At 35.8% G+C, this 288,358-nt stretch overlaps 7 protein-coding genes and 1 long non-coding RNA gene across 17 annotated transcripts; 5 read left to right on the top strand and 3 right to left on the bottom strand.

Annotated features, from left to right (window-relative positions):
- The first annotated feature begins 14,670 nt into the window (after positions 1-14,670).
- LOC140162416 (GLIPR1-like protein 1) lies at positions 14,671-43,561 on the top strand. Its single transcript, XM_072185643.1, has 11 exons — positions 14,671-14,876; positions 17,775-17,822; positions 18,939-19,075; positions 24,976-25,206; positions 30,693-30,817; positions 33,260-33,348; positions 35,326-35,355; positions 37,490-37,582; positions 38,028-38,138; positions 40,307-40,343; positions 40,846-43,561. Coding segments are annotated over exons 2-11 (888 nt in total). The 5' UTR covers positions 14,671-14,876; positions 17,775-17,788; the 3' UTR covers positions 40,847-43,561.
- Positions 43,562-46,331: 2,770 nt separating this feature from the next.
- On the top strand, positions 46,332-47,570 carry LOC140163322 (uncharacterized). Its single transcript, XM_072186721.1, has one exon. The coding sequence runs from the start codon at positions 46,332-46,334 to the stop codon at positions 47,568-47,570; it is 1,239 nt and encodes a 412-aa protein (XP_072042822.1).
- A 10,940-nt stretch (positions 47,571-58,510) lies between these two features.
- Positions 58,511-80,720, top strand: LOC140163321 (homologous recombination OB-fold protein-like). Its single transcript, XM_072186719.1, has 8 exons — positions 58,511-58,621; positions 62,615-62,674; positions 63,970-65,449; positions 66,724-66,810; positions 72,776-72,903; positions 75,310-75,504; positions 79,409-79,551; positions 80,492-80,720. Exons 5-8 carry the CDS (start codon positions 72,832-72,834, stop codon positions 80,718-80,720), a joined length of 639 nt encoding a protein of 212 aa, XP_072042820.1. The 5' UTR covers positions 58,511-58,621; positions 62,615-62,674; positions 63,970-65,449; positions 66,724-66,810; positions 72,776-72,831.
- Positions 80,721-94,096: 13,376 nt separating this feature from the next.
- LOC140162414 (short transient receptor potential channel 1-like) lies at positions 94,097-225,350 on the bottom strand. Of its 7 annotated transcripts, none has more exons than XM_072185637.1 (17): positions 225,040-225,350; positions 157,281-157,507; positions 124,981-125,156; positions 112,865-112,983; positions 111,809-111,916; positions 110,849-111,283; positions 109,830-110,017; positions 107,905-108,001; positions 103,358-103,493; positions 102,268-102,407; positions 101,866-101,945; positions 100,344-100,721; positions 98,942-99,143; positions 98,015-98,191; positions 97,239-97,283; positions 96,138-96,259; positions 94,097-95,388 (listed from the first exon to the last, which is right to left on the bottom strand). In XM_072185637.1, exons 1-17 carry the CDS (start codon positions 225,136-225,138, stop codon positions 95,142-95,144), a joined length of 2,976 nt encoding a protein of 991 aa, XP_072041738.1. In that variant the 5' UTR covers positions 225,139-225,350; the 3' UTR covers positions 94,097-95,141. The 7 variants fall into 7 exon arrangements, with proteins under 7 accessions (XP_072041738.1, XP_072041739.1, XP_072041737.1 ...); XM_072185638.1 differs by lacking the exon at positions 107,905-108,001 and adding an exon at positions 107,021-107,111; XM_072185636.1 differs by lacking the exon at positions 107,905-108,001 and adding an exon at positions 106,505-106,601.
- LOC140162086 (uncharacterized) lies at positions 139,850-148,171 on the bottom strand. The gene is made up of 3 exons (XR_011860184.1): positions 147,677-148,171; positions 142,044-142,178; positions 139,850-140,423 (listed from the first exon to the last, which is right to left on the bottom strand). It is a non-coding gene; the product is annotated as an uncharacterized lncRNA (long non-coding RNA).
- A 7,442-nt stretch (positions 225,351-232,792) lies between the features above and the next one.
- On the bottom strand, positions 232,793-248,056 carry LOC140162413 (uncharacterized). 2 transcript variants are annotated; one of them, XM_072185634.1, is made up of 8 exons: positions 247,892-248,056; positions 244,722-244,904; positions 242,717-242,812; positions 236,331-236,387; positions 235,862-236,008; positions 234,990-235,118; positions 233,872-234,121; positions 232,793-233,219 (listed from the first exon to the last, which is right to left on the bottom strand). In XM_072185634.1, exons 2-8 carry the CDS (start codon positions 244,893-244,895, stop codon positions 233,140-233,142), a joined length of 933 nt encoding a protein of 310 aa, XP_072041735.1. In that variant the 5' UTR covers positions 244,896-244,904; positions 247,892-248,056; the 3' UTR covers positions 232,793-233,139. The 2 variants fall into 2 exon arrangements, with proteins under 2 accessions (XP_072041735.1, XP_072041736.1); XM_072185635.1 differs by having other exon boundaries at positions 247,964-248,044.
- Positions 248,057-249,966: 1,910 nt separating this feature from the next.
- On the top strand, positions 249,967-266,863 carry LOC140162412 (uncharacterized). 3 transcript variants are annotated; one of them, XM_072185630.1, is made up of 6 exons: positions 251,217-251,273; positions 257,196-257,423; positions 260,404-260,585; positions 261,425-261,588; positions 262,774-263,029; positions 266,388-266,863. In XM_072185630.1, the coding sequence occupies exons 3-6, from the start codon at positions 260,433-260,435 to the stop codon at positions 266,577-266,579; spliced, it is 765 nt and encodes a 254-aa protein (XP_072041731.1). In that variant the 5' UTR covers positions 251,217-251,273; positions 257,196-257,423; positions 260,404-260,432; the 3' UTR covers positions 266,580-266,863. The 3 variants fall into 3 exon arrangements, with proteins under 3 accessions (XP_072041733.1, XP_072041732.1, XP_072041731.1); XM_072185632.1 differs by lacking the exons at positions 251,217-251,273; positions 257,196-257,423 and adding an exon at positions 249,967-250,079; XM_072185631.1 differs by lacking the exon at positions 257,196-257,423 and having other exon boundaries at positions 251,127-251,273.
- Positions 266,864-271,348: 4,485 nt separating this feature from the next.
- On the top strand, positions 271,349-279,785 carry LOC140162085 (uncharacterized). Its single transcript, XM_072185373.1, has 5 exons — positions 271,349-271,473; positions 275,695-275,866; positions 276,701-276,864; positions 278,393-278,645; positions 279,584-279,785. Exons 2-5 carry the CDS (start codon positions 275,705-275,707, stop codon positions 279,773-279,775), a joined length of 771 nt encoding a protein of 256 aa, XP_072041474.1. The 5' UTR covers positions 271,349-271,473; positions 275,695-275,704; the 3' UTR covers positions 279,776-279,785.
- The last annotated feature ends 8,573 nt before the right edge of the window (positions 279,786-288,358 follow it).

Here is a 288,358-nt window from a genome sequence, read left to right as displayed (position 1 = left end):
ATATTCAGTCCATCTATTGATGATCTGGTCCTTCTCCACAATGATATCTCCATCCTTCGACTTGATACATCCAGCTGAGGTACACCTTCTTTCCACAAACCTCTTTAATAATCCTGTGCATTTCTTTTGGGGCTTGTATGCCTCTGCTTCTCAAGCTCATCGCATCTGCTGTTGAACCATGAGTTCTTTGCATCAAGACACTTCTTCTTGACCATATCATCAAGTTCCTTGTACTTGTTTCATTTTTGACCTTTTGTTGTCTTCTCTTCCATCAAATCTAGAATGTCTTTTGTCATCCAGCTATGTTTATTTTGCTTTTTCCTTGGTGGAATCACTTCTTTTGCAGTTTCCATGATCGACTCTGGAAAATCTGCCATTTAGTATTGTCTTTGTCCCCTTCATCTTCCAGCACCTCAAATCTGTTGCTCACTTTGAGTTTGTACATATCTCTGATGTTGCTGTCTTCTTTTAATGCTGCGGAAGTCAAGTTTTTAGCACCTGTTTGCTTCCGTATCTTCTTGAGCTGCAAATAGAATTTGACTGATAACTGGCACATGGTCACTGCTGATATCTGCACCCAGGTAGGTATTTGCTTCCTTCACTGCATTTCTAAACCTCTTTTTAATGGTGATAAAGTCAATTTGATTTCTCACCCTGTCCCCTGGACGTACCCAGGTATACTTCCGTCTGGGTGGTTGCATAAACCACGTGTTTGCAATCATGAGGTCTTGTTCGTTGCACCATTCGATCCACCGATCTCCTCTTTCATTTCTTGCACCCAAACCATGAGGCCCTAATATCTCAACTCTTTATTCTCTCCGACCTTTGCATTCAAATCTCCCACTACCATGGTGATTTCATCTGACTTACCCTGTTTCATTACCTTCTCAAGATCCTCATAAAAAGCAGCAATGTGTTCTCATCACTGTCTGCGGTGCATAGACTTGGATGATTGCAAGATTGAAGATTTTGCAGCTGATTTAACAAGCACTACTCTGTCTGACACACCCCAATGACCTATCAGACTCCTCCAAGTAACTTTATCCCTTAAACTTTCTCCTTTCTTGAGTTATTGCCCCCCAGAAAATCACTGTATATTCTCCAGATGTAAACGTTCCAGCATCCATCTGTAAGAGCCCAATACGTAACAAAATCCCAGTACGTATCAATTTGATACGTATTGGGCTCAACCTCTTCTACCTAGAACAAAAATGCCAAAAAATAATTCATCCGCCCAATACATTAACAATAAAAGTTGATTCTGAGTACTTTATTCATCTCCCCTCCTCTGCCAGTGGTTTTTATTTACGTATTGGGCTCTACTCAATATTTTGTTTACGTATTAGGCTCACATCATCCACCTTATCTCATATTCCAAGGATGTTAACTTTGAGTCTTTTCCATTTCTTTCACTAAGTTGCCAGTTTTTCAGCCTGAATTGTGTTCTTACATTCCAAAGTTCCTAGTGAAGTTCATATTTCCCTTTGCGTGGTATCTTGATGACGATCGGGTCCCACCCACTGCAATTGGGGGTCCCTACCGAGCGAGAGAGATTGCTTTTTTGATACAAGCATTCTCCTTAACGCTGTTAGTCTTAACATTTTCTTGACATTCTCATGGTATGACTAGGCTAATACTGTAGTGGTTCGCCATTGCCTTCTACAGGGTGGACTAAGGATGACCACCATTTCCTTCTCCTCTGTTCATCCGCCAGTGAACTGCCGTTGACTTTGGAGGTCGTGACTCATTCGCCTTCACTACCGATGCTAACTAATGATGTTGGCTCGCTAGATCCGCCGTTGGTCTTCGCCGTAACCCTGGCCAGGGAGGCTAAAGAGGGTACCAACAGTGCTTTGCCCAGGGCAGTATAGGTTTATATTACTTGTTGGTAGAGAAATTAGACAAAATAATGCATGCGCACTGATGTTGATGCAATGATGCGTCCAATGCACGAGCCCCGAAGAGGGAGTCACAGTGCATTAGACGCATCAACTTCAACTATCATTGATGTAAAGCTCTCTTCTTGAGTTAAAGTGGCACAATTGTGATTTTGCTCTTTCGTTGTTAAATACACATATCTCGAGATTGAAACAAGCAAATTGAACAGAACAAACGGCATTTGAGAGCTAAGTCTACGTCCTTGACGTTGATGTAAGCATCATGTCACAATGGTATTTTCTAACTGCCTGAGAGGGCGCTTTTACTTGCACAATTTTTTTTTTGAGACAGGCTGTATACACTGATATTTTGATATTATTTTGATGTTGATTGAAACAATAATGAGAATATTCATAATTTTAATTAATTAGTTGATTAACAAATTTATTAATATTTATTTATTTATTTCTGAAACAACAAAGTGTTTTATTTTATTCGTTTTTCTTTCTTTCTTTCTTTCTTTCTTTCTTTCTTTCTTTCTTTCTTTTCTTTCTTTCTTTCTTTCTTTCTTTCTTTCTTTCTTTCTTTCATATACCACCTTTACGTATATAATAAACAGCCTAAATTCTATATACCACACCTTTCTGAATTATACTACTTTATGCAGCCTAACAATATAATTGCGTAGGCTCTGCTAGATTATTAATATATGTTACGACAATACAGTTTGAAGTAAACACCGCTGAAACTCGGGAAACGAGTCTGAGATTTTTTCTTAAAGCAATCATTAAAGATGCTTCGATTGAAATTAAAGCAAATTGCAAGATTAGTTCAGGTAATATTAGAATATTATGTAATGAGTGGTTTCACATGTAATGTACTTCTACGATTTGCGGCGAAAATGTGGGGAAATAAAATGTAAATAAATTGATGTACCGGTACACACAATTTGAACAATCGGCTACAGGCCGACAGCATTGCAATTGACAGGTAACTTCGGTATTTTCTTGTCAACCTAACCCTAACATGATGCAGTCATGTCTACAGTAGACTTCATCTCGACCTTTGCAGGACTTAACCCCATTAAAAGCTATTAAACCAAGATAACACTCATTGAAACAGCTCAACTGATTAAATCGGATCTTCTCTGGTTGTGCACAAGTGTCTGTTTTTCATGTGCGATATCATAATAAAGCTGGTATTCATAGCTTCAGTTGGGTAACCGATTATAAAGGAAAGGAAACAATGTTATGTGTGGCTTTGTTCACGAAATCAGACAATGGCGTGCTTTTGTAAACCAGCATTCTTGAAAATGAGCAACATAATGATTGTTGACTTAACACGGTTTGGAAATAATTTCTTCATATTTTTGGTGTTATCTGTCGTTTACATGTCCTTCCTAAAACACAAAAGTACGACCCTCTCCAAACACCTAAATTAGCTAAAAATTGGACATGTTACAAAACTATATTGTCTAGAATTTTGAAGAGTACTTTTAATATTGGCCGGTTATTTTTCACACAGCGACGTTAACTAGGCAATGTACTATTACCTATAACATTAACTAAAACACCAAAGTACGAATATTTCCAAACATCTAAATTAGCTAAAATTTAGGACATGTTAAAAACTATATTTTCTAAAACATTAGAAGAGTACTTTTAATATTGGCCGGTTATTTTTTCACACAGCGACGTTAACTAGTCATATCCCCCATACTTTTAACGTAGGGCTATTTGTAGAGGTCACGCGTCAATGGGAAAGAGCACTGTGTATTGTGTATAGGAAAACGGACAGTAACTGCAGTATGACCCTATAACCCCTCAATTAGATTTAGATTGACAGTATGCGGTCTACTGCGTACTGCTGTGTAAATTCATATTAAAGCCCATTGGGTATACATTGTAAGTAAGGCCAGTTGTAGTAACTACAAATTTTGAGGACTTGTTCTCAAGTTGTAGAAGGTGCCATAGGGTGTCTACAGTGTTAATTATTTTCATTATAAATGTCGCCAACTATTAATATTGACAATAATTAACAACCTGTTTCACCTCTCCATATATTCATACATTGCTCACCTGTGTTTTCACATCATATTTTTGTGGTGAAAATGATTACAAATGTGTAATTTGCAATCATTTGTGAACAAAGATTTCTTCGTAACGACGGCTAAGTGTGTATGTGAATGCAGCACCTGTTGGAACTCCCCGTCGGAGCGGGGAGTTTCAATTATTGGAACTGAGTAAGGCCAAACACTTGTGCTGAAAGCCAAATTGGTCACTGTTCAAAATGTGACATCTACACCAATTACAGTCCCCGAAATGGTCTACTTTTTAGCCGACCTCAATCCGAAACATTTAGTGATAGTTAAAAATGCGATCCCCAACCCTTTGGTTACCTTTGGACGAATTTGTAGAAGTCTGCATGTCTAAAATTCCCCCGGTACAAACATCGAAAATGTCGCCTTCATCAGTCCCGGTGATGAATATATTAATATTATCCGGCGAAAATCCGCATCGCTGTTTAGCCAGCAGCCATTCATACATGAATATATGCATATCTCTGACTCCTGTAAGGTCAAGCACATGGCATTAATTCCAACCAATCAGATCCACTGATTGTGACCACGTGGTCGGATTCATGAATATTTAATAAGCAGCTTGAATGATGCTGACGTCATATCTGAGGTGACCAGGAGGCTACATGGATCGAATCCATGGGTTCCTACTACAGTCACCCATGGAAAACAGGGTACTGAAAAGTAGTACACCAATTAATTCTATTTGCTCAATGTCATACCAAAATCAAGGAAAACATGGTTTTGTCATTGCAAAATAACAAGAAAATCAGAAAGGTATATCTGGTCATTTGCAGTAGGCCACTTCAGGTAATCAATATTGGTACTTGAATTGCATGACTCATTGATTTTCTGCTCATTGTAAGAGTGATAGTGTTGTAAACTTGATTGCATAACATTAAGATTGCCAACTGACATCCTTTGTATTTGAGTTGTCTGTTGATGGTATTAGAACTGTCATGGATGTAAACATTACACAAAACGTTCAACAAAACATGCTACTGCAGAACTCTATGCCTGTATGTGTGTGTCTGAGGGCCGATCTGAGGGCTGATGACATACATTCGATGGGTGTACCAGTAGGCAGGAGCTACCATTTTGGTCAACTGAACTCGACTTGTGCGTTCTTTTGGTTGACATTTAAATCGAACAAAATTTTCAATAACGGGTAATAGTGGGATTTCAATTTTACTTGTAGTTTTGAGGAATGACAAAGTTGTTTTTGGAAACTTGAGATGTTTGTTTCAACTGATGATGTAGGATCGCAAGGTGAGTGAATTCGTAAAGAGATTTCCTTGTTTGAGTGATAGTAGGACACGGGACGTAGTACTTTGACCTGCTCTGACGTCTCAATTCACGCGGAATTATTCGTACCTGCTTACCAGACTGCTGTATGGAACCAGACATAATTAAAGCCTTTAATAAAGGAATTCTAAAAGTAACGCAAAGCTCCGGTTAAAATTTATTAATAATTCTAAAACACTTGAGAATGTTCCTGCAATCTATTGGTTCTTACCCATGTGATATGACAAGTGTGCATCAACGGCTTTTCGACGCGATATCATATGCGTACTCGCTATTTATTTGAACCAATCGTAGGCGCACATCGGGACTGATCCGGAGTGATCGATTTTATGCCCTGCTACATGTAGGTACCGGTACTATAATTCCTTGCAAAATGTAGGATTTAATTTGATTAAAATTTGTAAAGTTTATGATATTTTTATTTGAATTGAAGTGTTTAAGAATGAGAATAAAGGTATTGTGTTTAGTCGCTGTCGTGCACGGTGCATCTATCGTCTCATATAACACGGGCGAGTGGGGACATCATTATTTTTTGGCATAAAACAACTCGGCTTCGCCTCGTTGTTTTACTTTTAAAATAATAATGTCGCCCGTGTTATATGAGACGATAGATGCACTCCAGCGGCTAAAAACAATATCTTTATTCTCTTGTAACGCCTAAAAAAACAATTGTTGTGTTGCCCTCAACCGCCCGGTCCTAAATCCTGAAAAATCAGGGTCGGCATTTTTTTTTTTTTTTTGAATGATGATTTTTACAGATTTGTTCAAAAATCTATGTTTTTCACTTAAAATTAATATTTTATTGAAAGACTAGTCTTTAATTGATGTCTAACAGGTATCCAGAAGTCAGAATTGACAAATATCCCCGAGTTGAAGAAGCATTATTTAATATTTGAGGAGATTTTTAAGAACTGAAGGTTTGAAAAAAAAAAAAAAAAAAAAAAAAAAAGAAATCCGACCGTCCGCCCCAACTTTCCCATTTTCTCACTTGAGGGCAACACAACATTTTTTTTTTTTTTAATAATAAACGGCGCTTACTCTAGCGCAATATTACCAACTATGTTCAATGCGCTTTACAAAATAAGAACTTACACTGCATGGTATTATGCTACAAGCTACACACAAAAACCCACAAAAACAAACGACACTGACTCCACCTCAAAGCGTTGAAGCCTGGTGTTACACATGTATCCTCTCCTCTACTTAGAAGCGCATTTGGCCAATTCCACCGTTACGGACGTTACAGATGCATGCAACTTGCAAGTTTTAAGTGACTAGCACACATGTTTGCTGTTAGGATAACACGTTATTTCTTAGTATGCTACTAGTACACACTCTAATGTTCATTATAATGAAGCAATTTTGATTTGGCTTTCTTAGTTAATTAGCTACAGAAATTAGAAACGAGCGTTATGGACGTTACGCAAAAGTGCCTGACTTTTTGACAGATGGTACATATCCTTAAATCTCCATTCAGTTCTGTGTTTTATTTTCTTCTGTTAAGGGGGTACAACACCCCTGCTCAATTTTGTGCCTATTTTTGAAAAAAAAAAAAAAATTATAGCGCATTGGTGACAAGTAAGATATGTTTATTATAGGGGCAAGGACTACAACTACTGTACTGGAAATTTTATTTCAGCACAGACAACAGTTGTGGAGTTACAGTCAAAAATGAGGGGAAACCAATATTTGATCAATAAAACAATAACTACTTGCCTTGAGTTGCTGAATTTTCAGTGCAATAGTTGTAGTCTTTGCCCCTATGATATACATGTCTTACCTGTCACCAATGTGCTATAATTTTTGAGAAAAATGCAAAAATAGGCACAAAATTTGCTAGGGGTGTAGTACCCCCTTAACTATATTGAGCAAGCCCTGACTCCATTCTATGTAAACATGAAAAGCAAGTTTGAAATTGATACTCCTGTATCGTCCTACACTGTTGATTTAGTGTTACGGACGTTACATTTTATCGCAAAGTCAAGTCCGAGTCCAACAAAAATTGGACTCGAGTCCGACTCCGGACTCGAACGATACATCACTGCCTGCTACCTTACAACGGTGTGGCACTTGCTAGTGTAACAAGCTGATTTTGTTCGTTTGTTAGTTAAACTGCGACAAGGTGATTTTTCCAATTCTGTCATCTTCCAAGAGAAAACTACACCAGGAGTGCTCATCTTAAGGGTGAAATTAGACTCCGAAGATGACCATACTGCAGTTACTGTCCGTTTTCCTATACACAATACGCAGTGCTCTCACCATTGACGCGTGATCTCTACAAATGATGTATGTTGGAAGAATGGGCACTTGACTAGTTAACATCACTGTGTGAAAAATAACCAGCCAATATTTTAACTATTCTCCAAACTTCTAGCAAATATATTTCTCTAACATGACCTAAACTTACAGCTAGGTTAGATGTTCAGAAGGGGTCGCACTTTCGTAGAATATGAGTGAGGGCAAAGCATAGCTAGCTCATAGCTAGCCAACTCCCCGTGTTAATTGAATGGAGATTTGACCGAAAATATTGAGCTATATTGGTAACGGACCGCTCCGTTCTGAAGGATGCCACAAAAAAAAAAAAGTACAAGCTACATTTAAACTATTCTATGAAATTCTAGAAAATATAGTTTTGTAACATGTCCTAAATTTTAGTTAATTTAGGTGTTTGGAGAGGTCGCACTTTTGTGTTTTAGGAAGGATATGTAAACGACAGATAACACCAAAAATATGAAGAAATTATTTCCAAACCGTGTTAAGTCAACAATCATTATGTTGCTAATTTTCAAGAATGCTGGTTAACAAAAAGCAGGTCATTGTCTCATTTCGTAAACAAAGCTCCACATACCATTGTTTTCTTCCGTTTCCTTTATAATCGGTTACCCAACTGAAGCTATAATACCAGCTTTATTGCGATGTCGCACATGTAAAACAGACACTTGTGTACAACCAGAGAAGATCCGATTTAATCAGTTGAGCTGTTTCAATGAGTGTTATCTTGGTTTAATAGCTTTCAATGGGGTTTAAGTCCTGCAAAGGTCGAGATGAATTCTACTGTAGACATGACTGCATCATGCCGCACTGGTAATCTACCAATGAACTACCCCTCCAACTGATAGTAAGACTAGGTTCCTGTGACCATTTATTGTCCGTAATGACATTGTACATCCCAGTTCCAGCAGTGTAAGCTCTGCTCAGCTTACTCTAGCTCAAGGGTCTGCTGGGTAATATAGGCGCATTGACTTAGCACGTTGGTTTACGCCACTCATACCAGCTGTTGCTAGCCTGAAAGTAGGATGGTGTGCCCAATCTCTGACGATGATTTAATTAAATCTATCTCTGAGGGAAGCGGGACGGTTGGGGCCCCCTAAACCTAGTTTATCCCAACAGAGTCTGATCCTAAGTCCAGAGACACCTGAGAATTGATTGATGCCTACCCAAGACAAGGAGTTCAAGAAATACTTCCCAGGACACCTTCAACTTGGCATTATAATGGAGTGCTCATCTGTATAAGGGTGAAATAAGGCTCCGAAGGTGACTGCGCTGATGCTCTAACAATGAATTACTTCTCAACAGGGTACTATTTATATGATAATGGGGTTTGTTTCTTGACTTCGAATAATATACACTATGGTGACTTTCAAGGCATCTAACACCAAACTCTGTTTAGGTTATTTAGACAAATAGCATACAATAAGCCCGCAAAACTCAAATATCGCTAATCTGGATCGAATGCTTAGAGCAATAGATACAGCCAGGCGTATGCATATCAATACCGAGGAAAGTGCGTTCGATGAGAATCTATCCTCATCTTCTCTGGTTCGATGCACCCAAGGTGAATCAATGGGCGCTTCCTGTATCTTTAGATATATTTTTCTCAGCATAGCGCCACCATGAGCTTATTGATATTGCGTTTAGATGTAGTCTCCGGTCAGACTGTATGAGGCTATCACGAACATACTAGGAAAGATGAGCATTAGGACCGACACGAACTGGTTGTTTAGGAGACTAGTTTGGATGTGAACGACACTATGTCATAATAATACGTAACCCGTATGGCGTTCGCAGTGAATGCCTGTTCTCAATCTCTCCAATATTTAGCCCGTGCGGTTTATGCAGACCCCTCCAGACCAGTCTTGGAATTTTGCGAAAAAGTATTCCATACTAAAAGTCTGTCAGTGAAAAACATCCTAAAGTAAAAAACAATGACTTTGGTAGAAAGACACATTAGAATCCATTAAAATTGTAATGCCTCAAGCTACCCCATTTAGCCATACGGAACATGTTTAATTACCTATTTTGCTGTAAAACACCATGATTGTGTGACATAATAGGCCTATTCTACCTTATATCACAGGTAAATTATGGAACATGTTTAATTACCTATTTTTGCTGTAAAACACCATGATTGTGTACATAATAGGCCTATTCTACCTTATATCAGTGCAGTGTGGGGATAGGGGGACAAAAGTTCCACAAGGTTTTCAATAAAAACTTTAAATTACTGTAACCCATCATAAGTTTCAATGTCATTTGCATATTGATGAATGTCATTTTGTTCTGGTATGTTTTACCAGGGACCATAATTGGTCCCAGGGACTATACACGGTCCCTTGTTTTACCAGAAAGTTCTTTGTTTTATATTTGACTAAATCAGTTAGTGTGGCATTTACATATAGATGACTATAACTTTTACTGGTATTACCAGAAACTTGTTGTTTTGTTTCTATAGTTGCAGTTATAATTTCATCTGTCAAAAACGTTACAAACCGCATATGGCACCGCATTCGAACATTCATAAAACTATAAGTGTCTTATCAAAACTGTATGTAAAAAACAAAGCTTTTGAAATACCATAATATTTGGGATTCGTTCTTGCAAAACCCAGAACATGTCAAGGAAGGTGCTACTGTGTTCTAGATGTGTTCCAAATCCGAGTTATTGTCAGGACACTAGAACACATCCAGAACACGGTGACTTATGAGGGCTATTTTGGAAACACTTTCTGAACATATCCAGAACGCGCGAACACGGATGAGTTGTAGAACACTTTTTTGAACATTATGCAGAACATATCAATATATAATATATATTACAACTTTAACTTAAACAAACTTTAATAATATATTTATTATCAATATCAATTTTTCCAAATGTTGGTGTAATATAATCACAAGGACAACTTGTTGCTATTTTAAACGATTTGCGACACGAAATTAAACGGCTCGCTAGACATTACATTACATTAACCAACACATATAAAGCGCCTTTACCGCTGGATTCAAAGCGCAATACAAATAAAAACAAAGAAGCAAAAACAAGAAAAACTAAACATAGGAAATCTGAAACAGATGAGTTTTTAGAGATGATTTGAAAATTTCAACTGTTAGAGAATTAGGATATGTGATTTGGGAGATTATTCCAAGCTCTGGGGCCAGCCACTGAGAAGACCCTGTCTCTAGCACATTATGTGTCTTAGGGGCCTCAAGGTGCAACTTGTGACAAGAACGAGTGGTAGACCACTATTCTCATTGCTTTGTAATGTGACTTTTTTCTGCAATAACTAAGTAGCTACATAAAATATATATATAAACTTTGAAAGTGCACAATAACTCGATATTTGTTGCTATCTGTAACCTAGTTTTTAACCCCATGAGAACTACCTGACGATTGGCCAAAAAGAAGTTTTCATAATCAATTGGCCCAATCAGCAACATTGTTAGAATGATTTCAACACGCAAAAAAATTGGGGAGAATTATTTGCAATGTTAGATCGGCAGGTAGTGCTCAATGGGTTAACCTAGTTACAGCTCGATGATGTCAAGTTAAATGGAATGATTATGTTAATCAGAATGCAAAAATGCATTAAAAATGGTGCAACGTTGCATAGAATGCACGCACGTGAATATAAATTCATCACATTATAATCTCTGTAAAATATTAAATAGAAAAGAAAATGTTGATTGGATTTATTTCAAAGGGTATGTTTTCCTTGAAAATGTTAATCCATTTAATTGAAATTTAAAGGTTAAATTGTAACCCAGTTCAATTTTAACCCAGCTGCAGCTCAATGAAAGTAGGTCTATACTACGCTTACAAACTCTGCCAAGTTGCAAAAAATACACACAATTGCCTACAATTTCATAAAATTCGTGCCGTATAATGTAAAAGCCTCAAAATGGAATAAGGTGTATGCAAATACCGCTACTTTAGTGAGCAAAGGTGCATATACGATATCGGCAAATTGTATCACATTCGCCAACATTGCAAACAAAATTTATAACAAAAGATTTGTATATGAGGCCATGTGTCCTGAACTCGCCATCCTCAGTTTTAACACCAATCACAAATATTATGAATTTTAACACCAGTCGAGTTTCATCTCTTTATACAGGGTGACCTTCATGTTATACAGGGTGGATTAAAAAAGATTTGGATAAAAATAGGATACTTAATGCATTGCTTATTACCAACTTGCAGTAATAAACTGGAAGTAAACAACACTTATTTGGTTAGAGGATAGGGGGAGCCTGACTTTGAAAGAATTGATTTCATTAATATCAGTTCTAAAAGACCCATTAAACTGCTCATTACTCACCAGTGGCGTAGCCGGGATTTCGGAACCGGGGGGTGGGGGGGGTGGGGTCAAAACTTGTAAATGGGCCGACGGATATATTTTGCCGACGGAAGCTGATAATTGTTGACTCAATTTTTTCGATGGTTTGAAAAAGTGAAGAGCAAAAAACCCAAAACAAACAAAAAACAAAACAAAAACAACAAAAAAAAAAAAAACAAAAACAACAAAAACAAAAAAAAAAAAAAAAATGTGCTAGCAATCTAAAAAACAATTATGTTCTCTCTTTTTTTTCTTAAGCAAGATAACAAAATAATCTATTGTTCATTCAATTTTTTTCACCAATTCCTTCCTTCTACCAAGGGCCTTACTTGGACCGACGGCCACGATGAGAGCACCCCCCCCCCCCCCAGCTCCGAATTACCCAATCTTCCCCTTACGCTGTCGGTTCCCAAATGTCTCACATGATCGCACACGCAGGAGGTTCAACTTCCTGGGAGCAATTCTAATACAACATGACATGACTTTGAAGCTGCTGAGCCCCATAACTACAAGTCATACGCCTACAAAAGTATTATTTTTATGGTATTTTTAATTTAACCCCCTGTGCGATCGATGTTATAGGTTCACTTTGAAGTCATTTTTGATAGTAAGGGTTTTTTAAACCCGCATTAAAAATGTCAGACATCGATTTCAGCGTACCCGATTTATCAAACATGGGGCACATTTTGATGTGATCATTTATTATTTTTTTAACAAAACATTATAATATTCAATTCTAGACCTGAATAATAATAGCAACAGCTATCACTCTAACAAACTGTATATACACATATATTTTGTAGCAATTTTTAACATCTAGATTTTCATTTTTAGTTTCTACATCAAATTATTCATCTTTTTACGTCTTTTCAATTTTAAAAAAAATCTGTAAACTGAACATTTGTGTGAAAATTGAGGGCGCTATTTAAAGATTTCAAATTTAAATTAGCCAAATAATATGAGTTATACCTTACATTTCACGATGAAAAGTTTTTTTTTTTAAATTCACTTGTCATTTGTTAGTCTTTTTGCCTATGTTCTAATACAATTTTACAAGTGTCTAGCCCTTGTAAATATGCAAACAATATCACAAGATTATAGATAAATAGCGCCATCATTCTTCACCTTTTCTTAAAAATGACTCAGTTTTAAATGCCATCAAACAACCGCATAAGTTGCTTGCCAGATTTTACGCAAACTAAAATAAGCGTTACATTTCTCAAATAGACCAAGTCTATGATATCCATTTCATGTGCGCAACTAGATCAAATAACAATTCCTTTAAAAGGAATGGGGCGCCAAATGTGAACTTATTCATGATGTGGTGAATTCAATGGTGTTTATAGATTAAGGATTAGAATAATTTTTTCCCAGGGAAGAGGGAAGATGATTAAATGCAAAATATATATGTTTGAGTGGGGGAGGTGTATGACAGGACCGTTTTGGATTGAATTAAATTGTATTGAAATGAATGGTATGAAGCTTCCGCGATCCGTGTCAATTTGTGATCATATGGGGTGGGGGAGTTGTGTATTTATTGTAGTGAGAATATTGCATTGGATATTGAATATTGTTGAATATCGTTAAGCAGGGGTAAGACTGTTATGATTGATAGTATAGAAGACAAAAATAATTATTTTGCTTTTACAAAGTATCTTTCATTTCATTCATTTAAACAGATGTATTATTGCACTGCACAGTGTTAAAACCCTGTATTATACTTTTTTCCGCATACAGCTCAATACTACGTTGAAATCAATATTCTATTATTGACACAGATAAAGAAAGTTTACATACGCATTGTGTTTTAGGACGTGCACCTGGAACTTAACTAAATGGGCTAAACGCGTTCCTTTATTCCTATAAAGTATAATTGCATTCTCAAAATTAAATATATCTCAATTTTTACATTGGATTTCAAATTTTTATATTAAAAATGCAGTAAAGATATCCGCAGCAAGCTGCAAGGCCCCGCTAATTAGTGTACTGCTTTTCGAGTGAGTGTACTGGAAACAAAACCCTGGTTTTACCTGAAAACAATTTTTTTCTTGTAATAGAAACATCATATGGGGTACTAGAGCATGCACAAATCGTAATAATGTGTAGAATATAGAAACGCTGTGGTATCTCATATGATAGTCATGGTATGCTTAGCCTGAGTCGCTCGGCCTATCTCGAACAAAATCGCGATGCGTAGCTCTTAAAAAACTAGAGGATTCGCTGTACTATCACGGCAATTTTAACACGAAGATATAGGGATGATGACGATGTGCACTGACAATGTTTATAAAAAATACATTTATACTAAACAACCCAAAGTTATTCACATCTCCTAATCCGCAAAACGAAACCATGAAAATAAACCAAGCGCCTACCCCCCCCCTCACTTGCACCAACAGCCAAAGCTGCACAGCGCCATCGGTTTATTTGGTGTTTTTTATGAGTCCATTTGTTTTGTATTTGAAAGAAACGATAACTGTCCTATACGCACAAGATTTCATCCCGTGCATATTAGTAAACAATAATAAAATCAAAACCAAGCAACTTGTGTTTTTATTTCTAAGCTGGGCGTACTTTTAAGCAAAACAGTTGCGAATTAAATCTAGCAAGACCGAAATTAGAGGCATTTTGCAAAGTCAAGCCAAATAAGGGGCCCCGCCGTAGCGGGCGCTCCAAAAAAGCAACATTTGTAGGCCTATTAAAAAAGTCTGGGGCGGATTATAATTCCATTAACTTTCTGAATTAAAGTTACCACCTGCACAATAATTACAACGGAGAAAAGAGAGATATACGCTACATGTTGTCTATATAAACCCACTCCACCGTGTATAACTTCAAAGCTTCATCACTTTCTAAAGGAACCACTTTGACATCGCCCGTGACATCGTTACATCGCGCCTTGCACCAAGGACCCAAATCATGGCAGCAATCGGTCTCTTTCTCTTGGCTTTGACGTCCGCAGCAGTTCTGTTCTCACAGTCTAACTCCATAGAAAATGAGGTAATTATTTTGTTCTTGCTTTGCTTGTTTGTATTCTGTTGTTAGTTCAAATCTGAATTCAAATTGGGACAAGTTTGTCATCCGGGCCGTCAACCATATCAATTTGTAAGCGCTCTTTGTTATAACTTAAGTCATAGTACATTGAGTTTACAACCGTGTGACGAAATAGGCGAAAATAGTAACTTTTGCACAAGATTTGCAATTTAAAGAGAATTTACCATAGCTCATTCTAGCGAATCTAGTATATGGACAATATAAGTGTGCTTTTTCATTTAATGACATCAAATTTGAAAAATAAGGTAAGGAACACTTAAGGTTTTGACTTTTAAAACCTACATTTTGGTCAAAAATGTGCTTGGATAGGTAGTTTTCAACAGATGTACCACATTCGCCTTGCTATAACATTGAATTGCGTTATCTGTTAATCTAGTGACTAAAAGTGTTTTTAGGGGGAAGTGTTAGCTTTCGTTTGATATAAAACAAAAATTCTGATTGCATGAAGGGAACACTTGAGGTTTCGACAACAACCAATTAAAGAGGCCCATTTTTAGCTAGAAGCTTCACATCTCCTATATTGCTATGCACTCAACCGTGTAGTGTAATCAAAGACTGGTGGAGACATTGGCTGCTTGTTGTTCTCTACTTGGAAGCTCTTGGGGTCTCTTTGAAGCTCTCAGGTGTATCGAGGTGGAAACTGTGTGCATGATGGTTTTATAAGAGAATCGTTTTTGTATAGAAACCTTTGTTATGTCAAGTTACTATCATCGTAGACATAAAGTCGTCGTTGTTTTGGCATACTGTCGTATGACTATTTTTGGGGAAAATGAGTTATATAAACTTTCAAAATCTATGAATGAAACTCTATATATTCACAAAGTTTTGAGACCTAAATGAAACTAGTTAATGAGATATGGCACTAATTAGTATGATACGACCTGGTTTTTATGTAACACCCCCCAAATCTTCGTTCTGTGTTTTGGCATACCGGTACGTCGCCACAGGCCACCGTGTAAAGTGTTTAACTGCAGTTGCCTATTGTTTTGACATACTGTCGTATCACATGGCGTATCATTTTATTAATACATAGGTTGTCAAATTGCGTATTATTTTGGCATACTGTCGAATGAGTTTGCAGATTAATTACTGCTAATTAGTGAATGAATAAAAGTTTGTATTATGTTGAGAACAAAGAAAGATATATTATTGATTATATTCTTTGATAATGATAAACATATTTTACTTTGGTGCTCTCAGTGGGTATTCAAAATTACCAAAACGTGAAATGCGATTTTCTCAAAACTGCATTTTTCGTCATACGACAATTGCCAAAACAGCAGCAGAAGTAAGCCAGTAACATGCCAGAGATTTTACCCATAATTTTGGTTATAGCTCCAGTAAATATATTTGGATTTCTTGCAGCTATGGGAAATAAATTTTGTTACGTGGTACAATAATAATTATTGGACACAAAACTTGACAGACTGGGTGTTCCAGTAAAACGTAATCCAACGTTGACTCACAATTTGTACAATTTCTTCAACTGCATGTTCTTTGAATATGTTAGACGCCGCAAAAAATGGTGTAGTTAGTGGCAAGCTGCTTGCGTGGAGCCTTTCCTCCAGTAGATTTACGTGCGGTTTGCTTTTACACGGGGTAAAATGCTATGCTCAATCAACTAAATCGTCCAGAAAACGAGTTGGGCCACTTTTGACATTTTTGCGTATATCAAGCTTGCATCGCGTAAAAGTGACTTTCATGATTAGCATTTGTGCTTTTCGAAAGACAAAAATGATTCATGGCGTAAATATGATATGCAGTAGAAATAGTAATATCGTGGCTAACCGAGCACCGAACAGATCATCGGCCGCATCAGATACTGACGTATTCGACATTTTTTAAAATTTGTGAGAAAATTGGTATATTAGTTTGTTATGTTATACTCTATATATTCACCAAAAACCATGCCTCAAAGTAGCTTAATTAGTAAGATGTTAATTAATTTAATTATGTCGTATTTGTATAACCTTGAAATATGTGCATCACCTAACGACGTATTTACGGATCACCTATACTTCGCAAGCCCAGTATGTCGTATCTGTAATTTGAAGAATTTGCCGTTTCAAAAAGTGACGTATTTGCGCAACTGTTTCACATAGTGACGTATTTGCACGACGTATTTGTCATTTGAGCGGCGAAATAGTCATTTTAACTTATTTCATTTAATATTGATTTTTTGGAGAGTAAGTTATGCTCTGAAAGAAAAAAATGATAGTGAAAGGGTTTGACGTCCAATATGTACAAATTTGCTACAACACAGTGACATTAGAGAGACTACTATAGTTTGATCAGCTCGTAATAGGCGGGAAATGTTAGGCTTTTACCACTACGCTGAAAAGTAGACCCACGTTGCTATTAGTTGCTATATCTGTCTTTATTTTGTGTGTTAAAGAAAGATAGGATTTGAATTAATAATTCGTGAAGCTTCTAGCGATATGTCCCAAGACAAAAATATTTTGATATTAATCCACGATGTTATAAGGCCCGCCTATTACGAGCTGATCAAAGTATAATCTGATACAACACGGTAAAGAGTACATTTGGGATATTGTGTGAAAACAGGAACATTTTGTGAAACATGCCAAACATGAGATTTACCAGATTTTCATTACATTTAGCATGTTTTGTATTAAATATATTAAATATAATTCAACATTACAACGACAAACGGAATGTCTGGGGTTCAAGTCCCCGTAGAGGCAAGTATGACCGGAGTTTTTTTCTCTGGTTTTCTGCTAATGCATGTTGTGGTTCCATTGTAATTTCATGTTGAATTGCGACTTGAAAATGACTTCTGAGACACATTCTATCTTTTTTTTTTCTTTCTTTTTTCATTTTCAGGAGTTTGCACAGAAATGGGGCGTCAAAATGAAGTACCTGATGCATTAGGTATGTTAAAGTACGGAACAACTCTCTCCCTCGTTCTAGCTTTGCTTTCCTTCTCATATCACTCCCACTCCATCCCCCCTCTTTCCTTCTCCCCTCTCTCTCCCTGTCTCCTCTCTCAATTTAATAATTGTGCAGCCAAATTCGCCGTAGCCTTAAATTCAGAACCTATTTGAAAATTCAAATTCGTATGCGGAAACAATATCGAAATATGTTCAATCAAATTACATGAGTGCAGAATCAAACTCTAGAAAAATACTTTTAAAGATGACATATAATGCTTATGCTTACGAACATTTAAATGGTCTAAATATACGCTTGTATGAAAAGTATTTTGTTGTCATCTTATACACTGTAAAAAATATTTTACTCAACACTGAGTAAAAAGGTCACAGCTCAACAGTTGAGTAAAAAATTACCCAACATTGAACTCATTATAGGTCACTACTCAAATGTTTAGTAAAACAATACTCAACATTGAGTAATTTTTTACTCATTTGTTGAGTTGTGACCTATAGTATATGAGCTGAATGTTGAGTAATTTTTACTCAACTGTTGAGCTGTGACCTTTTACTCAGTGTTGAGTAAAATATTTTTTACAGTGTAGGGCCTACTCAAAATGCACCAAATTTCATATACTGGTATCAATCTTTGTCAATTAAGATCTTTTGATAGCTTACAGGTTGCTGCACACACCCGGGGGGTCACTCCCATTGTGGCCTGTATACCATCCGCGATAATCAACTTTTGAAAAGCACCCTAAACAAGGATTTAACCCTTGCCTAAAACGATACCCTAAACAGGTAACACGCGCATGTTTTCACACCCTAAACAGGGATTTTATTCCTTGCATCAAATTTCATACCCTAAATTTCATTTTCGCGCATTAGCAATTGCAATTTTGCTACCCTTTTTTTTTTTTTTTTTTGTTTTTGACACCCTAAACACGATACTCGCGTATCGTGCCTACCCACGAAAAACTACCCTTTTTACGCGTTTTTATTATCGCGGATGGTGTACAGGCCACAATGGGAGTGAACCCCGGGTAACATGCGCATGTTAAGACTTATGATGAGTTACATAGGTGAGGACTTTCGTAATGTGTTGTGTTTATGATAGGTGACGGCAAAGACGTGAAAAGACAGACAGCTGGTACGGTGGTGCCTTTAACCCAGGCTTTGAAGGATGCTATTTTAGACAGACATAATGAGCTAAGGGGCCAAGTTTCACCACCAGCAATGGATATGCAGTACATGGTAAATCTTACGGTGCAACTTGTTTGTTTATTCACTTGTTTGCCTCGAAACAATAGGATACAAAGAAAATATAAATTGATGTATTATGGAAACCGTATGTCCGATTTGCTCCAAACAAAAGGCATATTGATCAGTGTACTTTACCCTACTCAATTGTTTTAAAGCTTTAAAAAACGGGAAATAAAGCCACTAGTATGATTTGGCGTGATCACAATGAAATATTATATAGCTTTGCTCCAAAGCCAACCTATTTCCATACAAAAAAAAAAAAAAATGAAAAACCATGCCATATGCCCTCTGACACTATAGTAAAGACCAGCGTCGGTGAGTGGACTTTCGCGGTTGGTGTGTGGGGTAGACCAATATCTTAGGTAGACAGTGATCTACTGCATAGTGGTCCTACTTTACTTGTTGGTGACTTGCCTATAGACGAATCCAAATACGCGCATTCCTACACCTGACTAGCAGCCTTTAGTTGGGTCCCCGTCGGCTACAAGGCATCCAAAATGTGAAATGATTCGGCCTTGGCGGAAATTTTAAACTGCATTCCATCACCCGTTTTACACCTTCCGCGAAAACACAGGTAGACAAAAGAAGTTTACAACACAATACAGTTCCAACAGTTGTGCAAATAAAAGCCGCTTTACACCTAGAGAAGATTGAAGAAGGTTACTAGAATAATACAATAGAGATAATTCCGCAGGTAATCCCGTCGCATCTATTCATAGATGTACAAATGGATGAACAAAAGGACTATGCATGAATAGATGCGACAGGATTACCTCTATTGTATATATTATTCTATTAACCCTCCTCGTCTTTGCATCTTCTCTAGGTGTTAGGCGGCATTTATTTGCACAATCGGGCGCTCAAAACCCCAGGTTGGTGCTATCGGGAAACCAAAGATGGCCGACCAAATCCTGACCATGACTTGGCTCGTTGGATTCGTCTATAGACGAATCCAAATACACGCATTCCTACACCTGACTAGCAGCCTTTAGTTGGGTAGCCGTCGGCAACAATGCACTCAAAATGTGAAATGATTCGGCCTTGGCGGCAGTTTTAAACTGCATTCCATCACCCGTTTTACACCTTCCGCGAAAACACAGGCAGACAAAAGAATAACACAATACAGTTCCCTTCGACAAAACACACAGCATGATCTATTCGCTGTTGAAGTGACATAATAATCGGATTAACTACACGCGGTATCTATGCATTGATGTACTTGCGAACAAAAGGACTATGTATGAATAGATGCGACGGGATTACCTGCGGATTTATCTCCATTATATATATTATTAGCTATTATTCTATTAACCCTCCTCGTCCTTGCATCTTCTCTAGGTGTTAGGCGGCTTTTATTTGCACAATTGGGCGCTCAAAACACCAGGTTGGTGCTAGCGGCTACCCAAAGATGTCCGACCAAATCCTGACCATGACTTGGCTACTTGGATTCGTCTATAGTGAAGCTTGTACATTACATCATAGGCCTAAGGCCTATTACATGTACGTACTGCTGGGTGCTGGGAAAGGTATTAATTTTTTACAGAATGGTCTAACCCCGGGGGTCTAACCAGGGAGGGATTGGCCTATGTACATTTTCTTTACTAATACTATAGTCACTTGCTTGGCTTTATTTTACTTGGGGATCTCTGGATCTTCTAAGGTACTGCGAGGGCTCTGATCAAGAGCTAATATTATACTGCAAGACTGACTGCATTTTATTTTGTACAGCGTAATCGCAAAAGAGTTCATATCGTGACTGGACCGGGGACTGGACTTACCTTATCTACTTTTCTACCTGTGAATCCTTTGGAGAACCATTAAATTGACCAAAGCATGTTGAAAACGGGTGTCTCGTTACCACATATCAAGTATAAAATGTTGGTATTAAATATAATGCACAGAATAGAACTTTGAACCGTTAAAATGTTTCGTGCAAGATCTGGATTTTTTTTCGGATCGAAACTTATGCTATACCACGCGTGCCTTGTAACTAATTAAAAAATAATGCCAGATTGACGATGCATTCAGGAATTTTTTTTAAAGCACGCTGGGTGTACACATGATTCCCTTATCTCAAGTTATCTGCCTCAATCAGCGTGTTTTATAGTGGGAGCAGATGTGCGCGGTGCATTGCGGTAATTTCTATCCGGTTAGAAATTATCCGGATACGTGCCCACTATAAACACTAGCCTATATGTATGGACGGTACATTGATATCCGTTACCCGAAGGATATTGCCGCGAGATATTTGCACTATAAACACACCCCAGGGGGACACTCCCATGGTGGTTTGATGTACACCATCCGCGATAATAAAAACGCGTAACCAGGGGAGTTTTTCGTGGGTAGGCACGATACGCGAGTATCGTGTTTAGGGTGTCAAAAACATGAAAAATCCCGGGGGAAAATCGGAAAAAAGGGTAGCAAAATTGCAATGGCTAATACCAGAGGATGATTTAAGGAAGCCCCGTCATGCACTGCGAAAGTGTTATCACTAGAGTTTTAACTGCCACATTTAACAAATGTGAAATAGACCACCATCTTCATCGCGTTTTTTATATAAATATGGTATAACTGTACAAATTCGAATTTAACCATGCACTTCCATGCAGCATAGCAAAGCAGTGGTATGATGTTACTCACACTGCTCGCCTGCTGCACAGTAAATCCAGTGGGGTGGTGGGTAGTACTTAAATCATCCTCTGGGCTAATACGCGGAAAGGAAATTTAGGTACGAAATTTGACGCAAGGAATAAAATCCCTGTTTAGGGTGTGAAAACAGGCGCGTGTTACCTGTTTAGGGTATCGTTTTAGCCAAGGGTTAAATCCTTGTTTAGGGTGCTTTTCAAAAGTTGATTATCGCGGATGGTGTACAGGCCACAATGGGAGTGACCCCCCTGGAAACACACCAGTATTGATCTTTTTCACTCTCTCCCACAAGGGCACTATCCCAAGGGGGTATGACGTATAGTCAATTAACCTCATAGATCGTGTGCATCTGATGGTCTTTGCAATTATTTTGTCAATTTGGCATACTGATTCCATTATGCGGATTATCGTAAAGGCCATCGATGTTACTAATAATGTAATTATTAAATACACGAGTGATGAAGTTACGGAGCGATGCAGAACATCTGTTTAAGAGATTATTGTTTACGTTGTTTTTTCATCTCTGAAAAAAGTGAAACGGACACCGGCCGTATATCACTGCGTGTCCCGTCATTAGTTTTTCACCTCTATAGGTCTAGTATAAAATGTATACAAAGTTAGGTTTCAATAACAGGAAACCTTTTTTTTTGCGACGACACCATGTCAATAAGGCACATAAATGTTGCTTTTTGCCCCCGAAAGGTATTAGTGATATTATCCACTATTCCTTTTTTGTGATGACGGCACCAGGCGAAATGTCCGTATTCCCGAATGTAATGAACATAACTCTGTACTCCCCCGGGGAGATGATGTGTTTTGCTATACTCATACCCCCTGGAATAGTGCATGATGGGAAGAAGGGAAAAAGGTCTATAAATTGTGTGCGGTATTACCGGAAGTAGGAGCTTCTTCATGATGCGTAGGATGCGGGCAGACATTCGGAACGATGCTCACCCCAAGAGTTATCAAAACAGAAGCATGACAGAAGCTACATGTTTGCCGCCATGTACGGTAATGTTAGTTGGAATTAAAAACTTCGGTCGAAGTTTTGCCACAAGTTTAAAAAATAACGGTTAGTTCATGAAAAGAAGAAGTGAAATTTAGCAAAACGCGACGAGGTTTATTTGCCCGTAAGAGAGCTCTATTGTTCCGCTATTGTATCCGCTATTGTATCCACTATTGTATTCTATTCATAAAAGCTACTGCAAGAATCGCGGCAATCCCTGATATTGCTGATGTCTACCGCCGGCGTTTCGCATTATTAACAATCAAAATTATCCCATACTCTTACATTTATAGTCTTATTCTCACCTTTTATATAATATTAAGAAATTGCAATTATGAAAACTACAAACTTTGAAAGTGAAAATATATTTACCATTGAAAATATATCATACTTAAATTCTATAGAGTCTATAATATATCCAACCCAGAAGTGCCCATTTATTTAAATTGTTGTAATAGCGCCCAAATATCCCCACAAATATCTTATACACGATTTTATTGATTCATTTTGGGCTAAATCAAAAGTCAGAAGTAGTTAAAAGGGCAACATCCTCACCATTACTTGCTGCTTTACAAATTATCCTCGCTTGACCAAACACGCATAGTACGTTGATCGAAAAACCTAGCGTGGTTGTCTTAACAATGCAAAAGAGATGTACAGCTTACCCACTAATACTAGCTCATTTACAAAAACCTATTGAACAGTTACGTAGTCCATCGATAGTGCGGACACTCTTCACTCGCAAACCACCAAAATTCGTGCTATTTTGGCGTTGGAAAAGAAATCTCGTGAATAGAGTGCCCTCTCTACTATCTGCCTACATGTTTACGTTCTAGAAATGCCAACTAAAATCATCCAACAACTTCATTTTAAGAATTATTTCAGTATAGAAATCAATAGGAACAGAAAGAGTATGGTCTACACATTCCAGGAAAATGTTTTATTTGTTTCTTCCGCCATTCTATATTTCCCTAAAATTTTCACATTTTTTCTCCAAAATCCTATGTAAATGATTCTCCACGCTACGCAGAAATTATGTGCGATAAATCATACAAATATGGATATCCAACTAGTTTGCCCTCGGAGCTTCAAAAACCACTCACCCCGAAATATGGATATCCAACTAGTTTGCCCCGCAGTGCTAAAAAACACCATTAACCGCGAAATATGGATATCCAACTAGTTCACCTCGCATGGCTAGAAAGAACCACTTAGCGCGCAATATTTTTTACCTCAAAAAAGAATTAATATCTACCAAAAACGTTTCAAAACGTAAAAAGCGGACAAAGTTTAAAAATCTTTCCTGTGTGGCTTTTCACCCTTTTTTAAACTTGGTCCCATTTAGTAAAGTAGTATTAACATGAAGAATGAGTCCTAATTTTTACATGCAACAATGTACTCTTATAGGTTTAAGACTGTTCGAAAGCGGTGCAATATGACGTAGGCTACCGTATGTATTATCAAAAACATTTCAAGGTTTATGTTTTATTATATTGCGTGATCATAAAGAGTAGTAGAGTATTATATATACTTAGCAAATTGACTGTGTGTCAACCTGCTACATATAGGCCCTACATCTGTACATAAGGCGCAGAATCGCACATGACGATGAAGAATTTAACAAAGTGAGTATTTGCTACAAAATACATTATAACGTCTATACGGAAAAAACTTCAATTACGCACGAACATTAATTCATTTGCTCTACAAAATAAACATTGACAACTAAGAAAACCAACAAGTAGCCTATAGATGACTTCGTATGGGTCTTTAAAACTTTCATAAATGGGACCAAGTTTAAAAAAGGGTGAAAAGCCACACAGGAAAGATTTTTTAAACTTTGGCCGCTTTTTACGTTTTGAAACGTTTTTTGGTAGATATAATTTGTGCGGTAACTGTGTCTCACTATATAACAGCAAGAGTATCGGTACATATGCAATCACCAGACACGCTGAATGATTAGGGAACAAACCAAAAGATCGATGACGTCCTATAAACGTAACTAGTTTCGTTTTCAGCTGAGCCTCCCTCCCTGCCAGAAACGTAATAAAGAAATGTTGAAAATGTTGACATAATAATAATAATGACACATTCTTTAGACGAACGTAATCGAGTATTTTACCCCCTCCCCCCTAAACGAAACTAGTTTCGTTTATAGACGTCATCGATCTTTTGGTTTATTCCCTTACACCATGTATAAATCTATTTTCCTTTGTCTTCGTTTCAAATCATGTAGTATTGGGATGACTACGCGACTACTCAAGCTGAACAATGGGTCGCTAGATGTGTATTTCAACACGGTGGAAAAGATTCTTATTACGGCCAAAATCTAGGGTATACTACGTTACGGTTCTCGGGCCCAGCTGATGCTGGCCTTTATTTAATCAATTCCTGGTACGATGAACACAATTACTTTGATTTTGACGCAAACAGGTGCCTATTTCGCCCATGTGGTCACTACACTCAGGTAAGTCAATAATACTATATAGTTCTTATCCCGGTTCTTATACCTTTAAATGGTATTTCAGTTACCCCTCCTCCCACTCCTGGGCACTCCCATTTCCCTATATTGTAGGAATATAAAATCCCAAACCTAGCGCCACGTACTAGATTCAGATAGTAAACAAAGAATGAAATATTGGGAAAATGAAAAGCATTGTACGGCATACTAGCGTACCACCTTCGCTTCATTCCATAGTGACATAAAGTCAGCTTACGGCGTCATTAAAAGCCGACGTAGAGTAACGCCACAGGGATTACACGGCAGTCAGCTTCGTGAGAAGTTAGAAGTACCAATCAGCTTATTTCAATAGAGGCTGGATAAGACAAGATTATGGAACACCGGTATTTTTTGTGGTCTAGCGCTCCTCTCGCCGGTTCATAGGCTTTTGATGTTGTTAAATTGGTTCACATTAATGTGACAAAATGCCAATCCTTTACTTTTTTTTTTCTGTAAAAACGTTGAAAATTAGCTTTTAGATTACACAAGGTTCCCGGGCACGGGTCCTGAGCGCGCTTGTCGCATCCCAATAGATCCTGGCTACGAGCCTGTGCAGGGTCGCAGTGTCGCCCTTCCCTCGTATCAATGTACATCTCCCTATTTCGCTTCTTCCTCCTCCCCATTCCAAATCAGTCCCCCTCTCCCTCCCCGGTCCCTTCTCTCTTTTCTCGTGTTCTTCTCTTTTCGTCTCAACCTCTCCTCTCTTTCTCCCTTATTCCCTCTCACTCTCACTTGTTCTGTTGGTCAGTCTCATGTATCTCCCCTCTCCCATTTTGCGAAATTTATCAGTATGTCAATGACTGACAAAAATCAGCTCCGCACAAATAAACATTTACTCGGGCCTCGCATATAGACGAATCCAATTTTACGCATTCCTACACCTCAATGGCAGCCATAACTGGGTCCCCATGACTATATCTCACCAGAAATGTGAAATGATGCGTCCTTGGCGGAAATTTTAAACTGCATTCCATCACCCGTGTTACACGTAGACAAAAGAATGATGAAAGTTTACAACACAGTACAAAATAACATTAAAATTAATCCACCCAATTGGGCAGTCACAACACCAGTTTAGTTTCGCCGGGGACCCAGTAATGGCCGAATGAATTATGACCACCACTTGGCTCGTTGGATTCGTCTATAGGGCCAACCTATTATCAGACTAGCAATTGCTATTGTGAAGAATGAACGTAATAAATTACCTTCGCTCGAAGGCTTTTTGTATTGCATATCAATATAACATGATAACTAAATCACTATTGGACGATATTTGGCCATTTCAGTATCTCGTTTAATCGCCAATAGGACCGACTTTTGCTTATTAACTGGCAACATGGTTAGTATATATTTCGATGCTAGACTATTTTTACGAGCCAATCACGCATAGGCGTCTATGCACCCAGCATACTTTCGCAGCGGCAAGCGGCAGGGCATTTCAACCAATGACAAGCCTTGATTGTGTCCGTTTGTCTGCAATACGCGTGCGCCACGCCGCTCAGCGGCAAGCGGCAGGGTAGTATGAAACCAGCTTAAGTGTCTATGCACCCAACACAAGTCAATTGAAGCCGTACAACTTATCGGAATTTCTCTCTTCTACAAGTTTTCGTGTCAAAATTAAGATAACTCATCAAACCGAAAACAAAAAATTACCTCCGTTCAACTTTTTTAGTGAGCAACAAAAGGCTAGAATATAAGGATTGTTCATTTGAAAACTTAAGTCGTGTTCACACGGTCGGACATAAGTCACTTATTACCGGTAACAAGTGACTTATGTCCGACCGTGTGAACACGACTTATCACAGAAACTAAAACTGACAAGATAAAAAGATATACATTTACTTGCAGGGATCACAAATAGTGCCTATCAGATTTGACATGTTTGAAATGTTTAAAGAAAACGTAATTATGATGAATAAAATGTAACTATTACTCAAAGCAGAAAAAAGCTCAATTATTTTGCCACTCTCTTATTTGCACCTGTCTTGGCAACCATGTGAGTAAGTTAGGGAACAGTATTTAAGTGAATGATGCGATGGGAATACTATTGAATGTTGATGAGTTCAGTGGTAAGAATATTTTCATGAGGTGAAATATGGACTGTTCGAGGCTTTGCCGAATAGAGGTTATCCGTGTTCTATAAGCTGCATATCCTATCAACGACTGCTATATCTTGTTTAGGACTTTCAAAAGAAGTACCTGCATGTGCAACCATCACTGTTTCAAAATAGCCCGCCACCGTCATGCAGGTAACTCCGAGGCAAGGGGGTGACACTAACTTCACGGTTGTTCTATTATCAACGCAAACCTATGACAAATCCCGCTGGTTTGCTAGTTAGAAAATGAGGCCAGTTATCGATCGGTTATGAATAATTAATTTCGATCCCTTTTAGGGTTGGCAAATAACGACGCCGTTAGTTTTGCGAACTCTGCCTGTTCAATGCGAGTAGCAAGCTTGAAAGTGCGCCAGCTAGCAGAGCAGGGAGCAATCCGGTGATGGCGCACTAGTATTTCCCATCAGGCACCAGTGATTTGTTTTTTACAGAAAGTCTACTAATTTGATAATGGAATAACCTTTCGCAATAGTAATGTCGAAATTAGGAATTGGTGTCAATAATACGACGGTAGTGTATCACTTGAATTTGATACGATATTCAGCCAGCGATTTAGCGATAAAAACCTTTGACCACTGACCTGACCTGAAGCACGTGAGGCGCCATATTCGTTTGTTTTATTTCCTCGTGTGATAATAAATATCATTCAAACTATAGTTGTCGGCCGTGAACGTAGTTTATTACTGGCCTAAGAAGTTTGTTTTTAAAAACAAGTAAATAATCATCACTCACCGTTCTATTTGATCTTGTGGATTTCCCAACACGTAATAAATTGAAACGCCACTACCGGATTGCTCTCAGGTAGTAAAGCGGGCGCACTTTCAACCTTCGAAGCTTGCTATTCACTACCGGTAGTAATATTAATTAAGTGATGTCACTGATGTGCAGCGTTTCTGGAATAGCACTTGCATCGTGCATGTATAATTTGAATGTAGCTTGCTGTATTCAACATGTGCATGCATATTACAGGAGTTTAGGCCCATCGAAAAAAAACAATTGAATAATTTAGGAGATTATCAGGGCTGTGAATAGTTATGAGCCCTGGGGAGGGTAAAATTGGGGTGAGAGGGTGCGATTTTGGCTTTAAAACGATTTAAAAGGCTTAGGATAACCAGGGGGCGGGTACTTGGATTATTTTTCGACGATGTGCGGCCCGAGCTTCCGAACCCATAACCATTTCTAAGGGTCACGATTTTACCGAAAATAAGTAGGCCCCCTACCCATATCTAAGGATTGTCAGGAAAGTAAGGACCCATATCTAAGGATTTGAGCTTGAAAATAGTAAAAGCAACATGTTTTCCGGCATGTTTTTCACACATAGCACGGACAATCTAAAAGGGAGACCCATGTCTAAGGATTTTCGTGGAAAACCTTATGTATACGTGAGTGGAGGGGAGGATAATAGTAAAGGTCCGGAAACGCTTATGATATGGAAATTTTATTTTGAACAAAATTCTTTAATCACTATTGACGGTTTCGCCTACCATGGTCAATAATGAGTAAAATATCGGTTTAGTTTAAAAAAAACACCTTTTTTTACTGTAGGCCTACATCTACAAATCTGATGTATTTAATCATTATTTGGGATCCCAATAATTTGAATGTCCAACAGGGGTTGGTCACAATATTTTTGGCAGGCTGAGAGGGGAAAGCGATTTCTTTCTTTCTTTCTTTCTTTCTTTCTTTCTTTCTTTCTTTCTTTCTTTCTTTCTTTCTTTCTTTCTTTCTTTCTTTCTTTCTTTCTTTCTTTCTTTCTTTCTTTTCTTTATTTATTTATTTATTTATTTATTTATTTATTTATTTATTTATTTATTTATTTATTTATTTATTTATTTATTTATTTATTTATTTATTTATTTATTTATTTTTTTTTATTTTTTTTTTTTTTTAAATTATAATTATTAAGGCTTGTTCAAGTAACTCACCTCTAACATTTCACGCACTGACTTGCACCGGCTCAACAAATCAATCAATCAGTTAATTAATCAATCAATTCACAAACAATGAATATGAATAAATTATATGATATTCAATTTCGATCAATAGACATATCATATCAAACCATCAAACAATGAATAAATGAACTGATCGATCAAGAGCCCTTTTTTCTAAAGAGTGTGAGTGAGTGATTAAACAAAATAAATACATGCATAATTATTTACATAAATAAACAAATAAATAAAGAAAGAAAGAAATAAATAAATAAGAAAAATTTGAGCAAATGGTATCGTAGCATTGCATTCACAAAAACAAACATTGCTGACAGGAGGACTCGAACCAACCATCTTTGCATCACCAGTCTGATGCTCTACCACTGTGCTACGACGTCGTCTAGTGGTAAAGATCTAGTTTTAGCGTATACAGTGTTCGTCTGTGACAATGCCGCCTCGTGAAATGATTTTAAAGTTATTTTGATATCAATCTTTTTTTTTTTAATAGAGCCGTAACATTTTGTTTAAAGATCTCACTTTTATTTTCTTTAGAGCAGAGACAAATATTTCCCCTATTCTACAATTTGAGCCCAAAATAAGAATCTACTTCTTTTATTACTGATTTAATGTTAGACGTCTCACAACAGATATTTAGCTGGCTTAGTTGTCTTGCACTGTGCTTTTTAACCGGGAGGTACCGAGATCGATTCCCACCTCTACCTGTAATTTTTTTTCAAGCCTGGGAAATAATAAGTTTATTTGGCTTCACAACGCTAAATTATTCATGACTTGCCCAACCTGGTGGTGTAAAGTGCTCCCCATAACATATGAATATTAAGCAATAACACAATGGCTAATTTAAATAAGAAAGCGTCACATGCAAATGAGGGATTGCCCTCTCCAGGAATTGCTTCATGTCCGAGGTCGTGCATTATATTGGTTTGAATGAGGAATACTACGGGAACCAGCGCCTTTTGTTAGAAGTCACACATTGAATGGAACAGTTCATATTTCACCGAATGGAAATATTCTTTCCATTGAACGAATAAAAACATTCAATATTTGTTTCATATAACTCATAAGCAACTTTGAAATTTGACCACTGTGTTGACCTTTAACCTTGCATATGGCCGGAGTGCCGGAAATATTTTTTGTTAACATCTTGAATGTGTTATAGGACCATAAAAGGAAACTTAAAAAGTTGGTTTGGTAGAGTCCTGGGGGGGATGCACATTAAAACCTTGTAGATACCGGACTATTTGTCATTTTCAATTAAAAAAACAAACCATTTGTTTTTACTTTATACGGGTAGTTTTATAATTAAAAAAAAAAAAAAAAAGAAAGAAATATATTGAGCATGTTGAGCAATTACAATCTGAATAAAAAGTAATCCGATTCCTTTATAAAGATGGTGTGGTCGCCGACAACCCATGTTGGATGTGGTATAGCGTTTTGCCCTGAAATTTATGAACGAAGCAACGGTGCAACTCTAGATCGCAATGCATGGTACACGGCTTGTAATTATACACCACCGTAAGTATATATATACGTACAGTGCGTACAATAATTAAGGTACCAGTTATGCTACCCCCTGTATATCTTAAACAAAGACAAATATGGTATTCATAATTAGAACATAAAAATTGTAAGGATTGGACACATGCAAATGAGCAATCACATCCGGATTTCTGTTATCCTTGGTAAAAGTATACCTCCAGATTATTTCGCCATACGCCATGCACACCTCTATAGTGTGTGATTATCTGCGTTGTGCGAATAATGCGCTATACTGACAATTCCTGAAAAAAAGCTGTTCAAGTAGGGTGGGTCGGTCGGCATTTCTGGTCGGGTGGCGCTACCCTTGTCACCCCGGTGTCGCCACGAACCAGGGGCTACTTTAGGCCGAAAATGTCACTGCACGTTGGCAATTAGTGTAGTTTTTTTGGAAATTTTGGTATTTGATGGGGTGCGCAAAGCACGGCCTCAAAACAAGTGTTTTTCGAGCGGAATAGGAAGGTGCACAGGGCAATTCTTGAATTTTTCTACTTTTAGAATTTTTATGGCGACGTCTCCCCATGCAAACATTTACGTGTCTTCAACATCCCCCATTTTGTCTCGGTATTTCGATTCAGGGGGTAATTTGCACCCCTACGTCCGCGGGCGGCGCATCTGCTCTCGTCCCAAGGCATTCCCTGCCGAAAAGTGCAGGGAGAAACGGAACAACTGCAATTTTTTGACTATACCAGAAGCGTTGTAAGGCATGTTTGGGTTGAATAAAAAAGTATTGTTTACTGAGAGAAAAATTACTATCATTTTACATGGGATTTGCGACTTGATCTTACTTCACGGAAATATTATAAGCACGGATTTTCATTTCTCACTGCACGGATGTTTAATCTCACTGCACGAACGTGCCAGGAGGCACGTTAAAATAGCCCTGTCGCCATCCCTGACATGTGGGGAAGACATGAAACTTGAAGGATTGACCCGTTTAGAAGAAGACCGATATCGACCACAGGGCGCGGTTCATGTGGCGCAAAACCCACATTCCCCCACAATGAAGAAAGTATGTATAAGTGTGACATGTGGAATTCCCGCAAGGAGATAACCTGTAATGTGACAATGTGCGCGCATTTTACATTATTTTGGTCCATGATCGGGGTGAATTTCGATGGCAAGGGGCTCCTTGCCCTTTTTTTTTCCTTTGCCCTCCAGATTTTCTCTTCCTTTTTTCAGAGGGGCACTTTTTTCTTTCATTTTTGATCAGGGGGCAGTCTGGCCGCCCTGCCCCCATGCCACCCGCTGACTACGCTACTGGTCCAGCCTCAACCAGCAACTTCTGCAAGAACCAGTTTTGCCCGGTTTTGCCGAAAAGAGAAAAGTCCATGGCCTTTGTATTGTATGAGGGTGATTGAAAATAATTTCCAGATCACCGGTATCCTACACGATTTCAAAGTTTTTACCGGGTTTGGGTAGTAACGTGTAGCTATCCACGATATTGACTTGTTTAGGTTAAGCGTTGATCCTATTATTCATTCAATTTTTTTTTAATTTCGACCAACTTGTTCTGAGTCAAATCACTGTTCTTTCTTTTTTACTCTGACGGAAATATAAGTCTTTGAGGCCGGTCGATCGAGTGCAGATCCGTCGGAACACGCTTTTCAATACGGAATAAATGCTAACCTCATCGTGACATCATCCAAGCAGCAAAGTTCATTTCCCATTGAAAAAGCGTTATCCGACGGATCTGCAGTTAACCATTCTGGTTTCTAGTACCATCCTCATCCGGTACGACGATGTATCTTCTCAAGGAGTGCCACGGTACTGTAACGTCGTGCTCGTGCTTTACACTTTGGTCAACGTAATCCTTTGTCGCGGCGTCTCCGTTATCCGTATGTGCACACACGTTCTGTTTTCACTCATGAAGATATTTCCAATCATCGTATCCAAGGCGTTATTACCTTTAATGTTATTACAAGTAGTTTGACACGGCGGATGCAGTCTCCGTTGGATCGGTAGGCTTCGCAATCTTCTTCCCGATCTTCTTATCTCCCATATTGATTCGACCCGTTTTAGCGTACGAAGAAAGGACTACATCTCCTCCAACTGGTGTTACTTCTACCTTTTGGGCGTCTAGTGCCATAGATGCTCATACACTTTATTTTATTAGGAGAACTACATTGTGAGTGATTGTCCAATTTGTCCGATCTGTTTTTTCCACTCGATCTTGAAGTCAAAGTTCGTTAAGAGGACCTACTTTTAAAGACTTAAAATGAGGTGTCTCATAATTGGTTCCACAAGGCATACTCAATGGGACCACGCACCTTAAAAGGACCAAAAATGCACAGGGTAAACCCCTGGAGGCCCTAATATATTGATCAGTGCAATCAATTAACAGCAATTGCTGATGCCCTGTGTTAAATGTTTAGAGAATAAAGGTTTATTATGTGATTTAATTTTCATTGAACAACATAGGGGCAATACCGGGGGAAGACCATACTATAAGGGAGAAACCTGTTCATGGTGTGAGCCTGAAACGAGTTGGTGCTTTGAAAACAAATGCAGTAAGTATATTTCAATAAAACCAGCTGTCAATCGGCCATTGTCGATATCATCTGGTTAATCATGCTAATCGGGCTAATTCCAGAACTTATAAGCTCGCTGGCTACCCTGAGATTGAGGAATTTGGTAAACAGAAGAAAATAATCCGTTTTTATAAGCAATCAAATTATTTATTAAGGCTGTACGAGGTATTGTTGGTCGAAGCAGCCAAAAAAAATCGATTTTCATTATCTGAATCAATATATTATTGAAAAATAACACTTTGGTGTTTTGCAAAAGTTCATTCTACAAATCATATACTTTGAAAACCTGCTTAATTTATTGTTGTTAATGAGTTATGTACGTTTTACAAAAGTGTTGTTGTTTCAGCCCTCTTTACAACATAACTCAAGAACCACAGGACCTACAAAAATATATCTGTGATATTTGAATTCTTCTACACGCTCGCTATGAATTGAGCAATGGAATTTTTGCTAAAGCTCACTACCATTCGCAAGATGCTGTGACCTACATTTTTTGTTGCTGCTTCGACCAACAATACCTCGTATTACCTTAATATTATAAATGATGATTTCAAGTGAAGTGATTTCGATCGTTAATGAGTTCGATCGGCTCAATGTTTTATGAACACCCTGTAGATTCTTGCGCGCTACTAGGCATTTCAGCCATACATAAGTTCGACTAATATTTCAATTGTATGAATTAAATATCTTTAAAGAGATTTTATTAAAAATCATAAATTTTGTCACAAATACAGTACCTAAACTTCCTAAAGTGCACAGTTATTGCAAGTTATTAGTTCATTACAGCACATTGCATCGGTGTAAAAAGATGAATTTTAAAATAAAATTGAGGGCTTCCTTCTCAGAAAATGCTATAATATTGTTTGAATCATTATTAAAAAAAACCCGATATTTATTTTTTGTCACAACCAATGGTCACAAAGTATTACTTATCACTAGATATTGTACCCTATCGTTAAAGTACACTATAAATACAATCGTGTAAATATTATAATTTTGAAAAATATTCAATGACGTTAAAGGTGGGTGACCTGATTGACAGCCTCATCCCCAACTTTACCCTATCAAAATGCAGATTTTGGTACCAGGTGAAAGCTCATATTTTTCTCATTATCATATTGAAATTAGGCGTTCCAAATCGGTATATTTCCTAAGAAATCTTCAAAAAACTGCCGAATTAGTCTCAAATGTGGTATACCACATTTTTGACTAATTCAGCAGTTTTTTGATATCTTCGGAAATACACCGATTTGGAACTCCTAATTTCCGTATGTTAATGAGAAAAATGCGATCTTTCATTTGATATCAATTTATTACATGATCATGATGATTATCATTAATAAAAACACTGCCTACCAGTTTTTCGCTGTATTAAATGTCAGTAATTCCATGAAGAATTAGTCGCATTTACAATGAACATTTACATGATCTTTTTGCATGAATGCTTGAAAGGGACAACAGTTTGTGTTATAAATAAGTTTAAAGCGCTCCACAGACTCCGAGTATTGTACGTACAATATTGTATGCAACATATCTACGTTATTTAATCTATTGCCATTCTATTTCCAGTAATGTTCTAACGAATGTTTGATGATGAAAAATCGATAATATGTTACATGTAATATCTAGTAGAAATATATTATCGATTTTACGTCATCAAACATTCGTTAGAACTTAAACATTACTGGAAATAGAATGGCAATAGATTAAACAACGTAGATATGTTGCATACAATATTGTACGTACAATAAAAAGTCTGAATACTGCTTTAAAGAATTTGATTTTCCAAATATATCAGGTCACGTTCCATTAAACATTGAACCATTCAATTATTGTCATCCTAAGTCTTCAATGGAGCAAACTGAGGAAAACTTTATTCATAATATTGGTAGCATTGTAATATTGAACGTGTTCCAGCAAATAACGACATTTTATTTTACTTCGTGAACATTTCAGGAGATTGTAAGAAAGACGGCGTCACATGCGGTAAGAATATACTTAATTTTTATTTTAAATAAATTACCTCCTTTTATGTTTCGAAAAAACTGTTTTGAAATGTAAACGCTTAGGTTTGGTAATCTAGATGATTTTGGATATTATATAGTCCCGATGTTTTCCCGCTGCGTTTTTGGTCGCCTGTTTTGCTCCGATTTTCTGTTCAAATGATAAGCTTTATTCGAGGATGTAATTGGTTTTTTTATACGATCAAGGATTTCAACTAGTCCGCCAGGAATGACCACGCCTAGTAGCACGATAATCCATCTACCCCTTCCCCCAGCATCGCACTCGGATGATCATAATCAGTGACCTGAACCAGGGCCGGATTTACCGTTTTGGGGGCCCTGGGCCAAGCCAAAACTTCCGTGAGGAAGGCGTGTGCTCTCAAGTGGCCAAGTGTTTTGATTTTACAAGTACGTTTGCGCGCCAAAGCGCTCGAAAAAAATTTAAATTTTACTTTTACTTAATTTTACTATTAATTTTACTATTTTACCCCAAACTGAAGCTGAATTTTGCTATATAACAGGTCATTGGGCGCGAAGCGCGAAAAAATTTGCAATTTTTGTACCCAAAACATAGTATTTTCGGCGAAAATGGAAGATGCACTCTACACAGGGCAATTTTGGGGGCCCGGGCCCATCTGACCCTATGGTAAATCCAGCCCTGACCTGAACCAACCCAGTTGATGACAATGTAATGATTTCAAATATTTCAAATTTCAATCAATCAAAAAAAAAAAAAAGGTTTGGTAATGGGTGTCTGTAAAAGATGTAATGCATCGAAACGGGTCGAAATGGGTGAAAGAAAAACAGGAATGGGTCGAAATGGAAATGGGTCTAAGTTATTCAACAAACAACAATTATATTACCAAATGCAGTAAAATATAGAGGATTACGCACATAATTAATTGGGTAATTAAAAGCCCGTAACCTTTAGTACTGGGCAATAACCGAAATATTCGTATGACATGCTAACATTGTGGAAACTTATACCGTGAAAATAGATATGGTACGCAAATAAATAAATAAATAAAGGTAAATATGGTAAGATTAGATAAATATGGTAAGATTAGGCCTACAACTGATACAGGCTTGTATTAGGTAAAAATAGTTCTAGTTTGTTCAAGACACCGATATTCATAGAAAAAGTCATACACATATCACATGTTGTTAATATGTGACTAAGTAGGATGTCATCAAGTGTAATTCCCAGTTTGCATCCATCGAGAAATACATTGTGAAGATGAATAAATAAATAAATAAATAATAAATAAATAAGATACATAAATAAACAAATAAATAAATAAACAGAAAACTAACTAACTAACAAACAAACAAACAAACAAACAAACAAATAAATAAATAAATAAATAAATAAATAAATAAATAAATAAATAAATAAATAAATAAATATAACAAGTTTACTTTACAAGTGACTAACTTTGGAATTTAGAGTGTTCAAACCCATTACAGGTGAGCTATAGAAACAAATTCAAATAAATAAATAAATATTTATTTCCCAACTTTGTGTCGTTTAAATAACTTACTTCAATGCATGCATGGACTAAATAGCGCCATCTATAGTTTGCATTTAGTTAATAATGAAGCCAATTCTATATACATCAAACAACCGTGTTAAATAACTTACTTCAATGCATGCATGGACTAAATTTGATATTATATATCTGATCCGGACCCATTCCTGTTTTTCTTTCACCCATTTCGACCAGTTTCGATATTGTTTCGACCCGTTTCGATGCATTTCGATGCATCTTTTACATCAGACACCCGCTTGGTAATCCCGCCAATCATTTAATCGCATCTGTTATGTAAATTAATCATTCATTCATTCATTCATTCATTCATTCATTCATTCATTCATTCATTCATTCATTCATCATCATTCATTCATTCATTCATTCATTCATTCATTCATTCATTCATAATGTAATGTGTCAAATTGGTACGGATTTTAAACTTTTTAGTGAGTTAAACAGTCCTAAACTTAATTTGATGTATTCAAATACTTTGGGTTAAAAGAGCTTCATACAACCCGTCAAACGCACGTTTTCTTCTACAGTTTACCTATATAAATCAATGCTGTTCTTACTGATTCTTCTCAGATTGTCCAATTAAGTGTAAGAATTGTGGCACTAAGAATGACAAGGACTGTACCTGTTCTTGTGCGAAAGGATGGATTGGGATATTTTGTGATGGTAAGTAGGATTATCCAGGGGCGTAGCAAGCGGGGGGGGCAGGGTGGACGAAGTCCATGACCATCGGCCCGAGGGTTCAGGGGTCCCAAACAAAAGAGAAAATGCAATAACGCTGATTAAGGAGATACTATAAAAGACAAGGCCCAAACTCACCGTGAGGAAGGCATATGCACTCAAGAGACCAAGTATGGTTGGGGCCTACTATAATAGGATTAACAGTGTTGGTGGTGCAGCATTGGAGATAAGCATATTTTCTTCCGATCTTAATAGGACCGTTATGTCCGGTGCAATAATTCTTGCAATACACGTAACGGGGTAGGCTTACTAGTAAACTTGAACTGAGAGCATTACATAAAAAAATGTCACCACGATCAGAATTTCTATAATTAAATAACTTTAGAATGTTTGTCAATATTATTAATAAGAATCACTTTTTTTTTTGCAGAGGAATGCAAAGATGAAGAAGGCTATCAGTATTGTTACCCCGCTTATGCTTGGAACTGTCCGGATCATGCATTTCTTCGTGGACATTGTCCAGTTTTGTGTGATGTTTGCGGTAAGAAAATATATTATTTTGGTCATGAGGTTTGTTGTCACAAAGTTCGAGTCCTTTACTCCTTATGCCCCCAGCATACTTTCCTGCCGCTTGCCGCTGCGGCAAGAGGGCGTTTCAACCAATGACAAGCCTTGATTGTGTCCGTTTGTCTGCAATGCGCGTGCGCCACGCCGCTCAGCGGCAAGCGGCAGGGTAGTATGAAACCAGCTTTACAGATGTCCAGAAAATGCAATTTTAATATTTGACCCCAGATGACCTTAGACCTGACCCCTGCAAAATGTTCCAAAAATATTCCCCTAATTATTTATAAATGGATTGAAATGCAGGTTTAGAATGCTTGGCAAGCCTGTCATATCAGTACTAATACACTGTGAATCCCTAGCTTTTTTTTGAACACATTAGGCGTTTAACCAAATTGTTATTATTATCTACAACATCTTTTCAGAATAAGGTCTGATAAGGTTTCATATTTGGAAACCTATTTCCTTTTGCAAAAAAAAAGTCTAGGTGGGGCCTAATTTTAGTGTAGGTCGGGTTACGCCAATATATTTTAGGCCATGTGTTTACGCAGCGATCAGAATCTTGGTTAAAAATCAAGTTACCTCCAACACAGAATAAAGCAATTCCTATCGTGGTAACTTCCGGGGTAACTTGATCGCTGACCAAGATTCAGCTTTCTGCTGTGTTTACATTAAATATGTTTACTCCCTATTCCCGAAAAATAAAGCATTAATTTTTTGGAATTAAAAAAATATTATCTTGTTTTGCCAAAAGAAACATAGTTAGGCCCCCTAAATCCTAATCCTTTAGTTCTAATTGACAATAAATAAGTTTTAATACTTGGATAATTTGAGGGGAAATGGGCCAAAAACATGCAAAATAATTGCATGTTTTCTTACAATTAGAGTCACAAAATGCTCAGACTTACAAGTCTGAGCATTCAACATCTTGATTAAAGACCAAGAGTAGGCCTAAACTCAAAATTTAATATTTTATGTTATAATTATTTGATAATTTGTTATGGAAAATATTAGAAAATGTGCTTTCCCAAAGTTAGAATGCATAATTTAAAATTAGTCTTTGTACATTTGTACAAGTCTTTGGGCTTGATTGTCACAGCATACGAAAAATGCACTAAAAATGAATGTTTTTGGCCTTTATATATAAAAAATTGACCAAATATTAAAATTGTACTTTCATTGCCAGTTAGAACTAAGTAAAGGATTGGGATTTAGCTGTGTTTCATTTGGCAAAACATGATAATATCTTTTTAATTCAAAAATATTAGTGCTGTATTTTTCTGGAATAGGGATATAGGCCCGTATTAACCCGTATATAATCTAAACACAACCGAAACAGTGGTGTTTCGCTTGTGTTTAGATTATATACAAGTTGATGTTTTATATATCTAAACGTGTCGCTTAGCTAAACGGTAGCATTTAGAGTATTTAGGACGGATATAAGTGTTTAAAAAGATATAAAACAATGAGAACATAAAATAATTGTCGTTTAAACTTGTAAAGATGAGAGTCTTGACACCAATGAAGATTGTTAACTGTGTTTACGCAAGGACAAACATGCTTATGGTGTGGAAACTGATGCATGTCGCTAGATATCGATCGAAGTAAACATCTCAAAAAAAGTAACTAACCCCCCTTAATCAATGGACATTATTCAAAAGGGGGCTATTGTATTGCAAATCTGAAAAATGCGTTGAAAGCAGAATTTATTTCTGCGCATTTTGACACTTCATTTGACACGATAGCCCAGAAAACAATAAAACACCGGTCAATTTAATGTAGTGAGGTCCAGATTTGAAAGTTGCACTTACATACACATTTTACAATACAAAACACTCAGATATCATTACGCAGATTTCCTTCCATTACACTGAATACAAAATCAATACAATTTACTGCAACTTTCAGATCGTGGGCTACGTTGATTTAAATGTACGCTGTGACGTCAATATTTAGTCAATTGCTACAAATGAGGTGTCAAAATGTGCAGAAATAAATTCTGCTTCCAACGCATTTTACAGATTTGTAATACAACCACCCGTTTTTAAATAATGGTCATTATTTAAGGGAGGTCAGTTACTTTTTTGAGATGTTTAGGTATAGCCATGTTTGTACCTGATATTGTGCCACCATTTCATTTTGTTGCAGAACCCAGAACTGAAAGCGACCCGCCGTGCGTTGAATGGTAAGTTTACGTGATATCAATCACAACAAATGTGGACATGGATCAAAAATACGTTTAGGGCAGAACTTATGGCAATTTTTTTGGAAAAGAGGCCAAAGCCTGTAATTGTGCATGCTTTCATACAATCGCAGTCACAAAGATAAATCTAAGTATTCATAATATTGAGCAAAAGCTTGACTACTCAGCCTAACATCCCGCCTAACATAGCAATGACTTACGAAAACGAATACGGATACGGAAACAGAAACTGAAAAGATAAAAGGACCCTTCGTGTAACAGCATAAATATGAAATCGATAGCTGTCAACTATTTAGTAAAAGTAAGAGCAGGAAAAAACAAATGTTTTATATTCTCCATCTTAGGAATGGAGGAGAAAAGGCAACATATTTTGGGTTTTAGGAAAAAGGGGAAAGGAAAGGGGGAGATATGTTTCTAAACTACACGAATCACGTGAATGTTGTTCATTTATAATAGCATGTCGTATGTTTGCCTTTTTATACAGATTAGATCTGACCCGTCTATGATCTACCAAGACGAAGACGACTTCCAGATACCACGCTTAAAGTTTTTAAAATATTATATACAATAGAATTATAGTAAATGCCCTTGCGTTACAAGTCCCTTATCACTCATTATAATTCATTCTTTTTTGACATCTTTAGTTCCCAATCTTTATTAGTCCCTGGGATAATCAGTTTACTATAATCCGAGTTAAATACAGGTTTTTTGTGTTAAGCCTAAACCTCTCCTAACCTCCTTGCACAGGAGCAGCATTACATGATTCAACATTGCTCGGAGGAAAGGGGAGCTGCTCCTTTACATTACCCTATTGCAATGTGAATTAAAGTTTTAACTTCAACACTACACTATTTTTCGCTCACCTGGAACGTTTTCACTAGTCCGACTAGCGTCTTCAGCAGATGGTGATGCTGTGTTGATATCTTGTCTACAATCGGGATATCTCTCACTGATGACGTCATATGATTGACAGAATGACGTCATAGGATGTTACGATGTAGCGCCGCCCCCCTGGGATTCAGCAGGTTATCCCAAATAGGATCTATTTCTAGTCCTTGGTCACGGTTTAGTCTCGGTTTTTGAGTCCTTATCTGTATGGCTTCTAGAACTCTCCGGGAAAATTCTTTTTGCTCCCGTTCGTGCACCTTGACGTTTTCCCAAAAAATCTGGTGACCTTTAGATATCACTACATGTTCTCTGACCACTGATTTAGAGCTGCCAGCAGTTGACTTGTGTTCACTAAGCCTTTTCTCAAGCTTCCTGGCAGACTTGCCGATATAACTCGCGTCACAATCAGCACAGTCGATTTGATACACACTCCCAGATTGTTTAATGGGTTCTGTCTTGTGAGGGGCTACAAGCGCACTCCTTAGTGTATTTTGAGGTTTGAAGGTGGTTGAAACTCCCGCAGCGCGCAGTCCTGAACGCTCTGCGTAGCTTCTCAGAAAGACCTTCTATGTCGTCATTCTGTCAATCATATGACGTCATCAGTGAGAGATATCCCGATTGTAGACAAGATATCAACACAGCATCACCATCTGCTGAAGACGCTAGTCGGACTAGTGAAAACGTTCCAGGTGAGCGAAAAATAGTGTTGTGTTGAAGTTAAAACTTTAATTCATTTTATCTACCACTACGTATGAATATCCACTCGTATACCTATTGAAAGGGTTTCAAAATGAGTACTTTACTACAATAGTCCAAGTAAAGAAAGATTTCACTTGGTATCTAATTGTAACATTTACCACAATGCATTTCTATGAGATCCCCATAACACCATATACCTTGGACAGCGTCGTTTGCACAGTATTTGTGTGGAACATGCGACATGAGAGCACATCAGAGACACCAAGTTGCCTTCTAAATACGAGGAATGTCCTTATGATATCAAATAATTTAGATTAAAAAAAAATTGCGATATAACACCAATTTTATGTTACATGTATTAAAAATGATATTTTTGAAACTTAACAGTTCCCGAAGTAAATTTTATAAATCTAACGATATGCACTGAAAGTGTATGAAGCTGAGAGGAAAAGCCGTCCATCATATGAAAATTTTGACCTTTTGTATTGAAGATATACATATATTTTCTTAAAAGACTTAATTTCTTTTGGGTCTTTTAGAAAATAACCCCCCATGTCACAAGAGAAAACGCGGTAAAATAAGCAAAATCGCTCAAAAAAAGCTAAAATCGCCAAAAATCACCACAAAATCTGCTAAGTAAGCTTAAAATCTACAAAGTGGCGGTAAGGTAAACGATTCTGCAAATATTCTGCAAATAATGTGTGATTTACCGCGTTTTCCCATTTGACACGGGGTCTAAAATACGAAAGGCTTTTCCGAATTCCACCCAGCTGCATACACTTTATGTACATATAATTGGATATGTATAAAAAAATAATTAAATAATTAAAAATAAAAAAGTTAAATATAAAAAATATGAAAAAATAAATTTTGTCATAAAGTTTGCATGTGTTATATCGCAAATTAGACAAAAAAATCTTTGATATCAGAAGGACATTCCTCGTATTCAGAATGCAATTTGGCGTGTTTGCTAGTGCTCTCAGGTCCCATAAAAATACAGGTAGGTGATCGACTCCTTAAAGTCCCAAGAAAATCTTGAAGGTGCATATGCCTAATTTAGATGAACAAAAAATGGAGGATTTGGAAGGAGTTAGATTTATTTACAACATTAGTTAAAAAATATATTCCAAATAAGTATAGTTTGACCTATCCGTCTCCGAAGTCCAGTTCTCGAGTTATTTATTTTGGCTCCACAGAGTTAAACATGGAACAATGCTCCGATTTTGATTAAATTTAGACTAAAACTATTCCGCTTGCAAAACATTATGTTGCAATAAGTTGAGTGATAAATATGACTAGATTGCCTGGATTACACAGCCACGAGTAGTATAATGACCAAGTTGGGAATTAGTTACATTTATGACTTCGTTCAGTTGAAATGGGCCTTCGCTTGATGCAATATATATTGCTTTATGTTAACATTTAGCAAGAGGCGTTATGCTCAGTGTATGATGATTGAATGAATTCCCCCGGGAATGAATTATTATCTCTCTTTCAGCTAAAAACGTTGGTAAAATAAGACAAATTGTGTGAGGGATTTGTAACGTAATGCTTTGTTTTATTTTGATGATCGCGATCTTCAAAGGTGATGGTACATATTAATAAAATCAGCAAGATAAAACCTAGTATATATTGTTATTCTTAATGGTTTTGTGTGTGATTTTAATATTATGATATCGACATGAATCTCTTGTCGTTGACATGGATTCAGAGATATGATGGGTAATCATCAGTGTATTGCGTAACTAGTGATGAGTGACTGATACTCACTGCCCCTCCTGTTTCCCTTCCAACGGGATACAATAGAGAATAAACTACACAATCATGACAATGGTTAGGACACTCTTGATAGAGTAAATAAAAATTCCTTTAAAAGGAATAGGGTGGGCAAAAAAAATTGTCAAGAGAAATGAAAGAATGAGTAACTCTTCACAATTAAAAACAGGAAAAATATGACACAACATCGATTTCCAATGGGGGAATAACACAAAACGTATAAACAAAGTTAAAAGAGTTTTTGGAGCAGCGCCCCCCCAGGCGCGCTCCCTATTTAATTTCACCAAAACAACCTACATACGAATGGGGGTTCTCCGTGACTTTATCTGATTCACCATTGAACAAATACGCGATAAATGAGCTTAAAATGAACCCAAAAATACAGGTTAGTCTCATCCCCGCTCTGTATTTGCCACTATTAGAAACAACACGACATAAACCGAATGATAAGGAGACTGATAATCTCTGTGACAACATTTTGTGACCCTTTAGTGAATGTTATTAATAACTTAAGGGTGTTGTCGAGTTGTCTGTATCATGATGTGATTGTTTCCGCAGGGTCATGTTGTTTAGTATAATTGGGTCAATTAAGATAAAATTCGTTAGAAGATAAGATGTGTTTCATGCAATATGATTCATCTGTCTTAACTAGTACATAATTATGGCCAGGGTACGTGTTAAAGGCCTATATGTTGAATTGCACCACAACTAATTGCATGATATTATTTGTGTTATTTCCTTGGGCTTGAGAAAGGGGTTTATAAGGGATTTATAACCACTTTAAATAACCGAACCAAAACTATCGGTGTTGACTCTCGTCACGTATATTATCACAGCAATGTAAACACGGTGTTGCCAGCCTATGATACAATATGACGCTAGCGCTAACATAGCTGAAATCGCATATCAACACATCTTCCCCCTTTTGACGGAAAAGATAAAGTTCAGCAAAACTTGATACTTTTGAAAGTTCACAATGCTTTTGAAAGTTCTCAAATGTTCAGAGTTATTTCAGTTCTGCTGTATCCTTGCATTTTAGCTGTTTCCATAAAAACGCTTTACAAATATGCATTTCAAATCCTGTGCAGTGTAAAATATTATAGTGATGAATAAAGCTTCACTGCAGTGTTTACATCTATATTTTGAGTCATTTTGAGTCTTTGATTGTCCTTAACATGTGTGATGTTTAAACACTTTTAACATTTCAGAATTACAATACATTCTGCTTTAACAAATTAAGATGTTCAAAGTTCCAACAAACATAACTACATGTATGATGCAGTGAGATCTTAACTATGCAGATTAACAAATTAGTATAAAATCTTTTGACAAACAATGAAATTTGCTAGCATGAATTTGGACATGCTGATTTCCAAACATGTTCTAAGAAAAGAAATCCAAACATATCTGCTTAGTTACCAATCACTGTTTCATTTAACTATTCTAGAGTAACTTTTAAACTCAAACTTTTATGGTATGTAAAGTTGCATAATCATAATATACCATACAAAACTGCTCAGACTTTTCATACATTCAAACTTCTTGTGATGCATGTACAATTGTCCACATTTTGTTTTACAACTTCTTTAACAAACTTATTATTTATGCAATAGTTATCTTGCTACCACACAATAATGAATGTAACTTTAACAAATGTCTAAGCGGTATACTCCTCGCTGTAGTATTTTGGGTTTAACTTGACTTCGCGACTACTTCTACGAACTGGTGCTGTTGCTGTTGACTTGCTTGCAGCAGGCGACGACTCGGAAGCTTGTCTTGGCTGTTGGTTTGTAGCTTGACTTGGCTGCTGGTTTGTAGCTGGTTCCTCATCTGACTCTTCAGGAAGTGTAGACTCTGTTTCCTTGAACAAGTCCATTTGGAATGTTGTATTGAACTGTAAACATGGTTCGTTTTGAACAATTCCAGTGCAAAATGATGTTGATCTACTCACATTTTCAGTGACGTTTCACCACTACACTAGTGGTTTCTTCAGACTGCAACTCATCACATCTTGACTGCTTCCTTTTATAGTCAACAGTAGCCGTTGAGGGCGTGATGAGTTGGTCAAAGATGTTGTACGTTTGATAAACGAGAGAATTCGCGTTGTTTCTAACAAAATCAGGAATTTAGAGGAAGATACAATCCGATTGAACGCTGATTTAAAGTCCCGCGAAGTAAACAAAGAGCTGTCAATTCAAATCTCGCGCCATGTAGAGAACTCTCGCGAGAATGAATTCCAACATGTCAGCGCCCGTCACAAGCGGAAGTTGAAAGATCTTGCGAAGAAACAGGGGAATTCGGCAACCAAAAATGTAAATAAGAGCAATTCTCATGCGGATCTGGACTTGAGTGGCACTCAGCTAAAGCGATGGGTCAAAAACCTGTCAAAATATAAACTGTCAGAAGCTCAAAATAGAGTGTTAGCACGCGGTCTTGGATATGCGGTAAGTCCCGATAATTTAAACCACTCGTCCATTGTTGATGAGCATATCGTTGCGTGTGAGAAAGCATGCTGGAAGCTTCCCAAACCTGAAGCAGCACAATTACGTGCGGAGATTGTAGGAACATTAAAATCCGCGAAAATACCTCCCTCAAATATCAGTAAAGATGAGCGAGTCGCGATTAACCAGCTTCAAAAAGAGGATTCTATCATGGTCCTGGGTGCTGATAAAGGACGGGCAACAGTTGTCATGGACAAAACAGAGTACCAAGAAAAAAATGTGCACCCTCCTCAGCGACTCAAAGACTTATGAAAAATTAGATCGTGATCCCACGCCAAAACACAAAAGAGAACTGGTTTCAATTTTACATAGGCTAGAAAAAGAAGATAAGATCAAGAAAGCGGACAAGCAGTTTCTGTACCCCACCTCGGAAAATGTGCCTCGAATTTATGGTAGCCCCAAAATTCATAAAGACGGTACTCCGCTTCGACCTATAGTAGATTTTACAGGTTCTATCGGTTACGATGTGGCCAAATCTCTTGCTGATATTTTGAGTCCTATTGTTGGCCAATCTGAGCACCATGTTCTGAACTCAAAAAGTCTAGCTGAAGATCTAAAAGATGTAATCCTTGAGGAAGATGAGATCCTTAACTCGCACGATGTGGTGGCGCTTTTCACGAGTACGCCTATTGATCTCACTCTTCATGTACTCAGAGAAAGACTAAATGAGGACAAAGATCTGAAAAACAGAACTCTCCTCTCCATCGACGACATAATAGAACTTACCAAATTTTGCCTTGCTACTGTTGCATATTTCAGTTACTCTGGTCAAATCTATCGCCAACGTTTCGGCATGGCCATGGGTAGTCCCCTCAGCCCCCTCGCTTGCAACATCTTTATGGAGTGGCTTGAGCAGAAAGCTATTTCCACAGCTCCGGAAAGCTGTCGCCCCCGTCTCTGGAAGAGATATGTTGACGATGTTTTGGAAATAGTACGCAAAGGACAAGTAGACAATCTTACAGATCATTTGAACCCCATTGATCCCACCAACAGTGTCAAATTCACCTACGAGCAAGAGCAAGAGGGCTCTATTCCCTTCCTTGATACTCTCATCACCAGAAAACCTGACGGTTCAGTGAAACTTAGCATTTATAGAAAGAAAACGCACACTGATCAATACTTGCAGTTCTCCTCCCACCATCCACTACATCAAAAATTAGGAGTGGTCAGAACACTGTTAGATCGGAGCGATGCTTTAGTCACTGAGGAAGCGGACAAGCAAAAAGAGGAGAAAAATATCCGCGAAGCCTTGTCATGCTGCGGATACCCCGATTGGTCAATAAAGAAAGTAAAACAAGACAGAGCTACTCCTAAAACAAAGCCTACCTCTAAGCAAAAAAGATGACGGTGAAAAGTCAAAAGGCATGGTTGTTGTTCCTTATATAGAGGGCCTCACTGAACGAGTCTCGCGAGTTTTTAAAAAACATGGATTCGCAACTGCTATGAAACCACACCGTACAATACGTAGCATGCTTGTTCATCCCAAGGACAAACTCCTCCCTCAACAAAAAGCGGAGGCGATTTACGAAATCCCTGCGGAGACTGTGCTAGTTCATATATTGGAGAAACCGGCCGTCCTTCGGAGTCCGCTTGAAAGAACACCAAAAAGAGGTAGACAAACTTGAAAGCAAACCATATACTCGAGCAAGCCGAAAATCATCTATCACAGACATTCACAAGTCAGCTATCACCGACCACGTAGCTTCTTCTAATCATTCCATCAATTGGGAGGATGCAAAAGTTATCGACAGGGAAGCTGACAAGACCACCAGATGGCTAAAAGAAGCTATTTGGATACGCCGAAAAGGAAAAGACACTCTAAACAAGGACGAGGGGGCCTATTCACTCAACAACATCTTTGACCAACTCATCACGCCCTCAACGGCTACTGTTGACTATAAAAGGAAGCAGTCAAGATGTGATGAGTTGCAGTCTGAAGAAACCACTAGTGTAGTGGTGAAACGTCACTGAAAATGTGAGTAGATCAACATCATTTTGCACTGGAATTGTTCAAAACGAACCATGTTTACAGTGTAGACTCTGTTGTTTTCATCAGATGACGCCGATTTCTTCTGTAAACTTCACCAGTTGTAGTCTTCACTTTGTAGGATCTATTTGGAAGGACTTCCAAGATTACACCTTTCTGTGACCAAAGTGGATTGTTAGTAGTAGGCTTGTCCATATTCTGTACTCTAACAGTATCTCCCACTTTCAGTGGAGCTAAGAAAGCAGTTTTCTTATCATAGTTTGCTTTCTGTCTTCGTTTCAACTCATTTTTCATCTTCTTCGTTGAATTTGAAGACTTTGTTAGTATGCCTATTAGGACTTTGGCTATTGGCAGGTTAGATCTAATGCGCCTATTGAACAAAAGTTCTGCCGGTGACTTTCCATGCTCTAGTGGTGTGCTTCTATAGATCTGTAATGCAAGGTAAATGTCTTCTTTACTTGCAGTCACCTTTCTGATCATGGATTTCATTTGTTTTACTGCATTCTATGCCTGCCCATTTGACACTGGAGGGCTCACTGGGTAGTGTGGACTTGACGTTGTGTGCTTAAAGTCCCACACTTTCTTGAAATCTACAAATTCTTGGCTTGTAAATTGTGGTCCGTTGTCGCTAATCACTTCCATAGATGTCCCATGTCTTGCGAAATTTGACTTCATGGCATTGATTACAGATTTGCTGGTGGTGTTGCTTGTCAAGGTGCTGATTTCTATGTACTGAGAATAGTAGTCTACCATAGCAACATAATCTCTTCCATCTATTGTGAAAAGGTCCACCCCAACTTTCTCCCACGGTCGATCTGGTACCTTGTGTGGTTTCATTGGTTCAGCTTGCTGTTTTCTTTGGTTTCCAATGCATGCTGGGCAACTTTGTACCATAGCTTCAATGTCCGAGTTGATTATGGGCCAATAAAGTACATCCCTTGCACGACGCTTGCACTTTTCAATTCCCAAGTGCCCTTTGTGGATCTGTTCCAACATGGCGTTGTGCATACTTGAGGGTACTACTGTCCTGTCACCCTTGAAGATGATGCCTGATAACTGATAACTCTTCTCTGTAGTTCCAGTACTCTCTGCATTCTGGTGGACATTGTCTTCTTTCATCTGGCCAACCAGTCAGGATTACATTGGTTAGCTTTGTAAGATTAGGATCTTTCAGGGTTTCTTCCTTAATCTCCTCCATTCTTGTAGTAGCTACTGGCAATGTTGTCATGATAGCATTTACGTATGCTTCTACCTCTTCTTCCAGCGATGGATCTTTCTTTGCGGACTCTGACTGATCAAATGCTCTTGATAAAGCATCCGCTGTGAACAGTTCCTTTCCTGGTGTGTATATCAGGTTGAAGTCATACTTCTGGAGTCTTATGCGCATTCTCTGTTGGCGTAGCGGACTATCTGCTAGCGGCTTCTTAAAGATTGAGACTAGCGGTTTGTGATCAGTTTCTGCCACAAATGTCATACCATGTACAAACTGGTGAAATCTTTCACATGCGTTTGTCAGCGCAAGACACTCTTTTTCTATTTGAGCGTAGCGAGTCTCGGCATCTGTCATCGCTTTCGATGCGTAGGCTACAGGACTCCAACCATCTGAATCTTGCTGAAGTAAGACTGCGCCTAAGCCGTTCTGTGAAGCATCAGCGGAGATCTTTGTTGGTTTCTTTGGATCGTAGAACTTCAAGACTGGACTTGTAGTCAGTGTTGTTCTCAGGTCGTTCCATGCCGACTCTTGCTCAGGACCCCATAACCACTCATTCTGATTCTCTTGCAGTGCTCTAAGTGGAGCTGCCTTGGCTGATACATCTGGTATGAATTTGGCTTGATAATTAACCATACCCAAAAATCTCTGAATATCGCCTTTGCACTCTGGGCGTGGCATATCGTGGATTGCTTGAGTCTTCTTAGGATCAGGTTTAATTCCTTTGTCGCTAAGGACGTCTCCTAGGTATGTCAGCTCGTTGACTCCGAACTGGCATTTGTCAAGATTCAGTTTCAGGTTTACACTTCTGCATTTCTCCAACACTTTCCTTAGACGTTCATCATGCTCCTCTCTTGTAGCACCCGATTAAATCATCCATCATGGTGTCAACGCCATCAAGGTCTTCAAACAGACAGTGGATCTTGCGATGGAATGCTTCTGGAGCCATTGAGATTCCAAATGGGAGCCTCAAAACCTATATCTGGCAAACGGTGTGATGAATGTACACAACTTAGAGCTTTCTTCGTCCAACTTGATCTGCCAGAATCCTGAGTAGGCGTCTAATTTGGAGAAATATTTGGCATCTGCAAACTGTGCCATCATCTCTTCTCTTGATGGTAACTTGAAATCTTCTCTCTTGACTGCTTTGTTCAAGTCTCTGGGGTCAAGGCATATTCTTAGGTTGCCATCTTTCTTGACCACTGTTACCATTGCATGAACCCAATCAGTTGGTTCATCTATCTTGGCAATGACTTGCATTTGTTCCATTTTGTCGAGTTGTGCTTTCAACTTAACTTCTCTCTGACCGGAAATGGAACCTTCCGACAGGTATTCTTCACGGGGATCACTTCTTTGTCTACGTTGATCTTGTGTTCACCCGGTAGACATCCGAGGCCTTCGAACACATCTCCAAACTCTTCTTGAAGGATTTTGTATCTTGTAACTGATGGACTACTTAAAGCTTCTATGTTCCAGATGGCTTTGACCAACTCTAGCTTCTTGCAGGCTTTCAATCCTAACACTGGTTGATACCTATTATTTCTTCCACCTCCTTTGAGATGTGGAATGGTAATAAATACTGTTCCTGATTTGTATGTTACTTGTGCCATGCAAACACCTATTATGGGTATTCGTGCTCCAGTAATCCCTTTAACCTTCACCTCAGTCCTCTTCATTTCTGGTCTGGGTTTTAGTCTTTTGTATTCACCTATTGGAAGAACATTGCATCCAGCCCCAGTATCCAGTTTGAACGGTACTGTGATATTGTTGATCTTCATTGGTAAAATCCACTCTTCTTCGTCGCTGTCTTCTGTGACTAGCGCATCTACGAAGAACTCTTCAGCCTCATATGTGCTTTCAGCTGTGCCGATTTGGTCGACTTTCTTCGCTGAAGGGCAATGAGACAGCCAGTGATTTTTCTGTCCACAGGATTTGCAAGTTGTTCCCCATGCAGGACATGACCTTGGTTTATGCTTTCTGCCGCACTTCTTGCACTGGAATGTCTTGTCCGACATCTGTTTCTTCTTGTATGAACCTCTGTCGGGTCCATTCTTCGGCTTTGCACCGTGGTTGTGACCTCTCTGTGTCTTCTTGATTGCGTGGAGATTTGTTTCGGCCTTTGGAGACATCGCTTTCATGCTTTCCATTAGGTCTACATATCCTTAAAAGTTTTCAATGCATGCTTTTTCCAGCTATTTTCAGCTGTGACAGCTAGTTGCCATGGCAATTGCCATGGGCATAGTGGTCCACCTGTCATCATAACCAACTGGACTTGGGTCACCATACTATATGCCCTCCGGCAATTCAGTGCTTGGGTTACTTTCAACCACTATTCCATAATGGGATTTGCACCAAGCTATGTTCACTACAAAGTTTTACTTTGTTCTAGACTCTGGTTATCATTGTTATAATGTTTCTGTTGGTATTTCAAATTGATTCTTTGCACTAAAACAGCAGCTTAAATTATTTTCATATAATCACATGAGGAAAATTTATGAAGTGAAAATAAGTAAAAATAAAATAGGATAAAATATCAGTGTCTATGGTCAGGCAGGCAAAAAATGCCCTGGGCAGTCTATTAACTCCTTGCATGCTCAAGAATTCATCAAGATTCAACATTAACCAAGGTAAAATTGTTGCTACTGCATAAAGAATAAAGGTTTAGAAAATATTATTAAGAGAAAGAACCATCTTAAAAAGAAAATATTAAAAGAAAGAATAACTATCTAAATAAGAAATTGACCTCTGCATATTGAATAACAATGTTGAACTTTACCACATAGGCCTACTGAGTGTATACCACTGAGTTGCACAGAGGTCCAGGAAGAAGGAAAGGGTTATTTCTCATGGTTTGGTTGGAGCTGGGAGCCCTCCTGCTGACAGTGGTATGTGAAAATAAGACCAGGGAAAGAAGATTTATTGCCCTCTCTTTTCTCTAATCGAGGGTAATTTTCCTCAAGTTCTTTAAGGACGCGTCCAGCTGATGCTTTGGCCGTTTCCTGGTTTTGACCAATCTGAATTGCTTTAGTTAGTGTCAGCTCATCTCCTTTGTCCAGGCATTTTTCTCTGACCACCGTTTCCCTAGCGCGTAATACTATGGCGTCCCGGATCATTCGGTCTTCTTCCTGGTACCCGCATGCTTTGACAAGAATTTTCAAGTCTGTTACGAAATTGTCAAATTTCTCTGTTGACTGTTGATATCTGTTATTGAATGCTACCGTTGCTCTGATTTCATTTTTCTTTGGTGCAACATATGCTTCAAATTTACCAAACACTCCATCAAGCGTTGCATCCTCAGCAGCTTGGGCTGCAATGTTATTTGCTTCATCTGCTGGAACTGCTGGCTTCCATTCAAATGTGCTGTAGACCTCTCTGCCTTTATCACCCATTTATGTCATCAAATAATCAACTTGACGTAGCTCTGGTTTATCTGCCAGTGGGCCTTTAAATGTGAAAAGACAGTGCTGCTTGAATCTCTTAAATTCTTTTGGGAGGTCTGGACTGTCCCAGTTCATTACTGGTGCGTGAAACGAGTTCATTTTGATTTTAGTTTTCAATCGTGTCCGGTACTAGCTGGTATATAAACAGCGCCCTCTGGATGAAATTGGAAATTTCCGCGTGGATTGGGTGCACTGTCCGAGCGGCGAAAATTGAAAGTTTTTAGTCTATTTTTAGCTACAGTGCTCACACTTTGCGTACGTTCTGTACTCTTCACCCGTCGATTTTGCAGAATTCTTCTGCATCCTTAGGTGGAGTCCACTTCTGAACATCATGTAGCTTCATGTGTTATTTCCTTGGGCTTGAGAAAGGGGTTTATAAGGGATTTATAACCACTTTAAGAGGGCGCAACACTAAATCACTCCTCATTTTATGTAACAACGAAATTCGGCTAATATAGTCCCTAGTGAATATGAGATTGTAGCGACCATATCTACCGACATGTTCACTTTAAATCACTCAATATTGGCTCATATGAATTCGACAAGTGTCTTTAATGATAACATGCAGAAAAAAATGGACAATTGATCTCAAAAGCAATTCTCTGTGTCGGGTTAAGAGAAAACCCGATTTTGAAATGTGAGTGGAGATGTTAGTATATTTTTAGCTATTTTTTTTGCACCGCAAAATAGCGAAAAAGTCAATGGTCATCGATATATGCCGACAAAAGTTTTGGAATCTAGAGAAACAGAGCTTTAATTTGATACCAAATTTATTTTGCCAAGTATTGCAGGGACGCCAGAAATGGCGCTTGAAGTAGGCCGAATTCACACGTTATCCTATGGGACGCTGAATTAGTGCTGCGCCCCCTTAAATAACCGAACCAAAACTATCGGTGTTGACTCTCGTCACGTATTCGCTACTTGCACGGTTCCGCCATTATGCACTATGTGCGGGGAGAGCCTCGAACTGGCAGCATAGGGGAGAGCGGGGAGTGTTCGCCCTATTTTTTTCTGACCAGCCTAGCGATGTCAATTTTAAGGTTAGGGATGACCTGATTAGCCCATGTGAAAGCCCTATGTCTTAGCTATATACGGCCACAATCCCAGACCTATATGCCTTACAATAGCAACAGGATAGAGCAAACAAAAAAGTTTTGCAAAGTGGCGAACTTGCCCCATATTGGGGCAGGTTCGCCCATATGGTGGGGTAAGTTCACCCTAATCACAAAAATGGTTTAAACATTGCATAACAATAACATATTCAATGCATACATTTAGCAAGAGTATACGGGGCATTCATTCTCTTCTGGGGAGTCACTAAATTTGTTGCAGGGGTCGGGTCAGGGTAAAATGTAGGGGTCCAAAGTGAGCTTAAACGTATCATGTTTACAACTTCGGGGAGAAATGGATTAGGACATAAACTGTGGTATGAGTAATACCGATATCACATTACTTAAAAAAACCATGTTTTTCAGTAGTTTTACCTTGTTTAATGGTTTAATTATCAATATTTTGCATAATACGCTGATGGGGCAGGTTCGCCCTCCAGTTTGGGGTAAGCCCGCCCGGGGAAGATATAGGGCGAACATGCCCCATCCTCAAAAGGGCGAACAAGCCCCTTGTGCACATTTTTGTATTTTCTTCAGGGTATGCAAAACACAAATCGAATAAGGAGATTATAACTGCATTAAATCTTTGACAAATCCCATATGTTCCCAATACAGATTTCCATTAAAACCATCTGTATTTATGTATCAATGATAATACAACATTATGAATGCAAGAAAAAATTACGTTTTGGTGTATTTTTTTTGTTTTGGCTGCAGTTCGATGAACACGTCCCTATATGTCGCGTAGCTAATATGAGAAGTTTATAATGACCTATGTCACCTAATTTTGCCATCACCAAATTCCCTGATAGCCGTAGTGCTGAGAAACAAGGGGTGGGCGAACCTGCCCCTAGGGCGAACACTCCCCGCTCTCCCCTACATGAAAGGAAGAATTATGTAACCTTACACAGAACGTTATGACTAGTTCAATTCCCATTCATGTATGCTGCCAGTTCGAGGCTCTCCCCGCACATAGTGCATAATGGCGGAACCGTGCAAGTAGCGAATACTTTGGTATGCCTTCGAGTGCCATATACTTTATGTGGTGATCATTTCGATCGTGGTTCATTACTCTAGCGCGTGATCCCGTTGACATAGTAACATTACGTAACTTCGATACTGAATTATCACAGCAATGTAAACACGGTGTTGCCAGCCTATGATATAATATGACGCTAGCGCTAACATAGCTGAAATCGCATATCAACCATACTGCAGTTACTGTCCGTTTTCCTATACACAATACACAGTGCTCTTTCCCATTGACGCGTGACCTTTACAAATAGCCCTACGTTAACAGTATGGGGATATGACTAGTTAACGTCGCTGTGTGAAAAATAACCGGCCAATATTAAAAGTACTCTTCTAAAGTTCTAGAAAATATAGTTTTTAACATGTCCTAAATTTTAGCTAATTTAGATGTTTGGAAATATTCGTACTTTGGTGTTTTAGTTAATGTTATAGGTAATAGTACATTGCCTAGTTAACGTCGCTGTGTGAAAAATAACCGGCCAATATTAAAAGTACTCTTCTAAAATTCTAGACAATATAGTTTTGTAACATGTCCTAAATTTTTAGCTAATTTAGCTAGGTGTTTGGAGAGGGTCGTACTTTTGTGTTTTAGGAAGGACATGTAAACGACAGATAACACCAAAAATATGAAGAAATTATTTCCAAACCGTGTTAAGTCAAAAATCATTATGTTGCTCATTTTCAAGAATGCTGGTTTACAAAAAGCAAGCCATTGTCTGATTTCGTGAACAAAGCCACACATAACATTGTTTCCTTTCGTTTCCTTTATAATCGGTTACCCAACTGAAGCTATGAATACCAGCTTTGTTGCGATATCGCACATGAAAACAGTCACTTGTGCACAACCAGAGAAGATCCGATTTAATCAGTTGAGCTGTTTCAATGAGTGTTATCTTGGTTTAATAGCTTTTAATGGGGTTAAGTCCTGCAAAGGTCGAGATGAATTCTACTGTAGACATGACTGCATCATGCACATTATTAGCCTACTATTCCTTAGCCATATTGCTAAAAGGGAACACTCCCGGGGAACACTAAATGTGTTTTGTCTATTAAACATGGTAAGAAAGTCTTGGTGAAAACTATGCGCCTTTCTGAATGGTTTCAAGTGGGTTTCAAGGATCCAAGATGTGACTACTATACGGTTTGACTACAAGAAAAAAATCATGAAATCCTTTATAGGCTATGGGTGTTGTATGAAAACACTGTTAAAGAGCGATGCATATTATACACCACTGATATTTTGATATTATTTTGATGTTGATTGAAATAATAATGAGAATATTTATAATTTTAATTAATTAATTAATTATTTATTTATTTATTTATTTATTTATTTATTTATTTATTTATTTATTTATTTATTTATTTATTTATTTATTTATTTATTTATTTATTTATTTATTTATTTAATTAATCAATTAATTAATTAATATATTTATTTATTTCTGAAACAACAAAGTGTTTTGTTTTGTTCGTTTTTCTTTCTTTCTTTCTTACTTTCTAGTTTTCTTTCTTTCTTTCTTTCTTTCTTTCTTTCTTTCTTTCTTCTTTCTTTCTTTCTTTCTTTCTTTCTTTCTTTCTTTCTTTCTTTCTTTCTTTCTTTCTTTCTTTCTTTCTTTCTCTCTTTCTTTCTTTCTTTCTTTCTTTCTTTCTTTCTTTCTTTCTTTCTTCCTTCCTTTTCTTTCTTTCTTGACTGTACCAGAACATGCGTAAAGAAACAGCCTAAGTTCTATTTACACATTTCTGAATTATACTTTAATTAATTGACTAACTAATTTATTATATTTTTTTTATTTATTTTTTTATTTATATATTTATTTATTTATTTATTTATTCTTTTAATTTTATATATATTTATTTATATATTTATTTATATATTAATTAATTAATTAATTAATTAATTAATTAATTAATTAATTAATTAATTAATTAATTAATTTATTTATATATTTATTTATATATATATTTATTTATTTATTTGTTCTTTTAATTTTATATATATTTATTTATATATTTATTTATATATTAATTAATTTCATTTCATTTCATTTCATTTTCATTCCATTTTATTTGCCAGATAAAAAACATTAAACATACAGTAAAACACATACATTGATTGCACAATATTAAAAGTATATAACATTTTCAATTGACCAGGAATTAACATGAGTTATTTTCATATAGGAGTTATTAAAAGGCAAGACTCCAGTCCATGATGAGGAATCCAAGACTCCCTCGCACAGTGTCATCGCCCCGATATCTTCATAGTAGCAATCGCCATGGTAGGTTGAATCCACAGCCCCCCCATGGCCATTTTATTCCGAGATGCATAATTAGCCAAGTGACCTGACTAAGGCTACTGACAATAGCCGGGGTAATTGATTTCTCGCTGTGTGAGTAAGCTTGTATACGACATTGCGGTCAATGGTCATACTGCCTCCACTTGAGTAGCGAGTGCAGCGCTGTAGTCCATACAGGACCAACGCAATATAAAATTAGAGTTTTGGTCAGATTTTGAGTTCAAAGCGCACGGCCAATTTTCAAAGCGCACGCCGACGACTATCATATCTGTTCAACACGTATTTTCAAGTGTATGAGACCACATCTGGTTTCTTGAGACGAAATCATTTACGGGAGATATTCATCATTTTCTAACCCGGTATCCAAAGATTTTCGTCTGATATCAAAATCGTGCATAGCAATTCACGTGTATCGATCCCGTGTATTCATTTCAGTGTCTCTGCTGCACCAAATAATTATTAGCCAGGCGATGTCGGTGTGCCTCGGTGTGCAAAAACAGGAGAACAAGACACAGAGCCTCTGGCAGGGATAGCCAAGAGTAACAAAAGTCACTTTCAAAGTGGCTAAACCTAAAAACTCTGCAAAAACAACACAGCAAAACAGAGATCACACCGAAGGAGACAGGATTTCTCCCCATGAACTAGAGTGGGGTAAATAAATAAACTAAACATATTACATAAGAAACACTCTATAAAAAATCAATTCCAGCTGAGATTTTTGAAGTGCTCTTTGGAATTTGTTAAAAACCCATTTAAACTGAAAAGAAATAATTGATTACGGAGATCTTGAGGAAGTTGATCAAAAAAAGCAGGAAATCTGTTGAAAACAGTGAATTTAAAACCATCTGTGCGAGCATAGGTGTGACTAAATTTTAAATTCTCGTTGTGGCGGGGATTCACAAACTTAAAGGGATTGATATCATTCAGCTTCATACCTCCCATACAAACAATTTGAAACAAAAGACAAAATAGAATGACTGCCCGGAATGACTGACCTTGTCAAAGGCCTTACTCCAGTCAAGAAAGATGACGTCAACATCATTCTTTCTTTCTTGACTGTACCACACCGTGTGACACCGTACGTATATAAACAGCCTAAGTTCTAATTACACCTTTCTAAGTTATACAATAATGCAACGAACAATATAATTGCGTAGGCTCTACCTAATTATTGAAATATGTTACGACTATACAGTGCGCGGCCATTTTGAAGTAAACACCGCTGAAAACTCGGGAAACGAATTAAAATTTTTTTTTTAAAGCAATCTTTAAAGATGTTATTCGATTGAAAATACACCAGAATTGCAAGGATTAGCAGGTAATATTAGGATATTATGTAATGAATGGTTTCACATGTAATATACTTCACGATTTGCGGCAAAGATGTGGGAAATAAAACGTGAAAATGTAAATAAATTCTGGGAAATCATGAAATAAATAAGCTTACCGGCGGCAGGGGTAGCATTAAGGCCCGAAAGTCGGGGGTTGTTTTCCCGTGTTCTTCACTCCCGAGCTTACAGAAAATCCAAATACATGGGGTGAAAATTAAATCTTGGGGGTGACAATATTTTGCAGAGGGGTAGGAGTACATTGGAGTACACAAGCGGTTAAAGACATTGCGTCCTATTATTATTATTGCTAGCAAAATTCCCCAAAACAGCATTACGGGGGTGTTTCTAGATCTTAGTCTCATGACGATAGCACCTTTTTTTAATGGAACTGCTATCAAAATCTCTCTGAAATTCCATGTGCGAGTCTCTCATCACCAAAAAAATCATATATTTGGGTCAAGTGAAGTATAGACAACATATTTATGAAGGTTTCCTTCTTAAAAGCTTCTTTTAATTTCAATGTAAATTTGTATTGCCGGTTTAGGCCATTTTGACTGACTAACAAATGTGTTAACTGAGGTTTCCCTGTGATACCTAATTGGATTATAGAGGATTATGCCAATACATCTAAAGTAAATTGATTGCTAAAGTTTAAGCATTCACAGTCTGCACCGTTATAACTTATAATCAATACCAGGATAATTACAACTTTACACATCTATGCGGCCAGTGACATACCTACACACACAGCTATCACTAGAATTAGATTTATTTATTTTTCAAAATTCAAGTAAAACTATTTATTTTAGGCCTATTACCTGGTACTTTGTTATATGTATGTTTATAGTACTGATTTAGGAGTGATAAGTACCGAATTGGGTGCAATTTATTTATCATTCTTATAATAATAAAAAAATAGATTGTACACCCGGTCCCCGCACTCCGTGCATCCGCGGGTATTCATGCTCGTCGAAAATTTCGCGAAGTAAGGGGTGTTTTCAGATGAAAAAAACGCGATTCGCTGAAACACACAAAAAGGGTGTTTTTTCAAACCACGTGTTCGCGAAATTAAATTTTCATCGAGCAGCCTAGACGCGTTTCTGCCAGAAAAGGGTATATTAGAAATATAGTTCGCGTTTTAGCGAAAATAGGGGTATTGTCGAAGGGTAAATAATTCGCGAAATCGCTAAAAAAAGGGGTGTTTTTCCCCTAAAAACTTCGCGAAATGAGATGTAAAAGGGGGTGTTTTTAAAGTTCACCGACAAGCATGAATACCCGCGGATGCACGGAGTGCGGGGACCGGGATTGTACAGCAGGGTCAGAAATTCGGCGAGAATCCGAGAATCCATTCTCGCAAAGATTCTCGTCAACAAAATTGCAAGAATCTAACTGGATTCTCGTAAATATTTCAATTTGTCATACAAAGTTACAGTATATGGCGAAAATCCATGGATTCTTGCTAATTTCCACTGCGAGAATAAGGATTCTCGCATCGCACTTGGTTGCGAATTTCTGACCCTGCTGTCCTGGGAGTAAGGTCCAAAAGTAGAGGGTCAGAGTTCACCCCCGAGCTTGCACATTCCCAATATATGGCGGGTGAAAAATTAATATCTTTACATTTAGGGGGTCATTCACCCTCGATTGGGGGTTAACGCTACCCCTGCTTACCGGTAAAGTACTACTAGCCTAGTCGGGATTTTACGTTGTCACTATTACATTCGCATGGACGGACATTTTTCTCGTTAGCATATCAAGCGCGGTCAAAAAAAGTTTCACCACCGATCACGCTCGTCGGATGTAGGGGGGTCGACGGCTTGGAAATTATCTTTTAAGTATCAGAAATTCCAAGTTTAAGGCCAAGTAAAATAAAAAATATGTTTCACGTCCGGATTTTTGAAAAAAAGGAGGAAGAGGGTGGCTTTTTATTTTTTTATTTTTTACCGCAAAATCAGTGTAAATACCCATAAATTCATGAAATTAGAGCTGTTTTAGCGTATACATACAATAATGCCTGGAAAAAGGAGGAGGCCTCTTTTTATTTCTTGTTCTTAGAGATAGGCCCCCTCTAAGTACTATCACAAAACCTTATAAAGTGTTTCTTGTATATTAGCAAGGCTATAGAAAGTATCTCTACTTCCTAGATATATTTTTTGGAAAGTTGTAACTGAATTTCAAAAAATAAAAATAAAATTGAAGAAACCTCAAAAAAGGAAGCGGGAGGGGATGGGAAACATGTTTATTTTTTTATTTGTCCTAATTTACTTGGATACATTGAATAAGATAACTATGATTTGGAGATCAGATATGTGAGTACAATTTCATATAAATTGACTGAAAAGAAAAAAAAAATTGTTGAAATGTTTGAGCTGCGCAAAACGTTAAGTGTGTAAATCCCATTGACACACAAAATGGCATAACTCATTAAGCCAGTCTCAGTGTACAAGCGGCGTACGAGACTGGCAAGCCAATCTATACTAGCCTAGTTCAGGTTCGTACATGTAGGAACTGGTTTTACAAGACGTCTCGTAATTACCGGTACCAGACTCCCAACTCCTGGGCCATATGACAGTCTTGTAATAGAGGCCGTCAGCGTGACGTCATATGCCGCCATCTTGTGGATACACACTGCGATGGTCGTTCGATCTACATGCGTGAACAGCAAAATCACCGCGTCGACGCGTGATAACAGCTGCGTGGTAAGCTGCGCCCTGCACGTAGTGTCCGATGCATGAACACGCAGATCATTTGTACCCACAAGATGGCGAAAGGCTGATGTCCTCTATTACCAGACGGTCTTGTAATTCACAGACTATCACCCATTCAACGGTGTACCCTCTACTCAACGTCAAATGTGAAAAACCCCGCGAAAAAAGGAACCATTTTGTGAGATTCTAAATATTAAATATTAGAATTTTCGAAAGAAAGGACGGGAATGAACAGAACCTTAACCTTTTGAAAAATTAAAAAGATCCCTGTGAAAGGGAAGGTCCCTTTCCGATTTCTCGAATTTGGGTAAAAGTAGGGGTAGGCCTATCAAATTGTCTTTTTCAATTTCTCAGAAAAAGATGGGGGTAGGTGTAATAGAGGAATTAAAGGTGAAAATAATTCAAACTAAACTTTCTTTCCATACTATGCATCTCATTGGGAATTTTTGGTCATGACATAATACCAGGCGCAAAATACAAATACAGGCGCCTGGGCAAGTAATTCTGGTTAGATCCAGGCTTTAAAACAGGGTAACCGTAGGCAGTGGTAGGGTAAAAATAGCCCGGCGCCTGCTTGTTGCCAGGCTTGGTCGACTGTTGACGACACTCGCGCAAAATTAATCCCTGGTTTGTACAGGGCCTTCAGTTTAAGTTAATTTTTTCTCTGTAATTGAAGACATGATAGAAAACATTAAACTTTTGCTTTCATATTTTCCTATGCTGGTCATGCACCTGAACACATACCCAAACATACTTTGGGTGCATGGAAAATCTGCCATCTTACTTTTACGGCGGATGGCTAGAATTCCGGCTTGTCAATTTAAGCTTCCTGAAAACACTTTTGTAAACATATGAAACCACAAATTTACAAACTTCAATATGCTACTCTCCAGTCAATTAACATGCTGTATAATATGCATATGAATAGTCACCCCCAGGGGCGTTACATTTTCCAAAAGGGGGGGCGTTCATCAGACCTGTCACGAACTATGAACTTAAGAATGACGACTTCCGATTCACTTCTGGGTTTATGATCAGACTTTCGCCAACTACCGATGCTACATGTATTAGCGATGGGAAGCTTTCTACACAATAGCATGGAAATATCAGCATTTTTGAAACATCTTGGTTGTAAAAAAATGGGGGGAGGCATTTAATAGAGGTGGGGTGGGTACGAGTTCAAGGACATGGTAACTTGTGAACTATTAGTGATGTCAGTATTATTTTTATTGTTATAATTAATATGCCTCATAGATGTTTGTTATTTGATTTCAGTTGACCATGAGCAACCCATTCCAGATAGGTGAGGATGCAGACCTTTCGTTTGGAGAAGAGGTAACACTGTAAAACCAATGGGCTATTCCAATTGAAATCCACTATGACATGAACTTAATCTCTCACACGGGAGGTGTAGATTTGAAATTGGAGTTTCTCATTTAGGTAACATCATTTGAAATTCACACTCCCTGTGTGGGATAATATCATATCTTTCATAGGGGGTGTATGGATTTCAACTGGAATAGCCTTATGTGAAAGTTATTGACCAGTAGCACATTGTGTTTGACAGAACTGGGGTTCATTTCATTAAACTTTTAACCCTTTGTAACTCATGTAACAGTTCGTAAAGTTACAAATACCCAATACTAGACGTAATTTTACGAAGGGTTTCTGTAGTAAATCTCTATTATTCTGAAGAGTACCATTTGTAAGTATATTTAGTGAAATGGAACTTACAACTCGTCGTAAGTTACGAATGATTTTGAGACTTACGAAGCTTCGTAAAGTTTAGTGAAATGGATCCCAGGTCCAATTCACACGTCTTTGGTTTCGGTCACAAATGACTCGTAAGAAAAGATGCAGTTTTGAATGTTGCACTGCGGTCCATTCAACTTGCATAAAATGCAGTTGGCCAGACCAATTCATGTTGTTTGTATCTGCTTGCTTTGAGAGAGTTGAATGGACCAACGGCCACGGGCAACTTTCAAAACTGCAATTTTCAAAACTGCATGCATCTCGTCTGAAGTAATGATTGTGACCGGATACATCAAGTAAATTGGTCCAGGTATAAAAAGTAAAAGAAAAGAGGCTACTGATACCTTTATAATTTGTTTACATTTTGTGTAAAACTTTTTATTTTAAAATGCCTTTGGGGGAATTTAGACCCGTTTACATAGAGCTTGTTAACGCTTAACTTTAGTCGACTTTGAATTTGACTTCATTTGTGTGTAAACAGGGTCGCCGCATTTTCAACTCAACTTCAGAAGTCAACTTCAAATGGCGACCCAGAGCAACATTTGTCGAATTCAAAGTTGACTTCAAACTTGATTTTTTTAGTGTAAACGAGCATGTAATAAGTTGACCTTATAACATTTTTGGTTATTTGAAGCATGATCAAGTGATGGCATAAAAGTTCAATTTACAGTTTGTTTTGAAGTCGACTACCCTGTAAACACCCCGTCAAGAAATAATTTACAAGTCCTTACTCGCAATCTGAATTAGATAGATGTCGCAATTGAACTTGATTTCTCTCTGTGTAGACAGGGTCTTAAAACTTGCTTGAACTCTTTATCTCAGTTGGCAAGTAAGAAGATTGAAGTTCTGATTTCTCAATATTTGTTTTTAATTGACAGGATTTTCTCTTGGACTCCATTGACTTGGAAGCCATTGCTGCCAAAGCGCTGCAGACTAAACCATCCACAGGTCAAAGGTCAACAGCTGGGAACTTGAATGCGCTGCAAAACACCCTTGAGACCAACCAAGTTGCTGGTGGTACTACTACTCAGAAGCAGTTTCAACCGTTTAATGGTTGTGGCTCAGCAAATGAACAAATTGCAAATGTGGTTTGTGCATCAGGAGTGTCTACTCCTCAGAGTAGAGGAAAGAAATTCAACTTCAAAAAAAAGTCTCCAGAAAATGCACATGGTGGTGTTTCATCGCCTAGACCAGTCTTGTCATCCATATCCGTCCAAAATTCTTGCAGTGGACATAGCTGGAATGTGTCCCCGTGAGTTGCAGGTGCTGCTTTAACCAATGATAAGGTCTTATTGGGAGCTAGAAATCCAGGGGGCGACACACCTAACACATCTCACAGGTTAAGATCTACACAAATACAGCCTCATCAGACTAACAAAGTTGTGCAACCTCCCATGGGAGTTACTGTGAGACGAGATGGCACTAGCATTGCAGCCAAACCTGGTGAAGCGACCTTTAACCCCCAGGTCAACAAGGGGTCATCACAGGTCAACAAGGGGTCATCATTTTCCAATTTGCGAACACCTGCTGCACAAGAAATGCCTCAAGTCAATAGAAATGTGTTGCCTTCAAATATTCAGTGTCAGCCAGGGCAGCAGCCATCACCAGCAAGAGGCAAAGTTTTCCAAAAGTTTGTTCAACCCCCTGGTGATGTCATTCCTAATTCAGGGAGCCACACCCTCAGGACTTCACAATCCATGAATCAAATGAGCAATACAGCAACACAACTCAGAAATCCATCCATGAGCTCAACTTCCATCCCACCAAAGACTTCTTTTACTGCATTGAACCATGTGACATCGTCATCACCGTCCGTCCCAAGCAGAAACCTTTACAGCATCACAGAGCTCTTTTAGAGCAAGTTCTGGTTCAAACCACTCTAATCAATCTCAGCAGTCTTTTAGGAGGTATCAGGGTGGTACAAGCAATGCACAAAACTTAACAGCCCCAGGAGCTTCACAGGCCAAAAATCAGCCTTGTGGTACCCCAGGACCAAAGTCCCAATTTCAAGGGAGAAGTGTATCCCCAATGCAAGCAAGTACCCCTGGATACCGTACTCCCACTGGGGGACCATCTCCAGGAAGTGGGCGATCTCACGGGGTCACCACCCCTATGCAACAGACGGGACAATCATCAAAATATCCAGCAACTCCAAGAACAGGTGGGTCCACTTTTAGCACTACCGGTGGAACACCAGGTATGAGAAATGTTGGGAATCGACCTAGCAACTCCCAGCAACCTTTGTTGACTCCTAGAGTGGCTCAGCTTTGTCAGACCCCCTCGGGCAATGGATCCAGGAGTACCATTAGGACCAGGGCAAGGAAGTTTCCAGGACCTGCTGGAGTCCTTCCAAAATTGGTGAGTCATTGTCCTTTGTTGCACGATATTAACAACAAAATGATCTCTGCTCAGGTCATTTTGAGAAAATTATGTTTAGAGAATTCTTGACCCATACTGTTTAGTCTATGATGTTTCACTAGTCTATGGCTGATTTGGGATTGGACATGGGCACAGGTCTCCAAATGTTGACAATGGAAAGCCAATTATTTTCTGAAAATGTTGGTACCAAAATCTTAATTTTGCGCCCAAAAAAAGATGACGCAGTATTGCACTGATCCCATTTGTAACCAGCTCCCACAAAATGAGTGTAAAGTTGCAAGTTGGTAGTTTTGAGACCCCTGGCTGCTCAGTTGATGTTCTTTGTTTGATGCACACATGTACAAACCAGCAGTCCTTTGTGAATGCCACCTTGAGCACCATTCACAAAGGATATACTTCTGGCATAAATGCCCTATTCACATAGACATACTTCTAGCATGTACAGGTGCACATCAAATGAAGAATATCAATTCAGCAACCAGGGGTCTTAAAACTACCAACTTTAAACTTAACATTCATATCGTAGTAGCATGTCACATATTTATTATCAAAAAGAAACAGGGCAGTTGTCAGAAATCCCCATCTAATTATTAAGGTAATAAAGAATTTATGTATATGCAGGCCAAAATAAAGTACCATACAGGATTTGCAGTTTGAGGTGAGCGATTGCTCTCGCTCGCCACCACTCGCCCAAACTCAATTTCTAGTGAGCGATTTTATAATATTTAATATAAATATCGCTCGCTGTGAATCACCATGATCACCCAATTTACATTCATTCAAGTTTCAGCACTTTCAATGTAGGCCGTATTCATTCGATATATTGTAATGAATTAGCCGTAATTCCTGAAAACGATAGATGATATAAGAATATATTGGTATGAATATAAGAATATATTGGTAAGAATATAAGAATATATTGGTAAGAATATCTATATAGGCCCTATTGGTTTGAATATATTTGTACTACTAGGCCTACATTCTACTAAGTAGCGAGTGCTTCAACCACTCACCTACATGGCCTAGCATCATGCTAGCTAGCGATTGACCACTCGCCTTTAAATTCTAGATGGCGAGGCCTGTCGTATATAGTTTGGGTTCCTTTCCTTGCTTACAAGGATAGCCAAATTTAATCCTAGAAGGTATGGGCAATTTATACGTACACATTTCTTGCCATATTGCATTATTATAAATGTTGAATTATTTTTGTTTGTTCTTATCAATGGATCCTTTCATTTTTGTTCACCATGCAGAAACCAGGACAGAAGCTTGATGAGGCTGTTTTTGAAGATGCACCATCAAGTGAGAAGAAACCAGAACCCTCTCTTGATGATTCTATGGTAAGCTATTTATTTATTTATTATTTATTTGGCAAAATTGACAACAATACAGAAAATAACAAATAAGCAATCAATCATCATCACAAGAAACACACAACCAAGTCAATGAGCCAGGATAACCCATAAAGTTGGCTAAATATGCAAACTTATTTCCAATGGGTCCAAAATGAAAAGGTGCCTGCAAAAGGGAGATAAAAACAGAGCCACAAAAGAGGGGAAAAAAGAGAAATAAGTTAAACATATTCAGCCATTTCCTGGTTCATTGAGGTTGAAGATAAATGGGGTTTGACATGGGATTTGAAGGAATTCTTGTTGGTGATAGACCTTATGTGAATAGGTAAAGAATTCCAGTCAAGGGTACCCTGATAAAAGAAGGAGTTGGAAGCAAGGCCACTGACTCTAGGGACATGGAAATTATGTGAGCTAGATCTGGTACGGTGAGTGTGGGTGACAAGTGGTTTTAGTGAAAAATTTATCAAAGTACAATGTAAGTGGGACCCATTGCATAGAAAACATTGAACATATGGCCGTGTGTTTTGAACTCTCCACCCTTAGCGTTACATCACAAATATTATAATTTTTTACACCAATCAAGTTTCAAATTAGAATATCTACACAACTATCAACCCTAAACTAGCAAAAGTATACATTTTTGAAAAGCTGAAGGCATAAGCAATTCAAATATACACATTTCAACTCATTGTACAGGGTGACCTTGAAGTTATACAGGGTGGAATAAAAAATTCCAAATAAAAAAATGGGTCACTTAATGCATTGCTTATTACTAACTTGCAGTTATAAATTGAAAGTAAACAACATTGATTTGGTTAGAGGTTAGGGGATCCCACTGACTGGGAAGAAGAAAAATCACAGCTGTTTGGTAATCTCAGAATACAGGGTGTCCCAAAATATGTTCACATTTTTTTACAATTCAACATATTTTGAACTGAAACATTTTACCCCTAACCCATACAGAAAAAGTAAGTCCATATTTAGATTCCTCATCAAATTTCCTCTCAGAAAATGTATACTTTGACTATGATAGGATAAGTTATTAAATATTTACAGCAACTTTTAGATTTTGAAGACATCCGCATTGCTTACTACAGTACAGTGTTTAATATGAAAACGGGTAGTTTTGTACGTAAAAGTTTGTATTTTATAGACTAAACCAATCATAAAGAGTTCAAAATGATTAAAAACAATTAGCATAATTGATAACCTTTCACAAGAGCTCTTAACCATGCCTGTAGCCCATATGGATGCAAAGATATGATCAGTTGATTCAACGTGCACACACAAAATCTATATTTCTCATAGACTTTGTACATACCGCCACAACCGCCACCGCCACAACAACCACCTCGGCCATTCTGAACTCAAAAAATTATAACTCCACTATCTTAGCTGATAAACAATTCTCCTTTGGAGGTCTGTTAGGTCACTCATTTAGCTACAAAATGACACCAAACACACTACAATACCTTTTGTTTAAGCAGAGATATAACAATTTGAACGAGTCTTGATTTGGAAAAGCGTAACAAAACCACCATTTTTGGGTGGCGAGTTCAAAACGCGTGGCCACATGTGATTGAGTCTGAGTTGTTTGACTCTATCATGGATTTTCAAAAGTTTAATGGAATCTAAGTGTACCTGACCAATATGCTTTCTGGGAGACAAGTTGAGAATGAGAATAAATACAAACATCTAAACAAAAGAAGATAGGCCTAAGTGACCACCTAGAGCCGTCCCAAGCGTCAGATGGGGTGGGTAGATCCTCTGGGAGAGGGGCGCTATTTGACAATTCAAGCATGATAGAATGTAGGGTGTATCTCTAAGACAATTAAAGGGCATGGTCAGATAATAATAATAAAATAATCTGATACATACCAAGTTTTGATACTTAATAAGAATGGGAACAATGCTACATGGATGTTCCAGCAATTTAGGGTTTAACACATATGGTGAAGTTATAAGAGATTTCTTTCAAACAAAACCAAAACTTTTACGCACCATTGAAGGTTGTACCTATCGTGGTCTATAGACATCAGAATGATGATTGTTGATCCTTAATTCCGGTTGGACATTATCCTGTCTATAGAGGGTGTATTATCAGCCAGGAAAGTATCATACACATGACAGAAGTTAGACGATGGGCCACTTCCTAAGTCATGTGTATGATTCTTTCCTGGCTGATAAGGCCATCTTAATTTTAATAGTTTGTCTCAAAGCCCCAGGGCGCAATAGTAAAATAGCCCGGCTTTTGCATGTTAAAGCCGCTAGATTGACTGTTTTATTTTTTTCCAAATCTGCTACACAAAAATCGCACGTCTGACATTGTATTTGTTTCCAAATCCGCGACACAAAAATCTCACGTCTGACATCGTCAGACATCAAAATAGCTTAAATATTAAATCTCAATAAAATTCTTCATCTTGACCACATTGAAACCTTGAGAGATGAAAAGATGGCCTATTCTTGCCAAAAAAACTTGTCTCACAGATAAAAAAAATTGAAGTTGAAAAAACTCTAAAAAAATGCATTCCGCATTAGGAAGGGCTTTGAGGCGAACTATCAAATGAAGATGGCCTAATATGCACTCACTTCAGTCCAAAATAGGGCTACAATGTAGGTCAAAAAATCAAAATTGCCATGACCTGTTGCAGACTCATTGTCTTGGGTGAAAGATGAAGTATAATATTTAATATTCTATGTTTGAAATTCTTTGTTAGTTTTATTAGTTTTTATATGGTTGTGTGTCTTGAGCTCGCTACCAAAAAAGGTGGCGACATTACATTTTGCCAAAGTCGACTCAAAACAAATGATAATATCTCTGTCAAGCAAGAAGTTATTGTCATACTCCTGGTCTCATTTTATTGCTAAATAAAATGCACTTTCAACCCTGTAAAAAGTAATACTTGAACTTTTTTAATACTGACACTGTGCTTCATAGAATTCAGAATGGGCAGGGTGGCGGTGGTGGGGGATGTGGTGGTGGGGGATGTGGTACACACAACCTCTATGGGATTGGTATTTTTAGTGCGTAATCTGCTTCTGTAAAGGCTGTAAATTGGATTTGGACTCTATTTAGCATCTAAAAGACTCATGGCCTTACAGCTAAACAATTCTACTAATTGTTTTTAATCATTTATGATTGGTTTAGTCTAGAAAATACAAACTTTTCCATACAAAACTATCCGTTGTCATATTAAACACTGTAGTAAGTAATGCAGATGTCTTCAAAATCTAAAAGTTACTGTAAAATTTTAATTACTTATCCTATCATAGTCAAAGTATAGATTTTGAGGGAAATTTGACGAGGAATCTAAATATGGACATATTTTTTCTGTATGGTTAGGGGGAAAATGTTTAGGTTCAAAATATGTTGAATTGTAAAAAAATCTAACATACTTTGGGACACCCTATATTTCGAGATTACCAAACAGCTGTGATTTTGGTTTCTTCCAAAGTCAGTTGGCTCTCCATATCCTCTAACCAAATGAATGTTGTTTACTTCCAGTTTATTACTGTAAGTTGGTAATAAGCAATGCATTGAGCGACCCATTTTTTATCAAAATCTTTTTTATTCCACCCTGTATAACTTGCAGGTCACCCTGTATATTGAGTTGAAATGTATATATGGTCGCATGTCATAAGTTGGGTACAATTTCCATTACATGGTCAAAAATGACAAAAAATGTATTTTTTGATATGTTGTATATATTGACAATCTCTAATAATTAACACCATTTTTAATCTTAACACCTGCTTAATTTTTGAGATAATGCTTAATTGCTAATTAATTAATACACAGGCGTCTATGTAAATCTCAATTTTCAAATGCGTTTTTCTCAAATCGGACCTCAATTACAAAAATGACTGTAAAATTTTTATTTTATGCAAGAATGTCATCAGATTTGGAGGATATGTTCTCAATACATTAATGCTTCATTTGACCTATTTAAAATAATTGTACGTATGTTAATTACATTGTGAAGGTCAATGACCTTTTACTGAGTAATTAGCGAGTTGGTTATTTTATTATTGAGGAAATGAATATCAAGAAGAGAAATGTACAAATTAGCATATTGCTAAAAATACTGAAATTCAACTAGGATTTCATTAAAAATGAAAAAAATGGAACATATAACCCTTTTAAGGTGGTACTACACACCTTAATAAATTTGACTATTTTTGCATTTTTCTCAAAAAATAATATCACACTGGTAACAAAAGTTATGTATATTATAGGGGTAAGGAATCCAGTTACTACACTGGAATTTCAGTGACTCATGACAAGCGGCAAGTTATTTATGATAAGAAAAGAGGTACCGCTAGAATGTACCTCATTTCTTTTAACATATAGTATGAACCCCTTGTCTTGAATCACTGAAATTTCAGTGCGGTAATTGGATTCCTTGCCCCTATAATATACATAACTTTTGTTACCAGTGTGTAGTTACTTTTTGAGAAAATGCAAAATTAGTCACAACATTTATCAGGGGGTGTAGTACCACCTTAAGCAGTCAGTAATTGTTTTAGTTGTACAAATTCAACATTCAAAGCTGTCAATACATCATACCCTCCCTAGATTTGAAAAAGTAACTAGTAGTTTTGACATGCTGACATGTGAATTTTCACATAGGCCCTATTGCACACTCCCGCATCCGCCTGCTCCACATCCGCCTGCTCCTCCACCCCTGGCAATTTTCATTTCAACTGATGTGATTTTTTTACTGAATAATGTATAATTATATGCTTCAGTAGACTGAAAGAGTATAATATTAGGCTTAAAATGAGGTATCAACCACTGCTGTAGGATGTGGGGTTACGGAAAGCCAATCAAATTTGTATCGCAATTTTCAGAAAAGTGTAATCCCTCCACCCTTTTAGCATACCCAACTTATGACATGCGACCATATTTGAATTGCTTATGCCTTCAGCTTTCCAAAAATGTATACTTTTGCTAGTTTAGGGTTGATGATTGTCGAGATAATCTAATTAGAAACCAGGTTGGTGTAAAAATTCATAATATTTGTCATGTAACGCTAAGGGTGGCGAGTTCAGGACACACGGCCATATGTGATGCGATCAAGCAAAATCAGTCGGAACTCGGAAATTTTGTTTGGCTATATCTCGAAATCAATATTTCCGAGTTCCAACTAGGCCTGGCATTTTCGGGTAATTTTGTACCCGGGTACCCGCCGCAATTTTCGGGGCGGGTAACCGGGTACCTGAATAAAAAAAAAAAAAAAAAAAAAAAAAATTTTTTTTTTTTTTTTTAAGTTTTATTTTTTTTCGTTTTGTAGTGTCTCTGGACCTAGACCTAATGCCAGGATCATTCATGGTTGACCTAAAAAAAAAAAAAAAAAAAAAAAAAAAAAATTCAAGATATTTTGTTATTTTTATATGAAAATTGATAATTTGTATTCATGTCATAGTCTATTAATGATTTCAAAATGTATTGAATTTGAATGCATTTTGAAATCATTAATAGACTATGACATGAATACAAATTATCAATTTTCATATTAAAAATAACAAAATATCTTGAATTTTTTTTTTTTTTTTTTTTTTTTTAGGTCAACCATGAATGATCCTAGCATTTAGGTCTAGGTCCAGGGACACTATAAAACCGAAAAATAAAACTTCAAAAAAAAAATTTTTTTTTTTTTTTTTTTTTTTTTTAATTTCGGGTACCCGGGGAGGGTATTTCCTACCCGGGTAATGTAATCTCGGGCGGGTACCCGTTTACCCGACCGAAAATGCCAGCCTTAGTTCCAACTGATTTTGCTTGATCGCATCACATATGCCTTTTTTACAGACAAGCCTGTGTTCTCAGGATAGTGTTGGACCGTTGGTGAGTTCCAGCGGGGTGCATGGCTTACAATGAAGACTCAATTAGGAGGACACATTCTATCTTGTTTTTGTATAACATTGCTATTGTTTTTATGTGTTATTTCAGACAAGCCTGTGCTCTCAGGATAGTGTTGATGAGTTCCAGCGGGTGCATGGCTTACAATGAAGACTGAATTAGGAAGTAGCGCACATTCGATTTTATCTTTGTATAACATTGCTATTGTTTTGAGAAAGGTAAGTAACGCCCACGTAAACGCGAAGGCACACAACGTGTGTCTTATATGTTAGACACAGTCAATCAAACGATCGGACCCCATGAATATGCAAGAATTGTCAGCATACAAATTACGGGGACTTTAACTGTTTGCGAATCGTCTGCATCTCTTTAGTCTATGGTGAATCCATTGTGCATTGTTGAGCTTGTCATTACCACTTCTTAAAGGTGTTGTTTTTAGCCGCTGTCGTGCATCTATCGTCTCATATAACACAGGCGACAACATTATTTTGAAGTAAAACAAGAAGGCGAATGAATTTTACGCCAAAAATATTCATGAGACAATATAGATGAACGACAGCAGCTAAAATCAATACCTTTATTATTCATAAGTATACAAAATTTTAGTGAAATTTTAAAATCCTACAGGGAATTACATACTGCTTAGTATCGATCAGTGCTGTTGTTGCTTTGCACCGATTGGTTTAAATAGCGTGTCCGAGTATCGTGGCGATGCATACACGCTGAACCCTGTTTAGACTACCCCGTTGTCCACTTGCCCATTCATTGATTGTGCATACTCTGGATATTGTATTTTTAAGCTTAAAACTCTGATTTAATTAATGTGTGCACAATTGATAGATTTTCACATCTGATCTTTTCAGTCACCCTACTCCCTCTCTTTGTTAGCTTCCCAAGTAGACTACTGACTTTGCCTTGCGGTTAAGATTTTTAACACGGGGCTCTATGGAGAGTTAGGCCAATTTCTGGCCTAACTAAAATTGGGCATGATGTAATGCATCTTTAAATGGATCTGCCTTGTGATTGGTCGCCCATATCTCGCTATGGTTTAAATCTTCTGGGCCCGCGCCATTACCATTAACTACACCGTACACAACTGTCTGTGGTATTTGCGGCGCTTTTGTGTTGACGCCGAAAGTTAATCTCTCATCAAACATCTAGCGCGTCTTGTACTATACCATGTTTAGTACTTGTGGTTAATGGACTGATAAACAAGTATGCTTGACAGTGTGTTTTTAGAGATCAAAGTCCAGGGGGTAAAGTTCTGCTTACAATTCAAAGTCCATAGTCAAATTTTCGGGGTTCGCTATCAATAAACTGGTAGATTCCAAACTCGTAATTGTTCAATAAAGTGAGCCATTATAATTATGCAAGATAATGTTGCATTCAATTACTTTTATTGTCACTAATCATCTGATATTTTTAACTCTTTATGACCATTTTACTATTGAATACTTTAATTTTAATAAACATCAGTATAATTGTGAGTTCAACGAAATGGGTTCATCATGACTAATAATAACATATTTTTAATAAAATTCGACTATGGCATAGTCTAAACCCTGTTATATTGTGTCATATAACACGGCTAAGAACCAATAAGATTGCAGGAACTTTCTCAAGTGTTTAAGAAATGTAAATATCCTCCCATGCATGTATTTCTTGTGTGTGTTATTGCACTGTGCATTGAACAAATATTCTAAATGTAAGGGGCAAATTTGATACTTAAATAATTCTACCAGTGTAATCTCTTTTATATTCAAAGATTTCAGCGATGTATCCAGTTTTCTCAATATGAGATATATGCAAATATAAGTTGTCAAATATAAAGAACATAGAAAATATGTGCTGTGTTTGATCATATATAGTTTCAAAATATACATTGGATTTCAAAAGTAGGATGTAATAAAAAGCTACAATCCTGGAAAAAATAGTTCCAAGGCACACTTGTACAATTGAAACATGTTATGCGATCAAGCAAAATCAGTTGGAACTCGGAAATATTGATTTTGAGATATAGCCAAATAAAGGCAGTATTTCCTTTTTTTTCCTGTTGTTTCGGAAATTTTTTAATTGCTCTTATCTCTGGAACTGGTTGTTTAATTTAAATGGGATTATCTGCAAAACGCAGCTTTGTAAATGCTTTCATTATCCTATAAGAAACTGAAAATTTGATATTTCTGAGTTTCGATTGATTTTGATCTCATCACATATTTGCCCTATCAAAATTGGATAGGCTTGTGAAACATTCATCATTAATTGTGAAGCACAGACTCCCTGTATTTCACCCTTCCCCACTCCCACCTTTCAATGTTGGAGGGTCTTGCATGGCTTTGTTCAACATTGACTTAGGAGAGCTGGGGCAGAGATACACCAAAAGACAGCCAAGTGTATATTTGCCAACTTTTTTTCCCAAGATTGTAGCATTAAAGGGCAGATGTTGGTTGTTAGCTTTAACACAAAAAGTTTGAAAATGGCCTATATCGCATTTGCATTTGAACTCTTAATTTGTTTTCAGCATTTCATAAAACTGAACATTTCAAAAGATTAAATCTAAAGAAAAGGTGAAGAAACTTTGGTACACTCTAATATTTATGTACTATTTACACTTTTGTTAATTTCAGGCCAGTCTTAAGCAGCTGCCCAGAAAACAGGTGCCAAACCTGTGTGTGATGATTCGTCAGATCACTCAGACTGGGTTTGATGCTTGCGTGATGCTTAAAGATCCATCCGGCGAAATGCAAGGCACTTTGCATCGCAAGATAGTTGAAGACTACCAAGCCGATCTCAAGCCAGGCAGTGTCATGGTTCTTAGAAAGGTATGTGATATCAACTAAGAATAAATATATGACTCTTTTCAGAGCCGCCAACATTTTATTCTATATCATTTTTAGCTCATTGCGTAAGCAATGAACTATAGGCATAGTCCGGATTTCTGTATGTTTTTTACTTTCTCTTGCTACATCGTTTGAGCAATGGATCTGGTAATTTGAGGGAGCGATTTTTGCATGATCGTTCATAATTGTTACCTATTTAGCAAGGAAAATTCGGACGGAAAGTGTGATTTTTGGAGCATTTTGTTACGAGAATGTTTACCAAATTTCATAGAATAGTCTCCTTTGCAGACTGTTTGTGGTGCTGATCATATTACAAACACTGTTCAAACTCCTTGATCTGGCGATTTTGTAAAAGAGATGTTGAATTTTGTTGCTTCCGTGCGGCTTCAATGTTTGCTTTTCAGTGTTGCTTGCCATACATTTTGCAAGTCCATAGATATTGCACCAAGGCTAACTAATAACTCAATGGTGCTGCTATGTGCTAATAATGTGTAATTTTTCCAATTGGGAGGTTTTTGGGGGACCAGTAAACAACTATAAAGGCTTAGCAGTCATAAAATACTGAGCAAATAAACTGAGAGCTAATTAAATACACTTAATTAGGTCAGGCAAACATGTTGTGAAAGTAATTATATCGAGAAGGTCGATCTGCAATAGCTACCCTATACATAATCTTAAAAATAAAGCACTTGACAGCTATTGCATAAACCCTACCTAGATGTGTTTTTACAATTTTGTATATAAGAGATAAAGTACACATTAGGGGTTTAGGGCAAGAAAACCCTATCTGCAATAGCTGCCAGGTGTAAAATGTGTTCAATATAGAATGCAGAAATTACCCAAATGTCTATGGAGCAGCTATCACTGCAAACCCAGAACGTCTAAATTCAGCAAAACTTCTAGTATTGGAGATTAGATATGAATAGAGTATTAGCCTTTGTTAAACTGATACTGGACAAAATTACTTATGGAAACAATTATTATAGACACATTCATGGTCTGCTAGCTCCCTCCCAATTGGTTTGTTATACACTTTTCTGAAGATCACTAACTATTATTCAATGTTGATTGTTGTACAACTATATGTAAAATTACTGCTCAAATAATACTGTATAATTAAAAATATCACCATTGAAATCCATGCTTATTGTTTGCTAGCAATTCACTGAACTGGAAATTGCTCCTTTGCAATGATTAAGAGCCCATAATGTTACCCATGTTTGCTTCTTATTCCAGAACCACCCATGTGTAAAATGCACCCTATGGTCATGTTTTTTGAGGTGGGACCCAATTGTGTCACATCTTGCAATTTGTCAAAAATCAACTCCTATTTTGTATTTCTGATTATATTTCAAAAGTTTTCACCCAAACTAGTAAAAGTATACATTTTTAGAAAGCATATATTGTCATGATTGCAAATCTGTAAAGTTTGAGTGGATATACAGGGTGTACCAAAAAATATACAGGGTGATTCCATTGAAAAATACCGAAAAAATTTACTTTCTTTTCCACTCCAATATTTCTACATAGTATATTAAATTGGAAAATGAACTTGATATTTGGAATGTACACATTTATTTCTTTCATTAAATATATAGTTTGCACTATATTTGTTAAACCCATTGTGTTATACAGGGTGTGAAAAAAGTTGTAAATTAAATGTTTTAATTTATGTAAAATTTCCCTAAGTGCCATTAAATTTGGAAAATATATTCAAAATAGTTTACAGAATTGCTATAATATCAAATTTAAATATCCAATTCCTAATAGGGTGTTCCAAAAATCAATACAGTGAATAATTAGTAACAAAGGTACATGTACATGTAGGCATATACATGTACATGCACAATACATGTATCAATAAACTATTTAACAATAAACCAGAGATCAATATATCATCAGATTAAATCCTTTGACTAATAATCTCCTGTGAGAAGATTTATTTTATATTTCAAAGATAAAACAATATTGAAATTTATTTCATATATGCATGCATGCAAAATTAAAGCCCATTGTATTGCATGACCCACATTCCACTGCATTAATTAAAAGCTTGTTAAATCCTTAATTACTAAGTTTATTAAGATTAACAAGGCAATTATTGTTATAGTTAAAAAATAAGATTAACATTATGCAAATGCATTTTAACTTCTACTAGGCAAAAAAGTGCATAAATTTTATTAATGAACATCAACTTCCCATTGGAATTACACAGAGCTCCTCCGCTTCTGGCTCCTCCACTTCCGGCACCACCCCTGACTAATTAACCTAATTAAGCTGTTGTAATTAATTAATACATTTGTTTAATTGTATTTGTTATTAATTCATTAGATTAATAATTTATCTTCAAAATAAGACCAAAACCATTTGTTCATGATGAATTTTGGCAAAAATATAGGAATAAGTAAACAAAATGATTTAGCAAAATGTGACAGCACCACCTTTTTTAGGGTCCCAGTATAAAAAACATGACCCTATGCTGTTTTGGGCTTATAGTGTCTAATTTTGAGTCTATCTATCAGACTACATTTGAGGTCTGATCTTCTGGATTGTATACTCCCCAAATAGTGGTCTAAATTTGTGCCTATATTTAGTAATTAATCCCTCATTGTTACTGCCAAACCAATTTTAGAGGATCTGCTGAAATATAGGCACTTTGGGTTTGCAGTGTATGGTCCTAAACCCTCAATATAATTGTTTCTTGTTTTCCTTCTCACCCAGTTGTTTGTCTCCAAGATAAGTACTTAGTGGTCCAATTAACATTATTGTTATCTTATTGACTATGCAGCTCGTAAAAATTTGGTCCTGCTTTATATTAAAGTGAGACAGGTGTAATCGGTTTTTGTGTGAAGATCATAGAAATTTAAAACTTGGTACAAAGTAATTGATATAAACAAAAATACTCAAATGTTTTAAGCATATTAATTAACTAATTTGCATATTTAATTAGGTAAAATGAGCTACAGCACCATTGGTGCTCTTGTTCACCCTGACGTGGCAGTGACGTGGATTCATAAGACGCAGCCTCAAATCACTATCGTTGCTCAAGCACTGGCATACACATGCACATGCGCTTAAAGATGACGCATAGATGCGTGAGCGAAACAGGTGCTAAAATGTGTTGACGTCACTGCCACATCAGGGTGAAAAATAGTATACTTGCACAGCTCTTCAGAGCAACTGCAGGTGCCAAACTTGTGTGATGATTTGTCAAATCACTCAGACTGGGTTTGATGCTTGCGTCATGCTTAAAGATCCTTCTGGCGAAATGCAAGGCACTTTGCATCGCAAGATAGTTGAAGACTACCAGGCCGATCTCAAGCCAGGCAGCATCATGTTGTGAGGTTTCATTTGAGAAGACATTGTCAAAACCACACAGTTTGCTCAGTATATAGCCATCTTAAGGCTTGTTGATACTTCACTGAATCTCCAGTGTGGTGCTGCATTGTAGATGCAAAAATTAGCACTGCATTTTGTTGCAGTATATTCAAATTAGCACACAATCCAATGCACTGGCCTCTACATTTCAGTGAATCACTGTGCTACAATGGGCCAACTTTCGACCAATCTAACCTACATGAAAGGTCTGTCCGCCTGTAGAACAGGGATTTTCTTGTGTCACCCAACAGGATAATTATAGTATTTGCTTTTAATGTATTAGTTGCAATGTTTTTTGTTTTCTTTAATTATACAATTGTAGCAATCCACTACAATGGCTGGTACATTTTTTCCCTAAATACATTTTTGTAGAGAAAGATGGCTATCTTCATGCAGAGTGCTTGATGCATTAGAGCAGAGCTAAATAATACAAGTAGAACTTGTGGAATGAAAGTTGTAACTTGTGAGTTTCACACTTATGCTGTCATTTTTTCTATATTTAAACCAGGTTGGTGTATTGAGTCCGACCATACGCAATCACTATCTCAACATAACACACAGCAACCTGGTCCAAGTTTACCCGCCTGAGTCGGCTAGCAGGTCTTGCAGTCAAACATCACCAAAATCATCAGGGACACACTCACGTATCAGGTATGGTTTTATTTGATGAGTACAAGTTCAGATGTAAAATGTTATATGTAACCAGCACAATTTTAGTACTGGCTAATTTTAGCAGCTGAGACTGTAAGGAGGGAGATTAAGAGATGAATTCATTTAATCTCCCCTCATGGACAAATTCATCTCTTACTTTTCTCTCAGGTAAAAAACGCAACATCTTGGTTGTAATTTTTTGTGCCGGTCAGTGACCAATATATTTATGCTTAGTGCCGGTTGGGAATACTCTGTGCAGGATATCCGCGACCTGCACCGTCCGGCGTGGCTAGAACACTGTATGTGACACAATATGGTCCATGGGGGCAAAATTTGAAATTGAGATAAAGGCAAAAATATGGAGGCAAAAAACAATAAAATACATAAGGAAATAGACATCACAAAACTTCATAAACTTAGAACCAAATATGCTAGACCTTTGGGGTTTTCAGTATATGATAGCCTAATGTTTATAGAAGATAATAATTATCGTAACTAAATTTTCTGTGCTGAGAAAATTTACTTGAATTGAAGGCCCTGTACCTGTACAAACCAATAGGGATTTCGTTATAACACCTACGATAGAGGACCCTACTCCATATGCAAAGTTATGCTGTATAGCACCCTTTGCCGCTGTCTTACGACCGTGGACCTCCACCGTTCGCTATGTGTGATTTTTCACTACATAAGTGTGGACTTAAAGTCCATGTTTGTAGTGAAAACAAATGCACAAAAAAAGATCGAAACAGTTATGCTTGGTTACTTGGTAAGTTGACGATGAGGATTAGAGGTATGTGGCAGAAGAACATAAGATTTAAATCTCTAGGTACATTTATTAGATTTGAAAGGTATCAGAACTGCATATTAATTATTTGAAATAAATTCACGACCTTTTGGAAAATGGAAAACTTGTTAATCTTTTCTCTGTTTCTTTTACTAGGTCTCCAGACAGCACTGACCTTGAACAAAGTGACTTTGCAATTACCAAAGGCAGTAACAGTAGTGATCTACAGCACAATTCTGATCACCGTAATAATCACAAGAGTCCACCTGTCAGTATTAATGATACGGGTAACAAACCTGGTCATCCTCATGCTAAAGTTCTCTTGATAGAGGGCGTTAACACCCCGAAAGAAGTCAGAGATCATCTGCAAACAATCGGCAAGTAAACAATGGTATAGATTGTCCTGATCTAGTTGACAAATCGCAACACAGTAAAACATTACGTATTGAAGGTATTGATTTGCAAGGACATCAAAGAAACAAGTCTCTCCCACATGCTGAAGACAGTGGTATAAGTTTAGATGCTTCTTATGGGGATGTTACGATGCGAATACAAAAGACTAAGCATGAAGAAGAATGCAGTGGTGAGGATGTGAGTAATAGTTTGAGTTGGTTGAGAAAGAGGCAACCTGATTCTGATGAAATGGAAATATCTACAGATAGAATGACCAGCGATCAATTGCCGTCAAAGAGGCGATGCTTAGAAATGACAAAGACAGATTTATCAGTCGCTCAACCAAGCCTGGCAACGTCAAACATTGCAGAAAAGGTGCAGGCTGGCTCAGTAGGCTGTGACACAAAGTCAGAACAAGTTGGAAGAGTTGCAGAAGAGAATTTTGCATCTCTCTTGGAAGGGATAGAAGATGAATTGTTTGATGATTTTTGAGATAAGTGGTTCATGTTAAGAGATTGGGTTGTTCGAGTTGAAATCCATACACTCCCTATGGAAGACATGACCTTAATCTTCTACACAGGGAGTGTGAATTTCAAATGGGTTAACCTGAATGGGTGACTCCATTTGAAATCAACACCCCATGTGTGGGAGGTTAAGGGCATGTCTTCCATAAGGGGTGTATGGATTTCAAATGGAATAGCCCATGAGACCAAAGAGATTAGACCCAGGGAGTACTGACTCAGTACCCCTTGCGTAACTATGGTAAATTTGTTATCTTGGTTTGTAACCGACATTTATCGAAATAAACCGAAACGATAATTTGCATCTTCAAACTTGAGTGTTACAAAGATTTGTGCATGTAGCACTTGTTGTGAAGATGATGATGACAACAATTGCAACCAGCTCCAACAAAACTCGGAACAAGTCGCCAGACATGTTTTTGAGTTATAGGCATTTAAAAATGACATTCCCATAAAATTAAATTTTGGAATTCATGGTATTTGACTGTGGGAATAAGTGGACTTTCAAATCCTTGAAAGTACTTATTAAAAAGAGGTTTATTTAATCAACAAATAACAGTTGAACTTTGATAATACCTATTCAATCCTATCTAAGTCAGGAAACTAATTGGCCCATTACTCAGAATAGCAATTTCGCAAAAATATCAAGGTATCATTTACAAAATTATCCATATCTTGAAAAAGTATTAATTTTGATGTCATTTTAATGCTTATTGTCCTGTGCTTACACATTTTTATTCAAATCATGAAATGTCAAAAATGTGACTTGTTCTGTCAGAGAGGGTCACAATTATGCTGCTGATGATGATGATTATGATCGTGATAATCAAAATGGCAGCATTTTGTCTGGTTGTTGCATTAGATTGTGTCATTGCATGATTGAACTTTTCAGAATTTTAATTAGGTGCTGTTACAACTGTGGAAGAATTTCAGTATTTGATGATATTGTAGGTAACTATTATTTACCCAACAAACGCAAAATATTTTTGTAACATTTGCCAAAGAAATTGTTTCAATGTTGGGTTAACATTACTTAAATGTTGATTTATTAATGATTGCAAAAATATTTTGTAAACTTTTATGAAAGGTTGTAGAACTTTTTGAATGTTTTTTTTTTTTAAAGATATTTTGTGTTTGCTAGGTAAATTGTGCCTCACCCTTGATAGAATTTTTATTTGGTAATTGGGCTATTGCAGTTGAATTCCATACACCCCTATAGAAGACATGACCTTAATCTCCTACAGCAGAGGCAGATTTCAAATGAGCTATTCCAGTTGAATTCAATACATCTCTAATAGAAAATGTGACCTTAATCTTCCACACAGGGAGTGTGAATTTAAAATGGGGTTACCTGAATGTGATTCTATCTTCACTCCATGTGAACAAGGTTGTGTCTTTCATAGCCAGTGTATGGATTTCAGCCATCATGGTCTGACTCTGATCACTACAGAATAGTACCATGGTCCATATTAATAAACTTAAACATATTCCATGTGCTTTTTCCTTGTAGACTGTTTTGGGGGAAATTAAATTTGAGATGCTGGTAGGATGTGATTTTGTAATGCAACAGCAATTTGGTTAAAATTAGATAATGAAGAAAACTGAAAAAGTCCGCCCACTTTTTAGATTCTTAAGTGCCTGCCCCTAGTGAAAACCATTTGAGTCGACAATTCGGCAAGAAATATTTTCGTCAGAAAATTTCGAGCAATCGGATGGGCGAGATCTTTGGTTCTCCCACTTTGTGTCAGTACATTCACAAATTTGGGCCAGTCCTGTTCTGAAAACCTGGCTACACCACACTGACTTACTGTATTACCCACAATGCAATAAAATTGGTCCAATAATGTTAATGTATATGTAATATTATGAATTCATAACTTGGTTTATTTGTGTTAATGGTGCAACTAATCGTGCTTCAAATTTTGTTCCTTTTATTACTCTATTTACCATGCTTGTAAATAATTATGATATTTCTTATTTTTTGTTATCAAATAACCTCATAACCTCATACTAATTACAAATGTATCTATTTGAGACCTATAATGATACTCATAAGTAGTGGTAAATGTAAATAGAAAGCAAAATTAATCTACGCTACTCAAATTTGGTATACTCACTGGAGTGGAACCAAGGGGTGCCACAACATCTTCTTGTTTAATGTCATCTACACCTGTGATGTCATTGGAGGTGTCTCAACAATATCACTAGCAACAACAAATCTTCAGAGCAATAACATCTGCTGAAAATACCGGTTGACCCAGTGAAAGCGCTCCAGTGAGTGTGCCAAATTTGAGTAGTGTTGGGGTGGTTTTGTGTGATTATTGGGAGGGGTATGTTTTTGAGTTTGAGTAACCAATCAAAATCGAGCGTTTAGATCTTTTAGCACTTTTGAAGTAAATCCAACACTATTAAGGACCAAATGAATTGCTATTGGTCCAGTTGAAGGCTTCACCAGCAGGATTCCAAGGCCTTCTTATTTTCTTTTTTCTTTTTTTTTGCCATACTCCACAAAGTATATGTGAACATCTCATTACATTAAAAGACAATAAAGCAGTTGAACACTCATTTCATTTTTGTGTACAATTTCAGTCATTTATGTGTTATCAGGCCGCAAAGAATTTGTAAAATTTACACTTGCTGTTGGGCAAATCCGCTTCTAAAATCCACATGCCCGACTTATTTGATATATTTCACTTTGCACACATTTATTCATCATAAACCTTGTCCGGCAAGTAGGACCTGTTTTGTCCTTCCTTAGTTACCAGACTATACTCGGACTCTGATCACTCAAAGATTAACTGCGTAAGTCCACCGCTCCACCCAAAAAAGTTTGTGCACACTTCGCACGAGGAACCCAATATAATGTATATCATCATTCACTTTAAATACATGTAGTATGAAACTGCAATTTTGCATGCTGTGCATGTAGATATCCGCCTGAAAATTAATGCTTATATTTTACTTGGCAATTTTGTTCAGGCCCCCACTGATTTGTTACAGTGTTTCCAATTTGATAATTACTCAATCTGATTAACCAATCAAAATAGAGCTAGTTGAGTTGAAATAGCTGTCTGCTGTTTGCATTGAAATAGCGGTCTATTAGACTACTTCCCAATTTTAAGTATTGCCTTTAATAAGAAATTGTACTTATCTATTGGTTTGACGTTGGAGTGAGCTATGTGCATAACATGTCAAGCAGATATTGGCGCTTATGTTGGCATTGCACTATTTCAGTTGAAATCCATACACACACTATGGAAGATATCATCTTAATCACACAGGGGGTGTAGATTTCAAATGGAGTCACCCATTCAGGTAATCCTATCTGAAATCCACACCCCGTATGTGGGAGATAAGGGCATGTCTTAAATAAAGGGTGTATGGATTTCAACTGGAATAGCCCATTATTTCATGGGTTGTCTGACAAACAACATAATAATGACATAGGACACAAAAGAAGTTATTTTGCACATCGGTTTAGTTTTACATAGTTTAATAAACATTGTGAACCACACTGTATATTAACAAGAGGACATTGTATGGACTGCTCAACTGGTGGCAGGAGTGGGTAAATGCAATAGCTCCCATGTGTAGCGGCCATGTGTAGATGAGTACAATATACTATGTGTAAATGCCAAATGCTCACAGAGCAGCTATTGCACTTACCCACTTCTGGCACTGAGCAGTCGTTATATTATTACAAAATTAAAGAAACCAGCAACCTGCTTTTTAATACTATTTACAATTACCAAGTATAGGTAAAACAATATTAGGCTATTCCAATTGAAATCCATACACCCCCTATGGAAGACATGGCCTTAATATTCCATGTGCAGGGAGTGTGAATTTCAAATGGGACCTGAATTGGTGGTGCCCATTTGAAATCTACTCTCCCTGTGTGAGCAATTAAGGTCATGTCTTCCATTGGGGGTGTATGGATTTCAACTGGAATGTCCCATTTAAAGCCAGCTGCATTTATAGTTCAGTACAAAAAAATCATTGCCTTAATAACCTTAAAAATTAACAATGATGTGTGTAGTTTACAAGCATTATGAAGTCAGCTGCAAGTATAGGCATAGGTTAGAAAGCTAGTTGACTCATTTTACATGTGTTTATAAATAAATAGAAAAAAGGCAGTGGTTCAGCTGCAAATTATGTTATTTTTAGGGTAATGGTAAACATCAAAAAAAGGAAAATCTTCACTACTTTGCCATAGTTTTGAGCACAATTAACTTGGAACAGTAAAATTGATACGAATGTTTGGAGAATTTTGTTCCATGCTGCAGTTTGATATCACACTTGTGCAAAACCATGACTTTCATGCCCAAATCAAATCAGAATGATCGACAAATTCACCCGGGCAAATTCACTACTGAATGAAATTTGATGCGATTTGAAAAGCTACAAATGCTAATAGATTATGTGGTAAAAAATTTGATACCAAAACATGTTTCACTCACCTGAAATGAGTGGCAGCTAGCGTGTCAGGCTTTTCAAATTACACCAAATTCCATTACATAACTGACTTCCCGATTATTCCAGTACATTGTATCTCTTTAGACTAGTTTGGTTTTTTTATTGCTCAAGTGAAGGCCACTCAAAGTAGTGAGGACTTTTTACATGTGTATATGACAGGTTTCTGAATTCCAATCTGTCTGGTGCATTTAGAATTTGAAGAGGAACAACTCATGGTAAGGGTCCAACTTGTTCAGGGACATGCACATTGAGAATGGAACCCATATCGTCAGCCTGCTACGCTAAATGCCTAAGTCATTCTTACATGTTTCTTATTTGCAATTTGGATTTTCTGAGTAATAAACCCATTATTAATCAAATTTCCAGCCGCATTCTTTCAAAAGTTGTGGCATACATCAAAAGAGATGTATGCCACAAGTTAATGAAGAATACGGCTGGAAATTTGATGAATTATGGGTTTATTACTCAGAATATCAAAATTGCAAATGAGGAACATGTAAAAATGACTTAGGCATTTAGCGTAGCAGGCTGACGATATGTGTCTGATGATTTGAGTCCTACGCTTTACTGCCATTTTACCAGAGATGCCACTTGTCATGTTTTTTGAAGTCAAAATTTCCACGCTTTTATTTATTTTCAACCAGTTTTGGGACTTTCTAATCCAAATTGTCACTGTTATTTTTATATATGGTCATTTTCACGGTAAAGGGTGTAACTTTGGATTTTTAACATTTTAATCCGTAGTGTTCTAATAAAGCCACAGAATTCCATAATTTTTGGCCACATAAGTCATCTAGTTAGCAGCTACCTTGGGTAGCATAATCAGCTTTGGGAGTTACTGCGTTCAGTTTTAGCAGGCTTAAATGTACTTAATATTGCCATTTTGAAAAACTATAAAAAACAGTAACATTTTGTAAAACCCTGTGTTTTCTTCAGTTAGTTCATGGATAATTTTTCTTATCCTGAAAGTACAGTCATATGTTCAGTAAACACTGCCACATTAGATTTAATTGTGAACGGCCCTGTATTTTTGAGAACCGGACTTCGATATTTATCGCTTCGAGGTTTCATTTTCCGTTAACAATTGTTAACAAACTTTGTGGGTGTAGCTTTGGTTCATAATTCTTGGTTATTTCTTCACTTCTTCTTGATTCATAACAGTTGTTATCTTAACTTGAAATGGGTAACAAAAATTAGCCGATTTGCAAGCTTTTAAAATTTTTATAAAATCTTGACTTCAAATAGCCGTTTTCCGTTAACTTTTTGAAGCCTCCGAAACAAACTGTTCAGCAAGCTTGTGCAAATATAAATAAAAGAGCTCATCCAATCTATTTATTAAAATGTAGCAAACTAGATCCTCAAGTCACATGTTTTTAAATCGTGGAGATATATATCACCGTTTGAAAATGGGACCCAATACAAACTTTCCGTTAACAATTGAAGCCTCCGAAACAAATGAAGCCTCCGAAACAACAGTAAACTTAATTATCATCTATGCATATCTAAATTGGTGTGTTTCATACTGATATCTGCATTGTAATTATTACTTGATATGTGCAGAATGTCATAAATTAAAAAAAAAAATGACATTATGGTTAATGTTTGAAAAATATACTGATACCTTAAAAAGCCTGTTTCGGAGGCTTCAAATGCAAAAAACACCATACTTAACAAATGGGTGAAAAAATTAATGTGTGATAAATCTACAATATCTGCCGCATAGAATCATTGATTCAATACACACAAGAAAATAACAGCTTAGATGATCCCAACACTGTTGTTTTCAAAAAAACTACTTCTGCAATGTTTAACAATTGTTAACATGAAGCCTCCGAAACAAAAAAATGACTTGCTGTGATAATTTAATTGTTGTCACAACTGAAATTCAATACTTAGAAGCAAAGCATGAAAATTGGTAATTGTGATATTTTTTACCTATTTTTTTATGTCAACTTGTAGTAGTTAGCTAAATATTTTACTTTTATGATCACCTGTGTTGTTAACTGAAGCCTCCGAAACACAAATCGCTTGAATTGCCAATTCTAAAAAATAACTCCAATTTCTGTGAAACTTGGCTGGGAGGTTCCTTTCATCAAGTAGTATTTGTACATGAAGTTAGACATTCAAATTATTTTAGGAACCCAATTAAAACTTTAAAAATATGTTTAAGGTTTGGAAATTTCCATTGTAAATGACACTTGATGTTAAAAATTTTCAAAACTGCAATTACAAACATAGCAAAACATGGTATAAAATTTAACTTATATCTGTTGACTTACTTTGGAATGGAATTTCACATGTATTCCAGCTTTCATGTCAAAATTTTCTGAGGTTATGTAAAATACATTTTTTCTTAGATTTTAACCAAAATGTTATGCAAATGTCAAATTTTTATTAGAAATCAAAAGGTTTAAGCCTTGAAACATTATTTTACTTGAAATTAAGTTGCTTCTATGCATGATTTCAGTAAACAGAAACATATTTAAGTGGTTTGAAATTTTGACCCTAAAATCAAAAGTTACACCCTTTACCGTGAAAATGACCATATTAAAAAAAAAGACTTTCACCAGTTTTGAGTGGTAGTGTTTAAGTGGTATTTCTGCTAATCAATTCACCAAAGACTTCACTGCAATTTCAGAATGGACACAAAAGGCTGCTGAGAAACATTTCAGGTAGACATTAAAGTGGCGAGGTAGAACAATAGGCGTTTCTTATATAGTTGATATATCAGATCAGTTTTGGCAGTGGATATATTATGCAGATTTTTTTTTTCTAAAATATAGGAAGCAATCTTACTGTTTCATTAGGTACATTTGTGACATGGTATATCAATAAGAGACAATTTTAGGCAGATTATCAAGTTTGAGTGTTTTGCATATCTTATATATGGAGATATTTTGCTCCACAACGCAGTTCTCCCCAATGTGATCGGACATTCATAAACGAAGATATTGAATTTGTAAGTTATGGTATTATTGGAAATTGAGATAACGGCCTTTAAAAATTTGGAAAATGTCTGAAAAATCAGATAACAAACCCAAATTGTGAAAAAATCACCCCCGGACAGATTTTTCTATTTCTGGTTTACGATCCTGCCCAAAAGTGTCTCCTTTTGATAAACCATGTCACATTTTATTTTGGGTAAAAATATTGCAAGGTATGTATGCTTAATTTTTACTTTAAAATCTGTGCAAAGTAATGTTTCTAAAGTTTCTATCAAAATTATTTTTTAACATTAATTTTCATTTTCCACCATATTATCAGGGTACTTCATTAGAAATTATCAGCTAATCCATGGGGTACGAGTTGATAGTCCAAATGATCATTAGTCCGAAAACTCAATAAAATGATGCTCCCATTACCTTGTACAGGTTCCTTTTGTTTTCATGTTGAGAATAGACTGGCTAAACATGGGTTTAGTCAAGAAATTAACATAATTTGCAATATCTGGATGTGGTCTGTTCATTAACAGTCCAAGAGAACGCCAAATATGGATCAGGAGTATTACATAATAATACCCTGCTATGACAATAGCTGCACTAGGTTAATCGTATAATCTCCTTATGTGGTTAGCATGGCTGGGCCAGGAAATCCACAAGGTCAGCCAATGTATGTACATGTATTCGGTACATGTGCCATATCTTTTACAATGGGTGATAAATTTCTGGTTTGTTTTATTTCAAAACGCAACATTCGATATTCTAAAGCTTGGTCCAAATCCAAGAGAAGAACCAACTCTAGTAATTTATGTGGTTTCAAATTATATCAGACGCTGCCTTTTTGATAGAAATGGTGTTTGTTGATGTGCACAGTTTCCCATTAGATCATAACATGCTGTTGTACATCCAAGGTCAAAGGTCTTTTAATCCATATTTGGCGTTGTTCTGGGACTGATTAAGGTACTTTTTGTCACTATCGACCCATGCTGCACTAGATATCGTTATCAGTACAGAAAAATGAAATGGAAGAAATGCATTATGGGAAGTGAAAGATATCTTCTCTGAGATTGATTATTTCTGATGAAGTCTCAAGATTAATTTGATGAATAAACCTGATGAAAAACTGATGCAAAATACATAATAAAGATACATAGCGGGCAATGTTCAAACTACTGGTGTCCAGAAAGATTCAAAATGGTTCAGTATATCTAACATAATTGAATACTCATAGATAGGTACCTGAGGTTGCTTTGGACCAGCTGTTGGACTATTCCAGTAGAAATGTATACACCCTTATGGAAGACATGACCTTAATCTCCCACACAGGGAGTGTAGATTTCAAATGGAGTAACCCATTCAGGTAGTCACATTTGAAATTCACACCCCTGAGTAGAAGATTAAGGTCATGTCTTCCACATGGGGTATATGGATTTCAATTGGAATAGTCCAATTATACCCACTATATTGCAGAATTGATTAATATGATTATAGTTGTCTTATACTCGTCAGACGGATACCTGAACTATCTAAAGGTAGATGGAATTATTACACAATAGTCGCTAGTAGTAGTAGATTATTTGCACAATATCAGTGATGCCTAGGCCTTCTTATATTAGGTTTATCAACAGCATTTTTATAGTTGAAACAACTGTAAAAGATCCGCCTTAATATAATTGTGACATCCATTTGATTTGTTTACTTGACACAAATTTCTCATATCGTTATGAGTCTGACAGATTGCCAAATATTGATTTTGTCTCTTTGTTAAATTCATATTAGTATGAATTCTCTAAATTACAAGAACAGGGATCAGCCGCACAGCTTTACATTAACTAATCCATGCCACCCTCTTGCGCTCTCTAAAGCGCTCCACAGACTCCGAGTATTGTACGTACAATATTGTATGCAACATATCTACGTTATTTTATCTATTGCCATTCTATTTCCAGTAATGTTTAAGTTCTAACGAATGTTTGATGACGAAAAATCGATAATATGTTACATGTAATATCTAGTAGAAATATATTATCGATTTTACATCATCAAACATTCGTTAGAACTTAAACATTACTGGAAATAGAATGGCAATAGATTAAACAACGTAGATATGTTGCATGCAATATTGTATGTACAATAAAAAGTCTGAATACTGCTTAACCCGCTGAATCACTGTTATATAATCAGTCTTTCAAATAAGGCGGCCCGAGGGCCCTCAGCCCATAAAAATCTGTGAGGGCCCGCTAAAAAGCATTTGTGAAGAAATTCTGGCTGCACATCGATGTACATGCATTGCCTCGTGAGCACTGGATTCATGAGTCTTCATGATCGCACTGATTACTGCAAAACTTACCTTGTTGTGAATAAATTGTTCAATAAATACTACAAAATGAAGTATGTGTGTGTTCCGTTTTATAATCAGTTGTGATTTCCTATAGATACAGCTAGAGTTGTGATTTCCTACAGATTTCGGTGAATTTATTCGGGCCAGTGAAAAAAAGTGAGGGCTATTAAAGTTTTGAGAACAAGGGCCGAAATGGCCCTGGGCTTTTTTTTGCTTATTTGAAACACTGTAATATAATTGATAACAGTTTGCCAATTAAGATCATTCTTGAATAAGATGAATTAAACAAAGATGAATCAATATTTGGCACTCTGTCAAACTCATAATGATATTGCATAATTATGTTTTAAGTTGCAGTAATACATTAGTTCCTTCGCAGATACTTGATATAATGTTAACTTTCCAATACCAGAATATTATGTGTAGTTAATTTTTATGATAATATGTATTGAAAACTGGATAATATTCTACAGAATTATGATCTTCTATTTTACATAGCTCTGCATGCATTCAATAATTATACTTAATAAATAATAATAGTCAAGATTACATCTATAGTGATATAAAATTAAATTATAAAGTGTTTATAAATTCTCAGCTAAGGAAAACGGAAGCCAGAAAAATTAAGAATTAAATTCTTACAGTATAACAAAACAATTATATATATACATCGTTTAAATTAATTGGTGGAGTTGTTTTTGAGGTATATCGTACACACATTTAACTTGTACGTGGTGTCTCACATGCACAATAAGTCAATAAATTACAATTACATACAATGTTAGCTTATAAAATTACAAATACAAAGAGGAATAACTAGTTTTCTTTCGGTAATAACAATATTCTTGTAAAAAATCCAAACTTACTGCCGTAAAGATTCACCTGATGACGCATTGGGGCTCCCTTGACATAACTTCCAGTAAAGTCGTTAATTCATTTTGTAAAGACCATCCATGCAGTGGCACAGTCATGGGAAAAGTCTTGCCCCCCCCCCCCCTCTGTGAAGGTGTCACTTTTAGTATACAGTGTGCCCTGAAATAACTGTATAATTGGAAATTTTCATTTCGGGATATTTTAGTAAGACTAAACGGTTGATGTTGTTGAAGAATACAACAGCTATCACAACTTGTTGAATTTGGACTATTGTCCGATAGGTTCCTAAAATTGAAACAGATTGAAAATGAGTTGTTTTTGTAAAATTCTTATATTTCCAGAATTAAGTGGTCAAAATTCAAGATTCGGGTATTACATAGCATTCTCTAAAATTAAAGTTTTCAACAGTGCCGTAACTCTTTCAAGAAAACGTAGTCAATTGTGTTTCCATGCATTATGTGCCATTGAATTCGTATAAAAACATTTCCAAATAAAAATCAGTATCAATTTTTATAGACCTGATGCCTAGCAAGCACAAAATTTCCTTTTTAAAGGCTATAAACTTGTTTTGGTAATTGGTTTCAGCGAAAACATTTCTCTTAAGTGTTGACAAAACATTCTAACTCTTAAGTGTTGACAAACCATTCTAACATAATGTTATTTAAAGATAATATTATATTACAATGTTCTGCAACATGTTTCAAGAAATGTTACTCTTTTTATAACCCGACATTTAAACATTTTTTCAAAACGTTTTGTGTGTGCTGAGTATCGGCCTGTCTACCTCGTCAAATGAATACAATTTTTCAAAAATATCGCATACTCAGTTCCTCGAAAACGATCACAGTTCGTACATAGACATTACAGTGGTTAACATCAAAATGAAATACTGTTTTGTCCAATTCATTTATATTATGAGTTATTTTTAAGATAATAACATTTCAAATAATTTCCTTTTACAGCACACATAATGACTATGTACATACAATGATATAGCCTAATCATTTTAATTTGCAACGGTTTATGCAAGTTTTTAACGTAGCTGGCCAACTGCTGTTCCAGGAAATTTGTTTTTGCAAATTATACGGTTTATCCCTGCATTCTGCACCAATATGGGCATGCTGTCACATTGGGCTATTCCAGATGTATTCCGCACCCCCCCCCCTATGGAAGACACGTCTGGAATTCGGGGCTAAATTGACAGTCGGAATTCACATGTCAGGAAAACCCCATGGAAGACACTGCCGGAATTGTGGTAATATGTCTAATATGGCCAGTCGAATTCACATAAATGTAAATGTCTTCCATAGGGTTCCAGCTGGAATTAGAACATTTTTGTTTCCAGCCAGAATTCAAGTAAATGTCTTTCATAGGTTAATCGAGATGGTGATCATAAGTGAAGATTCTGCTGGAATTGGAGCATTTTTGACCATTTTCCAGCCGGAATATTAAGAAATGTGAATGTCTTCCATAGGCACATCATGGCCTTTCACAATCCCCAATCTTGTTTTTTTTCGCTTATTTTAGCAGCCGGAGTTTCACCTAATCTCAATGTCTTCCATACCCTCCAGCCGGAATCTTTGCTAAAAATGACTGCTGGAATTCTAAACACATCTCAATAACAGCTGGAATTGAATTTTTTTAATGTCTTCCATAGGGGGGGGGGGTGCAGAATACATCTGGAATAGCCCATTATGGATGAGATGTTTATTACAGGGTCAACAATTTTGTACATTTCTGAGTCATCAAATACACAAATATAATTACACAATAATATTCATATTTTTAAGTTGATAACTTATAATTGAATATAGATATAGATGTGTATTTTGGGGCTAATGTTATGACCATTTTTGTATCTGACAAATAACGGGATAATAATTATGTGAACATTTGTATGCTTATATACCATTGTATACCTTTAGTTTGACCGATCCTGAATTGAGACGGTTATAGTCTATAATAAGTTATGTATATAAATGCATAATAAATAGCACAATCACATGGACTAGGGAGGTATATCATATTATTGCACTTTCATGCAATTCCACTTGAACTTGTAGATGAAGATTCTTGCAGATTGATATTTGATACTCTGGACAATGTACATTGAATCATAACAAAAACAGCATTTTAGTGCTATTCTATTTTGTACTATAGCCTACATTTATGCCTACAGAATGAATTACTCCGGGGAATTACTTTGTCAATGTAAAATGTAATATTTCAGATTCCCTAAAAAGTGCAGCTTCTTATCAGAGTTTTGTACGCAAAATGATAATAATAACTCATTCCAAAAGCAGTGCCCCTAACATACCTTATTCCAATAAACAGTACCCCTATCTCATTCCAATAAACAGTGCCCTTTTGGTAATACCTTATTCCAATCAACAATGTCTTTAACATATAGTAATTAATTCTTCATTCCAATATACATGTGCCCCTTGCATGGTAATACAGTGGAAACTCATTATAACGAAGTTGTCAGGGACAGAGAAATTTGTTCTTTATATCCAAATTTCATTATATCAGGGTTGTAAAAACAATAAATAACAAAGAATTTTGTATCTTGGTTCTGGAAAAATACTTCTTTATAACAGGGTTTTTCTTGTATCAGATTTCGTTATAATGAGGTTTTACTGTACCTCATTCCAATAAACAGTGCCCTTTTGGTAATACCTTACTCCAATCAACAATGTCTTTAACATATAGTAATTAATTCCTCATTCCAATATACATGTGCCCCTTGCATGGTATTACCTCATTTCAGTAAACAGTGCCACTAGCAAAATTTGCAATAACTCAAAGACTGTCAAAAGTGGACCACCAAAAGTTGCTCGTGTATATTGCAAACATGTACAAACCAATCCATATTAGATAGCTCATTCCCCATTTGGGTCATAGTGCCCCTGTCTATAGGATAAGATGGTCAGTTAGTGAAAATCCCAATGATGGGTCTTAATTGCAAATGAAAAATGGCAACTTTTGATTGATGTGCACAATAAATACAATGCACCAACCTCTTGAATGAAATGCTTCAAATAGTAATAATAATTTAATAGTATAATGGACAAATTTCATTCAAAAATGCAGTTTGAAATTGTAAAGAAATTCACATTCTTTAGATTAAAGTGGTCAACATTTTTTTCAAATAAATAATACTAACTAATTAACTAAAGAATTTCTTTATTATACTTCGCTGTCTATCCACGGTAATTCGCAAAGCCTGCGATAAGTTCTCCATGTCGCGCCCCTTTCCGATTCTACCTGCTGCGCTTCTTCGGGCGGATGCTCTCGCCGGGTTCGCGACGTGGAGGTTGTGGCGAAACAGGCGGTGGTGACGGCAAACCACTGGGCGGTAGTGGAGCATTCGTAAGTAGTTCCCCCTGTCTCTTCTGCTCCTCTTCTAGACGCTTTTGCCGCTCCATCATATCGCTCAGACCATGTACACAAGCTTCAACATTTTTGTGCGTTCTGGTGTTTGCGGATTGGATATCTCGCATTTGATTCCTGCATTTGCAATTAAAAGATAGGCAAAGTTAATATTACCCAGCACTACAGTATAACTTAAAGCCATAATGTATGATCTTATAAGATGAAATTGGTTAATTTTTTCAAACTTGATTTTTGGGGGTTAGGGGGCATATTTGTAATGTTTACACATGTCCCAACTTTCACCTAAATGCCAAATAGAATCAGCCACATTCGTTGTGTTTGTCAAGTTAACACAGCCATTTTGCCATAATGTCAGAATTCACACATTGACTCCCCATTAGAACTTCATGTTGAACGGTCAAAATAGCATGCGGTTATTTTTTTTTTCATATTGCCTCGCTTTTTCGGCTTAAAATGGCTAGAAACCTTTATTTCAGCATTTTCGCTGAATAACAAAATGAAAAGTGTATGTAAATCATGGCTTTAATATTTGTTATTGATTATGAATGTGAAAACAGGTGAGAAAAAATAGTATACGAACCCAGGAAACAGGTTGAAAACTACTAATGTATGCTGGATGGGGCATGAAATCAGATAAGGGACTATTTGCTTATATTAATTCTTCAAAAATGTGGTCCAATTTGACAAAATAAAAATTCGTCATTTTTACTGGCTGGCTTGTCATTAAAAAAAATCTTGTTATGTTATGGTGATTTAACGTTCTCTTCGATTGAAAACCGCATAATAGAAGTTGGTGGTATTTAACATGAAAGTCCCTGTAAAGTATATTTGTAGGTACACTTCGAAAAGTAACCAGTTTTTACCTCATCATTCTTAGTGTTTCTTTCAAAGTAGACAAATCCATATAAAGGCGTTCACTGTCGTCATCCAGCTGACGCGATTTCAAGTCATTGATGTAACGGTCAGTCAGGTTTTGAATGAAAAGCTGGAAATAATAAGATGAAAATAATGTAAAATCAAAACAATTTGCGTATTTAGCATATACTTTTAATAATTGTGAGCCAGTAAATGGAAAACCTACATTGATATCAAAGTTTCATATATTAGCATATAGTTTATTAATGGTGAGCCAGTAAACGGGAAACCTACATTGATATCAAAGTTGCATATATTAGCATATAGTTTATTAATGGTGAGCCTGTAAACGGAAAACCTACATTGATATCAGAGTTGCATATATTAGCATATAGTTTATCAATGGTGAGCCTGTAAACGGAAAACCTACATTGATATCAACGTTGCACATATTAGCATTTAGTTTATCAATGGTGAGCCAGTAAACTGAAAACCTACATTGATATCAAAGTTGCATATATTAGCATATAGTTTATTAAGGGTGAGCCAGTAAACGGAAAACCTACATTGATATCATAGTTGCATATTTTAGCATATAGTTTATTAATGGTGAGCCTGTAAACGGGAAACCTACATTGATATCAAAGTTGCATATATTAGCATATAGTTTATTAATGGTGAGCCAGTAAACGGAAAACCTACATTGATATCAAAGTTGCATATATTAGCATATAGTTTATTAATGGTGAGCCTGTATTTGTGTAAACGAAAACCTACATTGATATTACAGTTCCTTACATGGACATATAGTTTATTAATGGTGCGCCAATGAACAGAAAACCTATATTGATATCAAAGTTGCATATATTAGCATATAAAACGGCAACTCATTTAAGAGCATGATTCAAAAATAGACTTACAGTAACGGTACATTAACGGATAGAAAGGCTACTCGTGACAAGGAGATACATAAAAGAAAATTAAATATTCAAGACGAATAAGAGTAAGAAAATGTTGCTGGAGAACAACGAAGGACAATACTGGAGAAGGTGAACAGGAAATAGAAGAAGATGAACGAGAAGAAGAAATTGAAGAAAGAAAGATCTTACCTTATACTGTTTTTCTCGGACAGATCGATCTCTTTCTCTGTCCAACTGTAACAAGAAAAAAGATTGAGTATGTTTAGAACACAATAAGTAATATCATGTTTATTGAGTGTAATAACCTGGAAAGGTGACATTTTTCCACATCAGGTGGTCCTCCTATACCTCATTAATGCCTATTTAATAAATAAACATCTCAAAAAAAGTAATTACCCCCTTTAAATAATGGCTATTATTCAAAAACGGGCTATTGTATTACAAATCTGTAAAATGTGTTGAAAGCATAATTCATTTCTGCACATTTTGACACCTCATTTGTAGCAATTGACTAAATATCGATGTCACAGCGTACATAATTTGAATATATGTAACCCAAGATTTGAAAGTTGCAGTAAATTCCATTTATTTGTAGTCAGTATAATGGAAGGAAATCTGTGTAATATTATCTGAGTGTTTTTGTATTGTTGTAAGCGCAACTTTCAAATCTGGACCTCACTACATTAAAGTGACAGGTGTTTTATTTTTTTCTGAGCTATCGTATCAAATGATATGAGGTGTCAAAATGCGCAGAAATAAATTCTCCTTCCAACGCATTTTACAAATTTGTAATACAATAGCCCGTTTTTGAATTTTTTTTATTATTTTTTTTATACTTTTTTGAGATGTTTATGACGTCAATAATATAGACTTGTGTCAGTTATGAAATGCTTTTTTGTTGTTGTAATTTACAACATTATTTTAAAGAAGTAACATGATAAATATCTTTTGAGTGGTGTACGAACCTTTTTCCTCTTCGTTGACGACCTCAAAAAGCAACATTTGTAACACCGCGTGAAGAGTCTCACAAAGGACTTTGGCGTCGGAACGAGATTAAATGGCGGCGGCATTGTTGGGCAGTTGACCATGTAGTCCACCATAAGTTTGGTACGTTCAACTTTCCATTCTAATTCAGCGTTTTCCTGGAATTGAATAAAATCATTTTATCTCACCATGTTGACATACGCCTTTCGGGAATTGGACTTAGATAATTTATCTGTCTCACCATGTCGACAGGATTTCCTGGAAGTGATCTTGGGTCATAATTTATCTTAACATATCGACATACGCTTATTAATTAAGTTGGCTTGGGGTAGAATTCATCTCACCATGTTGACATCCACTTTTCAGGGTCAGGGCCAGGGTCAGGGTTTCACTCATTAAGTGCCAGACGAATATCTAAAGCATTGTCCGTTTTAAACTTTCAACTGGTATATCCTGTGCGTACAAAATACTTCCACAGATGACAGTTTCCACAACAGCGTTACTTTCATTAACCTCTCCTTTCTTCAAAAACAGTTTCAAATCTGTTCCGTTTACCACGCTTACACTCAGAAAGAAAACCCCAACTTTAAGCAGTCTGTCATCTTTTCAAAGCTTACTGACGATGTACATACAAAAGTAAAGCTACATTTTGAAGCACTCTAAGTAGTCGCAAGACAGTCACTAAGCCTTCAAACGGACTTTATTTAAGCAATCGTTAGGCGGTCGAATGTTTATTTGGAACTATAGGCAGTTGACTGCCTGTTTTGAAACGCTAGGCAGTCAACTGCCTGTCTGAAGCACTAATTTAGGCAGTAGCTTGCCTGAAAGAAGGACCAATCTAAGCAGTCATACCTTTTGGGCGTTATAGGTTGCCAAAGATTTGAATCGAACCAATCAGCGTCTCTTACCTCCACACGTGTGTACGTATTGCTCATCATAGCAATGAGAGCATTCAGCATAACAACAACAGCTATGACTAGGTACGCAGCATATAAGAACAGCCCTACGCCTTCTGTGAAAACCATTCCGGCCGATGGGTCGACTTCCAGCTCCTCTGTATCGGCCAAGTCAAAGAGTGACCAAAACAATGTACCCATTGTGCTGTAAAACCTACAGGTAGAAAGAACGAAGAATTGAGGTTAGCAACTGTTTTTCTGTTGCGATTTGGTAGTTCACAGCATCTTGTGAATAGCAGTGAGCTTTGGCAAAAAATTGCATTGATCATTTCATTGCGAGTGTGTAGAAGAATTCAAATATCACAGATATACTTTTGTAGGTCCTGTGGTTCTTGAGTTATGTTGTAAAGAGGGCGGAACAACAACACTTTTGTAAAACGTACATAACTCATTCACAATAAAATATTAAACAAGTTTTCAAAGTATATGATTTGTAGAATGAACTTTTCCAAAACATAAAACTGTTAAAAGTGTTATTTTATGAAATATTGATTTAGATAATGAAAATTGTTTTTTTTTTAGCTGCTTCGACCAACAATATCTCGTCTACCCGTAAGATTACGTATGTACGTATTGCTCATCATTGCAACCTGAGTCGGACACCGCTAACCGCTAAGTACTAAAAACTGCATGGCGGAGCCGGAGGGGTTAGAGATAAAATGGGGACGGCAACGAGTAAAGTGTCCATAAAATGACTAAAAATGGGAAAAATTGATTTAATAATCTATTTGGCCATGTTTTTAGGGTCAAAAAGTGCAATTTTGTATGTTTTCTTACAATTTCAGTTATAAAATTTAAAGACTTGACATAGATCTAAGCATTTGGAATCTTGAGTATAGGCTAAAATATCACTCTCAATCTTACTACTAATGATGGTGTTCCTAAACTCGTATACCTAGAAGGTGGTTCAGATGACCATATCAGTCATACCCGATGAAGTCCCCCGACCTTCAGGACGAAATATTAGAGTGAATAAAAAGTTCGTTTGGTTTTGTCAAACAAAAATCAAAAATACTTAGGATGACATTTTTTTTTGAAATCTCAAAATATTAATGCTGCTGGGTTTTTTTTAAATCGGGGTAGATTAGATATACACCAATCCGAGAAGCGTTTACTGTATTTGGCCCTCTATTGACGGCAACACAGATGTACCAGAGCGGGAGATTTAATTCGTAATTCAATACTCATGATTGTGTATTGAATATCACTGTTGTGTACAATTCCCGGGTACAATTCTGTATAGCACACAATAAATAATGGATGGAACCCCCGACCTCGGGACACCGCAGTTTTACATCGGGGACACCGCAGTAATGGCGAAGTCGGATAGGTGTATAGCCTATGATACACTTACGAAAGAAAAGCTGGATGGCAGTCTTCTCCTGCCTCACATTTCAAAACCTCCAGGACGCAGAATGTTTCGTACAACTGCGTCAACCCAATGCTAAATGATACCCACAGGAAAAAGAAGATCACAAAGAACCTGATGATATCAACAATCATACCACCAAGACTGATTCGAAGCGGACCCACGAAGCTCAGAATAACTGTGTCCCGTAGAGCCCCCAAGAAAGTTAACACAGTGGCGAGGGCGAAGCAGCCCTCGGCGACCAGGAGTGGATCATATGGGTTCCAATCAGTACGATCTTCACATTCAAATTTGGCATGGACGGCTCGAGGATCTTCCGGTCCTTTTTCCTCCACTACAAACAAGTGAGTTTCGCTTCCAAGCCTTAAAGATCAAGAACAAAAAAAATGCGAAAGAATTAACACTATGAAGTGTAATAACATTTTGTTTGTCTTAACACAGAGAAATATATAGTTGGAGTGAAAAGGGAAATACTTAAAACAGTTCTGTATGATATATATATTATTATGCTTTAATACTGTATATTATGCTTTAATACTGTAATAATATGCTTTAATACTGTATAATAATATACTTTAATAATCTATGCTAAATATGCCAATACTGTATGATATTAAGCCTACTTTATAATAATTATTATGCTTTAATACTTTATAATTATTACACTCTTTTTTTTTTTACGACATGGCATAACTGGGCATTAACAGCAGAGACAAAAAATCATTTAGAAGCTGCTGACGAGGCACCCAGAAAGCGATTAACCTCCTTGCTGAAGCTGACCCTCGATCTAATGGCTGGAATTTGGGCAGGTAGAGAATTCCATAATTGGGCTGTATATGGTAGAAATTATCTTTCATGGCTGACAAGGTTTGATCTTGGGACTTCCACTGCTAGGTCATGGGATCTCACAGACCGTCGCAACCTGGGGTCATGGACATGGATGTCTGGCATCAGCTGGCATAATAACTCAGGGGCCTCCTTGTAAAACATACGATGGAAGAGGGTGGCTGCTCCAACTGCCATGCGGTTGCTCAATGGCTGAATACGATGATCTTCATACTCATTTGTTGGCAGACCAATGACACGCTTAGCTCTATTTTGGATGAAGTCGAGCTGAGCTAGTGAGGTGGGAGTTGCACCAGTCCAAGCAATGCTGGCATATTCCATTTTTGATCGTATCATGGCCTTGTAAATGATTGCTATCTGTCCAGGTAGAATATAGGGCGAAGCTCTGCTGAGGAGTCCCAGTCGCTGACCGGCTGTCTTAGACATCTCTAATACTGCACTATTTCACCGAATAATTATGTTACAACCGTAACCTAAACAACCAATTGAAATAAGAAGGCCTGCCAACATTGCAGCCCATTCCGAGTAGATGATCACATAATTGCGTCGTGGTGTAGGCATGAGACATGGCTGTGTTTGAATTGTTTCTGCAAATTTGTCACGTTATACACAACAATTATAATAAAAGATATATAAATATAACGATAAAAGAAAGTCTTACTCGTCTCCATCCTCCTCATCTATATCTACGGAACAACTATCCCAAGATTCCCATCCTGGCGATCTTATTTTCTTTAATGCCTGGAAACAAACAAAATATATGGATATATTCAACATAAATCCTTTCTTTGAGAAACTGTGCACTTTGGCGTTAATCACAATCTTTCACATAATGCCCGGATTTAAGTACTTCTGTTACACATCAATCTCTGGTTTAAGAGAACGATCCTCACTTTTCAGATCGAATTAATCGATTTGAAAAGGTCTATTATTCTACAATTTAACGATCAATATCCCTAAAATATTTTTAAACAGTGTTTTGCTTTCGCGGAGATTACTGATAGTGACGTTTAATTTTTAAAACATAATGACTAGTATTAAATAAGTATATATGATTTCTTACCGCCAAGTAAGAGATAAAGTTGAGAATGAGAGATATCCAATAGAATATTAGTTGGATAATGTCCACCCAGTTGAAAGCCTCAGCTAGGTACTCCTTAAATCCCTGTCGCCAAAGCTCCTTCAATTCACGCCAAGTCATACCTGTTGTGACAAACACAAACAAACTTTACATTTTAAAAGAAATTCCTGTTTTATTTTAAAATATGTTCTACAACAGCCTAAATTCCAAATCTTATATTTACAGTCCTAATCAGGAAACGTAATCCCAAATCCTAACTCTAAAACCTATTTCAATCCTAGTCGAAAACCTAACCTTAATCCCAAATCCTAACTCTAAAACCTATTTCAATCCTACTCGAAATCGTAACCCTAATCCCAAATCCTAACCCTAATACCTATCTATTCTATATATCTATTTAGGCCTACGGAATGTGACCCTAATCCCAGGCTCTAATCCCAAATCCTATAACCTAACACTTATTTCTAACCCTAATCTAGGAGCGTAAGTGTAATCTCAAATATAACCTTAAAAGCTATCTTTAGTTATATCTGGAACCGTAACCCTAATCCCAATTCCTAACCCTAATAACTATATTGTAACCTGCATCCCACCCTACGTCAACGAAACGTGATCGCTTCAACTAGTTTTTCTTAACCTATTTTGGTGTTCATCAATAATTGGTTATTGATAATTGATTCATTGATCGATCGATACTTGAACGATTGATCAATAATTAATAACTGACTATAATAAATCAACAATCAATAACAGAATCTAAATCAAAACCCTAAACATAAGCGTTAATTCTGCCGATACGCCCTTTGAGAGGTACTGGATGACTCTGGGCAGGATCAACATTAAAACGCATCAGTATAGAGGCCACGCACCCAAAAGTGCTCTATTTAACGGTTAGGACAGACGTCTCACATGGATATATCAAATGTCCATTCATAGTGGAAAATAATGGAGCGACAAAACAACAGCGCGACGTTATAGGTGTATATTAAGTCGGATTAGAACATTCGTGGATACGAATGGCCTTGTCGCTTCGCTTCTTGGCATTATCCTATACATTATAATGATTACTTACCAACGATCCAAACATAGATGAGCCATACGCCCATGTGCGCAGGACATCCCCGGTACTCGAGATAATGTTCAATCCTCGCTTTGTTATACTCTTCCGGACTTCTAGTAGGCGCATCCTCACCTCCAGAAGCCGCAATCTTATTGGAAACAATAAATAATTCAACTTAAGTTAAAATTGGTAAAACGTTCATTTGGCTTTATTCTCAGTAAATATGAGCAGTTTTTCATCGCCTAAAAGTATTTTAGTAGGGGGCCTACCATATCCCCAGAGTAGTGGTCGGAGTTCTTTTTGTACTTTGATTATTCTGAATCTTCGACGAGCGAGGGGTAAGTGGAAGAAAACCCTATTTGCAATAGCTGCCGTGTATCACTTGCAAACAATATAGAATGCAAACATTGTCAAATGTATAAAAGGTAACTATTGCAGATAGGGGCGTCTTGTACTAAGCACCAGTATTTCACTGTAATCAGATAATCAAAGATAACAAATAAGAAGAAAAATTTCTGAACAAAGTCGGCAAACTTTTAAAAGCCACCGTACGCATAATACAACACTTGCTTAATTATTACACATATCTGTTTAGACCAAATCACTTCAAATTGCATACCTTAAAGTTAATTTCGCATAGATATAGCAGAGTGACAGAATTCATGAAGGACAAATACGATATATCAAATGTTTTCATTTAATGTGTAAGCACATGAAATATAACATGCATTTAATATTCAGGGTTCAAAATAAAGCCTGAATTCTTGTTAGGATTAAACCAGGGGCGTACCCCAGGGGCGGGCCCAGGGCCCATGTTTAAAACATACAAAATTGGGTTTGGGTTTATTCTTGGCGCTGCGCACACGAGGGTTCCGTTGCGTACCCGGGATCTATATAAAGGTTTTTGCACACACCCCTCTTTGTAAATGGTATCATTTGATAAAATATGACAGTGGCAGGGCTAGGCCTCCAAATAATACCAGTGACCCTGAAATTAAACTAATAAACGGGGATTCAGTTTCAATTATAAGAATCATGCGTGAAAATGCAACTATGGTTGACATTTACTTTGAATAAAAAAAAATGGATTATTTCCATAAAGAGAAGAAAAGCTTTAATTTGAACCCTTGTTCACATAACCTTTTAAAGGGGCATTTCGTGATCCACAGCCTCATCCCCCTACTTTACCCAAAAAAAGTTGAGATTTTTACACCACTGGATACCTCTGGCTACATAATGTTTATGTAATAAATATTTCTTGCAGATTAATTCGTTTGGCAAAAATATCGCCAAATTTTATTTTCGTTCTGGTGCACCAGAACGAAATTACAACACATTGTCTATGGAGCAGTGTAATACACATAATCATACATAACTCGCAAACGCAAAATCGGAATCAACTGAAATTTTGGAAATAAGCTTTTTTCGTGGATATATACTGAAAAATGTGATAAAAAGAGGATGCTAGGATCACGAAATACTCCTTTAAAAACAACAAACACTATCATTTCAAATAACATCTCAATAAGTCCAAAAGAAGCATGCAAGAAACCAGTAAAAAGCATTCACTTTCAAAGTTAAAGCAATATTGTAACATATACTGAGGACGATATTCTAAATTTTGTTCACACGAGGGTAAAGTAATTTAATTAACTGACATACTTGCAAAAATCAAGGCCTTAGATGTTGTATTTGTGGTAAAATCTCACACATGAATGAAATACACGAGATTTAATTCATACATACAATCGAAATCTTGGTCAAAATTGCATATAGCTGAAAAGTCTCGTTGCCCGCGTACGCCTGTTCGTAACATTGAGCCGATCGATCTAATTAACAATCGACGGACTGTCTATATTGACCCTAGCCAACAAAATGGCCGCCGATAGCCCCGAGCACGGACACCCATGATTGGCCCTCCTAACACCAAACGAGGCATCCAATTGGCTCCCCCATGAAAACATCGTGTGACCTCACGAGGGCGAACTCATTTCAGCCACAGGGATAATTTTGTGTTTCATTTGACGAGCAAATTAAACTGAATTTCTTTCCTTGGTTCTTCTTCATTTGTTCGGCTCAAAGCTAAAAAGGCACACATCTGGTAGCGAAGTATACCATTTTATGGAAAATATAACCATCTATTTTGTTTGAAATTGTTACAATATTGCTTTAATTAACAGTATTTTGCAGTCAAAATATATGTTTTGACGACCTTATTCAGTCCATTTTTTCAGGCAAAGTATAGGCATACTCAAACACATTCAAGTAGTAAAGTTAGTAGGTAATTATCAGTTACTATGAATGCCGTTTAGTGTTATCATTTATGGAATAATTTTCATTATGAAATAATTTGAAATTAAAAAAAAAATGCGAATTTAAAATGATATAATATGAAATGTTATGAGAGTTTTGATGAAGACTATGTGAGATAAAATGATTTATATTGTGATTTGAAGTTATAAAAATGCGAATTTAAAATAACATAATATGAAATGTCACGCGAATTATGATGAATACTCTGTGAGATGAAATGATTTATGGTCAAATTTAGTTATGTGCAGAACATGAAAGCGACGTACAAAATACTCATTTTAACCTTTGTTCCACATCTCTAGCATGTTCGGGTCCAAAGTTATAGCCCTCGGTAATTTTCGGAATTTTTCGTAAAAAATCCGCTCATTCTTTAATAATGGGGTGCAATTAAACGCAAAAAAAAAAAGAACAGAAAGAAAGAAAAAAAGAGAGAACGTATAGGCCTAATGAAGGGGAAAATTGAAGAAGAAGAAGAAGAAAGAAGAAGAAGAAAAAAAACCATACAAATTAAGCAATCCCACGCAATATCTTAAACATCTTCCACCACTGCACAGTAGCTATACGCAATCACTTCAGCTTAATCTGTGAACAAAGTTCCGCACGCCTTCTTGCGCGATGGATCAATCACAGAATTTTAAAAAAAATCCCCCAATCTCATGATCTACAGTTCTTCCGCGCAAATGAGTTATGTTTGATGGTTCAGTAATGTATGAATGTATATTGTTAGTCTGGTTAGCTAACGATTTAGTTTGCCATGAGCACATCACTTAAAACTATGTCACGCTGACATGAATTGTCACGCAATAATTGTCACGCAAACATTTTAAAAGGAAAAAAAATAGTCACCGGCGGGAGATCCGGCCCTGCTGAATGTATGGTATTGTACATTAGCAACGCCAAAAAAAATAAGCGAGAAGCCATTGATAAAACGAAGCGTACAAATCTGAAAGAAAATTAGGAAAGAAAAGGCAGGGATATTACACAAAGCTACAGATATACTAGTATACAGAAAGAAAGACAGTATTCACGACCCGTGTCAATAACAATAATAGGGTAAGGCTCGCAAGAAACTGCGCATGTGTGGAAAATGGAAAACGAATATTACTACACATGCGCAGATTCTTTTCAAAGCAAAACTCCTGCTTAACTGCGCATGTGCAATAATATAATAAAGATGCAGTAGACTAACTCCATTACACGTTTACACTGCACAATGTGCAGTGCACATTTTATGTTTCAGACTGAACATGGTTGACGAATGAGGGCAGCAGTCCAACTGTTTGCAGCACAGCACTTGATTGGAACCCACACATGCGCAGTGGTCGTGAAAAATGCCTATTTTGAATTTTATTTAATAATCACCTTTTTATCTGATGCTGATTGTATAGTTGAGTATAACAAGATTAACAAGAAGGCTATTCGAGAGGACATTTGTAAGACGAAGCAAACAAAACTGGAAAAAAGTTAAGAGAATCATGTAGTGCTTGTGATTGAGGAGATTGCATGGTGTGAATTGCTGTACATCTTATACACTAGGATCCACAACATGTCCATCTATCAGGGCACAGTTTTTTAACCCTAATACATGTTTGTATTCATTGAATGACCTTGGGTGCAAAAACTCATACTCTGCAACTTGAGGTCAAATTTCGCACTATGAGTGTTTAATTGAGGTTACTGAGCTATGCCATAGGGATGAGGCCATTGTGGTCCATAGTGTTACATAACATTGTGTGACGTGTGTCGTGACCTAGCATCAACAGTAAAGAGAGAGTGACAAAAGTTGATTGATTTTTGAAGAATACACTTACTTGAGAAAACAATACACAATTTGGCATTCTCTGCTATTCTATAGTTTAGAGTGATTCCGATACATAACTCACGGTTTTAAGTTTAAGTATTATTACCGTAAAGATTCGTCTAATGGCGCATGGGCTACCTTGAAATAACTAGAATTTAGGCATACACTCAAAGTGCCCACCCGTAAAAATCCCACCAGCAAATGAGGGCAGCAAATATGAGTATTTTAGGAGGGAGCTCTCTATTTATACATGAAATTTACCCTAAGGCAAAGGAGCCTATATGCGCCTTTAAGGCGAACCTGTACGGTATGTCAATATGTCAGTTCCGATTCCTTAATCTACTCAAAAAGTCTATGAAAACTAAAAATCGTGAGCATGATGAATAAGAATATTATATTTAAGAAAAGTCGATAATTTCCAAGGGATGTTTGAAATTTGTTTTACCGTCGCTGAGGTTGAGCCTAATGGTGGAAGTGTGATGTATAGAACAAACACCAAGAAAGCGAACCGAGAGGCTTCTTGCAAGACGAAACGGACAAAACTGTAAAGAAATTGAAACGTTACATTCCCTATGTACACTAATGTGATATTTAGCCCGCACGATTCTCGTGCGATAAACCCTTTTCATGTTCATACACCTGTATAGAAACGACCTTGTGCACACAAAATAGGGAAAGGTGTTTAGCATAACATAATATTGATCTACATTTTGATTAACATAGCGATGTACAACGTTTTGGGAGCCAAAGCCATTTATTGCAAGTTAGTGTTCATCTGGTTTCTCATGACGGAATATTCTGTTATATTTTGGCGCACTGATTTTGGGTGCGTCGCCCTCCAACTAACAACATAATGAGCTAGTTCGGTTCAAATCCATACTCTCCCTATGGTATACCTTAATCTGCCACACAGGGGTTGTAGAATTCAAATGGAGTCGCTCATTCAGCCTGTGTGGGAGATTACGGTTATGTCTTCCATAGGGATGCATGGATTTCAATTGGAATATCACAATAGCTCATTCTGTTCACCCTAATATTCGGAGTGTGAATTTCAAATCGGGTTACCTGGATGGGTGAAGTCTATGCATTTGAAACCTACAACCCTGTGTTTGAAAGTCACGTCGTCCGTAGGGGTGTATGGATTTCTGCACATTGGGTATGTAAACGTAATCTGTCGACCGCGGTAAAGATTATTGTCAGAAAAGTGCAAAAAGTATTTTCTTGGCACTGAACTTTAAGTTAATATTAATATACAAATAATGAATGTTAATCAGGTGAAAATTAATGTTGTTGAATGGACAGTTGAATGAGACATTTTCATCTTTCACTAGAACAGAGTTTAGTCACGGCTAAGCTTCATGGCATGTGTACAATGATTGTCCCCGTACAATAGAACGAAACTGAAGATTCACGCTGAATGGATCCAGAATACAAGATGTATATGACGCAAGCAATGGATTATTTATTGAATAACACGTGATCCTATAATCCTTCAATCAAAAACAATTCATTCAATTGTCCATTCAACCTCGCTTAGGTGTTATATAATGTTGTTATCTCATCAATATCCAAATGACACCTTGTACCGTACCATGGCAAGCATATTATCACAGCAGCTGAAGGGAGTATCCCATTATGCTTTGCGGTACCATTAATAGAAAATGTACACAAAATCCCTCACTTTCAATAGTGACTTAAATCAGGGGAGGTTAAGACTTTTGTTTGCAAAAATATGACCCCTAAGGTATTGTGAAACTATCCATAGCTCTCAATATCTAAGAGGCCTTTGTTTATATTTTGTATACATTTACTATGGAGCATGCAGTTATACTGCAATGCTTGCTGGGATACTCCTTTCAGCTGCTGTGCATATACTATTGACCTTTTCGATAATATTCCTAGAACCCTTTGCGAGTCGACTACGCACATTGAACAGTTGAACTGCTCAGTAAGTATGTGCGCATTGACGATGCCATAGTTAGGATAAAATTTGCAAAGCAAAGGCTTTTTGGAATATACTGAAATGGTCTATTGTTTTAAACAACAATGTAATGGTCTACTGTTTTAAATAACAATGCAATGATCTATTGTTTAAAATAACAATGCAATGGTCTATTGTTTTAAACAACAATGCAATGGTCTATTGTTTAAAACAACAATGTAATGGTCTATTGTTTAAAACAACAATGCAATGGTCTATTGTTTTAAACAACAATGCAATGGTCTATTGTTTTAAACAAAAATGCAATGGTCTACTGTTTAAAACAACAATGCAATGGTCTACTGTTTAAAACAACAATGTAATGGCCTATTGTTTTAAACAACAATGCAATGGTCTACTGTTTAAAATAACAATGTTAGAAAACTTACGGCATTTTCATAAAACGTTTAACCCACATAAGAGGAAAGATGATGTAAATAACACAGAGAAGCGGCATAAGTATAAATATGAGAGCTGTACGGAGGACGAAGTGTGACATCGGTAGTTCCTCCCATTCCTGATGATACAGGTACCAACGGTCTAATATGTACTGTTGGCAGTTATTGTGAGCTATAAACTGGGAAAATAAGAAGAAAAATGTTAAACGAATAATTATGTTTCGTTAATTGTTAGCATGATACTTATGTTTTATTATGGGAGCAAAAAACCTGTTTCGAAAATACATTTATTCAGGAATCTGCCTACAATAGTTACTTTGTAATTTTGAGATTTCTTACGCCTTGTTCCTTACGCCCGTCTAACATATTGTCGGTCGCAACACGTAGTGGAGTACGTGAAGGACAAAATACGCTTCCGGAAAAACGTTTTAACACTCCTCCACTGTTATCTCTCAGTTGCCCGATTCCATTTGAAATTTAAGTTTAAAGTTCAAACTATTAAACTGTATCGAATAACTATAATATGATATAGCTAGCTCCAAAACTTTACGCCAATCCCTGAAACTGAAATTATGGAAAATCACTCTACGTCTTGTTCCTTACGCCCGTCTAACATATTGTCGGTCGCAACACGTAGTGGAGTACGTGAAGGACAAAATACGCTTCCGGAAAAACGCCTTGGTTTTAAAACTAAATCTGTTCATAAAATAATGAAGCAAATGTTTGGATTACCATGATGTTTTTTCTTGATACCCTCACAGGAAATGCATGTTTTACAGCTATTTCACATTGTTTCATAGTCATACGACAACTGGAAATCTTACCGATTTAAATTTGAGATCAATAGCGTAGAGCAGTCTCACGGGAAGAGATTTTGTCTACTTACCGATTTAAATTTGAGATCAATAGCGTAGAGCAGTCTCACGGGAAGAGATTTTGTCGACTTACCGATTTAAATTTGAGATCAATAGCGTAGAGCAGTCTCACGGGAAGAGATTTTGTCGACTTACCGATTTAAATTTGAGATCAATAGCGTAGAGCAGTCTCACGGGAAGAGATTTTGTCGACTTATTGTTGTCCTTGTTGTTGTTGTTGCTGTTGTTATTGTTGCTTGCTTCTTCTCCGCTCAACATCGTAGCAATCTCTGTAGTGTTTTGAATCATTTCTAAATAATTGGTGAGAAACTTATCCAAAGTTTGTTTCAGTTCTTTATATTCTGGCTTAATGTGTGTTAGTTGGTCTTTTCTGGTTTCTTCTATTTTGAGACCGGCTTCAAATGCCGCCTGGATGGGGTCGGGCGATGAAAATAGTAGGTATGCCTCGCTAGACATGGCCTTATGCCAGTGAAGACGAGTGAGGGCGCGCTCGTAAATGTCCCGTGAGCTGCCAACTCTGGCGAGGGTGTCCTCTAACGTAGGAAGCTCGGCACCAATGCCGATGAGGAGCTGAAACAAATAACAATAAAAACAACACAATAAAAAGATTTACACCAAACCCAATCCAAATCAATTATAGAATGTTCTAAGGGAACAAACCAAACGATCGATGACGTCCTATAAACGAAACTAGTTTCGTTAGGGGGGAGGGGGTAAAATACTCGATTACACGTTTGTACAAAAACATCGGTCTGAAGAATGTGTCATTCAATTTTCAACATTTCATTATTACGTTTCTGGCAGGGAGGGAGGGGGTCGGCTGAGAAACGAAACTAGTTACGTTTATAGGACGTCGTCGATCTTTTGGTTTGTTCCCTAAGCATGGCGAGTCGAGGTAACGATCACTGCAAACCAACACGGTTTATCTGTACAATTAATGTATCCATGACTAGCCATCTACCCCAGCTTTTACCAACTATAAATTCTTATGTAGGGAATGTCTATAAGCAAGTTTCAAGAGACTTAAAATTAAAGATATGAGTAAATGCATATTTCCATTCCATTAAGGTGATATTGATATATATGATTACAAACCTCGCATATCTCGTGCTCGTTTTCACTTGCTGCCATCATCAAGGGTGTTGTGGTGGTAGGAAATTCAGGATCTTCTGAAAAGGAGTTTACTGCACTATCCACCATGGCCTGTTAATTGAAATAAAGTAATACTTTATTTAATTAAGGTCTGAAACAAGTTATCAAGGTATGTGAATGAATTGAGATACCCAGTTTTCTTTGAGCCGTATATGGCAATGTAGAATCTCATTTGGAACAATTTCATTAGAGCATACAAAAAGGCTCAGCCATGTAACCAACTCACAACAGTAAAAAAAAGTATCCTGAACAAGGGTGCGTCTGTACATTGTTTGCGAATTTTATTTGTTCATGATGCTGTATTAAACCAGAATTGTTTGTTTTGTCACTTTTGTAACAGAGCGAAAACTTTATAGAATTAACTCAGCTTTTCAAGTGAAAATGAAGGGTTTGTTTAAGGCGGGGATAACGGACTACTTAGGATTAGCAATGGGCTATTGCTTTTAAAATTCACGCTGTGGAAGATATAGACACAATCTTCCACAGAATTATGAGTTTCACATAGAATAGACAATTGGGCACCTTCCATTTGAAATACTCACTCCAGTTGGTAAAGCTATGTCCAGGGGAACTATGGGTTTCAAAATAATTACTCTAGCTAACATACTCCCTCTGTTGAAAACTTTCCTAATATCTTCCACAGGGGTATGGCAGATCAATGGAATAGCTACTGAATCATTTTAATGGTGTTACCAGGGCCCTGACACTCAGTTCAGAAGTATGTTACTGCGTGGAAGCGGCCATTGACCCTGTTATCGCGTATCCAGGAACTACCGGCCGCGTAGGCGAATTGGGTGCGCCCTATACGCGTTATTGATCGCGTTGGACATCGCGTTGGACTTGTGCTGGCGACGCGTTCATTAGCATCCCAGCACCCCATTAGCACCCCATGGCAGCGCCCATACGTGTGTCAATTTGTGGTTCGCGGGATTTTTTTTTCAGGCTATGTAGCGTGCAAATTTGGCGGGTGCGATTTTACAGTCTACCGTGTGGTGTTACCTTTTTCCCTTTTAGATGATCACATAAAACCTTGACGACTGGAGTAGATGAACCGTCCACAGCGTGGAAGAATGCATTGCCAATAGGCGCCTTGTGTTCTAACAGCATTTTGACCATTTCTGTCAGAAAAAAAAAATACATAAAAATTAAACGATTTTGTGGCATGTATAACCGTGATAACGACGTGATTACTAATTATTTTTTTCTAACAAAACATCACATAATTTGCAATTCTAGAATTGACAATACCAACAGCTTTCACACTATTTGTAACATTGATTATCCTTTCTTTATAAAAACTATTCACCTCTTTCTGCTTTTTTGTGCAAATTTGTATTCGCTAAACTGAATATTTGTGTGAAAATTGAAGGCGCTATTCATGTATAGTTTAGATTTAGTCAAATAATATGAAATATTCCTTTCTTTTCATTTTATATGATAAAACTGTTTTATAAATTTCCTTGTTTTTAATTTGTTATTTATTTTCCAGATGTTTTAATGTGTCTTAATGACATTATTCAAGTGTCTAACCCTGTCTGACCCCGTGTATAATACACGAAGACGGGGCTACATCTTGAGCCATGTGTAAACTTGTATAGAGCATTCTATAGGGCCCAGAGTGGCAAGTTTCCGTTTTCTAAAATGTAAAATTCACATGTTCACATTCACATTTCTGTTTTCTAAAACTTGAAGATTCAAGGGATATTTGACCAATATATTTCGGTTCGAAGTTCTAGAAAAATACAATGTAAGCATCCAACATGGCGACAGTCTTATACCGGGAGATCGTGGTACTGAAGATAGAAGGAGCAAAACGGGGAATATGATCACTGATTGGTCATAAAGGCAAGTAAAAGTATCATTAAAAGATAGGGGTTTGTTTGGGCCTTTTGCTGAATTACCTTTACAAAAGCCAATATTTAGGTGAAAGTAAGCTTAATTTTGCAAAATTACATTTTCGGTGTTTTCCGATACCGTGAAAACTTGCCACAGGCACTCCCGATTCACCAACAGTGATTGATAACGTCGATCGAGGAAGGGGCAATGTCTTTGTGTACGTATTCTAACTAGCAACGCGACAACAACTAGCTTAATAAGCTGCTGTTGACAAAGTAAACACAACATGCCTTCGCTGTGAAACTGTTATCTTGTCCAGGTAATCTGCGCAACTTCGCAGCCCAAAAAATGCTCAACCCTTCAATTTCAATCTATCGTACAAATTGTGTACCAAAGTTATTCAAGCCGCGCTGAAATTTATTTCTGTTTTTTTTTTCAACAGCATCTAATAAAATACTATACATGCGTGAAATACCTCTTATACCTTGAACCTTCTAACGAAAATAAACGTAGGTGTCAGCGCCTTTACCAATTATTAATAGAGAAACCTTCTCATGTTGAAGATGGTATTTATTTTTAAATTAAATGTAAGCATTGAATATTGAAATCAACCTGGATGAATCATATGATCATTTAAACCAACGTCCATGACGTGTCGTACACTATAGTGCGCAAAATAATATTAAGGTACGAGTTATGTTCACACTTGTAAATTATATAATATAATATAAGATAATATAATGTAATATAATATAATATAATATAATAAAATATAATATAATATAATATAACATAATATAATATAATATAATATAATCAGCTGTTCAGTTGAAGTCAGTAGAAGTTTTGTCTTCATGTGTTAAATAAATACGTGATGGAAGTATATGAGATAAACAGACTTGTTAAAAAATTAAAAACAGAAATGTGTAACATTGAAGAGAAACCTACGAGAAGAATCGAACAAGTGGGGGGAGAAATACACGAATTGAGTTGCATGAACACTAAATTACAAAGAGATAGTGTTCATCAACAGGATCAGCTAACTTATCTCTTTTCCAACATCGAAGAAAAAAGCAGGGAACTTGAAAGGCAAATGCAATATTCGAGGAGAAATTGCTTGTTAGTAACAGGGATACCCGAGGAAAAGAAAGAGAATACTGATGAATTGATCAAGACATTTACTGCCACCAAATTGGGGGTAAAAATCAAGGACACTGACATTGACAGGTCACATCGCCTGGGAAAACAGGGTAGGAAACCCAGGCCTATCATTGTGAAATTAAAGGCCAATATTGGAATGTCATCTTTCCCTGGGTAAGATCTGACACCAGGCCAGCCTATGGCCAGAGGGTAACATGAGTAGGTTTGTTCATAGACCCTAGAAAGGAAGGGTCTATGGTTTGTTTCACCTTGAAGGCAAGGATAGTCTTGCAAACATGGGCCAACTTTCCCTAGGCCATCTAATATGCCATGAATTAGTTGGACTACAACTGGTATCTACTGGTCAGTTTATACTCCTATTTCCACATCTGTTATTTTTATATGGGCCTTTAACAACCTACAACACGCGAAGCAACATAATGAGGGAGAGAAGAAAACTGAAAGGACAGAAGATGAGAATACAAGAGCACCTGACAGCATTCACACAGCACTTACTGGGCAAAGCAAAGGAGTTGTCCCAAAAAGCTCCTTGGATAAAGAATGTATGGACTTGGGAGGGAAACGTAACTTGTCTCATGCAAGTAGATGAGAAGTCACCGGAGAAGAAAGTGACAGTAACTAGCTATGAAGATCTAAATAAACTGTGGATAAAAGGCGCGGATCTTGTTGACACCAGCAATAGAAAGAGAAGAATAACAGATGATGATTATGACAGAATTGAGTGGGAAAAAACTGATAAACTCGAATGACTGGACAAACTCATTTAATATGAGTTCACTTATTGCACTTGTGTCATTAAAAATTATACAGTGAAGTGATATTGAACCAATTAAAATGTTTTACTATATAACATGTACAATATAATGTTGAATCTAAAATGGCGACATTTGCAGGTAGATTATTATTTTGTTTATTATAAAAAATGTCAAATCAAATTAAATGTCACAAGAATATGCAAAATAAGCACGAGATATTTTCATGTAAATATTGTAAACAGTACGTACATAAGAAATGTATGAAAATAAGTCGCAAAGCTATTTTGTCACTTTAGCCAGATGAGTATGTGTGTAAATTGTTTTAAAAGAAATGAAAATATTAGTAATAGTGAAAATTGTGATATTGAAATTAATGCTGTAACTACCTGACACCTGCAGAATTTGGTCTGAAGTACAAAGGTAATGATGAAAAGTTTTCAATATTAAATTCTAATATAAAAAGTATCAATAAAAATTGTGAAAAACTAAAACAATGTTTAAAAATATTAGAACACACATTTACAATAATCGGCCTTTCTGAAACTCACTTAAAGGAAAAGCCATCAGATTATTATAATTTAGATGATTATAATATGGAATTCACAAATACAGTGGATAGAGAGAAGGGTGGTGTTATTCTATATATTTTCAAGTCCATCAAATATGAACTTAGACCCGACTTATGCATAGCTAATGCCAAATTTGAATCTTGTTTTATACAAAATTGAAGATAAAAATGCCCGAAACAAATTAGTAGGTGTCATATACCGATCACATACAGCAATTGATCACTTTATTACAGATATTACACGTACCTATTTTGGAAAATTATATAACAAATGAAAAAAAGAAATGCTACATTATGGGCGATTTCAATATTGATTTGCTGAAGGATGATTCTCATAAACCAACTCACGAATACTTAATTAGAGTCAAGCGGTAGCATGACCAGCAAGTTTTAAAAAAAACGACTGATAAAGAAGAATAAACAGATGCACCGCGGACTATATTTACACGAAACAAAACGCTATTGTTCTGTGATATTTTTCGCTGGGTACAAAATATATCTAAAACCATGCTAAATCTTATTTACTGTCCAAAGTGTAATATTTTAATAACTCATTAATTCAAAAAGTTACACCAATCTTACAGTCAATCCGATTGTTTGATAATAAACAAACATTCTTGTATTATTTCACGCGGTATTTCATAGCCAAAATTAGTGTAAAATCATAGCTAATCATACTGATATCCAGAATCTTTCGTCACTGCTACAGCCATACATGGCTGTCACTGTCGCACTACTTTTTGAGATTCACTTTCAAAATATACCCTAGCATTTTCCTGGATACCCTACATACAAATTCTGGATCCCATTCGCCAAAAAATCAAGTTTTCACAATTCTTTTATTCTTTCCGGACCACAGCAATCATTCATATTAATAAATACTCCACTTTCACACGTCGTTATATCGGGATGTCCCCGTGGCGAAGTGGTTAAGGCCATGGACTTCTAATCCACTTCTGAAGTTTTGCCCAAGTTCGAAACTTCCCACCACCTTTTTTTTAATGTTTTATTAACCAATTTATTGTCATAAATCAAGAATAACACCATTTCGAACATCCATTGCTATTGTGATTTTTTTTTTTTTTTTTCATCAAACAAACATGTTTGATTTTTTATTCACATTTAGGCCTAGGGCCTACTTTCACCATCCAGATGCTTTCACCATGCCTGACTATCATGATATCTTCGTCATTTAAAACACATTTATCAGTGGCTCTTTTCACAGCTCAGACTGAAATTATATTTGGAATAAATATTATAAATTGTCACAAATTAAAATCACAAACAGCGGAAGATCGCCAACAACTGCCGCTGAATATTGTTATCCAACTAGATTTCCCCACAGGGCTATAAAGAACCACAAACCGCGAAATTTGGATATATACTAGATTGCCCTGCAGGGCTATAAAGAATCACACACCACGAAATATGGATAACCAACAAGCTTAAACTATAAATTAGCTCCCGATAGAGGGCAGGGCTTGATAAGGGAAATTAAAATCACAAACCGCGAAAGATCGCCGACAACCGCCGCTTAATAATAGGGATATCCAGGGCTACAAAGAACCACAAACCGCGCAATTTGGATATCCAACCAGATTTCCCACAGGCCTATCGATTATAAAGAACCACAAACCGCGAAATATGGATATCCAACAAATTAAGACCACAAACCGCTAAAGATCAACAACAACTGCAGCTCAATATTGATATCCAACTAGATTTCCCCGCAGGGCTATAAAGAACCACAAACAGCGAAATTTGGATATGCAACTAGATTGCCCCACATGGCTACAAAGAACCAGAAACCACGAAATATGGATATCCAACAAGCTTAAACTATAAATTAGCTCCCGATAGAGGGCAGGTTTGATGAAAACCACAAACCACGAAAGATCGCCGACAACCGCCGCTTAATAGGAATATCGAACTATGTTGCCCCGCAGGGCTACAAAGGACCACTAACATTAAAACACGATTATATTGCCTACTCGGGGCATTAAGACGCTTCCGTAGTAAAGGCTTAAATATAATGCGCATTTACCAGTTCCGACTTGAAGTAGGCCTAAATCGGACTTACTCTCTGTGTCTCTCTGGCATTGTCAACATTGGGTGTGTGTTGTTCATATTTACATTTTCTTTACATATTTACGTTGCCTTGGATAATTAAAATATATTAAAATGTATATTGATCATTGTGTACGTCTCTTAACATTACAGTCACGTGTGACAAGCAAGTCTGACAAATAAACGACTGATAAAGTTTTGTTTAATTATTTATTGTCATGAATTCAGAATTGCAACTTCAAACATCTATTTTTCGTTTTATTTGTTTTATGGAGCACATCCTAACCTGATGACTTTCCAAGCTTGGAGCTGCTTGGCTACATTCATAAAAAGAAAAGAAATCTACCAAAAAAACGTTGACAACGTAAAGAAATCAGCAAGTTTAAAAAACCCACCTCGGCTCACTTTTTGAAACTTGGTCCCATTTTAAACACCAACAGCAAATCAGTGTTTTATTTTATTTCAACAGAACACAGCGTTTCCAACAAGATTACAAGCCTACGTGTTATTTGTTTAATTCAATCATTAATCATGATTATTATAAAACAAAACACAATAGGATATTGGTTTACCGTGCAAGAACAAGATAATAACCTTTCAGGTCGTTCCAGAAAGCTTACAAATTAATATCGCATCTGCACATTAAAGATACATAACACTTCTGGAAATGTTTTAAATTTATATAAATATGATAAAGTTTAAATCAGTACCTTTTACAAATGGGACCAAGTTTCAAAAAGTGAGCCGAGGTGGGTTTTTTAAACTTGCTGATTTCTTTACGTTGTCAACGTTTTTTGGTAGATCTCGTTTACTCGCATTCTTTCATTCCAACTATTTATAAACCGACGAGAATAACTGAACATAGTGCTACTATCATTGATAACATTCTTGTTAATAATTATGATGCTGTAAACTCTGAAATAATTGTTACTAATATCAGTGATCACCTACCAACCATATTATACAAATATTGACTGCTATGAGGGGCATGGTTAAGATTAAAGGCCCAAGGTGATCTCAAAACCATGCTATGCGCCTCGGGTCATAGCATGGTTTTGAGATCACGATAAAGCAGTCAATATTTGTTTTATATACCGAATGGATACATGGATGTTGCGATTGCGCAGTTTGATCGGGACGCACGTGACCGGTCCATAGTTCATTTCCATGGACCGGTCCATAGTTCATTTTGAGGGCATAGTTAATTCAATGACTGCACATTCAACCAATCAGATGACAGGAATCTATATATGAGGTATATAATGATCGATAACAAACCAGTCACAAATCAGTCGACTATGAATAGTAATTATTTCTTAAAACAATTGAAACAAAAACTTTCTTCTGTAAACTGGAATGAAGAGCTAGATAATAATGATGCTAACGATTGTTACAATAAGTTTGTGAATGTTTTCACCAAAATATATGATGAATGTATATCTATGAAAAAATATAAGTGCAATAACAAAAGAGAACCAAGGCTTCCCTGGATAGGCAGATGCTTACTCAAAAGCATAAATACTAAAAATAAGTTGTAGCCTATAAGAGGTATGTACAGAAGCCATGTAATGAAAGGCTTAATACATTCAAGAAATACAGAAACAAATTAAACAGTTTTTAAATACCAAAATCTAAAAGAGAGTATTACAAAAGAAAATTTGAAACAGTAAAGCATAATTTAGGACAAACTTGGAAAACAATCAATAATATGTGACCGTACAGCACGAATGAGTTGTAAATGTCCTCAATTGTATTCTGAGTTACAGTAAATGGGCATGAAGGTCATATTCATAGGTATTTCAATTTGGTGCTACGTGTATCTCATTAAATGAGATACACGTAGCACCAAATTGAGGTACCTATGAATACGACATTCATGCCCATTTTACACTGTAACTCAGAATACAATTGAGGACATTTACGGCTCATTCGTGCTGTACGGTCACATATCATTGGCCGTAATAAGAAAAGTAACATTCAAACTCAATTCACAAGTACACAAGGTCATGTGATCTCTGATCCTCAAATGATTTCCGACGAATTCAATGACTTTTTTCACAAGCATTGGGCCAAAATTAGCATCCACAATAGTTACAGATGGGAAGAACTATTATGATTACTTGAAAACACCATCAAGTAGTAGCATGTATATGAAACCAGTTGTAAAAGATGAAATTGTAAAGATTATGCATAAGTTCAACCAAAATAAAAGTGCCGGTCATGATGATATAGGCAATTTTGTTGTCAAAAGGATAGCAAACGAAATATCCATACCTCTTACTATTTTTAATATTTCCATTACTACTGGAAAAGTCCCTGATGAATTGAAGATTTCAAACGTAATCCCTATCTATAAGGATAGTCATGACGTGTTCTCCAACTATCGACCTGTCTCTGTTCTTCCATGTTTTTCAAAAATTCTTGAAAGACTAGTGTTCAACTGATGCATGAATTACATTAATAAATACAATATTTTAAATGAAAAACAAGTTTGTTTTAGGTCTAATCATTCTACGTATAATGGCAATTTTGGAATTAGTTGATAAAATCAGTACTTCAGTTGAAAATAATGAAACTACAGCAGGAATATTTTTAGATTGATCTAAAGCCTTCGACACAATTGATGACAGCATTTTGTTATACAAGTTAGAGTATTATGGGTTCAGGGGAAATGTATTAAATTGGTTTACAGATTATTTGTACAATAGGAAACAGTATGTATATTGCAATTCATGTAAATCCAGGTATATACATGAGCATTTCATGTGGTGTACCTCAGGGGTCGATTTTAGGCCCACTACTATTCATACTGTATGTTAATGATATTATAAATACTACCTCTGTTATAGAATTTGTTTTGTTTGCAGACGACACTACTATTGCCTATTCACACCCAGATATTATATCTAAATTTGATCTCATTAACAAGGAACTCGTAGAGGCCAATAATTGGTTTAAAGCAAATAAGCTGTCTGTAAATGCAAGCAAGACAAATTACATGCTACTCGATACAAGTCGTAAAACATTTATTTACAATGATATTGTTAACATTGTATTGGATAACACGAATTTGGAAAGAGTTAAAAATACAAAATTTCTTGGAGTAACAATTGACGAGAACCTGACATGGAAAAATCATATCGATAACATTGCAAAAAACATGTCTAAGGGTAGAGGAATCATTAACAAAAAAATTTCAAAAACATTTCGTACCTGAGCATATTCTATATTCATTATATTGTACACTGATACTTCCTTATGTTAATTACGGTATTATAGCATGGGGCAGCACTCGTAAAACATACTTAGATAAACTTTTCAAGCTGCAAAAAGGGCACTTCGAATAATTGTATCAAATAGTCATTACCTAAGTCATTCAGCTCCTCTCTTTCTGAACTATAAAGTACTTAATGTCTACGATACCTATGATCTTGAATTAAGTACTTTTATGTATAAATATTTTACCAATCAACTTCCAGAAGCATTTCAAAAGTATTTTGTAAGGCAGATTACTCTGCACAGGTACCACACGAGAAATAATGAAGATTACCAGGTTCCTAAATCTAAAACGAATTTCGCTCATAAAACCTTAAAAACAGCGGGCCCAATTAAGTGGAATTCACTTGAGAAACATATAAAGACTATAAGGACGATCTTGAGCATTTCATTTATTTATTATTTATTTATTTATTATGCTTCATCACTGGCTCATATACAATTACAAAGATAAATATATTATAAAAATATTGCACATACTAATAACCAAGACAAAGTAAAGAATAAAATGCCAGCGAAAGAATGGGACAAACAGGTGCAAAATCACCTCTAGGACCATCCCACCTTTCGATTTTTGAAAACAAATTATTGGGAAAAAAAAAAAAAAAACCATCCCAGCCCCATCCCAAATTAAATAAGCCTTCAATTCGAGCATCTGCAGTAAGAGCTCCAAGAGCATGTTTTCAAAGAACAAAAATTTTGAGTAAAATGAGAATTCAAACATTCAACCACCCCGGATTTGAAGGAAGAAAAGGAACCGGCTGTCCTTGTAGACAAAGGCAGCTGATTCCAAAGCTGCACAATGCGATTAAAATAAAAAGTCATGTGCGCTTCGGTTTTGCAACGTTGAATTTTGAGTTTAAATGGATCGGAAGATAATCTAGTGATGGGATGGTCCTTCCCATTCCCTTGGCTGAATTTAACATGATTATTGACATTAATATCATAGTGACCCTCCCTACATCTGCAAAAAAACAAGAGATCACTTTTGTCTCTCCTGAGAGTAAGGGGAAGTAAGTCCAAATTGGTAAGCCTCTCCTTATAATCCTGATCAGGATAATGTAAAAAGAATTTGGTAGCTCGTCTTTGAACTCCTTCCAATATTTGGATGTTATGTTTGGATGTACCGCTCCAAAGACAGCTACCATACTCAAGATCACTCCTGATCAGGGAACTATAAAGAGTTCTGGTAACTTTTACTGGGGCATTGAACCCTACTGTACGCATGATCATGCCCATCTTACGATTGCATTTTTTGACAACTCTATTAATATGGGTATCCCAGACAAGTTTAGTTGATATGTCGACACCCAAATCTTTGATGGAATTACATTTACTGAGAGTTGTGCCATTCATATTGTAATCATAAAGGACGGGTTTCCTACATCTTGTCAAGGAAATGACCTGGCATTTGGAAGGGTGAAAATTAAGCTCCCAGGTATTACTCCAATTGACTAGTGCATTTAAGTCTGACTGAAGCTGCTCACAATCTGAAGGTTTTTTACATTAATAAAACACTTAGCATCGTCGGCAAATAAAGCAATCTTAGAATGTTGGGCTACACTGGGCAGGTCGTTTATGTATAAAACAAAAAGAAGGGGCCCAAGGATAGAGCCCTGTGGAACCCCGGAAACCACTGGAAGCCAATCAGATTGGACGCCATCAACAACAACACGTTGGCGTCGATTTGTAAGATAAGCTTGGAACCAATTAAGTAGACCAGAAAGAAAACCAAAAGACCGGAGTTTGTATAAGAGTAATTTATGACTAACACTGTCGAACGCTTTGGAAAAATCAAGATAAACCATATCGACCTGCCCAGCGTTGTCCAAGGCTGCACTGACTTCATGAAAAACTTCAAGCAGCTGAGTGACAGTGGAACGCCCTTTTATAAAGCCATGTTGAAGATGATAGAGCCTATCTTTTATATGAGGAAAAACCAAATTGACAATTGCTCTCTCCATGATCTTCCCACATATACAAAGTAAAGATACTGGCCTGTAATTTCCAAACCAAAGTGAAAGATAATATTATTCTTAATTACATTTAGTGTTTTATATATCACATTTCCTTGTACGGCTTAAAGTAATTTAATTGTGTGTCGTATTAACTATAATATAGTTAATGTAGTATTGAATTTACCACGGTAATTTCTTGCATATTCTTGATCACAAAACAGGCTTTTTTGGTTTTTGTCAGGGTAAATGAGGGGGGGTTGTGTATTGACATTTTGCGGTATATTTTGTTGTTGTTGTTATTTTGAAACTTTTTTAGGTTAGGACAGGGGCCCTCCGGTTCCGAGAACCTCCTCATTCAATGTATATGTTTATTGTTGTGCTGTTATATATTATATTTGAATGAAATAAAAGATGAATAACATAACATAACATAACATAACGTTTGGTGCGCTGTTCCTTATGACAAGCTCGTAGCGCTTACGAAGTAAAAATAAAAACATCTTAAGGTATACAAAGTAAAAGCCTTAAATAAATAATGTTATAGAGTACAAACCTTAAATTTACATAATACAAGATATAAAATATACAGGTAAACAAAGGAAATCAGCAGAAACACATCATGGAAAAAGATGGGTCTTAATCGACTTTTTAAAACTTGCGATGGAAGAGGATTGTCTTATTGTGATGGGAAGTTTATTCCATTCCCGTGAAGCACATAGAGTAAATGTTCTGTCGCCTGCTCTAAGGTGAGCCTTTGGAATGAATGAAAGAGATAGCGAGCAATCTGTTGGTGGAATTTAGAGATGGTAGAACACGGGATCGACGTTTGATGTGTTTGTTGACCGTCCATACAGAAAGGGTGGGATAAATGTTAGATTATTTCAAGAAATGAAATATGATATCTGTACTTTAATTAGCATTGGCGTAGATCATACACTATCCTTTATTGTTAATGACAATATGGTGATAATACTTCAACTTACATAGCATGGTGATCAGGTTGGGATAAATATGGAAACAGTGACCGCTTTCACTAGGCGCGTTTTACCTCTTACATATATAAACCCTATGGACGAGTTACAATGGGTCATACACCCATACGGACACTATTATGTTTATGGGGGCCAAGTGTGTGTGTGTAAACCTTGTGGGGACGTTATAAGTTCTGTACTATCAAGGCTCAGGTCCCTATAAGGCATGTCCTATGAAGACTTGTTCCTAAGGATGTGGGCTTCCCCTAACGGTATGCCCAATAGGTCACTTTAAGCACATTAGCTTGTGGGAACGTAGCCCCATATAAAGGATAGTACTGAACGGATAAGTGTCACAATAAAAATTCAAATTCCGGGTCACTATTAATCGATCCCAGGTTCTGCAGCTCAGCTGAAGCGGACGCGGGTTTTGCATAGAGTCCCAAATCACGAACAAACAATGAAAACCAATTGCAAAATTAGTCAAGATTAAAACAGGCTAAATATCACCAATTACACCTACCTATATGTCGGCTTTTGATTGCAATTATAAGTGCCGCTCGCAAATTCTCTTCATTTTTAGCTGGTGACGAAGGATCTTTGTCTTTTAATACATGTTCTGCCACCTCTGTATCACTGTTGCGTACTGCATCAAGGAAGGTTCCTAATGCTTCACCTCCTTCAAGCTGACTTATCCGCCTGTGTAAGAGACATGATTTGAAGAATGAGAGAAATATCAGTCGTGTTTGTTGACTTATTAATTGTTTGTCTTGTTCAACTTCTAGGTAAAGCGCTATATAAATACCTGCTATGAATGCGTTTCCAGAGATTTCTAAGACGAATACCCTCAATATAGCGTTTTGTGTGCTTGACGTTTTCAGTGTTCGCTTATTCTTGCGTCAAATACTGTAGAATTCCGCCTACAAGCATATATGCATCTAAACGAGGCTTTTTGACGAAAGAGACGAAAGGCAAATTGCTCTCCACAAAAACAATACAATAGATTGGACTTACAATAATGCGTGTTTGTACAGCCGCCTGTATCAGTAATAGTTGTTCAAAATCCATCTTTTGTGGTGAGTGTCTGCTTCTCGTTTCTTTCGTCAAAACACCCCTCGTTTGGAGCATGGAAGTAATGTTTGGAGGCGTATGCTTGTACGGTGTTCCACGGTATGTATTCGGCATTGTTCGCAAAGAAAATACATAACGTGTCCTTATGTCAGTATACATCATTCAGAGTAACTGTGAAGCGCATACCCCAATCAGACAACAAAATAAACCATCGCAGCCATGATTATTGACAACCTTTTTTGCAAATGCAGTTAATGCTCTTTATCAACAAGAAGATGTTCAAGGTCACTTAATATTTTTTATAAAAAATACTATTTCATCATTTATCAAAACAATTGTCTTGTTATTTTTTCTTGAATTACTGACGAAACTTTTTGGAACCGATTTTCACGTATTTACAGCATTTATCTTTACCAGAATGAACTACAAAAAGACTTGGAAGTCATCTATATCTACTTGTAAACCCATCAGAACCAAGCAGATTATTTTCAACATTCGCCCCCCATTCACCCATACCATTCGTGTGACTTTGACCAGAATAAAATTGAAAGAAATCGATTCTGTATTTTATTGTATGTTGGAACTGAGAAAGCAGGGGAACAGGGAGCACCGTTCATATAAAACAAGTATATAGGAAATAAGATATATCCATGTAAAATTTCTCCAAATAAATCTGGCTTAACTAAGGTTTTACAACAAAAAATATAAGCAGAAATGTGCATGATTAAGCCATAAATAGCACATGTCCTGATGTTCAACTATTACTTCAGCTGTCACCAATTATCCCTTAAGAGGATCTTTACCCTAAGGCTAAACTAAACTTCATCTAGTCGTCTACACGAGCACCTTAAAGCCACATTGATTTGAATTGATGTAGACTAAGGCATGTTTGAGCTTCATATTGACTGACTTCATTATATGTTAGTTAGGGTGGGGAAGTGGTAGGGGAAAGCCAGAATATTATTCATATTATTAGGGGTTCTACACATCGCGTGGAATACTGAGATGCGTCATAAAAAGTACAAAAGGGGTCAATTTTTTGAAAATTTTCATTCATAATTAATCAGTTTTACATGAGGTTCCAGTTTCGTAAGATTGGATGCAGTAAAAAACATATTTCACACGATTTCGAATCTAATACGTCCAAAATTCATATCAATTTTGAGCAGATAGTGTCAAAATTGACGTAATTTCTTGCCAAATTTGACTAGAAATTGAGCGAGATCTTATTTTATTTTACGGGGAGCCTAGTCAAATTCAATAAGATCGTTCTAAAAGTATAATAATTATTTGGCTGGACTTGAAATGAATTTCTCAGTGTATTAAGCAATACCTGGATGAATTACACAAAAAAAAAACAATGCAATAAAAATGTACTACAAATCAATTAACAAGATACTCTTCAGAGCAATTATGAAGCATTATGCTGACGGCTTTCCCCAATGTCCTCTTGTAACCATGGTAACAACAAGAGGAAAGGCTATTCTTTAGCAGCGGCAACACGAGTATGAAATAGCGCAACATATCTGTGTTACATCCCAAGATCTCGCCATATTTCATTGCACCGAGTTTGATTTTACGGTCCAGATTGAAGTAGATTTCAAGTTAGGGTGTATGTACCCCAGCTATAAGCATAAATGTCACGATGATATTTGAACCGTCAAACATGTCACATATCTCTTATTCATATCGCCAACTAGTCAGACATATTTTTAGATGTGTGTATAAGAAATACCAATATTGAGGTTTAACATTATTGTTCTAAATGTGTGTAACTTGAAAAATATTTAATATAACATATTGGTATCATGTTCACCGCGAAGAGCGGATATAGCGACGTTTACACATTTTTGTGGGACCTGAGAGCATATCAAATACACCAAATTGCATTCTGATTATGAGGAATGTCTTTCTGATATCCAAAAATACTTAAATTGTTTGAAATTCGCGATATAATACACATTTTATAATAGAAATACGTCATTGCAGCTTTGTTAATGTGATGCAAATCTAAGGAGGAATGTCCGGCAGGAAAAAGTACTATTATATTGAAATAATTTGCATAATGGCCCGCCTAAGTACGGGGAGGACAAGAAGGAATTGCCTCTAAAGCAAACTCCGTCTTATTATACTGTATCTTCAAGGGAAGAAACGTTTATTAAGATAGCAATATTAATAAAGCCTAAACATTTTTAGCAACAATTAATAACGTGATGAATGAAAATATGGATAGTTTGCGATTAATACAATAACTCGCCCTCAAGACTTGTTCTAATTATGGATAAATATTGACAACACGACACGAATTACTTACAATGCCATTCTCCTCCTAATGATGGATTTGCCTGCAGCAGTCAGTGAAAATTTTACTTAAAATGCGTATGCAATACGTCCCTTTTCATGTATATCTGCATTTTACATACTGTATTGTTTCCGCGAATTAAATTATGCTATTGAAATACTGAGGACGATATTATTGCCGCCCTGAGACAATAGAAGAAGAGGAAGAAAAAAGGAAGAATAGGAAAGAGGAAGAGGGAGACAAAAAGAAGAAGAGAGGAAAGATGAAGAAGACGGAAGAGGAGAAGAAAAGGAAGTGGTAACGGAAGGGGAACAAACACAAAACATCAAGAAGAACTATTTAGAAGGGTGAGAAGAAGAAAGAACAAAAGAAGATGAGACCAAGAAGAAGATGATGATGAAGAAGAAAAGTTTCTTTATACCCGAAACTAATACCTTCTCACCTAATGTCGAAAATTGGGTGTTATTAGCCTTTTGCACAAGATAACGCTTATTGGTGCCTATAGATCACCATATCATAATGCAAGTTATATATCGTCAGCCTGCTACGCTAAATGCCTGAGTCATTTTTACATGTTTCTCATTTGCAATTTTGATTTTCTGAGTAATAAACCCATACTTCATCAAATTTCCAGCCGCATTCTTCATTAACTTGTGGAATACATCTCTTTTGAAAAATGCGGCTGGAAATTTGATGAATTATGGGTTTATTACTCAGAAAATCAAAATGGCAAATGAAATACATGCAAGAATGACTTAGGCATTTAGCGTAGCAGGCTGACGATATTTTGTTTTTAGCAGTGGCCAACATACCCACATAGGTTGTCTAAATTTTGATTTAGGGAGATTGTGATTTCCAAACGTAGCATCGAACGTATACGTGGAATCTATTCAAAATCACTCTCCTGTGACGAGATTTTGAATAGATTCCACTGATTCCACGTAGTAAACTACGTTCGATGCTACGTTTGGAAATCGTAATCTCTATAACTATACTATTGAATAGATTCTACGTACGCTCGATGCTAATCGTAATCTCTCTATTGAATACATTCCACGTACGCTCGATGCTACGTTTGGAAATCGCAATCTCTCTATTCTCATCAAATTCACGTAGTCGTTGTCCATGGTCAGTCTCAAATCATATTCAACATTGGTTTACACCGAGTTTTCCCTTGTTAGCTAACCTTAAAACCCACATTTTGCAACGAGAAACTAATTTCGAAGTAGTCTTCTTTAATCTTATTATTACTAAAAAGCATCAAGTGATGAAGAGAGAAATCCGGAGACATTGTGAGGATTATATTGCCCTGCAATCATTATCGCTAAGCAGACGATGTTGTCTGAAGTGCACTTCTCAGCACAGATTTGATCATTCAGAAATACTCGATGTTGAATAACAGTCTCGTAGTCCCTACAGGCATATATGTTCCCAATTATTGTTTTGGCTCAATTGCATTCAATCGTCGAGGTACATTTCCTTGGCAAAACAGATCGTCATCATGGTCATGTTGTTGAACTTGAATGAAACACACATAGCTTAAAGAAGAGTATAGACTGTGTCGTTAAAGTACGTTGAAGTCTTTAAAATTTGTATTATATTGCGAATATCAAAAATCTAAATTATTTGATATCAGAAGGACATTTCTCGTATTCAGAATGCAAGTTGGTGTGTCTGATGTGCTCTCAGGCCCCACCAGTTGGCGATATGAATAAGAGATATTTGACATGTTTTTTCGCGACATACTTTTATGTTTGTAGTTTTGGTTTGTGTAACGTGTACTTCCATTGAATGTGCTTTGTGATTACGTAAGACATGATGATCCTACTTTTTGGTCTCATATTAATAAATGATATCCTTATTGTTGGGTACTACTGAGCTCAATGTTGGGTATCATTTACTCAATTTGAGTAATATTTTACTCATTTTGTTGAGCTGAAACCTTTTTACTCATGTTGAGTAAAATATTTTTTAATAGTGTAAAACATTTGAATGACACTTCCGTTAATCATGTCAACAGCTATCCTTTATGATGTTAATTTACTAATCAATTTGTAGCAGACCCACTCCAAGCAAGTTATATTCGCTGATGAAAATTTTCACATAATCTTCAATTGTACTGCATCGCTGAGCGGTAGCGATTGGGTTTTAGCAAATGAGATGCAGCACATGTTTCGTTGGGAAAAGCGCGCTGCATCATTGGTCAAATACCAATCGCTCGTCGTTCAGCGATGTAGTATACATTCAGAATTATTCTAGTGTATCGAACAAAAGTACAAAAATTCCGGGATTTTTATTTTTGTAAATAAGTTCACTGTGCTAATAACGTCAAATACACCCAACCTCTCCTATCCGGACCTCTTTTAGGCCAATACAGATATCTCCGGCGACTTCTCCAAGATGAGATTGTCCTATTATCATTACAATGTACTTGCAAACATGAGACACAAGTGCTCTTCTCAGCACATAATACCATTCAGAAATACTCCATAAGTCCCCGTGGCAAATTATTTGCCTCAGTTGAATGTAATCGTCGAGGTACATTTCCTTGAAAAACATATCAACCATGTTGTTGTTGAACATGTTGAAGATAGACTAGTAGGTTATTGAAATACACAGTTTTAAAGGACAGTTAGCACGATTGAAGGAATTTTGGTGTGTATATCTGTTTTAGACTTTTAGGGATAAATATCTATTCGGTTTTCAGGGGTGGATTTTATAAATGAACTTTGAATGAGCAGCGAAACATCACTTGCATTTCAATCCATATTGAATCTACAACAACTAAAATTTTGGACAAAAAAAAAGGGCTTTTTTTTTTTAGGGTCGTTTTCTATAACACGGATTTCTGTGGAAAGTGTGCCCGTTGAGGACGCTATAACCTAAAAAAAATATATATAAAAAAATATAAAATTGTAATAATTTGCCATAAAATTTGTATTATATCGCAAATTTAAAAAAAAATCTAAATTATTTGGTATCAGAAGGACATTCCTCATATTCCAGGTATGTATAATGTGCTCTCAGGTCCCACACAAATACTGTGCAAACGTTGTTATCCGATTCCTGAAGTTTATGAACAATTTCACCAAAACAACCACAAAAGTTTATAAAACAATAATATTAACAACAATAACAGCAACAAACAAAATATTGACAAAACAATAATTGTTTTCATTGATTTTTATAGCTAACGAGATGTTATGGGTTTAATACGATTTATGTACTCCAAATTTACATATAACACTGCTGAACGATGCTGCAACAATTTGGTCAATATTTTGTCTTTTAAACGGTCCCCAAAGGTTGTTTCGATTGTGTATTATTTTTGAGAATTTATCATTTCATACACCTTTTAGGTTCTCCTAAGTGAATCATACAAAATGATGGTTTTAAGAAATAGCCGATATCCTGCTGTGATTTGTTGTTGAAGCGTGTTCATTCCCTGGATACTAGATCATATGCCACCATTTGGCATTATATCACCTTAAATAATAACCTGTCTACTTATATCTCAGTGAGCAACGTTGATACGTGATGTGCTCCCAATATGTGTATCAAATATATATACATTATGATATCATGTTCTTATTAATCTGATATGAACGTTGTAATACAAGAAATTTCAGTTACATGACTTGTGAGATTATATTGTAGTGTGTGATTTTGTTATGTTTGGTATTCCAAAGAAATAATTAACACGCTATCAACCCCGGTTTTTTTTCACACTTGTATCACCACATGTTACTCTGTACGGGACAATGTGTGATTTGCGGGTTGATAGCATGTTAATTATTTCCTTGGAATACCAAACATGATAAAATCAGGGAATTAAAATCACACACTATAATAGTCTAATCTCACATGTAACTGAAACGTTCATATCAGATTGATGTGAACACGATATCATAATATATATTTGATACACATATTGGCAACGTATCACACCGGGGGGATATCAACGTTGCTCACTGAGATATAAGTAGACAGGTTATTACTTAAGGTGATGCCAAATGGAGGCATTATAATATGATATGGTATCCAGGGTATGGGCGGCCACATGGGTCAAAAAGGGTCTAAGACTAAGAAAGGGGTGTAAAATTCAAAAAGGGGTCTAAGACTCAGAAAGGGGTCTAAACGCAGAAAGGGATGTAAAATCCAAAAAGTGGTCTAAAACGCAGAAAGGGGTCTATACACATCAGAAAGGGGTCTAAAACTTAGAAAGGGGTGTTAATTCAAAAGGGTCTAAAACTCAGAAAGGGTTGTAAAATACAAAATGGGGTCTAAGACTCAGAATGGGGTCTAAACACAGAAAGGGACGTAAAATAAAAAAGGGGTCTAAAACTCAGAAAAGGGTCTAAACACAGAAAGGATGTAAAATAAGAAAAGGGGTCTAAAACTCAGAAAGGGGTCTAAACACAGAAAGCGATGTAAACTAAGAAAAGGGGTCTATAACTCAGAACGGGGTGTAAACACAGAAAGGATGTAAAATAAGAAAAGGGGTCTAAAACTCAGAAAGGGGTCTAAAACTCAGAAAGGGGGCTAAAAACAGAAAGGATGTAAAATAAGAAAAGGGGTCTAAAACTCAGAAAGGATCGGGGTGTAAACTAAGAAAAGGGGTCTATAACTCAGAAAGGGGTCTAAACACAGAAAGGGATGTAAACTAAGAAAAGGTGTCTATAACTCAGAAAGGGGGTTAAAAACAGAAAGGGGTGTAAAAGAAGAAAAGGGGTCTAAAACTTAGAAATGGGTCTAAACACAGAAATGGATGTAAATTAAGAAAAGGGGTCTAAAACTCAGAAAGGGGTCTAAACACAGAAAGGGATATAAAATAAGAAAAGGGTCTAAAACTCAGAAAGGGTCTAAACACAGAAAGGGATGTAAACTAAGAAAAGGGGTCTATAACTCGGAAAGGGGGCTAATAACAGAAAGGATGTAAAATAAGTAAAGGGGTCTAAAACTCAGAAAGGGGTCTAAACACAGAAAGGGGTGTAAACTAAGAAAAGGGGTCTAACTCAGAAAGGGGTCTAAACACAGAAAGGGATGTAAAGTAAGAAAAGGGGTCTATAATTCGGAAAGGGGGCTAAAAACAGAAAGGGGTCTAAACACAGAAAGGGGTGTAAAAAAAGAAAAGGGGTCTATAACTCGGAAAGGGGCTAATAACAGAAAGGATGTAAAATAAGTAAAGGGGTCTAAAACTCAGAAAGGGGTCTAAACACAGAAAGGGGTGTAAACTAAGAAAAGGGGTCTAAAACTCAGAAAGGGGTCTAAACACAGAAAGGGATGTAAACTAAGAAAAGGTGTCTATAACTCAGAAAGGGGAAAAAAAGAAGAAAAGGGGGCTAAAACTTAGAAAGGGGTCTAAACACAGAAATGGATGTAAAATAAGAAAAGGAGTCTAAAACTCAGAAAGGGGTCTAAACACAGAAAGGGATATAAAATAAGAAAAGGGTCTAAAACTTAGAAAAGGGGCTAAATACAGAAAGGGATTTAAACTAAGAAAAGGGGTCTAAAACTCAGTAAGGGGTCTAAACACAGAAAGGGATGTAAACTAAGAAAAGGGGTCTATAACTCAGAAAGGGGGCTAAAAATAGAAAGGGATGTCAAAGAAGAAAAGGGGTCTAAACACAGAAAGGGAAAAAAACTCGGAACGGTGAAACTTGTAAACAAGGTATCTAATCGGAGTATAGTACTATAAAAACGGAAAGGTTACAAATGAAAACAGGGATATCTAATCGGAGTATTAAAAACTCGGAACGGTGAAAAATGAAAACAGGTGTGTCTAATCGGAGTACAGTATTAAAAACTCGGAACGGTGAAAAATGAAAACAGGGTATCTCTTCGGAGTAAAGAAACTTAAAACTGTGAAAAAAGCGAAACAGTGGTTTACTCTTCGGAGTATTAAAATTCAGGAACTGTGAAAAATGGAAACATGGGCATTTCAATACTGTATAAAAATATTATTAAGGAGTGTTCATAAATACTTTGGTCATATACTTTTGTATTATATTTCACCAGTTTAGCTTCAATATGACAATTTTTTGCCACAAACCACAAACTTATTTTGGCGGCAAAAGGTGCTGGATTCACTGGTTCTCTAACCCCAATGTCAAAAAGAAATCTATGCCACTGTTAATGATGTATAATATATTTTTGGTTTCTTTTTAGGACATGAAGGGGGGATCAAAAATATTTTAGACCATAATTGATGTTGAATAATATTTCATTAACTACACCCCTGACCAATTTTGTGCTTATTTTTGCATTTTTCTCAAAAATTATAGCGCATTGGTGACAAGTAAGATATGTATATTATAGGGGCAAGGACTACAACTTCAGCGTTCGAAATTTTGGTTGTCCGGTTGCCCGGGACAACTAAAAAAGTCACCGGACAACCAAAAATACTGATTCAGTTGTCCGCCGGACAACCATAAATCTAGCCAAGTCACATTTGTAGGCCTACGGACAACCAAAAAGTTAGACGGACAACCAGAAATTGTAATCTGGTTGTCCGTGGGACAACCATTTATTTTTCCTAAATTCAGTGTTCACTACTGCACTGAAAAATCGGCATTTCAAGGCAAGTAGTTATTGATTTATTGATTAAATATTGGTTTCCCTCATTTTTGACTGTAACTCCACAACTGTTGTCTGTGCTGTAATAAAATTTCCAGTGCAGTAGTTGTAATCCTTGCCCTATAAAATACATATCTTACTTGTCACCAATGCGCTATAATTTTTGAGAAAAATGCAAAAATAGGCAAAAAATTGGGCAGGGGTGTAGTACCCAGAGTTGTAACGAGTCAAGTCATTTCGTGGTCGAGTCGAGTCATTTCTTGCAATATCTCGAGTCGAGTCGAATCAAATGACTCGAGTCACTGTACAATCTCTATGGGGAATATTTGAAAATCCAAGTCGAGTCATTTCATTTTTGAAAAGTCGAGTCTCGAGTCATGACTCGTTACAAGTCTGGTAGTACCCCCTTAAGGGAACTGAAATGAGCGTTTCGACAGCATTTTTTGTGGGACATGAGAGCACATCAGACCTATCGAATTGCATTCTGAATACGAGGAATGTCTTTCTGATATCAAATAATTTTATGACAAATTATTAAAATTTGATATTTTTCACATTTTGGAGATATAACAGTCCTCGAAGTAAATTTTATGAATTTAATGATATAGTCTTAAAGTGTATGTAGCTGGGAGGAAAAGCCGACGATCAATTGAAAATTTTGACCTTTCATATTGAAGATATGGATGTTTTTCCCCAAAAGACCTAATTTTTTTGTGTGTTTTGGGTGAAAAAAATCCATATCTTCAATACGAAAGGTCAAAATCATTTCAATTGATCATCGGATTTTCATCCCACCTACATACACTTTAGGTAGAAATCATCAGATTTATAAAGTTTACTTCGAGTACTGTTAAATATCAATTTTAATGATTTGCCATATTAAAAATGTGTATTACATTGTCAAAAAATCAAAATTATTTGATATCAGAAGGCGATTCTGCGTATTCAGAATGCAATTCGATATGTCTGATGTACTCTAATGTCCCACAATAAATACTGTCCAAACGTTCATACCCTTCCCTTAATATAAACTTTTAATTAATATATATCCCAATTTAAAATGTAGTTTGCTCTATCTGTGCCGGACCTTTAGTTACGACGCTATGCATCAGCAGAAATGTAGCAAAGGTCAACGCACTCTCGGCTTGGTGCAATTTTACTAAGGCCTACGCTTAGTTGTTGACCTACCCTTCATACTCGTTCAAACCGTTGTTCCGGGGGAGGGGGCACTCCTATAATATTGGTGCGTGTCATGTGCCTGTCAATAGACCCCCATTTTTCCAGTGAGGCAAATCTGCCACCCCCTTTTAAATCAGCTTAGGGGCTGTGCAATGAGCCCTGGGAAGGGTAAAATGGGGGGGGGGGACTTTTTGGCAAGCCGAGAGGAGGGGGGGAAGCAATTTTGGGTAAACATTCAAGGGGGCGCCTTTAAAGCTAAGTAAAAGGAAAACAATACGGAAACGTTTATGCAAATTTTCCTGCTCCCTGCGCCCGCAACATGTATCATTTTTAGATTATTAAGGTTTGTAAATTGAGATCCCAAAAATTTGGCATATGCAAGGGGAGAGGGGGAAAACAATTTTTGGCAGGCTGAGAGTGGCATATAGTCTCCTCCTCCGCCGGTAATAATGGAGTGAGTTGGATTAAACCGGCCGCGGTGGAGACTATGAATTATTTTGCTGTCTACTGTAGATAGCCGATAATTTCGAGCGAAATAAACACTGAATAAAAAATAACACACAAAAAAAAAGAAACGTACCCGTATCGTGGAGATAGACCTATTAAGTATTATTATTATTAGTATTATAATAATACTATGCTCTCGAAATAAATGCTCTTGAGATAAATATAGGCCCTGCACCTTTTTCTAAATGGTAAACGATCCTTTATGAGAAATTTAGCTAAAATAGAAACAAAATTTACAGGTCGTCGTGAATCATGATCCTTGCAGTAGAGGGGTGACCGTATTTGCCGGAATGTCAAATTTGACACCCATTGTTAGTGCAAGGGGTGAATGTGAAATATTTTAATAAAGCATCACAAAAGGAACCCATTATTTTTTTTGAGGCAACTTATTAATTCAATTGTTTTTAGCTCAAAAACATCGACATTTTTTTTTTTAAAATTGTTTTCCCCATAAATTTTACAAACGTATATCTATTTTTTTTTTCATGTTCGATCACCCCGTTCCACAGGGGGGGCCGGCCAAGATTGGCTCAATTTTGACGTTGTCATTGGTTTTACACGTAAACACAAAAATGTCTCAAATTATTCCAAAACTGTACGTATGTTATTAAGCACTATTTTATCAGTCTAAATCCGTTGAGGTTCGCCAGTGAACCTCATTGTAAGTACTGTTTTTTTATTTTTTTTTGTATGAATAACGCACGATATGTTACGATATATACTGAAAATTTCCCCTACGTTTGTCAATGAGAATACGTAGTGTAGTGGTTAGTAAGCTCGCCTCCCACGCATAAGGTCCCGAGATCGATTCTCCTCCCCGGCGGTGATTAAAATTTTTCTTCTTCTTTTTCTTTGAATTTAAAATTATTTATTTTCATGTGAAAATGTATATATTGCACTGGGAAATATATTTTGTGTTTTTTTTTCTGTAATGGGGCCACCCGGCCAATAGAGCTAAAACGGATCTTGGCTCCGGGAAAAAAATTGCGTCCATCGTGCAGGCAGTGTTGCCGTCATATTGTCTGTTTTGTTTACGCTTTTGGCTGTTGCCACATTGAATAATGTAGTCCACCATCGTCTGCCGTTCCATTAAAAAAAAGCTCACCCATTAATTGAGTCCAATATTGATCGGTCCTTACACCAGTCACCATGAATTGAAAACAAACACATAGATACATTTTAATTTGGTAATTGTCACTTTATTTTTCTAACACATGACATAATGCACACGTCACCACGAAAACAAACACATATTATGTAAACTTCTTATTCAGCGTCTTTAACACATGATTGACATGGTGCCAAAACACACACAAAGTATTCCAACATGTGGTCAGCAATCAGCATATGATTCAAACCAAAAATACACCAAAGTTGAATGTAACAGTATAACACCTAAAACAAGTGAACATTGATTTGTTACAAATTTTACTGGCAGTGTATTATTCTGAAGATCAGGGACGTAGCCCATGGACCTCGTCCACCCGCTTGATGCGCCCCAGTGGAATATGCATACTTAACATTAAAAGGTGTTTTTGTCTTTCAATGTTTTTGTTGATTTAGGACAGGGGTGTCTATTCTTCCAGAAAATATTCCTACACCCTACCGCGGTGTATCACAGCCTTCCCCAGATTCTTCCTCTACTGGAATCAAAATGGACCCAAAATGGAAAATGTTATGCTGATTGCTATCTATGTGTAGTTTCTTGTTCCCTCCCTTCTCTGACCATGCTGACTGAATATAGGTGAGTATTATTTTGTCAGCCCCAGAAACTTTTAATCAGTGGCGTAGATGGGGTTGGAAAAAAACTTTTGAAGCATAGTGAATCCAACACCTTTTGACAACAGAATAAGTTTATTGTACAAATACATTGGGGGGGGGGCATCAACATGGGGGATGATTGTATGGACCACCCCTGGCAAAATATTGTGGGATTTACCCCCCCGGATCTCGCCCATCAACTGTTAGTTGTTGTAAGTTAATTGTTCTAATTCTGTCTTCCCTTTAAACATGAAATCCTTCCTTAGATGGTACAGTCTGGACACTGAATTGCATCTAAGGACTAACAGTTTAAAGAGGAGACATACTCAGACTGTCAAACACCTCCAGGCTCTTATTTTCAGGACTGTGATTTATTATTTTCAGGATGTGTGAGAGTTCAGTTTTTTTGGTTTTGATTTTCAACTTTTTTGTACCTCGTACACTAACTTGCTCATACAAAGTATAGGATCTTTCCAAATTACAGATTTTTGCTGGCTGATTTCAGCTTTTTGCTAGCTGTTTTCAGCTTTTGTTTAGCTCTTTAGAATTAAAATTCTTCTGTAGCAGAGTTTCAAGATTGCCACTCATCTAGGGAAGGATAATCAATGGTTTGGATCTGAAGCTTAAAGGGAAGACAAACTTGGACAAGTTAATATCCATCATGTTCATAGAGCTGTTAAGGGGGTACTACACCCCTGCCCAATTTTGTGCCCATTTTTGTATTTTTCTCAAATTCAAAACATTATAGCACATTGGGGACAAGTAAGATATGTATATTATAGGGGCAAGGACTACAACTACTGCACTGGACATTTTATTTCAGCCAGCACAGACAACAGTTGTGGAGTTACAGTAAAAAATGAGGGAAAACCAACATTTGATCAATAAATCAATAACTACTTGCTTTGAGTTGCTGAATTTTCAGTACAGTAATTGTAGTCCTGGCCCCTACAATATAAATATCTTACTTGTCACCAATGTGCTATAATTTTTGAGAAAAATGCAACAATAGGCACAAAATTGGACAGGGGTATAGTACCCCCTTAAGTTAGCTAACTGGCAGTTCTATCTTCACTTAGAATCCCAAATGCTTCCCTAGATAGTTAGGTGTCCAAACTGAAAAGAAAATAGATTTTGTATGAAATATGCGAAGCAGGAATCAGCTCCCTTTAATCTTTGTGTGCATTATTACCTTTCCTGTAGTATGACCACAAGTCACTATATTGCCCAGGCAGGGAAGAATTACTCATCCGTTTTTATGCTAAAGCATCCCTGGTTTCCCTCAAAATAATTATTTTTGGGATGGGGATGGGTAAAAGCCAAGAGACCAGACTGCTACATGTAGGCCTATAATGCTATGAACCCATTATAATTCTTCCCTAAATGACACTTGATTCAGGTACCTTGTAGAGCAATTACTGCCAGCCAGTGACTATATATCTATTAGACTATTTCACCAAATTAGTTCATTTTATTTTAATCTTTGAATCCTGTTGATTTTTTCCTCTCTTTTTTAAAATCAATAACACAAAATTCCCCCCATCCCCCATTCTGGATATGAGGAATGTCCTTCTGATATCAAATAATTTTGATTTTTTGAAATTCGCGATATAATACAAATTTTATGACAAATTATTAAAATTTGATATTTTTAAATTTCTGATATTTAACAGTCACTTCTCAAAGTAAACTTTCTAAATCTAAGGACCGTTCACAAACACTTGTAAGGGGGGCCTGATGCAAAAAGGGGCCCTGAAAATTTTAACCCTCCTAAGGGGAGCCCTGAAAAAAAATGACCACACATTTTCCTGGAAAAATTAAGTTTATATGCTTTTTCTATGGGGTTGACCCATAATATTCATGTCAAAAGGGGTCCCGAAAATTTTTGTGATGAATTTTTTTGCATCAGGCCCCCCCCTTACAAGTGTTTAGGAACGGTCCCTAATGATATGTACTTAAAGTGTATGTAGTTGGGATGAAAAGACATTTTTTCGTAAAAAGACCTAATTTTTTGTGTTTTGGGAAAAAAAATCCATATCTTCAATACAAATTTACGAACGGTCAAAATTTTCAATGGATCGTCGGCTTTTCATCCCAGTTACATACAGATACACTTTAAGTACATATCATTTATTTGGAAAGTTTACTTCGAGGACTGTTGTATATCAATTTTTAATCATTTGCCATAAAATGTGTATTATATTGCAAATTTTAAAAGCACCTAATTTAGGCAAATTTTGGTGCTTTTTTAATGTCAGCATCCATTAGTCTGTGTGGCAGTGGCACATCCTTGCACAAAATGTTTTGAAGAACCCCGTTGGTCAAATTCAGCAGGTGATGTCTACTAGTGCCTGATAGGTAGGCCTACATGTAGGCCCTACCTGCCATGTTCTTGACAAGTTGTCTTTTTCTGTCAATTGTTTTTCCCTCAAATTTAAATGTGATTTACACCACAGATCCTGGAAGTTTACACATATCATCACTATCATCATCTCGATCTTTCTCTTGCTTTAGCTTGCTGCTGTGTTGCTGCTGCAGGTGGTTCCTTCCAGTTCCAGTACAAATTTCATCTGTAAAATAAACCAAAATATCAATTAAAAATGTTTAAATACATTTTTCTCACCAATATTAAATTGAACAACCTACTGAGCCCCAGGGTTTTCTTTAAGCATTTTGCTGAAGGGGTATTTACAAATTTTTTTGACCCTTTCAATTGTAAATGTTTTATCTGAAGGAGTCAAAACATTGCTCATGGGGTATTTTTATAATATTATTTTTGAAGACATTTTTAACAATATGTGTGTTTTTGGAGCCATAGGCGTAGATCCAGAGGGGGGGATCTCCCCAATATTTTGCCATGGGGATGGTCCATACAACCATCCCCCAATGTTGACGCCTGTATGTAGGTTTCTAACCAAATTATCCTCATATTTGGCCATTTTAGCCCCCAAAGTGCAAATTTATTCCACTTTTGCACCATATTTCAACAGTTTAGCTTCAAAATGGCAAAGTTTTTTGTACCATAAACTTATTCTTTATCCAAAAGGTGCTGGATTCACTATACTTCAAGACATTTAAAGTCCAATTGAAGACATATTTGGTGCATCATTTAAACAGAAAAAAGGACCGAACCCAATTTGCAAGAAGCAAGATTTCAAACTGACACTACAGTCAGTCTACTCTGAATTACAAAGTACCGACGCGGACGCAAACATTGTTCCGACTTTGAAAGCACGCATACCTGCAGCAGAGACGCAGCACTACGCACTGTTAACGCGCTGTATACGCGCGCGTTGTCACTTTGTACTTCAGAGTGGACAAACTGTATGCAATTTTAGAGACTCGCAATCACTAAAACATACATGGATCGATGCTGACAAAATTTGATGGGCCCTACATACCGGGAGTAGGTCCTAAATGCCAAAAGCCGAGAATAAATGCACAATATCAGGTGTTTCTCTATTCAAATCTTGCAATATCTGAACGCGTACGTTTTCAAGATTTTGTACGCATTGGACTTTGGGACTATGGATTTGAAGGAGTCAGAAAAGTGCCTGAACGCGTAAATACACATGTTTTGTGCGTTAAAGTAAACCCTGCTGAGCCCACAAAGTGCCATGGAAAGAAAAAAATATCTTGGGCCCGATTCAGTAGTTTTGGCCTCAAATTATTAGTTTGTGCCCAGACTTAGTAACTCAGGGCAGACTTAGTAACTAGGGGCCCTGAGTTACTAAGTTGGGCCCTGTGTTACTAAGCTTGGGCCTTGAATTACTAAGTCAGTGACCCAAATTACTAAGTCGGACCCAAGTTTAATACTAAGTTACTATCACAGGGCCCTAACTTTCTATCTCCAGGCCCCAAATTGGTAAGTTAGAAAAGAATGATTCTTATGAAATTTGAATGCCTTATGATACTCAATTTATTATCCAGTAAAGTTGAAATAATATGACTATGTTGAAATTAGCACATTTGATTTTTTGCATATAATATATACAGAGCTAAGTATAATTCAGCTGCAAGTAGGTAGCTGCAAGTGCAACTTGTGAAAACCTAGACAGGGATCAATGACTAAGTATTCTGGACCTTCAATAGACCATTTAAAGTGAGGTATACATTCATTTACATTAGACCTTTGTGGCCTAATCCTTTTATTAACCAATAAAAAAGATTACTAAGCTCATTGTACATACCAGATTTTTGATGTTGCAGTCAGGTTCACAGTTAGGTTGAGTTCGCTATACACCATGATTTGAAGTAACAATGAACATCTCCTGAAAGTAGTTGCTGTAACTGTACAGTTCACTTCAAGTTGACATCACTGAAACCTAGTTATGAAAATTCAAAAAATAAGATCTTAAAATGTGGCAACATTTTACAAGAACAAACATGTTTTTTAGGTTTCTGAAATTGGGCTGAACTCCCTGCTGCACTTACCATAATCATGATATATGTAAAAGAATCCTACCCCAAAATTACATGGGAGGCCTAGCCTAAAGTAAATGATTAGTATACAAGCATTGAATGTTTACCGAGTTCAAAGCTATGAATATCTTCATGAAGTGAAATATGGAATGTTCCATTCAACAAGGCTTTTACCGAGTTGAATGAAACAGTTCATATTTCACTGAATGAAAATATTTTTTCCATTGAACAAATAAAAACATTCAAACTCATTATCTTAAGTTCCATTGCTTCCACTTAATTTTATAAATCACCAGGAACACAAAATAAATCAAAAGATATCTAAATGCGATATTTATTTTAGAAGCAACACCCGCACCTATTAGCAAGTCAAAGGGGAAACTTCACGCTATACGCCGCCGTCTGACAGCGTTGCTATGGCAACTCCGCATCCGTGCAATGGAAAAATGACTATTGCACAGACGCGGTGTGCAAGAGCTGGCCGTTAAAAATAGCAGAAATTTCATAGTAGTGGGCCAATCAAATGACAAGAAACTTTGTATGAGTTATATAATACCAAATACAAAATGTCTTTGAACAAATTTGTCTATTTTAGGTACAGCACTCCCACTGGGAGGGGGGTCTTTGAAAAAATGTGTACTTTTTATACCGGGGGTAGCTGTTTTTGCCACCCAGTATACCAATTTTCCACAAAAAACACAATATGCACCCAATTGGGCGCATTGGTCAGTTGGTCTCCACTCATGGATATACCAAAATCGCTGAAAAGGTACCCCAAAACCGTGGCACATCCTTGTATACCTTCAACCAGGAAGAATCTCCCTGCACTCGTCAGCATAATGTAAAATACCATATATGCTGATGATACCCAGATTTATTTGGTGGTAGATCCTAAATTATTTACTGCCTATTTTGTCTTCCATACATGCCATATGACTGCCTATTTTGAATCTATTTAAGTTTGAGGGTCATTAAGGGGTAATAAAGGGGTCAAAGTTCAAGATTTTCAAAATGTTCCAATTGAGCTGAAATTTAAATGCAATGATCCTTATGACATTTTAAAGATTTTAGAAATATTTTAAAATTCATTTAAGGTCATAAAGGGGTCAAAGGTCAAGTTTTTCAAAATGTGTCAATTGAGCTGAAATTTAAATGCAATGATCCTTATGACATTTTAAACATGTTTTAAATATTTTTAAATTCATTTAAGGTCATTAAGGGGTTGGGTCATACAGAGGTCAAAGGTCAAGTTTTCAAAATGGCAGCTTTCCATGATCAATGTATATTAAAATTACAATTAATGAAACAGTCTTATTTAAAAAATTAATCTTATCCAGCACAGTATTGCTGCTTGATCAGATCGTCACAATCATCCACCTAATTTACCTCGTGCCCTTGCAAAGGGCACAGTTGTTCTAGTTTAATACTTGTTTTCCCAGGCTCAACTACATGACTGCATAATTTACTGCAAGTGCAACTGGCAATTTTAAATGTCTTCGACTGCTTTCTATGGCAGTCGAAGCATTTAACTCTATGGTATGACTGCCTATTTAAGTAGGGACACTCCAAAACCAAAAAAAAAAAAACTTTTTTTTTTTTGAAATTCAAGTATAATCCCACCAGTGTTTACTCTGAGGCTGTATGTCTCAATTTTGTCCCAGTGAAAACTATATTTGGCGCACACAAATTTGAAATGTTACATTACAATAAAGTCAATTAGGAGAATTGCTGAGTCAAAATTGGGCCAATTTTGGATGCAGATGCTTCATTTGGCCCATTCTCCGTTAAAGCGTCCAAGTTTGGTCTCAGGAATGACAAAATGCCAACCACAAAGAATTCATAAAATTCATTCAGAATCGTAAACTTTAATAGTTTAAGAACACAAAACAATGCATGGGTGATTTTTCAACAATATTTCATTTTTGAGCAATATTACTTGTACGTATTGGGGGTAACATATAAGTGGTAACGTATATGTGAAACCCTTTCCCATTTTTGTCTTAATCGTGCAAGTGTAAAAACTGACCGACTTAATACCCATACTTGATCAGTCATCACCCAATGTACTAAAGTCTGGTATGGTATTTGGCTTCATTTATCACAGCGTTTTTCCGAGGAGAGTAGAATTTAGGTAACGTATCTGTGAAGGCATGAACGTAACGTCAGGACTTTTTGCCATTAATAGACCTGATTTTTTTTTACTTTGAAACCATTGTTTTGTTCCATATATATAATATAACTATGGAGCATGCTTGATCCATCACATATGAGAACATTCATCTAGCCAATTATTTTCACAGATTGTTATCCATTAGAAATATGGTAACGTATCTGTGAACAATATTGGCGACATAGTCTGAAAGACCTGTTGGAAAAATTTAATAATATGTGTTGTGATGATTTATACTTTATAATTAGGGCATGATACCAGCTAATGAAAAGTACCTATAATCCATTATGTGCGCGCATGTTTAGAGAGCAGGGACACGTTATACTGAACACACCTTGGCTGGCGACATGGAGGAAAACAATGGACATGCATAATCAGCTTTATTGTTTTATACTTTCTAGGCATGTTACAACCTATAGCCTCACACATTTTAAAAAGCAACTCATAAGTATAAGTTATATTAATAAAAGTTATTTCTTTCTGAAGAAACAAGTCTGAATACGACTTGACACTATGGGCGACACATATTTGGCATTTTGAACACTTTATCGGAGAATGTGCCATTTGGAACAACCAAATTCCAGAGAGAGTACAAACACTGAATCCCACCCCCCAATTGTGAAAAATTTTCACCTAAAAAACGGGTGGGACTATACTCGGACCAATACGGTAATTGTCAATTTTCCAAAGCTTTTCATGCACATCCACACACCAGATTATATCCAATTATAGCTTAATATAATTATTATCATTAATTATCTACATCAGGATAATTATATCCAATATTTATTAATACTTAACCTATAGATAAGCTCCTAGAAATCATAAATTTCTCAGTGTTTACAGGTACAGGAACTCTCTATTCATGTGACCATGGATGTGACTCAGATGCACTACATGTATTCCAACACAGAATCTGTGATCCCAAGTACATGGCGGAAAGTGTTCACTGCTAACACCAGTCACATGTAGTTTTTCATTTGTGCACTTGTGCATGTAGGGGAGTTTATTCCGATGGGGAATATTAAAATGATGAATAAAAGCTATGAACACAATAACTTGAAATTCACCACAAAAACAATTTCTTGAAATGTTTGTTCACTTTGATGCTTTTTTTCTGTACAATTGAATGCGACATGTAACTTTTATGTATATGGGTGGCATAAAGTGTGCACATCAGGATGGAGGCTGTCACAATGTAGGTATCTACACTGTATGTAGCATACACATTCTGTGTAGCCATGACCATATTTACCTTTTTCATGGCCCTGGGCCAGGCTAAAATTTAGGGCACTGGCTATCTGGCTTAATGTGTTACTCCCCACCCAACCCCATCCCATGTAACCTAGATTTGTTTTGATTATGATACATGTAGGACTCACAGTGCAGTGGGATTCATGAATGGGAAGTGAGAGTAGATCTAGCTCAGTCTGACTCTCACTTTCCTGCATGCATTTAGCCATATACTGTATGGTACCCGTACGGGTCCCGGGCCATGAGTACGGGTCCCAGTTCATGAGTACGGGTACGGGTCCGAAGCCACGGGTACAGGGAACGGTTGCTCGAGAACTCTAGCTTCAATTTGCACCACGATAGTTACGCATTCAATGCTAGAGTACATTGCTATCATTTTTCGATCGGACAGCGGTGCACTTTTTTTGCACGGAGGTTATTTATTCTGTTAATGTTGAAATTTGGATGAAAGTTATGTTGATGAGTCAACGGTATCTTTTGAGCAAGATTTGCCTATTTTGGACAGTTTAAAATTTTGCTGAAGTGTACTTTTAGCAACAGTTTTGATGCGATCGCCTGTTGTGATCGACTGTGTTTACTTCTGGACTTCCAATCAGAAGTCGAATCCGACTAGATTTTGAATGCAATGGTCTCTAGCCTAGAATGTGAAGCTATCGGTGAGCAAATTTTTGGCTAGACTTCTCGAGCAAGGGGACGGGTCTGAAGCCAAAAGAAGGTGTGAGTACGGGACTACGCCACGGGTGCGATTACGGAGCCATGGGTTTGGGTGCAGGTGCGGAGCCATGGATGCGGTGTGATAACCCCAGTTTATTAATATGTTGGAAATATTGTAGGTATGCTAGGTGAATTCAAATTTGCCATCAAATTGCATCATTTTATATATATCAAATTAAAGCCCTTGAGTAAACAAAGCCAAAACTGAAAACCTTTTTTTCATAGCACTTTCCGTAGCAAAGTTACATCTTGTCAAATACTGACTTTCATCAAAAAGATTCAGCTAGCAAAATTCACCAAAACGGCATTTCGGGGGTGTTTCTAGATCTTAGTCTCATGGCGATAGCAGCTTTTTAATGGAACTGCTATAAAAATCCCTCTATAATTCCATGTGCGACTTGATTATCACCATAAAAAATCATATATTTGGGTCAACATATTTATGTAGGTTTCCTTCACCGACCTATTCTCGAAAAAAAAAATTCAAATTGCTATGTAAATATGCATTGTGTTTGGGCCCCGGTCTCGGCGAATTTCGCTGACTAGCAAATGTGTTAACTAAGGTTTGCCTGGGATACCTAAATATTGCTACTTGTGTAGTGGAGTTGGTATGGCATGTGAGCTCAACAAGTGATGATGGTAATATAGTGTAACAGATAAATTACTTGTGCTATTGGGCAATGGCAGAGAGGCTCTATACTATAGTGGGAATTCCAATTGAATGAAATGAACGCAGCTTTCAATAGCGTGACAAATTTTTGCGTACACTGCGAGATGTACACCAGCGTATGCGACTGTGCGTGAGTAATGCGGAAGTGACTCCAACCATGCCAACGCACTCGTGATTGGTTAGCATTGTATCCAAGGTCGTGCGTTCGCGTTGTAAAATCGTTTTCTTTAAACTTCCGTGGTGCGTGCCTGTGCGTATCGCGTACACGGCGTAAATGCAAAAGCAATAAACAATCACGCTGATTGGCTGATCAACGCGCTTGACAACAAGCCGGCTGACCCATTGGTCTTCGGTAGCGGCGTAGTAGTAAGCGACCTACGCGATCGCAATTCACCAGCGCGTACCCGGACCACGGAAGTTTAAAGAAAACGATTTTAGTTTGAAATACGCAATATACGATCGCGGTTGGATTGAGTGCAGATGTTGAAAGCTGCGTTCATTCAATTGGAATTCTTCAATTCAATTCTACTACAGCAGTGACATGTATATATACACCAGGGATGCATGATGTAAATAAGTATTTTTAAGCTTACCTAGTTCTACTCCTGATTCAGTCTGAATGATGATGAACTAAGACTCGTAAATTGACGGGATTAACACGAACTTGCAGTTTCTGGCCAGTTTCCACAGTCGTAGACGATAACATGATAATAAATCGGACACACGGCCATTTCAATATCCCACTGACCGGTCTTCTACATGTACGAACGAACAAATTTTTCTCAGGATAACGTCGCGCGACCAGTTCGGTAAATTCGCCAAACGGGATGTTCACCCCGTTTGAGGTATTAGGCAGTGCTCCGTAATATACTCGGGGAGCTAGGACCCCTTTCTGTGCACCCCCCATAGGACCAAACCAAACCAATTTTTTTAGGTTCCAAAGATGACCCTAAAACATAATCAGAAAAATATAACCAAAAATATAAACTGGCCCCAAGGGGGGTAAAAGGTCATCGAACTTTGCATAGGGTCAAAATTTCAAACTTGCTCAAATTGTGTTAAAAACCATTCCAATTCCATTGTATTCCCCTAGTCACAAGGATTCAGAAAATGTATAGTTTGACCTATCTAGGATGTACCGTTCTTGAGTTATAACCAAAAAGGTCACGTTTTTTTGGGGGGGTCGAAAACATCAAAGTGCTCCGATTTTGCCAAAAAAGGTGTTAAAATGTTCGTTTTGATGAAACAAATCAAATAAGGATAGGATTGCACCATCTTGGATGTTTCGTTACCTAGGTAACACAGCAAAATAGGTCAAGGTCAATAGGCCTCAATGGTAGGGCCTACTTGACCTATTTTGCTGTGTTACCTAGTAACGAAGCATCCAAGATATTACAATCTTATCCTTATATTTGATTTGTTTAACCAAAACGAACAATTTGACACATCTTTTGGCAAAATCGGAGACTTTGTTGTTTGTGACCTTATAACTCAAGAACAATACGTCCTAGATATGTCAAACTATACATTTTCTGAATCCTTGTGACTAGGGGAATACATTGGAATGATTTTTAACACAATTTGAGCAAGTTTAAATATTTGACCCTATGCAAAGTTCGATGACCTTTTACCCCCTTGGGGAAGTTTATATTTTGGGAACATCCCATTATGTTTTGGGGTCATCTCAGGAACCTCAAAAATTGGTTTGGTTTGGTCCTGTGGGGGTGCACAGACAGTGGTCCTAGCTCCCTGAGTATTACCCGGCATAAATCGCTGCTTCTTATCGATTCCTAAAATTTGACAGATGTTCCAAAATGGTTGGTAATTTGTCAAAAATTAGAAACAATAAAATAAGTGACTAAATACAATGAACCCTTCTTAATACCATGGTTATTTACTTATTTATTTATTTATTTTTTTCTTTTTTTTCTTTCTTTTTCTCTTTTTTTCTTTCTTTCTTTCTTTTTTTCTTTTTCTTTCTTTCTTTCTTTCTTTCTTTCTTTCTTTTTTCTTTCTTCCTTTCTTCATTTCTTTATTTTTCTTTCTTTCTTTCTTTCTCTCTATCTTTTCCTTTTTTCTTCTTTTTCTTTTTCTTTATTTCCTTATTGCTTTCTTTCTTTCTTTCTTAATTAATTAATTAATTATTTGTATTTATTTATTTATATATTTATTTATTTATTATTTGTCTGTTTTGTTCATTTAATCATGTATTTATTTATTTTCATTTTTATTACCTCTCCCGTGTAAACTTTAAAGGCCGACGGTGCTCAAAATACAGGTCGTCAGCCTGCTACACGAATTGTCTAAGTCATTTTTTATAATTTTGAGAACAGTACAAAATAATGGTTCAAGCATGCATTTGAACATATTTATTCACCAATCTTTGGACTGAGAACAAATGATAATGATACAAATGAAAGGGAATAATCCGAAATGACGTAACTGATGCATGCTTGAACCACATTTTGTTCTTGTTCTCAAAATTACAAAAAATGACATAGGCAATATCATTCATTATAGTGTAGAAGGCTGACGATTTTTTCAATCCATAGCTTTTGTTTACTATTAGCAAATAACATTTATAGTTTTTAAAAAAAGATGTGATAGATAGATAGACGGATACTACGTTGCTCATGCTCAGGAATTCTATGGCCAATATAATTATATAATTTGCCTTAGTGCTAAGTTGTTTGGGATCACACAAAACAAAAAAATTACGCTGACAACAGTGTGACTCAGTATTTAGCCTGAGTCCCTCGGCCTCTCACTCGCCAAATATCTAATATGGCGGCTAAACATGCCGTAGTATTCAAGACTGGAGGATTTAGCCTAACTCAGTACTTTTGAGTGTCGTCTCTCATAGTTTAAGTTCTCTAGACCCCTATCGCAGTTTGAGACCCCTTTCGCAGTTTTAGAGCCCTATATTTATCGCAGTTTTAGAGCCCTATTCGGATGTTACACCCCTTTTGAGCTTTGGACGCCTTTTTATGGTTTTGCACCCGTTTCTGAATTTTTATACACCGATTAGACGCACACCCTTCTCGGCCGGTTTTACATCCCGTTACTGCGTTTAGACCCTTTCCGAGTTCTAAAGCCATTATGGAAATTTACACCCTTTCTGTGTTTAGACCCCTTTCTGAGTTTTAGATCCCTTTTCTTAGTTTAAACCCCTTTCTGAGTTTCTAAGTTTTAGACCCTTTTCTTCTTTTACACTCCTTTCTGTGTTTAGACCCCTTACTGAGTTTTAGATCCCTTTTCTTAGTTTAAATCCCTTTCTGTGTTTAGACCCCTTTCTAAGTTTTAGACCCGTTTTCTTCTTTTACACCCCTTTCTGTTTTTAGCCCCCTTTCTGAGTTATAGACCCCTTTTCTTATTTTACATCCCTTTCTGTGTTTAGACCCCTTTCTGTTTTTAGCCCCATTTCCGAGTTATAGACCACCTTTTCTTCTTTTACACCCCTTTCTGTTTTTAGCCCCCTTTCTGAGTTATAGACCCCTTTTCTTATTTTACATCCCTTTCTGTGTTTAGACCCCTTTCTGTTTTTAGCCCCCCTTTCCGAGTTATAGACCCCTTTTCTTAGTTTACATCCCTTTCTGTGTTTAGACCCCTTTCTGAGCTTTAGACCCCTTTTCTTATTTTATATCCTTTCTGTGTTTAGACCCCTTTCTGAGTTATAGACCACTTTTCTTATTTTACACCCCTTTCTGTGTTTAGACCCCTTTCTGAGTTATAGACCCTTTTCTTATTTTACATCCCTTTCTGTGTTTAGACCCCTTTCTGTTTTTAGCCCCCTTTCCGAGTTATAGACCCCTTTTCTTATTTTACATCCCTTTCTGTGTTTAGACCCCTTTCTAAGTTTTAGACCCTTTTCTTAGTTTAAATCCTTTCTATGTTTAGACCCTTTCTAAGTTTTAGACCCATTTTCTTCTTTTACACCTTTCTGTTTTTAGCCCCTTTCTGAGTTATAGACCCTTTTCTTATTTTACATCCCTTTCTGTGTTTAGACCCCTTTCTGTTTTTTAGCCCCCTTTCCGAGTTATAGACCCCTTTTCTTAGTTTACATCCCTTTCTGTGTTTAGACCCCTTTCTGAGTTTTAGACCCCTTTTCTTATTTTATATCCTTTCTGTGTTTAGACCCCTTTCTGAGTTATAGACCACTTTTCTTCTTTTACACCCCTTTCGGTTTTTAGCCCCTTTCTGAGTTATAGACCCCTTTTTTTATTTTACACCCCTTTCTGTGTTTAGACCCTTTCTGAGTCTTAGACCCTATTTTGTATCTTACAACCCTTTCTGAGTTTTAGACCCCTTTTTTATTTAACACCCCTTTCTGAGTTTTAGACCCCTTTCTGATGTGTATAGACCCCTTTCTGCGTTTTAGACTACTTTTTGGATTTTACACCCCTTTCTGCGTTTAGACCCCTTTCTGAGTCTTAGACCCCTTTTTGGATTTTACATCCCTTTCTTAGTCTTAGACCCTTTTTGACCCATGTGGCCGCCCATACCAGGGAATGAACACGCTTCAACAACAAATCACAGCAGGATATCGGCTATTCTTAAATCCATTATTTTGTATGAATCATTTAGAAGAACTTGTTTGAAATGGTAAATTCTCATAATACACAATAGAAACAACCTTTCCGGAAAACGTTTAAAAGACAAAATTGACAACTAAGTAACAAAATTGTTGTAGCTTTGTTCAGCAGTGTTAGGTAAATTTGGAGTACATAAATCGTAGTAAAATGACACTCGTCTGATTTACAAGGTTTGTGTTTTTGAAAATTGCTGATATATATAGGAATCATCCTTTTATTTCTTTGAATTAGCGCACACAGTTTCCATGCAACTTGATATAAAGTACCACAATGGTCTTAACCCCAATCACCAGTGATCACGACAATTGTTGTTGAATATTAATATAATTGTCTTTTGTACTACCAAATATATGTAAACATATAAACACATCATTACATATTGTATGTTAAATAGCCAAGATTAATGCGTACGAGCAATGCCCTTTTGCGCAACGCCTTAATTGTAAAGCAACGTTTAGCTTCTCTCTACACTCACGCAGTAGACACTTTCAGCAGGTGATTAAAAATCTTCAGAAATTAGTTCAGAATGATGTCGCGTATGGTATATAAAAGCTTATAAAACAAATCACAAGCTCGCGAGTGGCAACAGCGCGTTCGATGAGCACGTGGCATGGTGTCACAGATCACACCAATCATGTACTGCGTCGATCATACTTGGCGCAGTGTATTGAACGCGATGTACACTGCGTAGTCAAATACGCGTTCAAATCGCCAGAAACTGATTGGTTGATTATAATTATTTTGATGGCCGCGCATGATCGGTGCTTTTCGTAATTTGCAAAGTTTGTCCACGCGTTTGAAACATTGTCCCAAAGCTCTTAGCAAGTCCTCATTACGACGATCCATATTGATACGGATTTTGTGTCCAGTCTGGACTGTCCTATCTGGTAATAAGCTACATATTCCCTTGACCTTGGTCTGCATAACAAATATGTTGTTACTGGCAATCAAACAAATTGGTCTTGAATTTGTGATTTGACTATGATCCATATGGTATTATAGTCAGTCTGAGTTTTGCACACTGCAGACAAATCTGTATTATAATGTTTTCATTTTCAATTAAGCATGATTTATTTTTGAATACTTGATGGGAAAGCAATCCTACAATTATGTATAAAACATCAATGCCATTCCAGTCATATCCAGTTATCTTCCACCAAGTTTGATTTGTTCTTAAATGTAAAACATTGTTTAAAACGGTATGCGAACTGGGTAAACTATTACGTTTAAATGTGTATGTAAATGTGAGATCCAAAAGGATATTTTGTATGTAGGCTAATTGTTATAGATAACCAGAATGTATTGAACATATTTTCACAGGTTTTTTTTTTGCGTGAATTCAGTTTGTTGGAAGCATTCGCCGCGCCGTAGAAGTGATGTAATAAGATGATTAACTACCATAGTAATAGATGAATACACAATGTGAATATATTGCCCTTCACTTACAACGTTCACACGGTACCTATGCATTGAACCATAGATGTCAAAGAACAGGGATAAAGACCTGAATCGTAGGCTATAGAATATAAGCATAATTATCATGCTGATCACTCGCACCTGTAAGCTTAGTGTCTTTGGAAAGAGCGGTATTGTATTCAATCTATTATTGCAGACATACGCAGGTGATGAGTGCAACCTGCTTATAGTGCAGGGCGATATATTCTAAAAGTGTAGTCATCGATTTCCTATGGTAGTTAGTCCTCTTAAAAAATCCTGCAATTTAACATTATTTGCTGTTAGTCATATAATTATACAAAAATGGTTTCGACTATCATCATGACTATATCACACGGTAATTCACTTGATTAATAACTTGAAATTATGTTTCTATTGTCAACAACTACTGTACGTTCACCACAAAGGCGATGTTTCATGTATTTTGGTAGTATGGTATATCACACGTTAATCATTTGACAATTAATAACCAATTATTTTTCCATTTTCAACGACTACATTCACTGCAAAACGCTATTTCATGTATATTTTAGTAGTATGGTATATAATATCACACGTTAATTCACTTGACAATTAATTAATAACAACAACATCTTTTATCATTTTCAACAGCTACATTCATCACAAAACGCTGTTTCATATGTGTTACATTAAACTATAATGCATTGCATTAACAGGCCATTAAAATTATATGGACGTTGTCGTCTTCAATATACTTGCTAGGATTACCCAGGCCAGTCTGTTCTATGACATCTAATGATACTAAGCTATATTATACCAATCATTGCATTTTTTAATCAGTCACAGTCATGCTCTGTAAATCAAAAACTTACCCCTGGACGCGTGGAGATCGATTACCAACGTTTCTGCTACAAAATTGCGAAATAAATCAAAATTGCAAATCTTTTAAAAAAATAACATTTATGTTGAAACGTGCATGCACCAATTGGTAATCATATTCCGAGTTTCCTATTTGAAAATGGTATCATAACGTTCCTCAATCAATCATAACAAAGAACCGAAATGTGTTCATTTTTGGATTTAAAAAGGGGTAATAAAAGGTAGTGTGTAAATTAGTTTACTGAAATAATTATTTTCTGATTTATAATTACAATAACAGCAACACACTAATCAAATATTGGCTATAAGGCGACGACAAAAAACCCTATACGGCCCGACTGACCCAGAATTTGCGTTTTGGAGAATTGTTTTTTAAATTTTGCTAAAATCATGCAAAATCAGCCGTTTTTATTACATTTGGCTGAACATTTATATAACTTATGTTTGCAAAAAAATCTTTAGATTTTTGTGCAGATTTGTTTAGATTTTGGTAACATTTTTTAAAGGTAATTTTAGTCTCCAGAAAAAAACCCGCCCGACCGTACCTGAAAGGTCTGTCCACCCGCAGAACAAGGGTTTTTTTTCGTCGCCGAACCACAGTAATTTCCGAATGTATTCCTATTATACATCTACAAACTACTTATTGTGTTTGTTCCTGTGGATTCGTTCAATATATAACATGATTACCAAACTTCATGCAATCCGCGAAGTACTATTCCTCCAGTTTGATGTTTAGGGGTACTACACCCCTCGATAAATTTGTAGGTATATTTTTGCATTTTTCTCAAAACTAATAACACACTGGTAACAAAAGTTATGTATATTATAGGGGCAAGGAATCCAATTACTACACTGGAATTTCAGTGACCCAAGACAAGCAGTTCGTTATTTATGATAAGAAATGAGGTACCGCTAGGATGTACCTCATTTCCTATCATATATACTGAACTGCTTGTCTTGAGTCATTGAAATTTCAGGGTAGTAATCGGATTCCTTGCCCCAATAATATACGTAACTTTTGTTACCAGTGTGTTATTATTTTTGAGAAAAATGCAAAACACAAATTTACCATAGGGTGTAGTACCCCTTAACTGTTCAGCAGAACCCATGAGGGAAATCATTAATGTTATATCTAAGTGTTCTATCTCATAATATTTGATTTGCCTGTAAGCGTACTACTACGTGATGATATTCTAGCTACATCTATGTTCCAATGTCACTGCGTTTCAGTTCATATATTTCTTGCATTACCCTTGTTTTTATCTGTCGTTTTTTATTTTTTATTCATCTATCCACTTTTATTTTTGCTAGAGGTTTTGTTCAAGTATTGTCCAACTTTTACGTCCAAAGAAATATTGGTTTCATTTACAGTTGATTCAAATTCAAATTCAAACTGCTTATTCACGTTTTACCGTTTTTGGTTTTCAATTTAATTTTGTTATGGCGGACCGAAAATATTTGGTCAAAAAAGCCGTTTTGGGGATTTTTTTTCCAAAATGGTACTTTTTGACCCAAAACCTGACATTTTAAATGGATTTATGATCTCATTTCCTTTCAAAAATATGTATACATTTATATACTTTCCATTAATAGTTTTCGAGTTATGAGGTGAATAATAATGGATAATTAGTGATCCTGTGTGCCTTAATATTCTTTGGTGTTTTACTTATAGGTTAAACAAGACCTGGGAAGGTTGCAATTGTTGTACCGAGCTTTAGGTAATCCGGCAACTGTTATCTTCAGGGTGATCTAATTAGGTCACAGCACAGCAGAGCGTGGTCTTCCCTAATTCATTTGCTCTGAAGATGACAGTAGCTAATGTGACGAAAACTAAGTACACAAAGTTGGACCTATTCAGGGAAAAATACACCTTGGTGACTACAAAGTGGAATGCAATAAAAATAGCGATTTTATTGTGGTAAATATCATGAATATTAAGGGTATGCAAACTATGATCAGATTGTGTTTAAGGAATTATATGAAAACTAGCGTATAGTATATAAAATGTTTACTAGTTATACTATTATTAAGGGGGAAAGAAAAATAATATCAGATTTGCGTTTTTAAACGCAAATCTGATATTATCTAAGTATAAAAATCGATACCTTTTAAGTCAAACATAGATATTGTAATTACAGTTTCGGCAGGTGTTTCTGTTAATTATTACAAAAGATAAACCATACATGTATGATAACTCGACATGTAACCTAAAGAAACATAATTGATTTGAAAAAAAAACCCCAAAAATATGTTCTACTCGTGCAATTAATCTTAGCAACACATGTTAGCGCTAACTAAATTCGTGTTAGTTACAGTACAAATATAATTTATACAATGTCTTTGTTTTTTAATGTTATTTTAATAAAACGAAAGGTTATGGATTATTATGAGAATATATCACATGTGATAAGATAATACTATTCATTTCACACTGGCATATAATAAATGAAATACCTTTACTTAAATATCATACTTCGTGATAGATTGGCACTATGAACATACGCGTAATAAGCATTCATGAAAATGGAAATATATAGAAGCGAATTTGCTATACAAGTAAATGGGATGGATTATCAAAGACTTTCTTCCAATTTTCAACAAGGAAATAATGTAGTAATAACAAATTATTAAAATTTACGAGTAACTGAGAAATATCTCAGCCGGTACTCAAGATTTTGAATGCTTAGACTTGTGTCAAGTCCTAATTTGGTGACAGTAATTGTAAGAAATATGCAAAATTGAATGTTGTTTTACAATTTTCCCAACCCCCAAATATACTAATTTGACTTTTATTATCAGTTAGTTCCAACTATATTGGATAACGGGATAAGAATTTCTTAAATTATTTGTGATCCCAAAATGTATTTTTCTAGAACTGGGAGTAGAGTGGGTAAAGTTAGGGGCAGACTTAAGGGTTGGGTTACAGCTACAGGTTTTGTTCTTTTCGCATAGGCTACTTCCCAGCAAACACAAAATGTTTTGCAGAAAACGTTTAAAAGTCGGGTTATGTGTATAAAACGATAATATTAAGAAATCAATTTGTGAAAACTTTTAAAAAAAACTATTTTAAATTAAGTGTTGACAAAATATTTTGCTAAAATGTTTGCCAAACACATTTTGCAATAACATTGTGACAACAAAAATGTATAGTATTTTTTCATATAAACAGTTTTAATAATGTTTTCATGAGGTTGTAGATAATGCGACATTTTTAAAATGTTTGAGTACCTCAAAACGTGTTTATAACACGCTTAAGGTTTAAAAAACATTTGTGTGTTTGCTGGGTTACTTGATTTGTTATAAACTTTACCTCAAAAAAGAGTCTTGATATTTAGCCATCTTTTCATCATCATCGTGTAACTCAGATCCTCTGGATGTACCGTCACCAAACATACCGGAGAAAGGATTGCCAAACTCTTGTTCCTCAGCCGTAGATGGTGCTATAATTGGTTCCTCTACTTCGGGAAAATTCCCCTGGGCATCAGGCCCTGTGTAGTCCCCTCCTGGTCGCTGCATGGCCGGGTCGTTGTTCATACCCTAAATGAATACAAGAAACGAAAAGTACAAGTTAATTTAATGTTTAAATAATAAATGCCAGTTCACGTTTGCTCATGGCAGATGATTGTATGCTTCTTAAGATTTCACTCCCATCGTTTGAAAGTTAAGTATGAATCAATGTAAAACATGCAACCAATAATGTTTTTAAGTGACAAATATATAACAATAGATGACATTAAAAAGTACTGAAACGTGTTGGCCGTGTACACACTTAATTTCAAAAATGTATAAACGTGATTCTGCTTAATAAGTATAACTGCTTCGAAAGTACTGTTTGGCATTTCTAGATCAATAATACCAATAAGAGGACTTGTCATATAAACCTCGTTTTACTGCTATAATAATGCGTGCTAGCCATATAGGCTTCAACATTAAAATAAAAGTTTTGAGATCACACTCACAGTTTTCCAAAATATCAAGAGCTATCTCAAGAACCACTGAACCAATACTAGGCTTGTTTGTACTCATTTTAATGCATTTTTCATGCTGATTCCAATGATCGTCATGACAGTGTACAATTCTGAATTTTTTGAAAAATTTGAAACTTGTCGTCTGCAGTCGACGTCCGCGTGGAGAGAGTTTAGAACTATTATAGCGTAGCTGTCAGACATTCAAATGTTGTTTTAAAGGGGGATCATGTGCAGCATATTGAGGTTGCATAATTGTATTTCCACAAGTAACAACGACATCTTCACCTCAAACTTATGTATCTATGAAAGTAAGAGTCAGAGGCTGAAATTCAGGAGGTGTTTCATATAGGCCTATTGTGTAACACACAGAAAATAACATTAACCCTTGAGAACTACAGCCTTTTCTTTCAGCGTTTCCGATTGGTTAATTACGTTATAAATTCATCTGAATGACCAATTACAATACAGCTTATACTATAGATAAATTAGCTCAATCCTCTTCTGCCATACCACCATTCTTACCATGTTGCTGATTGGCTCAATAAATCACCAAATCCAATCAGCGGGTAGCACTAATAGGGTTAAAGATGAAACATCATGCTTTCAAGAATAGATGAAGCATTTGTGAATCAGTAAATAGAATATGCCAGATGGTACTGCGTGGAGCGGTGAGGTAACCTTTCATTGACTGTACCACGACCTACTGTTCCACGACCTATCCTCCTCAACCGTGCTCACGTTCTAATTAATTATATTCATACTAATTAGTAATTATGACCAATTTAAATTCCGTATTGATTTCCGTCACCTTTAATCATAGCAACATTAATTGTAATAGAATTTGCCACACTATGATGAAGCATATGTGACTGGACACTACGAATGAGACGTAAACTCGGCACATTGTATTCTGAGTTACAGTGTAAAATGTGCGTGAAGGTCGTATTCATAGGTATCTCAATTCCGTTTAAACCAATCAATAATCCTATTGCTGAAGAGGATAATAAGCTTCTACCTATTTCTATAGAATCCTTAAAAAGTTGTTGTCTTTGTTTGCTTTGGCTAAATCCTGTTCAAGTGGTGGATAACAAAGCATTGTATTTTGTCTAGGTATGTATAACCAACAATTAACAATGAGAGGACATTCCTGAACCTCGTTGACTTGAGGATGATTTGAAATGACCGCCAATTATGACTGTTTGATTTATTACCAGAAATGTGGAAAAAGAGACACATGTAGAACCGAAAAAAGTTACAATTTTGTTAAAGGAACAGAATTCAACAAACCATAACCCCGCTTCTGGATATCGATTGAAGTCAAAATAATGATATACCATTTTAAAGCTTATGATATATATTTTCTAAACACGATATAAAACAAAATTGACCGGGCCGACTTTACGGCTGGTTCGTGTTGTCCAGTCACATATAGCAATGTATAAATGCTGGTGGTTTTTATCGATACTTGACCATTTTCTAAGACCCAAAAGTGTGAATTATTTACGTCCATACAGATTTTAAAACATATGCGAGATATGGTTTTTACATTATCTTTAGATTTTACGCACCCGTCTCAAAGAAAAGTGTTAACAAGCGTATACTTGTTACTAATTTTCGCTCATATTGTTGTTATCTGTGGTCTAAAATTTAATACTGATTCGAAAGCACCATCGTACTTAAATTTCCAGTATAGGCAATAACCTAAATGTATTGTATAACCTTATACGATTTGAAGGGAACGTTTATACATTTTATCTGTTTAAATATCTTGAGATAGGATGAAATTAATACCATCTCCCTTTACCTTTATAACGCAAGCCAGTGTATCGTTTTACTTGGCATAATCTGACCCGTCTACAACAGAACATACCTGTCATCAGTGTGACATAGAATAGCGCATCCAGAAATGTATATCGGGAAACATAATCAAAGGCAATGAGCTTCCATGCTTAAGTACGGGTTGAGGTATCTAACATTAAAGGTTAGGAGAACATTCCACATGAGCATACAACATATTGTTTCTCAGGGATTGAATAGCAGGATAAAACCCCCGGATACAACACCTTTATAATATATACCGTATTTTACGTATTTACGTAGATGATTATGATAAATGTGTATAGCATTTTAGAGTGCGTCGCAGATTAAGAGTTAAAGTATGATTGGCGTAACCTGACCGACCCTAAAATAAGGCCCGACCCTGAATTTTTTTTTCGGAAAAAATTAATAAATAAATAAAAAAAAATATAAAAAAAGAAGAAAAAAAGTTCCAAAGCATTTGGCAAACAAAATTTACAGAGGTCTTAAAAAGTAAAGTTAAAAAAAATCCCGACCAACCTAAACTAATTTTGTTTTTATGTTACGCCGATCAAACAATTTTTTCTTAGGCCTAATGATAGTAATGAGTAAACTTAAGAGTATTGGTCAGGGCTAGCAGGTTAGGATTGAATTGATATGGTTCCTTATAATCGTTGTTCTTATTCACTTGTATGTCCCCTAGCAAAGGATCAAACCAATCACCCGAATTAACCCATCTACTACTAAACATATCTTTCATCAATGAGACATAGAATAGTCTTCCAGAAATGTATATCGGGGAAACATAATCAAAAGTAATGTGCTTCCATGGTTAAGTACGGGTTGAATAATCTAACTATAAAAGTAAGAAGAACATTCCTCAGGAACATACAATAGATTGTTTCGTGGGGATTGAATAACATGATAAAACACTCAGGTACAACACCTATATCCTGATATCTAGAAGAAATTAATGACATAATGTATACCATGTATAGGAGAAAGTGGGTAATGCCGGACTGTGGGGAATCCCGGACACATCGATTGCAGCTAAACGGAGAAAGGTGGCACTAGTATACTACCTTAGGGTATTAGCTACCTCAAGGTGTACCTCACGTGTACTACCAGCGCTTTGGGTCTCGTCTTTCTTTGTGAAAATTACGAAAAAACAGAAATTGTCATTTTTGACTTTTTATCTGAAAAGTGATTTATTAGCTGGGTGACAGTTAATGCGACAAGGGACACAGATGAAGTATGGATGGAAATTATGTTTGATACTTGATTGTTAGCTGGATGTATGAATTTTGGTATCTTAAAATGGATTAGTAGAACAAGCACTGAACAATTAAATCGGGACCGTGAGGGGTAATCCCGGACACACATGTGTCTCTATACAGATGGGGTAATGCCGGACACTTGTTATTTCGAAAATATAAACAACAACAACAGCTCCCATAGTTGTATGCTTGAGGTAACAGAATTGCCTAATACATTCTGGGGGATTATCATCCTACTCCACTTTCCCTCTTAGCAGCAATCATGTGTCCGGGATTACCCCGTGTCCGGCATTACCCCATCATTTTCTACCATTTTGTTTTTTAATTATAACTTATTAACTATAGATGTTGAGTTATTAAAAACTGGTTACTAGTTAGAACATTACTCCTACTTTGCATTGATATGATTTTTCACTGATGAACTTTATTTAATCTTGTACCTGTGTAGCCTTAACGAAAGGTGCCCGGGATTACCCCACTTTCCCCTACGGTATCGTTCGAGTTAGGAAAGAGTATACGGGTTCCAGTACAGATTGAGTAACCTAAGATTGGTAGTACACTGTTAAACTTAAGTTAGTAAAAAGAGGTTTAATTCACTAATTTTGACTAAATGTAATTAGTCAATCAAGATATAATTTTTATTCAAGGAAAATAATGCTGAAATTATATATTTATAATGCTAAAAGAACAGTAATATACAAGTTCACATTAATTTGCATTCAACATATTTTCATAACTTATCATTCAATTTGTAACTGAGAATAAGAAATTACATGACTATAAATGACGAATTTATGACTTCGCGATTTATCGTGATTTAATAAGTCATTTACGTGCATTACTAAATGATTACTAATTGAATGACTACTTACATGACTAATTACTAATCAAAAAACAGAATTTTCGTAAATAATTAGTCGAAAGTTAGTCGAATTGGACCTTTTTTTTGACTAAATTACACTTACAGTCAGTAAAGTTTGGAAGAACATTTTTCTCAGGAACATAAATAGAAATGTTTCTCGGGGATTAAGTAACAGAATACCAACACTAACACCTTTATGTAGGCATATCCCTCATAATGTCACACCGTAATGATCAATGGCTACATGTATAGCCTACATACTGCAGTTACTGTCCGTTTTCCTATACACAATACACAGTGCTCTCACCATTGACGCGTGACCTCTACAAATGATGTATGTTGGAAGAATGGACACTTGCCTAGTTAACATCACTGTGTGAAAAATAACCAGCCAATATTTTATTTATTCTCCAAAACTTCTAGCAAATATATTTCTCTAACATGACCTAAAATTACAGCTAGGTTAGATGTTCAGAAATGGTCGCACTTTTGTAAAATATGAGTGAGGGCAAGGCATAGCTAGCCAACTCCCCGTGTTAATTGAATGGAGATTTGACCGAAAATATTGGTATCGGACCGCTCACTTCTGAAGGATGCCACAAAAAAACGGTAAAAGCTACATTTAAATTATTCTAAATAGGTTCTAGAAAATATAGTTTTGTAACATGTCCTAAATTTTTAGCTAATTTAGATGTTTGGAGAGGTCGCACTTTTGTGTTTTAGGAAAGATATGTAAACGACAGATAACACCAAAAATATGAAGAAATTATTTCCAAACCGTGTTAAGTCAACAATCATTATGTTGCTCATTTTGAAGAATGCTGGTTAACAAAAAGCAGGTCTTTGTCTCATTTCGTGAACAAAGGTACACATACCATTGTTTCCTTTCGTTTCCTTTATAATCGGTTACCCAACTGAAGCTATAATACCAGCTTTATTGCGATGTCGCACATTGAAAACAGACACTTGTGCACAACCAGAGAAGATCTGATTTAATCAGTTGAGCTGCTTCAATGAGTGTTATCTTGGTTTAATAGCTTTTAATGGGGTTTAAGTCCTGCAAAGGTCGAGATGAATTCTACTGTAGACATGACTGCATCATGCATACTCTATAAAATAAATTGTACTTTGAAAAGTACTGTCTGCAAAATACCGTCTAATATCTAAAAAAAAAACCACTCTCGTAATTTGATGTTTGCAAAGACGTTTTAGCAAAGGCATTTCATTCACGTAGCATGTCACATTTACTGTACGTCCCTTTACTGATAGCAAGACCTCTGGCATTAACATTACTGTAATGAGGTTCTGGGTACGTTGACCATTTAAGCTAAGTAAAGCTATGCGATATGAGGGTATTGGTGTGTGTTTAATGAGGCTTTGAAACATTGATACGAAGCAATGGAGATGATTATGCTTTGGCCCAAATTTCCTTCCGTACCATTAGATGCTATTACATGCAACGAGATTTGGATAATGATGATAATTTCACAATTATTTGAAATCCTCTGTTTATAAATTTAGTTGCAAATTTTAGATGAATTGTATTTAGAGAATAAACGATAGGAATTGTTGTTTTACTATCCTCTACCTGTGATAGACGACAGGCAGGTCCAATATTTTGAGTAGTGGATGTTTATCGTCATAAAAACTCACCCTTATTATAAAATAAACGGCACCCGAACTCATACCATTGTCCAATCAGATTATGTGTCTACGAACCATATATAGATCACCGTCACTGACTAAGAATATTAAGTTTGTGACGGCTAATAATGTACTATAGATACCGGGAGTACTCCCTATTCCAGAAAAAATACAGCACTAATTTTGTTGAATAAAAAAAATATCATCCAGTTTTGCCAGATGAAATACAGCGTGTCTCAAAAAAAAATTGTGAAAGTGAAAAGCGCCCTCTTGGGCAATTAGAAAATACCGTTGTGACATGATGCTTACATCAACGTCAAGGGCACAGTCTTAGCTGTCCAATGCCGTTTGTTCTGTTCAATTTGCTTATTTCAATTTCGAGATATGTTTATTTAACAACAAAATGATAAAATCATAATTGTGCCACTTTTACTAGGGAAGAGAGCTGTACATGTAAATCAATGATAGCTGATGTTGTTGTGTCTAATGTACTCCCCCCTTCGGGGCTCGTGCATTAAACGCATCAACATCAGCGCGCGTGCATTATTTTGTCAAATTTCTCCCCCAACAAGTAATACGCGTTCATTAACATATAAGTTTGCAACATTTGTTTGTCTTTTAACATGTCTTAAGTGACTAAGAGAACAGTATTTACCATGATAAAATCATTGACATGCATGCACATGTATTTAATTTTATAGCAGAATGTGAAATATCTATTAATATCATTTAATCTTTTTTAAGTGGAAAAAGAGAATTATTATTACTGCATCACTCTGATAAAACATTAAAAACAGTAAAAAAAAATGTATTATGTAATTGATGCATTCTTTTGATTTCGCGAAAGAACTCTTGATAAACTTGATGCTATCACTGATTTACATGTAAAGCCCTTTTCTCTAGTAGTAAAAGTGGCACAATTGTGATTTTACCCTTTCGTCGTTAAATAAACATATCTCGAGATTAAAACAAGCAAATTGAACATAACAAACGGCATTTGCGAGCTACGACTACGCCCTTGACGTTGATGTAAGCATATATCCTGTCATAACAGTTTATTTCTAATTGCCAACGAGGGCGCTTTTTTTTTAGACAGGCTGTATAGCTAAATCCTACTATCCTTTAGTTAGTTGGTCACATTTTGGAAATAAGGCCAAACACATGCGTTTTTAAGGCATTTTTCGTATTCTGTGACAATCAAGTCCAAAGACTTATACAAGGATTAATTTCAAGTTAAACATTATAATTTAGAAGAGCCGAAATCTGCATACAGAAGAATTGTGGGCATGTGAAAGACTAAGACTAAAACTGTCAATAACTGTAAACATTAAAGAAAGTGGTGAGACTCTTTTGTGATTTGTATGTTGTTTTGATTTTAACTGACTTCGCGCAACTGCTTTTTGTTCACTCGGTTCACAAAAGTAGCCACCAAATCCTTATTATTAGTTACACACCAGTGATTTTTCAGCTATATGAGGACAAGATGTTGATTAAGTTATCAAACAGAGAATTTTGACCACAGAAACTTTTTAATCTAGCGGTATTTTTCAAACTGTATTCTTCATTTTGATACACCCTGTATTATAGGCTACATACTCTATAAAATAAATTGTACTTTGAAAAGTACTGTCTGCAAAATACCGTCTAATATCTAAAAAAAAAGCACTCTCGTAATTTGATGTTTGCAAAGACTTTTTAGCAAAGGCATTTCATTCACGTAGCATGTCACATTTACTGTACGTCCCTTTACTGATACCAAGACCTCTGACATTAACATTACTGTAATGAGGTTCTGGGTACGTTGACCATTTAAGCTAAGTAAAGCTATGCGATATGAGGGTATTGATGTGTGTTTAATGAGGCTTTGAAACATTGATACGAAGCAATGGAGATGATTATGCTTTATTTAAATTTCCTTCCGTACCATTAGATGCTATTACATGCAACGAGATTTGGATAATGATGATAATTTCACAATTATTTGAAATCCTCTGTTTATAAATTTAGTTGCAAATTTTAGATGAATTGTATTTAGAGAATAAACGATAGGAATTTTTGTTTTACTATCCTCTACCGTGTGATAGACGACAGGCAGGTCCAATATTTTGAGTAATGGATGTTTATCGTCATAAAAACTCACCCTTATTATAAAATAAACGGCACCCGAACTCATACCATTGTCCAATCAGATTATGTGTCTACGAACCATATAGATCACCGTCACTGACTAAGAATATTAAGTTTGTGACGGCTAATAATGTACTAGATACCGGGAGTACTCCCTATTCCAGAAAAATACAGCACTAATTTTTTTGAATAAAAAAATATTATCCAGTTTTGCCAGATGAAATACAGCGTGTCTCAAAAAAAATTGTGAAAGTGAAAAGCGCCCTCTTGGGCAATTCGAAAATACCGTTGTGACATGATGCAACGTCAAGGGCACAGTCTTAGCTGTCAAATGCCGTTTGTTCTGTTCAATTTGCTTATTTCAATTTCGAGATATGTTTATTTAACAACAAAATGGTAAAATCATAATTGTGCCACTTTTACTAGGGAAGAGAGCTGTACATGTAAATCAATGATAGCTGATGTTGTTGTGTCTAATGTACTCCCCCTTCGGGGCTCGTGCATTAAACGCATCAACATCAGCGTGCGTGCATTAGTTTGTCTAATTTCTCCCCCAACAAGTAATACGCGTTCATTAACCTATAAGTTTGCAAAATTTGTTTGTCTTTTAACATGTCTTTAAAAGTTGTATGCTTGAGGTAACAGAATTGCCTAATACATTCTGGGGGATTATCATCCTACTCCACTTTCCCTCTTAGCAGCAATCATGTGTCCGGGATTACCCCGTGTCCGGCATTACCCCATCATTTTTTACCATTTTGTTTTTTTAATTATAACTTATTAACTATAGATGTTGAGTTATTAAAAACTGGTTACTAGTTAGAACATTACTCCTACTTTGCATTGATATGATTTTCACTGATGAACTTTATTTAATCTTGTACCTGTGTAGCCTTAACGAAAGGTGCCCTGGATTACCCCACTTTCCCCTACGGTATCGTTCGAGTTAGGAAAGAGTATACGGGTTCCAGTACAGATTGAGTAACCTAAGATTGGTAGTACACTGTTAAACTTAAGTTAGTAAAAAGAGGTTTAATTCACTAATTTTTGACTAAATGTAATTAGTCAATCAAGATATAATTTTTTATTCAAGGAAAATAATGCTGAAATTATATATTTATAATGCTAAAAGAACAGTAATATACAAGTTCACATTAATTTGCATTCAACATATTTTCATAACTTATCATTCAATTTGTAACTGAGAATAAGAAATTACATGACTATAAATGACGAATTTATGACTTCGCGATTTATCGTGATTTAATAAGTCATTTACGTGCATTACTAAATGATTACTAATTGAATGACTACTTACATGACTAATTACTAATCAAAAAACAGATTTTTGGTAAATAATTAGTCGAACGTTAGTCGAATTGGACCTTTTTTGACTAAATTACACTTACAGTCAGTAAAGTTTGGAAAAACATTTTTCTCAGGAACATAAATAGAAATGTTTCTCGGGGATTAAGTAACAGAATACCAACACCAACACCTTTATGTAGGCATATCCCTCATAATGTCACACCGTAATGATCAATGGCTACATGTATAGCCTACATACTGCAGTTACTGTCCGTTTTCCTATACACAATACACAGTGCTCTCACCATTGACGCGTGACCTCTACAAATGATGTATGTTGGAAGAATGGACACTTGCCTAGTTAACATCACTGTGTGAAAAATAACCAGCCAATATTTTATTTATTCTCCAAAACTTCTAGCAAATATATTTCTCTAACATGACCTAAAATTACAGCTAGGTTAGATGTTCAGAAATGGTCGCACTTTTGTAAAATATGAGTGAGGGCAAGGCATAGCTAGCCAACTCCCCGTGTTAATTGAATGGAGATTTGACCGAAAATATTGGTATCGGACCGCTCACTTCTGAAGAATGCCACAAAAAAACGGTAAAAGCTACATTTAAATTATTCTAAATAGGTTCTAGAAAATATAGTTTTGTAACATGTCCTAAATTTTTAGCTAATTTAGATGTTTGGAGAGGGTCGCACTTTTGTGTTTTAGGAAAGATATGTAAACGACAGATAACACCAAAAATATGAAGAAATTATTTCCAAACCGTGTTAAGTCAACAATCATTATGTTGCTCATTTTGAAGAATGCTGGTTAACAAAAAGCAGGTCTTTGTCTCATTTCGTGAACAAAGGTACACATACCATTGTTTCCTTTCGTTTCCTTTATAATCGGTTACCCAACTGAAGCTATAATACCAGCTTTATTGCGATGTCGCACATTGAAAACAGACACTTGTGCACAACCAGAGAAGATCTGATTTAATCAGTTGAGCTGCTTCAATGAGTGTTATCTTGGTTTAATAGCTTTTAATGGGGTTTAAGTCCTGCAAAGGTCGAGATGAATTCTACTGTAGACATGACTGCATCATGCATACTCTATAAAATAAATTGTACTTTGAAAAGTACTGTCTGCAAAATACCGTCTAATATCTATAAAAAAAACACTCTCGTAATGTGATGTTTGCAAAGACTTTTTAGCAAAGGCATTTCATTCACGTAGCATGTCACATTTACTGTACGTCCCTTTACTGATAGCAAGACCTCTGGCATTAACATTACTGTAATGAGGTTCTGGGTACGTTGACCATTTAAGCTAAGTAAAGCTATGCGATATGAGGGTATTGATGTGTGTTTAATGAGGCTTTGAAACATTGATACGAAGCAATGGAGATGATTATGCTTTGGCCCAAATTTCCTTACGTACCATTTGATGCTCACAACGAGACTTGGAAAATGGTGATAAATTGACAATTATTTGTTTTCATTTTAAATCCTCCAAATACATTGATAAATTTTAGATTTTTGTATTATTAAATTAAGTTTGTGACGGCTTATAATGTATAGACACCGGGACTACTCCCTATTCCAGAAAAATACAGCACTAATTTTTTAATTAGTTATATTATCCAGTTTTGCCAGATGAAACATAACTGAATCCTATTATCCTTTAGTTAGTTGGTCAACTTTTAGAACTAAGGCCGCACACATGCGTTTTTCAAGCCCAAAGACTCGTACAAGGATTAATTTAGTTATGCATTCTAATTTTTGGAAAACTCATTTTTTAAATCTTTTTCAGAACCAATTATCAAAAATACCATACAATATTAAAATTATAAGCCAGCTCTTCGCATATGCTCAAGATTTTGATTCCTTAGACTTGTGCCAAGTCTTAAAACGTTTTTAAGAAAATATGCCAAAAGGCATGTTTTTGGCCCATTTTCCCTCTATGTTTCACCGTTGGCAATAATATTTTTTAATCCCCCCAAAATAGTGCTGTATTTTTCTGGAATAGAGAGTAGACATAAACATTTATACCCGAGATACAAAAACAAAAAAAAACAAAAACAAAAAACAAAAACAAAAAACAAAACAAAAAAACAAAACAAAACAAAACAAAACAAAACAAAAACAAACAAACAAAAACACACACAAAACAAAAACAAACTAGCAATTTAATCTAAATTAGTCATTCAAACACAAATATAATTGAGACTAACCTCCATATTTCGACATGAAGACATACATCCTCATCAGAAGAACTCCAGAGATGTTGTGAAGGAGTTGACGTCACGATCGACTTGATATCACGTCGAAATAGTCTCAATTTATATTTGTGTGTTGAATGACTGTTCAAACTTTAACTGCTGTTTAACCAGTTTAACTACCAACACGTATGAACATTCACTCAAAAAAACAAACTATATATTAAAGAATATCCAACAACAACTGTAACATTATCGGTACCGACAACAGATAACAGTAACAACATTATTAATAACATGAATATCTATGTCAGTGTAACTAGAATTCCTCGGTTCGCAATTAAGGTAGCCCGCAACAGAGATTTGTAAATAGAAAGGTTTGAAAATACACAGACTTTACGTAGGCCTAAATTCAAAAATGTGCAAAAATTACACGAACTTTATATGATGTGATCAAGCAAAATCAGTCAGAACTCGGAAATATTGATTTCGAGATATAGCTAAACAAAGGGCACATTTCCTTTTGTTTCCTATTGTTTAAGAAACACTTTAAAATTGCTCATATCTTTAGAACTGGTCGTTCAATTTCAATAGGGTTTTCTTCAAAATGCAGCTTTGTAAATGCTTTTTACTATCCTATAAGAAACTGAAAATTTAATATTTCCGAGTTCCGAATGATTTTGCTTAATCGCATCACATATATAATTAGGCATATCCCCATGATGTTGTCATACTCCACTCTCCATTGGTGATTACATGTAAGCTTCACATTAATGGAGTAATGCAATCGTAGGAAAAGTATGCAAAATAGAAGGTCATTTTAAATATTCTAAACATGCAATTTATTTTAACTTGACGCACAACTTCTGTACAACACAATTAGAAGATGTGATCAGTTAGTTTCATCATTTAAATTGTATTCATAATACACATAAAACAGATATATTGAAAAGAATACATTTAAGGCCAGTCAGGAGGGTTGAGGAGGTACATGACCAGGCTCAAACATCCGCAGGCATATTAAACAACAGGACAATACAACATATAAATGCAGTTTATAAAGGAATACTCTATAATAGAGCCAAAACGTAGCAAACTATGAGAAGAACAGCATCTAGGCAAAACTAAAGGTGTCCACTTCTTGATCTGTTTAAAAAAAGGACCACCACCCCAAGATCCGCGCTGTGGCGTGATACACAAATAATATAATACAGGCCCGAGATACAGGCCAACTTGAAAATGTTTTAATACATACAATAATACCCGTCATTTACTTGCCTGTTTCTTGGTGCGTTTCTTGAACAAACAAAATCCTTTCCTCCCCATCATCTTTGCATCTGTAAAAACTTAATCCTTCGCACAAAAAAGTGATGATTTTCACTGACCAGAACCCCACAAGTTTAGTCCAAATACAGAAATATTCGAATTATTTATATTCCATGTGCAGGCGATTGTAAATGTCCAACCACTGCTGATGGGCAATCTGGTTCAAATATTTCAATTCATGTTTTCTCAAGCAGCGCAGGAAAATAACAAAAAGGGATGCTCTTCAAAACGGAGCAATCCGGATTAGTTTGGTTCCATGATGGACTATAACATACTTTTTTAATGAACGGTTAATGAAAGGGTTCATTTTAAACATTGGTGTCCAGACCAGATGTTTAGATTCTGGTCTGGTTTGACTTTTGCGCTGCGTGAATTGCAATTTGCAAGATTAAAAGAAGACCGTTACGCGTCCTTAATCTAGATTTAACTCAGATTAATGTGAGTTTAAAAGTAATGTGCACATAACATCAGCACAAATAGGACCAATAGTATTGCCTTTTAGTAACCTTCGTGACATATTGGGACATTTGGTTTTACAAGCCGAAATATCCTCAAACATTATTGGTAAGTTCAACCACCTCTATTCAGACGTTTTGTTCTTGAACTTGACCCGTGTATGAGGTTAAATCCTTAGAGTCTTTAGAGTCATCAAGTCAATTTGTAGTAAGCTAATACGGTATTGAACTTTTGAATGAACTTTGTCTTTTGAATTTGGAATGCGGAAGACATCTGTGTCAAATGTAATCATCAGCCGTCTGACAATCCCTCAAGCAATCAAGTAAAAATAGAGAATTTATTTCTCCAAGTCACAAAGACTACGCACTAGAATGAACGAATACCCAAAGGCAGAGTTCAATTCCCTCTATGCAACAATCAAATCGCATGGCTGACCTCATATTGCGGAGTATCAGTATTTGTACCCAGTAATACAGAGTTTATTTTATGGTACTACACTTATATTTGGTTAAAAGAACTGTGTCAAGGTAGGTGCGGTTGCTTGAGGTCCTAGTGATAGGGATTCAGGTCCCAATTCAGGTGTTCAAAGGAGTTTTGTTTGGATGAGATGACTTTTGACTTGCTAAAGCCATGGTATAAAACGGACATGAATTTATACTGAATGAGTATAAGCAATGTGGTGGAAAAGATGCTATAATTCAGGGAATATCAACGCCAACGCTTTAAATAAATTAAAAAAATTAATAAAAGACAGTAATTACTCACTGTTGAGTAAAAAGGGAACCACGGGAACATAACAACAAAATAAATCACATGGAACTCAAAATTCATAAAAAGTTTTACTCAATTTGAGTACAATTTAGTCAACATTGAGTTAACATTGAGTTCATTGATGTGGAGCTGCATTCAAACTTATACTTGTACATTTTATGCTAGAAAAAATATCCAACATTTATTGAATCTCAGTGTTTACTGCATTTGCAATAGTGAGATTTATGTCACGACCTTTCCCCCTTCCCACGCACATTTTTTTGTTTTTCAGCATGAATAAAAAACATTTCAATATGTTCAATAGAAAGGTCAGCTTGTTGTAAACCATAAATGTTGCAGTCATGTTTTTTTATGCTAGAGGAGTTGTTTTGACATTTTTGTTTTAACATTTAAATGGAGAGAAGATGCATTATGATAGAGATGATGAATAGGAGGAGGAGGAGAAGAAGGAGGATGGCATCATTGCATGATATCATCTCCATCAGAGAAAAAAGCCAAGTAGCAAAAGATGGTCGGTCGGTTTACCTGCTTTAGATGACGATGATGATGATGATGATGATAATGATGATGATGACGGTGATGATGATGATGATGATGATGATGATGATGATGATAATGATGATAATGATGATGATTATGATAATGATGATGATGAGTGATGACAACGATAATAATAATGGTGTCGATGATATCAGCACAATATTGCATGCATGTGCACTCTGCTCTCAAGCATGCATAGGCCTACTACAGTTTACTACAATAAATGGAACACTTTATAATTTCAAGAGTACAATGCCTTGTGACATCAAGTTCAATAGCTATATAAATTGTTGGAACGGGTTTCCAATCAAATCAGGCATTTAAGCAAAGTTCCTAATGGTTATATGCTAGCCATTTTTTTCAGACACTTTCGTGAAAAAATAAATATAAGATTATCGTCAACACATCGCTCCTGGAGAACAACGCTTACCCTAAACCCGACGTGACCCTACACTGTAAAAAGTTGACATTAATTTGTGTGGTAGAATACAATGCAACTATAAAGTTGTCAGCATTGGGTTATTCCAGAAAATAGAGGCATTCTTGTATAAGGACTTCGGATTTCCAGACTTTTCGTCCAATCGTGACTGTGGAAAGACTCTTAAAGTATCCAATGATAAAAAATCCGGCAGAAAAATAGTTCAAAATCAGAAATGCTCAATTTGAGAGCTCATTTTGGACATTTCCGTAATTTTTCCTTCATTTAATTGGATTTCCAAGCTTTTTCAAGTGACATTGTCAACTGGAATTCCAGGTCGTTTTAAGAAAGTAGGCTTGGAAATCCGGACATTTCTTTGATGAATTTACTCCTCTATAGAGGGTGTGCAGTTATTTTCTGGAATAGCCCATTCTACCATAAAAACAACGACTTAACAAGTATTTCACCCCGGGATTTCACCGTATAATTAGCATATAAGTGGCATATTGACGCAAAAGTACGGGAGAATGCCCATAATCCTGTTTAAAACATGATAGAAATCAAATGCTTTTTACAGGGCAGCTATTGTAGACAACCAGATCTTCTTGCACTAAACCCATGATATCAGCAAACACAGACCGAAGACATAAATGACAAAAAACCCATAAAAAAACATTCAATTTCTTTTTAAATATTCCCTTTTCCAAAAGACACAAGACTTGCAATATGCTTTTAAAACCATTATGGACTTCACATACAAAGAAGCAATCACTTCAATCATGTCAATGGCCAGTTCAAACAGGTAACTTCGTTGTGTTGTCATAGAAACTGACCGTCAAAAAATGACCGATAACGTTCTAATTTGAGATTAATAAATATATTAAGTGTACAGTTTGCAGGGACGCACATCTGAAAAGGGAAAATCATATTTGGTCCCGAATTTAGACATTAACAAACATTTGTAAAAGAACAGTATGATAAATGACAGAATAGTACATTTTAAAAACACTCAATATCTTAAAGCAATAATATGCGATTCGCATAAAGAATAGATTCCTATTTAAATGTTAGTTTTCATTTTTCATTCCGGAGATCTCCAGATTTAAAATAAAAACTTAAATTTTACGGTAATTAAAAGCACTTCGTGCTTAGTCTTTCACGTGGTATAGGCTATTAGCAGAGCATTAGTACACCATTGGGCATAATAACAACCATGAACAAAGTAGAAACCCGAAAAAATTGAAGGCATCACTGTCAGAGGATGATTTAAGGAAGCCCCATCATGCACTGCAAACGTGTTATCACCAGAGTTTCAACTGCCACTTGACTTTTCAAATCCCATTGAATTCTGTGCAAAAGATGTTGTTTAAGAATTGTGCGTGTGTCATTATTATTTGGTCGATTTCAGATCTAAAGTGATGTATGCATGAAGGATAATTCACACCTTCTGTAGGTAACATAAAATGTGAAATCGACCAGCATTGTGAATGCGTTTTTATTGTAAATATATCAGTCCAAATTCAAATTTAACCATGCCCGTCAATGCATATGTGCGAGCAGTAGTGTCATGTTCACTCACACAGCTGTGCTAACCGCAAGTCAACACAGTGGCGTGGTGGGAAGTGCTTAAATCATCCTCTGATCACTGTAGAGCACATCAACTGTAGAAATTGAACGCATGACTGTCAACATTTTCACAATAGGTTCAACAAATACAAGACGCTACATATAATCCATTTTCAGACGCAATTTGTGACAATTTGGAGAATTTTAAAATTGAAATACAACTCGATAACACTTTGGCATATTATTAAACTTCCAATATTCAGTATTTTGTCAACAACACACCTACGCTTTACAGTATTATAGTCATTTTTTGTATGCAGTGCATGTAAACTAACCGAGGTAAATTGTAGGGAATATTATGTAAATTTAGAAACCTTTATGCTGAATTCAAACATGTGAGGAAGGGCCAGCTGGGGCACTATGCCCGGGCACTATGCTTCAATATCTGACCTACATGTACATCAAATTCAAAATGACAAGTTGACGTTTGGAATAATTTGTTTCTCTATCATTGTTTATCATTTACATAATATTCGCAATATAATTCTTTATGAAGATGACTCATTTAATATACCGAGAGGGATGACGATGGTGATGATGGTAATGGCGATGGTGAAGATGATGTTCATGAGAGGTACATGAGAGGTCACCGTGGTATGTGATTCCAGGGTCCAGGTGCGGATGTATGCCGCGCCGTTTATCTCAACTTTGCATTATTTTCTTAATGGCAGAAAGGTGGGACAATTCTCTATAAGCATACTGCCATACTCTAAGAGCATTTTATTGGTGCAAAAGAATGTCTTTTGGCACCAACCTAAATTGCTGTAATAGAGTAATCGAACACTTTCCTTATCAAATTAAGCGTTTGAACAAAGTGCTTCCATCAAACGTTTAGATTTTGGATTATAAAGGTAAACACAGATTCTTGTGGGTCGAAATAATAATGCCTTTAATACAATTACTATTAATTCTAATAACATATTACAGACACTATAATAAAACTAGTTAATTATGCCTATTATAGCAGACACAAAATCCTAAACAAAAATATGGGTACGACATATTTAGAATATTACTTAACATTATAGATCATTTCACAGGTCATTGACCGTATTTCAAGTTGCGTTGCCATGGGAACGTTCTTAAATGAACGATGTCTTAAACGTACTGAAAGTGAATATATTATGCACAATTGCTTTTGACACAGATCTAGAACACGGATGCCTCACATTATTTGCAATATTAAAGTCGTGCATCATTAAGACTACTTTGATTAAAGTTGTTATTAAAAATATTTGCACATACAGATAAAATGCTCAATGATGTATCGTGGCATTTCATACCTCTGTGTAATGTATTATTACTAAAGTGCCCTATGTGACAAACAATTAACATCGTTACAGCATAGTTACAGTAACTCGTCAACTTGAGTATTTGGATATTTCATGATGCATTATACTACATATAATTTGTAAATATGACAAAAGGCAATGTGAATCAAACAAATCTGATTCTGAAACTGAACACTGATATCACGGTAAGGGCGATGATATTCATATTTTAACTAGTTAAAACTATTTTCTATATTTTTGTGTTTTGCATTTCGTGATTATTATGGTGTACATAATTATATGAATAGTAAGAAGTCCATTTTCCTGCTTCATTTTTGCATATACAAAAAATGATTTTTAGAACCAATTATCCACAGAAATAAGATTAGCTTATTAAATAACATTAATTAAGAGGCCTATTGTATAAACCGAAGTGCGATTAAGCAGTTGAACCTGACCAAACATCACCCAAGTGTGTTCTGAATGCTCTGTCTTCACACGCCTTCATCACATTGGAATAAAACATAATGTAAACTGCCTATTTTATTTTAGAAAATACTCCTCAATATTACAATAGCAAGAGGTCAATCCAACACCATCATGTACTGTACGAATAAGCACTTTGTAATCACACATAATACGTTACGAGGTACTAGTAAATAATACGCACACAAAATATCAAATGAATTCCATGCAAATTCAATAAACAAATAATGATAAATATTCTTCAAAAACCTACCGAAAGCCTCGTGAAAAATTTAGCAAATCTCCTGGTTAAAGCCATGGTTGAGGTAGCATGGGTAGTTTGCAATCAAGAGATTAATTTTACAATTCCTGAGATGATTTTGAGGTATTTTTGCAGACGATTTATTCCCGCGTTTTTTTGTTAGGATGATACCGTGTGCATTGAATACAGGTGGTGATGAAGGCTTGTTGATAATATGCGTGACATGAGCAGTAAAGATGAGCTTGCCCGCGCTTTTAACCTTTTCTTAGCGCAGGTTTTGATGCATTTAAAAATATGAAAGCAAAAATCTAAAGCACAACATTTATTTAAGAATTACTTAAATGTTAATCAGAAATATTTACTGGCTAATGGTTATATGATGGGAATATGTGGCAGTTCTTCTTTTAGATATCTTTTATACTTTATGAAAAGTATGTTACTGGTTAAAAGTAAAATGATACTGTGTGTTCTGTGTGCAAAGCTTTAAGAATACAGTGAAATGGCGCGTTTATGAATCTTAATTGTAGGGATGGGCAATGCTAGATAAACAAACAGGGATGACTAGATTGAACTGACGTTACATCTTAATGCTATTTAAATATATAAACAAACAATTCAATGAAATAGATTTAATATTATACGTGTGATGGGGTGTCAAAAGGATAATTTATTGTTGCGTTCTTTACATTGCTGGATCAACGATCAAAACTGAAATATACGATCAGATCACACGACATTGCTGGGGATCTGCCACAGAAGATAATTTCTCCCACACTCTGCAGGAATTTGGAATACATTACTGCACATGTGAAGTTTTGGAGGATCTGCAGAGCTTCCTGTGTAATACTAAAGTGGTTTGCAGTGTCAATCCACCAACTTTACCTAAATAACCTCGTGATGAAGAGTATTAGAGTATTTAAAAGATTTCGCCGTAGTTAAGGATCAAGGGCATGAAGGGGTAAACAATAGGTAAACAGAGTTATACTCAGGATGCAGAGACTTGGTTGATTGAATTTGAATTAACAATACTAAAAAGATAACAAAGGGGCATATCGTGATCTATTTTGTGTAGATTCATTCATTGACCTATGGACTAATATAATGTAAAATTTATTAGTACATCTCCGATTTCATCTCAGCTGATGTTATTGTGCTACTTTATGATGATAAAGTGGATACAATGTTAAGAATTTGTGATCATATTCACTGCTTCAGACCTCACAAATTGCAGATGCTTTTTCAAAATTTAGAGAAACAAAATAAATCTGCAATATTCTATTTATATGAAGCCATTACTAAATGAATTGTGCTTTTTCCTTTCAACCATTCATTCATCAGTAGCATGCATTTGGATAATATTTTCATTAGCATTGCTGAAACACATGGCCATGGTGGCTGTAGGTCATTTCCGATGTAGATGATGACCGAGCTGCATCCATATCTGTTGCTGTATCGTAGCATTATGTACATGTTCTTGTGTCACAGATTGTTTTTGACACTGGCAATGAACTGTGAAGTGGAAAATTCTAAAATGTGTCATGTTGTGTCATTATTTGTTTGTAAATAATGCAAAGCAGATTGCTTATTATGGTTTATGGCAAAGTGTTGAAGTACAAATTCATGTACAATTATAACGTATTAAACTATTTATTTATTTATTTATTTATTTATTTATTTATTTATTTATTTATTTATTTATTTATTTATTTATTTATTTATAGTAAGAAATTACATTGACACAGATACATTGCTCAACTATAGAGTGTGGATGGGTCAAACCATCTATTACATGATACGAAACAGGAAACAGATTTGTATTGCTATTATGTTAATTTCACTAGTATAATTAATTAATTAATTATTTATTTATTTATTTATTTATTTATTTATTTATTTATTTATTTAATTATTTATTTATTTATTTATTTATTTATTTACATGTTTATTTATTTATAATTATTTATATGTTCATTTTTTTATTTACTTTATATATTTATATTTTGTTCTTGATTTGACTTGCTTCCAACTATAAACACAATTCATATCAACATGAATTTATAATGATAGCCATATTATCATTTTAAATATTGAATTGTACTTAGAACCACAGACCTAATATACGTAGCTTTTACAATTGTTCACTACCGATGACAACCTATACGTATACCAGTGTTATTGCTTCTCATCGTGATTCAAAGATATTTATTTACGTAATATTTGCACTATTATATTTTATTCATTATTAAAAATCTGTTGCTTTACTGTTTTAGCCAGTATTCATTATTAGAAATCTGTTGCTTTACTGTTTTAGCCAGTATTCATTATTAGAAATCTGTTGCTTTACTGTTTTAGCCAGTGCATGTACAATGATCATGATACATGTACTTAAACTGAACTTGGTACATGGTAATTCCTTGTTGTCACTGATATGATTGAAACACTTCTCTTTGTATGTGTCACTGTAAAAACTAGCTAAAACTACTCACAAAGTGCTGTATGTATTGAATGGCACACGAGCAAACGAAACACGGCATTATGTATGCAGAAAGCATCTGATATTGATGAAATGCTTTGAATTGACCATATTTTATGAAAATTCAACTGCGTTAAAACACAAAGTGTTGCTTGTATGACATCATGATCTCTGATTGTATAAGAATTTATTTTATTCAAGAACATTTTCTTGAATGAATGATTTACATATAATTCCATAATATGTAAATATCATAATTACCAACTTTAGAAAATTTCATGCAATTCAGTTCATCTCTTTGGTTTCATCATACGGTAGCCCTCTTATCATTCATTCATTCATTCATTTATGGTTTATTAACACAATGCATTGTAGCCCGCAGGCTAAATTACAGCAAAGTTTACATTAAAAGACATATCTTATATATAACACAATTTATATGATCAGATATTGTTAATAAAATAATTATGCTATGACATGTATGAGTTGATTGATAGCATTATTACAGTTACGTTAAATATGTTTAGAATTACCACAATAATATACGAGTGCTTACATATGTGTGCGTAATTTATGTGAATATCATATAATATAGCATCGCAATTATCTCATTAAATTGATACGGTATTTATTTATATAATAATTGATAGGGTATGTGTGTTTAATAGCGTGATGATTATTTACGTAGATATTCGTGTCCCATATTTTTCCCGTGTATCATATTACCTTTACCTTTGGCAGTTTCACTTACACAAGCATCAGTGACAAACACACATGTAAACAAACAATACATGTTTTAGTATTATGATGATTATGATATTATGATGATTTATGGAAAAAAAGAGTAGGACTTTTATTATGCAGCTTCAAATAATCCAGCAAAAATTCCGCAGATGTGTGCAGTCAAAATATTAACTTATTTGACAATAATAATTATGAACATTCAAAATCAATTTGAAAGCTGTTTGACGCCATTAAAGATTTCATGGCCATTTACATTTGACATATTGTATTATTTGGAAACAGAAGTGCACAGCTCTTTTGAGATGTGCGTAATAGATTGAACCGTGTTACATGTACAAAGATTTCATTTTCCGTGTGTAAGTATAGGTGTAAGTTGGGACATGGTAATGTAAAAAAAAATCAGGTTTGAAGAAAAAAACCAATAACCAGTTTCAAGTTATAAGATCGTACATAATGGCTTTAACTTAAGTCAATTATGCTGTAATAAAGATATCCTGTTGGTCGTGGTCTAGTTACTCCATAAACGACATTACGCCCGGCAGATATAGAATTATTGTTACCAAAATGCTGTTATTATAGCAGCAGACCCGAATAACACTTTAGGGCGTGAATTACATTTTATCCAATATAACAACAATACAGCTACAATCACTTTAGTCATATATGCTGCATCATGAGCTTACATGCTTATATTCTTTCCTTTAAGCCTTTTTGGCAAAATCAGTTATGGATTTAGAGCAAAAATATAATAATTATATTACTAACGTAGTATAAAGTTATGTAAAATGCCTGAAATTTCAGATTTATTGCTTATCAATTAATTATTTTGTTTTGTTTATTTTAACACTCGTGTTACATTAATGTTCGACGTACTGTTCATAATTATCCTAATAATTATGTTAAACTGTGAACATTTACTTGACTTTACTTGAGTTTTCTGTTTTAATAATTTAACATGTTGAACATCTTTACTGATGTGAAATTGTTACGGACAAATTTTATTCAAGTTATACTAGCATTAACATTTGTTATCATTTGTGTGTTAAACTTGGTGTTAAAGTTAGATTATTTGTTTTTGTTTGACAAATCCAAAAATGTTACTCACGACCTGAGCTTTCGCCATCCAAGTAACCTGGTCTTTAACGTTAAAGTGTTTTAAATATAAGTGTTAAATGTTAACATATATATTAACGGAATTACGTTTTAATTACGGTGTTCCTCAAATTTATAGTGTCAACATCTTAACATTAAATTTTGTCTTTAATATGTACTATAGTATGTACCATATTACATAACTAGTCTTTTTATACAAACGCTGAAGATTTTTTGAAAAAGGTTTCATTACCAAGACGCTTAATTTAATTAATTTTAAAAGATGAAAAATGATGGCGTTGGTAACGAAAAACATGTAGATATATCAAACTTAATGGTTAAAAACACTTGAACATAATTATTGAAAGAAAAAGTATCTAAATCAAAGTGATCATGCCAAATCAATCATACTGTAGTAAAATGGTATTCTGCTCATTCAATTTAGTGGTGTGCGCCCGTAAGCTGTTATTTTTTGGTAGTAACCTTTGACCTTGGTTGCACGTGAATTGGAGATGGCTGCTTGCACGAGTGTGTTTACAATGTGAAACTTGATTGGAAACCCGTTTTATACAAGGGAAAATCATATCAAATCAATAATAACGAGGTGACATTGACATTGCAGAGGAATATTGTGATTGCAGAGCATGATTTGGGACGATTGACCGAGTGATTTTTGTGTGATTTTGTACAGTAAGCTTAAACATTGGAGATATTGAAAGTACTTTCATCATGTTCATATTGTGATGTTAATGAACCAAGAAAAGAACAAGAACGTTGAATGATTATGTACATCTTGCGTGAAGTTTCAGTTACTTTTAGCCATCACCACCCTGGTCTTCTATCGACCCAAACTTAACCCGCCATCGCCGCTCGGCCCGCTCGGGATCAGCAACCCCGTTTTGCCAAACATGGTGGCAGCGGTGGGATTTGTTTCGTTGGTGCATGGATCATTATGGATGAGAACAGGATTGTAAACATGAGACTGTTGATCTCAACACATAAACCTATAATGTGATGGCCAACACATGTGTAGGCGATTTATTTCACCGCGAACTTCTTCCAATGAGTAAAAGACTCTGCTCTTGTTGTTAGAAACATGACATGAACATCAGGTACAGAAGAGAACTAAAAAGTGAAGATTATGACATGTTCGACAGGGGATTTGGAGAGAATTGTGTGCGTCGGAATTCAGGATTGTGATGCCTGGATATTTTGTGATGTGGTGAAGCAATATATAATTTGGATGCTGAAGTTGGGGTCAAGTGTGACTGTGGCTCCGTGTAATTCTAATCATTAATTAAAAGCGAACATGGACATGTCTTCGATGTGAGGAATGTAGTAGATATTTGAGATCTATTGCAAGGCGCAACAATGGAAGAAAGACTGACTTGCCTATTATTTATAAATGTGTGTTGAATGTCATTACTGAACTGAAGTGATAAACTGTAGATTTGTTATATAGATGCACGTATATATAGACATTTATTATGAGATTGTAACTTAGGAAGGAAATTGCTCGCACTGAAAATCTGTGGAGTGTTCAGCACGTTAGTGAATGCATTATAGACATTTACTAGAAGATTGTACTGGGAAAGGAATTCACTTTTGTCATTTTGGGTTTTGTGTGCAACTGCGAGAGTGTTGATCTTCAACAGCTGGGTTCATTCTTGTTGCTTGTTAAAATGTATTCAAAATGTTTTTGATACACAATTTCAAATCGTAATCATTTTTTTTTAATCATTTCAAGTTTCCAGTCTTGCCTTAACTGGTTGGGCTTGGGACTTGGATCTCCACGGTTGTCATCTATCTTGCTTTAACTAGTTGGATAGTTGCCTTCCAGGAGAAGGTTTTTTTTAGATACGTATTTCAAGTTTCCAGTCTTGCCTTACCTGGTTGGGCTTGAGACTTGAAATTTCGTGGTTGTCCTCTGTCTTGCTTTTACTAGTTGGATAGTTGACTTCCAGGGAAAAATGTAGCTTTTCTGAGTGATCAATCGTGTACTTTATTTTTCTATTTTTATCATGTGATATTATGTGCCAAATATTGCTGTTTAAAGACACATTCATTGTTGATACTGCTCTGTAGACATAAGGGGCAGCTTTAAAGTTCTTGGCCATGCAAATTACTTTACCCAAATTATTTTTTCTTGTTTTTGTTGTTTCTTGTTTTGGACGCGCTGGGTCAGCGCTTGCGCGAAGGAGGGGGTTGTGTAGTAAAATGGTATTCTGCTCATTCAATTTAGTGGTGTGCGCCCGTAAGCTGTTATTTTTTGGTAGTAACCTTTGACCTTGGTTGCACGTGAATTGGAGATGGCTGCTTGCACGAGTGTGTTTACAATGTGAAACTTGATTGGAAACCCGTTTTATACAAGGGAAAATCATATCAAATCAATAATAATGAGGTGACATTGACATTGCAGAGGAATATTGTGATTGCAGAGCATGATTTGGGACGATTGACCGAGTGATTTTTGTGTGATTTTGTACAGTAAGCTTAAACATTGGAGATATTGAAAGTACTTTCATCATGTTCATATTGTGATGTTAATGAACCAAGAAAAGAACAAGAACGTTGAATGATTATGTACATCTTGCGTGAAGTCTCAGTTACTTTTAGCCATCACCACCCTGGTCTTCTATCGACCCAAACTTAACCCGCCATCGCCGCTCGGCCCGCTCGGGATCAGCGACCCCGTTTTGCCAAAATACTATTCTGCTTGTCGTCGTACAAATTGTAACATTGAATCAGATATTTGATATCCACTCTATATTTAACTGCCATGAATCAATATGAAGTATGTTTTGGCACTTTGGACATAACTAGGTTAAATAATGATTGAACGTGACGAAGTCAATGTCCCATACCGCGGGTGTCCATACACTCTAAGTTCCAAGGATATAAAAATAAGTCCTTAAGGATCGTAATTAGGGACCAATCAATTTTAGATTTAAAATTGATCTTATAGATTTTAATTTTAATTTTTAAAGATTTAATTTTAAATCTAATACTTGATTGGTCCCTAATCACAATCCTTTAGGAAATATTTTAAATCCTTGAAATTTAGAGTGTACATAGGACATGCACTTGATCATGAATAAGATCAAATAAATATACAGAGTGTGTAAAAAATTAATTATTGAATAATTATATAAATTATATCTTTCACAAAGATTAAATCGCAGTGAAAATCCGAACACAAATTTTAAAATTGTAATGTTATAATGGTCCATATTATGTGACACTTATTAATGATATTTTAAAATGCATAATTGGGAAAAAAATGAACAATAATAGCGTTGATAACGAAACAAAAAAATGACATATCAAACTTCATAAAAGCTATATTAAAAGCATTTATATAATATTATCAAGATGATTATTGAAAGAAAAATCCTGATCATGCACCATCAACCATACTATTCTACTGGTCGTCATGCAGTACAAACTAATAACCCATCACATCATATCAGAGATTTGATAGCCACTCAATACTGCTAGGAATGATAATTTATTATCAAGTTGGTTTGTCACTTTGGACATAACTGGGTTAAATAATGAAGTAGATGTCCCTTACATGTATGTATGATGTAATTGATTAAGCACCTGCACTTGGTCACATAAATTTACAGGGTGTCCCAAAAAATCTTTACATTTTGAATATTATTTCTTTCACATGGATTAATCGTTGGAAAAGTAAAAATGCATGTTTTTTCAAATATCATTGGACTCTCTTTCATTGAGCGATGATACATGTGCCATTTTCAATCATTACAGCTCTCCCGAAGAACTGAGTCACTCCTGTTGATAAACGAGTTCGATGTGGCCAGTATTGTGTGGCTTTAGGCCTCTATGTTGGCAAATATGGGTCAATATTCCGGTGGGTGCTAGTGGCATAATTGATTAAATAAGTAAGGATATTCCGAGTTCGAAATAAGGTGAGCCCATTGGCCAAAAGCCCGAGAAAATCGCTGCGCGCCCGCCGATAATCTACCACTCGAGCTCATTGCCTGTGTAATTTTATAACAAAAGAGAGACTCAAATTATTCTGACTTCAACATCACGAGCCGTGGCATAACCTTTGCGAATCTGAAGTATTTTAATGTTAGACTGGTCCACATTAGTGCGACACTTAGGAAAGTAAGACTTCAACATCAATCCATGAAATTACCTGTTGTTGATTTGCGAGTCTGAAATATTTGCGAGTCTGAAGTAATGTTAGATTGGTCCACATTAATGTGACACTATTTTTGTAAGAATGTGTCACAATAATATGGACCAGTATAACATTATAATTACAATTTGAGTTCGGACCCGTGCAAATTGACGAGGGCGCGTATATTTCAAACCCAAGTCTCTGAATGGCGTTTGAAGATGATCTTGGCTTACTTCTAACACTGAATATAGGCCTACTTAATTAAGCAACAGCGGCAACAAAGATGATGATGAGAATTAAAATGTTATCTTACACTCATTAATTTTTTTTTTTTATACCTTGAAGTTATTTCATGGTAAATAATGCTGATCTCAAGCTTATCCCTAACATTGTTAATGACTAGTCCTTGTCGACAGTTAGTCCATATCTGCCGAACAAGACAATTGCTTTGTCGACAATATTTTCGACAACAGCCTCATCGACAATAGCCCTAGTTTGAAGTGATGTGTTTTTATTCTACTTAAGAAGACTAACTTTAATTTCCGCAGATCACATGCAAATTAATAAGATCACTATCAAGTAGGTATAGGAAAATGTTTGACAGGAGTATAATCAGTATATATAAGCTAATGTAAGAGAACAGCATCAAATACCACCATTAGAAGAACAGGTATCACTTTAAACATCAAACCATTCCGCGTCATTCATCATGTTCATTTCATGTATAGCGTGGAAATTGTGCCGTAACTTTCGAATCATCGAGGGAGACATAGTGGATGTTGCTATATTGGCAGAGATAATTGATTCACGTATATGCCTTAACTGCACGATGTTTAGCCTGGGGGAACTAAACATTACTTATTGAAAGTGATTGCTGCGTTTACAGCGTGACAGACTGATACATTAATGTTACGAAATGTGAAATCCAATTGACATTGTTATGATGGGGAACACGCTTGTTCCAGGTTTAAATTGATAACTAAGCTAGTTCTGTAAAATAGATGATGTTAGCCTGGGGAACCAAGCACACATCTCTACTCTGATTGCTTCGTTCCTGAGGCATTAATGTTCTGACATATGAAATTACATTGATTGGAGACCATTTTACTGAATTGTCACAGCTTTCGAAAATAGGTCAAGCACTGAATATTGTATTAGCAATTCATGACGGGTGAATGTCCCCAATTGATACATTACGGTATTATCAAAATATGTGCGTGACAATTTTGACAAATTTTTATCTTTGTTTTGAATACAATAAAATTTGTAAATTATTTATATAACGCTATAAATATTTCAGGTATTTCATCTATTGTTTAACAGACAACACGCATATTACTCGTTAATAGTAACAAGCAAGTGTGTAACATGGCCGATTTTCAATAACTAAAATATTCACAATGCAACACGTACTGAGCCGAAATTTATCATAATTTAACCACCGACTATGAACACTTTTTGTCTTATTATGAGAAAATGAAATGCAACGCACACACCTCTCACCATGCTAGCCTTTCACGTCATGTGTAATAAAATCGCTGACTAAATAATTGAATTGATTCTAAATTTTGATCTGATGATCGTAGGTACATTTTTTTAAATAAATAGAACACAGTTCGTCTTCATTTGCTTTGTCGGTTATTGCAAAAAGTTGCTTTGTCGGTTATTGCAAAAAGCAAAAACCGACAAAGTAAATGAAGAAGTTATAAAAACCATGCACTTAATAGCATAATTATTATTTCAACCAATTATATAATTTCTGTTTTTCATATCAGGTTATTGTCGATGAGTCGATCAGCTAATGCAAATGTAAGATAAAGATACGCTTTTGTTTTCACACGGAACAATATTTTATTGTTTTGATACAAAAACATCATATGACATGTTCGATTTGTTTTATTGAGGAATCCTTAGTTTTATAGAATTATAGTTTTGCATTTTTAATTATATATTTATTTATCATCACAGAATTGAATCTTTATGAGAGTGAGAGAGAATTAATTATAGCCACAGGTTTTGGCAACACGTACTTATTTAGCGAGCGCAAAGTGCGAGTAACGAGCGCGTAGCGCGAGCACCCGAGGCGATGCCGAGGTCGCTGACGCAAATTCTCTGGATAGTATTACACTGAAAACTTTAATTGGTCAGCTTGACTAACGTAAAGTTAGTCCAGATGGTGCCCATCTTGACTAACGTAAAGCTAGTCAAGCCTGTTGCTTGACTAACGTGCTTGACTAGCTTGGACGTTAGTCAACCCTGCTTGACTAACGTTAGGTTAGTCGCTTGACTAGTTTATGACTAACTTTAAGTTAGTCCAGATGGTGTCCATCTTGACTAACCTAACGTTAGTCAAGCAGTTCTAAGCTAGTCAGGCAGCTGCTTGACTAGCTTGCTTGACTAGCGTGCTGCAAACCACGTTACTGGTAAAAAAATGAAAAAAAAGAGACAAATGTGAATGTTTATCTTGTCTGGTGGGATTTATTCTCATAGTTTTGCATTTTGAAACTGATATATTACTTGAAGAAAATCCTCTTACCTGATAACCATGATGACATCAAATTTATGACCACTTACCTTCATTGGGAATTGAACTCGGATCTGGAGATTACAAACCCTATAGACTCACCACTAGACCACGGAGGCACTTACAAATCATGAAACATAATATTAGTACTTATCATGTTTAGTATGGTTACCTTAGATTTTAAACTCTGTAATCGCATTTGAATATCCAAAATATCACTAAATTACATTAAAAACCATCAGAAAGCTTTTACAAATATAAACAGTAGTGTTGTTAACAATGATGCTAGTGCCAGGTTGTGAATCCTAAACTTTCTATTCCGATAATATTATTTAATTACTAGACAACTATGTATATTGGGGTAGCCATTTCAAAGCAATTTCCTATGTTTTGAACATGCACGTGCAATGCGGTTGCGCAATTTAGTATTGTGAAATAAAAGTTACGAAAGTCATTGGCTTGACTAACCTAAAGCTAGTCAAGCCGGCTTGACTAACCTAAAGCTAGTCAAGCAGGCTTGACTAACCTAAAGCTAGTCAAGCAGGCTTGACTAACCTAAAGCTAGTCAAGCCGGTTTGTATCTTCAAGTTAGTCAAGCCATCGATATTGTAAGCTAGTCAAGCACCGAATTACACGTTAGTCAAGCAGGCTTGACTAGCTTATCAAAATTGCAAGTTAGTCCAGCAGGCTGGACTAGCTTGAGCTACGGGCTTCACTAATTTTACATTGGTCAGGCGGGCTGGACTAACCTGCTTGACTAGCTTTAAGTTAGTCAAGCAACTGCCTGACTAGTTTAAGTTTTCAGTGTACTAATTCATTTATTCGTATACTAAAGTAACAGAGCCCAAAGTAGTGCTAATATAGATAGTTCACATAATTGCCATATTTATTAATTAGTTACCGAGTGATATAATATTATGGATCATAGATAAAACATCAGTCACGATACAATGTTCAAAATATGGGTCGGTCGGGCCCGTAGAACAGGGTTTTCTTTTTTCGCCGCCTTAGCTTGTAATTTTCCGATTCAAGTGGCGTGTACGCGGCCTCGCTAACGACGGCACACTTTTCGCTATAGCCTATATGTGGACGGCCGGACGCAAATCAATCTATGTTGTTTTAAGCTTAACGATACAATCTGATAAATGTTTAAACCATTAAGAAAACGCCTCATTGACGCAACTTATTAAAGGAAAATCTCAAAAATATAAATATATTATTGTACAATATTGGGGTAAAATGCGTAGCGTTAATGCTGTCGATCACAGCCAGGTAATAATGTGTGCAGTTACTTAACAGTGTGACGCATACACTGTTGTATTTTTGTTTCTACAGAAGTGATAAATATTCGCAAAAAATAACGGTGACATAAATTTTTGGTCATCAAAGCGAAGTTTCAGGTATAGTCAATTTTATTCAAACATCTATGAGTCATTTCTGGTCATTGACATTCAACGATAATATGTTCCTCTCATTCATGTCATTACAGTATGCACAATGTTGATAATTGACAGACGACAATGACGATGTTTATTTTTGGCGCGTAAAATATCTATTTGGTTCTGTAATTTTTTAAGCAGACAATATGATATGGATAATGAGAAACGTGCAGGATGCATTAAAATGCTGATTTCAACCAAATATTTATCCATTTTTTTAAATTGTTTTTGTTTTATATTTTTGATCGTTGAATATAACAATATGGCGGCATCAGGATATTCTATGTGTTGAATTTGAAAATAATCACGATCCCCCGGTCGTGTTGTATACTCTAAATTACAAGGATTTAAAATAAATCCTTAAGGATTGTTATTAGGGACCAATCAATTTTAGATTTAAAATTAATCTTATAGATTTGAATTTTAAATTTAAAGACTTAAAATTTTAAATTTTAAAGATTTAATTTTAAATCTGTAAGATTTAATTTTAAATCTAATAGACTAGTATACTTGATTGGTCCCTAATCACACTCCTTTAGGATTTATTTTAAATCCTTGAAATTTAGAGTGTATCCAATCCGCATTTGACAGATATTTAAGAAATCGTAAAACAACTACGTAAGCTCATGCAACATACCATTAATTGCAAAAGAAGAGAGATTGAAAATTACCGACCGTCAACAAAACAGGACATTTTAACCCTCTGAGCACAACCTGCCATTGGTTGGTCCATTACATTATATCTTCATTTTAATCACCATTCAGAATGGAGTTTTGCAAATAATTTACCCCATTTTTTGCCTGGTGAAATTATTCTAACAGTGTTGCTGATTGGTCCAAATGATAATGAAAACTCCTTTTTGACCAATAGGCCGGTAGTTCTCATGGGGTTAAGCAAGTCTGAACCAGATTTGTCATTCAAGATGTCAATGGCATAAAACCATTTGGCATGTTTGGAATTCTACATGATTCTACTCAGCATTGTATTCAATGCATTCGACTGAGTGTATTTTGGTATAGTAGAACAGGCAATTTACCTCATTGTAATTGAGAAGAGACAGATAGACGAGAGGGCAGTACTTTAAGAAGACGCAGAGTAAGAGTTATACGTTATTGAAATGATGAAAGAAAGATACTTATTATGCATTCAATTAATTTAATACATGTACAACAACAACTGGTGCCCGATATTGAAGAGCTCATTTTTAAAATTGGCAAACATTTTTTAATAGATTTTAATAGGTGGTGCTACACCCCCTGATAAATTTTTGACTAATTTTGCATTTTTTCTCAAAAACAAAAGTAACAAAAAGGTAACAAAAGTTATGTATATAGGGGCAAGGAATCCAAATACTTTACTGAAATGTCAGTGATTCAAGACAAGTGGCTCATTATATATGTTAAGAAATGAGGTACATTCTAGCGGTACCTTTATTCTTATCATAATTAACGTACCGCTTATCTTCAGTCACTTTCCCCTATAGTATACATAACTTTTGTTACCAGTGTGTTATTATTTGTTGAGAAAAATGCAAAAATAGTCACAAATTGATCAAAACGGGTGTAGTACCACCTTAACTCAACTTTAAATGATTTGGCTAGAAACATGACATTTTTTCAAATAAATAGCAAAAAACGTAGTGTCTAATTTAATTGAACACATGTATAGAAAGTTATGATTTTTGTGAATGGAAATATTTTACAACAATGAAAGTTGACAAGCTGGAATTTTAGTTGAGAAAACGTAAATTAATCTAATGACAAAACAATTGGATGTGTATAAAATATAATAACTTACCGTGGATTAAGTTAGGAGTTGAGTCGTCAACAATAAAATGCAAAACAAAAATAAATATAAGGGAGATTCGCCTTGTTTACAAATACATCTATGACGAACTTTTAGCGGGGAACCAAAAATGTGCAAAACAAATTTGAAAAGATGATTTTTGTTTTGTTGTTGCAAATTCAATATTAACATTATAAATGTGATTCTGAGATTTGATGTTGTGTTCTTAAAAGGGGAATAGATGTTTTGATGTTTTTTAAACAGTTCAAGTTCTACACCTCGCTTTAAAGTCAACGACTAGCTTCAGTGCTTACACAGTCCATTTCAGTATTCATTCATGTTCTCCAATGATAGGAACATGGTTGGCTTGTTAATGGTCTCATACGTCAATATGTTGGTGTTCATTAAATCTGTATTGCCTTTCTGACATGGCGATAATTTTACTCTTCATTGCACTGAACGAATGTGGAACTGCAATTTGTTCAAATGTTTCGACATTTAACATAGTAATATGACACATTGGTGTCAAGTAATTCATTCAGTACATACAAGTACGAAACTAAATTAAATACTGGAACTTGCACGTTTCGTTAAAACGACGTTGCGTCCGATACCATGTGACATTTTCAGGTGACTGATTCACATGACCATCTACCTGAATCAGTCACCCGAAGGTGTTCGATGGTATCGGACCTACCGTCTTTTTAACGAAACATCCAAGTTCTCGTATTTAGTTTAATTTGGTATTTATGACAATACGATCATACTAACTGTACATTTTCTTTTTGTAATAAATATTTTTCATATGTGAACAAGAAGCTTACTTAGCCTTTTATATTGAAGCTGTAACTCATTCAGCTCTATTATTCTACAATTTACAAATTTGTGATGTGATCAAGCAAAATCCGTTGGAAATAATGATTTTGAGATATTGCCAACAACGGGAATATTTCCTTTTGTTTGCTCTTGTTTTGGAAACTCTTTAATTGCGCATATCTTTTGAACTGGTTATTTACTTTCAATGGGGTTTTCTGCAAAATGCAGCTTTGTAAATGCTTGTTGAGCTGAAACTTGAATATGACCGACATTAGACTGATTTTGCATGATCACACTACATTTATTTAGCCTATGCGCAATGCATTGTGGGGTTGTCAGATTTGGGTCATTTGCCCGGACTGGTTATAAAGACAAAAATCAAGTATTCATAGCATGGAACGATGATAGTGACTGAGACTCAACAGCAGCCATATTTGATTTTGAAAGAGATAGTGCCCTTCTCCAGTCTTCCTAGGAAAATGAAATGGACAAAATGTTTTTGAGATGCATTATTTTTATGAAACCTTAGACTTTCCTTTGCAGGTGCAAGCTACAATTTGAGCCAATGCAATATCATGCCTCACGGCAGAGTTCAATAATCATGTTAGCTCCAAGCACAGATTCTGGAACTGTGCTCCAAGTCGACTTCAAGTTTTGGAGTATGAGACCTTTTAACCAACAGAATTCAAAGTTCTCGTTGTATGAGTGTACAAGCATATTGTTACGATTCATATCAAATTAATGATACCCTTTATTATACGATGATACTAAATCTGGATGCATGATCTAATTTTTATGTCAAATGTTGAGCACTCTGTGTAGGTGGAGCTGGGGTGGCGAACATGTATAGATGACTTAATTGTGTCTACCGGAGTAAGACACTTAAGAGGCATATCGGTGTAGGAGGGGTCATTTAGTGTGAGCTCCAAGAAAATGGGGGTCATTCAGTGTGGGCTCCAAGAAAAAGGGAGTCATCCATTTAGCGTGATCGCATCAATAATATATTTTTTTAATTAACGTTGTTGCAATGGAGTCAATTCAGTCAATAGGAAGTCATTGTTGCTTTAAAGACGAGTGCCTCTATACCATGTATACAATATCATGAACTTTGAGGCTTTGGAACATGAACAGCAAAGAGTGCCCAACCTGTCTGATTGCTGAAGCCGACTGGCTAGTACCTGAGCCTAGGTAGACATCCTCTATGTCATTATAGTCTATAGTGCAATGTCCGGGAAGGAAAAGGCCCCTACTTTGACTCTTAACTTAAAGGGGTATTTCGTGATTCTAGCATGCTCCTTTTAGGGCATGGTTCTATAGAAATCCACAAAGAAGCACATTTCGATTCTTTCAGTAGGTTTCGACATTGGATTTGCGAGTTACGCGTAATTTAGGGGTTACAATCTGGAGTTGGCAATTTGTGCTGAATTGTCAAAAAGTGGCTGAAAAAATGAGCTAAATTGACCAAAAATAATAATAAAAAAAGGGGGAGGGGCCCATCTACGTGTCCCGACAGGATTGACACCCATGTCTGTGGACCATGAAATGTCCCTTTAATGCGGGGGTTGTGTATGTAGGGTGTTAGGAAGGTGCAAGTGTTGATGTGGGGTGTGGGACTGAATGCATGTTAGTGTGTGGAGCAGAGCGTACACGTATATATACCGATTTTTAAATTGAAATATCCTCTTCATTGTGAATAAATGGATTGTTTTATGTGCACATCCAGTAACCGGTAAGACACCTGTACTATCAAATTTGCATTTAATGGTGAAAATGGTTTCTTCGCAACTACACATACCTTCTTTACTGCGTGGGTGCGTGGGTGGGTTGCACGTGAGTGTATGTTTGGGGTGGGTGGTGGTTTAGGGCGTGAGTGTGTATATGGTCTTGAGGTGGGGTGTGTGTTCGCACGCGTTTTGGTATTACTGGATTGGCGAATATGATTGCATATAATCACATCAACAATAATACTTTTATATTAATGGTTTATGACAATTTCTGTCATGTGGTAAACAACAGTAAGGTCGGGTAAAAAAAGTCCAGGTATCAGCACAAAAACCGAGTATAGCGCTTTAAACCGGTGAAACGCACAGTCACTTACACAGAGAGTAACGTGTATATTGATCTATGGGAACATTAACTCGATGTGATGCTACTAAGCACACATCACAGAAGCAATGAGCTTTCACCAACAGTCAAGTACCGTGTGATCTGTTTAGCGGATTTGAAACTTATACTGCTTAGATATTAATGCCGTATGTGACAAGACTAAATAGTATTATTAAATGATGATCATATAATGATACTTATTGTACCTGGCACGGATAGGTGTTTGATCCAGATATGAATGAGCTTATACATTTAAGACGCTCTCCTTAATAATCTTTAAAAGGCTCATTAATTTTGCTCTGTAGTCAATAAAACACTATAATGTCTTGTATCTCTTTTCAGGAACATATTAACATGATTAATGAAGGAACATTATTGAAGTTTATGGGGCCTTTTATTATATCATTTTATATACCTTACAAAGTTGCCTTTCAATAATAAAAATAAATTATTGATATTCATTCAGGGTGTCCCAGAAAGAAACTTCAAACTTATTATTATTAAAGTTTCCGTCGTTACAGTTCTTTGAGGAACACCCTATATCATGTATATTATTACCATGTAGATCCGAAACGTGCTGGTGACAGACTTCTCAAAGGTGTTACCGTAGCTACAAACCATGTTATTTCGTAAGGCAAATCCACATTGAATGGTTATCCTTCAAATCTTTAAAGTTTTTGTGTTTCCATTTATAGGGGCCTCTTTACATAGCACTTGAACAACAATATTTATGCTGGGGCTTTTAACCTTTGAATCATTTGCCAAATTTTGAACATATCCTTCAACGTGCTTTATTTTGTAATCACGGTGTTATACATTTCTTTCTTTTCCCACATCGATGTTAACTCTCTCCACGCGGGCGTTAATTGTAGACGACAATTTCAATGTTTAACAAATCCAGAATTGTAAATTCTCATGACCATATTTGGAACCAGCGTGGAAAATGCATTAAAATGAGTACAAGAAATCCTACATTAATATTGGTTCAGTGATTCCAAAGATAGCTCTGAAAGTCTGGATATTTTGAGCAAATATCTCAAAGCTGCCCAATTTAGATTAGGTCCCCAATATTGATCAATATTTTGATCGTGCATGGGCCGCATTACGTGTGTATCAATCCATTGGTTTTCATTGCAATAATACTTTGAATTAGAACCAAATATATAAGATCGAAACATCGTTATTTGATCAACTTCAAATTAAACTTGTAATTGCACAGTTTAATTCTTCTGCAGGAAAACGTCTAGAGGTGTTTGTAGGCCTACTTATAACCATAGTCTATGCTGCAAAGCGTTTTTACAGGAAGCCAATAATGATAATTCATGTTAATACTTTTCCATGTTAATACTTTTTTACGATATATTCAGAGCAGATCTCCACTTAACATGCTAAGTAATTCGTAACTTGCAACATTCTACGAGCAAGTATACCACAGTTGAATTTTGTCGATCATTTTGCCCGTAGGGACGTTCTTTCTGAACCGCAAAACACTACCAATATGAAGGAAAGCCTTGCGGAATGACTACATATAACATAATGAATTATTTGATCTCATTACAAAATACAGGCTTTCGCTGCTCAGTACTGTTTTTTTATTCTTAAATTAACTACATGTATATAATATAAAATGACACTATAATATATATAGATTAAGTATTCAGTTAAAAAAAAGGTTCGTTTTAGCAATATTTCGCTTTTAATGTAATCTTATTGTTTTTTAATCATATTTGATAAGAAATATCGATGTCTTAATGCAAAGGACTGTTGATATTCTTTATTTTACAAGACACTAAATGATAATAATTCATATTTACAAAATCGTGCAATGTATTAAGAGCAGATCATCACTTAACTAGCCCGTAAGGAACACTCTACGGATTAAATAGTTGAATTTTTTTTCGCTTCCCCCAAAGGGACTTTCGTTTTAACAGGAACCGCGCAGAGCAAAACACGGACAATGTAGAATGCGGAATCATTTTGACACATTGACATAAATTATTTTTATCGCATAAGAATCTTGTAAGAAAATACACGGTTTCAAGGTTCAGTACTGTTTGAATAATAATTATTACTATATCAAAATGTTTTTATTATTTTCCTCTACAAGAAATACGTTTTTAATTCTGCCTGTAAAAGTTTTGTTTATATTCATGTTTGTACATGTATATTGTTGCTTTTTTGTGTCACTTTAATAAAAACCCTCCGGGCTAAAAAGATTAATTTTAGAGAATACTAATATTGATAATCATTGGGAATGAGCAGTTAAAATCTATGCACTGACTTAGCGAATCTCGTAAATAACATTCTATGAACATCTACTTAGTACCGCAGTTGAATTCTGATGATCGTTTTGCCCGAAGGGACGTTTTTCATCAGGAACAGCGCAGAACAAAACAGGACAATATTAGAGGAAACATACCCTTTAATACGGAATGACTTTGGCAAGCATAAATTATTTTATTTCAAAACCAGGCTTTTGCTGCTCAGTATTGTTTTTCATCGCTACAGGAAACAATGACAGTATAGGTATTAAAGCCATATTATAACATTTGCTGAGGAGAACGCCCTCAAAAATGGTTAAATTCAGGTTTTTACACGATTGTAATGTACTTTAGTAAACAAAGATTCTCTGCAAAAATCAAGACTTTAGGTGCTGTAGTTTTGTCAAAATCTGAGATTTTGAACAAAACGCCGGAACCGTCGTTTTATTATTACGATAGAAATATTAGTCGAACGCGTGTGCGATACTTGTTCGGCTCAAAATTAAAAGGGGACATATCTGACAGTAAATGCTAACATTTTATTGAAAATGAATACTAATCTATTTTAAAAGAAATGTTATAATATGGCTTTAAGTATTCAGACAAATGGCGACAATTAGTGTTTTTAAAGCATGTCAAAGCATGATAATTACTGGGAATGATTGTTTCCATGCATTTATAGTAGCAGTCTACTTTGGGATTCTTGTAAATAACATTCTACACACATCTATTTAGTGCACCGCAGTTGAATTCTGTTGATCGTATTGCCCGTAGGGACGCTTGTCATCAGGAACAGCTCAGAACAAAACAATCACAATACAGAGGAAACACAGCCTTACGGAATGACTTGCGACACATTGGCAAACATATATTTGATCGCATAAGTAAACAAAATACAGGTTTTCGTGATTCTGTAATGTCATTGTTACAATTTAAGATATAATAATTTAACATGTGATAAAAGACTAGCTTCATATATTTTTCTTGTTCATTTTTTTAAATATTATTATTGAATAAAATAAACAATCGACAAAACACAAAATTCTGACGCTTTGGAAAAGACTTTTGATGTTCTACATTGCAGATGATGAAACATGATATAGGAGTAAATGTTATAGATGAAACATTAAGCTGTCGTACAATTGGATACGCTCCTTTTAGTAGCAGGATATTTTTTACCTGCTTATTAAATAATTTATTGTGGCGTAATCTTTAATAGTCATCTGATACTATGACATTAACTATACTTAAATAACAAAGACAGCCAAGATAAAATAATCATCGAATATACCATAATAAAATATAACATACATTACAAGACAGGTAATGTTGAAGTGTAAAATGTATTTTGTGTTCTATCAGGCTAAAAATAATATAATGACACTATCAAACTTACTTTGAAAGTATAAGTGAAGTGTTTCTGGTCAGAAAATTTGTAGAATAACTAAAATGATTATGTTGTATGTATATTTAATAGCCTATGTCATGAGAGAGCCTCATATGCTATTTATCAAACATACAGCATAAGTAACGAGCTAGTAAAATAAGCCAGGGGCAGAAAGTGTGCATCTACTTAGCTCTCACATTGGATTCAAAAATAACTCGAATACAAATCGGTTCAATCATATTGACAAATTAATACTGTTAATCGGCTGCTGTATTGGGCAAATCTAAGATATCGTTATTCATGTTTGATCCAAGAGCATTAGCATGTAAGTGCTCCAGTATCACTATTACAACTTGCGAATGACGACATTGTCGGGCAAATATTAAAAACATAGGGATATTTGCAAAATGGTATTATGATGCATTATTATGATTAAATGGTTTATAATGATGCAAATAATGGATTATTGTTACAATTTCAGTATATTCTGAATCTTGAACGAATCATATTCAACTCCAAGTTAAAGTTAGTTGGGAGGAAACAGTACCAAACAAATACCATTAAGGACTGATTAACCCCTTGTATAGTATTGAACTTGCACAGCCACTTGAACTATACAATATACCATATGTTAACCTTTACAAGGGGAAAATGGGGGCAAGGTAGGTCATAAGATTGTCTGTGTGTATTAAAAGCATGTCATTATATTAGCACATTGGTCAACATACGTACAAGATGTGTCTAAATGACTGCTACCCATCAATTTTGATGTTTATCAAAATGACGGCCTCTTCCAAACGCAACATTGGATACTCTTGAAATGTCAATATGATTCGTTATACAATCTACAAATTATTTGGATCTTATGTTTCAGGAGTTATTATCAATGAAAACTGATTGGTACCAATTATTTTAATACAGCTTGTAGTACTAGTGTATAAATTTCATAATCATATTTCGCCAAACTGTTTTTGTAAAATATATTGGTTTTTTTGGCAAGCATTTTTTCAAATTATTTTGTCAACACTTAAATAACATTGTGTTAGAATATTTTGTAGTAAGTTATTAAAAATGTTGTTATCCAAACATTTTAACCAGAAATTTAAACGTTTTGTTTTGTTATACGTTTTGTGTAGTAAAAAATATAGCTTTTTGTTTTGATGTTATCTATAATACTGTGTTTGTATAACGCATAAGGTAATGTACGCTGTGTCACACAGGTAAAATACTCTGAAAATATCTCCTTTCAATCGATTTTAGCATATTTTTAGATTGTCTAACGGAAGCATATGCGCTATGAAATACCGACCATGAAACTATATTTTTCACTATAAATAAGAAACCTGATGAATCATAACAGTATATTTTACCATTATATAAAATTCGACTTGAATTTCTATAACAGTATCTCAAATATTACAGTAAGGAAAGTAATCAAATAGTAGTAAGTATGTAAAGAAGGGTGTTTTAAAATATTTATGTTCAGATATTTGAACGTTTATGTTAGATAACGTTTGAAACAATTATCAAATTCATCACGGAAAAAATGCATCGGATGCTCCTGAAAAACGTTCATTTGTTAATGTTTTTCTTTCAAAACAAAGTCCCATATAAAATACACTATGTATATTACATGTCTATACTAGTACTCTTGTTTATCTTACAGGTGAATAACTCAAAATTTAAACGTTTTGTGTAGTAAAAAATTTTTTTTCATGTTTATCTATAATACTGTGTTTGTATAACGCAAAGCTGTGTCACACAGGTAGAATACCCTGATAATATCTCCTTTCAATCGATTTTAGCATATTTTTAGATTGTCTAAAACGGAAGCATTATGCGCTATAATAAACCGACCATGGAACTATATTGTCCACTATAAATAGCAAACCTGATGAATCTCTATAGTATATTTTTCCATGTATAAAATTTTTCTTGGAATTTCTATAAATAATATCTCAAACATTACAGTAAGAAAAGTAATCAAAGAGCATGTTCAGAAGGATGTTAAAAAAATTTATGCATAGATGAACGTTTGTGTTAGGTAACGTTTGAAGCAATTATCAAATTCATCACAGAAAAATGCTCCTGATGCTCCTGAAAAACGTTCATTTGTTGATGTTTTTCTTTCAAAACAAAGTCCCATATATTAGATGTCCATACTAGTACTGAGTATATCAGGTTTTCTTGTTTATCTTACAAGTGAATAACGTAATACGTGCGATGTATAAAACTCATTGACCGACTAACGTCATTGCGCTATTCAATTTGAACAACACACCCCTATGAAGACATATCCTTAATCTCCCAATCAGGGGTGTAAATTTCAAATGGAGTCACCCATTCAGGCAACTCCATTTGTAATCCACACTCCCTGTGTGGAAGATTAATGCCATGTCTTCCACAAGGAGTGTGAGGATTTCAACTAGAATAGCCCATTTCACATCTAACCAAGTGACAGGTGCGATTTCAATTTTGTGTTTTTTATCTCGCATCCAATCATCATGATAATCATGATCATTATACTATGTAGATTTAATACACGGTAATGTATACTTTACTAAGCACTTTGTTTCGATCGTAGAGGATCATTTTCCCCATCATAATGTGCAATCTTAACTACAGATGATGAGTAAATCTCTCCGTTTATTCACCCCAAGTGAGACTGTTAATGTGATATATTTCTAAGCGCATATTGTTTTAACACTTGCTCACAGAAGTGCAAACATTCAGGATGAAAAACAAGTTCGGAGATGGATGAAAATTTATCAAAAAAAAACAAAATATACTTACATATATAAATCCAAACAAATAAGAGTGTTTTTGCGTCTTGCTATATTTCCATACTTGCCCAAATTACCGTGGTTATCACACGGTCACGATTCATGCTCATCATCTATTCGCTCACTCAGGTCGTTTGACTTGACACTCGGTATTTAATACAAGGGTTTCCAAGATTTTCAAAGCTGCACCTTGCATACGTTTTTTTTCTCATGAGCTTGTTTTAAATTAAATAAATGACGTCACGAATAGAGCGCCGCCATCATGGAATAATGTTTATTTGATAAAGCGAGGGTTACTGATGTTGATGTGGAAAAATCGAGTGTAAGTAAAATGGCTGCTTTTTGGATTGACTGTTTGATTTGATTGGTTTATAAAACGTTTTTTATTTTATTTTCTGTAGAAAAATTACAGAATTCAACGGTTTGCATGAGAAATTTGATTTCCAAGTCCACTGATTATTATTTCCTTATACTTTCTTTTTTGCTAGCTTACCAATATATCAGAGAAGGGATTTGAGGAAATCTATTCAGGAAAAAGCATTTTCTTGTTTAAGAAACTTGGTAGGATAATACAAATAATATTAGCCAGTATAGCCTCCACAATCTTTACTCTAAACATATTTTCTTAATCATGGTGTTTCGAGTCGCTTAATTATTCAAGGCCAAAAACACCTTTTTCCAAATTCACTTCAGAATGTAAAACAAAACAAACAATATCTAAGTCTTTTAATCAAAAGACAAGTATGGAACAATAATTGTGTGAGTCAACATAAACACATAAAATCAATCATTATACACTCTTTAGCAAACCGCAATCTTCTTCTTGTTGTTGATTGTAATGCTCTATTTCTCAATGTTCTTAAAATATATCCTGATTCATTTGTCCTGCGAAGATCACTGTTCAGCGAAGTTCACTGAAGACTTTTATATCCTTTGCATAAAATCCTCGCACGGTTGACTATCTCCAAAATGGTGCTAATTTCATCTTTCACACAATTTCTTCTGGAAAACAGGACAGCGTTGCAGTTGCTATTTCCACTAATATTAACAGACATGACAGATGTGTTGTTTCATAAACCAGACTTCAGCAAGTCGACAGAAGAGTATATTCCTGTCTTGGAAGAGGTACGCACTTTGACGTAAACTAGATCTTCTCCAACATTACTGGCTAGTAGTACATTGACTGCATAAAATATTTCTTTGAAGGAAAAAGCACATTAACTAGCCCACAACAACATTCAACTGTGTTGATTTGTGTTAACATTTTCTTATATACCAAACATTAAAAAATCCCATTTTATTAATAGCCAATTACTACCTTCACAATATGATGTAATCGGGGAAAGTCCCAAGAATAATGAAAACATTAACCTTTCATATTATATCAATTCTTGTAGGGATTCCAATATGATGTCATGTCCATATCACAAGGGATTTTCGCAATGATGCAATACAGTGAATATTCTGGAGAAGAGGGGATTCCCAAACAATCCAAAATTAGATATGATTCAATTTGTTTTGGTCAACTTGACGAATGAGAGGGAATTTCCCAAAAATGTCATCACTCATGAAGTAACTCTAATTTTGTTAACAAAGATAAACAATTAAATTTAATTACTCACGGCACATCGCATGGGTTAATCCATAAAATAAGTTCACATCCCTACACAGGGGTAAATTTCGATAAAAGAAATCACGGAATTGTCCGAAATCAGCCCCTTAAATTTGATGTTTTATTTGATTTGTTCTGGTTTTGGCGATCCTAGATAACCCATGAAAGCCTCTATTGAAGCTTATTTCCACTGAGGTCCAGTTGAGCACCGGGACACGTTGGGAACAGTCATATCAAGTTTTTAAACTTGATCTTTATATCTGTATTCTAGACGACAAAAATTCAAAATTAATTGTCTAAAAAATGAAGGCCAATATTTAAATAACGACATGCAATGAATCTTTATATTTGTTCAATAAAAACAATGAAAAACATCGCTCCTATATAGTCAAGTGTGTCATACAGAATGCTAAACGTAAATGCTGGAATAGTTCTGAGCATAGCCAAGTCTACCTGTCGTGGCCGACACGTCAAAAACACCTTTCAAAATTGGTCAATTTGACTTGCAGCGTAAAGAGGACACTCCGGGTCTTAACATTGTGTCAAGAATAGCGACATTTATGCTCAAATGTGCGGAGGCAGAACTAGATGTTATTATACATTTATCTATGGAGAAATAGGGTTGAAACATTATAGAAAGCGTCACTTTGACTTAACTCTGAAAGGTGTGGGGCCAATTTGAGACGATGAATCGAGTATACTTGCTACTGTATTATTATATACTGTTGTATTATTATATCAGAAAGCATGATAGTAAGACACCAGAAAGAGAACACAACAATATTATAGATCCTACACGGGGCTCACGGGACTTCACATGAGAGCGGGATGTGCATTAAAACGTTTCGATCTCCTGGGATATGCATCATCCATAGTAGAAAGTGTCAAATCCGCATCCAAGAAATGATCGCGCAGTAAGCACATTTCTTGTAAGTGCGTTACAGTTCGTGTGCGTGTAGGGCGTCATGGCGTTATACTGTGTGCGTGTAGGGCGCTCTGCGCGTACAGGAGGGGACAAAAGGATATCACATTGCATGGTCATCTACAAAAAGGATTCTATTCGCAAATGTGCGTGTTGTGCATGTATGCGTACGACAGTTAAACACATTTTACACTTTAATTACCGTGCACATTTACAAAAACCTTCTGGCGTGTTGCTAGAAAAGCGCGAAAAACAAAGATGCACTTTTTGCGCACGTGTTTTGAAATATGTTCAAAAGTAAACCAGCTTTAAAAACAATGAAATCTAATTATATAATTGTATGACAAAGAATTGTTGTCAATACTTGCTTAATTCCATGTTAAGAGGTGCTATTACTATCCAAAATCACAGATAGTTAATTGTTTGATTCCCTTACTCAAAGGGTTTATAAAGCTCGGTGTTTCTAGCGTGTTTACAGACCGTACCAAATCATTTATTCCACATACATGCCTTTTGTGCAAGGTCTTGAATACAAAGTAGTGTAATTTGAATTCGAATTAGGCTCCAAGACTATTTTGACAATGTTCAAGTCTCAATTTGTCTTAATGCGACTGCATTTAAAGTATGACATGGTTTGAATAACACTTTATCCTCCATATTGCTCTACATACAACTCTGAACTGTTAGCTTTGTTTACCATCGCAATGTCTTCCAAACATGCACAGACATGATAATTAATATAATGGATTGGTCATTGGACATTAATGGATGTTTGTCCAATATATGCATTGAACCTAGTGGCGTACCTCTAGGAGGTATTCCTGGTCCACCCTTGTTTGCTTTTATATGGAACAGTATGTCAGACTCTACTTCACTGAGGAAGGGATTCAGTCCTGCAAGTGCTGTGAATCAGTGCTAGGCGATGTCTGCTTGTGGTATGGTCTCAATTGACAAATTTCGCAGGACACAACAACCCCCAGTTATATTTTTATTTTGTTCTGTACCGGCTTTTATTACTGCATATAATGCCTTTTGTATTTTTTGTATCCCCTGCCCATTTTGTTTTGCTTGTGTTCATTGTCAAGCAGCTCTAAGTTGCAGTGAACTTTATGGGGTTTTTTTTATTTCACATATCATTCTTTTCATTTTCATTGACATCGTCAGTGTCTGGGGAGCTATGGTCACAATTATTACGAGGAAACATCACTATGCTAACAAATGTTGTTTATAGTGGACAAAACACATTCCCATAAACTAACTTGAATATCTAAATGATTTCAATTCTATGATGTTCCTATATGACATGAAGTAACATAAGTAATAAAAACATTTATAGCAATACGTCTCCGTTTGTACAAACATCCAATTAATATCAGTCATTCCGTTACGTACATCTGACGCCCTTTATAGAATTAAAGTGGTAGTTTAACTATGATTAATTACCATAAGATCAAGTGCTAAATAGACTTATGTACACATCACAACTTGAGCATTAATCAATCACGACAGATTTACCACGCAACATTGTGGTGGTGACATTTTTATCGTTCTTTATCCAATCTAAAAGAGCACTTATATTTTCCTATCACCTATTTCCTCAGTTATTGACAAACTGTTGTGTAAACTGTAATGTTACATGACTTTAAACACAAATGGCTCATACGAATGTTAGAATGCTTACAGTTCATAATAGCACAGTGCATACGACAGGTCTCCACGCTGAGAGGCCATCTGCTCTATCATTGATATTGCTTACCAAGCAGGATATGGAGAAGTAATGCATTTAAAGTATGACATGGTTTAAATAACACTTTATCCTCCATATTGCTCTATATACAACTCCGAACTGTTAGCTTTGTTTTAATACCATCGCAGACATGATAGCTAATGGATTGGACATTGGATATTTATGGATGTTTGTCCAATACATGCATTGAACCAGAGGTGTACCTCTGGGAGGTATTCTTGGCCCACCTTTGTTGCGTTTTTATGGAGCAGTATTCCAGTCTCTTTTGTTGGCAACTTCACTAAGGAAGGGGTTGACTCAGTCCTTCAAGTGCCGAGCATGCACACCATCTCACTGCACTGCGAATCAGCTAGGTGATGTCTGATTGTGATATATGTGATGCGATCAAGCAAAATCAGTCGGAACTCGGATATATTAAATTTTTCAGTTTCTTATAGGATAGTAATACTATTTACAGAGCTGGATTTTGCGGAAAATCCCATTGAAATTGAACCACCAGTTCCAAAGATATGAGCGATTAAACAGATTTCAAAACAATAGGAAACAAAAAGACATACCGTAAACGTTCGCCTAATGGCGCTTTTGGATTCTTAGAAATGTGAGAGCGCCATCCTTGTAAAATCGCAACAGCATTAAGGATACGTGTATGTTAAATTGAGCAACCTGGGCATAATGCCTCAGAAAAAAATATCGTGACACGACCCAATGCTTTAGGTCACTAGGTTAGTTGCTAGAGCAGCAAATGTTTTGGGGTTTCTTCAGGTATTCTTTCTCAAAGTGCCATTGGACTTAATTTGTAAATCGATTCATACGTTATACCTAACTCATTTTGGTAAATCTTTTTATAACATTGTAATTTCTTCATATTTTTTTATATTCTTTAGTTCAAAATTACACCATTCTATTGTCTGACCGGTTAGCTCAGTCGGTAGAGGGTGCGCCTTGAATGGTGAATGGTACTGGTTCGAATCTTGGTTTCTGCCCCCACTTTTATGTGAAGATGGGTCAAGAAATGTTTTTGGATTTTGTCCCCATTTTACGAACGAATATTGTGAATTTTTTTTAATTTAATTTAATTTTTATTGTCTTATTTTTAGATAAATAGGCACTGCGAACAAACGGCAACAAAAACCGCTGACAAAATTTGCTCCACCTGCTACCTATCAATGCGTGATATAGTCCATACATTTAACTGTTAAACATGTTAAATGACCATTGATCATATATAACTATCAGACCACGAAGTAGTTACGTAACTCCGTGATAGTATCGGAACCAAGCACTGTTTGTATGGCGATCATTACGATCACGCTATTTTGGTATGCCTTTTTTGTGTACTGATTGTTTCGATCGTGGTTCATTACTTAAGCGCGTGATTCCGTTGACATATAGTAACATTACGTAACTTCGATACCGGGCTTCGATACTGAATAGTTGTTGAGTGTACATAATATGGAAAGTCATTGGGGTACTGTGTGCCTTCCAAAGCACCTTATAACATGTTCTCATTGTGTTGTGGAATCCTAGCCAGTATTCAATGATAGAGGCCTTGCGTTTATCGATTGGCTCCAAACAAAGGATTTGAACCGGTTTCTTCCCCGTAATCATGGCGCAGTGCAGTCCATTCAATTAAATGTTGTCATCAACCTATTTGATCGTAGTGCATTTTGTTATGTGTGTGAGACGAACTGTCGCGGTAGATGCAATCATGCTTTTGTTGAATGCATTTGAGTAGTCCGCCATATTTACAGGATGATACGTCATATGCACAGCCTCTATTCAGTTTGTTCGTTTACTCATTCAAATTTTATTTATATCATTTGAAGACTGAGCCTATTATGATACATCCTCCGTGGAACAGTTTCAAACAAAATTAGCTAGGGATTATTGGGGCAGAGGTTATCTTTTGAATCCTCTTAGAGGGCTATAATTTTTTTCCCAAATTTACAAAAAGTCTCCGTCAATAAAATTGCGCACCCCTATTTTGGCAACAAAAATTTTATGATCCCAAACCCCAAAATTGTATTGAAATCAGTCTTTTTGAATAAAATAACACACTTTCTGTGGTCATCGTGTGACTCCCTACATTTTGGTCATAAAACATTTGATGACCCCCTCCTATTATTCTTTCCAAGACTTTATGACCCCCGTATATTTGGGACCCCCCCCCCCCTTTCGAATAAAATGATATACCTCTTATGACCACTGATGCATAGGCAAGGACACTCGCTAGATCGAGATACTCTAGCTAAAATACAGGTTTACATTTACTATCTTACATTATCTTGCTGTATTTCAGCTAGAGCTCCAAACGACAAGCTTCCGGGTTTTTTGGAGAACAATACTGTTACGTAAGATGAAGAAGAAACCCGCCTCGGAGCCCGCCCTACTCATTATTTCATTGTACTTATGCAATTTGCCTCCACACATTACGTAATCAACACAAAGCTTTTGTGAGGATTAGTGAGTGGATAAGAAATTGACAGTGGAGGATACGAAGGACACGCCGATTGTTAGTTGTCAATCATGAGTTGCCGCAACATATTAATATTTTACTGCATGGCATTCCGCAAACACCAAGACAAATTATGCCGTATTTTTCCAAAGATCATCTCATACGAAGTAAAGCTGAATGCGATCTGTACTTTTGTAACATTCCGATCGCTTTTGATCACCTATTATCGGCGAATTTGCTTGAAAACACGTGAGTTCATGTTGTGTAAACATAATTAGCATAGACACAAATGCAATTACGATGCAATACAATGTAATTTGAATGCGCAGCAGATCTATAGAAATAACGTTGCCCGGTTTTATGCAGAATTAGACCCTGTCTGACACTCGCGCGAATTGAAAGACTTGTCGCACGCGACAATTCGTCTCACACACATAACAAATGCCTATACAATCAAATAGGTTCATTACAACATTTGATTGAATGGATTGAGTTACTCTAAAATGAAACGATATAAACAAAGAATCATGAAAAAAGACACATACAAGATAAAATAATTTAAAATTATATAAACAATGTTAAAAATAAAATCAAGAAAATAGAGAATAAAATTTCCTCAAATCAGAAAAAAAAAAACCATTGACAGACATCATAATCTGTCAGAAATTACTGCATGAGATTCGAACCATCAATCTTCTCCACAAGTTCTCTTTATCCTCGCACTATAGTCTAATGCTCTGCTCACTGGGCCACAACGTATCAGGTGAATGATTACCGCATTATCAGGAACAAGTTTGTTCGATCTTGTTCATAATGTCGATAGGTTTCACCCTTTAACTACACGTACCCTTAATAAACAGTGATGATATTCGGCTTTTACAGGGATGGCGCTCTCTCATTTCCATGAACTCCATAGCGCCATTAGGCGAACGTTTACGGTAGTTCCTTTGTTTGGCTATATCTCAAAATCAATATATCCGAGTTCCGACTGATTTTGCTTGATCGCATCACATATGAAGACCTGAGCGCAAGAAGACCGTAAGTCCACTTGGGCCCTCAACATGTATACACAAAAGTTACGTATAGTTTCTTAGGGTTTTTAATGTTTAATACATGAAAACATCATGAAAGGTTGTTAAAGATTTGTTTTGCACCCTGAACATGTATAAAACATTACCAAACTATACGAAACTATACGAAACTTTAGTGTATACATGTTGAGGGGCCAAGTGGACTTACAGTCTTCTTGCGCTCAGGTCTTCATATGGTCTCAGTTGATATAATATCCCAGGACACAACAACTTCCAGTTATGTTTTTTTATTTTGTTCTTTTGTATAATGGCTTTTATTACTGATATATGCCTTTAGTATTTTTTTTTGATCTCCTCAGCTGTCCATTTGTTTTGCTTTCATTCATTGTCCAGCAGCTACGAGTTACAGTGAATTATTTGATTTTTTTAATATCACATATCATTCTTTTCATTGACTTCGTCAGTGTCTGGGGAGCTATGGTCACAATTACGAGGAAACATCACTATGCTAACAAATGTTGTTTATAGTGGGCCAAAACATTCCCATAAACTAAATTGAACATCTAAATGATTTCAATCCTATGATGTTCCTATTATGACATGAATTACATTCCTAAAGCTATTCGTCTCCGTTTGTACTAACATGCAATTAATCTCAGTCATTTAAAGTGGTAGTTTAACCGTGATTAATTACTGTAAGATCAAGTGCTACATAGACTAATTACACATCGTTACTTGAGCACTAATAAAATCACAACGGATTTACCACGCAACATTGTGGTGGTGACATTTTTATCGTTCTTTATCCAAGCTAAAAGAGCACTTATATTTTCCTATCACCCATTTCCTCAGTTATTGACACACTGTTGTGTAAACTGTAACGTGGCATGACTTTAAACACAAATGGCTCGAACGAATGTTCGGATGCTTAGTTCATAGCACAGTGCATACGGCAGGTCTCCTTGTTGAGAGGCCATCTGCTCTATCATTGATATTGTTTGCCAAGCAGGATACGGAGGCACATAAATTGTTAAGAGACATTAAAGAGACAAGTGAAAATTAAACCAAAACATAGTGTAATTTGAAGTCGAAGGCTCCAAGACTGTTTTGGCAATGTTCAAGTCTCTATTATTTTTTGTCTTAATGCGTCTGCTTTTAAAGTATGGTATGCTTTGAATAACACTTGAATACAACTCTAGTAGCATTGTTTACCATCGCAATGTCTTCAAACAGTGACACATACATTACAATGTTTTGGTGGATATGAAGGGGTATATCAGGCAAGGGCAAGGTCACTGGCAGCGTATTGTCATTAGACTATCCAGGTGGCATTGGAGAGCGGAGAATTATGGATGTTTGTCCATACATGCATTGAACCTAGTGGTGTACCTCTGGGAGGTATTCTTGGTCCACCCTCGTTTGATTTTATATGGAACAGCCTTCCAGACACTTTTGTTGGCAACATCACTGAGAAAGAGTTTCAGACCTTCAAATGCCGAGCGCATTAACAAATCTCAATATTCTGTGAATCAGCCAGGTAATGGCTGATGCTAAGATACCACAAACTACAGTTATATTTTTATGTTGTTCAATCATACATGTTATGGCTTTTACCACTGTATGTCACGTATTTATCCGCTGCTGTCTATTTGTTTTCTTTCGTTCATTTCTAAAGCAGCTATGAGTTGCATTGAACCATTTGATCTGCTCATGAGAGTTCTTCTCACGTTATCAGCTTGATTTCATATAATTTATCATTATGTTCATTGACTTCGTCAATGTCTGATGGGCTATGTTCACAAATACGAGGAAACGTCACTATGTGCCAATGAATGATGTTTATCAAAGTAGACAAAACGATTACCAGAAACTAACTTGAACAATCTGTATGATAACAATCCTGTGGTATTGTTCTATGACATGAAGTAACAGGAGTAATAAAACATTATTTTATAACTATACTTCTCCGTGTGTTCAAACATCCATTTCATATCAGACTTACAATTCATTCCGTTATGTGCATCTGACGCCCTTTAAATTAAAGTGGTAGTTTATCCGTGATTAACAACCGTAAGACGTGCTAAATAGACTTCACGTACACTTCGCAACCGGAGCATTAATACATTACAACATATTTACCATATAACATTGTGGTGGCGGCATTTTTATCGTTCTTTATCCTAGCTAAAAGAGCACTTATATTTTCTTATCACCTATTTTGTCAGTTATTGACTGCTGTGTAATGTGATAAAACACAAAGCACATATGAATGTTCGGATCCGTACAGTTCATAATAGCACGGTGCATATGGCAGGTCTCCTCGTTGAGAGGCCATCTGCTCTATCATTATGTTAGGTGGTGCAACCACCTAATATATTGGGAACGGGAGAAATATAGCTCTGACTTGTTCAGGACAAAGTACCTAAGTATGGCCATGTAGGCCGCCCTTGTCTACCGATGGTTCCGAAAAGAGCCGTCCACTGAAGACTGCCCCGTGTGAAAAAGCAAACCTCACTTATCTGCTAATGTAAACGTTTTTGGTGGCTCTGAAAAGAGCCCTTCATTGAAGACCGCCAATGTCAATAGATAAAAGTAAATAAGTGGGGCTCTGAAAAGAGTAGCTCACTGAAGATTGCCAGGTGTCAACATAGAACAAGCAGACCTCGCTTATCTGCTAATATAAAAAGGTTTGGTGGCACTGAGAAGAGCCGTTTACTGAGACTGTCCCTTACCAACAGTGAACAAACACACCTTGCCTATCTGCTGATGCAACTGCAGAGAGTTTGCAACAAAGTAGGTTGCCATGTACCTCAGCCAAGGCTGCCCTTTGTCAGTCAGTGATCAGCGAAGTCAGTGACCATACCGACTGACGTGAGATGATCAAAAGTGTACTTGTGTTGGGAAATTTATTCATAAATTGATATGATGCTCGGTGTAAAATGAAGGGTTAGATTTATAACAACATTACGGCAGATAAATTTGTTGATGTCAATTTTGACATGAAATAAATCGGTTTTACAGCACACCACAACACAACCATTAATAAAATCACTACTTACAGCTTACAGTAATGTGGTGATAAAATTGGTATACTTTTCTATAAAAGCTCAAATCACTTAAATATCAACAAGTTGTATAATCTTTTTTGGGGTATCTGAACTGTAGTAAGAGAAGTGGATGAGGTTTTTGATCATAAGATGTACTCTGTCTAAGAGGCCACTAACAACTAAGGAACTACTTTTAAAGCTATCAAAAACTAGTATATCTCTTTAATTATATCACTATATGTCACAATACTAGAGTGTATATATTGTCTGCTGGTAAAAATGTCTGGTGAGCTATATTCACAATTATGAGGATCAGTATGTGCTAACGAATGTTGTTTATATAAACTAACTTGAATATCTAAATGATTTCAATTCTATGATGTTCCTGTATGACATGAAGTAATGTAATTAATAAAAACATTTCTATATCTATGTCTCCGTTTGTATATAAACATCCAATTAATATCAGTCATTCCGTTATGTACATGTGACGCCCTTTATAGATTTAAAGTGGTAGTTTAACTGTGATTAATTACCATAAGATCAAGTGATAAATAGACTTAGGTACGCATCACAACTTGAGCATTCATAAATCACGACAGATTTACCATACAACATTGTGGTGGTGACATTTTTATTGTTCTTTATCCAAGCTAAAAGAGCACTTATATTTTCTTATCACCTATTTCGTCAGTTATTGACTGCTGTGGAATGTGTTAAAACACAAAGCACATATGAATGTTCGGATGTTTACAGTTCATAATAGCACGGTGCATATGGCAGGTCTCCTCGCTGAGAGGCCATCTGCTCTATCATTATGTTAAGGTGTTAAGGGGTGCAGCCACCTAATATACTGGGAACGGGAGAAATATAGCTCTGACTTGTTCAGGACAAAGTACTTAAGTGTGAACATGTAGGCCACATCTGTCTACCGATGGTTCTGAAAAGAGTCGTTCAGTAAAAGACTGCCACCTAATATATTGGGAAGGGAATGGCAGAAATATAACCCTGAATTAATCAGGACAAAGTACCTAAGTATGGACATGTAGGCCGCACCTGTCTACCGATGATTCTGCAAAAAGCCGTTCACTTAAGATAGTCCTGTGTGAACAAGCAGACCTCGTCTATCTGCTAATGTAAACGTTTTTGGTGGCTCTGAAAAGAGCCGTTCACTTAAGATTGCCAATGTCAATAGATAAAAGTAAATAAGTGGGGCTCTGAAAAGAGCCGCTCACTGAAGATTGCCAAGTGTCAACAGAGAACAAGCATGCCTCGCCTATCTGTAGATATAAAAAGGTTTGGCGGCTCTGAAAAGAGTCGTTTACTGAAGACTGTCCCTTGTCAACAGTGAATGAGCAGACCTCGCCTATCTGCTGATGCAACTACAAAGAGTTTGCAATAAAGTAGGTTGCCATGTACCTTAGCCAAGGCTGCCCTTTGTCAGTCAGTGATCAGTGAAGTCAGTGATCATACACACCATAGATTTTACAGACGATCAAACTTCAGATGATCAAAAGTTTACTTGTGTTGGAACATTTATTTATAAATTGATATGATGCTCGGCGTAAGATGAAGGTTTAGATTTATAACGACATTAAGGCAGATAAATTGTTGATGTCGATTTTGACATACATAAATCGGTTTTACAGCACACCGCAACACGACCATTAATAAAATCACTACTTACAGCTTACAATAATGTGGTGATAAAATTGGTAAACCTTTCTATAAAAGCTTAAAAGCACTTAAAGGTTCTTCTAAATATGACACCTATTCCTGGAGTTATGCACAAACTGTTTTGTAGTCGAACATGACATCAACACTAGTAACATCTTTTGACTGCTTTTGATGCTTTTACTGTTCCGTGCTGTACGTGGCAGATGTTTGTACGAGGCCCTACTTTTACGATGGAAAAATCTAAGATAGTGTTGCTCTTGACGCATATTATTTTCTGAACCAACCTTAGGTGTGAATATATAGGGTGTGTGAGTCGATTTGAATATGATTTCTTTTTGAGCTATTTTAGCATTACCAATGAATTTTATACTTAAACGTACTTAATGCATATTTGTGACGGCTAGGTTATTACGTTTTCATGATAAATTTAAATAAATGCATAACCCGTCTGATCCAACTGGGCAAAAAGAAAGGATTTCGAAAATTACGGTATTGTCAATCCATGGACCCAAGCGTCTGTCCCTTACGTACCAACTTGAGGAAACAATCAAACGCACATCCAAACAAACAAACACGCATGAACCAATGTTGCTTTTTTTTTTTTGAACCCCTTACTTCCCGAAAGTATGTGGTAGGAATGTTATGACCTTTTACAATGGCAATGTTCTTATGTATTTTATGGGTTTTTTTTTGCTCCCTTGCACCCATACATGTATATGCCCTAATTATCACCTCTCCCTGATTATTGGATTACATTGTGCCATAAATGGTTTCAAAGAAAGAGTTTGTTTAAGACTATTCGGATGGTCTTCTCTTATAAATTTATATCCTGTTAACTTTCCTAGTGCTTAATAATATACCTTAATTAATTTTAATAAATAACCTGCAGACGGTTCCGGTAGACATCCACAATTTAAAATCAGAATGAGTTTAACAGAAATTGCCTATTCTCATGAAACAAGATATCCCTCCTTGTCAATTCAGTACATCGAATGTAGCATAATGTACGATACACGGTAATTACAGCTAGATAATGAAGCATCGAAGGGTGGTTATGGGACATTCCAGTTGAAATCCATACAACCGATACGGAAGACATAACCTTAGTCGCCTACATACGCGGTATAGATTGTAAATAGAGTAACCCATTCAGGTAACTCCCCGTGAAATTCGCTCTGTGTGGAAGATGTCTTCCATGGGGGTGTATGGATTTCAACTGGAATAGCCCGATGAATTGTTAAGTGAAGGAAGTTAATTAATCATGTCTACAGGTATGGCATACGAAAGTACCACAGCAAATATCCCAAGCTCCATAATCCTTTTTGGGGGTATCTGAACTGCAATAGGAGAAGAGGATGGGTTTTCGATCATGGGATTTGGTCTGTCTAAGAGGTCACTATCAACTAAGGAACTAATTTTAAGGCTATCAAATCTTACTACCGTAATTTTGTTAGAAGAATGCAGTTGCTTAAAACTCCAACAATTTGACTCCGATTCATGTTTAGTCCTAACAAACTGACTTATTAATATTTTACCTAAACGCATTCAAAATGTATTTCGGAAACACCATTGTTAGAGCTGGCGTGAGCTGTATGGTCTTTAGTGTGAACTATTCGGCAATTTTCGCGAAGTCTTATATGGACTCTGTGAGTTTCGCTACATTAGGTGTTTTCATATGACCTTCAACGTGCAGAAAATGTACATTTTGAAGTTCTGAGAAGATTTAATCAAAGTCAAGAAAATGTCAATGGTCGTATCGCAAAGAAAACCACAAGCACATGCGTAATAACTGCGGGGGTTGCTAGAAACCGGGTACCTCACGTCAGCTATGGCACGTTTTAGGTATCTAATAAGAAGAGACTTTCTGTGTATTAAAATTCATGCGACCTTTAAGGAAACACACAAATTCTCGTGATCCATCTTGGAGTGTCAGTATTATTAACCTTCTTAATAGCATCTTGTTCTTGATATATAAAACCATTATTTAATAAACAAGCAAGCATTATGCTGGATATTTTGACTAATTTGTGCAAACAGCTGAGTTACTTCTTCAATCATTACAATTGTCAATCGTGATGTTGGTAGTTATAGTAAAATTGCTAATACAAAATTGTTTATCCCTGATGAATATCTATTTTTATCACCCGAGGCAAGTGAGCCTGAAGAGGCACATACCCTGGATGGCGAGACGTAACAATGCGTACATTTAAGAAGAGGGTCTTGTGTATTTATCAACTATGGGGGCTAGGTATATTCTGAATTAGATAACATGTATTAGCTCCAAATCATTTCAAATCATCCCCAAGTCACATGGTTTAGGAGTGCAGAGAACATTTGTTAACCATGTGACATGGGGATGATTTGAAGTGACCTCCACTTTAGATGAGTCTGGTATTTATTCCTAGCTCTTATGTGAAAAGAGACACATTGTTGTAGCAGCCGACAAGTGCATTGTTTTGATATGATTTCTTTATGTACATTGCCGATCTAAAAACAATCGATAAATTGAAATGCGACACATGTAGCAGCTGACAAGTGCATCCTTTTGATATGGATGTACACAAATACAGTTTCGGTATAAGCGGATAGGATTTAGTAGAAAAAAAAGTGCCGTTTAATTATGTTACCAAATGTCGCCGCTTTGTTGCAATTAAAGTTGCAAAAGTAGATTTGCAAACTATTTTTTAGGTTGAGTATGTTCCATACTCAAATGGTGCATAAAGTATTTCTAGCGTGTTAACAGACCATACCAAATCATTTATTCCACAGACATGCCCTTTTTTTAAAGACGCGAATACAAAGTAGTGTAATTTGAAGTCGAAGGCTCCAAGCTTGTTTTTGCAACGTTCAAGTCTCGATTTGTCTTGTTATGGTTTCAGCAACTGATAAACCCTATTGCCCTACTTCCCACTCCGCAACTGTTGGCATTGTTTACCATTACCATGATTACTAATAATGGGAATGACATGATAATGTTTCCGTTTAAATCTAAGGGAGATGTGAGCAATTACGGAGCCCCTTTACCATGTTTACCTAGTATATCTCTGGTCTACCTTTAGTTATATCACACAGATGTATGGCATGAAATAACATCATATCAGTAATGAAACATTTACAGGTACTTCTGTGTCTATAGTATTTCGTCACAATACTAGAGTGTATAAATTGTCAGCTGGTAACAAAAATAATATGAAGAAGGAACATGCCATGGATGACACAACCCTAAAAATAAATACATAGATACAAAGACATTTTACATATTTTATAGCCACCGTAATTTTACTCTTTGGACACTTGACAAAATACTGAAGGCGAGGAAATTCTGTATTATGGACTTTGATTGTTCCAACTCAGATCTCAGACCTGGAATCCATTCTGTTATGCGCATCTGACGCCCTTTAATTTTAAGTGTTAGTTTATGAATTTCTTGTTTACTATCGTAATACATGAAAAGTACACATCGCAACTTGAGCATTAATAAACCACAACATTTGTAGCCTTCTTTATCGAAGCTCAAAGAGCACTTATATTTTCTTATCACACGCTCGTATTTCGTCAGTTATTAACAAATTGCTGTATAATGGGGTTTGATTTAAACACTCAGTCTGGCACCTTTATGTTCGGATGCTATATATAAACCATAATAGCACGGTGCACATGACAGAGGTCTCCTTGTCGAGAGGTCCTTTTCTATATCCTTGATATTTTGTTTGAGCAGAATGAAGACGAAGAAATTGTTTAGACATAAAAGAGACATGTTCTTTCAAAGCGAAAACAAAACTAAATAAACAAAAGCAGAATAAAAGCTTAAAGGGCAGGTCTATTGCAAAATAAGTTTATCTCTATTCGAAGAGAATAATTATTACATTACAAGTTGATACTTGTTGCAATTTTTTGTGCGTATTTCTCCTGAAAAAGGAGAAATTGTGTGGGTAAAGTTCAGCCTCGTACGTGTTCTTCCCCCGTTTGAAGCGTACGTGTTCTCCCCCCGTTTGGCTGATGACGTAGGTAAATGAAGCGGGCACTTTATCATGCTCTCATCATACAATCACAATCACTTTGACAAGTTTGACATTAGCAACAATGAGTTGTACGATCACTTACCATAACAATGCTGCATAACAATATGCACACTATACAGTATTGTTACTATGCGTTTGCTTTGTAATATTTCATCCAACTGAAACTTTAGCATTGCAATATGGAAATCAGATACATGAGTTTGTGGACTTAACACGGTTTATATGCTAGTCTCAGATGAAATTCTAAGCTCAAATTATGTATTTATTTTTAGGCCCAATATTTCTCATGATATTGATATACATATGAATTGTAATATCACAATTGCCTAATATATAAAAAAGAAGCAGCTGATTTTATCCATATGTTTAAAAACCATTAAATTTGGAATATTTAATTTGGAATTTTTTTCTGTGAACAACAACAGTATACGTTCTGTCCATTGAGAGCGTTTATAGTCCCCTTTCTCACAGCGGGCACATCGCATTTCATGACGTCACCGTTTTTCTAGGCCAAATCTGTCTCGTTCGAAGGAACTCGCCGCTTAAGTTGGTTTTTGCGGAATATCAATTTTAAACGTCTTATTTTCTCAAAAAAGGAGTCATTTTCATTGTCCTCATAATATTAGCTTGCCAATGATATGATGTTGTTTTTGCAATAGACATGCCCTTTAAAAACAGATTATTCCAAAACGCGGTCGCTTTGAAAAATAATTTTGGAGACGAAGTAGAATCTTGAAAACTAAGCAGTTTGACAAAGTTTTTTTTAGCACATAATCATCTGATCATGAAACACTTCTAATCTACGCAACAGCTCCAGAGTAAGCTCACTACTTTGCAATGTTGTGATGAAAATACATGTATACCACTCAAAAGCTCAACTGCCCTGCAGTAGAGCATATGACATCAACACTAGTCGGGACACTATAGTGACATCTTTTGACCGTTTGGATGCTTTAACTGTACCGTGATGATGTACATGGCTCTTGAGAACACGAGGTTCTCGTGTTAAGAGGCCCTTTATGTTTTATGATTGAAAAGCTACAATAGCGTTAATCTTGACGCAGATTTAGGGGCAACAAAATTTAGAGTGTTTGAATCGATTGCCTTGAATATGTTTGCTCAATTAAACTGTTTTAATCATTTCCAATGAATTCCATGATTAAAATTCTAAATGATTAGCCTACATCATTGTATTATGCTATTTACAAGCTATTACGATTTCGTGACATACTGCAGTTACTGTCCGTTTTCCTATACACAATACACAGTGCTCTCACCATTGACGCGCGACCTCTCCAAATAGTGTATGTTAGAAGTATAGGATATTGCCTAGTTAACGTCACTGTGTGAAAAATAACCGGCCAATATTTAAAGTATTCTCTGAAATTCTAGAAAATATAGTTTTGTAACATGTCCTAAATTTTAGCTAATTTAGGTGTTTGGAAATATTCGCACTTTTGTGTTTTAGGAAGGATATGTAAACGACAGATAACACCAAAAAATATGAAGAAATTATTTTCAAACCGTGTTAAAAAAAAGTCAACAACCATGATGTTTCTCATTTTCAAGAATGCTGGTTAACAATAAGCAGACTATTGTCTCATTTCGTGAACAAAGGGACACATAGTATTGTTATCTTGCGTTCGCTTTATAATCGGTTACCCAACTGAAACTATAACACCAGCTCATTGCTCATTGCACAGGTAAAACAGAAACATGTGTAGTGTGGATTTAACCAGGAAGATCTGATTTAATCAGTTGAGCTGTTTTCAATGAGTGTTATCTTGGTTTAATAGCTTTTAATGGGGTTTAAGTCCTGCAAAGGTCGTGGTGAATTCTACTGTAGACATGACTGCATCATGAGAAATTTAAACAAAATATGACCCGATCTGTTCAATCCATGGACTCGAACATGTGTCCCTTACGAATGGTTTTGTTGCTGCTGTTGTTGTTGTTGTTGTGATCATCATCAGCTCCTTACTTCCCTATAGCAAGTGGTCGGAAAGTAATGAGCTTTCACAATAGCAATGTTCAAAATAATGTGTTTTCCTGTTTTTGTTCTCGCTTTCCCCCTCACGTGTCTAATTATCATCTTCGCCCTGATCATTGAATTAGATCGTGCCACAAATGGTTTCAATGGAAGCCTTTGTACATGTACAAAAATGTTTGTATATTATATTGTGAGCGTCTAGCCACAGCCCCACAACTCGTTATTTAATATGATGCTACTTTTATTATGTTGTCACAGGCCTTTTTTTGTCTTGTCTCAACTCTCTTGTCCACCACAGGGTTGATTGTCTCCTTTCTGGTTTTGCTCTGGTGATCTCATCTTGACTGTCAGCAGTGGGCTTGAGATCTGATGTATTTCATCTTACTAAACCAACATTATTTTGACACTTTTGACAGTCTCGTATATATTTGCTACATTTGCTATTTTTAAATAGCAAAAGTAGCAAATGATTATGTTAAACATGTTTAATGGGCAGGTGGTAAAGATGTCTTGATTAATTGGATTTTAATAAATAATCTGTAAAAGGATCCAGTAGACATCCAAAATTTAAAACCAGAATGAGTTTAACAGAAACTGCCTGTGCTCACGATACATGCTATCTGTCCCTGTCCAGTGCATCGATTGAAGTGTAATGAACGCAACCAAGGGTGTTTACAAGATGAATTCTTAAGTGAGGGAATGTAACCATGTTTACATGTATGGCATACGATATTATCACATATCTATACACTGAATCAGTCTGGGAATATCTGGATATTGTTCTCAAAATTGCACCATACGTAACGCTATGGCCAATCCACCGCCGAGCACAATCCCAGCAAACACAAAACGTTTTTTAAATATCTATATTTTTGGTTTTGGTTTTTGATAAAAAATGTTTTAATAACATCAAATGGCGGGTTATATAAAAGTGATGAAAACATTTTAAAACGTTTTCTATAAAAACACACTACAACAACATTATTGAAATGTTGTCAAAATGTTATCGTAAAGTATTTTTTAGCAAAAATCTTTTGTCAACACTTAAATAACATTATAGAATATTTTGCAGTAAGTTTTCAAAAGATGTTTTTAAATGTTATGAAAACGTTATATACCCTTTATATAACCCGACATTTAAACGTTTTCTGGTAACTTTATTCTAACTTTTTGTGAATAATGTCGAAAACGTTTTGAGTTTGCTGGAATAGTTCTAGCTAGGGTTAGGGTTAGTGCTACAGGAGGTTTATGATTTTTTTATTCAAGTGGGACAGCTTCCACCGAATCAAACCCCTTTCTACACACTCTGAATGATAACATTTAACAATTTTGTTAGAGATAATTCTATGGTGTCAAAAATAACCCTTAGTGCTCCATGAGCACTATGTGTTGACGATATCTCAATTTGACCAGGTACCTCAGCTCGGCTACACTCTAATGACAGCCTATTCATTTTTTTGAATAGAAAGTCTATTCATTTTTTTTTTAATAGAAACTCATCAATTTGAATAGATCCCTTATCATTTTTAAATCGAATCATATCGTTTGATGCGATTTAGTATCAACATCGCAGAAAACTTTGAATCGACACACTCATCAAAATGACGTCAACGATAATGAGGGATTTCATTGGTCAAAAGTACGCACGCTGCTGTATCCGGGGTCTTGGTCGGCCGCCATTACACATTTGTACAGTAGGACCTACGGTGGGGACATAGGCACTAGTAAGAAATCCACTTTTATTGATATATTAATCTAGCATCTGTATTTTTGTGTTCATTATGTTTTAAAAGTACGTTAGAATCTCAAACAGTTTAAATAATAGGAAACAAAACCACGGGTGAAGAACACAGGGCAAACGCTATTTAACACCATAGATTTTATATTTTCAAGCAAATACATTATAATTTTCTGCCATCCTCTTTTAAGACCGTAATTTTATAGATAATTTCTGTAATACGTGTCACCATGCTATCAAATACACTCGATGGCTATTTAACACCACAGTGTTGAGTCGTATAGTGTTCCTCTCTTAGCGTGAAGCGGACAAGAGATGACGCATTTCCCCAAATTAACATGACTAGAATTTTAACCAGATTCTAGTCAAATAGATTCAAATAAATTGAATGGATTCTAATCAACTGCAACTAGTAAACTATTCATTTTTGATATATTACGTATTATTTTGATAAGGATCAAATCAAATTTGAATAGTTATCTAATCATTTTGATTAGATAACTTGTAAAAAAAATGATTAGTTCCCCTCATCAAATATTTGATTAGACTCTCCGTATCATTTTGATTAGATTCTAGTAAGTCACCTATCGATACGGCAGTCTAATCAAATTTGATTAGTTTCTAATCATTTTTGATTAGTTTGTTTTAAGAGTGTATGGTTCATTTTAGGTATCTAATAAACAGAGACTTCCTGTGTATTGCAATGTATGCGACCTTTAAGGGTACACACAAATTCTCGTGAGCCATCTCAGCGTCAGTATTATCAACCTTCTAAAACAGCATCTTCTTCTTGATATATAAAAACATTATTTAATAAACAACAGAGTATTATGATGGGTATTTTGACTAATTTGTGTTAGTAGCTGAGTTACATCTTCAATCAGTACAATTGTCAATCGTGATGTTGGTAGTTAGTAATCATGGTGATATTGGTTAGTATAAAAGTGTTTATCTCTGATGAAAATCTATTTTTATCACCTGAGGCAAGTTAGCCTGACGAGGTAGTAAGTGAGGCACATACCCTGGATGCAAGACGTAACAATGTATGCTTTTAAGAAAACAGATTCTTATGTATTAAATATGAGTATTAAGGTTGTATTGTGCAATTTAAATCAATGGTATTAGTTTGTTTATATTTATTTATTTATTTATTTATTTAATTATTTACGCACTTTCTATTTAAATCACATTTTGTTACTACATTGTTGAAGTCACAAAATAATATTTTTTATCTTTGCAGCTCAATAATTTTCACGTATTCAATCGTTTTTCTTTGAATCCAGGATGACACTGAACATGTTCAAATGTCAATTCAGTACGTGTGCATTCACCTGATCAATATTCGAGGTCAGAAATAGTACATGAAGCTTCCCATCTTGCCAATCATGCAGGTTTCTTACGCAATATACTTTCACACACATCTGAATATAAACGATGAATGTGTATTTGTTAACAAATTAATTACCCTATCGCCAAATATACTGCCTCTTTTTATTATTAATTATGCGATTTGAACTTTTCAGATGTGTATTCACTTCTATTTTAAGAGTAGTTTTATAAGATAAGGAAATACAATACTGATGATATTGAAATGTCAACATCACTTCATTTTGCTTCTTGCATTTTCGAGAGGAAGGATGTCAGTCTGAACGCATGAAAAATCCCCGGAGAAAATCATAGTGCATTGACACGCATGTATGGCAAAAGCATACAAAGCTATAAAGCTACAGGCTACGTTAAATATTTGACGATTCTTTTTTAAGGATTTGTATGGATTCATGAATTAAAACAATACTCTTTAAATGTTTGGCTGATGGAAACGGACAAAATTGAACCGGCTACAAATTTCATAACATATAGCAGACAAGAGTATCCAGGTTATTTTGAATATTTCTGATTTATAATGTCAATGTGTATTAATGTGTCTGTTTTATTCGTACCCCATAGCAAAAAGAAAAGTTTCCCGGTGACCACCCGATGACCATTCGGTGGTCATCCGAAACCTTTCGGGTACCTTTTCCAGAGTTATCCGAAAGTGCCCGCTAGCGGATACCTTGCGGATACCTAATTAATTTATCCAAAAGTTTTCGGGTAGACATCCGGAAGTCTCCCAAAAACTCAAATATTTCAAATGAGTTACCCAGAAGGTTCCCAGAAACATATATTTTTTGCAGGAGTTACCCGGTGGTTATCCGCTTTTAATTTGACCTTGAAAATAGCATAAAGCATCTTAAGAATGCATTGTGGGTGGGTATATGATCAAAGGTCACTGAATGAATTCAAAATGGAGCAGCTAGCTGTTGGCAGTTGGAATATATTTGTGCAGAATATTCATGTTATTTGTGGTCCAAAATGTATGGATTTACATTTAGGACATTACAAGATGTTTACTAATTAATCTGGAACATGCTGTAGGAATTATAAAGCATTGAATGCTTGATTTCATATGATAATGCAGGTAGGAAAATTTGTATGAAATGATTTGTATGCAGTCTTTATACATGTACCTAATATATGACACATTTGAATGTTCTAGTATATCTTTTCTAGTAAATCATACATGATTTTGACAGTAAATTAATGTCAATTAAATTACTAATCATCAGCTAATGTGTCAATGAACTCATATAAGCTTTATGTTTTAAAGCTATTTGTTGTAAATAAATTATAATATTTGATATAGGCTGTATCATCATGCACATTTAGGTACTGTAATACATATGCTATAACAATTTGGTTGTACATTAATTAAGATATGCACCTTATAAAGGTGGTGTGAACCAAATTACATCAGAAGAATATTTTTATACAATAACTACAATTTACATTGTACACTTTCAAGTTTCTTATTGCAAGATAGCACTTTATACGCTCAACTGCCATGCCTACAGAGTTGTATTTCTCCAAAAACTACAATTCAAATAATATTTCTGCATTCCCCAAAAGGTCAACAGGAAGTCTCCAAAGAGGTCACCAGGTATAATTATTGTCACCAAAAGTTATCCGCTAGGTCCCCGAAAAGTTATCGGGTAGTTATCCGCTAGTTCCCCAAAAAAGTCACCGGGTAGTTACCCGCTAGTTTCCCAAAAAGGTCATCGGGTAGTCATCCGGTACCTATTACCTGAAAGGTATCCACTATGGTTTAAAAAAAATCGGGTAGTCACCCGCTACCTATCTAATTTGCATGTGAAATTTGCCGGTGTCTACCCGGTGACTATCGGGAAGTTATCCGGAAAGGTCTCATTTTTGCTGAACCATGAAATGGTATCAGCCTATATGAGTGCATGTTACTAGCTTACTTACTTACTAGCTTACTAGCTTACTTACTTACTAGCTTACTTACTTACTAGCTTACTAACTGACTAACCATTTGGTCTGAAATGGACATATCTCTAAATGTTGACGAAGGTATGACCCCATGAGTGGTGTCATATGAAAGAGGAAAACATAAAGAATATAATAAAAATATTTCCAAACGTCAGAGGTCATCCTGGGGTCACAGGGGTCAAAAAAGGTCATTTTAACCGAAAATGCTCCGATTGAGCTGAAATTTAAATGCAATGATCCTTATGACATTCTAAGCATGTTTAAAACATTAAAACATTTATTTCATTTCATTAAGGGGTCATAAAGGGGTCAAAGGTCAAGGTTTTCAAAATGCTCCAATTGAGCTGAAATTTAAATGCAATGATCCTTATGACATTGTAAACATTTAAAAATATTTTAAAATTCATTTAAGGTCATTAAGGGGTCATAAAGGGGTCAAAGGTCAAGTTTTTCAAAATGCTCCAATCGAGCTGAAATTTATATGCAATGATCCTTATGACATTCGAAACATTTTAAAAACATTTTAAGATTCATTTAAGGTCATTAAGGGGTCATAAAGGGGTCAAAGGTCAAGTTTTCCAAAATGCTCCGATTGAGCTGAAATTTAAACGCAATGATCCTTATGACATTCTAAACATGTTTAAAATATTTTAAAATTCATTTAAGGTCATTAAGGGCAATAAAGGGGTCAAATGTCAAGTTTTCAAAACGCTTCAATTGAGCTGAAATTTAAATGCAATGATGACAGTGGTATAGGCCTACCACAATATACTGCCGAAGCCACATGGTTCAGCTATGGTGCGGTTATCGCTCTTGTTTGATATGGGACATTCATGGGGTATCTGCGATTCCTTAATTGATTTTTATTAAGTCATGTACACGAATTCATACTTTGCAAAGTTAATGCAAAGTATATTTTACAAATTTGTAGTTCAATGCTCACGAATTTACTTCGTCATACATGGAAAAAAATGATCCGTATTCATGCGATGCCACAACACATATTTATTTCATTATTTCATTATTATGTTTCTTGCGCGAATAGCACGCTCCAAAAGGCGATATTTTATTGACATGAATTGAGATGGTGTGTGCAAGCAGCATCTGTGATTGATTTCAATTGATGTAGAAAGTGTAATGTAAAGCAACAATTATTTGCTATTTCATGATTTCGTTGTACACATTAAAGAGGTAACACGTTGACGTGTAAAGAAATACAATCACAATGTATATAATTGTAAATTCCACAAAAGCAATGGACATCATTTATCACGTTTTGTTACACAGAGATGTTAGTATTATCAGTCCAAGGTCAGTCCAATTCACCGATTTATACACATAGCCAATAGTATGTTAAGCAATATCTTGCCTTAGTGTGTATTTTTAATACGTAATTTGCTTCTGAAATGCTCCTTATATATTTTAGGTTTAATATTGCTTTTTAGCAACAGAACGGGAAACAAAAGGATTCATTAGGTTTTCATGCTTATTTTTATCCTAAAAAACCAAAACTACATATTGATTTCAAGGTCAAAGCAACACATATTTCATCCTTATGGCGTATAAATTCAAACTAATACTATTATCTTCTTTTAATTAACTTACCGGAGCATTATCAGGTCCATACCCAGGTCCATACACGGGGTTGTACCCCGGGGTCGGGCGCGGGGTGAACACGGGGAATCCCCCTACACCGTTCATCATAACAAAGTACCTCCGTAATGTAAACCTTTGTTTATAAACTCCCTGTTGAATATAAATCCAGTTTTTTGTGTGGTTATTTTATCTTCTCAGAAAGTCATTTTGCCGAGATCGAATACGCATAAACGCAGTTTCTCTCTAATCCAATGTCTTTGGATTGTGCCCCTTGCGTGTATATAATCTGTGTTGTATTCCTCCTCTGTTCCAGGATATCGTATAAATGTGTTCAGTGTTTTCGAATTCAAACTATCCACGCGATAGACTCACCCTGAATCGATTTGTCAGGCTGGCTTTTAAATATGTGTAGATGTTACTTGAAAGAAATAGCTGCTCGAAAGCAAAATATTTTTAAAATAGTTTACCGTATTTTCGACAAAACAATGTTTTCTTTTTTATCATTTATTTATTTATTTATTTATTTATTTATTTATTTATTTATTTATTTATTTATTTATTTATTTATTTATTTATTTATTTATTTAGTTATTAATTTATTTAATTTTATTAATCTATCATTTTTATTTGCTTATTTATTTAATTGTTAGCTAGCCTTCGTTAGTAATAATTAATTATAAACACGTCACATAAAGTACATAATAACTTAAATTCTGTGCATCAAATTTAAGTCTTTAAATTTAATGCATAGATTGAGTTATTTTTACGTAATAAAATGGTTGTATAATTTTTTAATGTCTTATTTAGCTAGTTATTAAGTTAAAATTACTTTCTTTATTTATTCATATTTTTATTATCAGCTTATAGCTTTTTTTAAAAATGTTACTTTATAAGTTTAGACAATCATCATTGTACACTCCGTGTGCTATAACATACCTCCCTGTCAATGAGGCAGATAGAACAACTGGACGGATGGTGCTGAATTTATATATCTAAATGCTTCATGCCCAGAAAATATTTTTGTAGTGAATATGTTGTCACGTCAAGAGTTGCGTTTTATTTATTAAAAAAAACAAAACTTTATAAGTTTAGACATGTCAACAAAATATTATTTTTCAAACATTCTAATGTAGGAAACATTTTTACAAAGGACAATAAATCATTTAAGTTTCTTTATTTATTCATATTTTTAATATCAGCTTATAGATGTAAAGAAATGGGCTATTCCAGACAAAAATGCCATTTCCCCATAGAGGATTTTGGAAGTCTAGCTTTTTTTAGCTTTTTTTTGTCTGGAATTCCATAGTTTTTGATGGCCAACCTCTGAAATTATATTAATAACAAAATGAATTTCAACTTATTTTTAAAATCCTGACTTGGATTTCCGGGTTTTTCAAGTAAGACAATTTCTCAATGGGGAAGGGTAATTCTTTATGAATAGCCTTATAAAAGGACATAATTTTTGTTTTTTCGATTTATACTTTTTATATGATTCCATTATTAAAATGGTATTTGACTCATGGCAGCTTTTTAACATAAAACTAAAATAGCCACAGAGTATCAGGCTGCTACAGAGTTCAAAAGGTCACGACGGGTGAATAGGGGCCAATAGGTTTCATAATGGTGAACATCAATTGAAATAACAATCATCATTTATCATGACAGCTGCCCACAGTACTGACAATATTTCCTTTTGAAATACACATGACTTTTTTTGGTTGTAAACAAGAGAATGACTGACTTATAGAATCATGTAGGATTTTTAGACATGTTTTTAAAATATTAAACAAAACAATTTCTACACACCCCAACCCCACACCAACAAATAAATCATTCACCGCAAATAAACAAATCAACAAACAAACAACCTTACAAAAACCCCAATATACAACCAGACACATCATACTCATAGCCTACATTAGCTTACATTTAAGTAGCCGTGCAATAGTAATATGTACCCCTAAATAAAAATCTTTTAAAAGGCTTTATTAAACAGTAAGCAAAGGCACTAGGATCCACAACATGCTCATCTATCAAGGCACGGTTCTTTAACCCCAATACATCTGCACATTCATTGAATGACCTTTGCAAATTTGGGTACAAAAACTCATTCTCTGAAACTCGAGGTCAAATTTTGCACTATGATTGTTTATTGGAGGTTATTGAACTATGCCACTGGGATGAGGCCATTGGGGTCCATAGTGAGGTTCAAATATAACATATTTGACAGGTCAGAGATGGGATCGGGGCAAGGTTTTTTTGGCATGTCAAGGGGAGAGGAGGAGGGGGAGCTAGGGGGGTGGGGCGGCGAACATTTTTAACAATCTGTTTAGAAATTTGCCCAACCCGGGGTAAAAATAATCAGATAATTGTTGCACAGCCCCTTAAGTATGCTGTTTGCTTTAAGTCTTCTAAATTTACATTTTGTTTCTGATAAAAATACATGTAAATGTTATAGGCTACTCATTCATCTATGCATGGAAGAGACATGCATATATCTTACTTCAACGAACTACGGCCCGGTAGTGAGATACATTACTAGGGAGGAACCCAATCCCATAATAAGTCAACTTAGAAACAAATATGGCCAATTCCAGTTAAAAACTAAAACACCCCTATGGAAGACAGGACCGTAATCTTTCACACAATTTCAACTGAGGTTACCTGAATGAGTGACTCCATTTGAGATCAACATCCCCTGTGTGGGAGTTTAAGATCAAGTCTTCCATAGGGGGTGTATGGATATCAACTGGAATTGCACTATGTACGCTCCGTCTGCTATAACATACCTCCCTGTCAATGAGGCAAATCGAACAGTTTACGGATGATGCTGAATTCACATTATCTGAGTGATTCATTGCCTGGGGGAAAATATTTTTGTAGTGAATAAGTTGTCATGTCAAGAGTTATTTTTTAAATTTATTTTATTAGACATGCTCAAACAAAACATTATTTGTGATGCGATCAAGCAAAATCAGTCGGAACTCGGAAATATTAAATTTTGAGTTTCTGATAGGATAGTAAAAAACATTTACAAAGCTGGATTTTGCAGAAAACCCCATTGAAATTGAACAACCATTTCCAAAGATATGGGCGATTAAAGAGTTTCCAAAACAATAGCAACCAAAAGGAAATAGTTCCTTTGTTTGGCTATATCTCAAAATCAATATTTCCGAGTTCCGACTGATTTTGCTTGATCGCATCACATTTTTCAAACATGGTAATGTCGGAAACATTTTTGTAAAACGGACAATAAATACAATGGGCAATTTTAAATGTTTCGTATTGAATTTTGAAGGGTTTTTTCTGATGTTCTTTTGAAACTTCCAATCAGTTTTATTAGCAAGTCTCATTAATTAGCAAAGAACGCGTGAAACCCTGTTCTGTGGCGATGAGAAATGAACGGATCAGACTATGCTGATTCCTAGCCTATTCCTTCCCGTTTGTTGGAGGTTAATTACCTGTTTTGATTGGTTGAAGTTTGGTCACCTGAACACAGAAACATAAATCATTACGTCACATACAACAAAATATTTATTGAGGATGAAAAATAACCTGAACAAGGACAATATGTAAACATTAAACCCCAGAAAGCTCCAGAAGGACACATGTGGCACTTGTTATGGCGACACCTGAATTATTTTGCTTACCAAGAAACCTATAAAGCTCCGGACAATTATATGATGGCGCTGTATCACAAACTGTAACATACACCAATAGCGAAAGGCGGTCGAGACATATATCCCATTATATAAATCTTCAACATTTTGTTATAATTCTGGTGTGTGGTATCGAAATAATTATTCAGAAATGGAAGCACAATTTTATTCCTATCCTTGAGGTTTTTAAAAGTGCAGACAGACCTACTAGTCACACCCCAGGGATTCTCGTAATATATCATCGAGGTTGACCAAGTTAACATACAACCAATGGTTACTGCACAAACCTAAAAGGGAACCAACTTTCACGCACCAATATTGTAGTATTTAAGGGACTCGTATTCCCCTATAGACCTTTTCAAACCCCATTCGGAAATCATCGGAAATTGCTCGAAAACAGTGAGATCACGTGGACGTTGAGCAACCAATCACGTACGAGCATTCGCGGTCGAAGGCTTGTATTCTAAACCACTTAAATTTAAAAACCAGCCCTGTTGTAGTCTTTGTCAAAGACTGACTCGAGATAGTGTCGGACTCGCGATCAAGGGGGGTGAGCGGCGAAGCCGCGATGAGCCGCGAAGCGGCGAGTACGAGCCGAGAGCCGCGAAGCGGCTCTCGGCGGTTCCCAGTAGTTTCTCTCCCTATGGATAATATATATAGGTACACGGTCTGTAACACAGACTAGCTCTGTTGTTGCTTGAGAACTGTGTGATATATTCACATATTGTTGACCCAAAGAGAAATTTGTGAAAACATTCGTTGGGAGATTTATCTATTTATTTTTAAACTTCAAAAGTGTTTCATCTACCATTGTATGAAAGTACCTCTCTCATCCACAATTGACAGTGCGAAAGTTCATCGTAGTTATGATGTCTGCTGCACATTGGAATTACGGCTATTTCGCAATAAGTATGATAAGAGGTACTTTTTGTTTCTGCGCACGCGTTTGATAAATTTATTGCATGATTCGGGTTTGTTCGGAATGAATCGATAAAAGTTGGTTTGGATAAAAAGGTCTATAGCACAACTAGCATGACTAGTATCGATATCTCGCCACGGATCTCCAACTCCTTTTATTTCCATTTTACTAGTTAAAGGTAATAGGACTAAGAGCATGCTTGGAATAGAAACTGTCAATTTGAGCGTATTTCGTGATTTTAGCATCATACCTCATCAAACTGACTTTGAAAGATTCATTCCGATTAAATATGTTAAACCCGAAGCATAAAACAATTTCAACAAACGCGCGCGCAGAAAAAAGTACCTCTTCTGCATCATGTACAGTGCAAAGTTCCAATATACAATAGGCATCGTCGTAACCACAAAGAACTTTCAATTATAGTGAATGAGGTGCTTTAATATAATGGTAGGCCTAGATGAAGCACATAATCAATCTATCTCGCATATGATGTTTTCACATCTTTCTGTTTGGGTCAACAATTTGTGAGCATATCTTCAAAAAATATTGTTCACACCATGGACGAAAAAGATAAGAGACCGCGTAAAAGCAGTCAAGGTCTCAGCATCACCCGGTAATGAAGGCCGATTGTTCCATGAAATGCGACACGCAATACTGCTACGCACTTATCGCGTATACGCGAAGGCACGCAACGCTGGCGTGATTGTTAGACACAGCATTATCGAACAATCGATCCTCATGAATATGCGAGAATTCACAGAATACAATGCACGGGAACTTTGACTGTTGATACATGGCCTGTATCTGTGGTTCGTACATTCGTCAAGCAACAGCAGGGCTGGCCTTTAAAATGCAGTGGTTTGTTAATTTGTTTACATATTTTAGGTGACCGCGGCATTGGACGTGCTCACTGCTCATACGTTATTGGTTGCTCAAAGTCCACATGATCTCATACCTGAGCAATTTCCCATGAGTTCCGATTGGGGTTGGAAAAGATCTATTGGGTTTGATCAATTGATATCTATACTAATAAATCTCGTTTCCAAAATGTCAGTTCATTCGGAAATCGATTGGGTGACATAGGCTACTATACAGGGTGTATCAAAATAAAATATACAGTTTGAAAAATATTACTTGATTAAAATGAATGAGATATTTGGCCAAAACGCTTTAGTTGATACCTGAATATGCATCTTGCCCTCCCACAACTGTAATTTTTTATTATTAATGGTCACACGCTAGTGATTTTACAGTTGTTAAAGGACAGGATGTTGATTCAGCTATCAACTAAAACATTTTGACCAAATACCTTATACTTTTTAATTTAGTGCCATTTTTCAAACTGTATACTTCATTTTGTTAAACCATGTACTGTGTTGTAATTTCTGGTTATCGACAGCCCGGGCCGTGGCTATCGACAGCCCGGGCCGAAAATACATATTGGGCGATATCTAATCTGCAAGATTCGGTCGTTTGACAAGACAGGGCGGTGTCCAAAGAACTCACTTAATTGTGTTTACAAACATAATAATAATGAGTATTTTTAAGAAAACCCAGGTTTGGTTTGAATACTTTTATTATGCACAAAAATTACACTGACAATATAATTTTAATACTGAATCTGTTTGTTCATGTACAAGAATGGAAGTTACGATAAAACGCCAAATTTGATATAATTCTATCTGACACTAACTCTTTTTAAAAAAAAAAAAAAAAATAAGATTAAAATTTGTTCAAGATTAGAATTTGTTCATAATAATACGGGTCCATGGTGGAAATTTGAAAATGGTTACACGTTGTTCAATTATTTTCATCACAATTTGTTATTTAAAGTATGATCTCAACACAAAATTAAGATGTACCCTCAAATGTTCGGTCACTACCTGTATTGACCTGTATATGGAGAAAGACAACTCAGTTTGCTTGATTTGCTGGTCTCCAGATGAAGGTCAAAGATGTGACCGAAACTTTGAGGAGGTACGTCTTAATCTTGTTTTGAAATCTGTTATAGGTTTAATAATTTATTATGAAATCTACCAACACAGATGAACTTTTTTGCTTGTATTTTCTTCACCTTAAGGGTAGATGCGGTATTGTTGGTCGAAGCAGCCATAAAAAATCGATTTTCATTGTCTAAATCAATACATTATTGAAAAATAACACTTTGATGTTTTGCAAAAGGTCATTCTACAAATCATATGCTTTGAAAAATGCTTAATTTATTGTTGTTAATGAGTTATGTACTTTTTGCAAAAGTGTTGTTGTTTCAGCCCTCTTTACAACATAACTCAAGAACCACAGGTCCTACAAAAGTATATCTGTGATATTTGAATTCTTCTACACACTCGCTAAGAATTGAGCAATGCAAGTTTTGTCAAAGCTCACTACCATTCGCAAGATGATGTGAACTACCAAATCACAACAGTTCAAGATTGTGTATAGCCTTAAGGCGAGCGAGATTGCAGAAGCCATAATTTTAGCTATATAACTATCAAAAACTGCATCGTACCTTGTAGAAAACGAGTCAAGGAAGCCAGTAGTCGTATTTATATATCCATAGGTCTTGCGGTGCTTCAGCTCCGGGCTTCAGTTAAGGCAAATAACAATATCGAAACAAAAGATCGGGGCGTTTTCCTCACTGAGAACAATCATGCACTTGCGGCGGAACCAATACATATTCCCATAATGCAAAATTAAGTGTAAAATTTTCGGTCACTAATTTTGACCTGTATCTGGAGTATGATAAACCAGTAGTTCGGGATCAGTAACGGAACTTGATTTGCTAGTCTTCAGATGAAGGGTCAAAGATGTGACCGAAACTTTAAGGTACGTCTTAATCTTATTTTGAGATCTGTTATAGGTTTAATAATTTATTATGAAATCTACCAACACAGATGAACTTTCATGCTAGTATAACTATCAGATACTGCATCGTACGTCTTGATATCAATACATTGACCTTGTAGAAAACGAGTCAAGGAAACCAGTAGTTGTATTTCCATAAGTCTTGTGGTGCTTCAGTTCCGGGCTTCAGTTAAGGCAAACAACAATATCGAAATAAAAGATTGGGGCGTTTTCCTCTCTAAGAACAATCATACACATGTGGCGGAACCAAGACATATTCCCATAATGCATTTAACTTCTCTGATCCGATGAGCTCGTGTCGTGATATGATTGTTCACATCGTCCACATTGTTTTTATTTGACGCAGCGTAGTGTTCCACGCGAGTTGCTTTTACGCAACGTTGTATCCATGTTTTGAATACGTGTTCTTATTAGCCTACCTGAAATATGGTCGAATATTCCGTGTTTTTCGTAAAAGTCCTGAAAAGGTATATCGTATTTTAACCAGAGTTTCCAGACTACGGTACTTAACATCGCGTGATTCTAGCTTGACCCGTATATTAAAGCGGCAAAGAGGACGCGAGCGTATTGGTAATTTGCCTGGTAGCATAGATTGTAAACAGTAGCAAGAGAGAACCAATAGAAGAGATGAATAATACAAATACTGTTGAATGTTGCAATATTTTCTTATTTGAAAGCGGTATCAGGGCGCGGTTCAGGATCAAGTGGAACTGGTACGGTGCTTGCAGGCTGTGTGTAACTGTATGCTATCATAGAGAAGGAAATAAAATTAATAAATGAAAACATTTAACAGCTTACACGTTATAAATCTATGCATCAATTGTTTTTTGTAATTGTAATACATGGTAATGCTGGCGATTCACAATAAGATGTGACGCCAGAGCACATCGTCTACGCCGGGTAAATAATATTTTGTATAGGCAGTGAAACGAGCTGGTCTATAAATGCTCCGCCAAGTAACTTATTATACTATCGGGATTTGCCTGTCACGACTGGCAAAAAATAATCGCGTTCATAAGTGGTATATCATTACATGTCTATGAGCGCAATTGACATAGGTCAGTCCTTCCCGGCGTAGGTGCCATTTTTTCCTACATAATAATATTCCCGTGTTGTAATACTTAGATATAAAAACATTTTGTCAACATATTTACCATTTAAAATTATAAGAAGATTATGCAATATATTCTATAATAAATTGATGGGATGACGGTGATTGTTGAGGTATAATATGTTTGATAGAATCACAACCCCGCATCAGACCGTGATCAACGGATCTTGACGATATAGACATTGTTCCAAAATATTTCACTTAATGTTTTTATGGCTTTTAGTAAATAACCGTCTTATAATAATGAAACGTATGGATGATTAATCAACATAGAAAAATATACATACCAGGGGGCGAATAGGCAGGATGATGATATGGTTGTTCTGGTGGTGGAGCAGATGCGTATTTCGGCGGTGGTGGTGGTGGAGGTCCTACAGCCTGGTCTCTCATAGGTTCACCCACCATGTACTGTGGATGAGTATTATATGGTCCCATTCCATATGATTGTGAAGGGTTTATTACAGCAGGACCCGATGCATAGCTGCCTGGTGTGACGATCGTCACCTGGCCACCGGGATACGCCTGTGCATAGTGGATCTGTATTTAAATAGAGAAATATAATTAAGTTGAAGTCGTATTCCGCGACGCCCTGCGTTTGTTCTACCATAACCTTAAAGGTCCGTTCATACTACGCCGCAATTGCGTTGCGATACGGTGCGTTGCCGATATAACGATTACTTTTTGTCGCAACTAACGCAAATCGTCGCAATTCAAAGTTAAAGTGTATTTGCGATATCGCACTGCAGTATTTTTCAATACAATGCGATGCGGCATTGCACCGCATCGCAACGCAATTGCGGCGTAGTATGAACGGACATTTACTCCTTAGATTGATAAATAAACAGATAGGAATTTTATGACTGTGCCCTCTAAGCGTACTCGAATTCAACTGACGCCGGTACAGCGTACAGACCTGGTGACATCGCGCGCGAAGTTTCTTTTGTGTACGCTCGCGCTATTTACGCTATTTTTGAGTTTGCTCACGCGGTATCTGACTTAGCGTCGATCCCCATGGGCAACATGCCCTGTTTCCACGGTATGTCTAACTCCAACCCTATGAAAGTCATAACTAACATGACTAACTTGAACAATAAGTTCAGAGTGGTATTTCAATAGCTTATTTGCAATGGCAAGAATTTGTTTAATGTAATTTTCCTGTATAGCTATTTATAATTGGCCCCTTCTAACCGTTGATGGCGTTTTGGCTCGGCTAACTCTAATCAAGCCAGAATTAGCAAAAAACTGAGAGTGAGGACGATTGTGTAGCCAGCCTACAGCGAATTTCGGCTTGATGTTTAAGCTCCTCCCTCTTCAGCCCAACTACCATTCTTACCATACTGGCTCAATGAAAAGTAATAGTCTTTTTGCGAACAATCAGCAGGTAGTACTCATGGGGTTCACTTACCACTGTATTTTCTCCCGCAGTAGCACCACAAGAACCACAACAGCAATAAGCTGAAGCTACGATGGCTGCAATCATCTCAATAAACCCAATAACTGCCGCAAGAGCGTGGACAACCACTACGCGAGTGAGCTGAAAGAAAAAAAAATACGATTAGTGAATTTTAAAGTATTGAAACGAAATGCACAACAAAAATTCTTTTTTACACAGCTCTAGTCAGTGCGGAAATTACATTCTTATTCAGCAGTTACCAAAGGGTATTAAATAAAAGGCACTAATTTCAATGCCCACGTGACCCATGGGCGCCGCCATACCAAGACCACCAAGTGATCAGTAGATGTGCTACAATGCTAAGAGGTAGGAATTTTTCAGACAAATATTATTAAAATTGCTGAAAATTTAAAAGGCAACTAAATTAAACATTGGGGGATTCTGTTTTTTAATATGTTTTCAAGAACTAAATTTTGAAAGTTTTGATCGACGGAAAAAAGTTATCGACGAAAACTCTTACAATAATACTTCAAAGTTGCAAAAAAATTACAAATTTGCTAGAAAATTTGGACATGCATCCCGCGTTTCCAATTGAAATACACAGGAAGACCACCTAAGGTCACTTTTCCAGACAACCTGTCTAGACGTCGTAATGTCAGCGCCCATCTGGTCACGTGGGCATTAAATTAAGTGCCTTTATTTAAATGCCCTAAGACGACTGTTCAGTTTTTAATTTTATTATTTTTTCAGTTTGGTGTCAGTCGGTCTTGTCAACAAAACATCCAATTTGATTGGTTTTCAGCTATACATTATGACATGACAGCTGATAGTCATAACAGACAGCACAATATCACCTCATTTATAATTATATAACGTATATTTACCGATGCTGATCGACATTCGTAGTAGCCGTAGTCGTACGAAAATTGACAAATTTCCTGTGACTGGGCAGTTGCGGCTATGCTGTCATAGATTATTTGTCCTCCAGCACATACTGCTGACATGATGGACATAACCATGTATGATATAATCTGAAATAAAATGTGTGATAACATTAAGCAAAATTAAAAGAATCTTTTCATTTGTTCGTATTTTTAGCTTACATTTTGGAGGTTTTAAGTAAAAGTGACGTAAATATTAGTTCTACAATTAGGATGTTAAACAAACGAAGGAAAAAAAAGGAAAGAAAGCAGGAATTCAAGATAAAGGAAGTGAAAGAATTCAAAAAAGAAAGAATGATAGAAAGAAAGAAAGAAAGAAAAAAAGAAAAAAGAAAAAAGAAAGAAAGAAAGAAAAAAAAAGAAAGAAAGAAGCTTTCTGCTTTTACCTTTCCATTTTGCGTTATTTACTTACCAGACATCGGTTCTGATTTTTAGAAACCACGCCAAGAATACCGGAAGGGACGTACACCTTCAAAAAAACCACAATAAATGAGCAAATCTAAATATAATATGATCACCATGCAACATTTGTATAGTTTCTTATACATTTGATTTCCACAAATAACTGTTGTTATCTAATTAATATTATATGTGTCATGCTAAATGATACAGAAACGCTGCATGTTCATCAGCGGCATGTCGCACATCGCAAACATTAAAAGAATAGTTGCCAATTAGTTGATAAATGTAATGTGTTTATAGGGATACAACATAAAACGACCAAAAAAGAAGCAAAAACAACAAAGAACAAACAAGCATTCACTGTTGTATTAACATACTTGCAACCAGCTCTGCTGAAAGAGCTTGCTACCAGTAAATGAGCGAAATGAGTAATGATCACATGATCCTTTTGAAACAGATTCATCAGGATCGATCACATGATGATGGCAGTCTACTTGAATGTAATACTCACACAACATAATGTGGGGACAAACGGATCAAACTATAATAAATGTATGTCTTATTAAGTTCTACCAGAGTCACATTGCAGCATAATAAGTATAATTGAATTCACGTGCAAGACATGATGACAATATATTTGCCATCATGTTGACCAATCTAAATTAAACATCAGGAGACGAGCCTGCAAAGTCAACAAGGAGTGACGTATCAAAGCACACGCAATACATCGCTCCACCAAGGGGGTGACACTAAATTCACGGTTGTTCTATTAGCAACGCAATATCTATGAAAAATTCAGCTGGTTTACTAGCTAGAAAGTGAGGCCAGTTATCGATCCGTTATAGCTCGTTATGAATAATTCATGTTCGACCCCTTGGATCATGTTAATTGAGTTTGGCAAATAACAACGTTGTTAGTTTTGCGAACTTTGCCTGTTCAATGAGAGTATAGCACGCCCCCAATACATCTGGGCACAAACCAGGCGAAAACGATCCAGTTTAATGAAATGGCGGACGTGTATTCCCATCAGGCACCAGTGATATGTTTTTTCAAAGAAAGTCTACTAATTTGATATGAAATGACATTTTGCAATAGCAAAGTCAAAATTAGGACTTGCTGTCAATAATATGAAGGAAATATGTGTGGGAAATACAAGTAGTATTTAAGTTATAATAACCTTTGATACCCGACCTGACCTTCCATCATGGCGCCTTATTCGTCTTATGTATTTCTATTATGCTCGCAAGTAACAATCTGCACTGAGCAGATAATGTTACTTGGCTCCCAGCATGAATTATTGATTTTATACGGAGGTAAAGAAATGCACAGTGTATGTGCATGATGTGCAAGCATACCCAAATATTTACGGTAAATCTGAATAGTGGTCACATGTTGACATATCATGTGTTCGGGAAATCACGTGGCAAAATTTTAAGATTTCAGGCTTGTTTACTAGTTAATTACCATTTGTATTCTTTATTATTTATCTTTGTTAATTAACATATATTTTAAATGCTGATAAATCGTGGTTGGCTGCCCATGATATCTGTTAAATTCAATGTTTTATGAATATAATTCTACCACGCAGATGGGGTCACGCAGCAGAATTTCACATCACCTGACTTAGCTAGATTTCGAAGCTCTGCTCTTCAAATTCATGTAAATTTCAAAGTTTATACATTTAATATATTTAATATGATACTAATTTTTTGTTATAACCAACTGGTACACGAAATATACTAGCTTATTACCTATACAGTGATATGTTTTTTCAAAGAAAGTCTACTAATTTGATATGAAATGACATTTTGCAATAGCAAAGTCAAAATTAGGACTTGCTGTCAATAATATGAAGGAAATATGTGACAGAGGCAAGGTGGGAAATACAAGTAGTATTTAAGTTATAATAACCTTTGATACCCGACCTGACCTTCCATCATGGCGCCTTATTCGTCTTATGTATTTCTATTATGCTCTCAAGTAACAATCTGCACTGAGCAGACAATGTTACTTGGCTCCCAGCATGAATTATTGATTTTATACGGAGGTAAAGAAATGCACAGTGTATGTGCATGATGTGCAAGCATACTCCAAATATTTACGGTAAATCTGAATAGTGGTCACATGTTGACATATCATGTGTTCGGGAAATCACGTGGCAACATTTTAAGATTTCAGGCTTGTTTACTAGTTAATTGCCATTTGTATTTTTTTATATTATTTATCTTTGTTAATTAACGTATATTTTAAATGCTGATAAATCGTGGTTGGCTGCCCATGATATCTGTTACATTCAATGTTTTATGAATATAATTCTACCACGCAGAGGGGGTCACGCAGCAGAATTTCACATTACCTGACTTAGCTAGATTTCGAAGCTCTGCTCTTCAAAATCATGTAAATTTCAAAGTTTATACATTTAATATATTTAATATGATACTAATATTTTGTTATAACCAACTGGTACACGAAATATACTAGCTTATTACCTATACAGAAAGGTGATTATCAGCCTTCACTCAGCAAATTGACATACCTGGCATATGCAGCCATTCCCCGTCTGGATAACATGACTGTCGCCCTCAATACGTCTGGGCACACATTTAAATAACAATACGCTATTTACATATCAATGCGGCCTCATGCTAATTAAAGCTGCCCCATCCAGGAGTTCATCTATGGCTCCACGCAGGGACAATACCACGTTCACTTGATGAACGGGTATCATGGCTGAAGGCACAATGATTAATATTCAATTTTGCAAATGAATTATCGTCACAACAATACTTTAATATGTTAGTTAAGGATACGATACATGATTTACCGACAAGTGACTCATTTCGGAATGCGATCATGAATTTTGAAGAAAAATAGTTTCCACAGGCTTCGTTGGGATTCGAACCAGCGATTGGGAACTTCCTTTGATTACGCGTCTAGCGCTTTACCGCTCGGCCACGGTGGCAGTTGAATTGAGGAGTGTAATGATAAATGATAAATCTCATAATGTCATCTTTGATTAGCCTTTTGTTTACTAAAAAAAGACGCGTTTTGTAAAGATAGATTAGCCGTTTTGTACATAAAGAGCACGAACGTTTGAGAAAGGTTTCAAACAAATAATAAAGACACTGATGTGATGATGAAATTGCGTAAGTCGGGAAATATCTGCGTCGCACACCGTCGACGTCCTATACGATAAATATAAATTTAATACTCCGTTGGTGAGCGACAGGCGAGTGGTAGTGAGCGACAGGCGAGTGGTATTTCACTGAACGCAAGAAAAGGAGTTCTATCTGATTGGCTAGCAATCGATCGCTTAGGTCGCTCAGTAGTCAACTACAAACTCATGCATTCAATTCGATTGAAATCGATTATTCTATTATTGACGAAGATAAAGAACGTGATAGTGTGTCAATAATGTACATTGTATTGCACCTGGTTTTACCAGCATTCCTTTGTAAAATAATTTTCTCAAAGAGTTGAATATTATCAAAATTTTACCCAGGATTTCAAATTTTGTACCCGCAAATTGCAGTTAAACATATCCACAGCAAAATACCGGTCCTCACTAATTAGTACATTTAATTTCCAGTTAGTACATTTAAACGAAACCTGTGATTTACGTGACAACAAATAACATTTTCTTACAATAGAAATATACTGATATGGTAGGCCGCAACCGCCACAACGTGGAGCTGCTACGCGTAGCTGACTTTTTGTTCCGTGGAGCCAAATTGACCAATCATGTTAGAGTTTTTCATTACTCGGAGGTAAAACTGACCAATCAAGTACGACTTACTCATTACGTGAAGCGAATTTAGTCATTAAGAATTTGCCAGACGATCTTCACGTAGTTGCAAGATATCCTCGGTCACGATAGTTATGATTCAAAAAGTAATTTATGAAAAGTACGAACCGACTTATTTATTAAGATGGACATGCACTCACAAGAAACTCATACAGTATTGTACACAACTATATAGCTAGGCAGAGTGGTGGTAAACCATGCACACAATTCTGCGATCTGCAGTGTATCGCCGGGAGCTGATTTGTACATCTTGCGCGGCGTGGCCTGCGGAATTCGACCTTCAGCAAACCAGTTAGGATTTACTTTATATACTAGTAGTAGGCCATACATACTGTAGTTACGGTACTGCCCGTTTTCCTATACACAATACTCAGTGCGTTCACCATTGACGCGTGACCTAGTGTATGTTAGAAGTATTATGCCATTGCCTATATGACGTCACTGTGTAAAAAATAACCAGTCAATATTTAAAGTATTCTCTGAAATTCTAGAAAATATAGTTTTGTAACATTTCCTAAATTTTTAGCTAATTTAGGTGTTTGGAAATATTGGTACTTTTGTGTTTTAGGAAGGATATGTAAACGACAGATAACACCAAAAAATATGAACAAATTATTTCTAAACCGTGTTAAGTCTGCAAACCATTATGCTTCTCATTTTCAAGAACGCTGGTTAACAATAAGCAGACTATTGTCTCATTTCGTAAACAAAAGCCCAGACATTATTGTTACCTTGCGTTCGCTTTATAATCATTCACCCAACTGAAACTATAATACCAGCTCATTGTTCATTGCACAGGTAAAACAGACACAAGTGCAGTGTGTATTTAACCAGAGAAGATCTGATGTAACATAGTTGAGCTGTTTTCATTGAGTGTTATCTTGGTTTAATAGCTTTTAATGGGGTTTAAGTCCTTCAAAGGTCGTGGTGAATTCTACTGTAGACATGACTGCATCATGATTATTTTAAAGTCAACAATATGATCACCGTGATAGTATGACAGTATCAGTACCGTGGGTGTCAGTGATCCTGGCCTGACACAGTAGACAAACAAACAAACACGCCACACACATGGCACATGCATGCAAGGTAACATTGACTATACACTAGTCAAACAATGGTATTGATCCTGTACAACTGTTTGTGGTTTATTTACATTCGATTCATAGTAAACATTAATTTTGGCAAGAGTTTTCTTTCTCTGGAACGATGATGCATCAACTGGCTCCGCGTAATGAAAAAAGATCTAACATGATTGGTCAATTTAGCTCCGCGAAGCGAAAAGTAAGCTACGCGTAGCAGCTCCACGTTGTGGCGGTTACGGCCAGCCATATACTGATCATGCGAAAATCGTAAAACATAGAATAGAAACAGTGTGGCCGGCTCTCAAAATCTCAAATTGTATGCATAGCCTGAGTCGCACGGCCTATCTCGAACAAAATAGCTCAAAATCACCATGCGTAGTTGTTGAAAAACGTGAGGATTTATCGTACTACCACGGCAATTTTTAACACGAAGATATAGGGATGACGACGGTGTGCGTCGCAATGTTTTGTTTTGGTTTTAGGAATTTGACCTTACAATTTACGACTTCATGACATTATCATTCGAAATCAACAAAAGAGATTTTAACAGTATATGGCCTCATTATTTTCCTAGTATGTTTTGTACATATATGAGAAATAGCTTCAACAATGGTTCGCTGCATAATGGTAAAAACAGCCTTGACCTAAAAAAGGGCGAGAGGTACCATATTTACCGATTCAGGCTAAATTTAAAATTGATATAAAACATTTGGTTTTGATCGATTACAAAAATTAAGTTTTGTCATATAAAGAAATTGTGTCTGGCGTGAATTACACTACAGTTTTGTATTCTTAGGGCTCTTTAACTTCTTCAAATATTTTTTTAAATGATAGAGTGAATCCCCTGGCCCTCTATAATTACGCGCAAAAGATCGAGTCCCCTTCAGGCGCTATTTTTTTTTTCGTTTACCTTTTAGTGTTTAACACCGCACAGCGTCATCATCCCTATATCTTCGTGTCAAAAATTGCCGTGATAGTACGGCGAATCCTCTCGTATTTCAATAGCTACGCATGGCGATTTTGTTCGAGATAGGCCGAGCGACTCAGGCTAAGCATAGTACAACTATCATATGAGATACAACCAAGTTCTATTCTACACATTATTACGATTTGCGCATGCTCTAGTATCCCAGGTAAAACCCAGGTTTTGTTTTTTAATACACTAACTTGAAATTAAATACACTAATTAGCGGTCATTGCTGTTTGCTCTGGATACATTTTACTGCATTTTATGCGTAACAATTTTTAAATCGTAAGTTAAAATTGTGATATATTTAATTTTGAGAATTACAATTATATAAAGGAACACATTTAGCCCATTCACCTAAGTTCCAGGTGCTTGTATAGAATATTCGATCACACATATCACAATGCATATGTAAACTTTCTTTATCTATGTCAATAATAGAATATTGATTTCACCAAAGGAGTATGGAGCCGTATGAAAAAAAAAAAATAGGGTGTTGACACTATGCACCGCTACGACACAATAGATTGAATACTCACGCAAATACCACCCCAGATATTCCAGGCCAAGCGATAATAACTTCCCGTACTAAGGGCTACTATTCCCAATACCACCAATAACGCTCCACAACATATCTGCAGTAAAAAGAAACGAAGAGACATAAGACAAACGGTAAAAGTTGCCATATCTAGAGAAAAAGAAATGTAAAGACATAATCTAAGCTAAGCGGTAATTCCTAAGACCGATTTACTTTGTGTAAATGAGTATATAAGAAATGTAAAGACATAAGCTAAGCGGTTTATTCCCAAAACCACCAGTACCGTCCCACAACGTATCTAGAGTAAAATATAATGTAAAGACATGTAGTGGTAAAACCTCCCAATAACACCAATATCGACTCAATCTTAGACTGCTCAGTGCCAGAATCGGGTAAGTACAATAGCTGCCATGTTTAGCTGCCATGTGTAGATGAGTACAGTATACTGTGTGCAAATTACCAAATGTTCACAGGATCGCCATTGCACTTACCCGCTTCTGTTTTCTGAATAGTCGACTAGAGTACGAGTAGATAAGAAATGTAAAGACATAAAGCTAAGCGGTATAAATGTGGTGCAGAATTTTGAATTTCATAAAAATGGCCACAATTTCCAAAACAGTAATATGAGATTTTTTTGGTCGTTAGTAATTGTATATTTTATTGCTTTTTTTTGTGTGCTTAAGTGCTGGTTTCGAAGAGGTAATAGTCATAATAGTATTTGGGTTATTGTGTATTGTTTTCCTGCTTCGGTATTGAAAAGCATCGATATGAATTAAGTTTTAAGTTGTTTGTACGAGCATGTTAAAAAACTTTAAACATCTTAAATATGAGGCTTTATGTATTACAAACAAATCTTGTTAATCGCTCTTTAAATTATCATCTTCGTAATATAGGACGCATTCGCTGTTATATTGATAAAGATACTTGCAACCATGCTGTCCGCTCACTTGTTATTTCTCGAATTGATTATTGTAACTCTTTATTATATGGAACAACTGTAAAAAACACACAGAAACTACAAAAGATACAAAACAGAGCTGCCAGACTTGTTTTCAAGGCAAACCGTATGGAACACACCACTCCTCTGCTGAAAGCTTCACTGGCTTCCAGTAAATGAGCGTATTACCTACAAACTACTCACATTTGCTTATAAAAGTAGACATGAAACAACACCACCGTACATACAAAATCTCCTAAATTCTCACACATTTTCTGATGGTATATTCCTACGATCACATGCTGATGGCAGTCTGCTTGAATGTAAAAGAACTCACACAACATATGGGAATAATGCCATCTGCAATTCTGTGCCAGCTCTCTGGAACAAATAACCTGTAAAACTTCGTACTTCACATAGTCTGGCCACTTTTAAATCTAATCTGAAAACCTATTTGTTTCCAAACTAAGTTTTTTTTTTTTTTAATAAGTTGTACATTTTACTGTAGCCTAAGATGTAGTGTAAGTTGTACTTTTAAGATCATTGTAAAGGGCTTTGTTCATACTTATGCTAAGGCGCTATATAAATTCCGTTTATATTAAAGCCATATTATAACATTTTCAAGCAAAATAGATTAGCATTTTTTTGCCATAAAATGTTAGCTTTTACTGTCAGATATATCCCCTTTTATTTTTGAGCCGGCAAAGTAAAGAAAATAGGAATTTACTAGCAGCGCACAGTGTCGCCAATAAGTACCACTCCTTCGGTCATGTTGTGGTACGACCCAGGTACGAACCTTTGTTGTGTATATCACCGTCCTGCACGCCGTGTACGTACTGTGTGTTATGAACATCGTGTATCATGCGTTCGACTAATAATTCCATCGTAATAATAAATCTTATTCAAAATCTCGGATTTTGACAAAACTACAGCACCTAGAGTCTTGATTTTTGCAGGGTATATTGGTTTAATAAAGTACAATTTAATCGTGTAAAAAAGGAATTTAAAAAAATTCAGTGAGGGCGTCTTCCTCAGCAAATGTTTTAATATGGCTTTAATGTCTTTTTACCTGAAGCTTTCCAGTTGTAACAGCGGCTTTCTTATTATATGAGTCCGTTACTCGACCGTTACTTGTTGATGAAGTTGTTGTATGATTACACGTATGGACTGTCTGTAATTGAATAACGGCCGGTTGTTGCGGCCCGACTGGGTAGGGTTGGTGCTGGACTACTGTTGTCGACATGTTATGTTTCTAATTACAAACGAATAGAAAAGTAATATCAGATTAACATAAGTACGATTGAAAGAAATGAAGATGAACAGTAAAAACAAAATTGGACGAATAGTAATAAGTTCATAACCTCGTGATTATACGCGATGCACAAGTATGACAAGATCCAATCAAACCTTATTTATTTGCCAAGATGTGAACGTTATGCGCAGTTACTAATAAACAACAACAAACAACAAGGGTTGTATTTTTTTAGATATGATAATATTATACAGATGGAATACAACAAATTGAAAAGTGACAATTATTATGAATGAAGTTAATGACTTTGCATGAGTTATTTTTGAGTTTTGTGAAAAATCTAAACATTTTGCTTCGACCGCTGAATATCCTTCAGGGCTGCGCCCTTAGGAAATTCCTCGGTTCTAAAAGCAAAATGTTTAGATTTTCACAATACTCTCACACAACTGAGGAACAGTCATTAACCTCTACCTTAACAAAATATTTAAATCAGTCATCTAGATTTACCATTTTTGCTGCCTATCAGTACCACGTCATTCCAACTATGTTATTAGTTAATAAATAAATAAATAAATAAATAAATAAATAAATAAATAAATAAATAAATAAACCGTCAACAAGTATAATATGACAGATGCTCATTTATTCAATAAGGTTATATTTCCCTTCTTATTGCACCATAACTAATTCAGCACGTAATTATCTTACCATGTGACATAATTATCCCTATAGTTTAAATAAATTATTACCTCTTGTACCTTACAAAGACCTTTCGTATGTGTCACCCAGACAAGATATCTTACATTTCCACAATGCATTGCTTCCATTTCAATTTTCTGTACTGATTTGCAATCCAGTCCAACATGAGTCGATAGTGAGTGACAATTAATTGTACCTCAGTAAACAGAGCATATTATCCACATCTTGCCCGAGGTACTCACACCTCAGCCATGATGTTGCGGGCCAATCCAGATCTGGCAAATTGAGCATTATGCAGTCATGTCTACAGCAGAATTCACCACGACCGTTGCAGGACTTAAACCCCATTACACCAAGATAAACCTCATTCAAAACAGCTCAACTATGTTAAATCATGGATGTGTCTCATATCCCTGGTTAAATCCATAAACATATGTGTCTGATTTACCTGTGCGATATCGCAATGTGCTGTGATGAAATAGGTATTATAATTTCAGTTGGATGCACCATTATAAAGCAAACGCACATTTACAATACTGAGCGTGGCCTTTGTTTCCGAAATGAGAACAAAAGTCTGCATATTGTTATCCAGCCATGTTGATGGTACAACTCATGTCAAAATTGTCACATTTATTGTGATCGTATCACACAAGTAAATGAGAAACATGTCGATTTAGACTTAACACGGTTTGGAAACATTTTTTCCATTTTTTAGCTCCCTATCGGGCAGTCAGAACTCAATTCAATATTTGGGAGGGCTCGACAACAATCGTTCCAAAATCGCATTTTAATCATTTTTAGATGACCATAGAGGGAATGAATTAAAGTTTTTTACAGCTTCTATGGCAAAAATTGATCAAACCGATCACACGATGGTGCTCGCTCGAAGCTGGAGCTATCTCGCGTCAGCTGTTGAGCACAATTTGCCATTAAAATTACACGTCCGACTGTTATGAAATTTTGAAGACTCTCTTCGGAAAAAAGCTCGACAACAGCTTTCCCGTGACATTTTTTACTTCAAATTGTAGTATGTTAAGGATGAACATTATAATTCACATGTGGGCCTCTATGGCTATTACTGGGTGAAGGGGTTTCCCTCCAGCTCACTAACTAGTCTATTGCTTATACCTACAGTATAGTGAGTGAGCTAAAGTTCAATCATCAATTGGAGCGCTGTGTGTGCACTGAATAGGAAAAAACGGACAGTAACTGCATAATGGTTTATTCCTTGACTATAAACCCATGTTTAACTAGACTTCTCAAAATGAAATTAAGAGGAACCTGTACTAGGTAATAGGAGTGTCATTTGATGAAATGAGGGGATGTATCATGTTGCAAAGGATTCTGGGATGGGTAAGATATCTTTTTTGGGTATGAAATGATGAAGTTAAATGATTAGACATCCATACACTCCCTATAGAAGACATGACCTTAATCTTCCACACAGGGAGTGTGAATTTCATTAGGGTTCCCTAAATGGGTGGCTCCATTTTGAAATATACACCCCTGTTAGGGGGTGTATGGATTTCAACTGGAATATCCCATTTAATCTTAATCTCAAACTTACATACCACGTGAATGACATACATGCATTCTATTGATTCTATTGTAATGAGAGAGGTATAGATAAAGCAAAATTCCAGAAAGAAATATAATAAATTACAGAATGCAGAATGCTCATTTAATTTTGTCTTTTTCACATTTTGCTTTAAAAAATATAGATATAATAGCAAGGCAAATAAAATTAATAACATGTGTTGTTCATATGAAAAAAAATTTAGACAATAGATACTTATACCGTTTGGACAATAGATACGTATACCGTTGCGTTATCAATAATAATATATTTAGACAATTATAGAATACTTATACCGTTGCGTTGTTAAAGCCTTGATGCACGATTTCTATACTCAAAATACTAAAATAATTCTAGTAATAATTGTCGGGAAGGGTTTCTGCCAATTTTGAGTTGAAATAACAAGACAGAGTGAAAAAAAAACCCTACTGGTTATTCTGGCCGTTTCATGTAGTTATGATTTATGACTTTCTCTCGAAATTTGCTCTGTTGACTTACAAACACAACAAATTTCGCTGATTCCATTTAATAATTATGTAAACATTACAACTATGCCAAAAAATTAGGTTTATAAATAAATTAACCAATATCATATTATAAGAACGTACATTATGGCTTTAATAAACGCAAAACAAATATACAAAAGCAAAAGCATCACAGCCATATAAAATGTCACTTAATGATAAGCAAATAGAAGCTGCTAAATACGTACCTTGATTTGAATCAGTACACGAGATGATTCTTAAGTGTTAATAATAATGGAGCAGAATGCTGCAATTCTTGCATTTTCACGTTGATGAATCTGCTAATATCGCCATTTTGATTGTGTATACATGTCTAGCATTACTACGACGATGCGCTCGCACTGATTATAATAATTTGTCGTCAATGTGACTCGTAATCTCATCGTGCTTAAGATGGTAGTACGTCATTTCCGGTGGCGTTGTCAAGGTAACATATTGGCGGTATTGCGACTTATGTAATCTCGTAAACGTCGTATTCAAACCGGAGTAATGTTAAAATATTAAGATATTATTATTACTAAAAAGAGGAGGAGGGGAAAGAATAATTAGAAGAATACGAAGATTTAAAAGGTAGAAATGTAGAAGTGACTATCGGAGAATGACTTCCGAACAACCTGTGTTGGACATCTATTGGAGATTACACAGTAGCTAACAGATGCTGAATAGGATATCTATTTTTCTATTTTGAGACACTTAAAAGTGTTTCAAAATATTTTCTTTATGCATTAGTCCCGAAAAGTGTACAAAATTGGTCTTACTGATAATGTTTTTTAAACTTTCTTTTTGCCTCGCAACTATATCAATATCAATCTAAAAACAGTTACGAAAAGCTATTACTCATTCTTCGATCAGTATCTTTGACAGTGTGAGAATGTCGGCGCTAAATCTAAATGAATAAATGAATGAAAATACACTCTGATAAAACGCAAGAAACAAGAAAACTCAACAATTGACATACAAAATACCATATTTTTTTTTCAGAACAATGGAACAACTTAAACCTAAAATACAATACAAAGAGATTTACGCATGAGAAGTTATCAATTTCGTTCCCCAAAAGATAATTTTATATACCATATAGGTAACCGGCCCAATAATACAAAACAATAATTTATTACAATTAGCTTAAATATTTATCTCTTTTCTTGCAGGCGAGTAACAGAAATATTAATAGCAGATGGGGTTTTCAAACAGTTTACGTTTTACAATATGTTATAGAAAGCCTATTAATATAGCCCATTTTGTTTGGAATCGTTATAATAATGCGACAGTGAGAAAATTTGACTTACTAGTAATTCTTACGCGCGGTTCATACGCACAGATCGTCCATTAAATGTGAGACGATCCGCCGTATAACAAAGGTTGTGATTTGCATCTTTGACACAAATATCCACCTGTAACGCCAGCAGCACCACTAGTTTTCTCTACAAAGAAGGTATCATGTTGAAAATAAAGTGGTCTTTAATATACCGATTTTTTTTTTGGCAACCATAATATTTGGGAAGCATTGAAGTTCAATTAATTTTAAACGGCTTTTTAGCCCTGGTTGATAGTTAAAATCAAAGGCAGGCTAAATTAAAGTAAACGTAAGACCTGACCATAAGTCCTAGAAAAATATTGTAAGGATCAATCGGGGTTTTGACTTTTAAGGGTAGACGAGGTATTGTTGGTCGAAGCAACCTAAAAATCGATTTTCATTATTTCGATCAATATATTATTAAAAATTAACACCTTTATGTTTTGCAAAAGTTCATTCTACAAATCGTATACTCTGAAAACTTGCTTAATTTATTGTTGTTAATTAGGTATGTACGTTTTACAAAATTGTTGTTGTTTCAGCCCTCTTCACAACGTAACTCAAGAACCGCAGCACCTATAAAAGTATATCTGTGATATTTTAATTCTTCTACACGCTCGCTATGAATTGAGCAATGCAATTTTTGCCAAAGCTCACTACCATTCGTAAGATGCTGTGAACTACCAAATCACAACAGTTTAAAATAATTAATAACCTTAAAACCTTCATTTTGGTCCAGTGAGTGTACCAAATTTACGTAGCGTGTAAGTATAATTTTGTTTTCGGAAAATAAGTTGGTTGCCAGCCTTTACCATGTTTACGCAACCTTGCCGAGTGACGCTTAAATAAGCACAAATTTGCAAAATAGACACAGTCTATTATCAGAAGAGATAGGATTAGAAACTTGTTAGATTGGCTTGGGATATTGCTGTGTAGAGTTGCACCATGTCATGCATGTGCAGAAAGTGACTGAAAATATGCTCACGATCATGATGAAATCACAACCATTATACTAAGTGTAAAGAATAACTTCTCAATAAGAGCGTGATCAACCATATCAAAAGCTTTCAAGAAGTCCGGTAAGTGACTAAAATGACTACTCTCGGAGGGTGATATAAATAATAATATAGAAAAGAAAAAAAAATCTCTCAACGTGATGAAAATATGGGACACGCGATACTCTCTAAATTCTAAGGAGTGAAAAAGTAAATCCTCCCCAGAATTACTCTTCGGGTCAATCGAAAAGATGGGACACGCTATCTACCAAGAGTGAAAATCACATATTTTTCTCCATACGAGTACCATTTTCACTCTTTTCAGAAAATTTCACTCTAAAAAGATTGAAATTTCATTCTTTGCAGAGTGAAACGTTTACTCGTATGGAGGAAAATATGTGATTTCCACTCTTGGTAGATTGAAATGTCAATCTTTTCGATTGACCCGAACAGTCACTCCGAGGAGGATTGACTTTTTCACTCTTTGGAATTTAGAGAGTACCAACATTTTCGCCCATGTTAATGTACAATATTCATGTGTATTTTGTCATGCTTTCCAACAAAAATAAAACGTTTCACAAAATTGTAGGGTTATTTAAATGGTATAAAACGTTTTAATAACATTCAAAAACGACATTTTGCGACAAAACATTCTAATATAACGTTATGTAAGTGTTGATAAAATATATAGTAAAATTGTTTTCTAAAAAAATATTTTCATATAACATTTTGACAACAGTCTTATCTGTCTTAACAGTCTTAATAAGTTGTTGTAGTTTTTAACACGTTTTGAAAATATTTTCACGACTTCTATATAACCCGACATTTAAATGTTATTAAAACGTTTTGACCCAAACCATAACAAGTTTATAACCTGTAAACTGTTGGCTGGACTGTTCTGTTAGCATGGTTAGGTTTCGTATCAGTTAACAATTGCATTGAATTTGATTGCCTCGTTAAAACATTTAGGGATATTGCAGCAGTCAAGTTCAATCTGGAAGTGGTTAATAGAAATACTATTCACAATAACATTACAATACCAATGCTAAGGGTTTGTAGCAGTTCAATTCGGTGAACTTTTTGGTGAATCAGGTAACCATAAAATAGATACAAAGAACCTTCTACCTCTAAAGTATTAACCTTCACGCATGATATGTCAGGGGTTTTCCCGTCTATTTTACTGCGTTATTTTAAGCCAAGCATATTATATTGATCATTGTCAACGTATTCGAAACAACGGTTGGACGTACTCGAATTTTACTGAAGGAACAAATTAAGGTAAGGATTTTGTCTAACAACTAAACTCGTATACATGTATTTAGGGATTCAATCATGTTTCACCGTTGTTCATCACCGTTTAACAACGATGCGGACGCGTCGTCTGCGTGGTTTACTTCGCGACGGCAGCTTTACAACGAAAAGAAGCTAAATATCGTATAATTCACGATTATTTTACGAGGAATGTCAGTTAATCATTGCCACTCAACCTTACAAAAACTTCGATGATTTCTCTTTTGCTATCAGCAATAAAACTACAGAATAAAACGGCAATGTTTAGCCGCTACCTGAAAAATACTGAATTCAACTTGTAAGCTGGCACACGCACAAAGGTTCCAGGCATGACGAATTTTACGCGCTCTCGCGTAACGCGTAGTCTCGCTCGCGTTCGCGTATACGCTACAGTAAAAGTGTGGGTTCATCACGGTTTAACAACGGTTGGCTCCTGTACAAAGGTATAGGAAGAGTTGTTGAAACATATGTACGCGAGGGTAAACACTTAAAGTGTTTACCCTCGCGTACATAAATGAATACTCGCGCGACGTCAAGCGTGTGCATAGGACCTTGTGAAAAATAATACTTGCTGGACGATTAGCCTAATTATTTTTTTTAAAAGGAAATCGGCAAAACATTATATATAGTTTTTATATTCATAAATTTGTGTTTAATATCAATTTATAATGTTTGGGACTGAAAAGCCCTTTGCTGGTACTAGGACTTTAATCGACTGTATCAAAATGATTGTTACCCGCCAGTTTTGATGCATAGGAAAGTCTCATTCTTCTGATGCAGCATTAATGAAGAGTTTGTTTCCAAAAGACATTCCAACAGCTGCCTTGTGTCACATTTTGCTGGTATATTTTTGCATTTTTAAAGTTTAAATAACATTTAACAATTGTAATGGATATGTTTGTAACTCTAGCTTATTCTATAACTATCTTCAATATAATTTTGTCCCATAAAATTCTCCAATGCAAAAAAAAATGGCTGCCATTGGACTTAATGCCTTTTGGAACCAAAAAGAAATGTTTTCTTTTACACCTATTGTTTTCTTCTTCGCACGTGTGTGAGGTTTGCAATTATAATTGTTAAAGATGCATTTTGCAGAAAACCCCATTTAAATTGAATAACCAGTTCCAAAGATATGAGCAACTAAAGAGTTTCCAAAACAACAGAAAACAAAAGGAAATATTTCCTTTGTTTGGCTATATCTCAAAATCAATATTTCCGAGTTCCGACTGATTTTGCTTGATCGCATCACATTTGTGTCACATGAAATGACTTAAGCAAATAATGATTATATCTGACCTAGCTGAATGTTCCTTCTCGTTACTTGTAATAATAAGTTATTGTTGTGGGAACCAAAATCTTAGCATTCATGCTGTGTAAAAACGTTTTAAAAACGTTTTTCAACCCCAAAATAACATTCTGTTTAGAATGTTTGGTATCAAGTTTTCAAAAATGTTTTTGAAATGTTATTAAAACGTTTTTATACCCTTTACATAACCCGACATTTAAACGTTTTCTGTAAAACATTTTGTGTTTGCTGGGCATTAGATTATCAATAATGGTTTTCAATGTTATGAAAACGTTTTATACCCTTTATATAACCCGACATTTAAACGATTTCTGACAACCTCTTATAACCTTTTGCGAATGATGCATGTCGAAAACGTTTTGTGTTTGCTGGGAGATTATTTAGTTATCTCGGCATCACGCTTAATGAACTACCTCACCATATAATTAAACCTTTCTCAGACTCATGCTACATTTAAAATGAACTTAAATAATTGGCTTATAAGTTGGCTTATAAGTTGTTATCATTCTTGTATTAGTTTATCTGTCTATGTTCCTTTTTAAGTATGTATAATTAACATTGTATAATGACATCATAAATTATAATCTGTTTTATTTTACTGTGCATTGAGCATCTTAATTGGTGGTATGGATATAAACATCTAAAAAAAGTAACTAACCCCCTTGAATAATGGCCATTATTCAAAACCGGGCAAATTGTATTACAAATCTGTAAAATGTGTTTGAATTTATTTCTGGGCATTTTGACACCTCATTTGTTGTCTAAATATTGACGCCACATCGTACATTTAAATCAATGTAACCCAAGATTTGAAAGTTACAGTGAATTTTATTGCTTTGTATTCAGTATGGTGGTAGGAAATCTGTGTAATGATATCTGAGTGTTTTTGTATTGTTGTAAGTGCAACTTTCAAATCAAACCTGGACCTCACTACATTAAGGGATCTGGAATGAGCGTTTTGAGCGTTTCGACAGTATTTTTTGTGGGACATGAGAGCACATCAGACATATCGAATTGCATTCTAAATACGAAGAATGTCTTTCTGATATCAAATAATTTCATTTTTTGCAATTTTATGACAAATTATTAAAATTTGATATTTTTCACATTTTGATATATAAAATCATCAGATTTATAAAGTTTACTTCGAATACTGTTAAATATCAAAAATATCAATTTTTAATCATTTCCCATAAAATGTGTATTACATTGCGAATTTCAAAAATTATTTGATATCAGAAGGGCATTCTTCGTATTCAGAATGCAATTCGATATGTCTGATGTGCTCTAATGTCCCACAATAAATACTGTCCAAACGTTCATATCCAAATTGAGTGTTTTATTGGTTTATCGTATCAAATGAGATATCAAAATGCGCAGAAATAAACTCCAACACATTTAAGGGGGGGGTAGTTGCTTTTTTTAGATGTTTATATACAATATTATCATTGCTATTATTAATCTACAAAATTAGGTGGATCTTATGTTGCTTATTACATTTCGATTTCGATGGTCTGATTTTGTCCATAATCACTAGAAACTGACACTGCATATTTATTCAGTCAAACAGCCTGTATTGTATTACTGCAGTCGAAATATTCATGATAATGCGTAGTATTGTGTTAAAATCTTTTAAAAAGTTGAACACAATACATAGTGCTTGAAAGCGTTATGAGTACAATTGCAGTACATGTACAATAATATACGTAGGGGAGGGTGGGAACAGGTGGCGGCATTGTAGCAGCATCGGTCCCATCCACAAAGGTGCATTATTTTGTCCAATAAAATGGTCCCAAAGTGGGAGAAAAATGTATAAAAGGACCATATTTTGGTGACAACGTATTTAAAAAGTATAGAAAATGGCATTTTTTATGGGATTAAGTCCACAAAATTTGAAAAGGTCCGAGGGGAAGTCCCGTACCCTCCAAAATAAATCTTGCGTATCGGCTTGGTTAACCATAAACTACTGTCCCAGTCCTTACATTGGCCCTATTGAAAGTAATCTGGTCTTTGATTGTGGGGGAGTAATGCGAAATTTATGCTTTTTCAAGTTTTATCTTCAATGACTATGCGGTTTTTCATAACTGATTTTCTTATAAAAATTGAGCGGCGAAAACTAATTAATTAATTTTCGAAGGATGTTCAAGTAGTGGAAAGACAACTTTATTTATGTTACTTGCTGAAATAATTGAAATATAGAAAATCGAAATGACGAATCAAAATAATAATAATTCTCCTGACATTTAAGATCATCCACGGACTTGCACCTCTTTATCTTGGTGACCTGGTTACCATCTACACACCGACACGCTCACTACGTTCTTAGAGTCAACGTCTGCTAAAACCACCCCCACTCGGTTCCGTTCGCACGTATACATATGGCAATCGTGCTTTTTCGGTTTCAGCGCCAAAATTATGGAATCAGCTGCCCACTCACATCCGTGCAATCATGGAAGTAGTGGACACTACTTCCATGGTGCAATAGACCTAATATCTCAGTTCAAATCGGCTCTGAAGACATTTCTGTGCAATCTTTATCAGTTGAACACTGACTTTGTGCATTGGATCCTGCTTTGTATATATTTTGCTGCAGGTTTTAACTAATTATCTTGTTTGCTTTTAATTATTGCCAGTGTGCATTTCATATAATATTATATATATTATATGTACGATTAAGGTATTAAGGGTTTTTTAGTAATGTATTGGTTTATCTTTCTTTTGTTCAGCGCCTTGAGGTGTACGCGTAAGGCGCTATAAAAATGCGGTTTTGTTGTTGTGTTGTTGTTGTATATACATTTTCCCCAAAAGACCTAATATTTCTCAAATACACCATACGAAAGGTCAACATTTTCAAATGATGGACGGCTTTCCTCCCAGCTACATATACATTAAGTACGTATCATTAGATTTATAAAGCGTGCTTCGAAGACTGTTAATTATCAAAAATATAAAAAATATTTGCCATAAAATTTGTATTATATCACAAATTTCAGAATATCAAATTATTTGATATCAGAAGGACATTCCTCGTATTCAGAATGTAATTTAGTGTGTCTCATGTGCCCTCAGGTCCCACAAAATACTGTGCAAACGTTACTATCCGATTCCTTTAATACATTTTGTTGATCAACTGAGCCGATAACTAGGCCATACTTTTTGTACTAAATATTATCACAAGCCGACATGACGTCATTGAACTCCAATTGTAACCCGGATATCACCATTGAGGACAATAGATCTAGTCACTGTAAAATAACGTGGCACCTTTTACCGCATTTTTGCTAAGTCTGTTCCTTTTCTTGTTTTCCCATTTTCTCCCCCTTTTTATAGTTTAGGGTGTTTCTTTTAAAATATAATTGCAATAATAATAATAATAATAATAATAATAATAATAATAATAATAATAATAATAATAATAATAATAATAATAATAATAATAATAATAATAATAATAATAATAATAATAATAATAATAATAATAATAATAATAATAATAGACCTTATGGACTTCGGTGAAAAACGCTATAAGCATGATTTGTTGTTGTTGTTCAATCGCATCATATAGGCTACCATGACCAATATTTAAGTTTTGGGAATTTATTGGTTCATGCCCATCCTTAACCTTTGATAATGTAGTCCATTGTCATACATTCCATTCCATACAAATGATAGCATATGATTTGAGTAATCAGGCGTACTACAAATCCATTGTTACCCCATAAATTCTAAAGGCCCGGTCACACTATGACGAATAGAGGTGAACGGCAAGCGACGTTAACTTGCGAATTGCAATTTTGAATTTACCGTCACTCACCGTGTGCTGCCGTTAGTTGTCGCTGACGAATCCGTTAGCGACCGCAGACGGCCGCAATTATTCGTCGCGTTCGTCGACAAATTTTCAACATGTTGACAATTTTGTGACGGCAAAAGAATCAGTTGTGATTCCGTTCAGATTTCGTTGGAGACCGCAACCCTCATTTCTTTGACGTTTCCATACCGTGCGAAGCCGTGCCTAGTCGTTTTGAGGTCGTCACAATTTCGTTGGTAGTCGTTGGTAAACGTCACTTCGATTTCAATAGACTACCCGGCACGATGCAATTTTAAAGTTCATATAAAGAAAATAATATCAATAATAATCAAAATATTAATATTTCTGATTATTATTGATATTGTTATTGATATTGATGTTAATATTTGTGATTATTATTGATACTGATATTAACATTTTTTATTATTATTGATATTGATGATAATATTTTTGATCATTATTGATATACCGTATTGATATTGATATAATAGTTTGGATTATTATTACTATTGATTTTAATATTTCGATTCCTATTGATATTTATATTAATTTTTTTGATTATTTTTGATATGTGTAGTATTTTTTATTATTATCGATATTGATATTAATATCTTTGATTATAATAATTGATATTGATATAAATATCTTTGATTATAATAATTGATATTGATGTTAATATTTTTGATTATTATTGATATAGATATTAATAGTTTGGATTATTATTGATATTGATTTTTACTATTTTTGATTATTATTGATATGTGTAATATTTTTGATTATTATTGATATTTTTGAGTGGATGATCAAAACGTTGTGAAGAGTGGGAACGCCAAAGGGGACTATACGACCCGCACACACACAGGCTTTGATGTCGGCTGCTTAGTCACGTCATCATCACCGCAATCCACCGTCAGCTGCCGTTCCTTGCCGCAAGCAAATCCGCTGCCAGCCGTCTGACCTCGTTGCTTCTTGTCGGGCTCCGTCGAGACTTCGTCACTCACCGCCCAGACAACGTCCGGTTTTGGTAGGTAGTCTCCGTTTCCTGCCGCAGCCTTTCGTCCCTTGCCGTCGTGTTGTCGCTGAAGGTCGTTCCCACTCGTCAGCGAATCTTGTTTTTCCTCTTTTTGTCGTCGCTTTGCCGTCAACATTTTGTGATTTTCACGTTCGTCACCTTTCCTTGCTTATCGTCCGTCATAGTGTGACCGGGCCTTAAAGGCCCGGCCACACTGTGACGAATAGGGGTGAACGGCAAGCGACGTTAAGCTGCGAATTGCAATTTTGAATTTACCGCCACTCATCGTGTGTTGCCGTTAGTTGTCGCTGACGAATCCGTTAGCGACCGCAGACGGCCGTAATTATTCGTCGCGTTCGTCGGCAAATTTTCAACATGTTGATAATTTTGTGACGGCAAAAGAATCAGTTGTGATTCCGTTCAGATTTCGTTGGAGACCGCAACCCTCATTTCTTTGACGTTTCCATACCGCGCGAAGCCGTGTCTAGTCGTTATGAGGTCATCACAATTTCGTTGGTAGTCGTTGGTAATAGACTACCCGGCACGATGCAATTTTAAAGTTCATATAAAAAGAAAATAATATCAATAATAATCAAAAATATTAATATTTCTGATAATTATTGATATGTGAGCCGAATGAGCCGTAAATTCCTCCCCGGGTCAATTTTGTTTTATTTCATGTTTAACAAATATACATCATAAGCTTTAAAATGGTATATCATTTGACTTCAAACGATACCTAGAAGCGGGGTTATAGTTTGTTAAACTTTGCTCCTTCAACGACATTGAATACGACATTCGTACACATTTTACGCTGTAACTCAGAATACAATTTAGGGAATTTACGGCTCATTCGTGCTGTACGGTCACATATTGTTATTGATTTTGATGTTAATATTTTTGATTATTATTGATACTGATATTAACATTTTTTATTATTATTGATATTGATGATAATATTTTTGATCATTATTGATATATTGATATTGATATAATAGTTTGAATTATTATTAATATTGATTTTCATATTTTGATTCCTATTGATATTTATATTATTTTTTTAATATTATTTTTGATATGTGTAATATTTTTTATTATTATTGATATTGATATTAATATCTTTGATTATAATAATTGATATTGATGTTAATATTTTTGATTATTATTGATATAGATATTAAAAGTTTAGATTATTATTTATATTGATTTTACTATTTTTGATTATTATTGATAATTATATTGGTTTTTCTATATTATTATTGATATGTGTAATATTTTTGATTATTATTGATATTGATGGTAATATTTTTGATTATTATTGATAAAGATATTAATAGTTTTGATTATTATTGATATGTGTAATATTTTTGAATATTATTGATATGTGTAATATTTTTGCTTATTGTTGATATAGATATCAATAGTTTAGATTATTATTGATATCGCTTCTACTATTTTTGATTATTATTGATATTTATATAATTTTTTATTATTATTATTGATATGTGTAATATTTTTGATTACTATTGATATTGATGTTGATATTTTTGATTATTATTGAAATATATATTAATAGTTTCGATTATTATTGATATTGATTTTACTATTTTTATTTATTGATTACTATTGATATTGATGTTGATGTTAATAATCCTGATTATTATTGATATAGATATTAATAGTTTGGATTATTAATGATATTGATTTTACTATTTTTGATTATTGTTGATATCGATGTTAATATTTTTGATTATTATTGATATTGATATTTTTGAGTGAATGATCAGAACGTTGTGAAGAGTGGGAACGCCAAAGGGGACTATACGACCCACACACACACACAGGCTTTGATGTCGGCTGCTGAGTCACGTCATCATCACCGCAATCCACCGTCAGCTGCCGTTCCTTGCCGCAAGCAAATCCACTGCCAGCCGTCTGACCTCGTTGCTTGTTGTCGGGCTCCGTCGAGACTTCGTCACTCATCGTCCAGACAACGTCCGGATTTGGTCGCTAGTCTCCGTTTCCTGCCGCAACCTTTCGTCCATTGCCGTCGTGTTGTCGCTAAAGGTCGTTCCCACTCGTCACCGAATCTTGTTTTTCCTCTTTCTGTCGTCGTTTTGCCGTCAACATTTTGTGATTTTCACATTCGTCACCTTTCGTTGCTTATCGTCCGTCATAGTGTGACCGGGCCTTAAAGCTTCGATTCATGATGGTTGACGTCAATTGGTCAAACACAGAAGAAAAATATATTTTGGTGACACAATTCTTGTTGTCATGGTTCAGGAGGGAGATCTTATGTCAAACAGAAGAAAAATGCATTTTGTGATTATATTTATTTGTAAATGTCACTTTTAATCATTTTGTTTCGTTTGTGTTATTTCCAATAGCAGTACGGTGTTAAAACACTCGACCCATTGACCATAATTTTTCGTCCAACAAACACTATTTTGTTTCTGCCTCACTGATTTTACATACTGGTATCTATGGTGATATTTGCATTATTAATAGGTAATCTGCGACTGTTTAAAGCAAATGTTTAAAATACCGAAAGCAATGAAACTGTTGTATTAGAATACTATGCCAATTTGACAAAAAGGCAACTAAGTATAGACGAATCCAATTTCACGCATTCCTACACCTCAATGGCAGCCATAGCTGGGTTACGTCGGCTCAATCTCACCTAAAATGTGAAATGATGCGACCTTGGCGGGTATTATAAACTGCATTCTATCACCCGTGTTACACGTAGACAAACAATTATGACAGTTTACAACACAAAAGAATCTAGCATCGATTTTTAAGCGGCTTTAATCCACCCAATTGGGCAGTCACAACACCAGTTTGGTGTTGCGGGGACCCAATAATAAAACCATGAACGTTTCCTCTCTTTTTCCACGAGATTTTGTTCCAGCTTTGTCTTTAAATTTCATTAAACTGGTTACAAAAACGGATTACATAAACAAATTATACTTATTTTTTTCGTCATTCTCAGGAAAGGAATTCTTCAAGGGCATTCTAACCATGGGCAAAGAAAAGAAATGTGCCATCGGTCTATGCTGTACAACTGTTATTATAGTGGTACTGGTTGGTGGCGGTGCAGCAGGGTGGTTTCTAGCATTGTCAGAGTTCCTTCTTGATACATTTTGTGATACGTTAAAGTTACTTCATAGACAGGTAGTTAATGCATTAAATTTAACCGTTGGAACGTTTTTATATGATTATTTTAAGAGTAAAGATATTAAAACACATACCAAAAAGTAATTACCTCCTGAATTACGAGGCAAGAACTCAAAATCTATGCATTCAATTTTAAAACTGAAATAGCAAAAAGAAACCCATTTGAGGTTTGTAGCCATGTTAGCACCTTGAAAGATACAGAATCAAAAGTTGTGAAAAAGATACTCAAGTCAGTGTGCCATTAAGTTCTCTACATGACTGGTCAAGGATTCAAAGCGTCGCCATAGAAACACATTTTCACTATTTTAGACAAATGAGGCATCATAATTTGCAAAACAAAACTGAATTTCTTTGGTATTTCAGGATTTCAGAATTGGAACTTATAGATTTGAGTAATTGCTGGGGGGGGGGGGTAATTACTTTATGGGAGGTTTTTATGTTGACTCCGCTTATAAACGTCGCCGAAAAAACAACGCCTTCAAGTAAACTCAAAGTTATTTCAGCTTGATTTTTTTTTCAGTGAACAAATCACTGCTTTCCACTGGCGCGCTCTTTACATATTAAAATACACAGAAATGGCAGATTAAAAAAATATACAAATATTTAAATATATCTTAATCTTAATCTTATGTTCCATTGGACACACAATGTCGATTTTTTGTTGTTGTAAATTGCACATGTGAATTGTACCAATAAATACATCAGCTCACAATAATCCTAATAAAATGGGTATAACATTTTGTTACGAAAGTATTGCTAAGAATTGTTTTTATACATACTTTGCAGGAGCTCACTAAAATACATTTTAATTATTACATCCTTATTTTTATACTTAGGTGGAGGTCGCAAATGATAATTTGCAGGATCTTTTGGGAGATGTGAAATCTGATCTAGGAATCGAAGACCCGTTAGACGAAACAAGTTGGTTAGAAAACGCCACGTATTACACTCGAGGTCTTGTCACTCACACCGCCGAACAGGAGCGAGAATATCTTGAAATGTAAGCATTCTGTCCTGCTTCACGTTGGGTCAGTGTGTACATACCATCGGTGGGGGCACGTTGTACCATTTGTTTAGTATTTTATAAACACCTCAAAATAAAGGAAGCCCGCAGTTATACTCGTATAACCCGTCGACCGTCCTACACCAAAACCTGATCTTGTTATGGCAATTTGCTACCAAATTTGCTACCAAACACTCTAAATTGACAAAGATTGATACCAGTATAATAATTATTTATAAAGAGTTGGTGCATTTTCAAAAGTTGCATATCAAAACGATAACCCAGCAAACACAAAAACATTTTTAGAACGTTTTAAACAAGTTATATTTTGAGGCTTGGTTTTGGTAAAAACGTTTTAATAACATTAAATGTCGGGTTATATAAAGGTTACGAAAACGTTTTTAAAATGTTTTGTATGAAAATACACTACATCAACATTTTTAAAATGTTGTCTGAATGATATTGTAAAATATTTTTGCAAACAGTTTTTTGCCAAATATTTCGTCAACACTTGAACAACGTTATGTTCGAATGTTTTACGGTAAGTGTTCAAAAATGTTTTTGAATGTTATGAAAACGTTTTATACCATTGATATACCCTTTATAAAACCTGACATTAACGTTTTCTGGCAACCTTTTCTGTTTGTTAATTTAGCTTATTGTTCTTTTATTTTTTCACCTCATACACTTAGAACGATACATATTTAAACAAAGCAACAATATTGGGAAATTTGCTATTAAGTCAGAGAAATTAAGCTTTCAAATTCGGTGAAGCTTAGAAAGCAAAATTAAACTTCCACACTAGTCGAATTTGGTACATTCGCCGGAGTAATTTCACCGGCTCAACCGGGGTCTTCAGCGGATGTTATTGCTCTCAAGATCTTCTTGTTTGACTTCAATTACAACTGCGACGTCATCGGATGTATCTCAACATCACTAGCAACAACAATCTTCTGAGCAATACGGGGAGCAATGACTTCCACTCAAGACGCTGGTTAGGCCGCTAAAGCGCGAGCTCCGATGAGTGGTTGAAATTCAATATGGTAGAAGTTTAATTTCACTTCTATTTTCATTTACCGCTACCTATGCATCATTATAATTATTTCAATATAATATAAAAATTGAACACAATTTTTATTTCACGGTGTTGGATTTTTCTTATTTTAATCATTAATTTTATAGATACAAGGATCTTTTCTTTCCAAGAGAGGAATTCGACATGGTCAACGACACACGAGAAGGAAATGGCCAGCTAGGCGCTTTAGTTGATGATGCTCCCGACCCAGTCAGGCAAGATTGTCCTAACACCGGCAGGACCCCGCCCCCTGCAGGGAGACGAAAACGAAGCGGGCAGTATTCCCGTATATGTCCAGCTTACGTACCAGGAACAACGCAACTCGTAGCTTTCAATGACGGGGGCTCAGGACAAATGGTTCAGGTATGTATATTTTAGATCAATGCCTGACAATTGAATGAATGAGTTCGATGGAACGGTTTGAAAGATTACCTCTTGACTTGATACAGGGTATCTTTAAAATAACTAGGCTATTGAACTTTTTGAATTTCATATGCCTCCACCTTCACAAGGTGGCGGTCTTCAAATTCCATTAGATTTTTGTCGCCAAATATGCTAATTAGGTAGCTCATTTGCATATTAGAACTGAAACAGTTATTATTATTGTGTTCTATAATAATCAATAAACATAATTATAACATGATATTACCCATTTACTATCAATTTATTTTTTTAAGATAAAAACCACCACTAGGGTCAGCATAATAAACGGTTCCAAACAAATAAGTCCTCCCTAAGAATTTTTGGTATAATCCAAAAACGGTTTGATGAATTCTCTTGTTCTAAAGTTTGGAACATAGGCTGATTAGTTATGCATCAAGTGAACGGGGTTTTGTTGTCATCTTTTATCATCTTCACTGAGAAATGCAGCCATTTATAAAATTTTCGGCCAAAAAAAAGTTGAAAGTTGCACTTTTCTACATAGGCTTTTTGTGCATGACTTGTGGTTTCAGACCTGTTTCACTTAAAGAAAATTAATCAAAAAGGAATGTTTCTATATATTTTTTTATTATTAAAATAACTTACGTTAAGGGCTGGGGTATGAACGTTTGGACAGTATTTATTGTGGGACATTAGAGCACATCAGACATATGGAATTGCATTCTGAATACGAAGAATGTCATTCTGATATCAAATAATTTTGATTTTTGAAATTCGCAATTTAATACACATTTTATGGCAAATCATTAAAATTGATATTTTTGATATTTAACAGTACTTGAAGTAAACTTTATAAATCTGATGATTTATACTTAAAGTGTATGTAGGTGGGATGAAAAGCTGACGATCAATTGAAAATTTTGACCTTTCGTATTGAAGATATGGATTTTTTCCCAAAACACCAAAAAAAAAAAGGTCTTTTTTGGGAAAAAATCCATATATTCAATATGAAAGGTCAAAATTTTCAATTGACCGTCGGCTTTTCCTCCCTGCTACATACACTTTAAGAATATATCATTAGATTTATATAATTTACTTCGAGGGCTGTTATATATCAAAAATTTGAAAAATATCAAATTTTTATAATTTGTCATAAAATTTGTATTATATTGTGATTTAAAAAAATGAAAATTATTTGATATCAGAAAGACATGCTTCGTATTCAGAATGCAATTCGATAGGTCTGAGGTGTTCTCATGTCCCACAAAAAATACTGTCGAAACGCAATAAACGCTCATTTTGGATCCCTTAAGATGTTCATGAATTAATATTTGCACATTTCAAACATTTTTTATGGTTCAGTGAGTAATCATAAAGTCATTTATAATATTTCATTCATCAACAAAAGTTGCACTTTTCTAAATTGGCTTTTTGTATGCATTAAAATGCGTAAATTTAATAAGTTTTTCATTCTAATTAAATTTATCAGGAAGGAACAACTGTAACTTCAATGATAAATGATAAATCTTGTGTTCATTGATTAATTAACCAATGGACCAACATATTCCTGGTTAGATATTTTATGCTGGATCCCTATACATGTGTTTCATTGGTCATTCCTTGAATGGTTAAAAAACATTTATATGTGTGGCCCTTATCAAGACTCAACTTGTTACAAGCGGACAAGTGAGGGACAACACCACCTTAAAGGACTTTGCAGCAAATACTGGAGCATGCGGGGAACCAGTTTGATCAGCAGCAGAGAAGAACGATGCTTGGAAGCCCTCTCACATGAAGGAATGCCTATTCATTATTGAAAAACATTAATAAGCTGCAGCATTCATTTTAATTTATTCACTGAACCATAAAAACTGGTTTTGAATGTGTGACACCTAAATCAGGAAAGGCTTAAATTAAATTAAATTAAATTATGCTTCTTCTTGATTAAATTACTCACTTAAAGGGAAAAAATTGTCAAACACAAATTGAAGCATAAAAAGCCTATGTAGAAAAATGCAACTTTTTTTGGCCGAAAATTTAATAAATGGCTGTATTTTGCAATGCAGATGATAAAAAGTAGCACTTGATGCATAACTAATCAGTCTATGTTCAAAACTTTAAAACAAGAGAATTGATCCAGCCGTTTTTGGATTATACTAAAATGTCTTAGGGGGACTTACTTTTTTTGGAACCGTTTACATGTATAGCGATAAATGGATGAATTAGTGTTTATTTATGTTTATTTATGTTCATATATAAATGTACATTTAAAGCTGAAAATCGACTTGTTTTCATGCTTAAATCGTTTTTAATATCCAAAATTTTAACCTCACTGGTCATGTTGTTGGGTAAGATGGCATGAGGTCGTACCGTTGTCTTTAAAGAGGAATACCCGTCAGAACAGTTCTTCTGGAGTGAATCAAACCTGAATGGTTATCAAATTAATCAGTGACAATGTTATCTCTGATTTTGAGAGGTGCTAATTGATGTTTAATAAATATGTTGTTGTATTAATTAGCACCTCTCAAAGATAACCAGGCAGGTTTGATTCATTCCAGAAGAACTGCTCTGACGGGTCTTCCTCTTTAAAGCCATATTATCAGGCGGCATAGGAAGCGCAACACGTGACGTACGAGGCTGGCGAAGATACAGGGCTGACAGCCCCATTCAAAATACACGGTTAGCAATTACAAATGGAAAATTAACATACTTGCAGTGTGGTACACGGTCGTACACCGACGGTTTTAGAGTAAGATAATTTTGCTTTGACACCACATAACAAATTTAGAATTGTTTATGAAGATTTCATGATTATGTGTTAATCCAATGGCGACCTCAAAATTGGCGATATCGCTTCCATCACCGCCTGCATATTATAACATTTGCTGAGGAGAACGCCCTCATGATTGTAATGTACTTTAGTCAATAAATATACTCTGCAAAAATCAAGACTTTAGGTGATGTAGTTTTGTCAAAATCCGAGATTTTGAATAAAATTCGGGAACCGTCGTTTTACATATTATTACGATGGAAATATTAGTCGAACGCGTATGCACAGTATGTACACGGCGTGCGGGATACACACACACACACACCCCCACCCCCACCCAGAGAATCATACCGTATTACAACCGCGGGAGTAACATGCATGGGCGCTAGTAGTAAATTTCAATTTCCTATGCGTTACCTCACTTGTTTGGCTAAAAAGTAAAAGGGGGCATATCTGACTGTAAAAGCTAACATTTTATGAAAAATAAATACTAATCTATTTTTACAGAAATGTTATAATATGGCTTTAAGTGCTAATGTAACTTGTTATTTTTATGTTATCTCCTTTCAGTTCAACAATAACGTGCAGTGGGTTTTCAACGAAGAATGCTACCGTGGATATTGCAGTCCAGGTGGTTGTTCATGTCGTAAAGTTCGACGCCAGGAGACGGCGTTAGTATATATCTTTAATTCCAATGGCCAATTGTCAGGCACCCCTATTCAGAAAACCGTGTACGTACATAGTTGTGTTGCAGTGGTTTAAACTGAGATTGAATAAAGTAGAAGAGTATGTGGTTTAACCATCAGTCAAAAAATCTGTTACTCCGAAGGTACACTAGTCAGAAAACCAATAACAAGGCCCGCTTTTCAAAATTCTGACTAGTGGGCTATTTTAAATTTAAAATAACTCGTTACTAAGGTCTGTTCAGGGCCGTTGCCAAGGGGAGCTGAGGGAACTACCCCCTTATTTTCAGGGATAAAATAGGATGGCCAACAGTGGCGTAGCATGATTAATCCTAATGATCCTAGGGGGGGGGGGGCGTGGTGCGCCGACCATGGGGGTGGGGGTTGTGGGGGGTCACTGGGCCTGGGGCACAATTTATTTTCCTGCAATTTTTCTATGGGGTTTTCTACATTTTCAGGTCGAAAATTTAATGCGTCGTGCTGAATACTAAAAAGTCATAAACAAAAAGTGCTGCATATTAAACAATGACGAACAACTGTTAGATAATTAAGACAATGCGCATATTTATTGAATTGCTGCTGATTTATAATAAACATGTTAAAGGAACAATATTTAATAAACCATATATTTATAAAGTCATTATATTTTATTTATATCATGTATATTCAAGTCATAATATACGATCTTATAATAAGAAATTAGTTAATTGTTTTCAAACTAATTTTTTGGCATATTTGTAATGTTTACACATGTCCCAATTTGCACATAAATGGAATCAGTTGGATTCTTGAAATAGGGTTTTCTTTTTTCGTTGCCTTAGAGGCAGTTATTACAAATATTATTACAGCATTTTGGGTTAAGAATATCAAAATTAAAATTGGACGGAAATCGTACATTATGGCTTTGTAAAGTAACCTTATAAGGTTACTTTGATGTTTTTAAAAGTACAATAATAATTGTAACATTACGTTTCCTAAGGCATGTATTTTAAAAGGGTACATTGTTTTGACATTTTACCAGTGAAATCAATGTGAATTGGTCAGGTAAATAAGGGCAATAAATTGTTTGATTTGTGCATCAAGATTAAGTCAAGTTTATTTTTGGTGTGAGTACCATCAAGTTGAGACCTACCAGACGCCAAGTTGTAATTAAAGAAACACTTCGGCAAACACAACATTGTGCCTTATATGTTACAAAACAATGATCAAGTACGAATCACATGGTTTTATTTAAAACAAACTCATATTTACCATAAAAAATAAAAGCAGCCGGCTATCACCACGCGATATTCAAAATTCCCGCGCCGAAATTGTCTAGGGCGCATGACGTCATGGTTATTTGTGCCCGGGAAATCTGAATATCGCGTGGTGAAAGACGGCTGTTTTTATTCGTTTTAAGGTCAATATAAGTTTCTTTTAAATAAAACCGCGTGATTCGTGCTTATAATTATAAGGCATATTGTTGTCAAAGCCGGAGACTTCCTTTAAAAACATTGGTATTTACACCATAAAGAACGTAATTGTAGAGCTTTTAGACAAACAATTTCTTTAAATATAGCCTAATACTCAAACGTAATATGTGATTGGACACCACGAATCAGCCGTAAACTCGGCCCGGTCAATTTTGTTTTATTTCGTGTTCAGAAAATATAACTCATAAGCTTTAAAATGGTATATCATTTGACTTCAAACGATATCCAGAAACGGGGTTGTGGTTTGTTGAACTCTATTCCCTCAACAAAATTGTACCTTTTTCGGTTCTACGTGTGTCTCTTTTTCCACCTTTCTGGTAATAAATACCAAACAGTGATAATTGGCGGTCATTTCAAATCATCCCCAAGTCAATGAGGTTCAGGAATATCCTCTTATTGTTGGTTATACATACCTAGACAAAATACAATGCTTTGTAACCCACCACTTGAACAGGATTTAGCCAAAGCGAACAAAAACGAGATCTATTTCTATAGAAATATGTAGAAGCTTATTATCCTCTTCAGCAATAGGATTATTGATTGGTTTAAACAGTGTTTGATAAGATACTTGTCGCACCGAATTGAGATATCTATGAATACGACCTACACGCATATTATACACTGTTACTCAGAATACAATTTGTCGAGTTTACGTCTCATTCGCAGTGTCCAATCACATATATATTTTACTTGGTTGCAACTGCAATTGTACTACTAGTACAACATTATCAGGGTACTGTAGATCGATGTTTTTTTATAACGCAAGTTTATAATTAAAGTATTTTATACAAAGGCGGATACAAAATGTGTGCCCTTTTTATCTACTCAATAAAATAATATTTTTGAGAAACAAACCTCTGTCCCAGCATTTCCTTCGTTGTGTCTCTATTTAAAGTGGTGAATTATTCATAGTCAGTTAGACAAAAAATGGAAAAGAGGAAAATAAGCAATTTTTTTTTTAAAATTAAGTTGTACTATTATTAATTTTGTAAGACATTTGTGTAAATGTCTTTTTTGTCAGGAATCCTCTGGAAACACTTGAAGTCATCGTTTCTTCTTTAAAAACCATTACAGTGCTACTAAAATCCTTGTGCACGATGTATCAGAATTGGGTACTTCCAGTTGAAACTTACCCCACTACATGAGCACTATCACTAACAAAACATTTCCCACCAACACACACAAAAAAGTCCCCGCTTAACTGTGAAAATCAAAAAATATAACTCCTGGGCAATATCTTGTGCAAAAAAAAAGCATATCTGAACACTCCCTTATTTGTGAGACATTCCACCACGAACGGACTCAGCAGAGCTTGTTTTGAGATATGGTCCATACTAATATTTTTACTACCTTGCAAAAGCATAAAAAACATGTAAAGCTTATTTTGAGGAGAATTTGCCTGTCTAATATCTCTAAAAGTGAAATCGTTGACATTACAGACCATGTCTCATATCCCTGGGTGGACGGTCATAATAAATGTAAATACGAAAAATCACGATAGCTCCCTCTAAGTGAAATTAAAACAAACTACTGGTGGCGCACTACATGAAGTGAAAACGACCAGGCGGCATAGGTTACGCGACACGTGACGTTCGAGGCTGGCGAAAATACAAGGCTGACAGCCCCATTCAAAATACACGGTTAGCATTTATAAATTGAAAAATAACATACGTACAGTGTGGTACATTGTCGTACCTCAACGGTTTTAGAGTAAGATAATTTTGCTTTGACAACACATAACAAATTTAGAATTGTTTGTGAAGATTTCATGATTATGTGTTAATCCAATGGCGACGTCAAAAATTGCGATATCGCATCCACCATCATCTGAAAACGACTATTTCAAACGCGAATGGACACGCGACACGTGACGTAGAGGCTGGGGAAACTACATACAAGGCCGAGTTCAAAATAGACTGTATAGCAATTGAAGACCTGAGCGAAAGAAGACTCTAAGTCCACTTGGCCCCTCAACCGTGTATACACTAAAGTTTCGTATAGTTTCGTATGGTGCAAATTGAAAAACAAGGTATTTTTTTGTCGAACTCCAACGGCTTTAGGGGCGCACCATTTATAAATAGGCATGCCATAACAGCTTGTAGGCAATACGTCTCGAAATGACCTTCTACACATCCGGTGGTCTAACTGTACATTTGAATGCGCGCGCGAGGTGTTTTAAAAGCAACACGAGCCTACTGTGCAGCAAAAATGGTCTATTTATTTCAACTTATTATTATTACAACAAATTATATTGTAAACGTTTCCGTCGATAAATATTTTTTTCCGTCGGCAAATACTTTCCAAAGGTTGTTTTGATAACATAATTATTACAAATTCGGAATCCCCTATGTGTGATAATTTTGTTATTCAATTAATACTTAAATTTAATGGTATTTATCACTTCCAAAATGTTGTTTCTGATAACATAATTATTACAAATTCGGAATCCCCCATGTATAATAATTTTGTTATTCAATTAATACTTAAGGTTATTAATTATTAGGCTGTTGTGATTTGGTAGTTCACATCATCTTACGAATGGTAGTGAGCTTTGGCAAAAACTGTACTGCTCAATTCATAGCGAGTGTGTAGAAGAATTAAAATATCACAGATATACTTTTATAGGTGCTGCGGTTCTTGAGATATGTTGCAAAGAGGGTTGAAACAACAACACTTTTGTAAAACGTACATAATTCATTAACAACAATAAATTAAGTAAGTTTGCAAAGTATATGATTTGCAGAATGAACGTTTCCAAAACATCAAGGTGTTATTTTTCAATAATATATTGATCTAGATAATGAAAATCTTTTTTTTAGGTTGCTTCGACCAACAATACCTCGTCTAGCCTTAAATTGATGGTATTTATCTGAAGAGTTTCTATCCTTTTCTGTATAGTGGTCAATGGCATGGGGATTTGGTCACGCTTGCTGGTCTTGGTATGTCGTGCCTATTTGTCTCGTGCGTATTTATCCCGGGGGGGTCACTCCCATTGTGGCATGTACACCATCCGCGATAATCAACTTTTGAAAAGCACCCTAAACAAGGATTTAACCCTTGGCTAAAACGACACCCTAAACAGGGATTTCATTCCTAAAATCAAATTTCATACCCTAAATTTCATTTCCGCGTATTTAGCAATTGCAATTTTGCTACCCTTTTTTTCCAATTTTTCATGTTTTTGACACCCTAAACGCGATACGCGCGTATCTTGCCTACCCACGAAAAACGACCCTTTTTACGCGTTTTCATTATCGCGGATGGTGTACAGGCCACAATGGGAGTGACCCCCCGGGCGTATTTATAAATGCGTATCATAAGAAGCATACAATTCCACCTGCCTTCCAAATCCAAGGTGTTCTGCATACATTACAAGTATTATAATGATGTATCAGGGTTTTTTGTTTCGTGATTTATTTGCTGCTTTATTTTCTGCCTATTTTATTATTGTGGACGTATTGGAAACAACGGTTGGCCATACTACATTCGAAAAACGTTACGGTAAGGGTTTTGTTTTATCACTACTGCCTACTCTACCATGACTATTATTGTACTACTACTACGAACTATTTATATGCATGTTATCAGGTTTAAGATATATGTTTGGGAGTACAAAAACAGTTCGTGCTACATGTACTACATTTCATAATTTCAAAAGCAAAAAATCTATGCGGGAAAATATAATTGACGGTAACACTTGTAACAGTTGAAATGATTACTTTGAAAAATAATATTGATGCTATATCAATGATGGTAAATCATTTGGGAACAAGGAGGCTACACTTACTGGCTTGCAACATGTTCAAGGGAGGGAGAGTGTTCAAATTTCGTCAAAAAATTCTGTTTAACCTCTTTTTTACTTCCTTCAAAATATTGGTTTTTTTGTCTAAACTAGAATTATTATATGATTAATTCGCTGCTTTTATTACCTTATTAATATTAGTACACGGTTGCTATTACTAACGATCTACTTTGTTATTCTTGGAAGATCCGTAGCAACGAACTAATTAATGCTGAAGCACTAATTTGACTAATAACGGAATAGTGAGTATTTTTTAATGAACTGCGCAGGGTTAAAAAATATATTTATCTGGCCAGATCTCAATGACCAGCGTATGACGACAGAATCATGACTCATAGCCACGTACAAATATTAAAATATTAATTGCACTGCATATATACGTGATGGTTCGAAATTAAGGCAAGATGCCAAGTTTAGGTACAAATTACAATTTCGTTTTTAATTCCATACCCATATATTCCTTCATATTATATATACCTACAAATTAATAAGGGCTTTAAGTTCAGATCTATCTACGTCACTGTATTACAAGACAGGGCAAGCGTAGTTCACCAACACATTGGCCAACACACCTTTTACCCAAATTCACTTCTGAATGTGTAACAATACACATACACTAGCTTGATTTAATGTATAATAACAATGATTTTCCGCATAACATAAAAGCATACACTTTTAATATACAGTAAGCCAAAAAATTAAGCTACCAGTTGTGTTCACCTCTGTATCCTAAATAAAGACAAGTATGTCAAACAAACTTAAAACAATCAGCCAATACATGTACTCTTTAGCTTTAATTTAAGACCTTACCTGTTGAAATTGGTTGAGAATTAAAGAAACAGTGATCTAAAACCTAATGAAGAAACGAAATCAAAAGTTGCACTTTTGTGTGCTAATCAATGAAAGCACGACGCTAGTTTTATGTACTAAATCAATGGAAGCGCAGCACTAGTTCTCTTTTACATTGGTATCTTCCTTGGGTTTTGGGATCGCCGTGTCTTATATTTCTTGAATTTCTTAAATTCGAGCTAAAAGATGCAGCTATTGGCTGCTGGTTCCAATTATGACATATCTGTCTTTGTTTAGGATATACAGGCGGTGAACATAACTGGTACCTGAATTTTTTGGCTTACTGTAGATCACACTAATAATTACTACGTAGCCGGTGGTCTTCTTCTTATTGAGCATTATATTAATGCTGCTGTTGATAAAACTGTTCCTAAGAAATTTGTTAAGAAGGGTAAGTCGGTTCCTTGGATGACAAGGACATTAGGAAGTTATGTACAAGAAAGAAACTTATGTACAGGAGGTTTAAGAAATCTGGCAGTCATGTTGCTGAGCAACAATTTAAAGAGTGTAGTAAGAATTTGAAAAAGCTATTCGGACTAGTCATTGTAATTATTCTCTTGGTATTTCCAAACTAGCTAAGAGTAATCCTAAGAAATTTTGGAACTATGTAAGATCTAGTTCTAAGGACTCTTCCCAGCTTTCATTTACTACTGATAGTGGTGATTTGACTGACCCCGATGATATTGCTTGCGCTTTTAATAAGCATTTCTCAAGTAACTTTGGAACATCCTCTACCATTGATGTGAATTGTCTTCCTGACTCTCCCCCCTCTCATGGTGGAGCTTGTCTCTCCTTTGACATGTTTTCTGTTGATGAAGTTATTGATATTCTTAAGGGTCTTGATACCAACAAGTCTCCCGGCCCTAATGATATTCTTCCTGTTTTCTTAAAATCATGTGCAAGTGAATTAGCTCCCGTTTTGTGTACCTTTTTTAATGAATGTATTTCAAAGGGTGAAATTCCGTCTGCTTGGAAGTGTGCAAATGTTGTGCCTATTTACAAAGGCTCTGGTAAGCCTAAGAATGCTATTTCGAGTTACAGGCCAGTTTCCTTAACAGCAATCCTCTGTAAGGTCATGGAAAGATTGGTTTGCAAACGTCTTCTTGGTTATCTTGATGAGCATGACATTCTTTCAGATAATCAATTTGGTTTTCGACATGGTAGGAATTGTGAGCAGATGTTGGCTAAATTTTATCATTTTCTCAGTGGTAACCTTGATAACAGCAAATATTGTAATTTGGTGGATGGGATTTTTCTTGACTTTAGTGCTGCTTTTGATAGAGTAGATCATACAATTTTGTTACAAAAGCTTCATTACTATGGTATCAGGAATAATGTGCTTAACTGGATTCAAAGCTTTCTTTCTGGGAGAAAACAGAGAGTTATCTTTGGCGGAGCTAAATCTGATTGGGCTTCAGTCACATCGGGTGTTCCTCAAGGTTCTGTTTTGGGGCCCATCTTGTTTCTGTTATTTGTAAATGACATTAATGACAACCTGTCCTCTGCCTTATTTCAATTTGCTGATGACCATACACTTGTACGCTCTATTGGAACTTTTGAGGATCAAGTTGCACTGCAGAAAGATCTTGACACAATTCACAAGTGGACCATTGAGAATAAACTCCCCCTGAGTGCTTCTAAGTGTGCTGCTGTTCATTTTTCGAGGTCTAGGGCTTGCAGTCTTTTTATATACAAGTTAGGTGGTATTCCAATTAAGGTTGTTGATGAGTATAAACTGCTTGGTGTTGTTTTCAATTCTTCCCTATCGTTCTCTTCACATGTTGATAAAATCTGTAAAAAGGTTTCTCGCCTAACTGGTTTTGTCATCAGAACTTCTCGCCATATGCACTTCGGTGCTCTTCTACATCTATTTAAGGCATTGATACTCCCTCATCTTACTTACTGTGCTGTTATTTGGAATCCTTGTCAGACTGGCCTGCTTGATAGGTTAGATAAGAGTCAGAGAAAGATTTCTAAAGTTTTGATGTATAGGAAGAGGTGTCCTCCTGATCTTTCATATGAGTCTAGATTAGATGAATTTGGATTACTTAAAACATGCAACTTATTTGATTTGTTGAGGTTGATCTTCTGCTTTAAATTGAATAATGGAATTGGTCCTTCTTCTTTTTGCCAATTTTTCAAGCCTTCTAAGGTTAAGGAGTTTAGGTATCTCCACTGTAGTTCTCATACCAATGCCTTTTTCAACTCTGTTTTTGTTTCCTTTCCACGTTTGTGGAATGAACTTCCCACTGTTGTACGCTCTGCGCCCTCCCTTACCTTGTTTAAGGCCATGTGTAAAGAGCATTTTATGATGTAATTATGTTTTTCATAGGTTAAGTTATGTCATAGAGTGTTTCACTCATTTTTTCATGCAAATGTTTTTGCTTTAATTTATGCGTATCTTGTATCTATATTATTATTATTATTGTTATTATTATTATTATTATTATTATTATATGTACTTTAATATAAGCAGGAAAGAAGAACACATTGTGCTTGGACTGTTTAGTCTATTTCTTCTTTCCTGGATTGTCATTTAAATTGCTTTTTATGTTTTTTCATGTTTGTAATTGATGGCAATTGAAATAAATATTATTATTATTATTATTATTATCAGTTCTGTTGCAATCAATGTTCTGGACGACTGATGTGTAATTCTGATTCAAACTGTGCTGCGAAGATCACTGTTCAGCGAAGTCCACTTCAACCTATATATCCTTTGTGTACAAAATTCTCGCACAGATGATGGGGCTACTTTCAACAACCACTCATTTACTTCAGGAAACAGGCAACCGTCATTCTGGGTACACGTTGCACTCTACTGCTGCCACGCGCCTTTCCACTCCCAAATCCAACAAGCCTATCTCACCTCTTCACCTAATGTTTCTTCTCTTTTGCATTTTTCATTTTCTATAGTGCTTTGTTTCTTCATTTAAAAAGCGTTCTCAAAGTCTGTGTATTATTATTATCATTTTATTATTATTATTATTAAGAATAATTAATCTATCGAGGTATGGAAAGTTAGTCTAATTTGTATCATGATCACTTATGTTTCTATTTTCCTGATTTAGGGCAAACTTGATGATAAGCATGGGTAAAGTGAAAAAGTGTGCAATCTGTGCAGGCTGTACAGCGGTTATCATAGTGGTGCTGGTTGGTAGTGGTGCGGCAGGTTGGGGCATAGCCTTGTCAGAGTACCTTATTGATTTTGCATGTAACACGTTGAAGTTACTTCATTCACAGGTAAATCACAAGAAAATAAAAAAACACCTATATATAATAATATACAACGGCTTTTATACAGCGCAATTTCAAAATGGTAATTGCACTTTACAAGCACTATCATAAACCACAAGGAAAAAAATTGTTCCAACTTCGGGGACAAAGGACACTGAACAATCCGCCGCCTATCAGTCTGTTGGTCTTTGGTACGACAAGGCGTGTCAGATCTTGATTTGTATTATTGAGTATTGACAATACCCATTGTATATTGATTGATCACAAAGGACAAAGATCATTAAAGGGTCATTTCCAGTCTGAGATAACATACCTTCAAAGTGCCTCGTCTGTCACAAATAACACATGATGATGTCAAGATGTTTAAAGGAGTATTTCGTGATCCTAGCATACTCTTTTTATGACATTTTTCAGTACATATCCACGAAAAAGCACATTCCCAAAATTTCAGTTGATTCCGATTTTCATTTGCGAGTTCTGCATGATTATGTGTATTACACTGCTCCATAGACAATACGTTGTAATTTCGTTCTGGTGCACCAGAACGAAATTCAAATTTCGCGATATCTTTGCTAAATGAATTAATCTGTAAGAAATATTTTGTACCTAAACATGATGTAGCCAGAGTATTCCAGTGATATAAAAATCTCAACTTTTTGTGAGAAAAGTGGGGGGATGAGGCTGTGGATCACGAAATGCCCTTTTAAATGGGTCAAAGATCTCATAACCGAACTGATGATCGACCGCCGGTTACAGGCGGTTTCGTCCGGTTGGAGCCGGTTTCTATTGTTCTAAACAAACGTAGAGTTTTGACTCCATCCATTATATATTTTCATTTAGCTCGAGGACGCACATGACAGTTTACAGGATATTTTAGGAATTGTTGCAATTGACACTGGAATCGAAGACCCGCTAGATGATGTTAGTTGGTTAGTAGAACCCAGCTATTACACCATGTCTGTAGTCAATCTTACCGACCAACAGGAGCAGGACTATCTTAAACAGTAAGTAGGCTTATTGGGAATATCTTAAACAGTATTAAGTAAAGTAGGCTTATTACGTTCGTTAGGACCTATAGCTTGTAAAGTATGTTTTACGTATACGATACTACTCAGCACATTTCGATTTAATACAACTTTGAAACTATTAGCAAGTTGCAATCCCTCCCCCATGACACTATCTGAACTTGTTATTTTCTGATTTCTGAGTTTCACGATGTTGTCATAATATTGGGAGCATTCGATTGAAAGTATAGCCAGGATGGTGAAAGTTCAAAAAGGCAATGTCGGGACGCCGGTCACTCCATTGTTCGACCTATGATCACAGAGGAGAAAGAAACAGGGCGTGTACAACCAGTCAAAGTCTCAGCATCACCCGATAATGAGGGCCGATTGTTCCATGAAATGCGACAGGCGAGACTGCTACGCAATTACAGCGTATTTTCACTGTCTATCGCGTAATCGCGAAAGCACGCAACGCTCTATCGCGTATACGCGAAGGCACGCAACGCTGGCATGATTGTTCGACACGGCACGATCGAACAATCGGCCCTCATTAATATGTGAGAACTTACATTATACAATACACGGGGACTTTGACTGGTTGTACGCGCTCTGTTTTCTTTCTCCTCTGTGCCTACACTCTAAATTACAGGGATATAAATTCAAATCCAAAAGAGTTACTTTCAAAACTTTCAGAGACTGTAGTTAGGGACCAATCAATATAGGATTAAAATAAGTCTTTACAAAGTCAGTTCCACGGGGATTTAAAAAATAAAACTTTGTAAAGACTTATTTTAATCCTACTGGTACTGTTTAACTGGTACTGGTACTGGTACTGTTTAACTGGTACTGGTATTTTAATCCTACTGGTACTGTTTAATTTAACTGGTACTGTTTTTACTTATTATCTACGACTCTATTTTAATCCTATATTGATTGGTCACTAACTACCGTCTACATATTTCGCCATTTTGTAATTATTAACGCATGGTGTTCGCTTGTTAAGGTTTCCACCGGATAGTCTGTGGCCTAGTCTTTGAGCACCTTTGACCATGCGCGATAATTGACGTACATATCAGGAAGAGGTTTAAATGCGATGCGTAGATATCTCAAAAGATGCCGTCATATTGGATATATTTACAAAAGAATAGTTTGTAAAGTGGCGGGGGTAATATACTTATATTGGGAATCTGGAACATTTTAATAAATCAACGTTTTTACCTACCTGAATAATTATTAGAGACAGTGTCTGGGTGATCTAATTTACTAAACCTTTAACGTTTGCCATATGAACTTTGACCCTCCTGCAATATGGTGCCTTTTGTCTAGACCTAGGATACATGTTCTTGATCGTTACGTCATTTCCGCTTCCTTTAAGTTTATTCAAGTTCCCTGGCGCGCCTTATTCGTTATGCCTTATTCGGGCGCTTTGTGTATTCAGAAACCCACCAACAACGGGCGTGTTAGGGAGTGTCGCTATTCTATCCCATGGTACATGGATTGTTTTTTTTCATTATCATGTTTATTACAGATATGGCGATATTTTTCTTCCAAAAGAGGATTTTGACCTGGTCAACGAAACAGAAGAAGGAAATGGTCAACTAGGAGCTTTAGTTGATAGTTCTCCCGACCCAGTCAGAGTAGATTGTCTTGGCAACACAACACCGCCCTCTGGAGGGAGACGAAAACGAAGCGCCGGTTATTCCCGTATTTGTCCGGCTTACGTACCAGGACCAACCAAACTAGTATCTTTCAAAGACGGGGGTTCCGGAGCTATGGTTCAGGTATGTTTATTTTGCATGCAGGGCGTCAGCAGTATTGGAAAGCCTTACGGTGTAAGGAATGATGATCGTGTAGTTGTTGTGTTATGGTTACAGACGCAATGTATAGCTTTCTTCAAATTTTAATTTTTTTCCAATATAATACAATAACATTGCAGGGAGACAACGGCGTAGATACGCAAAAAAAGAGGCACGCAAATCTTCGTGGATACGGCCCGGTGTATTGGCAAAATATCAATATCAATATTAATATCAATATTAAATCATTTGCCCCGTGACTATTAAAACGGCCATGCATATGTATATAATTCAAGTGCATCAGTCTTTTGTTTATTATCCATTGTTGCCCGGTGCATTATATTCGACTTAAATGTGTACTTGTTGCACTTAGGTTTCGAGCCCTGCGCGGCTTCTTGACCTAAATGCAATAGCTCGGTAGCGTGCGATTATCTTGATTGTGCTCAGTGCATTTCAATATCGGAGCGTGACAGTGCACATTCTACACTCTATAACAAGATAATAAGTGCGTTTTGTCTCACCAACGTTGCACGTAGATTTAGATTCTCGTACACACTTTTTTAAATGCGCCTTCAAGTACATATATTTGTTTGGCTTCCGTTCAGTCTATGGTGGGATACATGCACCGGAAGAGAAATTGCGCGTTAAACATAAGTACTATACTACTTTGCAACAGGTGGCAGTTGTGGTTGTAAAAAAATACTAAGATATTATATTATTAACTTCAATATCATGTTGATCAATTTTGAAATTGCAGCATGAAAGAATGTGCTTTTGTTCTACTTTTCCGCGTTCAGCGATTCGCGAAAGAGTCTTCATTGGTTATAATGGTACATTTAGCGCTGATTTTATTTTCCATGCGTTATTATTCTAACATGGAATTTAAGTATATACCATTTCTTTATTATGTTTTCTCCTTTCAGCTCAACAATTACGTGCAGTGGGTCTTCAACGAAGAATGCTATAATACACATTGCAGTCCTGGTGGTTGTTCATGTCGTAAAGTGCAACGTCAGGAAATGGCTTTAGTGTATGTCATCAACAGCTCAGGACAACTGTCAGATAGTCCAATTCAGAAAACTGTGAACGTTCACAGTTGTGTTGCAGTAGTGTAAATATGAATTGAATAAGGTAAAAGAACGCAAATTACTTGTGATTTTTAGTAACCAAGTGTTCTATGTAATGTCATAAACAATATCATGTAAATGTTGTCTTTTTTACTTCTATAAAAACAAAACAAATACCCCCCCAAAAAAAACCCCGATGAACTGGCATATTTGCCATTATAATAAATGACGAACTCGATTATGTGTATTATCCCTGCCTAATTATGCTATGCGAAGCTTTTCACCTGGAATACCTCGCTTGGTAACGGAAAATATCGATCAAATGTCACTCTGATTGATGACCAGAGGCCCCAGATTGTAATTTGGTTTCCTGAATTGCCTTCATCACTGTTTGGTACATTATTAACTAACTGAGGGCGTTATTTATCTTAAGGTTGGTCTGAACCCTGGAATTATGAAAACTTTCGGGCCTCATAACTGCTAAATTATTAGTCTAAAGAATATAAAAGTATACATTTTTAGAATGGAAATGACTTGCTGAATTCATCTGTGTTTGGATATTGACATAATTGTACTGGTTAAGACATATCTTCCCGATTTAAGTAAATGAGAAAAAAAAAAAAAAAAAAAAAAAAAAAGCCTAAATAAACAATACAAGAACGTGTATAAATGGCTACATTATTTGAATAGGCGAAATGCAACAATCGCACGAAACCGTGATGTTTTGATATTATTTTAACTTAAAAGTTTTGGATGCATCATCGGATAGATAACTACCAGTGCCGTCAAATTAATATCTGAATAAAAAACTTGAAACTTAAAACTTGAATCAGTGACGTTAAGACGTTGAGGCAACAGTTTCTCTAATTAGAGAGGGACTATTTTCTTGCATGGCATCTGAAAAAGGTGCTTAAAATCACTGAAAAATAGCAAGCTGTATAGCCAAATATGTGCAAAATTTACAGCAACGTGCAGAAATGGCATATTTCCGACCATTATTTTACTGTTTTGATGAAAAGTTCCCTCCTCCAAATTCATCTGTTGCAAATCGATTTTCCTATCCAGCCTGTGTGCTCAGAACAATATCGTGATAAGTCAATTTTTGGGAGATGACAGTAGCGTTAATTTTGTAGGAATACTGGGTATTTAAACAATAAAGAAATTTGGAATTTGAAAGATAATCAGCATACCTAAAAAAAAACGTTAGCGACATTGTCCTCATGTTCAATACATCAATCATTCAAAGCAAGGAGCCTGCCTAATGGAAAGAGCGGAATGTTATCCCTTTTCCTAAGCAAACCCCATATATCAATAAACCTCGCCCTGTGTCGTTGACGTCGGGTCTGGCAAATGTTGCAGAAGCCAAAGTTTGCAAATGGAAAAGCCAACCCAATATTGATGAAAAGCAATATGGTAAACGAAACGGAATGTCCCACCACACACTTTATTGATATTTACCATAATATAATATCCGTTGCGGAAAACGTGAATAACATCAAGAACTTTTGTACTCACAGATTTCTCAAAATCATTTGCTTTATTATAGACCACAAGATCACCAGAAATAGAATTTCGTTCACACAGAAAACAGTGTTCGAATGTGTATTCAGACTGGATAGTGCTATTTGGTGGCGTACCACAGGGCACTGTCATGTGCCCAATCGGATTTTCAGATACCAACACGGAAGTCTGAAAGGACGTCGAGGACCTAACTTTCGGCGAGCCAATATGGTGGTGTCGGTGATACTGGTATACAGTCCGGTCTATATGGATGAATGGCCTAGTCAGAATAAGCTGAAACCAATCCCAAATAAACATGATAAATGTTAAGCAATGTAAATATATTTTGGCAATTCACCAGCTTTCCGTTGTCAAAAAAGTCAAATTATTGGGTGTCATAATCAAAGACTACCTTAAATGCGATGGACAGGTCGATTCCGTGTATAGTTCAGTAAAGCAAATGACAAGCTTTTTGAGACAATTCAGAAAGGCGTGCGTAAGCACATCCTTAGCAGCTATAACAATAATATGCTGATCCTCTAGCTACACTAGATCTTCAGCCCCTTCGCGAAAGAAGAGTTGATATTTGAAGATTTAGTAACCAAAGCATGAACTTCTGAAAGCTGAAAGATTCCTAGATCTGGTTTCCTGCCATCGAGTACTGAGATGACACGACTTTTAAGCAACCCAAACTCAAACCAAACAGATGTTAATCGCAGAGGTTTATGTAAAGTTCTCTCTCCCAATGATGACTGATCTCTTCTCTTCCAATAATGACTGATTTCTTAAATAATAACTAACTTTATTTATTTTTGTTTAATTCTTATAATTCTCAATTTTTGTGAACTATTTTGTTTGTTTGGATGTGCAAGATTAGGCGCAGTGTGTATATTTTTTGATGTTTTGGGACAATAATTAAGATTTTGTGTGATGGGAATTAAAATTATATCTGTGCAATAAATCCATCTTTTGATATGTGTGTAGTTTTTAAGAATGTTAATAATGTATTTGTTTCTTGGATTATGAATGCTTATACATCTTCATTGACTTCTTATTGTGTTTTGATTGTAAATATTTTTGACTGCCATTAGTATTATTCGTATGAATAAATATACTTGAAAATATTCTGTTTGACCATGTTTCTGCTTCACCCGCCTCTTGGGTGTAATTATCTTCCAGGCACCCATCGTTTCACTAATCAATTGTTTGATTTTACCATTGTAAGATATGATTACATCAATATCAATTCATATGCACTGACGATCTAAACGATAGCAAAAACAAAGATTCCTATCGTATAATTAGAGAATAAAGGTTTTGTTTTTAGCCGCTGTCGTAGATAAATTACAGATTAGTGTAAATAAATGTCTTTATACTTTGTCTGTAATACACGTAGTTCCTCTTCAAGGTCCATTCATTGATTTGCTCATCCGGGTGGTCGTAAAAATTCAAAGTTTGGTAACTTTGTCATTGTCATACATGTGCTAACATAGCCTGCTAGTGGTTCAGCCGAAAGCCGTGTATTTAAGACAAAATACGACATTTTACAAGAATCTGGAATGTATAATACTGACAGTATACATGTATAAATTAGCTACATGTATTTGAATGGGGCTTCAACTTCGTCAATACTGCTATTTCTTTGTTTTTTTGCAAAATTTGTCATTTCAAAAATACCAAATGACAATTTGAATGACTTATCCTTCACTTTTAAGAAAATATAAACAATTTTAATTTGTTTACACTTGCTTGGGATCACTGAATGGGTCTTTAACTATTAGTAAGCTATGTTTAACCAATGAACTAATGGATGATTAGTAAATAACACCACATTCATGATACCAAAAGGTTGATATCCTAGCTACAAATAGATACAATGAAATACCAATATTATGGTGGTTTTGATATGGTGTTAAGGTGGTACTACACCCCTTGATAAATTTGTGACTATTTTTGCATTTTTCTCAAAAAATAATAAAACACTGGTAACAAAAGTTATGTATATTATAGGGGCAAGAAATCCAGTTACTACACTGGAATTTCAGTGACTCAAGACAAATAATGGATTTATTGATCAAATATTGGTTTTCCCTCATTTTTGACTGTAACTCCACAACTGTTGTCTGTGCTGAAATAAAAATTTCAGTGTAGTAGATGTAGTCCTTGCTCCTATAATATACATATCTTACTTGTCACCAATGCGCTATAATTTTTGGAAAAAAATGCAAAAATAAGCACGAAATTGGCCAGGGGTGTAGTACCCCCTTAAGGGCTCGAATAGCAATGTTTTCACGTATTTTTGTTGGACCTAAGACACGTTCTGAATACGAGGAATGTCCTCATGATATCAAATATCAAATATTAAAATAAAAAAGAAAACGAAAAAATCGCGATGTAATACTAATTTTATGGCAAATTAATAAAAATCGACATATTTTTATAGTGAATTTCAAATAAATTTAATTACAATGATTTAATTTCAGAAGGATATTCTTCGTATTCAAAATGCAATTTGGTGTGTCTGATGTGCTCTCAAATGTATGTGATTGACCTTTTAATGCTTTTAATAAAAAAGAAAAGTATGTCAAATTGTACAAGTGTGCTATTCTTTAATATCACAAAAACAAATAAAAAACCACGACAAAACAAAACAAAACAAAACATAAAACATGTGAAAGGCAAGCATAGAAAATATAAACAATAATAGCTTATCGATACAATACAATTGAACTTATATTAGGATTTTAAAGAGTGTTCACTAATTGGTAATACCACCCAAGGCTTGAGGCATAAAAAGGAAGAAAATCCATATCATAATCCAATCTGGTTACCACCTTTAGAATGTTTTATTATTTATTATATTATTTGTTGATGGATACACAGAGATACTTTCTGAGAGGAATTTTAATTGCTCAACAACTCGCAGTCCTAAGCTCCGTTTAAAGGAACATTCAGTGATTTGCTCAGTAGAACAATCGTAAAAATCATCAAAATTCAGATTTTGGAACCTTTGTTATTGCCATAGATGTGCTAAAATAGCCTGCTAGTGGTCCAGCCGAAAGCTTTGTATTTAAGACAAAATAAGGCATTTACGTGAAATCTGTAATTTATATACTGACTGTATATAAATTAGCTACATGTATTTGAATGGGGCCTCAACCATGTCAACTTTGACAATACTGCTGTTTTCCTCATTTTTGCCAAATCTTTTCTTTTCTTTAACATTGTTTAATGGGATTTCACGTACTTGTCCAGCTTGCATACCATATCCCTATATCTTGACTTTCATGAGGGAGTTGGACAATAATTATTCTCCGTTGAAATAGAAGAATTAGTACTTTGTAATTACTATAACGACCGGCTCACACTATCTTTGAAAATATCGACACTCTTGCGTTTTTGCTATAGCGCAACTCATTAATATCATTTAATATTTGTGCGTGGACTAATACCAAAATCAAGCCTTGATAGAAATCGTACAATCATTACGACTTTAAACAACATATGGTAACGAAATAATTATAATAAATAAATATTAGCAACAGTATTTTTTCTGTGACATGAAAGCAAATCAGACATTGCATTCTGAATACGACGGATGACTTTCTGATAGCTATTAGTTTTGATTGTTTTGAAATTTGCGATCTAATACACACTTTATGGCAAATGATGAAAACTTGATATTTTTCAAACATCTCAAAAAAGTAATTATCCCCTTTAAATAATGGTCAAACTCCCACAACTTTCTCTAGGTGGTGAGGTCCTTCAGACTGTCGATCACATGAAGTTACTTGGTCTGGAAATTCAAAATAATCTGGGTTGGGACATGCAAGTTAAAAACACGATATCTCGTGCAAGTAGACGTTTATTCATGCTCTATGCTCTTCGTAAACATGCTGCTCCAGTTATAGATATGCTGGCCATTTTTCAGACCTATATCAAACCCATTTTGGAATATGCTTGTGCAGTTTGGCATCCAGCGCTTACTAAAACCAAAGCCACCAGATCGAAAGGATTCAAAACGCACTTGCAAAATCATCCTTGGCAATGACTATCAGGACTACGAGTCTGCTCTTCGTGAGCTTAACATCAACAGTCTTGCCAACCGTAGGGAAGATCTGGTTGTGAAGTTTGGCCAGCAGGTCCTCAACTCTGAAAGACACCGTCACCTAATTCCTGAGCAGAGATCTATGAAGTACAATCTCCGACACAGAATTTTTCCTGAACCCTTATGTAAAACAAACAGGTTTCAGAATTCCACCATTCCGTTCATCATCAGTAAACTCAATTTGAAAAAGTAGTGTATTCCTATGCTTCTGCTGGTATTTTACTCCTCTGTCTGTATCTCTGTTTTCGTTTTGTTTTTAAGTAAATTGTTGAGTGTATATATAATGTATATTTTTGATGTGTAAATTGTATTTTGTAAAGCCGGCGCTATTCAGCCTATGCTGCCTGCCGGCTATTTGTATACCGTGAATAAATAAATAAATAACAAAAATATTCAAATTCTGCTTCCAACGCATTTTCATATTTGTAATACAATAGCCCGATTTTGAATAATGGCCATTATTTAAAGGAGGGTAAAGGTAATTACTTTTTTGAGATGTTTATTATATCGTACGATAATGAATGGGCTATTGTAGTTGAAATCCATATACCTCTTAGTGATGACCTGACCTTTATCATGCACACAGGGTGTGTAGATTTCAAATGGGGTTACCTGAATAGATGACTCCATTTGAAAATGTAGGTCATATCTTCCATAGAGGGCAAATGGATTTCAAGTTGAATAACCCAAAGTAAAACTGTTCAAGTTGAATAACCCAAAGTAAAACTGATTCGTTTTCCTACACATATTTTAATACTTCAAATAACTGTTGCTACATTAAATTCTCGGACACGAGACGTATATGTATATCTGAAAGCATCGAGCGCCTCACACAGCATATGATATTTGTACACTATGAACGACTTGCAAAAAATTAACCAATCACGCATAGGAAAGGTTGTTACTAAACAGCCGGTTGCTAAGGTCGTCACACGAGGAGCGCCATGTACACATCTGTCCGATTTGATTATAAACATTGTTTAAACATAATACGTATAGACAAAGATAAACGGGTTAAAACAACTATGACGCAACATAATGATGTTACTAAACAACAGGTCACTAAGGCCGGTGCACCTCCAGACTACGCAAGCATTACACACACGCGGAAAGGTACGTACACATTTCGTCCGAGAATTAAAAATGACTACCAAACAGTTCGATGTACATATTGTGTAAGCATTATAAATATGCTTTAAAAAGATGAGCCGATTGGAAAAATTGTCTTTCTTTCTTTCCATCTTTCTTTCTTTCTTTCTTTTCTTTCTTTCTTTCTTTCTTTCTTTCTTTCTTTCTTTCTTTCTTTCTTTCTTTCTTTCTTTCTTTCTTTCTTTCTTTCTTTCTTTCTTTCTTTCTTTCTTTCTTTCTTTCTTTCTTTCTTTCTTTCTTTCTTTTTCTTTCTTTCTTTCTTTCTTTCTTTCTTTCTTTCTTTCTTTCTTTCTTTCTTTCTTTCTTTCTTTCTTTCTTTCTTTCTTTCTTTCTTTCTTTCTTTCTTTCTTTCTTTCTTCCTTCGTTTGTTTGTATGTTTGTTTGTTTCTTTTTTTCTTTCTGGGAGCTGGTCACATATATGATATGATAGCAGAAGAATATTCCTCGTATTTAGAATGAAATTTGGTGTGTCTGATGTGTTTTTGGGTTCCACAAAAATACTGTGCAAACGTGCTATCCGATTGCTTAAGTCTACTTTTTACGAAGTCTTTCATGATTTATAGCCATTAAAAGTGCATTACTCCAATTTGAGCGCAAAAAGTAAAAGTCCAAAATCGATATATTGATTTATCTTGTAATCAATTGCCCTAATTACAACATTTTATCAACGTTGTACATAACGAATGTACTGATTGATGAAATTATTTATTGATGTTTATAACACCATAGTTCTATTTGTTATGTTTCAATTTCCAGGACGGGATAATTCAACAAAGCAACCATCATGGTTTCGAAGCAGAAGATTGCAATCTTTGTAGGCGGTACCGTGATGGTTGCAGGCATTTTATTTATTGGTGGCGTTGCAGGTTGGTTCTTATTCAAGAATGAGTTCCAGGATATATTCCATGATATAGCAGATTTCACGGTCAATTTAGTTAAGTCTCAGGTAAAGTGTTATTTTTCACAACCACAGGGGCGTAGCAAGCGGGCGGACAGGGAGGGTTCAGGGACCCCGAGCAAAAGCGAAAATGAAATGGGTTTATAGGGCTGATATAGGAGATGTTCAAAGGCCATCGCACTGCTCCCTGCCCATGGCCCCGAAGCTCTTGCTACGCCCCTGCACAACCATAATAACCTAGCTCTTCCACAAACAGACATTTTATTATTTTATTGAATTATTCGAGAGACGGAACTATGACAATGGCTCCACACGGGGCAAAACAGAAAATGCCCTCCGATGGTTGAGTGTGAGGGGTTTATATACACTTTTCATTCGAAGGAGGCCCACTTAATGGAAGACCAGCACCCACCGCCAGGAAAATAAATTGAGATCACGTTTCCAATGGGCTATTCCATTTACAATCCACACTACCCCTGTGGAAGATTTCCACAGAGGGAGTATAAGTATTGAATATAAAAGACAATTGGGTAACTTCAACTATATTGTACTAATATGCTTTAATACTGTATAATATTATGGTTTAATAGTGTATAATATTATGCTTTAGAACTGTATAATGTTGTGTTTTAAAATTGTATAATATTATGCTTTTAAATAAGCCTACTTTATAAATAGTTATTCTTTACTACTTTATAATATTATGCTTTAATAATATACTATTTCACATAAAAGTATTACAACCGTAACCTAAACATCAGGAAGAGGAAGATTTAGCTAAAGTGTGCCACAGAAGGGGTATCAATTATTGGGTAACTTCCATTTGCAATACTCACTCCAGTTGTGGAAAATATAGGTAAAACCAATATACAGGGGAGTATGGGTTTCAAAAAGAAAGATTAACTCTAACCAATTACATTTGAAAAAATATACTCCCCCTGTGGAAGATATTTCCAAATTCTTCCACAGGGGTAGT

The sequence above is a fragment of the Amphiura filiformis genome, chromosome 10 (assembly GCF_039555335.1).
Source record: "Amphiura filiformis chromosome 10, Afil_fr2py, whole genome shotgun sequence".
Lineage (NCBI taxonomy): Eukaryota > Metazoa > Echinodermata > Ophiuroidea > Amphilepidida > Amphiuridae > Amphiura > Amphiura filiformis.
The sequence above is the reverse complement of the archived record's forward strand: the minus strand, read 5'-3'. Positions and strand labels throughout refer to the sequence as shown.

What these genes read in the sequence shown, in the direction of transcription:
- LOC140163321 (XM_072186719.1), top strand. Translation starts at nt 72,832, where the DNA reads ATGAAGACTGAATTAGGAAGTAGCGCACATTCGATTTTATCTTTGTAT. An exon ending in TTGCTATTGTTTTGAGAAAG is followed by an intron (nt 72,904 to 75,309) that starts GTAAGTAACGCC and finishes TGTTAATTTCAG; the next exon opens with GCCAGTCTTAAGCAGCTGCC. An exon ending in GGGACACACTCACGTATCAG is followed by an intron (nt 79,552 to 80,491) that starts GTATGGTTTTAT and finishes TTCTTTTACTAG; the next exon opens with GTCTCCAGACAGCACTGACC.
- LOC140163322 (XM_072186721.1), top strand. Translation starts at nt 46,332, where the DNA reads ATGAGCGAGTCGCGATTAACCAGCTTCAAAAAGAGGATTCTATCATGG.
- LOC140162085 (XM_072185373.1), top strand. Translation starts at nt 275,705, where the DNA reads ATGATAAGCATGGGTAAAGTGAAAAAGTGTGCAATCTGTGCAGGCTGT. An exon ending in TGAAGTTACTTCATTCACAG is followed by an intron (nt 275,867 to 276,700) that starts GTAAATCACAAG and finishes ATTTTCATTTAG; the next exon opens with CTCGAGGACGCACATGACAG. An exon ending in GTTCCGGAGCTATGGTTCAG is followed by an intron (nt 278,646 to 279,583) that starts GTATGTTTATTT and finishes TTCTCCTTTCAG; the next exon opens with CTCAACAATTACGTGCAGTG.
- LOC140162414 (XM_072185637.1), bottom strand. Translation starts at nt 225,138, where the DNA reads ATGATGAACGGTGTAGGGGGATTCCCCGTGTTCACCCCGCGCCCGACC. An exon ending in TTGATCTCAAATTTAAATCG is followed by an intron (nt 110,018 to 110,848) that starts GTAAGTCGACAA and finishes TTATTTTCCCAG; the next exon opens with TTTATAGCTCACAATAACTG. An exon ending in GATGAGGAGGATGGAGACGA is followed by an intron (nt 100,722 to 101,865) that starts GTAAGACTTTCT and finishes TTGATCTTTAAG; the next exon opens with GCTTGGAAGCGAAACTCACT.
- LOC140162416 (XM_072185643.1), top strand. Translation starts at nt 17,789, where the DNA reads ATGGGGCGTCAAAATGAAGTACCTGATGCATTAG. An exon ending in TGAAGTACCTGATGCATTAG is followed by an intron (nt 17,823 to 18,938) that starts GTATGTTAAAGT and finishes TGTTTATGATAG; the next exon opens with GTGACGGCAAAGACGTGAAA. An exon ending in AGTTTTGTGTGATGTTTGCG is followed by an intron (nt 38,139 to 40,306) that starts GTAAGAAAATAT and finishes ATTTTGTTGCAG; the next exon opens with AACCCAGAACTGAAAGCGAC.
- LOC140162412 (XM_072185632.1), top strand. Translation starts at nt 260,433, where the DNA reads ATGGGCAAAGAAAAGAAATGTGCCATCGGTCTATGCTGTACAACTGTT. An exon ending in TAAAGTTACTTCATAGACAG is followed by an intron (nt 260,586 to 261,424) that starts GTAGTTAATGCA and finishes TTTTATACTTAG; the next exon opens with GTGGAGGTCGCAAATGATAA. An exon ending in GCTCAGGACAAATGGTTCAG is followed by an intron (nt 263,030 to 266,387) that starts GTATGTATATTT and finishes ATCTCCTTTCAG; the next exon opens with TTCAACAATAACGTGCAGTG.
- LOC140162413 (XM_072185634.1), bottom strand. Translation starts at nt 244,895, where the DNA reads ATGTCGACAACAGTAGTCCAGCACCAACCCTACCCAGTCGGGCCGCAA. An exon ending in ACGAATGTCGATCAGCATCG is followed by an intron (nt 235,119 to 235,861) that starts GTAAATATACGT and finishes TTTTTCTTTCAG; the next exon opens with CTCACTCGCGTAGTGGTTGT. An exon ending in TCCTGCCTATTCGCCCCCTG is followed by an intron (nt 233,220 to 233,871) that starts GTATGTATATTT and finishes TCTCTATGATAG; the next exon opens with CATACAGTTACACACAGCCT.